The sequence below is a fragment of the Pezoporus flaviventris genome, unplaced genomic scaffold, assembly GCF_033815535.1.
Source record: "Pezoporus flaviventris isolate CSIRO_AGI_PZ_B2104156 unplaced genomic scaffold, CSIRO_AGI_Pfla_v1 ptg000015l, whole genome shotgun sequence".
NCBI classification, from domain to species: Eukaryota; Metazoa; Chordata; class Aves; order Psittaciformes; family Psittacidae; genus Pezoporus; species Pezoporus flaviventris.
The window spans coordinates 83655-372012 of NW_026892563.1; the positions used below are offsets into that span (position 1 = coordinate 83655).

A 288358-nucleotide genomic window follows, 5' to 3' on the forward strand; every position below is an offset into this window, starting at 1 on the left:
AATTGCAGCCATCTAACACTGGCTAGAATAATGCATCTGATCAAGATGTTCAGCAAGGTTTATGCAGCTTCTCTTTCAAAGGTTCTGTCCCCTTTCCATCTGTCCTGGGTTCAGCAGTAGCAGTCATTTTTCTCCTCCTTGGTAGCTGGTGCAGTGCTGTGTTTTGACTTTCGGCCTGGGAACAGAACTGATAGCGATGTTTTGGTTTGGCCAAGGACTTTGTGAACCTCATGCTCTGCCAGGGAGGAGGGGAAGCCAGGAGGAAGCAGAGACAGGACACCTGACCCAAACTGACCAAAGAGGTATTCCATACCACAGCACGTCATGCCCAGGAGGTAACTCGGAGTTAGCCGGAAGGGCTGGGAGACTGCAGGGTTGGAGGAGGTATCGGTCGGAGCTTGGTCGGGCTTGGGGGGCGAGTTATCGGTCAGCTGGTGCTGAGGTGTTGTATTCTCTTCCCTTGTTATTTCCTTTGTCATTATTATCATTGGTGGTAGCAGTAGTGATTTGTGTTATACCTTAGTTACTAAACTGTTCTTATCTCAACCCGTGGGAGTTGCATTCTTTTGATTCTCCTCTCCGTCCCTCCGAGAGCAGGGGGAGGGCAAGAAAGGGGGGGAAGTGAGCGAACGAATTGCCTGACTGGGTTTAAACCACGACAGTTCTTTTTGGCGACCAACGTGGGGCACAAAGGGTTGAGATAACGACAGATTTGACTGGATTAATAGTCACTCATCACAATGCTGATTTATTGGCTCTCAGAGGTGTTCTTGTTGATCTCACAGCTTCAGACCGTTGTAACTTACGTAGAGCCGGTATTTGGTGTGTTAGTGTTTATCAAGTGTGGGGCCTGGGCTAAGGTTCTTGTCTCACTGTGCTTTATGGCAATGACTTGTAATACGGGCGGGCTCCAGCAGCAGGGCGGGACGGACGTGGCCGTGGACTTGTACCTGGCCGTCCGGCTGCTCTTCACCGTCCTGGCCCTCGCCCTACTCTCCATCTTCGTGAGGCTGCGGGGAGCCGAGGGGGAGCGGCCCCGGGAGCCGGCGGCAGCCGAAGCGGCTCAGGAGAGCGGTCCCGGGGACCAGGCGGCGGCAGAAGCGGGGCCGGAGGCCGCCTGGGGACGGCTGCCGGTGGAGGAGGTCGGGGCGGTCGAGGAGCGGAAGGAGGCGGCTGCCGAGCAGCGGGAGAAGGCGGCGGAGGAGCCGAGCCCCGCGGAGGAGCCGAGCCCCACGGCCGAGCCGAGCCCCACGGCCGAGCCGAGCCCCGCGACGGCCGAGAGCATCCCCCGGAAGCCGCCTGCCGAGCCCCAGGAGGATGCAGGAGACCACGCAGCACTTCCCAGCAAGGCAGAGGAGGAAGAGCTGGACTCAGGAAAAGAGAAGCTGGCGGTGGGAGAGCCGGCAAGCACAGCAGCTACACCAGCCCCAGTGACAAGTACAGCAGCATCAACTGAGAGTTCTGAAGGTTTTGAATGGCCTTTGGGTATCCTTGGGACCTGCCTGCTGATTGTGATGGGGATCAGCATGTTGGCACACATACAGAGTGTGTTCTACCCACAACCATTTTGTCTGATCTCAAAAGTTAAGCAGAGTCGGGTTTGGGTCTTGTCTGGGGTTAGACGACGATATAGGGTGACCAAGAGATTTTCCCCAAAGCTGGACAGTCATGAGTGGCAGGGTGTGTGGGACAGTATGGGCAAGTATCTAGTCCACTGGGCCCCTCCAGTGCTTTGGAAGCGTCGGAGATGGAAGGCAGCTGTATGGAGTCCCCAGCAACAAGCTGCAGAAACTGCTGAAGGGGACAGTGAATTATTTTAAGCCTGGTGGGCCCGTGGCACTTCAGGCCATCAGAGCAGAGATGCAACATAGTGATGGACTCATGATCAAGGGGTAGACTTAGCAATGGACACTATTGCCCAGGTTATTCACAAGTGTGAACACTGCACACAGTCTCTCCTGCTCTGGAAGACTGTTACAAGAGATGGAGCCTGACATGGACCAGATGGACACAGCAGCTTTATAGGGACTGGTCCCTGCACTAAGATAAGAGTGCACCAAGATAAGAGTAATGGTATATTGAAAATGTGGGATCTGAGCATGACGTGAATGGTATGGAATAAGGGGTGGATAATGTCCTGGGTTCAGCAGTAGCAGTCATTTTTCTCCTTCTTGGTAGCTGGTGCAGTGCAGTGTTTTGACTTTCGGCCTGGGAACAGAATTGATAGCGATGTTTTGGTTTGGCCAAGGACTTTGTGAGCCTCATGCTCTGCCAGGGAGGAGGGGAAGCCAGGAGGAAGCAGAGACAGGACACCTGACCCAACCTGACCAAAGAGGTATTCCATACCACAGCACGTCATGCCCAGGATGTAACTGGGAGTTAGCCGGAAGGGCTGGGAGACTGCAGGGTTGGAGGAGGTATCGGTCGGAGCTTGGTCGGGCTTGGGGGGCGAGTTATCGGTCAGCTGGTGCTGAGGTGTTGTGTTCTCTTCCCTTGTTATTTCCTTTGTCATTATTATTATTGGTGGTAGCAGTAGTGATCTGTGTTATACCTTAGTTACTAAACTGCTCTTATCTCAACCCGTGGGAGTTGCATTCTTTTGATTCTCCTCTCTGTCCCTCCGAGAGCAGGGGGAGGGCAAGAAAGGGGGGGAAGTGAGCGAATGAATTGCTTGACTGGGTTTAAACCACGACACCATCACAGGAGGAAGAATCATTTTTCAAAAATAATGTGACCCCCCAGCAGTTGTACTGGGGACATGCCTACCAGCTTCACCTCACATTTTTGGATATGAGCACAACACAGAACTGCGCTCAAATATCCAAGCGTCAATAAATCTATGTGATTCAGAAGGTTTCTGCTTCTCGTACTTCACCCTTCTTCTCTCCATTCTGCTCTTCACTATATTACCTAGAGCTCATATGGGATGCTGGGGTTTCTGCACTGGATGTCACATTTTTATCCATGTGACTACAGAGTTACTCCTCACAGAGACAGGAGACTCTGTCTGCCCAACATCCAATTTATTTTGTAGGGCAGAAAGAAAGTATTGTTTCCAAGACAACTGTCCTTAACCACAGCCTTCAGCTATAGATGCTGATCTGCCTAAGTGCCAGGTTTTTTAGACCTGTTGCCCCATTTTCTAATCTTGCAACATTACTGTTTGGTTTTGCCTAGCAAACTCAAGCCCAACAACCGTCCATATGTTAATTTGCCAAAATTTGAGGAGTCACAAGGGAAATTGCTCTTCAAATCCTTTTATCCTGTATACTGGTGTGAATTCCAACCATTCTAAGCTTTTGCTGATTGTTTAACAAACTTACGTCATCAGTTCATGGTATCTGTCTTAACCCTAACCTCTTCCTAAGGCTAAATGCATTGTTTACACTGCTGGCAGCAGCTCTTGTAGTAGGCCTGCAGGCCATACTGCGTTCAGCATCAGTATTACATTTTCACCTTTTTTCTGGCCACCATCATTGTCCTATCCCCAACAGTGCAGAGCCCCTGAACTGCTCTAGCCCTGGCCAAAGGCCACAAGCTATTCATCATTCACCATTTCCAATATTATGTCTTTCAAGCTTTAACAATGAGCTGAACTCCTCGGCTTATGATGTCCAATCTCTAACCAATACTAGTTACACTGAAGTCCTTTATCTCTATATGTAAATATGTATGTATGCCCAGGTTACCATCTGTGATCATCAGGTCCTCTGGATTCAGAACAGGTGAAAGGGGAATAAGTGACTACCTGAGAATAAATTTGTGTTAGCAGTGATCTCTTGCATAATACCCTAGTGAATGCAGGATTTATCTAGGCATATAATACTATGACCAATGTCATTTTTAAACAAAACAGACTCAGTCCCCACACCAGGATCAGTCTACAGTCTTTGGGCTGTTGAGACAATGGACATTCTTCACATGATGTTGGGCCATCAGGAACTCTGGGCTGCAAGATAAATAGATGGATAACTCTGTATATGTGTACACCCATGACAAACACAGTGGTTGAAGAAGTTCATTTTGGGCAGTTTGGAAAGCTGCCTGGGGCTTAGATGTCTAAGTTCTGCCTAAGCTTCACTGCAGGTGGAAATTTTGGTAAACAAGGTCTTACCCACTGTGCCTAAAGCCATGTCTCTTGTACTCACGAGAGAAACAGATTTACTTCCCTTTTGTCAGTGCTACAATGTCTTCTCCCAATAGTTTGGATTAACTTTCACTGTAGCTGACATACACATTTCCCCGTTTCTTTCCTTAGGAATGCAGAATCTTTGTTGCCATATGCCAAGTGTCTATGTACATCATGCCCATCCTGATGAGTGTATGTATTTGAACTGGCAGTGTGGAGAATTGACATCGGACACAAGTGATCTATGTGTCATGGCTTTGGCATGTCACCTGTCAGATGATGTTCCTTAATGAAGCCCATTCATTCCTGCCAGATGGGCCACTGATGCAAACATCAGCCTCTTCCACACATGTAGCTTTGTGTTCAAGACCAGTGATCATCTGGAAGAAACTGGACTGAAGAAAATGAATGAAGAATGAAGAAAACAGCAAAGCCCAGTTCTTCCTGAAGAGTGTGGCTGTCAGCAGTGACCCTGTAGTCTGGACTGAAACCAGTGTTATTACCTTTTTAAAATATAAACAAAGAAAGTAAATAAAACGTGTCATTCAATCCATTTAAGAAAATTCTGAAACTCATGAAATCAAAATAGTGCCGTGGAAATAAGGGATTTTGGTCTACATGGCAGCATGCAGCTTCTGTTAAATGACAAAGATATTTGCAGGGTGAAGTGGTTTATTTTTATCCTAACTTTCTTTCCATTAGTGCATTCCCTGCTGGGTTGGAGGATTATATCTATTTTGGCTTGGAGGATTATATCAATTTGTTTTGCTACAAATTCAATAAAAATAAAAGCTAAAATGACAATTAAATCCAACAAAGCCCAGCTGGAAAGCATGCAAAATTCCTCTTTTCTAATTAAAGTCTGTGCAAACCAGAGCTTTATAGAGGCATTGGGGAGGGAAGGAATAAAAGAAGCATGTTCCCACTAACACATTTACTGTAGCTACCTTTCAGGCCAAACAAATTACTGCAGAATGTTGACCCAGCACTTCAACAAGCAGCAAAGCCTGCAGGGTCTCCTTTATTTTGGGAAAGGGAGGGGAAAGTCGAGGCTGAGCACAAAGGGGGCATATGTATGCCATATTGTGCTGTTGGGTGCTGTTTAGGGCGTGTTGCCATGTGCCCTAAAGACCAGTAAAGTTAGTAGGACCTGACTTCAATGGGCTTTGGATGATGTCTCTAATGTGATTAGGAAGATGCGCTATATGCCAATTAATGTCTCTCTTCAGCCTGGGCAGCAACACCTGGCTGCTAAAACTGCTGCTTTGAATGTGGGTGAAACCCAGTGGTTTTCTTTGAACACACCATGGCAGGCTGTTGCCTTCATTTTCTCCTGCTGCTTCCCCTGCAGCCACTGAGGAAAGCTGCTAGAACTCTTAAAAAGTCAAAGAAAACCTCCAACAATCACAACAAAAAGAAATCTCACAACATAAAAAAAGTAAAATACAGATACGAGAAAAGAGAAGAGGAAAGAAAATGTGATGCATGGAAAAGACAACTACTTAGACAAAATTTTCCACTACCACAGTGTGAAAGTAGAAAGATCAATGGAGGATACAGTACCTGTATTCCTGTGGAACTTGCTGCAATATTGAATCTATGAACTAAACAAGCCATAGGCTGTCCTTCCGTATCAGTATCTTATGGTATGTATTGGTACACCAGTGAGCAATGCTGGATTGCTTTCCCTCATCTTAAACCCTACTTTACCTCTTGTTTTGGCATCGTAGCACAGTGTCAACACTTGTCTGTCACCAGTCTTATGTGGTAAGGAGACACCATTATTAATATTAGGCACTATTGTTAAAGCCACTGTTCACCTCTGTTGGACAGGAAGAATGAGATGCAGTTTCCATATGGCTAATGTGGTTTTTATATGCTATCCAGCATCAGACTGGACCTGCTAGTCATGTAATGATTGCAGAACACCAACCTGTGATACTGCTGCTCTTTGAATAGTAAACATTTTTTTATCAGTGAAATGAATAGAATCCACTTGAAAGTTAACCTTACAGATTGTGAAAGTTTTTACTTCAGTCAGAGAGGTATTTGCGCCAGTAATTTTACAATGTAAATGTTCCAGCCAGACTGCAAACACCACTTTCTCACTGGAAACATTAGACCTTGATAGCCTCTGAAAACAAGGGTTTGGGCCTCTAAAAGAAGGACTAAGCGCACTTGTTCATTCCTACATGGACTATTAAACTGCAGGCACTGACTCTGCAGTGTCTGACCACTCATCCTGGAGACAAGGGAGCAAAATGGAAGTTTGCTCTTAGAAGAGCACAGCTATGAATGGCCCAGGCTCATGTCTCAGGCATGTCCTTCCCATTGGACATTCAGCTCTGCTGGGTTATGCAACGCTGGCAGCCACAGGAGAAACACCCTCAACTGTTCAAGGAAAAGCTGCTTCTCAGAACAAGGTTATTTAAGCTGACAGAAGTACTCTTCCATCAGCATAATTAGATATACACAGAGGGGGTTGTTGGCATAGCTGTCATGATGGGAGAAAGACCTTTTTCTTCCCCACTGTTTTCACTGATATTGAGCTGTTAGCAAATTTCACTGTGAAGATGACATTTAGGATACTGAGATTATATTTTGCTTGAGCGACCCTCAAAAACGAATGACTGAGGCATAATATTGGGATTGATGCTGATTAGTTAGTTGAGACAAAAATGGTAATGAACCCTGTGAGCTCCAACTGAGTGCATTTGCTACTTGTCCTTCTCTAATAATGTTCTGGCACAAACCATCTCTCCCCAGTCCAATATGCTGGTCTATGCATAACTCCAGTAGCTAGCCTTGATGGTCTCAGAAACACAGCTTTAAATTTTGTATCATGTTCATTTCTACTCTTTGCTGTTGAAAAATATTAAATCTACCCTCAGCCACTTGATTTGCATGGTGAAAGACAGATGGCTGTGCTGGATCATTCCCAGCAGAGCAGATGTTGTAATCAATGACTCAGGTATTCTGCCAAGTTAATTAGACTCTTCCACTGATCTGGTAAAAAAGAATAGTATACTGGCATTTCAAAGGGGTCTTGGTTTTAAATTATAAGACCCTGCCAGATTGAAATATAGGTATGATGGGATGTTCTTTTAGTGCATCATATCAGATGACTCTAAAATAAAGTAGAAAGTTGTTAGGCAGATATCAACTGTTTAATAAACCAACATAAAATGTATATAGGAAAATAATCATGAACTAGTAGGGTAGAAAGACCTATGACATGTATGCTCCCATATCCAATATATTTTGTATCTTGGTGAACAAAATTCCCTTGTATCTAGTATTTTAGCTTAATTCTTTACTAGCTAAACTTTCCACACACAAATCCATGAAATACAAAGTATGCACATTTTTTTTCAGCATTTTACAATGCTATTCATAAGGCCCATAAGTAATGCTCATGGTTTGTATATCTTTTTTCTGTTTCAGAACTTGTTTCTTGATATAGGAGGAAAACATGCATGAGACACATTCCAAGTTTTTAAAAAGAAGGATTTGGATACAGTCAGTAGGCAAGTATTACATTGCTGAGAAACACACTTCAAAATAGTGTTCCTCTTTCTGGACCATATTTCTCTTTGGTGCAACACCAAAGCAAATTCTCTTTACGATACCTCAGTATCCTTACAGAGATAACAACAGAGTCTGAAAAAACATGGCTTTGTGTCGTGGTTTAAACCCAGTCAGGTAACTTGTTCACTCACTCCCAGTGAGTGGTGCTGAGCTGACAACAATCAAGGTCCGTGTCCATCTCCCCCCCCCCCTGCACCGGGGCTCTCCCCTTCCCCACTCCCGGAGGAACGGGGAGGAGGATCGAGAGAGTGCAACTCCCACGGGTTGAGACAACAGTCCAGCAACAAATCACCACCGCTACTATCAGCTAAAACAATGATAAGGGAAAATAACAAGAGAAGAGAATACGATACCACCGGCCAAGAAAGCGAGTTCCACCCGGAAGCCCGTGTCCTTCCAGGTAACTCCCAGTTACCCCCCACCCCGGGCATGACGTGCTGTGGTATGGAATACCTCCCCGGCTAGCCCGGGTCAGGTGCCCCATCTCTGCTTCCTCACAGCCTCCCCTCCTCCCTGGCAGAGCATGAGCCTCACAGAGTCCTTGGTCAGGGTAAACATCACTTAGCAACAACTGAAAACATCGGCTTCACCAACACTGTTCTCAAACTAGAAGTCAAAGCACAGCACTGCACCAGTTAACACAAAGGAAAAAACATGACTGCTACTGCTGAACCCAGGACACTTTGAAAATAAAAGTCTTCAGTAAGAAACTCACTGAGAAAGAGTCCCTGTGGTTTCGCTGATTAGCTACTTGCACTGTTAAAAAGGATCTCTGCACATATATAAGTTTACAGATATATCTATTATGGCAAACAGAGGAACTTTATTGTATGATTAGATTTGCATGTCTTCTTTAATGCTTTTTTCGTTTTTAAAACTCAGACATTTGTTTTGATTACTGTAGAAAAAATTACATTGTCCAGTACCATCTTAATGTTTAATGCTAGAGTACAGAAACAATGTTGTTCTATGAAACACTATTCCCTTACCATATTATTCTAAAATACTAGAAAGAAATAAGTGAAAGGCCTATGGCTGACATTTATTGTACCAGAGCACTATTCTTTCTGTTTAGAAACTAAGACTAATGGGCTACGTCTTCAACTGGCGCAAAGCTGTGCAGCTCCATTAATTTTAATAGAAGGATGTCAATTTCATACAAAGTAAAATCTGACAACATGACTTTCTGTCAAGCTGCATAACAGTCTAAGTGTGTTTGTTATCATGGAAGCCAGTGCTTAGGTAGTTTCAGAAGCTGTGGCATCAAGCATATCTAGCTGTATCTAGAAAGCACAAAAGCTAGTAACGTAAGGGTTACTAAAAGGCACAGACTTTACCAGGTTTCATAATACTGTAGCTTATTAGCTTGCTGTTTAATCAGCATGAACCTTCCACCTGAGTCTCTTGAGAAGGTAACAGCAGACAAGTATTTCTTGAGAAAGTATATAATTTAGTAAAAAATACCCTTTTCCCTAAGCATAGCACAACTAAGCAAGGACGGCCTCCTTGATACTCATGTCTGAGCCAGCCTCTGCAGCCAGCACATGGAAGAGCTCTCTCATGCCATCCCCTTTTGGTCCTCTCTTTGCCCACTGTTACTTGCTGACCCCTTTGCTTCCTTGCCAATGGCTTCATCCACCCATTTCCTAAGCCTTGGCTTTGCAGTTGGTGCTTGAAGAAGTTCTTGTCCTTCTTTCTGAGGCACTTTGTGGCTGCAGTACCATTCTTCAGTTTAGACTCCATAAGGGCAAAAGTACTTAATTTCTTCTTAATTCAGCCAGAAAGAAAGCTACTGCTTCCATCAGCTTATGTCTAATGTCCAGAAATCAAGACACACTAGCTGTCTACTGCTAAAGCAGAATCACAGTACTGGTTTACTTGAGTGCCTGTGTGCTGACCATGGTAGAGGATGTTTCTTTGCCTACACTTTGGCTGTCTGTATAGATGCACTGTGCTTCATCTTTTATCCAATAACAGAGACCTCAGCTGGCTGAAGATTCAGAATTTGCCTCCAGCCATAAGCACCGGTTAAACTGGAATCTGAATCCACAGCTGCTTTATATTCTCCTGACATACCAGTGACCAGTTATGAGGGCTAGTGATGAAATTATTCTATTCTCTTCCCACTAGTAAAACAGCGATGCAGCAGCCACTGACCAGGCTGACGCTGCACAAGTGTGCATGGTCCCAGCATCTTCTGTGCTAGGTCTTCTTAACAAAAGACATTTGCTGTTTCCTCAATCTTGGGGAAGGTGTGACTTCAAAATCACTTCCAGCTTGGCAAAAGAAGGCCACAGTTGAATCTTACAGAAGTGTATTTTTATCTTGTTGAGAAAATAGGTTTAAGTCTAGTTCCTATGCTATTCCTGAAGTTATTCCTCAGCAGTGTGATATCAGCAAGTAGTCCAATACAGGTCATTTCAGGATGAGATAACAGTTTCCTGCCTACTCATAATGTTTCTTAACCATTAAAACAACCCTCTAGACAGCTATCTGTCTCCTTGATGTTCTTGATGTGCTAACTCTTCACGAAGTTAGCTCTATTTTCCCACTGACCCTTTTGCTATATAATGGCTGGTGGATTTTAGTGTTTAGTGCAAATGAACTCAGCAGAAAACTTAGCTGCTGAAGCCTGCCTGGAAATGAAAGGCTCTGAAATTAAAAGTCTCCAGTACAGCAAGTGAACAGTGCAGACGGGAGGTTTGCTGGCACAAGCAAAAGCCTGTGCCAGGATAAGTTGATGCCTCTGGGGTCATCACATCCCAGCCCATCAGACAAGTAAAAGGCATCTACCTCACTGGTGAAAGGCAGCCATTCAGCACTGGAAACCTTAAAGACATTTATGGCAGTTGTTTACACTCCTCGCCCACTGTTTTCTGTTAAACACACAGTCCTTCATTCTAACTCCTTAATTTGCTGTAAAATATATGGACAATGCCAGCTAAGAGCTATAACATGTTTTCTTGCCTGACTTGGCTTTGTTATATGATCATTATATCTTCAGAGAAACTGGCACCTTGCAGGGGCTTGCTAAAAATAGGAACTTGCTTTAAACATACATCAGAAAATATGATCACTGCACAAGGGGTTTTCTTCCTCCCATAGTTTCAATTGCAATTATCCCATCCTTCCTGTTGCCATATTTTTGAGCAATATATCACACTTCCATTTTCATAAAGGAAAATCTGCGCTTAAGCACCAGTGGCTTACAGTACTAATTCATTATTTGAATGCAATGAAACTGATAATGCCCTGGTGTTGCAGCATAATCCATCACTGGAGCAAGTACACTACTAAGGTGTGTACCCTACAAGGTCCCGTAACAAGCACAGAAGATGTCTGCTTTCCAAAAGAAAAAAAAAAAAATATTAAAAAAAAATTACATTTTTCAAGAAAGCATGCTTTTTACTTGAAATTCTGTATCTCCCTGAAATTCAGGGAGATACAGAATTCATATTACATCAGTATTTATATTATGAGGTAATTTCAGGCTTATTTGAAAATGAGCTGCTGCAAAATCCAGACCTGCCATTAAAGGTAAACATAAATAATTAAAAACCAGATAATTAAAAAATTAGTGGAAAATATCAGAGCTTTGCATAGCGAAACATATGAGAAGATGTGTTCATAGAATCACAAAGTGGTTTGGGTTGGAAGGGACCTCAGAGATTATCTAGTTGCAATCCCCCTGCCATGGTCAGGGACACCTTCCACTTGATGAGGTTGCTCAAGGCCCCATCCAACCTGGCCTTGAACACTTCCAGGGGCATCCACAACTTCTCTGGCCAACCTGTGACAGTGTCTCAACAGCCGCAGAGCGAAGAATCTCCTCCTTATATCTGATATCCCCCGTTTCAGCTGAAAAACATTACCTCGCTGTCCTATACCTACAGACCCTTATAAAATGTCCCCCTCCAGATTTCAGGCCCCTTTAGATACTGTAAGGCTTCTCTAAGGTCTTCTCTGAGCCTTCTCTTCTCCAGACTGAACAACCCCAACTATCTCAGCCTGTCTGGAGAGGTGCTTCAACCCTCTGATCTTCTTCATAGCCCTCCTCTGGACTCACTCCAGAAGGTCCATGTCCATGTGTTCCCTCCTTATTTCTCTTACTTCATACATTATTATCATCACATGAATGCTTGAGAACATAAATACTTTCAATCTGACAAGGGCCCTGTGCAGTGGGGATGGGGAGCCCTTGCCTCAGGGCCAGGGCCTGGTCTGGGAGCTCTGCTCCGGCTGCCTCGGTGGTGGCAGCTTCGGCACCAGGCAGAGCCGATGAGAGGGGAGGCTGCAGCGTGGAGCTCGGGGTGCAGAAAGAGCCTGCACGGGTCTCGTGAGGCGAGGGTGCACAATGGGCAGGGCTGCGCTCGGTCCGCAGTGGTGGAGGTCCTCCTGCACTGGGGGCTGAGCTGCGGGGCACTGTCAGTAGCTGAAAGGTGTCAGGGAAGCTGAGGGAGCTGGACTGCTTGCTCCGGGCCCAGACTGGGCAGGGGCCTCAAGCGTCCCTCATAGCGCACACAGAAAAGGAGGAGGGCAGTGATCCCGGGAGCTGGGAGCTAGTAACAAAAACAAAAACAAACCAACCAAAAAAAGGAGGAAGAGGTGATTGTGCTGCTGTAATCAGCAGCGGTGCAGGCTCACCTTGAGTACTGGGTGCAGTTCTAGGCTCTACCATTTAAGAACATGAAGGTCCTTGAATGCGTCCAGAGGAGGACAGCAAAGCTGGCGACTGGGCTGGAAGGCATGGATGGCAGCAGCTTCCTGTGAGGAGCTCCTGAGGACACTGGGTCTGCCTAGTGTGGAGGAAAGGAGGCTGAGGGGTGACCTTTTTGCTCTCTGCAGCTCTTCCCAAGGGGAGGAAATGGAGAGGGAGGTGCTGATCTCTTCTTGCTGGGATCCATTAGCTAGGACGTGCGCAGGTTTTCCTGCAACACTCATGAAACACAAGCAAGTGACCCAGTTGTGTAGAAGAGTTTTAAACCCCTCAGTTAAGTATCACATCAGAAGAACATGGAGCTGTTGGAACAAGTCCAGAGGAGGGCCATGAGGATGATGAGGGGCTGGAGCACCTCCCGCATGCAGATAGGCTGAGAAAGTTGGGGCTGTTCCACCTGGAGAAGAGAAGCCTGCGTGGAGACCTCAGGGCAGCTTCCTGTACCTGAAGGGGGCCTACAGGGGTACTGGAGAAGAAGTCTCCATCAGGGACTGCAGCGACAGGGCAAGGGTTGATAGGTTTAAACATAAATGGTAGAAATTTAGGTGAGATATAAGGAAGAAGCTCTTTAAGTCTGGTGAGGCACTGGAATGTGTTGGCCAAGGAAGCTGTCAATGGTCCATCCCTGGCGGTGTTCAAGGCCAGGTTGGACAGAGCCTTGGGAGACATGGTTTAGTGTGAGGTGTCCCTGCTCATGGCAAGGGGTTGGAACTAGATGAGCTTAAGGTTCTTTGCAACCCTAGCTATTCTGTGGTTCTATATGCAGAACATAGCATAGCTTTCTGTTGTATTGTGTTCCATTCCATTTTATTCCGTTCTTTTCCATTCCCTGCACTCACAATGACTTGTACAATGAGGAGAATATTATTTACCTGAAATGCCAAGGGAATTTCCGCACCAAAAGTACTTTCAAAGACACAAATCAGAATGGTTACAGGTGTAAAGAGTATTTATTTGGAAATAAAGTTATTTTAATTGTCTTGGTTTAGTTTAGTTTAGCTTAGTTTAGTTAATTTTAGTCTGGTTTAGTTTAGACCCTTCAGTTTAGCTGCAAAAAGCCTCCCTTGCAGCCTGACAAAGGAAAGCCAGGGCAGGAGTGGTGCTGTGGTGGTGGGAGAGAAGTGCAAGAAGAACCCAGCCAGAAAGGGCCAGGGAAGACCTGACAAGGGGTGGTGCTCAATGCTCCAGAGGACAGCAGCAAGTCCCGGGGCCACGCTGGGGCCAGCCTGGGAGTGCTGAAGGCTGCCTCCCCCCGGATGCGAGGCACAAGGGCCACCTGCGTGGAGCACGAGCCACTGCCTTTGGGACACCATGACCCAAAGGAGCCCCATGAAGAGGCTGTGCTCGGCTGCGGAGGAAGGCAAAAAAACCCCAGGGACGCTTGCTAGTCCAGCCTGGGGGGAAAAAAGCCCTTCCCCCCCCAGCTGCAGGACACGAGGGGCCACCTTCGCGGAGCATGAGCACCAGGCAATAACACAGCCAGAAAGGACCGAGGAGCCCTGACAAGTGGTCATGCTCAGTGCTCAGAGGAAGGCAAAAAACCCCCGGGGACCGGTGCCAATCTGCCCCGGGGGAAAATTCCTTCCTGACCCCAGTGCTGTCGATCGGCTACTCCCTGAGCATATGTGAGCAAGACCTGCTCCTGGTCCACACGCTGGGTATGGCTCTAAGGGGACAATGCGACACTGGCACTGCCTTTTCTGCCTCCACCTGGAGCTATCTCAGGGGCTTCCAGGTGTAGCAAAGTGCCGCTGTCATGATTAACCCTGGGGGCAAGAACCCTACCTGTGCCTGGCAGTGGGACCTATAAAGCACTGGGGGGGGGGGCACTGGGCCATCTGTGCATCCTATTTCTTATGACTACACTACACTACACTATCTCCCCAGAAGATGAGGACAGCAATCTCCCTGATGACTGAAACAGGATTTCCATCCATCCATCCATCCATCCATCCATCCATCCATCCATCCATCCATCCATCCATCCATCCATCCAATGAGCTGTGAATGTGGCCCCTCCAGGAGCTGGAATTGCAGGAGAGCACCTCCTCCAGCAGCTTCGGGCAGTCTTCTCTCCTCAGCCCCTCCAAGTAATTCCACTGGTGCCTCCAGGAATTCCTCTCGGGTGCTTTCAGGCTGCCAGCTCAGTCCTGGTGGCAGTGCCGGGCACTCTGGCAGTGGGACACGGAAGGATGCTGCCCTTATACTGCCTCAGAGCGTTGTGATGCTGCGTTTGTGGGTGCTGGCACTATGACACGGGTGTGACGGTACCCCCACAGCCCTGCCCACAGCAGCCCTGCTGTTGCTGCTCCTTCACATAGCATCCCTTGGAGAAAGGCTTTTGCTGTGCTGGCCCTGAGGCAGTGCCTGTGCTCAGGAAGCCCAAGGGGATGTCCCTGCCCGCGGTGGCCACACGCTGGACACCGCTGCTGGGTGTCCCTGTAAATCGATCTGTGTGTTCAGACTGTATCTATAAAGGCTTTTATACCACGTACAGTCATTTGAACTGCAGGACACTGTCAGTCGCTAAAAGTTGTCAGGGAAACTGATAGGGAGCTGCACTGCTTGCTCCAAGCCCAGACTGTGCAGGGGCCACAGGCATCCCTCACAGCACATACAGAAAAGGAGGAGGGCAGTGATCCAGCAACCTGGGAGCTAGTAACTAAAAAAAAATATAATAATAAAAAAAAAATTTGGACAATTAAAAGCAAAGGGCTACCTCCAAAATCTGATGTCCCCACCCAGAACTGCTTTGCAGCTCTGGTTGGGGCTAACGAGGAAATGTAGACCACATCAATGAACATCCTCCTGACGCACCAGTAAAGAGGATCACTACTGATGCTGCCAGGAAAATGTGGCAGGTCATACTAGTGGGTGACTCTACTTCAAAGGGCACAGAGGCACCCTCTGTCAGCCTGACCCAGTCTCAAGTGATGTGTGTTGCCTACCAGGGACTTGAATCAGGAATGTTGCAGAGATGCTGCCTGGTCATGTAATTCGCACTGACTATTACCCACTTCTAGTGATCCATGTGGGTGCTAGTGATGGAGATAACAGTAGCCTGCGAATCACTAAGAAGGACAGAGATCTGGGAGACGTGATTAGAGGCTCTGGGGCTCAGATAGGTTTTTCTTCAATCCTCCAGGTCAAAGGAGAGGACCCTGAAAAGGGCAGGTGCATTTGGCAGGTTAATAAATGGTTAGAACAGTGGTCCCACAGTCAGGAGTTTGGGTATTTAGAAGATGGGACTTGATTTAAGAGGCCAGGTCTACTGGAAGCTGATAGGGCCAGTCTGCCAAAGGAAGCAGAAGAGCTGCTTTGGTAGGAGACTTGCCAGGCTGTTCAAGGCAGCTTTAAGCTATATGTGTTGGGGGAGGCGGGCATCATTCCATCCCAACACTCCCAGTCAGTTGCCAGGACCTCTAATAAATGCTGGGAGTGATGTAGAGCTATTTCAGCTGCTCCAGCCAATGAGCCAACTTCATTTGGAACTCTGCTCAGATGCCTCTATACAAATGTTCATAGTATGGAGAATAAACAAGAGGAATTAGAGATGTGTACACAACTAGAGGGATATGATATCATTGGCATCACAGAAACTTGTCTGCACATGGGGTTTTCTGAATTGGTGAAAGCTGTGTCTGCGCTTCTGCTATGTTCAAATTAGAGAGCGCTATGCTGTATGAGATTAGGAGCTCCTGTCCTCCAGCACTGAGGAGCAGATACTAAACTCTTGTATGATAACAGCTTCCTCAGCATAGAGACTTGCTGGTTTCAGAAAGAAGGGAAACAGATCCACCAGGCTGCAATGAGCCAAGCATCCTTCTGCAGGTCTGGTCCTGAGGGCTGTCAGAATGGGTGACTGCAGGCATGGAGATGTGCCTCAGCAGTGAGATGTGATGTTGTGCTTTTGTAAGATGACAAACAGCTTTGGGCCCTTTGAAAGGTTTGGTTTGGACACTGAACTGACACATTAGTGTTTCCTCCCACCCAGAGGGAATTCCCACTGGGGGTGAACAGAAGAGAGACTGGGGGAAGCAAAAGGCAGGAAGAGGGTAAGGAGTGACTCTGTGGCACAGTCTGGACTAGGGGTCAGGTAACATGAACGCCTGTCCCCATTCACTAGGGCAAATACTTGGTTAACTTCATGTGACTCTTCCAGACAGGGGATATTGGAGCACCAAATAGACACCAATCATTTGCCTCTTCTTCCTCTGAAACACTGGACAGGTTTAGAAATATTCTTTATTTGTACTGTAACAGGTAGCTCACTGCCCAAATAATTATTTGTTTTAAAAGCAAAAAGACCCTTTATTATTCTGTTCTCATAACAGCCAGAGCTAGGAACTGGCACAGTACCACTTTGCAAGAACTGAGGAAATTAGGAGGGCAATTGCAATTTCGAAGAAGCCTCTTAAAGACTTCCTGTCTTTTTTATCTTGCAATAATCAGAAGTGCATTTTATCACTTGTGATATGTTCTCTCAAAAGAGGATGGAGATCATATACGCTTTTTGGCCACATTTTTATTTACTATTGTGTATACATACACAGGAGGGTACAGAGACTGGCTGGTCTCCATTCTACAAGGGAAAGACATGTTTCATTGCTGAGTTCCCAGAAAGCTACTGGGGGGAACTGGGAAGTTATTTCTCCTCTCTCTAATTTTTCTTTTTCTCCTCGATCTCCCACCTAGACAATTAAATTAACGATTATTTAATAATGATTGTTTTTAAACCCAGTGGACCATCATTTAATCTCTAAAGCAAAATCATGACTCCAGTAAGGATCAATAGACTCTCTGAGCTTCCAATAATGTAGTTAACCAACCTGCTAACATCATGTCAAAAGTGGAGTATTTTGTGTGAATGACAAACAGCAGGAATAATTAGCAATCTTTGGGCAATCTAATGACAAAGGTGATACTCTGGGATGATTTGTGACCTAATGGTGGCCAGGTGAGGGACCTGTGAGTTACCTCCCTAGAGCCTATGTGTTGCATCTTGGGGAATTCCACACTAATGACAAATTCTTCTCCTCAGTGCTGGTTTTGGCTGGGATAGAGTTAATTTCCTTCATAGCAGTCAGTAGGGGGTTGTGTTCTGGATTTGTGCAGGAAACTGTGTTGATACTTCAGGGATGTTTTAGGTATTGCTGAGCAGTGCTTGCACAGTGCCAAGGCCTTTTCTGCTCTTCAATCCACCTGTGAGCAGGCTGGGAGTGCACAAGGAGCTGGGAGGGGAGACAGCCGGGACTGCTGACCCTGAATGACCAGAGGGATATTCCATACCATATGGAGTCATGCTCAGCATATAAAGCTGCGGAAGAAGAACGAAAAGCGGAATGTTTGGAATGATGGTGTTTGTCTTCCCAAGTCACCATTACATGTGATGGAGCCCTGCTTTCCTGGAGATGGCTGAACACCTGCCTTCCCATGGGGAGCGTTGAACGAATTCCTTGTTTTACTTTTGCTTGTGTGTGCAGCCTTTGTTTTAGTTACTATACTGTAGTTATCTCAACCCACAAGTTTTCTCACTTTTACCCTTCCAATTCTCTCTGCCATCCACTGGGGGGAGAGTGAGCTGCTGGCTGGTACTTAGCTGCTGACTGGGGTTAAACCACAGCATCCTATTAGCCCAAACACCTAATTTCTGCAGATCGCATACATCATCTTCCATAGAGTCATAGAAAACAGGCTTTGTACCACTCATTTCTTTTTCACAAACTCTAATGTGTTTTAAAATATTTTCTTCTATAAATGTTTTCTTAGCTGAGGTCTGCTTAAATTATAGTAAATTTTCTCTAAGTGATTTTTTTTCCTTTGGATCCATCCATCTTGCACACTGCAGCACAAATACCTAGACTAGTTTTGTGTCAGCTATGACCAGTACAGTAAGCTAAGCCACTGAAACAAACAATGCTTTACCGTTGAAGATCTGAGTATGACTGTTGCACTGAAGTTTATTTCAGACATGTTTCCTCCTGTTATCTGTCTTTCCCAGTGCATTTTGGTTTTGCTTTTTCAGATTTCATTAGCTGTTATTACAGAAACCATATTAATTTACACTGAATTGTAGCTGCTTGTAGAGCCAGAACTTCTTAATACTAAGCATATGATACCATCAACAATACTAAGAAAATTGCCTCAAAGTGAACATTATTCTATGATTACTATTATACTATTATACTATTCTATGATTCTATTTGTAAAACTATTTTCAGATAGATCAGATAGATAGATTCAGAGTTTTCAGAGGTGTGTTTCAGTAGGAAAATCCTCTTGTGTGGCAGCACAGTACATAAACCAGTCAATTTATTTTCCCAGGAAAAGCTCTCCTGAACCTGTATTACTTAACTTAGAGAATGTTAGTAATGAATGTTTTTAATTTGAAGTTGAAATACCTTTGATCATGCAACAAAATGAGATCCTTGAAGATGAAAGAGCTCTCTGTTGTTAGATAACTGCACAGCCTATGAAAATAATGATCACTTGCATTTAGCTACAGAAAAGGTACTTCAAGCTTCGAGTGAATTAATAATGGTGTCATCCATGAAGTTCACACAAATGCCTCTAATGATTTCATACATGAAGTGTCTTTTGAGAAAATGGAGACAGGTTGTCACAAAGGGTGGGTAGAAAGGCCCTCCCCCAAACTGCCCACTGTATATTTGACTTGGTGGATGCTTCAGAATTAACACTGCACATGTGAGGAGGGGAGTGGAAGACCAAAGTGGTTTCCTACACGGAATTAGGTCAATATGCTTACAGGTGTCACCTTTCCACTTGGAAGTGTTTGCTTTGCAATAATACTAAGGCAGTTAGGCTTTCAACTTGTGGATCTGCAGCAGCACAACTACCTGGAGAATGTCTGCTGTTCTGCTTGGCAAGCCTTTCCTCCTTGCATGTAACTGCTTCCTTCACCATTACTACACCACGGAGAGAGGATCCTGCTAGTGAGGCAGGGACCCTGGCTAGGAAATAGGGTATTTTTTAGCTTGGACCTATCCAGAAGAGCTGCTCTGTTCATGTGCCACAGGCAGGGTTCACCCCACAGATGTCCCCACTGCTCCAGAAGAAGCGAAGCTACTCTGGTCCATGACAGCCAAGGGACCATTTTCAGCCTCATTTGCCTCCGGCCTGGCTCATCTTACGTCTACCACTGAACCCATACCTGCTGCGTTCCCAGGGCGGTGCAGACCAATGTGTGGGCTCCCACACTGCTGTCCCTGCTGTTTGAAGCATTTCTGTGAACTGGAACTGTTTACAATTAAGACCTCTTCCTGCTTTTAATGAAAAAATCATGGTTTTCCTCTCCTTTGCTGTTATTTGAGTAGAAGTTACTCTCCAGACCTGGAAGAGATGGATGCCATGCAGGTTTCTGTGTGCATTGCAGGTCTCCCTCGCACCCTGGCAGGAAGCATTTTGCTGAAGGATTCATCCATTCCTCTTATATATTCCTCCTCCATCACTGCAATCCTCTATTTATGATATTTATATTGTCCTCTGAGATGCACAGCACGGAACTTGAAGTTCATGAATATGGGCAAAAAGAGTGCTTGGAGTCAGATTTGTGACCTACCTTTTAAGGACTATAGACTTTATTTTGGTGTAATTTCTCCAGTCACCTGTGAGCTGCTCTACCTTTTCTCCAGCATGCCAGAGGTCCTAACCCCATCTTACAGCACAGTTTCGGAGGAGGACCTGTGGAGATAACTTTGCTGGTATCTTTTGTAGTTGCTGCACTGGAAGAGTGTCCCCCTGGGATAAATCAGAAGATTTTGCAATATTTCTACTGTCTCTACAGTCCATCTACTGGCAAATAAAGTATAGTATGAGCCTAATGCTAGCGACCCAGAAAAGCAACGGAAAAGTGCAGAAGTCTTCTAAAGGCAAGGGCCTTCTTGTACTGAAAACACCCTTGTTGATCTGTAACAAAGAAAGACAAACTGAAAGCTACAGGGGAACTGAAACGACAGGTAATTTCTGGATTTCTGTCACACCTTCCATTATATCCCTGAAAGGAGTGCACTTCATCACCCTTTCCTGTCTGCCAGATGGCAGTGATTTGTGTTACTTTTCTTGCACTCCCTTCAATACCCTGTCTCTCCCATGAAAATATGTGGATACACATACTGTCTGAATATACCAATTGTCCTGGGTTCGGCAGTAGCAGTCATGTTTTTCCTTTGTGTTAGCTGGTGCAGTGCTGTGTTTTGGCTTCCAGCTTGAGAACAGTGTTGGTGAAGCCAATGTTTTCAGTTGTTGCTGGGTGATCTTTACCCTGACCAAGGACTCTGTGAGGCTCATGCTCTGCCAGGGAGGAGGGGAGGCTGTGAGGAAGCGGGGACGGGGCGCCTGACCCGGGCTAGCCGGGGAGGTATTCCATACCACAGCACGTCATGCCCGGGGTGAGGGGTAACTGGGAGTTACCCGGAAGGACACGGGCTTCCGGGTGGAACTCGTTTTCTTGGCCGGTGGTATCGTATTCTCTTCCCTTGTTATTTTCCTTTATCATTGTTGTAGTTGATAGTAGCGGTGGTGATTTGTTGCTGGACTGTTCTTGTCTCAACCCATAGGAGTTGCACTCTCTCGATCCTCCTCCCCGTTCCTCCGGGAGCGGGGAAGGGGAGAGCCCCGGTGCGGGGGGGGGGGACGGACGGACACGGACCTCGATTGTTGTCAGCTTGGCACCACTCACTGGGAGTGAGTGAACAAGTTACCTGACTGGGTTTAAACCACGACACCAATATAGTCCAATATAGCATATATATATATATATATATATATATATATATACACGTATACCACATAGAATACAGTATGGTGTACTCAAAATGCCCCAAATCAGATATGCCTGGGGAGGTATGTTCAAGGGTTTCCCTCTTAGGAGCTGGATCCTTATGCTGCTGAAGGCTTTGCCATCCCAGGAAGGCTCAGGCCAGAGATTCTGCACATAGGCTCTTAACATACTGTAGGATTAAAAGCCTAGTAGCAGTATTCAATGTGCTATCAATAGAAGATGGTTTTGGCATTGACTTCCCTCTCACTCAACAATACTTAATTTAGTAGTGGCAGTCCTCCCTTCCATTAATATAGGCAGTCATGGGAAATGAATCACGAGTCTACCCTAAATAATGCGTATCATTCCTAGTCTTCAGTAGTTAAAAATAGATGGGTATGTTTTGTATTCCACAGGCATGAAGCAGGTAGATGATGACTGAATGCAGCTGGGAATTTATCTCACCTAGTTCAAGCGAGATGTATTATTCATGTGTAGTCAATGACAAGGATGAGTAGTCAAGCTTGAGAGTCCATTAAAAAAACAAATGCAGATCCGTGCAAGCTAAATTGGTTGGAGCTACTTTGTGTTTTTCCAGACTGTGGCTACAATGAGTGGCTCTGACTGAAGTCAGAACTCATGATCCTTCTGAGAATACTTTGGGACTGGAAAGCTGGTGACAGTGGGAGACAGGGTGTCCTTGCACACAGCAATAACTGTACAAAGAGTGAGGCATGACTGCCCATGGTTGCCTGAAGCCATTAAATTTAAATGAAGTATAAATAAAGTTAAACCTAAAGGATTAAAGAAGGTCAAGAGCTGTCAATCTAATATTGGCCACACTGCAAATGCTTTCAAGAAGCATCAGTTTTTTAAGCTATCTGTGAGAATCAGGAGTCACAGAAAATCCACACCAGCAGCAATGACTATTTTTCTTCTCTCTGGCTTTCAAATGATATTCATTTTGCATAAGTCTGAACTTTTCTGACATTTCTAACAAATGTCCACTGACACGGAGACACAAGAGTGACTTTCTGGTAACACTCTTCCAGGCCCTGGTGCAGGAGGAAGTGGCTGCTTGCCTCCTGGAAGGGGCTGCAGGTGGTTAGTGAGATTCCAGGTCAGGCTTGATGTCTCTCTGGAGACATGGAATGGCCAGTGCTACCAGAGCATGAGGTTCCTCTTGCCTGCTTTCAGCTGCCTGAATGTCAGACACTCAGGGATCTGTTTGGGTACACCCAAGCAAGTGTCGGGTGCTTCTTTGTACCTTTGTTGGCATCTGTTTACATAGAACTGTAGAACCATGGAATTGGTTAGGATGGAAAAGACCTTTAAGATCATCAAGCCAGCACTGCCAAGTCCACCACTAATTCATGTCCCCAAGTCACATGTACACATCTTTTAGATATCTATAGGGATGGTGATTCAACTTTCCCTGGACAACCCTTTCTGTGAAGACGTTTTTTCTAATATCCAGTCTAAACCTCCCCTGGCACAACTTGAGGCCATTTTCTTTCATCTTACTGCTTGTTACTTGGGACAAGAGACCAATACGCACCTCACTACACCCTCCTTTCAGGTAGTTGTAGAGAGTGATGAAGTCTCCCCTGAGGCTCCCTTTCTCCAGACTAAACAGCCCCAGTTCCCTCAATCATTCCTCACAGGACTTGTTCTCCAGACCCTTCACCAGCTTTGTTGCTCTTCTCTGACCTGCTCCAGCACCTCAATGTCTTTCTTGTAGTGAGGGGCCCTAGATTCAAGGTGCAGCCTCACCAGTGCCCATTACAGGGGGATGATCATTGCCCTGGCCCTGCTGGCTACGCTATTGCTGATACAGGCCAGAATGCTCTTGGCCTTCTTGGCCCCCTGGACACAAGCTATTCATGTTCATCTGACTGTTGACCAACACCCCCAGGTCTTTTTCCACCAGGCAGCTTTCCAGCCACTCTTCCCCAAGCCTGTAGCATTGCATGAGGTTGTTGTGGCCCAAGTGCAGCACCCAGCACTGAGCCTTGCTGAACCTCCTACAGTTGTCCTCAGCCCATCAATCCAGACTGTTGATATACATCTGTAGACCCTCCCTTCCCTCAAGCAGACACTCAAGCAGAACAACAACATGAAACCTGTGTAAATACTGTGGTCTAAGAGTTGTGTGCCACCCAGGATGAGATTCAGTCCAATGCCACCTGAGATGTTGTAGCATGTCCTGACTGGCCTCTGCCTGCTGCTCCAGGAGATCACAGGTGCCCTTGTAGATCCTGTGCCATATCTGCTGGCCTAGGAAAGATGCCTCAGATGCCCTAGAGTGCTTGAATTAGATGCCTAAGTGTAGGCATCTAATCTATTCCCCTCTGTTTTAGCTAATCTGGGAAACTTCCTTTGTGCTCTGCAGTAACTTCTAGGACATGCTTTATCCAATACAAAGACAGGATGAGATGGTGGCATCTATGAGGTGGGTGCCATGTACAAACAATGGACAGACTCATGAAGGATCACCTTCTTCAGCTGAATAACAGTTATCACCCAGTTCTCTCTCTGAATACAAAAAGGGGGCACATTTGCCAGGAACTGCAGAGTACAGCAAGCCTTGAAAAACAGCCAAAGATGACATGTCAGGAAATTTTTAAGCTTTTCTATATCCATGATACACCAAAGGTCAGAGCTGTATCTTGCTGTGGGTTAATTCCTGCATTGTGTTGAGGGAGTTTATTTTGAGAATAGGTCTGGCAGATGGATGCATATTGTCTTCAGTCTGGTTAATGCTTAAATTCAGATTAGCAAAGGAAAACAAATCTCTCTCTGATTTGTACAAAGACCTGAAATATGGTCATAATATGGTTTTCTGTATATTCTTCTATCAGTAGTTAATAGTTTTACCTCTCTTTTCCTCAGAAAACTACAAGTCCTAAATAAATGCCTGGACCAGGAGTCACCCTGTGTCACAACAGCTGGCCCATCTATGAAACATAATTGGATTCACTCTACATGCCCTTGAGGAAGTAAGAAATTCAGAATATAATTAAACTGAATTAATCTGTTTGGTATTAACAGCACCAGATTCACCTTAAGATGAAATAGGATGTTGTGTCTCATCAGATAAACTTTAGGCTGTCACAGATCAGCTACCTGTTGTGTTGAATGAATGATAGACTCTGTGAAGTCTGCAGTAGACTGGATGCTGTGCATAGCACACACTTTGATTAGGGCACCCTTTGGGACCAAGGGGTGTGCTTTTCACAGAGGTCCTGTGATGCTTATAGAGTGAACATGGACTCTGTGTGTGCCATGTGCCAGCTCATAGCAACAGACCTCTGACCATTCTAGCAACAAACCCAACACAGCACCTCACCTGCCACACAAGTCACCTTTATCCAGGCAGTTCGGCAAAGAAAAGGTTTTAACACAGCCATGCTGTTGGCCACAAATGACATGAAGGGGCTTCATTCTCCACCAGCAGGAACTCCAGATGTCCTCACCACAGTGCCTTTATGTGCAATATCTGTACATCATCAAACTGGACAGTGTCCCACAACAGGCTGGCTGGGAAGTGGAGCACATAATGTGGGGGAGAAAAGGAGACTTAGGGAAATAGGTTTGCATAGCCTGGAAAAGAGCATGCTGAGGGGGAGGACTGGTTACAGTCTGCTGCCTCTTGAAGGGGAAAGATGGTGGTGCATGGTCAACATAGAACTGACAGTCACAGGTTTCAGAAAAAGAAAACCCCTCTTGGGTATAAAAAGAAAAGTGTTTATAATGGGTTAACACTGGAAAATCTTACACAGAGAAGTTGTGTCATCTCCATTCCTGAAGATTTGCATACTTTGCTTGGACAAGGCCCTGAGCAGCCTGACATAACTTTGAAGTTTTCCCTTCTTTAAGCAGGCAGCTGGACTTGTTTACCTCAGGAGGTTCCTTCCAAAATAAATCTTTCTGAAACTTTATGATCTATTTATGCACAGCCACACATACACTCAGTGAAATGGTTACATATATTTCAAAATATTTCACTCGGTGTTTGACGATTTAATGCATAGTGATGATTTAAATGCCAACTTACTTGTATAACTGCCCATATCCTCATCACATGTTTGCTATTCCCACAGCTATGTCAGTTTGCAAATGCTCTCTGATCTTTCTGATAAGTTGCAAAAGTATATACGGTCATCTGTAAAGCAGACTTGATTTAGCTGAATGATAGGCTTCTTGTTTGTGTTAGCTTGTTGCCATCAGCAGTATCGAGCTCTGCTCTGTAATAATCAGTCTAGTTGAGCAGCAGACAGCCTCCCTGTTACTCATCACATATTTACTTCGTGATCAGCATGCACAGACTTAAAGCATAAACATGCAGATGAAATAGGCTCAGTCAACTCTTCTGTGGATGACTGGATGGGAACGTGCATCACGAGACCTGGCATTCACTTTCAGCAATGCCTTTTGCCAACTTCAGTGGTAAAGTAGTGAAATACTTACAGAAGACTTACCCTTGGACCTCGCTTGTCAGCTGAGATGATAGATTTTGGCAACTCCCTGTCTATGAATAGTTAGTTACTTCTAAAATATCTATTTATTTTGTGTTTTGAGAGGTAGAGAGAACAGTATGGGATGTCAATTTCACACATCCTTTGTATACAAGTAATGAAATTTGAAGATCTGTCTGCTGGCAGTTACTAACCCTTAAAAATCTGGAGTAAGATATTATCAAGAAATATGAAAGAAATGATTCAAAGAAAATGCCTATGGCTGCTGCTGAGGTGACTGTATGGATCCAGGTAAAACACTTGCTAAATAGGAAAAATACACAGCTCAAATGTCTGTTCACCCACTTGAGGATGTGAAAGAAAATATTCTGGAATCATACAGTTATTTTCCAGAGGATTTTTTGTTCATTAAATTTGTTAATTATAAATGCCAAGGTGAAACACATTAAAACTCCTAAAAACGAAGAGTAAAATAGGAAGACACAGCTTGTTTCTGTGCAAAACGGATTAATACAAGAAGTGGAGTTTTATATACTTTGCTTTCTTACTAAGTATGGCTACGGTACCTCAGTACTTAAAGGCACCTAGAAAGAGAATGGAGGCTTTCTCTACACAAGGAGCCACACGGAGAAGAGAAGGGGCAACAGGTACAAGATGCATAGGGGGAAATTTTACCTCAATATAAGAAAGAAGTTTTTTACAGTGAGCACAGTCATGCACTGGCACAACCTCCCCAGGGATGTGGCAGAGTCCACATCATTGCACGTTTTCAAGAAGCGATTGGACAGGGTGCTAGGTAATGTCACCTAGATTTCCTTTCCCATGAGGGGTTGGATCAGACGATCTTTCAAGGTTTGCTCCAGCCTGACCTGTTATATTAATTTACAATTCTACTAACTCAGAGGAAAGTAAGTCAGCAGCAGTGTGCACCTGCAGAGGCTAAAGATACTAAAATACACTCTTCATTTGAAGCAAAGTCTAATAAACAAGGCATAACCCAATTTTCTCCTAGTAAGCAATATTCCATTCATCAAATACTAGGTGTTTGATCTTCTCTGCTCAATGAACTTAGGAAAATAAAAGATGAGGACCAGATGAGTGACTGTTGAGATGGAAATTGGTAACAGCAGGACACTTGAGTAGAGAACCTCATTTTGATGTAGGTGATACATTTTCATTGGAATAAAAATTGCTTAAATGCATGTATGTCTATTCTCAGAAAGAAAGAACAGTCAATACAGAAAATTAATTCCAGCTACTTCCAGGGAATAATGAAATTATTGAATTTCTAGTGAAGACACATAATTAACTTTTCAAGAACTTTTCCTAGATATAAATCATAATTTTTAGCTCACTGGTGGTCTGATTACTAGCCCTTAACTTTAGGCTTGCCTCCAAAAATAGTACCTCCCAAATTTTACCTCCCAGATAATATCTCCAGTGTTTGTCTCTCTGATCCTTTGGAATGGTTCCTCTGATCCTTTGGAGGTTCAATTATTAGTTCTTATTCAATATGGCTAAAACTAGCCTTTAGACCCTTTCTCCTAAGTCCTCCTCCACAATTCCTTTTCTCAGTTATTATATGAACAGCAGATACTCCTGTTACCTGCTAACATCTCCAAGCCAAATCTCACCTGAAGATCATCACTCCCAGCTTTACTTCAGCATCATGGGCTCTTGTTGCAGAGCATACCTGAATCTGGCTTCTACCACCCAATCCACATGGCTCTTGCTGCTCTCTTTTCTAAGCATCTGCAACATGCTCTGCTCACTCTTGCACCCCCAGCCTTGCTCTGTCTGCATGCACACAGGCTGTTGCAATAGTAAATTTGTGTCATATTTTGGATTTGTTGTCCAACATTCGTATTTGTCAGAGTGCAGAGGACTGAGGTGGGGCTGAGGCATTGGGCTGGGGTCAGGATGTGAGGTTAGTCTTGAGGTTGGGTCTGCTAAGCTTAGGCAGGACCTGGGCAAGGGCCAGAAACAAGTTGCAGCTCCTGCACAGGGGGCCATGCCTTATCCAGACAGAGAAAAATATTTTTGTCTACAAGTTCAAGGTCCCTTCTGGCCTTCCTCACTTCTGTATCATCTCTCACTGAGAATCAAGAAGCTGATTTCCATACCTGAACTTCTGTAATTCATTTATTATTTTTTCAAACAACATTTTTTCCTTTTACCTACAGCACTCTCCAGACATGGGGTGCTCTCTTTGTACCAAGCCACACCATGTTCTCTTAGAAATCCTTTCTTAATTCTCTGTTGTGACCTGAACTACACAGAAATGTTTGATGGATTTTAGACTACCCGTGTGCTAGCATCACTCTCTGATACGCTGACCAGTATTGACTTATTTTATCTTAGTATTCTCCAGACTGTCTACATTTCTATATTATCACTTGTTTTACATTACAAAGTCCTTGGGCTAGATCTAAGCTCTTTCCTATCTTTGTTTGTATAGCATTTATCACAGCAGAGTCCTCATCCATGATCAGTGTTCTTAAACACTTGGGCTATATAAATAATAATGCTTTATTGCAAATGCTGGTAAAGCAGCTCTTTGAAGGAAAGCCAGACATGAAACATAGGCAAGCACATCAGCTATCCAGCTCTGATTGTCAGCTTTCCCATTTCAAGCAGGTAATGCTCAGATGTGGGTTGTATGCTTGTGAATCTTCAAAGCAACATGACTATGGAGATTTATACACATCTTTTAGTCCTAATTCTCTTCCAATCTGATGATCATAGATCAGTAGCTGAAAACATTCATAGCACCTAGGAAGCTCAGCTGAGATTGGGTCAAGTGTCAAATAGATACACTGACTGAAATCCTGATGCCTGCAAGTCAAAAAAATTGTCTTTGAGTACAGTGAAGTCAAGATTCCACATATAGAAATTCAAGCCAGAGATATCATAAAAAATTGCAGAAGGGATTGAATTAGCTAGCGATGTGACTGAGAAGAGGATTATATCAGCTGCGCTTTTGGAGCCTAATTAGAAAAATAAATTTCTAAACACTTTGTGCCACAGAGTGCCTGGGAACCATTTACAGGCTAGAGATTCAAGCTGGGGTAATGGAGAAAAATAGGTTTTTAAGAATAGGGTTTTAATTATTTTAAGCATTTAAAAGTTGGGTGCAACCAAAGTCTCACTTTCCAAATGCTCAGGACCTCGTGTGCCTAACTTCCATGGGCATCTTGGAGAGTTTGAGTATAGACACTATTGAACACTTTGTTGGGTGCCGGCCTTTGCTAGATAGCCCTCACTGAAAATTGCTGTTATAGCACTTTGGAAAAGTTCTCCTTAAATTGCTTTTTAGCCTGAAAGAGGGGGGAAAAACAATACAGAGGGTGGCTGTTTGTTAGGATTATTTTGCACAGCCATTCAGAGATCAGTGTCACTAGTCACAAAAAATGTATCTGAGAACTGCCAAACTTTGAGTCCAGCATCTGCGCTGCCCCGGACTGCATGCTCATACAGAAGGGAAAATTAGTCTGGAAAACAAATACTGGTGTTCCTGCACTTGGATGAGACACAGGTCCATTCCTGGCTGCATTAACCCTCTGTATTAATTTAATGATAATTCTGTCCTGATAATACACTCCGTTCACTTCACAGTTCCTTGTGGCATAAAATCAAGAAGCATGTCACAGCACGGCAGTGAAGTAATGAGACATCTTAACTGTTAAAGGTAATTTTATATTCTCCTTTGTAAGGAAATGACTGTCTTGGGGTTTTGGTTCATTTTATACTCTGGAAATCTAGTATTTATTATAGTATCTGGTTTAAAATAAGACACTAAAAGGTTACATGTCTGATTAAGGAGCTGATGCAGATTTTAAGGGAAAATCAGATTTGAAGATCTGGATGATGCATTAACATTTAAGGTCTTGAACTATTCTCTTGCCAGCTATGTGGAATTCATTCATAAAAATTACAGCAAAACACATTGACTCACTTTGTTATTCATTGTTGATAGAAATTCAGTCCTGAACAAAGGCTAGCTAGGAATTGAAAAAAGCCTGAAATCAAGGCCTCCCATTTCAGATTAAGACAAATCTTCATGAGAAGGTAACCAGTGAAACCCATGCTAGAATTTAAAGTGGAAGTGACCTGGCTCCCAGCCAGCTGGTCTTTTTGGCGGTGGTTGTGTGGAGCTCTCATTCCTGCTCAGACCCTGGCAAACAGCAAAGCCCAAAGCCTTCTGGCTCTGGCGTAGAGGCAACCAGCACTGCTGGGGCTGACAGGCACAGCCTGAGAGCAGTGGGCTGCTGCCACACATGGGCTATAGATGGGCATCCAGAAGGGTGAAGGATTTTCATGGTGCCACCCTCACCCTCTTAACATCACCCAAGAGCTTTTAACACTGAGTTAACTTGCTTGGTTATTAGTATTGAAAGATTCTTATTGCTATTAATATATACAAAAAAAGCTGTTTCTTGATAACAGTTGTCAAATACATGTTGCAGGCTTCTTCTTCCACCCATGTAAGGAGGCAAAGCCCTATTTTGCCAGTTGTATAAGTCCATGGAGAATAGTACTGATACCCTGACAGATAGCTTTCTCTACATTAAAGGCAGCAACTGCTAGTGATGTAAAAGAAAAAGGTGATGACTGCATTTGCCCTGCCTGGGCTTTTTGAGGTGAGCAGGCACTGGTTTAACTGGCTGCTGTGCCAACCCCTCATTTTCCTTCTCCAGCAGCCTCAGACTCCAGGCAGAACTAAGGCACAGAGCAGCCATCACCTGTGTTCGCAACTACAAACATAAACCCAGCCTGAGTACCAAGATATCATTACTGGATTTCTAACTGCCTCAACTCCTTGCCCTTGCTGTGGCTGTGGAAGAAAATAGGGCAGAAAATCTGACAAGCGTGTGTATGGGTTTGAACAGGAGAGCTAAAGGTATCCTTGTGTTTGCTGGTGCTATAATTCATCACCTTTCCCTGCGCAACAGCAAATGCACTGATAAGCTATTCGCGGCTGAGTTATGGATGCACCTGGAATGGGAGGCTTCCTTCTACTCAGGCAAATGTCAGCTTTGCTTTTATTCCATCCCTCCTTTTCACTATAAGACAGATACATCTAATCTGTAACCACTTGGACAGATGGGCCTGAAGCACTGACCTGATGAAGACCTCATCTGGAACTGGACTATGTCCGATGACAGCTGGCTATTTCTTTGTTGTTTATACCTGTTTTTTACCTTGTTTGTTGCTTAGCTGAATTATTTCCACTTTCCATCCTCTGGAGAAACATCCACTGACTGTAGTGACATCTTGCTTAAAGGAAGGCGGAAGCAGAAATTACAGCTGCTGTGGGGAACAGTGTTTCACCAGTGCCCAGCTGCTGATTGAAGCCAACAAATTATTTCAGTGCAGGTTTTTGTTTTCAGGCCAGTGGGAACCTGTGATTATCAGATAAGTTGAGAGAGCTGGGTTTGCTTAGTTTTAATAAGAGAAGGGGAAAGGGTGCAGGGAGGTCTTATTGTTCTCTTCAACCATCTAATAGGAGATTACAGACAAGACTCTGCTTGGAGGTTGGTGGTGGTGGGAAGAAAGGCAATGAGCACAAGTTGCAGTAAGGGAACATCTGATTTATCAGGAAGGAGCATGTTGTATCACAGGGATTGCTAGACATTGGAACATGTTGCCCAGATAGTTTGCATGGATGTCCACCCACAGAAATCACCCAGTCAAAACTTGACTGGACAAACCCCTCAGCAAAAGATCTAAGTTTGCTTATTATGCGCAGAGGGTTGAACTGCACAGCCATCAGAGTCCCTCCCAACATAAATGATCCTGTGAAACTCTCCTTACAGCATCCACCAGATTGTGTCTGCATCTACCATCGTCTCTTTTCAAGTCCTGCAAAAAAACCCTAACCCATAACAGAGAAGATAGGCAGAAGGGCTTTCTCATTAACCAAGGTATTTTGTCTATAATGTGCTTTCCATATTATAGATTTTACTTTTCCTTGTCCTTTTTGAAACAGGAAGAAAACAGGTGACTGATATGCCTTAGGAACTTAGTGAGTTAAAGAATTCAGAGAACTTCATTATTTTGTGTGTTTGAGTATTTCTAATTTTAAGTCAAATGCTGCGAGGAAAATTTTGGCTTTAGGATTTTACATTTTACTTTGAATAGGTCATCAAAAGTAACCTTAAGGCCTCACAGTAACCTTGCATTGTAGTAATAGGCTTAAGGTGAGGCTGGGCAAGAAGATGTATATAACATAAGCTTCAGAGCTCACATGGTCTAAGCCTCTAAAGGTTTATCAGATGCAGAAATAACTTGCAAAACCAGGAGGGAGGTCTGCAAATGAATACATCAATACTGAATACCAGACAGCGCACTGGATAATTTGAAAGTCAGAATTGCTTTTTGAAATTCTGTATATTCACAAGCTGCACCTCATTAATATTTACATTGGAGTCTGACAAGATTTCCAAATATTTTGGGTTTAATTAGGAAATATTTTAATTAAGAAAATGTGAATTTAAGTGCTATTTTGAGTTCAGCTGGCATAGACTGGACAAAGGTTGATGTTTCTAGTTATTCAGGCTGAATAAGCACATTGATTCACAGAGTATTTCAGGAGGAGAGTGTGTATAAACCCAGCTGATTGCTTATGGGTGCCACAGTAAATGAATGTCACTCAAAAATAACATCTGAAATCTTTTTCATGCTTAGCATTTACATTTAGTCATTGTATCAGTGTCCCGGTATCAACTATGCCTGAAGAGCAGGTATCTGAAATAGTCTTTTGTATGGCATCATCTAATCAAGAAGGGTCCATAATGTGGCTTTGCAAAGCAAAGTCTACCTAAAGTGTTGTTTCTAAGAACAACCTCAAATCCAGCAGTGCTGTTAAGAGTGACAGGTCAGTGACAGCACTGACTGTCACAGCTATCAAGGTAATGGCTATTACCTATATGTCCTGTACGTGGCAGTCCTCAAAATGCCTAAATTAGTGTCACTGCCCTTTCTGTGGTAGCAAATAAGAGCACCTGTAGAAAATGGGCTTGTGGGAGGTGACTGTGAATGGGAATGTCATTGGCTTTTGATGTTAAAGAAATCTGAAAGGAAAAAAACCCATGTGAATGGGTTCTTATGTGCCTAATTCTACACCATGGGGCATGGATTTTCTCTTCACTCCTACACACTTCTCCCAAAATACCCAGGTCTGTAAGTCAGATCAATAAATATGCAAAAGCAATGGATTCCTATTTCATTTTCTGATGCCTAGTTAGAGTAATGGAAATTAGGGCATAAATACCTTCTGTGGATCTTGTGTCTAGATCTTCTCAGATGTATTGAACATAGGGTAGAAAACACATTAGCAAAGAAGAATGTACTTATTCCTTCTAGTTAATTCCCTTGGTAATGATGTACTCAAAACTACTTTACTGGGTTCTATTAGAAAACTTATCCCTTTTCTTCATTTTCAGTCACAACAGAAAGCCCATAAAGAATGGTAATTTTTGCAGTTTTCCAACGAGGCTAAAACCGAAGCAATTAGGGACCTTGTAAGATACCTACTAACTGCAAAGCAGCATTTACTGTTGCATTATATCCTACAGCTCCTATTTGAAATGTGCTAGAACATCCACTTAGTGGAATAAATTGAGTATAAGAATATAAGTCTCACAGATTTCTGTGTAGTATGGACTTTCCTGTCTAGAAATGAAGGTTAAATGCATGTCGTGAAATACAGTACTTCCACAGGTATGAGCAGTGCTTTCAATGAAGTCCACCTCACAGCATAAGGTGAAGATTGCTACTGGTTCTTATTTAAGGTGAAGGAAGCATAAGAGATCATGTAAACTGGCAGTAAGGATTAAACAATTGTGATCTAATAATAATATTAAAATTTAAAAGGGATAAACATGTCCCTAAAATGGTGGGTGAAATGACAAACCTTTTCTTGGAGGACTTCCCAAGCACTTTGTTTATAAAAGTCAAATGAAAATGTATCCCAGATTGTAGTTAAGCATGCAAGAACATGCCAGTGTTAGGGGACACTGTGTTAATAACATGAAGATGAGCTCATTAGAATTATCAGCCAGACAATGGCCATCAAATAGAGGGTGTGGCAGGAGTGGTGTGTTAAAAACATTGTGTTTTGTCAGAGCTGCTGCTGCCATTTATGTTCTTGCAGTGAGGTATTTATTCCTCTTTTAATAACTGAAGTGCTCACTCTCTGTTTAAAAATAAGGACCAGACGCTTCCAACAAAACAGCTATTGTATGCTCATAGGCTCAGAAAGATCAGCCAAATGTTTACTGAGAAACACCACCTGCAACACAGGAGCAGAAAGATTGTGAACTGTATCTTAAAAGTATTTGATGCCTACAGCATACATCAGAGTGAGAAGTACAATTTTCTTTGTTTTCCATGAGGTTGTGATCAGCCCCTTGATCTCCAGTTCCCCAAAATGCGAAGCGAATGAACAGCCACAGACAGGACACTAAAACCAATCCTGTCAGCCAGGCTCATCCTCTTCACTTCCCTAGAAGAGCAGATTTACAACTTCTTTGCATTTCCAGGTCCTGAAACAGTTTCATGGAGGTATGGGATCCCACGTAGAAGGTATGAGCACATTTTCTGACCAGTTTTTCTCTGGAAACCCAAACCACAGCAAGACAAATGTCAAAGATAATTCCTCCAGCCCGCTTCACATCCCAGCTCAGGCACTGCAGGCTGACTTTGTATTACAGAGGTAAGTAGAGAGGATTCCCAATCTTTCTCCAGGAAAATATGGGATATTTTATCCCTCTGAAAAAAAAAGAAGCAGGGATTCCCCTTCCCACTGAGCATTGAAGTAGCAGGTTTTATTTGGAGATCTTTTCTCAGCTGCGCAGCAAGTCGCCCACAGCCCTGTGACTTGTTTATGCTGCAGTTGAGGTGTTACTTCTTACCAGCGAGGAGTTACCTTGCAAATCAAATCGCATCATAAGCTTTGACACCGTACTGCACATGTAGTAAGAAGCAGATAACCCTAAATGATTTTCAAAGCTCTGCACATCCCACTGGCAAGCCACCTTTGGGAAAAGCTGTTCTAGTAGAGGTCTATATGAAAGATAGGGAACTATGAAGAAGATATACAGTTACTTCTTGTTCCATAAATCACCACAATAAAATTTAGAGATTGGCAATATATGTGTGTCCTAAGAAGCTAAGAAACATTTTGTTTTCTTTACATTTTTTGGGTCTGAATCCATTGGAAGTAGCCATCATTTGACCATTTGGCTGTGCAAAATCATTAGCATGTGGAGAAAACAAACAGCTCACTCTGTTAGAGACTTGACTCTTGTCTTTTGTCTTGTTGCTTTTCCTTCACAGGCAGTAAGTTATTTGGGCACAGTTGGGTGCTTTTTTGAGCATGGAAAAATACATTGGCAAGAATGAGTATTCTTACTGGAAAGTGAGTATGTTTTGCTTGCATCTTGGCAATGATAAGGATGTAAAAGGAACATGTGACGCAGAAAGAGCTCATTAATAGTATGCATTAATTCCTTGAAATCCTGAAGCTATGTTTTAGAGGTCATGCCAATATATTCACCTTCACTGTGGCACAAGAATGTTCATTAACCACTCTATAACACAAATTATAGCACTAGTAAATTCTGTTAATGCCCCCTCTCTTATTTATGTGACTTAAACTTTCATTCCCCCACCTGAGACTCACAGGTGCCTCAAAAGTACTGTGGATATATTCACCGGCTGTATTTAGAGCTTGCATATTTAATGCATGAAATTGCCTATGTCCGGTCTCTTCTGTTTTATTAACAAGACAGAAAGGGAGACTAGTCAGAGTGCCTTCCTAGGAAAGGTGAGATCTGGGGACCAGCCTTTGTTAAGATAAATATTTAGTATGCAACAGTCACATTTAATAATTGTATATCATAATAATTTAGTCTTTAAAGGAGAGAGGGACTGTAAACGAGGTCTCCCATGTGACTTTTAGCATCCACACTTCAGGACCTACATGTCCCTTCTCTCTGACCCAGCTGTTTCCACAGCAGCAGATTAACAGCAGGGTAAATTTTGGACTAGCTCATCCCAAATTCCTGGCCACTTGAATTGAGCTATACTGACAAACTAAACAGGGCCAGGGAGTCAGTTTTCAAAAGACCTTTCCTGTGAGCAGTGTGGATGTAGCACCCCTGTCTTTGAAATGTAGCTGAGACCTAAGGAGCTGTACTATTAATTAGTAAAGCTGCAGGTGTGGCACCCTGGACTCACCCATGGAAAAAGGTGAGGTTCTGATCTTGCTTATTATCTTCTAGAAATCCTGCTACAACCCTCAAACCTTGGGTTAATCTTGTGACATCTTTTTGTCTTTCAGCTGTGTTTTGTGAACAGAGGCTGCATGATGTGCATATTCCTGTTGGGCTGCAAAGTCACGAGTCCCCACAGTAGGGTTCTGAGCTCTGAGGAGCCATATCCCTCCCTGCAACTTTTCTTGTTTCAGCCGGTTTTCTCATTTATACTGTTAGCTGCTAGGTAAGAGAAATCCTACTTGTAAGATACCAGATATACCCATGGTTTAGCTGTGAACTCTGGAAACCCAGCTCAGGGCTGAGGGCTCTCTCAGATACTAACATAAGCAGTGCCAGGCACTGCAGTGCTGAGCGCTGCCACATGCAAGTGCTCAGGTATACCAAGTGTAAGGGATTGCTGCGACGGCACCATATGAACATAATAAAATACAAAATATATGTATCTATGAAGGAGCTGCTTCTTGGGTTTCTTATTAAGAACCACCAACATATGTGGCACAACAGACTCCAGTCTGCTCTGGGGGTGTGATACCAACATACAATTTATTTCTACTTCACCTTGTATTTCATAATCTGCTGTATATCATTCTACATGATGTCATGATAACGCAAGACCTTCTCATTTTGGTAGGCAATCACCTTAAACCAGAACTTTAAAGAGAGCAGTTCTGGCCTATCAGCTAGGCAGATATACAGAGCACTGGTAGAAGAAAAAAGCCCTTACCTTATTTAAAACTGAGCCAAAAACTGTCTCAGAGATGTATGTTGAAAGTCTGACGGGTGTTTAAAGTTCTGAGTTCACTGATATAATGCTCATGTGGCTGGATGGAATCTCTTACATCTAATTATCTTAACATAATGTCACATTGCTCTAGTGCATAATCTTTTGCTATTAAAATAACTTCCTGATGTGAACTGCTTTTTTCTTTTATTTATTTTTTTTTAAATAATTATGCAGTTGCAGATGCTACTGGTATATTAAAACACCACAGGGCCACAAAAACCACTCATACAAGCAAATGTGATCTAAACACATATCAAGCATTCTCAAAACTGGTACAAAACAATCTGATGGTAGCTGGTGTCATTACATTTGCACCCTTCTGGACAATGAGACAGGTAATGCTATCTAACAGGCAGACTTTCTGTGTCATCAAGAGAAAAAGTTGACTTATTCTAATTAGCACTGCAGTACAAAGAAGGAAAGAAGAACCAGAAGCAGCATTTTAAAAGGAAACTGGCATTCTTCTGGTGTATGTTCAGCTCTGTGCAAACTCTGTCTTAAAATCCTGTTATAAAAGTTTCCTATTTATAGTGGTAAGTTAGGATTTAAAGTTTATTAATAATTATTATTTATGATCGTAATGTCAAATATTAAAGAAATGAGAGTGTTTCTGAACTCTTAATCGCTTTAGCCATTATATTGGGAAGTTTTTCTAATACATAATATTAATCAATGTTGTTTTCTAGTTGATGATTAACTCCTGAAATCAATTTGGAGCTAGCTTACTGCAAATTGGTTTTGAAAACAGATCAAAGAAGGATTTGAGAACAACTTGCTTCCATTTTCTGTCATGCTTGCCCAGTAATCTGAATAAAGAGGATTTCAGAAGATGAGGGTGATTTCAAGTGAATCATTGGTAAGATACTACACAATGTTCATGTCTAATAGAAAGAAATAAGTTGATCCTGCATCTCATTTGGAGTCCAAAGAGAAGATCTATTTTCATCATAGATTCTACAGGGAACAACAAGACAGAGACCGCATTTCACAGTAGGAAAGTGTGATGCATCTAATTAGTGGGATTTTTTTCTTCTTCTGAAAAGTGGGAGGTAAAAAAAAAGTAGTGTTAATTGTGATTAAAGATGAAGCAGGTACTAATGACATTGCACAAGCTGAGATGAGTAGGGTTTTTTCCAGACAAAAGTGTGTTTAGAATAATGCACTGGTTGCAATTATACAGATCATTTTCCTAATGCAGTGCTCTCACCGACACTGTAACTTCACTGTGTACTGACACAATTAATGAATGTACCTGCTGCACCCAGAAACCATCACTTTGATGCTGAGCCCCATGGATTTGGTTTGAAAACCTACCTCTGAGTAGCTTCAATAATCTTGAAAGAAAGCAGGGCTTCACACCCTGGTGTGCTTAAAAGGAGGCCAGCTATCAATCTAAACTTTGAGTCATGGGCTGTTGCAAGCAGGAGTGAGGTGGAGGGTGATAAACCTGTGTTTGCATTTTAGATGACACTTTTATATAAAACGAACAGCTATAAATAGTTTATGGAGCCTTAATTAATGTTACCAGCATGTTACAGACATAAATAGATAGGTACATGTACCCCAACAGAAGGCAGTGGGGATGAGCTATTATTTTAGACAGCCTGTTCACCTGCTTGACTTATTACAGCTGGCTCCAGCACTTTATTAAAATGTCTATTAATAATGTAGATAGATGTAAGCTAAATATATACACTCCAGCTAATTACAGCATTCCCTGCAGAGGTTTGGGTTTACGTTTGGATCACCTGATTGTGAGATGGGAGTAAAAGTCAGGTCACCTAACAGTGGTGCCAGGGCTGCTGCTGTCTGTAAAAGCAGAGGTCAAGTGTCTTGCTGGAGGTATGGGCTGCAAGAACCCAGTTCCATGAACACAAAAGTCTTTCAGTCCCCTTATCAGCAGCGAGGCTGTCGAGGAGCACTGGCTTCTGGCCTCTGCATTGGTGTAGTGTTTTAGCTAATAGAAAATCATGGGAAATTCATGGAGCTATGACTGGAGGGACTTCAGTCAGTCCTTGCACTATTACAGTACAGACTGTTCCTCTCTTTGACTGACCCAGGTGATCTGCAGGGTGGACAACAGGAGAGAGGGAGGATGCATTCACCCTGAAATAGTCTCTGGCTCCCTCCTCCTTTAGGTATGGATGTGAATTGCCCAAGGGTGAGGATGAAACTAAATCCAGTTCTTCTGGTGTATGCAAGAATACCTTCCCTCACAGACCATTTGTAAAAGGCAAGCGCTGCTCTTTTCCAAAAACAAAGTTTTACTCAGTTTTTATTTGCTTTGGGAGACATTTCAAGTCAAGGCTTACTGTCTTCATCTATGGCCACACCACCCTGAAAACGCCCAGTCTCATTCATAATGGAAGGAATAATATGTTATTTGATCTTTGGTTGGCAAACTTGGAAATCTGGGCTAAAGTTCTTATTTCATTGTACTTTATGGTAATGGCTTGTAATACAGTAGACTCATTGATCATGAAACTGATCTGGCTTGTGTTCCCAGTGTGGTCACCACCTCTATACTTTGGGAGGCATATAATGGCAATGTTTAGCAATTACATATCTTTTTTTCCCTCCCTGGGTGGTCAACCTGTGAAGGAGACATTCCCTTACGCTCCCAGCTCCCCCACCAGACCATTTACAGCATCATTTGAGAGTTCTGAAGGTTTTGAATGGCCTTTGGGAACCCTTGAGACCTGCCTGTTGATTGTGATGGGGATCACCACGCTGGAACGCATACAGAGTGTGCGTTATCTGCGACCATTCTGTCTGATCTCAAGAGTTAAGAACGGTTGGATTTGGGGCTTGTCTAGGGTTAAATAATGATATAGGGTGACCAAGAGACTTTCCCCAAGGCTGGACAGTCATGACTGGCAGGGTGTGTGGGACAGTCTGGTCAAGTATCTAGTCCACTTGGTCCCTCCAGTGCTTTGGAAGCATCGGAGATGGAAGGCAGCTGTATGGAGTCCCCAACAACAAGTTGCAGAAACTGATGAAGGAGAGGGAGAATCGAGTCATTTTGCCGAGGCGAAAGCTATCCAGCTGGCCTTGGACATTGCTGAATGAGAAAAGTGGCCAGTACTTTATCTCTATACTGACTCATGGATGGTGGCAAATGTCCTGTGGGGGTGGTTGAAGCAATGGAAGCAGAACAACTGGCAACGCAGAGGTAAACCCATCTGGGCTGCTGCACTGTGGAAAGATATTGCTGCCAGGGTGCAGAACCTGGTGGTGAAGGTACGTCATGTAGATGCCCATGTACCCAAGAGTTGGGCCACTGAGGAACACCAGAACAACCAACAAGTGGATAAAGCGGCTAAGATTGAAGTGGCTCAGATGGACCTAGATTGGCAACATAAGGGTGAATTATTTTTGACCCGGTGGGCCCATGACACTTCAGGCCATCAGGGCAGAGATGCAACATAGAGATGGGCTTAACGATGGATATTATTGCCCAGGTTATTTATGAGTGTGAAACATGCTGCAATTAAACAAGCCAAACGGTTAAAGCCTCTTTGGTATGGAGGACGATGGTTGAAGTATAAATATGGGGAGGCCTGGCAGATTGACTATATCACACTGCCACCAACCTGCCAAGGCAAGCGCCATGTGCTTACCATGGTGGAAGCAACCACCGGGTGGCTGGAAACATACGCTGTGCCCCATGCCACTGCCCGGAACACTATCCTGGGCCTTGAGAAACAGATTTTGTGGCGACACGGCACCCCAGAGAGAATTGAGTCAGACAATGGGACTCATTTCCGAAATAACCTTATAGATATTTGGGCCAAAGAGCATGGCATTGAGTGGGTATATCACATCCCCTACCATGCACCAGCCTCTGGGAAAATCGAACGGTACAATGGGCTGTTAAAAACTACACTGAGAGCAATGGGTGGGGGAACTTTCAAACATTGGGATACACATTTACCAAAGGCCACCTGATTGGTCAACACTAGAGGATCTGCCAACAGGGCTGGCCCAGCCCAGTCAGAACTTTTACATACTGTAGAAGGTGATAAAGTTCCTGTGGTGCACATAAAGAATTTTCTGGGGAAGACAGTCTGGGTTATTCCTGCTTCAGGTAAAGGCAAACCCACTCGTGGGATTGATTTTGCTCAGGGACCCGGATGTACTTGGTGGGTAATGCGGGAAGATGAGGAAGTCCAATGTGTACCTCAAGGGGATTCGATTTCAGGGGAAAACAGCCAATGAACTCAACTGTGTGCTGTTGCCTGCTATGTAGCACTTTCATGGCCCACCAGCTAGATGTCTTCAGGTCACCAGCGACTGGCCCTGACTTCCCTCCGACCATCATCCCAACAAAGAATGAACTTTGATAGAACCAGACAAGTTCTGCGGTGTCTTCAGCAGGCAACAATCCAACACTGCACAAAGCCTCTCTTGCTCTGAAAGACTGTTACAAGAGATGGAGCCCAACATCATGGACTGGATGAACTCAGCAGCTTCATAGGGTTTGGTCCATGCATTAAGGAATGATCTCTCTCTTTGTGTGTGCATGTATATAAGTGTATATATATAAATATATATATATAATGAGACAAAAGCAACGGTATATTGAAAAATGTGAGATCTGAGCATGATGTGGATGGTATGGAATAAGGGGTGGATACTGTCCTGGGTTCAGCAGTAGCAGTCATTTTTCTCCTTCTTAGTAGCTGGTGCAGTGCTCTGTTTTTGACTTTCAGCATGGGAACAGCACTGGTAACACCGATGTTTTTAGTTGCTGCTCAGTAATGTTTACTCTGACCAAAGACTTTGTGAGTCTCATGCTCTGCCAGGGAGGAGGGGAAGCTGGGAGGATGCAGAGACAGGACACCTGACCCAAGCTAGCCAAAGAGGTATTTCATACCACAGCACGTCATGCCCACTATATAAACTGGGGGCAGTTACCCAGAAGGGTGAGATCACTTGCTCGGGTCAGGCTGAGTATTGGTCGGCGGGTGGTGAGCGGTTATGATCTCTTCCCTTGTTATTTCCCTTATCATTATTATTACTGGTGGTAGCAGCAGTGATTTTTGTTATACCTTAGTTAACTGGCTTGTTTTTATGTCAACCCGTGGGAGTTACATTCTTTCCATTCTCCTCCCTATCCCTCCTGGAGTGGGGAGAGGAAGAAGGAGGTGGGGGAGTGAGAGAGTGGCTGCATGGTTCTGAGTTACTGGCTGGGCTTCAACCACGACACCTCCACACTAGAGAAGACTGGTGTTTCAAAGTTCTTTTCAGCCACATCTTAAACATGATCGATTTGCTGCACTTCCTATCCACCAGGCTGCTCTGGATCTGCTTCCTGCAGTGCCCACAGTATCAGGTCAGCAGTAGTGCTGTTTGACATGAAATCACCTCTCTAGATTGAATCCAATTCTGTTGGTCTCAAGGTGTGCTTATTCCCTACATGTTACAGGGTAGGCCTTTGCTACAGGGTAGATAGGGAAGGAGAATGAGGACAGAGGAAAACGGGATGTGCTAGCCCAGATCACTGTTACTCTCCCAGTACACAGCAGTTCTTGGTTCTCAGGCTTTTTTAGCAAAGCTGAGGTGAACATGAGCCCTTCTAAATGAATGGGGAGTAACTGGAAAAGTGTGCTTTTACATGAATAAGACAATTTCACTGTTTCACAATAGGTTTTTTCTGGATATTGCTAACAGTGTTCCTGTGTTGTTTACCTACATAATTAACCTCTTGTCCACTTCAGTTTTCCTTTTTTAAGCCTGCATCTGCTGCTGTTACACATGGCTAGCATTAATCTCATTAAAAAAGTTACGCTATTTAGAACTTGTCATTGACCTTTCATTTTCACATAGACTGTGGCTTGCAGGAATCTTTTCCCCTTATTACACTGTAATTCTTCTGCTTTGTGATGGCTGCACTGTTCCTTTCAACAGACCAGTTGAAAAGTTGTCTCTCATTTCTATGGGATACACTTTGCTTTAAGGGGTGCTTCAACCATCTTTCATTCTTTTTTGAGGATTACAGACAGTCTAGAGACAAGATTTTCCTGAACCTGTGTTTTCTGTTAAGAGGCAATTGCAAAGAAAACAAATACAAATCGTAAATGCACCTGGCACCATCCCACTCGTCTTATGTGAATCTTCCTCTCTTATCACTGGGACATTTCTATGGCTTATGTGAATGGACTACTTCCTGGAAAAAACTTACAGCTCCATCTACGGTAGAGTTTGAATTTACAATGGAAATTTACAGTAGGAATTGTAGAAAAAGGCCCGCTGGCAGAGGAAAAATGCACAAGCTGGGGGATACAAAAGAGGTTTTTATTATTACTATTTATTTGCTTTAAAAATAAGAAGGAGGTGCCAGTATTTCAAAATGGGTATCAACAGGCAATCTAGAAGTCAGCACACTATAACAAACGCACACGCTGTCAAAGTACAACAAATAAAAAGGCAGACACTATTTAGAGAAGTGAGTAGGTTACTGTGGAATATCTCTGTTAAGAACAAATGTAGTCCAAAAAGCAGCAGGAATTTTTATCTTTCTTGTTATACTACATACTGACAACTGTCAAAAGGAAAGTCTGGATTTCTGGGGAAACGGAGAAGGGAGAATATTTTGAAGAACATTATCAACCAAAATTCAAGATACAGTTGCTAGGAACCAGATTTTGATCTCATTATCGGAAATGTGAGTTAGCAATAAGAACTCTGGTTTAACTAATAAGTGACGGTGATATTAAATTTACTGCAGATTTTTGTGCCACCACTACTGAGATGACAAATTGACCGATTGTGTTAAAATCTTTAGAAATAAGAAAGGCCTCAGTCCTCTTCACAGTCACAGTAAGCGTCCTGCCCAGTCCCACTGTGCTAATTAAGGAAGAGAGCCCTTGTGATAAAATTTTCAAACAAGTTGTGTCAAATTGATCACAGACAACAGAGAATTTGTTCTCTAGGAAAGGAGTGCTTAGTTAGTTTTGCCAGCGTATACAACACAGGAACCTTCTTGTCTTCAAAGAAGAATAAATAACTTGCAACTATTTGATGGTTAGGCAAAACATGTCAGACTTTAATTACTTTCTGATTATCTAAAAGCTCTGTGCAGAGTGAATACTCAAGTAGTGAAGCCGGTATAGCCAGTGCAGAGGACTTCAGTAGGAAAACCTACACTTTAGATGATATAATCAATATTTCAAGATTTCCTCTGTACTTAAAATTTTCCTAAGAATACTCTTGCAGAGCCATTCTGCACATGTTCATTGCTATTCTAGTTCTTTTGTTTCTTTCAATGGCTAACAAAACAATTTGTCTATCTTCTCTGTATTACTGGTGTGAGCCTTAAGAAATTCCAGAATTATTCCAGCTCACATCAGAATAAACATACAGAAGGGAATCCTTAGCATCTGAAAATTTATGGCAAATAATTCAGCTGGCATCAACTGGTATTACTTAATGGAATGGATGAATTAAGGAATATGCCCATATACACATGATTCCCATAAACCGTTGGATCGTCAGACCTTACATTTCCTTATTTACTAGTATTAATACTTCGTATTAAATAACGTTACTATTTGTTCAGTCTTTTATTGTATTTAAATCTCAGTGTGTGTTATGGAAGTTCTCATTAAAAACACAGGTGTGAATTTCATCCTCAATAAAAGTATTTTAAGGTGACTGCTGTTTTAATTCCAAGGATTTAAATTAGAGGCACTGAATACAATTTTTAAAGGTGCCTAGATGGCTTAGGAATTTACCCCTCAACTTACAAACAAACAAAAAAAAAATAAATATTTGGACCTTTGGGGTGACACTTGTGTAGGCACTTTGAAATTTTACCTTAGGTCATTCTGGCTGAGATTCTGCTCACAGACTTGTTTGGTATTTGGTCTAGCGGAAAAGGTGTGTAGGACAAGAGTGAAAATACTGTCAAAAATACTCAAAAGCCAAAGAAAGACCAAAGTCAGGCTTACACCATCCTAATGAAACAAGACTGATATTTCCTGACCAGCTGAAATGGGGAGGGTGGAGTATTCAGAAAGTGGAAAATCAAAAAAGAAAGCTTTCCATGGCTGAGATTTGCTTCACAAAATGGTCGGTGCAGTAAACTGATAGAACATTTATGGTGTCAGCTCAGCAGCACCACCTTGTGTATGTGTACTCACTTTACTTCATGTATTACCTGTAAAGACCTAGCAATGTTTGCAGGCTTTAGTGCACATAATGCCATAGCAGTTTGTTATCCCTCGCATATAAAAAATGAAGCATATGCCATTCCTAGAGGAACTGATGTACTTCTTATAGCTAGTAACCTTTACGCGCACACAGGATTGATATGTGCATTTTTCATTCCATCTCCAGGACTGTATTAGTGATAGACTACCAACCACAGGGCTCAGTAAAGCTTTTCATGGGGGTAGAATGAGCATATCTGAAAAGTTCTGTAATACAGAATCACAGAATAGTTAGGGTTGGAAAGGAACTTAAGATCATCTAGTTCCAATCCCCCTGCCATGGGCAGGGACACCTCACACTAAACCATGTCACCCAAGACTTCATACAACCTGGCCTTGAACACTGCCAGGGATGGAGCATTCACAACTTCCTTGGGCAACCTGTGCTAGTGCCTCACCACCCTTACACTAAAGAACTTCTTCCTTAACTTCTTCCTTATATCTAACCTAAAGTTCTCCTGTTTAAGTTTGAGTCCGTTACCCCTTGTCCTGTCGCTACAGTCCCTAAAGAAGAGTACCTCTCCAGGACAGCTGGTTTCTGGGCTGCGAGTACACATTCATGTTCAAGCTCATGTTCAGTTTCTCATCAATCAAAACCCCCAAGTCCTTCTTCATAGGACTGCATGGTATTGTACCAGCCAAGGTGTAGGACCCTGCACTTGGCTTGGCTGAACTCCATGAGGTTGTCATTGGCCCCCTTACACTGAAAGCTGAAAATACTTTTCTTGAGAGTATGTTGTCATTATAAAGTAAGTTTGGTCCATAAATAATTTGTGAACCACTCTACAAAATGCTCCAAATTTCAGTAAGGCTGGAGCAATTTACCCTATGTGTACAGAACTGGTTGTCCATGAAGCTTAGAAGGCATTTCTTGATAAAGAATAAAAACTTTACATACTGTGCTCCTTTTCTTTTTCCATCTAGCCCAGCTTGAACTCTCTACCTTTAGATAAAAGATGCCAGCTGCAGGCTGAGGACAAACCTTAAAACCCTGTGGAAACCATGTTTTCAGTATTAAGTGATCTGAAAATAGAAAGCCCTAAAAGGGACGAGACTGAGAAAATCAAAGTGTGATGAGAACTCGTGCACATTCAAACTGAGAAACATCTTTCATCCTATTTTTGCAACATGAAATATGTCTGGTTAATACGTGCTCAGTTACTCATTTTTAAGGTGTTTCTGAAGAGGATTCCAGGGCCAGGATTTGACTTGACAAGGGACATCCCTGAGTCAGCTGCAAAAGGCAGGAGATATAATATATTCCTGAGCTTGACATTGCTTATTGTCTGCTTCTCAGTAAATTATGAGAAGTCTCTGGTGTGTAGGGTTTCTAATTTACTCTGTAAAAACCACTACTTGCTTTGAAGGACAGTAAGGTAACAAAGATGTTTAATGCAAGTTGCATAAAATATTTTGCTAAACATATACCTTGTAAATGTTGTACAACTTCACTTCAGCATCCAGAATTAGTATAAATTAACATAGCCTGCATGCCTGACTTTGTTGCTTGGGGTAGAGGTAACTCTGGAAAAACATTGCTGTTCTGTGTTTAGATTCATGAAAGTATAGGAGGCATGAAAGCAAGCCCTGCTTCTTACAGATTTTCTTTGCCCAAAACCAGAGAACACATATTTAAAAGAAGTGTTCTTAAACTAAGCATAGCCAGTAAGTTGCTGATTTTCTACCATGATGTTGTTCTCTACAAATTAGGGTAACATGCCTGATGTGTTCCATCACAGTCATGTATTCTGAATATTCTGCCAATTTTTTGACAGTGCTGCCTGCTGCTCTATCAGTATTCACTGTTGGGCAATGTATTTTCTTCTTCACATTCAGATTGGAAACAGATAATATCTCCCTGAATGACTGTTTCGTTCAGATACACTACATAAACAAAACTGTATTTCTGTGGTGCTTTCACAGGGCATTCTCTAGGGCTCACAGCTCTCAAGGGAATGAAGTCACACAAAAGCTTGCTTGTGGCAGTAAATTCTATTCCTGCTTTGCACATATAGAAATGGTGGTCTGGGAGAAACTGTCCTAGCACCCAGATCAGAAGGTTACTTGTGTGGCTCCCAGGATTATCATGCCATAATTTTTGCATGATTTTTGTGTTTTGTTTTGAGCCCAAAGGCTTCTATTGTCCCACCAAACATTTACAACCTGTACTGAAGTGCTTTATGGAGTGCTAATATTGAAGCCACACTGACCATGATGCTGTTAAATGGCTGTCAGGCTGTGCTCACCCCTGCTGTGACTGCATCTTAGATAAACATACCTGAGCTAGCTTTAGTTAGCTACCTGCAGCAGTGGTAACCAGGAAGCTGCAGTGATTTTGTACATGCTGAGTACATCGTAAGAAAATACTTGGGCAGTTAGACCATGCTGGGGTCTATACAGCCACACTGATGGCTTTAGCTGACTGTATGTAGCTAATTAATAGCTCTGGTTGTACCTCCTGTAATCACTGAGTTGACTGCTGAAACAGACATATCTTTGCCAACATATTTTAGTGTTTACTCAGTGAAAGCAGTTTACTATGGAGTCATCTGTCAGCAAACTCAAGTCAGTTAGACCTAGAAACCCTTCCAAGCCAGTCCATTTTGTCAATCCTGTTGTTGAATGAACTCAATAGTGTTATCATTGCCAGGAAAATACAACCACTTGCTACTAAGGAAGGTGATGAAATTAAACCTCCATTAGACACTGCACAGGTGGACACTTGTGTCTGAAATCAAACAGCAGCCATTTCTGGTGAGAGGTAGGTGTTTACCACAAATTTACAAAAGAGATCTCCTTTCATGTCAATACAGCTTGCATTTCTTCTTTCCTGAGCTGCACTGTTGGCTAGAGCTGAAAATGGGCAGTTGTCGGCGACAGATTTAAATTACTATTCTTTCTGTATTGATGTTAAAGACTTTTGACATGATAAATTAAATCGTCAGGGCTGTTCCCCTGATAAAAAATAAACTCAATAGCAAGAATCCTTGGGTTTTTGTTAGTACTCAAGACCTAGCTCACACTGTTTACTCATGCTCATTTAAACATTGAAAATCATACTTTCTCAAGGTGAAGGCATTTCTGTCTGCGTACAGTCTGCAACACACTTTATATCAGGAAACTCTAGTGTGGAGGTGTTGTGGTTTAAACCCAGCCAGTAACTCAGAACCATGCAACTGCTTTCTCACTCCCCACCTTCCTCCCCCCGTTTCCTGGAGGGATGGGGAGGAGAATCCAAAGAATGTAGCTCCCACGGGTAGAGATAAGAACAGTCCAGTAACTAAGGTATAACAAAAATCACTGCTGCTACCACCAATAATAATAATGATAAGGGAAATAACAAAGGAAGAGAATACAACTGCTCACCACCTGCCGACCGATACCCAGCCTGACCCGAGCAAGTGATCTAGCCCTTCCGGGTAACTCTCCCCATTTTATATACTGGGCATGACATGTTATGGTATGGAATACCTCTTTGGCTAGTTTGGGTCAGGTGTCCTTGTCTTTGCTTCCTCTCAGCTTCCCCTCCTCCCTGGCAGAGCATGAGACTCAGAAAGTCCTTGGTCAGAGTAAACATTACTGTGCAACAATGAAAAACATCAGTGTTATCAGCGCTGTTCCCAGGCTGAAAGTCAAAACCACAGCACTGCACCAGCTGCTAAGAAGGTGAAAAATGACTGCTACTGCTGAACCCAAGAAACATATAATTAAAAGTTATTCAAAGTCAGATACAGAAGATAAAAGAGCACTCTGAAGGGTGTGGGAGGCAGGTATACTTTGACTATTGAGATGCATAGTATGAAGCCCACCTAGCAAGTGCTGCTGCATATCTTGTGTTTGCTTTCTGTGTTGCCTTGGTTGTTGGAGTACTAACAAGTACCTCACTACTTTGTTGGCTTCAACAAACTTTGAGATTAAAAGTAATCTGACCACTAGTATGTCCCAGGGTGCTTGTTGAAACTCAGAAGAGCTAACTCCTGTGAGGTTTTCTAGCTCATTTTCAGTTTCCACTTGATTGTTTTAGAACAGAAAACAGAGAATCATAGAATGGTTAGGGTTGGAAGGGACATTAAGATAATTTACTTCCAAATCCTGTGCCATAGGCAGGGACACTTCCCACGAGACCATGTCATGTCACCTAAGGCTCTGTCCAACCTGGCCTTGAACACTGCCAGGGATGAAGCATTCACAGATTCACAGATTCTTTGGGCAACCTGTTCCAGTGCCTCACAGTGAAGAACTTCTTTGTATCTAACCTGAACCTCTAACACAATTGGTGGGGATTAGTTGCAGAGTCAAGGACTCTATAAATGGCATGTTCCTGAACCACCACAACTCTATAGTAGTTGTGGTACTCTTGACCAAAATAGGTTTGTGACACTTATTTCATTGATCCATGTCTTTCAGGCAGGTCGATACTAAAAATTTTTATTCTGCAACAATTGCAACTGTAGGTAAATTTTGAACCTATTTCCAAAAGTATGGAGGTCTAGAAGGTAGTAGCTAGTTTGCATTTACGAAAGCAAAATCCCTCCTGACCAACCTGATAGCCTTCTATGACATATTGACTAGCTTGGTGGATGAGAGGAGACGTAAGACACAGCAGGCAGGAGAATTTGGCTTGAACTTAGGACAGTTAAATGTATATCATGAATATTGTGTCTAAGCTCTCATTTTAGTCAACCGAGAGCAATTCAAATATAGTTATGTAGAGCTGATTGTGTAGTAGGCCATTTCTCCCTGAGCTACTCCTACCGCTCCAGAGGGCATGAGTCTCCCATACTATATTGCCTACATGCCTGTAATACCCTAAAGCATCTCTGATGGCATTGGATATCTAAGATTGGGCAGCTGGTTTGCTTCCTGGATGCAGATCATGACAGGAGTCCAGAGACATTTAGCTGAGGCAGCACAGGTGGGTTGTGCCGGTTGGCCATAAGAGGTGGTGGGGTGAGCCAGCTACTTCCAAGCAAGATCTGGTGCCATGCAGAATGTCCTCAGGTGTCTGAGACACCTGTATAGGCTGGATGGTTTGCCACAGGACATATGGAAGATCCACACTTCCCTAGACGGGCAGCTGTAGCTAAGCTGGGATACTCTAGGGTACCTCAGATATGTGGACAACTGGATCCTACTCCCAGTATTACTCTCTGAGAGAGTGCTATTTGCAAGCATACAGGGTGGAAAGAAAAAGAATTAAAATGAAAAGAATTAAAAAAGAGTCCCCCCTCAAGAGAAGTGCGGGGGGGGGGGCAGGGATCACGGCTGCAGAGCCTTGCTGTGGGGGGCAGAGTGTTCCCCTGCAGTTTTCGTTGCCACATTGTGGTTCAATTGAGTCATTCACCTCACAGTGTTGGAGGTTTGTACTTGTTTCTTTTTTGTCAGTTGAGCATATATAGAGAAGACACGTGTAGCTGAAGTGCTGCTCTGCGGAGTACGCAAAAAATTCAGTAAATGAACATCTCAAAGCCCAAACTATGAATGCAGAAATCAGTGACCTCATGTCTTACCTCCTCCCTTCTAGCCATCTCTATTTCATCTTCAAGGTATGATTTGCTACCTTTCATTTTCACTTCCAGCTCTCTCATACTCAGCTAAGGAAATGAGAGTAACAGATGCCCTTTAGTCTACTTAAGTGCTATCTAAAGCTGCATTTTAAAGAAAAAAGACCCTATATTTTGTTCAGAACTGCTATAATTATTATAATTTAATCTAGGAAATTGCCTTCTGTGCTCATTTACTCTGTGCTTTGACACTGTAGCTGTGAAGCAGTTTACATAACCAAATGCATAATGTCATTAAATACTTATCATTTCCTTGGATTGTTTTTTTTAAACTAAATCTTGCTTTTAATTTAATTCATTTTGCATTGACGTTTCACAATAGGAGATGTTTGGAAACCAGTTTTAGTACTACAGATACAATTTTTTCTGAATGCTGTTACAGCATCTCCAGGTCAGAAACACGGTTTCCAGAAAATACTTCAGGGCTTTATGTCTGCTGTGCAAATGAGTAGAATGCTTCATGCCTGTGCAAGAGTGAATGACAACCATAAGGCTTTGCACAGTGCAGAAGATGTGCACTCACAAACACACCACTTGGGAAACTGGCAACAACCACATGCTGTTTGGCATAACAACAGTAAGATTTTGTCTGTTTTTTCATTTTTGCAGTTCACTTCATGGTTTCTATTGTTTCAAATCTTTCACATAAGCTGTATTCAAATCCTCAGGATCAAAAAACCCTCATTCACAACTCAAGTAAAGGGATTTTTCTCTGAGGCTGTGCTCATATTATGGTAGAACTGAGGTAAAAAATGCATTGATACTTAACACCTGGAGCCACTCAGTGTTATTGCTGACCTTATCTTTTACAAATTTGTGCTGTGAAAAACCCTACTAGCTACTTTTCTCCTTTGTTGGCATAAAAAAATGCTGCAGAGCTATTTTACTTCCCTGCCATTTGTCATCTCCCACCTCCTTTCCACCCCTTGAAACCTATCCTTTCCTTGTCTGTCCAAACCAGTAAAATGCCTATTCATCTCCTTTATCAAGGGCACTAGACTTTAAAATCAGCTTTTTCCTTCCTTCCTCTAGACCTGGTAAAAAAATAATAGCTTGATTTAATGGAAGAAAAAAACGGAAACTTCAAGAAAAAAAGCACCTTAGTCAGACAGCAGCCCTGCTAGCAGCATTCCACCTTCTCAGGGAAAGCCCATACCTACTTGACAGCATTAGATCCTCATCCTACAAAACCAGACTTGTTGATTAGCTGGAAACTCTAGTTGGATTTTTGGTATTTGTATGTGACTATAACTCTCTATCTTCTATTGTATTAGTCTTTCTGACCTCACTAGAGGAAGCCTATGGGGGTCTTTGTGCCTTAAGTGAGATGGGGTGAATATAGGCCACACATTAGATGATACATTATTTGAGAAAGGAGCTGGTGTGTTGTATATTTCAGCAGTGCCTAACACCTTAAGTCCTGTGCAAGACTGGAGGGAGGTTTGCAAGTGCTGTGGTAGCACAGATGACAGGAATGCATACAAGTGTTGACATGAACATACCACATCTCGGTTTTGAGATCTCTTTTGGGGTATATACGGCACAGTATCTAAGAAGGAATATTTGTCTCTCAATTTCAAAATGTTTTACACTACTGAAATGCAAGATGATCATCCTAACCTCGCATTATATACTTTTCTATCCACACCCACTAGCACTTTATACTCTTTACATATGTCTAAATCATACTACTTTGAATAGATTTGGGATTTATATATGATATGACATGTATACACAGACAATATTTTTCCTTTCAATCTGGGTTCTGAAAACAGGTGGCTTATACAGGAAGCTCAAACTTTCTCTTAGTATACTGATCTGTACAAGCTTGTGATGAGCTGCTTGAGCTGGTGATTTAGATTTATTTTCAAATTCATCAGGTATATTTTGCAAAGATTTCTCTTCAGGAATTCTCTGCAAATGCAGCTGCTTTTCCTAATAAAAAGTATAACATCTACTCAGATGTCCATAAAAATGTCTGAATAGAGCTGAAACCACAGTGACATAAACCTTGACTGTAAGTAATTAATTACAAAATAACATGACAAGTGCCCTACCCAAGACTGCTTGCCAGCATGTCCTTAGACAAGGGAGATATATAGCTATTTTTCCTGGTACTGCAAATCAGTGGTTCTATCACTCAATACCAGAGTACACTTTTTATTTTCACACAAAGCTAGAGTTAAAATGCTATAATGAGGTTGTTGGAAAGAGTCCTGTTGACTTCAATTGGCTTTGGGTCAAGTTCCTGGGCCCCAGACCAACAAAGGATTTCAAGGAGACTTTTCATATGTTCAGATACATATTGTGCTTTAAAGGATTTATTAAATTTAGGTTTCAAAAGGCTGTTCTATAACTTGTGCTTATTTATCGCACATTACTGTCCCAGAGTTCTTGAGAATAAATTAGGTTTCAACTGATCAAGAGACTCCATGTATGCAGAACAAAAAGTTCTCATTGACTTGAAATCAAAGGCCAAGAACATATCCCACTAAATAACTCTATTGACTGAGTGAATTCTTCATTCTGTAGCTATTCCTTTTATGCAGGCATCTAAAAGGTCTTGTACAGTCTGTGCGTAAGGAAGGCTACTTAGGATTTGAGAGCAGCAGACATCATCCAATAACTCTGTGGCAATTCTTCCATATGGTCATATACCATAGAGTAAACCCACCAAAATGGCTCTCCATGTTGTGAAAGTGATGGATTTCATTAAAAATCAATCAAAGTAAATATAAATCTTGTGTGTTTACAATTGTTGTGGTTTAATAGCAGGCAGAGGGCTCGTTCACTCACTCCCCCCCCCTTCTTGCCCTCCCCCTACTCCCGGAGGAACAGAGAGGAGAATCAAAAAGAATGCAACTCCCACGGGTTGAGATAAGAACAGTTTAGTAACTAAGGTATAACACAAATCACTACTGCTACCACCGATAATAACAATGATAAAGGAAATAACAAGGGAAGAGAATATAACACCTCACTACCAGCCAACTGATAACTCCCCCCGACCCCTCCCCCAACCCGACCAAGCTCTGACTGATACCTCCTCCAACCCTGCAGTCTCCCAGCCCTTCCGGGGCACTCCCAGTTACCTCCTGGGCATGACGTGCTGTGGTATGGAATACCTCTTTGGCTAGCTTGGGTCAGGTGTTCTGTCTCTGCTTCCTCCCAGCTTGCCCTCGTCCCTGGCAGAGCATGAGGCTCACAAAGTCCTTGGCCAGGCTAAACATCATTGTTATCAGCTCTGGTCCCAAGCTGAAAGTCAAAACACTGCACTGCACCAGCTACCAAGAAGGAGAAAAATGACTGCTACTGCTGAACCCGAGACAACAATGATAATCCACAAAATGTAGTAAAACAGAATAGACCATAACCCTAAGTTTCCTTGTAATTTGATCAGCCCCAGTTGCTAGTAATTTCAGTTTGGCTTAATTTTTTTTTCATTAGCTCAGGGGCATCAGACACAGAAAATAGGGACAGAGCACAAATACAACTCTGCACTGGTCAAGAAGTAAAATCCCTTAGGCAGCAGAGACCTGCCTCACTTCTGGTTTTAGTTATTACGCTTAAAACTGAGAAATCTTAAGAATCTCAGCCTTATGTTCAGTCATGACATGAAAGCTGCAATCATCCCAAACCCATAAATATGTAAACGTATGTGAGGTGAGATGCATTGCTCAGTGCATTCATAGGGTGCTTGGTAGTATATCAGATACATCAGATATATTGGATAGATATGTAACATGATAGCACACGCTTAGATTTAGACTTCCATTGTTTCCATCTTGGCCGTAAGACAATAGCTTCATAAATCACCTCTCACTGATGGTTTTAGAATCATAGAATCATAAAATCAACTAGGTTGGAAAAGTCTTTTAAGATCATTAAGTCCAAACACTACCCCAGGACTGCCAAGACCACCACTAAACTGTGTCTCTAAGGGCCTCATCTACATGTTTTTGAATACTTCCAGGGACCACCAGTTCCCTGGGCAGTCTGTTCTGATACCTGATCACCCTCTCGGTGAAGACATTTTTCCCAATATCCAGTCTAAACCTCAGCTGGTGGAGCTTGAGACCATTTCCTCTTGTCCTATCTCTTGTTACTTGAGAAAAGAGACCGGACACCTCCTCTCTTCATCATGATTTCAGGTAGCTGTAGAGAGCAAAATTCTCTTCTTGCATTTGTGCTCTTAGTCAGTCTTAGGGTAGGGGAAAACCAAAATGGTGAAACTCCACAAAAAGATATTTTTCAGCCAAGAAACGAGGATATTCACTCTTGCACTAATATATAAGAGCTCCTGTCCAACTTTTCTTTCAGGGGTTTGGATAGGCACTGTCACCTACCTATCTGACTTTGCTAACCCAGCAGTGAGGCCTTTATCAGTCCATTCTATTCATTATTACTCTATTCTCTTCTTCCAGGGGATTTCAGGCATTATATATTATATTGCTATTAGATGAGAGAATATGAATTGCTTTCAAATTTCTTTTCTTCTTCAGGTGTACTGTACACTAATCCCACATTTCAAGTAGTGTGGGTTTTTTTGAAGGAGCAGGTCACAGAGAGTTTTCTTTAACATAAAGCCAGACTGCAAGAAGACACAGAAGGTTTGACAGCAATGAGGTGTCTGCTGATAAGAGATATTGCACTGGATCAACAATCAGATAAAGTAACAATCTGTCCTTGGCCCAATAAAATAAAACGCAGCAACTTTGGTTGAAGGAATTCAGAGATACATCATGCTTAGACTGTGATGTACCCTAATGCTTAAGGCATGTGAGAAATGAGTTTAAATCCCCTTTAGCAAAAGAGGAATTCTACCCATATTGCTCAGAAATGCTGGAAGAACTTTCTGCTGCATTATGAAACAAGAACTAAAGGCAATGTGATCATATAGTTAGTCTCTGGATGAGCTTCAGTTGTCTCCACATAAGTTTCTAGTGCTGTATCAAAAAGCTGGCTTGGTCCCAAACCTTGGCATCAGTTTCACTTGTAAGTATTTGACTTGGAGGTGAGAGTTTCATTAGATGACATGGTACACAAACAGAAGCATAGGTGCTGTGCAGTCTTCTGATGTATAAATCAAAGCTTGATCTCAAGTCAAAACAATTCCCAGGGGTGGCAGGTAAGACATTATTCTTATTGATGACTAGGACTTTTAGCCTGTTGCATTAATTTAAGGGCAAACGATGCCTTTAAATGTATGTTTTATATACATCTCATGCCTAAGCAAGCACACAGAAAAGCACAGTCAAGGAGCTGTTATTGATTGGAAGGGTAAATTTAAGGTACAGTCTTTTTCCTCCCAATGAAAAATGATTTTTTCCAGAGCCTGACATCTTTTGCTTTCTTATGTTATCCTTTAAGGACAGTGGGCTTTATTCTGAAAACATTAAAGCAGGTGTAAAAGGGAAATAATTTAACTGGGCTGAAGTCTCTTTCACTTCACATCAAAGCCTGTATTTTTTCTGAAGGTCTTGCTGTCAGTTTCGCATTCAATTGAACATGTGTAGTCTTTAAAATATAAAGGAGCCGAGCAAGGCTTTTAAGCAAATCCAAAAATTAGTGAAAGGGTCATTAGACTGCATCTGCATTCAGAAATCTTTTTTTTGTTTTGTTTTGTTTTTGAAGATAAATTCTAAATTACTAAAATTAATACAAGATGTTCACAGGCTTCTCTAGTCACAACATAATGAGTCATACACTAGCAACTTGGTTGTTGTGTCTAACTTAACCGCCCTTCAAGACTGTGGCACTGTTATTACATATAATTGTAAGAAAACACCCAGATTGGCACCAGTATTAGCTAAAGGTGAGAAAGAGTTGCATCTGATCAGTCATATATGCTTCAAATAGCATAATTGTTGCCCTTGGGTTACTTTAACCTCGACAACTGTGTGTATATATGAAATATGCCCAAACTGTCCTCTCACCTCTGTGTGAACTGTAAGTAATTTCAGTGTTAGAGTAGATTTTATGTGTATATGGCACCAGATTTAAATGTTAAGTTAACCCTTTGAGAAGTGGATGGGGAGAGGAATGGGTGGTGGCTCACTACTGCCTGATTTATTTTATATTCCCTGATGAAAGGAATTATACAGCAGTTTTAAGTGGCAACTGGGAGAGGGGGTTGTAAAAGTAATGTGAATTTGGCAGCTCCTGTTGGGGAGGAGCAACATGGACTAAGGTGGCTGAAAAGGGGCTGGTTCAGACTTTTCCAGCAGACAACCTGAATGTTGCTGCCCCGGGGATGAGTGATAAACACACTGATTTTGACTCAGTGCCAAATATCATGCACAGGAATTGTTCAGGAAACACTTGGATCTCTGAGATGGGCAGTCATGATCAAGCTCTGCTCCTCTTTGCCCTTGTCACCCTTGTCCTGTGCCAGGCATAAGTACTGAACCCCAGCAGCAGAAATAAGACCCCCACGCTGCAGAAGAAAGAGGAAAGGGAAGCAAGCCAGGCTCCAGCCCTCTTCTTTCCTAGGAATGCCAGGGTGGCTATGCAGCTTCTCTCTCCATGCTGGGAGAAGAAAGGCATGTGGGTGAACAGCCAGGACCACAGCACTGGTCACACTGCATGTTAGCAATAACACCACTCTGGCTTCATCCTAGCACACTGAGCGTCTCCCACAGGCTAGTATGAAAGGTCTGCTCTGCCAGTGCTGCAGAGTGGAAGCCGCCTGGGCGTAGAAGCACAAGTGCTGAGACATTCACCCAGAAGCACTTCTTATTGCCATTTGTCTAACTTTCTTGCCACAGTCAGACCTGGGTGTGAATAGGGAGGGAAGAAAGAAAATGCCCAGTGAATGAAATATTTGTACTGAAAAGGAAAGCTACATGGATGCTGGAACTCACGATCACCTGAAATACTGAGGCCAGGAAAAAGAGATGGGGGATGACAGTCCTATTAACTCATGCTAAAACCTATTCAAAGAAGAAACAGCTTTTGAAAAATGTGAGATATTGTGATTTTATTGGATGTGATACAAAGGAAGGAGCGACCAGAACAAAGTTTTTGCAAGACATTTAAGCGTATAACTTGTCATACTGAAGCTCTGAAAGTTAGCCACAGCTTGCTTGATACTAATAACACACTCAGTTAAACACCAAAATACAATTCCCTCGTTGAGATGCCTTGATGCGTTATGTCCTGGTCATGCTGGTGTTTCTCCATTGCACAGTGAAGAAGTGAGTAGCATACACCAGTTATAAGGCTGGTGTTTTTTTGACTATATAGCCTTACAGAAACGTCCAAAAATAAGTGCAGAGAAATTTACTTCCCCTGTGTGTAATGGGTCACTATGGTAACTCGGTACTGATTTACTGCAGTAGTCCTCTGTTGTAGGAAAGCCAACAAGCTCAAATTCATCTGTAGTCATCAATATAAAAATTATCCTTGAGACTGAATCTGCCTAACATGTTAGCAAGTCTTGACCAGTGCAAAACCTGCATCTCTGGTTCTTCAGGTATAGGGAACTGCAAAACAGGTATTTATTGCTTTATACATTATGCAGGTTTAGCAGTTGTTTTCTTTCTTTCATCAGTGTGCTGCACTTGACTGTGTATATCTGCTGCACTTGACTGTGTATATCTGCTGCACTGTGAGAATGTGGGTTTCAGGAAAACAGGACGAGTTTTAGGGAACCACATGAAACACCTTTCCTTGGACAATTCACAAGACAAATATATGGAAATATGAAAATTATAATAATGGAACTAATTTTGTAACAAGGATGAAACTAATAACTCAGCTCTGGGGCTTTGCTCCGTTGGATGCTTTCTCTGTATCTGGAAAGTTTAATGCAACTTATGTGTACATGTGTTAATAGCTTAGATCTTCAAGTAGTTTTCTGCTAGGAGATAGTTTGCTTGGGGGAATAATCTCGGTATGGCATCATATGACAGATAAAAGATAACAGCTTTTCCATGAAGCTGATTTTTATTGCCTTTTTTCGCATACATCAAAAATAAAAGCAATTTGACTGGAAAGTGTAGATCTGCTAATAGCCTCTCAATATGTCATTGATTTTCTCAGATCAAAACAAGTGTGTATATTTTTAGTAAGAAATATGAATATAGGCCCATAATAGTGACAGCAAGTGGTACATAAGTTAAGAGATAGTTACAGGTCACCTATAAATGTCCTCAATTTCAGGCTGTGGCCAGTCTCCTATTGGGGCAGAGTACACAAAAGTATCTTTTAAAATTAGAGCAGATATGGCAGGAATTGGGAAATAACTAAAAAGCTCTTGAACCTGAAATTTCAAACTTCCATTTGACCTTCCTTTCTTGGGATGAGGCAAAGTCCTGGTCATGCAGTAGAGCACCACACTCAAGTTAGTTTAAGTGGGCACGCCTGCACAGCACAGCTAATAGGTCCTACCTCAGCTCTCAGACACACTACAGCAAGGGGACTTCTGGGGCCCCTATCCAGTGGGTTCATACAGCTCCTACCTGCAGAGCTGGATCATTCAGTACTTCCTTGGAGATCCCTCAGGGTGGTCTCAGTGTGTCCAGCCCTTCCCATCCGAGTGGGGACCCAAGAACAGACTCTGGGACCTTCCCAGTGGAAGCTGTACCTAACCTCCTTCCATACACCAAAGAAGTTTCAATTCACAGATCTTCCAGGGAAAAATTAAGCAACAAAAAACCCACCAGTTCTCTGTCAGCTAGCTAAGTTATCTGTTTTGATTAGTACAGAAACACTCCTTGTTCAAGCTGAGGTTTAATTCCCTTTCCATTCTTGTTTTTAAATATTCAGGACCCTCTTTTGCGTAGTTGGCGTGCGATGCCCATGCAGCTTTACTGTTCAATTGTCTTTAGGGTTCTTAACATCTGCATGAGTATCTAAAGGGCATTCACTTACAACAGAGAATAACAAAGTCATTTGTCTGCTACAGTGCACAGCAATAAATGCTGCAAAACCCAATTCAACATTATTTTGGCTGACCCTTAAATGCAGAGACTTCCTCTGCTTTATGACAGATGAAAAGCGAATTGTCTGAAATAAATGACTTGCAGGAAAAGGTTTGGAACAGATCAGAACACTTGTGGCAGCCTTCATCCTGAGGGATATCTGCCAGTTGTCTTACAGACAATGTGCTTTTAGAAAGCAAAAAACATTTGGCATGAATCCTCAAGTTATAAGCTCTGAGCTGAAAAGCATTCCAATAGCAGAAAAAAAACATTGAAGCAAAACTTGTGAATTAATTATAGCAAGAAAAGAAGGCTACAGATGTAAAGCTTTCTCTCTTACGAGTGTGTTACAGAATAGAGTAATGGAAGACTCTATAGACACAGTTGGGGAAGAGTTTGTCTTTTTATTCTGTGTCTACGCATAACTGGGAGAGTGGGGTTTAATCCATAGTACATTCTCCTAGGTCACATATAGACTCATCTGCTAGGAAGCCCTAGCTTCCTAGCTAGGGCTAGGACTATCCTAGTCCTCTTATTTTCCAGGTCAAGGTACTGGTAGAGCTCATTTTAAAATTCTTCTGACTTAATTCCCAGGACTTCTTTTTCCTGGAAATGTAGGTGCAAGTAGGAGAGGGTTGGACAGCAAAGTTGGATGAGCCCTGGTCATGTCTATGCAGCATGGATTAATCTTAATGTACACACAGTTGGTACTGCAATACAGACAAAACAATGAATATAGAGTTAGAAAAGTGTGAGATTCCACAACTGTTACAGAATCAGCATTAAATAGTGAAAATTTCAGAAATATAAAAAAGCTACTCTGGAATTTCAGGAAATGTCAGTCCGTGGAAGAGGATGGAAGGTGAGCTGGGCACTTTGGCAGGGCTTGTAAACTTTGTTCAGGAATAGGACACTGGTAGGACACACACATTGCTACAGCAACAGAAGGCAGATGAACCCTGCATGCCAGACATGAAATCTGGAGACATCTGTAGACTGAAGGCAGAAGGCAGGTGTCATATGCCATCTCAGAAGGAGTCTAGGGAGCCAGAGCCATGGCTTAGAAGAAGCTTCTGCTGCACAGGTACAAAACCCTACTGAGTTATTCTCAGTAGCACAATGTCAAATACAGGGCAGCAATGCCCTACCTTGGCCTGTCTTGGATCTGGTATTAAGACTTTCAGTAGTGACCTGGAGGATGAAAGATAATATGCTTATTAAGTCTACAGGTGGCACTAATCTGTGAGGGATAGTACATGTAGGAAAGTGCAGGGCAGAGCAGACTGCAATTTTATTTTGGATCTTAGGAGTCACCACATGCATGAGGGAATCATCATGTCATGGTTGCTATAGCCTCTTGTATTCTGGAAAGTAATGGGGATTTGTGAGGCAAGGGGCTTAGAGACAGCATATGCACTTAAAGTCGTATTGTAAGGACTTGGTCATATAAAAGGGATTTAGCAATGCAGTGTGCAAGTAAATCACAAACTGGTGTGTGCATATGAAGACTACTAGCTCAGACATGACCTTCAAGGACTTCCACAGCACTCCCGCACTTCTGATTTTTCTTTTTCTTTTTCTTTTTCTTTTTTTTTTTTTTTTAAATTGTTTAACTCACTAAATTGTGTTCTAATTCACTTCCAGAACAATGGAAAAAGGGCTACCTGCCTGAATTCACTCTTATTTTTATGTCTTCTGGAAATGTCTAGAAAGCAATGAAATCAATGATTTAATATGTGTGGAAATTTATGAAAACAACAGGATTTCATTTGCTAATATAATTTCTGAATTGATTTGCATATGCAGCAAACTGCTCTGATATTCTTAGTGGCAATAATAAAGTAGTGTCTGCAGTAATTTAGCAGCTGTTCACAGCTATTCCAAGCAGATGCAAAAGGTTACCACTGATTTAAAAGGTTCATTCAAACCCTTCTTTCACTTTGCAGAAGTCTAATGGAAGATGAAAGGTTCAAGGTAATGAGAAGAAAGCCCATTTGAATCCAGGATTCTTTCCACATAATTTCTTTTCTAGAGGTTGCCTTTTTTTTTTTTTTTTTTCTTCATGTCTTTAAGAGATTCTGCTAACGGCTTCTCTTTTTTTTTTTCCCTCTCTCCTTTTTTCTTCCTTTTCCTCTTTATTTTTTTATTTTTTTCCTGGCAGAGCAATGCCATATTGATAAATATAAATGAATTAAGTTGTTAAGTTCCACACTTCTTGCTAGATTAGGACATACTTTTCCTGAATGCTTTATAATTTGAAGCTGAGGGCATGATTTATGGTAATGCAGTGAGTCATACCGAAGGCAAATAAGAGGGGAAGCTAGTTACTGACACCTCTCCCAAGACTTGTCTGGGGTTGCTCTCTGATGAACAGTTAAAATCCCTGTGGTGAGAGCTGTGTGAAATGCTTCTGGCAAGACTCCATTAAAGATTTTGTGACTTTTCTAAATTTTAGCCCATAGTTATCAAAGCATAGAGGACTCCTTACACAGGTGACAGGCAGAAAATCTCCTTCCAAGCACCTCCTCTCTCATCACAGCAGAAACATAAGCCATTTTATCTCCGTTTCCGTGGCTGAAGCATAGAAAGGGGGAAATGCTGCCACAGAAGGGTGTGATAGCAGTTAGAAACTATGAAAGGAACCATGGAATCACAGAATCATAGACAGATTGAGGTTGGAACTACTGGGGTCATCTAGTCCTGCTCAAATAGGGTCACCTAGAGCACATTGCTCAGAATTGTGTCAAGATGGCCCTTCAATGTCTCCAGGGAAGGAGACTCCACAACCTCTCTGTTGTGGAGCAACATATTTCAATGCACATTCACCCTCACAGTAAAGAAGTTCTTCCTTATGTTCAGGTGGAACTTCCTGTGGTTTAGATTTTCCTGGAGGCGCAAGTAGCAATCCTCTTTACCGGTGCATCAGTAGGATGTTCATTTGATGCACTGGCAGTATCTTCCTTAGCCCCCTGCACGTCTGCAGTGGCAGTTCTGGGTGGAAATTTTGGAGGAAGCTACTTGCTTTTAACTGTCCTCTATCTCCTTATTTTGTTGTTGTTTTTCTTTGAGATTTTTTGGGGGCAGCGGGTTGTTGGTTTGTGGGATTTCTTTTTTGTTTCTGTGGATTTTTGTTTTTTAGGTTTTTTTTTTCTTTGTTTGTTTCTAGCTTTCGGCTCCCTGGATTAATGCACTGCTCCTTTTCTGTATGCATTATGGGGCATGCATGTGGTCCCTGTACAGTCTGGGCCTGGAGCAAGCAGTGCAGCTCCCTCTCAGCTTCCCTGACAAGTTTTAGCTACTGACAGTGCCCTGCAGCTCAAATGACTGTACGTGGTATAAAAGCCTGTATTGATTCAGTCTGAAGACACAGATTGATTTACAGGAACACCCAGCAGTGGTGCCCAGTGTGTGGCCGCGGTGGGCAGGGACATCCCCCTGGGCCTCCTGGGCAAAGGCACTGCCTCAGGGCCAGCACAGCAAAAGCCTTTCTCCAAGGGATGCTGGGTGAAGGGGCATCAGCAACAGGGCTGCGGTGGGCAGGGCTGTGGGGTACCGTCACACCCGTGTCATAGTGCCAGCACCCACCAACGCAGCATCACAATGCTCTGAGGCAGTATAAGGGCAGCATCCTCCTGTGTCCCATTGCCAGAGTGCCTGGCACTGCCACCAGGACTGAGCTGGCAGCCTGAAAGCACCCGAGAGGAATTCCTGGAGGCACCAGTGGAATTACTTGGAGGGGCTGAGGAGAGAAGACTGCCCGAAGCTGCTGGAGGTTCACTGCTGCAATTCCAGCTCCTGGAGGGGCCACACTCACAGCTCATTGGATGGATGGATGGATGGATGGATGGATGGGTGGATGGATGGATGGATGGATGGATGGATGGATGGATGGATGGAAATCCTGTTTCAGTCATCGGCGAGATCGCCATCCTCATCTTCTGGGGAGATAGTGTAGTGTAGTGTAGCCATAAGAAACAGGATGCACAGATGGCCCAGTGCCCTCCCCCAGTGCTTTATAGGTCCCACTGCCAGGCACAGGTAGGGTTCTTGCCCCCAGGGTTAATCATGCCAGCGGCATTTTGCTACACCTGGAAGCCCCTGAGATAGCTCCAGGTGGAGGCAGAAAAGGCAGTGCCAGTGTCGCATTGTCCCCTTAGAGCCATACCCAGCGTGTGGACCAGGAGCAGGTCTTGCTCACATGCTCAGGGAGTAGCCGATCGCCAGCACTGGGGTCAGGAAGGAATTTTCCCCCGGGGCAGATTGGCACCGGTCCCTGGGGGTTTTTTGCCTTCCTCTGAGCACTGAGCATGAGCACTTGTCAGGGCTCCTCGGTCCTTTCTGGCTGTGTTATTGCCTGGTGCTCATGCTCCGCGAAGGTGGCCCCTCGTGTCCTGCAGCTGGGGGGGGAAGGGCTTTTTTCCCCCCAGGCTGGACTAGCAAGTGTCCCTGGGGTTTTTTGCCTTCCTCCGCAGCCGAGCACAGCCTCTTCACGGGGCTCCTTTGGGTCATGGTGTCCCAAAGGCAGTGGCTCGTGCTCCACGCAGGTGGCCCTCGTGCCTCGCATCCGGGGGGAGGCAGCCTTCAGCACTCCCAGGCTGGCCCCAGCGTGGCCCCGGGACTCCCAGGCTGGCCCCAGCGTGGCCCCGGGACTTGCTGCTGTCCTCTGGAGCATTGAGCACCACCCCTTGTCAGGTCTTCCCTGGCCCTTTCTGGCTGGGTTCTTCTTGCACTTCTCTTGCACCACCACGGCACCGCTCCTGCCCTGACTTTCCTTTGTCAAGCTGCAAGGGAGGCTTTTTGCAGCTAAACTGAAGGGTCTATACTAAACCAGACTAAAATTAACTAAACTAAGCTACACTAAACTAAACCAAGACAATTAAAATAACTTTATTTCCAAATAAATACTCTTTACACCTGTAACCATTCTGATTTGTGTCTTTGAAAGTGCTTTTGGTGCTGAAATTCCCTTGGCATTTCAGGTAAATAATATTCTCCTCATTGTACAAGTCATTGTGAGCGCAGGGAATGGAATGAAACGGAATAAAATGGAATGGAATGGAACACAATACAACAGAAAGCTATGCAACGTTCTGCATATAGAACCACAGAATAGCTAGGGTTGCAAAGAACCTTAAGCTCATCTAGTTCCAACCCCTTGCCATGAGCAGGGACACCTCACACTAAACCATGTCTCCCAAGGCTCTGTCCAACCTGGCCTTGAACACCACCAGGGATGGACCATTGACAGCTTCCTTGGCCAACACATTCCAGTGCCTCACCAGACTTACAGTAAAGAGCTTCTTCTTTATATCTCACCTAAATTTCTCCCATTTATGTTTAAACCTATCAACCCTTGCCCTGTCGCTGCAGTCCCTGATGGAGACTTCTTCTCCAGTACCCCTGTAGGCCCCCTTCAGGTACAGGAAGCTGCCCTGAGGTCTCCACGCAGGCTTCTCTTCTCCAGGTGGAACAGCCCCAACTTTCTCAGCCTATCTGCATGCGGGAGGTGCTCCAGCCCCTCATCATCCTCATGGCCCTCCTCTGGACTTGTTCCAACAGCTCCATGTTCTTCTGATGTGATACTTAACTGAGGGGTTTAAAACTCTTCTAAACTAACTTTATAAATAAATAAAATACTCTTTCCACCTGTAAGCTTTCTGATTTCTCTCTTTGAAAGTGTTTTTGGTGCTGAAAACCCCTTGGCATTTCAGGTAAATCATGGTCTCATCATTATACAACTCGTGAGTGCAGGGAATGGAAGGGAATGGAACAGAAGAGAAGGGAATGGAAGGGAACGGAATTGAATGAAATGGAGTGGAATCCAAAAGAACAGAAGGGGGTGGAATGGAATTGAACAGAACAGAAGAGCTATTATATGTTATGCACATAGTTCCGCATGACAAGCTCTAACGTAGGTCTGAGGGGTTATCTAGAGTGCAGGTCCCAAGGGAGGCTGGTCCCAGGTGGTGAGGCTTGTGAACACCCTCTGGAGCCTGACAGTAGAACTGCACTCTTCATATACTCTTCTTTAGACACGTATGGGTTTCCTCTGGTGAGAGAGTATTGGGCCAGATGGAGCCCTGACAGAGTGACATCATTCTCAGGCTCTTGTGTTTTGTTATGTATCTCCAAGAGAAAGAACTCAGGCATTTTGACAAACCAGTGTTTGGGGTAGGGGTGGGGTTGGGAGGTGGTGGAAATCACAAGGACATGAGCAGGGATTGCCCGCATAAGAAAGATTTGCAGCCATTTAGTTCAGAAACACATCCTCCTTCAGGCTGAGGGCTTGATCTTTGAGCCTCACAGATGTCACAGATGTGGTCTTTTGGTACCCTGCGGAAACCCAAATAAACTGAATGAACACAGAAGGCTCAAAAACCAGCTCACACGGGTTTTTTGCAAATCTGTTCAGACACGCAAATCATCCAGAGACAATCTACATCTCACACCCCCATCTGAAGGCACAGGCCTCCTTCCCACAGAATGACAGAGCCAATGCCTGTGATGGGACATGGTCCCCATTCAGTCCGTTCTGCCATGGATACAGTGCAGGGCTGGGAAGAAATGTCATCCAGTATTTCCTCAGCATATACTCTTAGGGAAAGAAGGAACTAGGGAGAAAAAAACTGAAGTTGGGAGAGACCAACAGTGATCATCAAGTCCAACTGCTTGACCACTTTTGGGGCTGGACAAAAGTTATTAAGGGCGTTGTCCAAACGCCTCTGAAACACTGATGGGCACAGGGCATTGATCATCTCCCTAAGAAGCCCGTTCCAGTTTTTGGCCACCCTCTAGGTGAAGAAATGCTTTCCAAGGTCCCTGGGCGCAGCTCTGAACTATTCCCACACGTCCTAGCCAATGGATCCCAGCAAGAAGAGATCAGCACCTCCCTCTCCATTTCCTCCCCTTGGGAAGAGCTGTAGAGAGCAAAAAGGTCACCCCTCAGCCTCCTTTCCTCCACACTAGGCAGACCCAGTGTCCTCAGGAGCTCCTCACAGGAAGCTGCTGCCATCCATGCCTTCCAGCCCAGTCGCAAGCTTTGCTGTCCTCCTCTGGACGCATTCAAGGACCTTCATGTTCTTAAATGGTAGAGCCTAGAACTGCACCCAGTACTCAAGGTGAGCCTGCACCGCTGCTGATTACAGCAGCACAATCACCTCTTCCTCCTTTTTTTGGTTGGTTTGTTTTTGTTTTTGTTACTAGCTCCCAGCTCCCGGGATCACTGCCCTCCTCCTTTTCTGTGTGCGCTATGAGGGACGCTTGAGGCCCCTGCCCAGTCTGGGCCCGGAGCAAGCAGTCCAGCTCCCTCAGCTTCCCTGACACCTTTCAGCTACTGACAGTGCCCCGCAGCTCAGCCCCCAGTGCAGGAGGACCTCCACCACTGCGGACCGAGCGCAGCCCTGCCCATTGTGCACCCTCGCCTCACGAGACCCGTGCAGGCTCTTTCTGCACCCCGAGCTCCACGCTGCAGCCTCCCCTCTCATCGGCTCTGCCTGGTGCCGAAGCTGCCACCACCGAGGCAGCCGGAGCAGAGCTCCCAGACCAGGCCCTGGCCCTGAGGCAAGGGCTCCCCATCCCCACTGCACAGGGCCCTTGTCAGATTGAAAGTATTTATGTTCTCAAGCATTCATGTGATGATAATAATGTATGAAGTAAGAGAAATAAGGAGGGAACACATGGACATGGACCTTCTGGAGTGAGTCCAGAGGAGGGCTATGAAGAAGATCAGAGGGTTGAAGCACCTCTCCAGACAGGCTGAGATAGTTGGGGTTGTTCAGTCTGGAGAAGAGAAGGCTCAGAGAAGACCTTAGAGAAGCCTTACAGTATCTAAAGGGGCCTGAAATCTGGAGGGGGACATTTTATAAGGGTCTGTAGGTATAGGACAGCGAGGTAATGTTTTTCAGCTGAAACGGGGGATATCAGATATAAGGAGGAGATTCTTCGCTCTGCGGCTGTTGAGACACTGTCACAGGTTGGCCAGAGAAGTTGTGGATGCCCCTGGAAGTGTTCAAGGCCAGGTTGGATGGGGCCTTGAGCAAACTCGTCAAGTGGAAGGTGTCCCTGACCATGGCAGGGGGATTGCAACTAGATAATCTCTGAGGTCCCTTCCAACCCAAACCACTTTGTGATTCTATGAACACATCTTCTCATATGTTTCGCTATGCAAAGCTCTGATATTTTCCACTAATTTTTTAATTATCTGGTTTTCAATTATTTATGTTTACCTTTAATGGCAGGTCTGGATTTTTTACCTCATAATATAAATACTGATGTAATATGAATTCTGTATCTCCCTGAATTTCAGAGAGATACAGAATTTCAAGTAAAAAGCATGCTTTCTTGAAAAATGTAATTTTTTTTTAATATTTTTTTTTCTTTTGGAAAGCAGAAATCTTCTGTGCTTGTTATGGGACCTTGTAGGGTACACACCTTAGTAGTGTACTTGTTCCAGTGATAGATTATGCTGCAACACCAGGGCATTATCAGTTTCATTGCATTCAAATAATGAATTAGTACTGTAAGCCACTGGTGCTTAAGCGCAGATTTTCCTTTATGAAAATGGAGGTGTGATATATTGCTCAAAAATATGGCAACAGGAAGGATGGGATAATTGCAATTGAAACTATGGGAGGAAGAAAACCCCTTGTGCAGTGATCATATTTTCTGATGTATGTTTAAAGCAAGTTCCTATTTTTAGCAAGCCCCTGCAAGGTGCCAGTTTTTCTGAAGATGTAATGATCATATAACAAAGCCAAGTCAGGCAAGAAAACATGTTATAGCTCTTAGCTGGCATTGTCCATATATTTTACAGCAAATTAAGGAGTTAGAATGAAGGACCACTGCATGCCCGTATATGAAAAGAAATTGTGAGATTTACACACAGTAAGTTCACATTCAGTACACCCCGACTGTGTGTTTAACAGAAAACAGTGGGCGAGGAGTGTAAACAACTGCCATAACTGTCTTTAAGGTTTCCAATGCTGAATGGCTGCCTTTCACCAGTGAGGTAGATGCCTTTTACTTGTCTGATGAGCTGGGATGTGATGACCCCAGAGGCATCAACTTATCCTGGCACAGGCTTTTTGCTTGTGCCAGCAAACCTCCCATCTGCACTGTTCACTTGCTGTACTGGAGACTTTTAATTTCAGAGCCTTTCATTTCCAGGCAGGCTTCAGCAGCTAAGTTTTCTGCTGAGTTCATTTGCACTAAACACTAAAATCCACCAGCCATTATATAGCAAAAGGGTCAGTGGGAAAATAGAGCTAACTTCGTGAAGAGTTAGAACATCAAGGAGATAGATAGCTGTCTAGAGGGTTGTTTTAATGGTTAAGAAACATTATGAGTAGGCAGGAAACTGTTATCTCATCCTGAAATGACCTGTATTGGACTACTTGCTGATATCACACTGCTGAGGAATAACTTGAGGAATAGCATAAGAACTAGACTTAAACCTATTTTCTCAAAAAGATAAAATTACACTTCTGTAAGATTCAACTGTGGCCCTCTTTTGCCAAGCTGGAAGTGATTTTGAAGTCACACCTTCCCCAAGATTGAGGAAACAGCAAATGTCTTTTGTTAAGAAGACCTAGCACAGAAGATGCTGGGACCATGCACACTTGTGCAGCGTCAGCCTGGTCAGTGGCTGCTGCATCGCTGTTTTACCAGCGGGAAGAGAATAGAATAATTTCATCACTAGCCCTCATAACTGGTCACTGGTATGTCAGGAGAATATAAAGCAGCTGTGGATTCAGATTCCAGTTTAACCGGTGCTTATGGTTGGAGGCAAATTCTGAATCTTCAGCCAGCTGAGGTCTCTGTTATTGGATAAAAGATGAAGCACAGTGCATCTATACAGACAGCCAAAGTGTAGGCAAAGAAACATCCTCTACCATGGTCAGCACACAGGCACTCAAGTAAACCAGTACTGTGATTCTGCTTTAGCAGTAGACAGCTAGTGTGTCTTGATTCCTGGACATTAGACATAAGCTGACGGAAGCAGTAGCTTTCTTTCTGGCTGAATTAAGAAGAAATTAGGTACTTTTGCCCTTATGGAGTCTAACCTGAAGAATGGTACTGCAGCCACAAAGTGCCTCAGAAAGAAGGACAAGAACTTCTTCAAGCACCAACTGCAAAGCCAAGGCTTAGGAAATGGGTGGATGAAGCCATTGGCAAGGAAGCAAAGGGATCAGTCTTTTCGTGCCATAAGCTGTTTCATTCCAGGAGGCAGCTTTCTGGAGCGTAACTTATCTTTCCAGAAACATCAGTTTTGTCTATAACAAAACAGATTTGTTGCAGAGAGGATGTATTGCTACACTGAAATATATGGCACAAAGCAAATGATCTTTCTTCTAATATGTCTCTTTATATAACCAGTGTTGTCATGACAACCGTGGAGCAGAGTTGCCTCTTCAGTAGCAGATGCATGACTAAGGGCCTTTGTCTTACTGATGAAGATGTCTGCAATTCTCCGTCTCTCAGCAACAGAAAACTCAAATACCATCCCACTTAATTTATTCCTACTTCCAAAACTTTCTATGCAAATAGCACATTAGTTATAAACAAGGCAAACTTTTTATTCTGCTAGTCCTTTGCACTTCACAGCCAAAGCAGCTTTGCAGGCTATATGTGGATACAGAAGCAGCAATGGAGAGAGGAGCAGAGGAGCTGCACACAACCTTCTCTTTTGTGAGATAAAGCAGATACCCCAATGAACGGCACTGGCAAGGTTAGGGAACCTACTATTCCTTTAGATCCTCAATGATAGTAGTCCAATTTCCATGTGATACCTTGTAGTGAGAATGCGAATAAAACCATAGGTGTACTAAGTTATAGAAATAAAAGACTAGTTAATTTATTTCCTCATCTCAAGGAATGAACTCATGCCTGGTGCTCTCATACCTTGTGCCTTAGTTGTGTCACTAAGAGGCAGGGGGCAGTATACATTCCTCATTCTCATGGCTACTATGATCAAGATTTTATTGATGTTTGCAAGATGTTTCTCCCATAAAAACAAGCTCAAAGTGGAAACAGTATTAACCAGTAACAGAGAGGGAACAGGAAATGAGCTTATGTTATGTGGGAGAAATGGTGTGTTTATAAACTCATTGCTTTCAGATTTCTGGTGTACTCACTTTAGTAGCTACCATTCTGTCTGAACTTGACAGGGTCTCACAAATTCCCTTGGACTTATCCTTAGGCTTATCCTTAGGCTTATCCCAGCCTACATTGGGATAAGCACATGTACACTGGATACAATTTTAAAGGTTAGGCAACACCTGGGTGAGAAAGAAAACAGAACAGCTGAATATCACTTCATACCACCAAGAAAATAACATTCAATACCTGAAAATGAGACCAATAATCTTTGGGAGCTTTATTCTAATCTACCTCTGACTCCGAAAAAATCAGAGAAGCATGAAAACATAGCTAATGCAGCTGAGAAACTACTTTTTCCTGTTATTTTACAATTGTCCAGTGTTGCAGTGGGTATCAGTGCCATATTCAGCTCTGTCCTCATTGTCATGAAACTGAGCTTGAAAGAAGGGAACAGCCTTCAATAACATCCACTATGTGGGGAACAGAACTTAAATAGCCAAAATGTATTAAGGACATCTCTGATTACAGGGTCTCTTGACATTAGGTTTCCATCAAACAGGCTCTATTAGTCTCTGGAACATGGACTGCTGTAATAGAATGCAATGCTCTGGGTCCTTGTGTAATACAGCAAAAACATATACTCAGAAGTGTATTCCAGTCAACAATCCCACAAAGCCACTTTCTGGTTCAGTTTCCTCCTAGTGCATTCAATATTGCAATATGACACTGATAATTACTACCATATAATCTTTTTGGCCAGAGTGTAAGAACTTTCAAAACATGCAGTGACTGCTGACCCTCAACTGCCATTGTATGTGACTTCACTGTAGTTGTATTAGATTGTACATTTTACTGTTCATATTGCCTTGCTGCTGGTTTGCAGGCAGTTAATGGCTGTGTGGACTGCTAACTTTGGAATTTCTGCACTGTGTTTCACGTGAGTATTGACTAACCTACCTTAGCTTTTTATTTTAACAAGCATAGGTGCCTGCATCTGAGCTGGTCATATTAATCTCCTTTAACAGTCAACAGAGAGAAATAGGCACCTCTTTCTTTCCACAGACTGTAAAGGGAGCCAAGGGTGACTATCTGTGCATATTGGTTCCACAAACATGAGGTTAACTCTATCCATGGCATCACACTACCACAAAGAAAAGGATCTGGGAGTCAACTGCATGGGTAGAAGAAGTAAAGTACTACATGTCAGGCAAATTCTGTATATGTTCACAGTTTGATAATAAAGAACTGGCTCCATTTTCACACTTGCCACTTAAAAAAGGTAATTTCTGCCAAAATAGGTATTTTATTCTCTATCAGTTGGCGTGGGTTCCACATTTTCTTAATGCTTCCTCCATATTTTTCTGTCTGGAAAACATTAGCTTAAGTAATTACGTGAGGTGCATAGCTGCAGGAGGTGTACCAGGAACTGGACCCTTTCTTGGACTTGTCTTTCTATGAGGCCCATGCCTTGAATTGCAAGGATTAGCTCTCATAAAACCCCATGAGGATGACACCTGAAGTGCTGAAATCAGGAGCGGAGGGAGGCACTTTTATTCTAAGCAGAGTTGTGGTTTCCCCCACATTACACAGATTTAATGAATCTGAACCTTTTGTGAACTTTGCAGGGAAAAGTGCCACCAACAGCTTTGAGGATCCAACAGCACCCAAGAATATTACATCTGGCAGGATGGAATAGCTTTGAAATTATTTGTATTCTCATGTTGATTTATTTACCTGTCATAAACACTTGAAAGAAAATATTTCTAAGTTTAAATCTTTACAAAAAGTCCCTAACATCCATCTTAAAAATGTATGCAAATAAAGATGCATATTTCAGATATACTGTTTGGTCATGCTGCAAAGAGAGATAGCATCATTCGTCCACTTCAGGAAAGTAGCAGTAAACTTTTCAGCTTTTGAAAAAAAAAAAAACAGATTATGGATACGCATGTCAGACTTGTGGTCTTCCACAAAAAAAACAGACTGACTCCTTTTCGCTTTTGTCACAGGCTTGGCAAGGCCTCTGATGGGAGATAAAATGCAGAATGCTGAGGATCTACCGGTTAGCTTTGTACTCAGGCAACATTTTCTTTAGCAGTCCTTTGCATTTTGTGCTTCACTTTGAGTTGTTTTCATATGTTGACCAACCACCACTGCCCTTGATACTTTATTAATGTGCTTCTGAGGAAAATGTACATCGGACACGCTCCAAATCTGGATGGATCTGGGTGGCTACAGTCAGACAATGCAAGATCATATGGCCACCCCAGTGTTGAAATGTAATTAATATTGTTCCTGTCCTGCTCTCTGTTTTCACTTATGAGGCGAGGCGCTGTTCAGTACAGGGCAGGGGATCACGCTGTGCCAGGACACTGCAAATACTCCGTTTGCCTCCAAGATGCTTCTGACGCCAGAAGGCAGCTTCATCAAGGCACATGCCAACAGGGCACCAAAAGGCTCACACAGCTGCTTTCTGTTGGCATTCTGTTGTAATAAGGGCTGATGTTTGACCTACTCTGTCACCATGGGAAGAAATAAAAAAAGGGAATTTGTCACTCTGGGCCTCATTCCAGTTTGCCTTTTCTCTCTCAAATGATAAAATTCATATAAAATTGGATAAAAATGATAAAAATCTTGTTGCCCTGGGCCTGCAAGCTGCATGGCCAGACCATGTCCTCCCTCATACCCAGCAGGGAAACCCCCCAGGAGGTTTGTTTTCTCACTTGCAACACCAATTTGCAGAAAAGTTGCCAAGGGTGGGCAGGAGCTCACTTTCCAGCCCAGCAGCCCACCAACCAGGCAGTGGCAGCATGCCCAGTCACTGCCAAAATGCATGCTGTGCTGAGGCCCCTGAGCCTCCACCTCTCTCTTCCTCCCCCCTGCATCCTTCTCCTTTGGGAGGCTTGAAACACAAAATACAGCTGTTAGAGGGAATCTGCCTGAGGAAAACGGTACCGTACACCCTCAGAGAGAGGCTCAAGGGGAAAGCTGTAGTTGATTTCTTACTTAACCCAGCTAAATTACAGTGATTAGATGTGTCTGGATACTGGTGAATGCTGTAGAAGAAAGGTAGTGGAGAGATGGGGTCTGATGGCTGCAAAAGCTGAGTCAGGACTGCTGACACACCTGATGACATGAGAAATTTTAACTGTGTTTCCATTGAAGCAGCACTGTATAAAGCAAAACGTCATAAGGCTCACTGCCATATCTGTATGTTATAAGTACATGGATGTATCTTTTACTGCCATATTTATATGGTCAGATCATGTCAGGTACTAGAATTTATTGGTTTGTTGGTGTTTTTTTTTTCCTCAAATTTAGGAAATATGTTTCCATTTATGTACAGTATTTTCTTTGAACCAGTCAGAAAATACATGATACCTTGCTGTCAGTGTAAATCTATGCAAGGACGCTGCTCAGCACAAAGTACAGAAATGGTCTTTTCAAATGCTGGGAGTCCTGTTCCTCTTCATTTCAAAGATATGAAGAGCTCTGTATACATCATTTCACATGTCTAATTGGTTTCAAATTGCTGGTTCTTTTGTGTAGACTGGTGAACAATTGAGCTGTTTGTGTGCAAGGCAGAGAAAGAGATATGTTTCTGCCAAAGAAGCATCTATAACTAGAGATTTTCCCTATTCTATGTATCTCCTTGACGGCAAACATCTAAAGCTATAAGCACATGATTTCGTGTGTAATTTAGATTGCAGGTATTGCTTGTGTGTGATCACACAGAAAAAGACGTTTCAGTGTGCCAACACTGCCAATATGTGATTAACAGAACAAATTAGGTATGCAGGTTTGAAAGTGAAACAAATCAGGCTAAAAGCTGCTCTTACATACCATATTATTTCCTTCCTCTCCCAACTACTTTCTCCTCCCTGATTTTAATAAGAACTTCATTGGCATGGGAAACCAGTGACATGAGAAAAACTTGGAACAAGACTGGAATTTGTCATGGGATTTTTTGGAAATCAGTGGGCCTAAATAAAAGAGAGGTTCAAGAAGTACCCTCTTCTGCAATCTCTCCTCTGCCTAAATTGGCTGGGTTTTCTTTGAAAGATTATGAACAAGAAGTCTAAAATGCTCTGGCACCTACTGATAAATGACACTGCTGCTTCTCATCAGGTGAGCCTTAGGAGGTCAGTTACATGTTGAGAGCTTAGTTGAGGAGTGTTTTCTGCTTTAATGGGAAACAGCTGCAGAGGCAAACCTGCCAAAGCTGAGTATGATAATAGCAAATCTGCACTATATAGGGTAATTATTCACTTCTGGAGGAAGCCAAAGAGTAGAAAATCCCTTCCTTAGGTTCCCCACAGGGCCTCAAAGAAAATGACGTGAGCTCAGAAGCAGATGACTGGAGTTTCCAATCCTACCTTCTCAGTAGGGAGAAGGCAAAACGGTTTCTCAGGTGGAAGAATATAGGATGCATGGGAATATTGATAAATGCTGCAGAAATATGTGCCAGGTGTAAACACTCCCACCAAGCCAAACACTTGAGTAAGGCAGCTCTGTTACTGAAGCATTAACTTAAAGCAGAGGAACAGCAGGAAATACATGGGGAAGTGATGTGATCAAAACTTAATCAGCTACAACTGTCACTCAGTGATCATCTTCCTGCTGTCTGTGAGTATGTTTCAGGCAGCTGCAACAGCTCAGGAGGAGGCCAGTAGTGGGAGTCACTCCAGTGAGTTTGGTCAGTGTGCCCGGGTGGAAGTCACTGTTTGACAGTGGGAGATTTGGAGATCTGGAGACAGAGGGAAAGACCAGCTGGAGCAGCAGGCTATGCCTGTGAGCAACTCAGAGACGTTATTGGAGGGAACACTAGGCCAAAAAAAGATGGGAGTCTCTCCCCTTCATTTTTGGAATACTTTTCAGCTTTCAGTGGGTGAAGCAGATTGTCCTATCCAGTAGCTATCCCTTGGCTAAAGACACGTATCAGGACTTTCTTGTCTTAAAAGTAATACCCTGACTTGATGAACATGGTCACACCATGTCTCACATGGTCACACCATGTCTCATATGATCATGTACTCATACACTCTCTTGTCCAGAGAGTGACAGTTCTCTTCATGCTCCTGTGCCAGTTGTGAACAGCTACACAAGGTGATATCAGGGGAGGTGTTGCTCCCCAGTGCACCCTGTAGAAGATGTGGAACTCACTTTGTTCACAGGGCTGTTTTGTAAGAAATAAAAAGCTGAATTTAAAGGACTTTTCTTGCTTCATTCTTCTTTAAGTATGAAATAACTGTGTGACTGGAGAAACAGTCAATAAGAAACTCTTCTCGCTGTCTGCCAAGAGAAATGTCAGTGGGAGCCAATTTTCTTCACAGTAAGGATTGTTACTGCTGTCCACCCAAACTTGCCACACCAGCAGCAACACAATAAAAACATTTAGAATGTCTTTGAGTGTTATAAGAATCACAGTGATTCTATGACAGAAGTCGGTTGTATAAAATGCCTCCCACTGTGAAGTGTAAGATAGCACAATAGAAAATCACTGCTAGTGGCAAAGGACAACGTGACCCCTGACTGGAATCAATAGACTTGTAATTTTAAGGGCTAAAGCTAAAATATTATTCAGCAGTCATTCCTCAGAATATATAAGGTAGTATAGTCAAGTGTAGACAATTACGTTCTCAGTATAGGCTATTTAGAAGTATCAGAAGCATAATAGAAAAACAGAGTAAGATTCGTTGAAAGTGGACAGTTCCATGATAAACTCTTGCAAACACCCAGAGTTTGAAATAAGTAAATTCAGATAAGTCACTACTTGCAACATCCTGGTCTGTTTGCCTGATACCTCTTACAAATTGTTAGTAGCTTTCCTTGTCCGGTTACAATATCTTATAATACGTGTAATCTATTTTAGCCTATAGGTTCCTTATTGCAAAAGAATAACCTTTAGAAAGATACTGAGTCCGGAAGCATGCTTAATTTTCTACATTGCCTTGTACCTGCTGTTTCAAATTCATAAGACATCATCTGAAAGAGAGTTCAGCTTGCCTCCTGTTATACAAATATCTGCATACCTGTTGCCATAGAATTTGGTCCCTCTTAATTTAAAATAATAACATCTTCTGCAGCTGGCAGGCATACCTTGAAGTGGGTGATTTTGTTACAGTGGTTTTGTAAAGGAGTTTTTGAAAACAGATTGGATGATTGGATTCAATTAATGAAGGTTCTTAAACTAATGTTGAGCAAAGGGATATATATTTTAATCTGTTGGATGGTTTGATCACCTCCTCTTGAAAAGTGTGTCCTGTTTACCCCTTGCTGTTAGTTTTTAATACGCAATTGCAGACATTCAGGCCAGCTAGGCTGATGCCCCAGGGGAAGAATAATCAGCAATGCAATCAAGTATATTCCAAATGTAATTTTGATTTATTGCTCATATACTCCATGTCCTGGAATAAAGGTGGTTCAACAGATGTTTCCAGAATGAAGCTCTGTCTCAAAAAGGACCACAGGACAGAGATCAAACTGTTTTCTTCTTAATTATCCTGGACCAGTAACAGTCTATATACAGGACACCGCATAAAAAAAAAAAGAGAAAAAATCCAGAACCTCAGTTACCAACACTGTCTAGTCTTTTTATTTCTCCCTAGACTAAAAGATATGTAAAACTGTTACTACCTGGCATACAGCCTAAAACCAAGTGCTTAATACTGTGCTTCTGGTCTGCTCCTGTAACTGTTTCCAGTCAAGAGTGCAACCAAGCAGCGAGTTTGTGGGACTGACATTTGTGCAAAGCAATGCCTTTCCTCAGTTTTTACAAACTGATTCCAAATTTATTTTGTTTTGTGGTGGTGATAGACTTCTTTCTCTCCTTTTTTCTTTCTCTACAATTCGATGGTGATAACTGGGGTTTGTCAAAAAAGGCAATGTGTATGTTTAGGTCAAGACTAGGTGATGAGTAGCAAGAGTACAACGGCTATTTCCAACTCTGTTTCAGAAAGAAGAGATGGCTATTTGTTTTGTGTGTTCTGGGTGATGTAAGTCATCATTCAGGTGTGGTGTAACAGATGCTGAGCGAGCAGGAGCACTTGCAGGCATCCCACTCTGCAGACTGACTGTAATCTCCTACTTGAAGCCACTTCACATCTCCTCTGACAAACTGCCAGTAAAGTGAGTGAGAAAAGATTAGAATACAGAGCTGAAGTGAGCTCTTGATTAGCCTGTAGTTCCCTTTGCCCTTTCAAGTGAAATCTAAAAGAGGACAAAACCAGATAATGCTTCTCTGACCAGCGCTAACTGGCTGATGGACAGCAGTCTATGACCTCCTGCTAACTTTGCAGTGCAGAGGATCCAGTGCCCAGGGGAGCACTGGGCTTTCCTCTGAAATTGTAAGGCTGGGGGATGGACTCTGCCACCCTATCTGCCTCTTTCTTTTCCTCAATAGTTCAGATACGGGAGGAAAATTTGCTTTCACTTTGGCTCTGTGGAAGAAATTGGTTCTTTCGTACCATCATCTTTCATGTCGTACAGAATGTTTGCTTCAACCAAGACATAAAGGATGGTTTCTTCATATCTATGCCAAGTGAAATATCATAGGAACACTTTGTATACATTTTGTTTAATAGTGCTGAAACATGAACATACAAAGTCCCCAAACATATCTTGTTCTTTGCATTTCTATTTAATCAGCAGCAGGAATGGCAAATAAAATGACAGTCATTTCACAAGGATGAAGAAAAGCTAATTCATCAAGAAATTCTACTTTTTCTGAAAGCAGAGCTTTTTTTTTTTCCCTGAAATCAATACATTCTTAACCCTTCACTTTAATCTACAGGATTGTTTTGGCTTTTTTTTTTTCCTCCAGCATAGATTAAGATAGGAAATGTATTAGTCAGGGCCCAAATGCATTGCAGGTCATACGGGCTTTCCCTGCCTTACCCTGCATGGGATCATGCTGCCCCTGCTCCAAACCTGCTCTGGCCCATGCAGCTGAGTGACTCCTGGACTGGTTCTGGAGGGATCCCCCTGACAATGACTATGCATGCACATGTTTATAAATATACAAGCAGTTTACAGGGTAATTACATCATGGTGTCAGATCCAGTATTTTCAGTGCAATCAGGAGTCTCTCATATGCATCCACAAGTTAGCATTGTTCTCCCAGAATGAAGTTTTCCTTGCAGAAATGCTTCAGCCAATATGCGGGTACTCTTTTTGCAGTTTTACACAGTAAAAATCAAGAGTGGAAGCTGCATCACTGAAACTGAGTAGAAGAGCAATAAAACGTTGCCATGTGCTTGTATCAGGAATTGGCTGGGTCACTGTGTCACTTGAGTATAATCTGAATGCAAAATAAGCATGTTTCATTCATGGGATGATAGAAAATCCTCACTTTAGTTCCCCAAAAATTCTGTTCCTTCCACATTACTCACAGAAAGACAGAACAGCTGCCAAATCTAAACCAGCAGAATTATAAAACCCAAACCCTAAATGAATATCTGGACAAAGTTCGGGTCCTTAAAAGTACTAAGGCACCTAATTTGGCAGTTGAGTGTTTATATTTCTGTAAAGTTTATCATAGAGCTAGGCATCAAGTAGGTTTCAGGCTCCAGGATGGCTCTTCAGTTTGGCTCCATGTTGCTCTTCTGTGGTTTCTCATATTGTCTTCGCTGTTAGAAACATTGAATTTTATGGACAAAATGAAGCTATTAATCAAATAGAGTGCATTTGACTGTGCACCCAACAATTTTAAGATCTGGCATTTCATTTTGTTCTGCTTAAAATCCAAACTAGCATGACTTCTTTAGACCCCATTGCCTAAATCATCTTAAGGAAACAAAATAGGTTATATTAAGATAATAAGGTTAATTAATCAAATTAGAATATCAGTGGATGCTTCTTTGTTGTCCCTTGATTTTCCACACAGAAAATCAAGGATGTATGGCAAATTGCAGGCAGATAGGTTGGAGAACAGTGTGTGTTTGGGCTAGACCCCTACTTCTGGTACAGTTTGAGTCATGACTTATCAATTGTTTTGAGAGACTATGGAACACTTTTGAATACAATTGCTGAAGATAATATTGACATAGCTAATGGGACTTCTGCAAATACAAGAATAAAATACAAAAACATGTATAAAGAAATAAGCACTTTAATGTTGTTGATGACCCTGTTGCAGCAAAATGGCATTGGTGATATGAAATGAGAAAACCAATGTATGCATTAAGCTTTTGACAAAACTTAATGTTACCCTGATATGTGTTTGTTCCAATGAAATGGTTCCTTCCAATGAACGAAATGTGTCATAAGATTTTCCTATCACTTCTCATTTCATGCTTGTAACTCTTCTATGCCTTTTTGAAAATTTCACTTTTGTTGTTCTATTGCAGAAATGTTTTTTGTGCTCCAAAATATATAGAGAAAGGACGGTCTCCTGTTTTGTTAAACAAATGCTTAAAATACATTCTGAGGTTTAATTTAAGGAAGAACTCAGGAGGAAGTACTCCATCATTATGCAGGTTGTGTATGTGCCATGCAGTAATTAGCATGAAGACACAGGAAGTCACGTGAAGAATGTTTCCTAAGAAAAAGTCAAGTAATAAATTCTTGTGGGTTTTATTCATAATTCCTTACAGATGAATGAATTTATTTGCTTTACAGAGCTGAGATATCCAAGTTTGCAAATAATCATTTAAATCTTCAGTTGCTGAAATCTTCTCAGTGCATGTTGAGCCAATTCCAAATGTTCATGTCAGCCAGACTTGACAGAGGCTTGAGCAAGCTTGTCTGTTAATGCTAAACCCTAAGTGGGGTGACTCCAAGCTTAATGGAGAGCCTCATATTTATCTACTGCTCCTGCCTGGACTCAGGTATTGCTTTGTGTAGTCCAACAACTGTCGTTATTGACTCTGATTGTGTCTGAATTGGTTTGCAATGGAAAAGACAAGTTTTGGGAAAAACAAGTTCACTGTTTCTATTGAAATATTCTGTAATTGCTACAGCAATGCCTTTGGCAGTACATCTGTGGAAGGGGACTTTGGGATACTGAAGCAGAACCTTAATGACTTCACGAAAGATGTGCTCTGAGTGCTGCTCTCACTGCTCCTGAAGCATAGCAAAAGTCATGCAGTTTAGCATCCAAGCAACTTTTGTGCTGATAGAAGCTGGAAAATAACCTAATTTCCCTAAAGCTAATGCTGGGCTTGTGGCCAAAAGGTAACAAATGGTGAAGTGTCTGAAATCTTGAAGAGTAGCTAAAATCAACAGCTGGATCTTCAGCGGGTGAAAATAGGAACGGAATGATGAAGTTTGACGGGCTGCTTTTGTACTCTGATGTAATTTTTTTATAACTGCTTTTTGTTCTGAAATGATCTGCTTCACATGGTTAAACAGCCAACAGTAAGGCTCAGAAATTCCATTTGCAGTCAACTAATTCTTAGTTCTTGCATATAAGTTGTGGTTACTCTTGTGTGCAGTCATCTGCTCAGATTTTAATCACAAAAACAAACCGACCTGTGTTTATAACCATTTTCCTGTGCAACATAGCAAAAGTCTGGTATTGGCAACAAGCTAATAAAATTACCTGTAAACAAGAACTGTGCATTCTAAATAATTTTGTTCAAAATTACATTGCAAATTAAAGATATTTTAAAAGCGTAAACCCCAGAATTTGTTATTATTGTTTTTATTCCTGTACCTGAACTCACTGCATTTCTGATTCCCTCCTTTTTCTTCAGTGCAGAAGTAGCTTTGAGATTCCTGGCTCTTTAAGGAAATTGCTAGCAGCTTAGTACCGAAGAGCTGCAAAATAGTGGACTGGTTCATTCATGCATCAGGGAAGAAAATGTCTATCGTGACAAAAATTCTACTCACTTCTGAGTGTTCAGGAAGTAGAGAAATCTTATTCCCTATTTTCTTCTGCTTGGGGAGGTTGCTGTACACCAAAAAAATCAATTCTGGAATTCTTTTATTCCAGTTATGTCACTCAGCTGCCTTACAAGGACCTGGTTATATTTTTATGTAAATAAGAATAAATTGGGAAACTCTGAACTCAGAGTTTCTCAGTGCTGTTCTTACTTACTCAACTCAGTGCTGTTGAATACCTCAGTGTTGGTACCCTGTTAGTTAATACTTTAGTGCCAGTGATTTTAGAGCTGAGGGAGATCTTTAAAATGAAAAATTACTGACTCCTGGTTCTGTAAGTGACACTTTAAAAATTGGAGTTGATGACAAGAAGATATGTGACTCTTGATGGAGATGACTTGTCTTCCCAATAATCTTCTTGTGAATTTAGGACAAATTTAGGTTAATTGGTTCTTCAAATGTGCTTAATATGAAGCTATTTTTCAGCTTCAGAGGCACTTTTGCAATTTATTTTAATCAGACTACATGCTATTATTCTATGCTTCAAGTAAAAAGTTTCAAAAACCCCATTTTAGAAAAGAAACTCCATCAAACCCAAGCCCTCAGCACTCTGCTGTGCATGCAGGACTTTGCACCAGTTTATTAAAGAGGCAGTAAAAATTCACAACTCTGTCAGGATTTGGCTGATGTCATTATCTCTGTCTGAAAGTGATGGAAAGACTGTGCCTGGATATTGTTCAAGCTTCAAATATGTCACCTAATTTTAAGGAAAGAAGTAGCACCTCACTTAATTGCCTTGGTGAACAGTAGCTGGCATGACAGCCAGACCCCCTTCAGAGGTGGTATAACTTGTTTTTCTTCTACATGTGCTTCACATCAACATCTTTATAACTCATCTCAAGGCAAGAGTAAGGGAGCAGAAAATATAAGCAGCCTCCTGCCACACAGCAGGGAAACTGAACTGCTATGGAAACAAGAATAGCTTAGGAAAAGGAGAATTCACTGGATAGGTTTCTACAATCTGCTTGACTTTTTACAGATCTATTGGCAAAAAAAAGATGTTTAAAATCATTGAAGCGTTACCACATCTTCTTCTTCATCTATCTGTTGATGGCCTAGATAGGAATGGATCTGAGCACAATAAAGTGACCTTGACACTGGGTTGTTGGCCTTGTTCTGTTGAGCAGCCTTGTTGTGTCAGGAAAATTAACTCTATCGCAGCCAAAACCAGGAGAATTGTCCAGTCCTGGCTCTCAGCCCCAGTTATGTTACAAGCCAAATGAACTTTGCCTGACATTTATTAAAATCCAAAAATATTAGTGCTTTAAGTCAAAAAATCTCTGAGCTTTTTTACTGCATTTAACTTGTGGCTGTAAAAGTATCTTGGCACAACACTTCTCTTGGATTAGATACGGCTTGCTCACGTTTGCTTGTGGCTTTCACTGTGCCAAGTGGACACATGCAGATGGATTGACCTTCAAGACAATGTGTCAAACTGATGTTTGCAGGTTTATTTCCCATGAACAAATTACTACTTTTTGTCTGCAGTTCTCCACTGTGTTGTTAATGCCCATTTTGAGCAGCAGGGCTGAACAAAGAATTTTAAACTCTCATTCCTGCCATCAAAATACATGAGAAGACAGCATTCAGACTATGGAAGGCAAATTAGAAAATTTCACTATAAATGTGAAAAGCAATGAATTTCAAGGTGCTGCCCTGCCTTCTTGTTTGCTCATAGATATTTGAAATAAAATGGGAGTACTGTCTTAGCTGAAGATGGAGCTTAAAAATTTGGGAACTATATGCAGAAGTAATTCCTCAGGCTTTCTCTATAGCCTGTATGAAGAGAATGATTCCTGGACTAAAGGGGTATTGAGAGTACCCACAGTTAGATGTAGTCTCTTACTTTCAGGTGCAATCACCTCAGGGCTGTTAAAGGTTCCTAAGGAAACTAGACCTTCTGGCTAAAGCCAGTTTTTATGAATAATCTACACGTGCTCAGTCACTCTAAGGAGGCAGGTAAACCATTTTTATCTGGTTTCTGGTCCTTGGTGGGGTATACAATGGGTTTATTAATGTGGTTTTGAGTTCCCTGTAACTCCTTCTCCTGCTTATTAGCTTTCCTTACCTTCACTTCTGCAGGGGCTGTACTTTGTGCTTGATCTTTACAGGATCAAGCCCCAGGAGCAGCTGTGCTTAAAATACTCTGTAAGTCTGAGCCAGATTGCCAGAATATGAATGCCACTGAGAAGCTGCTACTTAGCAAGTTTAAAAGACATCGTGGCTTTGAATATTAAAGACATGAAGACAAAAGAAACATAACTTGCAGTCATCAACAGGCCCTGGAGAAACTTGACAATACTGCCCTTGTCCTGCTAATGAACCATTCTTCACTACCTTTCCCATCACTACAGAATGAATAATTGAGGGCAGAGGATAATTCTTACCAGAGCTTGCCTGCCATGAGTTTCAAATTAATACTTTATAGTAAAGAGCAAGCTAAGGGAAGCTGTGTTGCAGTGGGACTTCTGGATGCAAACCTTATCAACTTGCTATGCATTGTACTCCTACCATCTGCACTACTGCGGCTAGGCTTAACGAGGCTTCTCTGTGCAGAGTATGACCTTTGCATCATCTCTCAAGCAAGGACAAAGAAATAAGCAAACCAAGCCCAGTGAGACTACAGGTCCATGTGAGTTTTATATCTCTCATATATCAACACACACGCTTTAGTAAAGAGTGGCATGGCATGGCATGACATGTTCTCTACCACTATGCTCCCTTTTCTTCACAAGATCTCTAGGAGGTCCCCAAGTGACTATCACTATTAGCTAGTTTCTTCTATAAATTTATATTTCTCCTGCACATTAGGACATTTTCAGTGTTTGTTTTCTCTGTCAAAGTCTGAAGAAGTATTGCTGTGTATTCTTGATTGAAATACAGGCTTACATCCTGCTAGTATTTAACCAATGACAAAAATAAAATTAGTGATATTATGCACATATATAAACTTTGCAGTGTTGGGGCTGTAATTTTCGTTTCTCTTTTTATAAGGTGATTTTCATATTTAAATTCTTACAATGATCGGAATATGGAATCTGAAATGGAAGGCAGATGCAGGGACTGTGAGAATTAAGACCTTGGGACCACTGTAGGAGAGGATCTAGCTCAAGACAATCTTAAGAACCTGAACATACACAAGTCCATGGGACCTGATGAAATCCATCCATGTGTCCTGAAGGAGCTGGCAAATGAAGTTACTATGCCACTGTCCATCATATTTGAAAAGTCATGGCAGTCAGGTGAAGTTCCCAATGAAATATAACCCCCATTTTCAAGAAGGGGAAAATGGATGAGCCAGGGACCTACAGGCCAGTCAGTCTCACCTCCGTGCCTGGTAAAATCTTGAAGCAGATTCTCCTGGAAGGCATGCTAAGGCACATGAACAGCAACAAGGTGCTTGGTGACAGCCAGCATGGCTTCACTAAGGGGAAATCCTGCCTGACCAATTTGGTGGCCTTCTATGATGGGGCTACAGAACTGATGGATAGGGGTAGAGCAGTTGACGTCATCTACCTGGACTTGTGCAAAGCATTCGACACTGTCCCACACGACATCCTTGTCTCTAAATTGGAGAGACATCAATTTGACAGGTGGACCACTCTGTGGATAAAGAACTGGCTGGATGGCCGCATGTGAAGAGTTGTGGTCAATGGCTCAATGTCCAGCTGGAGACCAGTAACAAGTGGTGTCCCTCAGGGATCGGTGTTGGGACCGGTCTTGTTCAACATCTTTGTCGCTGACATGGACAGTGGGATTGAGTGCGCCCTCAGCAAGTTTGCCGATGACACCAAGCTGTGTGGTTTGGTTGATACGCTGGAGGGAAGGAATGCCATCCAGAGGGACCTGGACATGCTTGTGAGGTGGGCTGATGCCAACCTCATGAAGTTTAACCATGCCAAGTGCAAGGTCCTACAGCTGGGTCGGAGCAATCCCAGGCACAGCTACAGGTTGGACAGAGAAGAGATTCAGAGTAGCCCTGCAGAGAAGGACTTGGGGGTGCTGGTCAATGGGAAAATGAACATGAGCCAGTTTCAGTGTGTGCTGGCAGCCCAGAAAGCCAACCGTATCCTGGGCTGCATCAAAAGGAGTGTGACCAGCAGGTTGAAGGTGGTCCTGCTTCTCTACTTTGCTCCTGTTAGATCTCACTTGGAGTATTGTGTACAGTTCTGGTGTCCTCAACATAAAAAGGACATGGAACTGTTGGAACAAGTCCAGAGGAGGGCCACAAGGATGACCAGGGGATGGAGCACCTCCCATATGAAGACAGGCTGAGAAAGTTGGGGCTGTTCATCCTGGAGAAGAGAAGGCTGCGTGCAGACCTCATAGCAGCCTTCCAGTATCTGAAGGGGGGCTATAGGGGTGCTGGGGAGGGACTCTTCATTAGGGACTGTAGTGATAAGAAAAGGGGTAATGGGTTAAAACTTAAAAAGGGGATGTTTAGTTTGGATATAAGGAACAAGTTCTTTACTGTAAGGGTGGTGAGGCCCTGGAATGGGTTGCCCAGGGAAGCTGTGAATGCTCCATCCCTGGGGGTGATGGAGCCTTGAACGCAGGCCAGGTTGGAAGAAGCCTTGTGTGGCATGTTTAGTGTGAGGCGTCCCTGCCCATGGCAGTGGGGTTGTAACTAGATGATCTTAAGGTCCTTTCCAACCCTAACTGTTCTATGATTTTATGATTCTGTGATTCTATGAAAGTTCAGGATGAGATTTAAAAAAAATGCATGACACAGGGTGAAAGAGCTCAGATGTGTTTTGATCTATATGTTGAAGTGCAGGTTTGCCATGAGTCTCAGAGGCATTCAGATTTACTGCTCTGTGAGCAAGCCAGAAATAAGTATGCTTTATAAGTGAAATACAAATCTCATAATTTTGGACATCTAAATCAGTTTGAGAGTTAATCGAATTAGGTGCATAGCATGCACTAAAGGCACCAAGTAGTCATCAAGAAAATGCGGTAATCCATAAAGAAATATAGAGACCTCTAAAAGGTGATTTATCTCAACATTAAGAGTGGGGAAACTAATGCATGCAGGATGAATCATCTTTAGCAGAGGTCTGTTATGGAGACCTAACAAGTTCAGACTTCACACAACTCCTATTAGGTGAAATGAAACACTGTTCATCCAGAGCTGGTTCCTGGCTCATCTCTTTCTCATGTAAAGAATTAGTACTGGCTGTATGCCTCGCCAGTATCATCACACTGAGCTAACAGTCAGAAGCACTGAGTTAACAGTGCTTTCTAGCTGAAACAAAAAGGGAGTTAGCGCTGCCCCACTCCTTATTTTTGGCCAAGTACTAGCAACTATCCTGAGTCCCTGAACTGACAGTGGACGGAAACTTGATGTCATGATTCTGCCTGTCATTTCTAAACCTTCTGGGCAATTAGGTCTTTAAAAAGGAAATGTAAGTTATCCTATGGCATCTTCAAGGCATATTGGGAGGTTGAATTTTTATTCTTCACCCATACAGGCTTACATTTAATCAGGAATAATCTCATTTTGTTGTTTTCTGCCCAGTGGTTTAGGTTCTGGGTTCCTTTATATTATTCTTAATAATGCTGGTACTCTACTCCTTTTATTTGAAGTTAATTCCATTCACTGTTTGCTCTTTTTTGAAAATCAGTAGGAAACAAAACACATCGTTGGGATACTCCTATGGCTGATTCCTTCAACTTGATGTTTGATCCTATATGGTTACTCTGTATGGGCTTTAGGACAGTTTTCCATGAATGTGGTAAGTCCATCGGAAAATAAGTCTTCAAATAAGATGTTGAAAGCCTCTTTATCAAATGAAAATCTAAATAAATCATACAGACTTTATTCTTCATATTCATTCTGTTCTTTTAACTAACCTAATTCAGCCTATCTTACTTCATTGTGGAGTAATAATGTAACAATATAACCAAGTAATTTAATTTGTAACCGTTGAAAAATTAATTTGTCTCAGTAAAATAGCATATCAAGTTGATTACAGGCAATGGCTGCATTTTGTGATGGCTACAGCAGTTGTAGACAAAATATGTAATTCATGTGCCTAAAGTAGCATGTATGTAGCAGAGCTCTACACACCTCAGGCAGAATGCCTCTCAAGTGACAGCTGTTAGAGCTGGTGTGAACCTCTCATTTTTAAGACATCTGCAAATGGCACTGCTATGTGTTGAAGACATTAATTTTAGCATGAAAGCTCCTCATTTGTTTCTGGTGTGGTTAAATACGTTAAGTGATAGGAGTGATAGGTGTCTGGTTCCGTCAGTCAATTCCCCAAGAACAAAAGGAGAGGGTTCTCTTTGCAATGATCTGCAAGAGTGGAAAATTGATCTTTCTCTCACCAAAGATGCAGATATGTCTAAAATAGGAAATTCAGATTTCTGACCCCTCCTCAAAGAACCTCTGCACTGAAATACTGAAAAAAAAATCCTGTTTTCATTAATTTTTATTTTTTACTTCATGATAAGGGATTTAGAAGTAAAGGAAGAAGACAAAACAAAGAACAATGTTCCCTTCTTAACTGGAAGGCAAGTGTCATTGCAAAATTAATGTACACATTTCCCCATCCTATCACCTGTGGCTGAAGCATCTGGGAGGTGTACTGGCAGGAATTTGTGACCTGAGCTGTAATGCTTCAATGAAAATGCCATGCGGCTATTTGTCAGTGTGTCTTGCTCTTTAGAGAGGCTGAAAGCATCCAAGCTCTGTTACAGTGCAGACAGAGCTGCAGAGAGAGAGAGACTAGCCTTGACAGGTCAGCCATGGGGACAATGGATTCATCAGCCATCACTGCCAGGGAGCAGATTGCCGCAGGTATATTGACAAAAATTTTTACAAGCCGACAGCAGCTGCCATCAGGTTAAATGTGAACTAATGAAAAAAAAGAAAGGAAGGTAGCAGTGCAGGAAACATAGACCATCTTTTCAGACCTTTGCAGGTGTACAAAGATTCATGTTTTGTGGATGCATGAGCTTTGAAGGATGTCTTTCTGTACAGGCAGATACTTAGCTTACAGGGAGAACATGAAATTAGGGTACAAAATTGGTAAAAATATATGAATATTACTACTCTTTGTATCCATGGTGATGATCAAGGAACGTCCTTGTTGCTGTACAAAATGAAAACAAACAAAAGAAAAAAGGCAGTTCTTTTCCATCACAAGCAACTTTACAGCACAGCAGCCCACCTTTGGTGGGTGGAAAAGTAGAGTTCTCTCAGTAATGTGAATAAATCTGTATTTATTAGGTATAAACACACCTGCATTCAACTGACAGAGACCTACTTTCTTTTTGTCTAACAAGATACTCTTTCACAGTCGTATTGACGTCACTAGAACTGTATTTTTGATACTGAAAAACAAAGCAATATGTTAGTTTTTTGTAAGTTTATAAGCACAATAAAAGACTCGGCCTTCTCATTTATTAAAAGTTAATTTCAATGCTGGAAAATTTATCCACATAAAAACTACTTTAGAAATAGAGCAAAGGTTGGATTTTTTACTTTTTTTTTAAATGATGAAATGAACCCTACACACCTGGGCTACATCTAAAATATAGGCTCTAATGCTCTGTTTCTCTTTAGCATCCATCTGCTTTAGAAGAACCCTCAACTTAATGCAAGATGTAATTTAGGACTACAGTTTCTTTACAAAACCAGAGATACATAATGGAGACAAAAATAAAACAGGTTCCTTTGTCATTGCCAGTTTAAATTAGCTTGTAACTCCTGCTGTGATTAAAGCAGAAAAACCAACATAGAGTAATACAAAATAAAAAGCTGATATGTGTTTTATACAATTATTAATAATTTTAATACATATTATAGATATTCCTCTTTGTAACTGCAAGGGAAAGTTTTGATCCAGGCATGATTTTTGGCAAAAATCCTAATTAGAGACCTGTCTAATATAATGCTACTACAATAACAGAGTTTAATAATATTCTAACAATAATTATAATAATGATTATCCCCTTGAAGCTCAGTTTAAGCATCCACTTAAGTGTTTTCTGCATTTCAGTATTTGACAAAGTGATCTATCATAGGCTTATGCAGTGGGTTCAGAATCTGACAGCAGGGAATGACAGCAGCAAAATTCAGGCATATTCTCTGGTTAAACAGGCAGATTTTGAAATTACTTTAGAATAGCTCATCTCACCTCAGAGAAGAACTTTTACATATTAAAATTAAATTCTGTCCCCAGCAAAGGCAAAGGCATCTAACTCATTTAAGTGGGAGAGACATTAGGGCTTGCCTATGTAACCTTTAACTGTTAAATAAGAAGTTTCCGAGCTAAATGTTGTTGAAGTTGCTTAGTGTAAGAGATGTTTTTTACTCAAGAGAAATGTAAAGGGGACATTCATCTGCTCTGTGCAACCAGGTAGGAGATATGATAAGAAAGCTGTCACAAGCACTGTCTTGCATGCTGCAGAGACTGAGAACAAGATGAATCATTTGGTAGTGAAGGGCAAGACACATGCAGGCATATAAGAACTGATTGCTGAAACTGTGATTGCCTACCATCCATAATAGGAAGAGGGAAGGGTGTCTGCCACTGTGGAAAATGGTAGCAAAAAGCACAGGATGCATTAACAAAAGTGCTAGCAGTGGGGGCTGAGAAAAACCGAAGGGATAATTTCTGTGGGAGGCTGGGAGCAGAGAACTTGTCCTCTGTGCTGTGTCCAGAGAAAACAGGACCTAGCACTTTTTTTTTTATTTTTTAATTTTTTTATATTTTTTGCAGCTGAACACCTTTGATCACATCAGCAATGCCTAAATCCACTGGGGTTTCTCCTGGAAAAAGCTCCCTACTGATCTTCAGAATATTAACTAAGGTCAGAAAGAACACGGAACAGTTAACAAGGCTTTTTATTTTGGAAATTGTATTGTTGCAGGAACCAAAGTAATAGCTGTGGTACCCAGTGTTTTTAAGATAACTGTCTTTAATTTATCAACCTGTCCTTTATCCTATTATCTTTCTGTGCAGTCTATTGGTGAGTTTTCCTGAAGGATTTGGTTTAGTATGTTTGCATACAAAACAGTGAGCTTGTTCCTCCTCTGTCTGCAACAGCCACAGCACGGTCTGTTTTGCTTTGTTGCAGAGTGAGAACTCACGGGTTCATGTCTGACAGAAAAAACAGTCATTCTCTTAGAGCTACCTACTGCTTTTGCCTCTGTGGAGGTTTCTGACTTCTTCCGCTCCTATTCTCAGCTGCTCCTATCTGACACGCCATGCACTGGCAGACATCTCATTTGGCAATGTGCTCTGATTCGAGATTCATTTAATCCATATCTCTATTTTTAAATTGCATTTAAGTTGGTAGTGGGATTTTGTCATTCAATGGCAAAAATGGATGTCTTTCTGAAGTAACTTAGACATTCTTTCAAAGGCAGAGTGCTCTACTAGGATAAGAGACTATAAATACAAGATGATGAGATATTCTGACTTCACAAAGTATCAGATTAATAGTGTGTGCTCCACGTAAGGGCTAAAAGACAAAATAAAAGGAGTCCAAAAGAAAAACAATGTATATCAATGTGTGGCTGAAATAGTCTTAAAGTCTACTTTGGCAAAAGAATTGAAGATATTTTCCAGGCTGAACTGAGAGGAATATCAAGAAGGTGAGTGAGTGATCTGAAAATGAATGAAGGAACGCAGGTGAACAATGCAAGACTAATCCATTAACTCTCATCCTATTGCTTTGGTTAGATTCATCCTCTGCAGTGAAAGCCAAAAATTCAGGATAGTGATTGACTAAAAATGGCACTGCTTTTAAATCTAAGGTACTCATCAGCAGTATTGAATACATAAAGTTTTTTCACATGTAAAGACCAGGTTGCTAGGTGCTGAGTTATAGCAAAATGCCTTCTTCCTTCCTTAAGCAATTTAAGGATTGATGCATTAGAACTTTCATTATATATATCGCTGAAAAGAACAACCATAAGAAATGTAAATCCTATGCATTTGATACATCACCTCTGCTTTCTCTAAATATCACCAAAGCCCATACTGTGTCTTGAAGAACTAACAAATTCTATCTTTCAATGTCAAATTAATTTAAATTGTGGTCAACTATTTTAATGCTAAATCCCAGATCTGGTCCATCTCACTGTTTCTAGGAGAAACATAACCCAGGCCGAGTCTAGCTGAAGAGTCCAGCTGAACAGGTTTAGACTCCTGCCTGTCTCAGGTGGGGTGCATAGAAGACACACAAGTGTTATGGCTACCCACAGTTCCTCACAAGTTTAAATACAGATAGTAAGTTTAAGGCTTTTTTTATGATACCAATCTTTTCTACGTGAAAAGATGTCCCCTCTTCAGAATTGCCATGGCTTTCAGTGACACAGTTTGCAGTTTAATTTATTTCTGAGGCTAAATGAGAACATAAAATCTGACACTAATCATAAGTAACTTGTTTAGCCATCTGTAGTCCACTCACAGAATTAAGATCTTCAGTGACTCTGGGGAACTATTTTCTCCATGCAGTTCCTCCATGATGCTTCTTAGAGCACAAGTGCCTTCTGGGTGCTTTCTGGGTCTCTAAGACCAAATAAAGACAGGATGGTGAGGTCTGTCTTGCAACCTCAAGACACTGGTTCTTCACATCCTGAAGCATACGACATTTCTGTTAAATGGACCACCCCTGAAAGTCTCTCCTTCTCTATGCTCACTGTAGAAGAGCCTGGCAATTACTGGCCCAGAAACAAATGAGTTGTCTGTAGCTCCATGAAGTTTTTTGAGATGACTTCCACAAAGACAAGTGCTAAATAAGAAAGACGATAGACCTGCATGGTCCCTAAATGGAGATGGACCTACAACTTAAGAAGACAGAATGGGGTTAGTCTCATTTTACCATACTTTTTGAAGTGTAACCGAGCATGAGCGTGTGGATTTCTATTCACAGTGATTAAAGATATGCTGTGTGAATAGAGAGTTAATAATTACTAATGTTTGCATCAGAAGGCACCAAGACCCTGGCTGGCTATGTCCTTGTCAGTAGCAGAGCCAGAAGCAGGAGGGGGTGCAGTAATAAGATGTCTACCAGTGAAGAATTGTGGATATTAGTTTAAGTTAATACTGTCTGAAGAAATAGCCTGAATTTGTCTGGGAAATGAAGGGAAGCAGAGGGATGTATATCAGAGAAGGACAGTTATATTTACTGTTGATTATTTGTTTTAAATAAATCAGAAGAAAAATACCAGCCCTTGTTTTCTGGTATATTTCACATCTGTTTGATCCGTGAACACTGAATGTTGTTATTCCTCATTACCACAGGAGAGGAAAATAATTTAAGAAAGTTTTCTTTTATCACAATTAGAGGTGTCATATGTGGCGATCTAACAGGTGATCAATGCTAATGCACATTTAGGGGATACTGCTATCATCAAGCCTATAACAGACCGTGAAAGGGCATGCCCATGACTGGAATTCATATTATGCTGTTCCTCAAAGATTTTCTGATACCAGGGAACTCTTTTCACCAGCTTTAATCAATACTTCAAATTCTGACAATAAAATCAGTCCCTGGACTGGGTAACGTACTGGGTGGGAGAATCTGCAGTGTGCTAACACAGAGAAAAACAGCAGCAACAGAAACTTGCCCTTCTTAATACTGTTTTTTCTGATATTATTTCTATAAATTGCTATAAATTAACTCAAAAAAAAAAAACAACCCAGAAAACAAAACAAACCATCACAAAAACCCTGCTACTATTATCAAATTCAGTGCCTCCTCCTGAGATACATTCTGTCTACTCTTATAAAATCACCTATGTACTTCTTCATCCTGGAGTTCTAAGAACTCCACCTGACATAAAAGCAATCAAGCGAGTAGAGTCAAATGGCCACATATAAATAGTATGCTTAGTAGCAGAGTCTGATGTACTGTAATCTGGGCTGCCAAGAGCAATGTGTTGCCATGAAAATGAACATGCATGTAAGCTGTCCTTGATGTGTCACACTACTGTTCAGAAGTTAGATGCTCCTACTAGTGTTTCTCCTCTTCCTTTCCTTGCTGTGAAGTGATGTTCCAGCCCCTCTCTGCCTCTCAGAAGAAGTCTAGGTATTTATATATGTGCTGAATGTAAGCTCAAGCTTATTGTGGAAGTGAGGGGGGTTTTTTGGGTTATTTTTTGGAGGGGGAGGGTGGTTCACAAGAAATTCACATACTTCCTAACCCTACTGATGGCTTTTCTTAGGAGTGGTGACACTAACTGATTCATGGAAGTTGCTGCCCTGGGAAGCTCTTGGCTGGCTGTGCTGGGATAACATCCCCCTGTGCCTGCCCCAGAAGGTCATTCTGCTGACACAGCCTCATGGGGTAATGAGCTTGGGAGGGATGTGTGGAAACTAGCACCTTGGTGTGAGGAGGAGAGGCTCAAACACCACAGAGCCCCACAGAAGTGGCAAAGGAAGAATACAACACCAAGAAACAGCTGCATAGGAGAGTTGAGGAGAAAAAAATGGATCACCCCTAGCTGTCTCTAATCAGCAGGACCAAGGATGTGATATCTTCCAAAGAACAGAAGTGGCTAAGCTCAGGCCCTTGGTTGTTAACAGCAAGTGAGCAGCTATCACATCTTGTTTCAGTCTCTCCCAGACTTAGGGCAAGCCTCCAGGAGAGGACAGAGTGTAGGTGGAAAGCACATAGACAAGGGTGAACAGTGGGTTAGAAGAACATCAAACCACTATTTGCCCTTTGAAAACGATGGGTATTTTTCAGGTCTTATTTCTGATACATTCTGGACATCTGGGGTTTTGTAGTTGCTGGTTTTCATATTCCTCTCTCTTGGGGGGGTAAGCACCGCTGGGTAGGTTTAAATTGCTTTCTCCCACTGAGGTCCCAACACCTCAGAGAGGGTCACTTGGCTCACCATTACCAGAAGCTAAATGGAAGCTTGGAATAATGCAAAGAGCTCTTGAGGTTGCAGCCAGGGAATTCCTGAATTTAGCTTTTTCTCCTTCCCCCTGGGCTGCAACAGCACTGGCATGCCTACACTGACCACCTGCACCCTACTGTATGGAAAGTTGTGCTACAACCTCAGGGTTTTTTCCTGAAGCCTCAAATACCCTTCTGTTCCTTACCCCCCCTTGACATGAAGGTTTTCTGAGCAGCTCTAGAGAGTGAACTTTACAGTATTCTTTAGATGCCACAGCTGAAGACACTTCCTTGTGTTTGCTAGTGCTTTGAGACCTGCAGATTTTGTCCTGGTTAAAGTCATCAAAGCAAAACTGAAGAACATAACTTAGGCAGACTTATGTTTATATCGTTCCTATTGCTAGGAAATGTCCTTCTAGAGTCACATACTTGTGTACTTCCATCGTACAAGTACCATACATCAGTAAGTGAGCATTGATCATTGGCACCCAAAGTACCTAAGTGTACTCAAACCACCTTTCATCTTACTAAAATGTAGATTTTACACACCGCTATTAATAACAGTATCCCCAAGGGTTGTCCTTTTTGTTTCTTCTTTTCAAGAGGTGATGCCAATGTTAAAATTAAAAATGAACAAATGCCATGCAGACTCTGCAATCCTTCTGGCAAAGTGCAAGTCTTAAGGATCCAAATGAGAAATTGGCCTGGAAGGCATTTCAGTATGGATCTTACGAGATGTCTGCAGCTGTTTTAATAAGGCTGATATTTTAAATAACCATTTGGAAAAAAAAGAAGAAACAGCGGATGCTATCATCATCTTTATATAGCTCTTGTTTATCATAAAATTTCTGAAATTGAAACAGTCTTGTCAGAAAGCTGCTATGAGGTCTTTAATGCACTTGACTCTTTAATAGTGCTTCTTTCATTAAAAGGGGGGATAAGTATGAGCTTGTCATGGATTCTTCGGAGATTGTATGACGACACCTAGTAAAACTCTCTGGTTCTTGTTACATTACCAGGTTTCCAATTACTGTGTGTGGTTAATTTTTGTTTAATCCTAATATTTTATTTTATTTTAGTCCTAATGTAATTCTCATATTTTATTTGTTTAAAAAATGAGACAGTATATCACAGTACTAAGCTGGTATGAGCTACATTTCCTTCTTGCTTTGCCTGTGTTGGTATTTTGAAGACATACTTGCCGAAGTGGATTACCTGCTTAGCTTTAAGTGATTTACTATTTCCTATTGACTTTGAAATGACAGATTTAACAGTTTAAAGCTGTTTGATACCCAGTCTACTCTTTTGTGTGAACACTATAGGGACTACAAAGAGCCTCTAGACAGTCCACAGGATGATAGGAAGGCAGTGCCCTAAAATGCCACTTGATAGAGAACCCATACATGGTAACTGCCCACTCATGTTCTCAACTTTTCCAGCACTGATTTAGGATACATAGTTAAAATGCCTCCCTGGCACACTGATTTGGTTGCTCAGCTGTCAGATAGGGTGTAATTCAGCTCCAAGTTTGGACACTGAAGTAGAAGTCAGTGTAAGCCTTATCACAGCTTCGAGGTGTCCCTGATGCCTCTCAGGAAATGCAGAGGATGAGGTAGGTGCCCTCAGCTTCATGTCTCAAGGATCACCAGGATTCCTCTCCCCTGTAGCTCCCATTTCAGAAGGGCACACATCCTTGCCTCACTTGCCAGCCCATGTGTATACATCATGACTTCACAAGTACCTTGCACATGTGTGATTGGGAACCAAACTGAACCCCTAGGTAATGCACCTACAGGAGTCAGGGGGGTTATTCAGCTGCCAAGGCAAAGGGCTGTGATTCATAGGTTCTCTAGTGTTGTTTGAAGAGCCCTAGAGTGCTTGAAGTGCCCTTAGTTGACTCTCAAGCATAGTACAGGGCCAATAGGATGACCCCATATATTTGGTGCAGCAGCTAAACCAGGAAGGAAACCAAAGGGACCTTGCAGAGTGCTGGCTAGGTACCTACATCTGCCGAGTTGAACCAAGGCTGGGTGTGAGCTGAAGAGTTTAGCATGCTCCAGTTGACTTCACTGCCTGGAAAAGAAGCTGAACACCAGACTCACATATGGATACCCGAATTCAGGTGACATATGAGTCCAACCCAAGGTAATCTGCTATAAATCACTGCTGGTACCTGGGTAGTACCTCTGAGCTCTTCCTTCCCAGTTATAGCTCTGCTGATCTCCTGAATTGAAGTTATAGCAGCTGCTAGTGGCGTTCAATTCACAGCTGATGGGCAGAAGATGGTATAAAATGATGCAATTGGGAAGACAGGCTGTTGGTGGAGGTTTGTATTTTGGCAAAATATGTTCCTCTTGCACCAGCTCTGAATGTAACACAAATTGTACACTTCAGTCACCTATCTTTTCCCTCATATACCTGCAGAACCTCCGTGATTGTCTTTACTCTGTCACCAGTGTAGATGATAGACAGGTCCAGTGAAGTTATGTTGGTATAAAATAAGAGAAGTGAGGAAAAAAGAAAAAAAAAATCTGCAGTATTCTTTTATGTTCTTTAATCTGGACTTTCAGAAATCAAGACAGTTGTTTTAAAGACATGTAGCAATTTAAAGTTCTGTACTTAAGAGACCTGATTCAGGCTTAAAGTGGTCTGTAATTAGGGTGAATTACTGAGCTTTAAACTAAGGGACAATCGAATACAGAAAAAAAATTCTTCCTGCTACCTTTTGAATTGAAACCAGCATCAAAAGTGCTGCTTTTTAGAGTGAGCATAGATTGATCTATAGCTTTCAGTTGAGCAAACTCCTGGGGAAATGAGTACCTTCCTCTCTGATGTACAGTGGAATTCATCCAAAGGACAAGATCCCTAAGCTGATCCAAATCAGCATAAAGCCTCTGAATATTATGACCTCCAGATTTAACTCACGATCTTGTATCTATAAATACTGTTGTGAAGTAGGTTTTAGATAATCTGACTCCTCTGATACATTCACAGTTTATGCTTATGAATTCATTAAGGTAACACAAATTAACATAAGAATTTACAGATTTTTTTTTTCTGTTAGAAATTAGTACTATCTGGTGTGAATAAGACCCACCTTTACCCACTGCAGAAATACAAACGTGGAACACACTGCAGCCACTGAAGACCTTCACAGATTCTGAAGTCAGAAGTGATGCCTTCTTCGGTTCATGTACATGAGCATGGGAGGTCCAGAAGGGGCAGATCATGAGTTACTCAAAGTACCATTAGACCATGACACAGCCCAATAACCCTCTCTGCTGTGAAAGGTGATAGAAGTTAAAGCAACTACAAATCTTAATAAACTCATTATGTGAAAAATGAGTCCAGCAACAAGGCTGACCTATGGCTCTGGATCCTCCCAGGGCTCAATTTTTTTCTTAACAGCATTGCAACAAAAAGAGTCAAACATGCTCTGTTATAGCTTGGGCTCTTAACATCATCTGTAATACGACGTGTTTCACAAGGAAACTAGGACACCCAGCAACCAGATGGTATTGTTTTCAATCAAAGTGTAACGGAACTTTTGAACAGAGAACACATTTTTGTGATTGAGTCTTTCCTCCTAGGTTTTTACAAAAAAAAAAACAAAAAAACCCCACAAAAAAGCTGTCAAAAGCACAGCCTATAAAAGTGCAATCCCCTTTAATTTAAATATCTGATTTGCAAAAGTTTCAGTGAGACTAGAGATAATTCAGTATGAAAAAGAGTTGTTTAAGGCACCAGTCATTTATTATTTTCTTTATATCCACTTTCAATTTAGAAGTAATTCTAATTTTCTTTCTACTTTATTGTGAAAAAAATATTTCATATGATAGAATGAGGTATATAAAAAGAGCTTGCCTCTACATTTCTGTAGGCATCTTTAGAGGGTACTGAATATTTAAAAGATCTTATAAATAGAAGCAGGATCCATATGGCAAGATAATAAATATTCATAAAAGTATGGACAGACTGATTCTCTGACTCATTTTTACAACTGAAGTTCTGTAGGAAACAAATACACCTCTCCTCAATTCAAGTGCTGGATAATACATTGATCTGCCTGCCAGTTCTATCTGGGCACCTTGCACAAGAGTATTTTTTTCTCATTGCATCTCATAAATAGCAATATCTTTTAGCCTTTTGCTTTTTGAATATTAAGCTGTGAAGTTTCAGGTTCCTTGGTTGGATGTGACTATGTATAATGTACAGCATGGAAGGGGTATTCTTTGCAAATTTCTTGAAGAGTGGACTGCATTAAAATGTATATGTTTTGTGCAACTGACAGGAAAAAGAAACTGCATGCTGGACATCAGGTGGGCCATGTGAAATTAATAATTTCTCACTCAGTTCATTTCCTAATGGAAACATGTCTACTATACACAAACTGCAGTTTGGCATTAATTGCCACAGTTGTTTAACATCTCAGCTCCTCAGATAGGTACTTTCTTTAAATATGCACTAATTTTCCATTAAGGCAGCTTATGAACTGGGCCAGGGATGTTCCTGTGGGGTGGTAGGCTGCCTTTGCAAAATAATTTTATAGTCTAAACCTCACCATAAAAGAAGCAGTCTCCTTCGGATGGACATCTGTACATGCTCAGTAAGCAGCAGAGCGCAGAGCATACTCCTCAAGCAGAGTCTCTGGCTTGCCATTTTTGGGCTGCAGAAAAGTGCCCTACCACCTGCACACACCCTGATATCTCAGATTGAAGACGAGCAATTAAGTACTTGTTATTTTAGCTAGTTTTGCTTAGGAAAAGTCCATCCAAAATTAGTACAGGAGCCCACAGATTTGACTTACTAGAAACTGAGCTGAGGAAAGTTTCCCTACTCATTTCAAACAGTTTTTATTTTAAAAAGTTCAAATTACATCAAAGGAGAATGACAAGTTATAATTGCTATCCTGCAACAGGGGCCTGGAAAAGTGCTATGGAATCATCATTTTCTCTCCTTAAGCATTCCTTCATGTAATATTTCATGTACTTTACTCATTTTCCAATACTTTCCAACCTGCAATTGGCAAAATCTTTAGTCAGTCTTCACGGCTGTTCATATCGTTCAACTATGTTTACATCAAACCTATATCCATCCTAATTGTTTTATCACCATGTTTGTGTTGTTATTAAAACCTACTGTTGCTTTTGATTATTAGTAAGAAAGTAGGAGGTTTAATTTAATAGATGACTATGATTTTGCTTTTCTAATGGACAACCACACTGTAACTGCTTCTCAGAAACGACTTGGTATTACATACATTTCATGGTCATAATTCTTTTGCTGACACTAGGCAAATATTTTCAGCCTAAATTTTTTTAGTCCTACAAGGATGCTGGGGATGGACTCTTCATTAGGGACTATAGTGACAGGACAATGGGTAATGGGTTAAAACAAACAGGGGAAGTTTTATTTAAATATAAGGAGGGAGTTCTTTATTGTGAGGGTGGTGAGGCACTGGAATGGGTTGCCCAAGGAAGTTGCTAATGCTCCATCTCTAACAGTGTTCAGGGCCATGCTGGGTAGAGCCTTGGGCGACACGGTGTGTGGTGTCCCTGCCCTGGGCAGGGGGGATGGAACTAGATGATCTTAAGGTGCTTTTCAATCCTAGCTATTCTATGATTCTATTTTCCCTGCATACATTCTGGCTACAGTACTGAGCCCCAAGGATTATTAAACTCTAAGGACTGGGGAATAATTATGGTTAGCTTTTGTTGTAATTCAGTTCTTGTTAACTGTCTGCTTGTTATCGTCTTCTCAATCAGCCCAAGATATAATGAGTAAGATGGATTTCCAATGCATTACATAATAAAAATAGGCATGAAAAATTAATTAGGGAATGTTGGCATAAAGTCTTTTTGGTCATTACATGCACACTCTGAAGTGACATAGTTAAGCTACTTCTCAGTTGAAAAGATGTTTTGAAGATGAAAAAGCAGACCAAAAAGAGTGATATTCCAGGTATCACTTTTCATTGCTCCTTTCTGGGGAATATTGTCACTAACATCAGCTAATTTTCCAGCATTCCTCTCACTGCCATGGGCTAGGGGGATAAAATTAGTTGGAATATATAATCTGTACACACTGGTTCAAACTTAGGTCTTTTATCTTTTGAACTCAAGGATCTGTTGATGCTTGGATCATACTACTGGAAGATGATGCTCCTCTTCTCTCTTGCCTTTCTTTTCCCATTATTTTTAATGAAGTATAATGTCATTGAAATTAAACCTTTCAATCCCCCTCTGGCCACTTTCCAAAAAAGGGGAGAAATAAAAAAAAAATACCCTTTTTAATCTAGTTTGGAAAATGAAATAGAAAAGAGAGAGATGAACATATATTTATGCATTCATATTTCTAACCTCAAGAGTGAAATTTCTACAGAATCCCCCTCATTTTCCTTTATGCTTGTTAATGTCTTTATCTCATTTCTGTGAGGTGAGGAATAGCACCGTATTTTGAACCAGTCTATTAGAGTAAGTAGAAAGACTTTGACAGATACCCAGTATGGACCCTTGTCCTTTTCTCTTTAGCTTCTCTGCAGGAGGATGGCTCTCAACAGCAAGCTAAAGCTACTGATGGATGGCAGGAAAAGAGCAGAAATGTTTTAGTGTCTTTTTAACTCCACTCTTCACCAGAAAATGCTGCTGTAAATGGATTACTAACTGAATTCAGACCAGCATCAAAAGGACAAGAACTCCAGTTAAAATACAAAAGGAAAAGTTTAGAAAAGACTGCTGCATTTTTTTCAGCCCAGCTGGGCCTGATGAAAATTGTTGTAAGATATTTAAAGAATGGGCTGAAATAATTTCAGAACAATCAGAGTTGACTTTCTTTGAGAATGCCTGCTGAGGGCAGGTGACATTTCAAAAGATGGATGATGAATAATTACAGCATCATCTTCCAACAGGAGACACAGGAATTGCTGGGAAGCTAGAAGATGTGTTCAACTTCAGAGCCAGGAAAACTATTGAAATGAATTACTTAAAAAACAACTACAGATGCTGGGAAAATAGCAAGATGTTTAACGAAGAGCCAAGATTAATTTCTAAATAACATATTATATTAAACTATTAATTTACTTGCTTGATAGTGTAACAAGTCCAAAGAAAAGTAAAAAATCAGTAATGTGACATTACTAGACTCCAGTAAGCTTCTATACACTATTTCATCTGACTTTCTTGCAAGTTGAGTGAGAAACAGAGTCTAGATGAAGCTAACATAAGAAGGTTCAAAACTCTTCATATAAACTACTTAGGGAATAGATAGCAACAGGTCACTGTGGCACTAAAGATAAGTACTAGGTAGGGATTTACAGAGTTCTTGTGAACTATTTGTTTTCACTTATTATGCAGAAGAAAATATTAATGATGAAGTAGAAAACGCTCTTCTTAAACTTTAAGAGTACTCTGACCTTATATTAAAGAACAGGATCAGAATTTAAAATAAATTTAATCAGTTGGATTTATGGCCCCAAAATACTGAATGAAACCCAAGTCTGATTTAGGAATCTGTGCAAAGAAACAGCAGGAGAAAGGCACCCTGCAGAAAAAGAAGCTGCTACTTCTAGTAAATCAGAAGATGATTATGAGCTGACAGTGCTACATACATCTTAAAAAGGTAAACTTTCTCATGCAGAATGTATCTGAGTATAGAGTGTACAAAGCACAAAAAAGTAATCCTGTAACTCTGGTTAGTACTGGGTACACATCAGCCAAAACACTTTTGAGACTCAGGTTTCAGAGAAGACATAATTAGGACAAAAATAACAAATCCAAACTTGGGTCTACAACTTAGGATATCTGAGGGCAAATAGAGGAAATTGGGGTTTTAAGTGGGAAGTAGACTGAAGTGAGAAACCAGGTCAGTCTTTCTGTAAGAGCAATATGTTGCAGAGAGGAATGAAATGAGCTGGTTTCCATGTCCTGCGTGGATGGGACTGAAAGTCATGAGCTTTCAGTCATGACGAACTTTCAGTCATGAAGTACAGGATGAAAGGTTTTCTTTAGACTATAGGAAAAGCTAATTTACAGTAAGGAGATTGATCTGGAGCTGATTTCCTGTAAAGGTGTTAGGTTTTCTTCGTTGGAAGATTCTGAGACAATGATAGATATACTTTTGTCAAGACTGACATTCAGTTTCATACCTGCTTTTCTAATGTTCTGTGACAATGGAGCATCAATTATGCAAAAAATAAAGAACACCAAAAAAAACACAGTACAGTGCCCAGAACTTCTGCTCAGATTTTCACTGCTCACTTCCCTTCCACTGGGACTCACCCTTTGCTTTCACCTGCTGCCCAGTGTTAAAGGTCTGATAATAAAACAAAATTTAAATTATTAATTACCTGAATAAGATTTTGAGCTGACATAATAGAAGTGGTAATTGACATGTTTAATAAGAATTCATTAAATAGGATAGGTTAATGAGCATAGATTGTTGTGGGGATCCCATGAAGGTTTTTTCTTTTCTGTAAAGTAGAAGTTACGTTTTTGCAATCTGCATTATTGCCTCTATTCATATACGCTGATTTTTAATGACTGCTGTGTATTGTATGCTCAGTGAGTTTTATGAAGGTCTGACCTTCAGTACTCTTATTTTCTAGCATTTTTTCCATTTAGACTGGAACCTGTGTGTAATCAAGTACAAAAAGCAGACTTTTACCACCACTTAGTCCTTCTTTCATGTCACTGGAGAAAAAAATATGAACAAAGTTTGTTTCTGAAGAAAAGTTATTTCAGAAAAACAGGGTCTTTTCATACATAGGTTTATTTCATCAAATGATAAAATCCAATTAATCAAAGCCATTTTCAGTTACTGCTTGAATACCTACGAGAAATAATTTCTGACATAATCACCTAACACTTATGTATACAGTAATAACTATCTTGATTATAAATAACTTATGCAATTTTTATTGGTTTTATTTACAAATTATTTCCCAAATTTATTAACCCTTAGAGGTCATGGCATAGTATATTAAGAAAATATAAGCTGTGTTTTCAGCATAAAACTGCTTAGTAGCAGGCTCTGAAAGCAAGCTGTGAGTAAGAGGAGAGGTGGCTGCATCATCAGATCTGGCAAATCCCTTGTTTGACTTTGCATCAGCCAGTTTTGAGATTCCCTGTTTCCATTGAATGCGGTGAGATCAGTGATAAGCGCCATACCAATGCCATGGCAATATCACTTGCCAAAACCTTGGTGATGCTACTGGATGCCAAGGTGATCAAGAGCTACAGTTATCCTGGGAGATGCAACGTGAATCTCATACTCCTCTCTGCCTCTCCCTGCAGAGCTTAGCCCTGTCATGAACCACCCTGCACCCCTGCCCTGCTCCATCAGTTTTCCTGACCCTGGGCACAGATACCTGCATAGATTTCCTGCGCCAGCTCTTCAGAGGGAAGGACACCAAAGGGGCTATGCTTTTACTCTTTCACTTGGCTAGTGGCTCTCTAAGTGAGCCCATTGACGTGAGGTTGATGTTCCATGTCTCCTTATGCTGAGGTGTCTATTACAGGAAGAAGTACCACAAGGACCTGCTTTTTTTGGCCTGATCAGAGCATCTGGGGAGCTCGGGAACACAGAGCAGGGTGGGAAAAAGGAGACTCACAATACCATAAAACCCTACTGAGCTTCTGACCAAAAGTTCAGTAAGATGCTGAGTGGTATTTTGATATATTTTTTATTTATTACAGTGACAGAAGATTTTGACCAAATTTAGACTTTTGAAGTTACAAAGAACACAGCAGGACACATGACTATCTGTTTTTTACCCATCCCCAAATGAAATCTATACCCATAAAATCACACTGTTTAAACAAATATGTGGCTACACAAGAGTTGATATTCATATCTGTACTATAGAAATCATCCCCCCCCAAAATTCCTAATGAAATAATGTGTCCTATAGACCAGCACATATTAGTCCCGAATTATGAATTTATCAGCCTGTAGTTCTCTAGAAAGTCAGGTGCTGAGCAGAAGGGCTAATGTCCTTTCTTAGCCAGAAAATAACAGCATGAAAGCTCCCTGATTCAGCTGTTTAAAAACACATACTCACATCACTATGAAAAGACTGATGCAAGCCTTTTGATTACAGCATTGTGTAGCCTGCTCTGTAGCTCCTGAAATACTTCATCAAAGAGAGACCTGAATAAAAGTGAATGTGGCCAGGCCACTATTGCAAACTTGAACCGCAGTTCCGCACTGTGAAAACTGGAAGAGGACATCTTCTTAAAATGTTAGAGGTATTATGAGGCTAAAAGTCACGTAATGATCCTAACAAGTCCATACAGCTTTATGGAAGGGCAGTAACTTTGTACATGGCAATGCATCATCATTGTTACATCAGTATAATGGACTGAGCATTTTTATGAGGCTTTTGAATTACTATTTAAGTTGAGCCCACATTTATAAGAAAAGAGATACTAGCAAAGCTGGAAAAGCTCTTTCACTTTGCCAGTGACTTCTTCTTGTCCATACTTTGTGCTCCAGTTTTCAGCTTCAATTATGCAGCATCATGCATTATACAATGCTCCTCGACACATGGGGTCAGCCTATAAATGGAGAGTATTAATTCAGTGTGTCACGTAATGGGGACTTCTTCCCGCAGAGTGGTAGCTTTAGAAATGGTCTCATCAGAAATATTGTCGGATGTGCAAAGCATTTGTTATGAGGCAGTAATGATGATGTCTCTTTTTGCTGCCTGTTCTGTGGGAATACGTGTAAAGGTGAAGCATCACTTTCCAGGGAGAACCTTTCCTGCATTCACTCACTTAAAAATTCAGCTACCACAGCTAGCTCCAAACAGCAAATATCTGGATGCAAGGAGAATACATGAAATAACAAGTAAGTGCAACTCATATAGCTTACCATACCAGAATGCATTAATTTACAATCCACTTCCATGATAAAGGGAAAAAGTGCTTGTGCATGTGTGTTTGCAGTGGCAGCATGGATTAGGGGGACACAGCTTAAAACACATTTTTGTGAAAGCGAAATATCAATGCTTTCAACTAAACTGAACACAGCAGCTTTACTTTGACCTGTTCATGCAATCAGTGATGTTTTCTGCTGAGCTCAGCAGTTAGCTAAAAATGTGAACACTTGGCACAAACAAAGAAAATTATCTTAGAGGTCAAGTATGCAGTTTTTTTTCTAATATATAAATATTTCTGGTATTTCAGCACCTTACCTAGTAGATGGCAGTGTCATGTGGTTATACTCTGTTAGTCTAAAATCAACAATCTCAACTGAAAAAAAACCAAGCCCTTGAAAGACAGAAATTTGGCATGTACAGGAAACTTTAAACCTGTGACAAAATCCCAAAGCAACATGAGATGTATTTTTTATCAGAAAAATCTCATCTCCTGCACCCATGGTTTTGCTTTCACTCGAGTCCTTTTGTGCAAGACTGGCATGCATGCACACTACTGGAAGCTATGTCTTGGGGTATATGCCATATTTGGGCACATATTAATTTGTCTTAGCAGGCTGAAAATTCACTAGACCATGACAAAATAACAGCCAAAGCCTCCTAGTAAATTGGGCAGAATTACTCTTGGTTCGTCCATTTAATTTGATAACAGACGCACATTAGACATTGTCACTGCAGAAAAATAAGAGACTTCATTTTGTAATAGATTATTAAATAGACTTGCAGTGACAGTAAGGCAACAAATTAAAATGTAGATCAGTCATTTTTCAACTAGATTAGTATGCTCTGCTTGCCAGCTTTGTATATAAAGGGATGAAAGTAAGACTATTTTTTTTTACATCATTTAGTCCATGGCAACCTGTGGTACCTTTCGTCACAGCTGAGACCCAAGCACAGTTTACTGTCTATGTAAGATGTGTGTCTATAAAATACATGAGGCCAGCAGGTCTTCTGATAATTATTCACATGGAAATAGTCAAATTCATCCTACATGTAAATTGATGAAGTCAGTGAGCTTAACACTATGGATAATTTTCCCCCAGATCACTAATAGCAAGGTGGCAGTCTTTCAGAAACAGTAGACACAGCCGCACCGAGGAAGGGAGAGGAAGAATACTCTTTACCCTCACAGACATGCTGCTGTCCAAATTATTATTACAATATATTATTAAGCTATAGCTGAAGTCCTGATAGTTGTTTCTAAGTTTTGAAAGGACCTTAAAGGATGTGTTGGAACTGAAGGGATTCCATCATCACAGTCTTTGAGCACTATAAAGAAAAAGCTTGTCAGCAGAGTAAGTTGACTAAAAGAGTCAAACGTGTGTCCTCCCCTCCTTTTCTCCTCAGCCACAGGTAATGCAGGGTCATCCAGAATCTGCTCAAAATGTTCACTGCTTGCTCAGATTTATGTTACAGGAAGCATAGCTCCTGTAAGTAATGAACCTTCAGAAATTACTTGATGATAATGGCTGAAAAGTTCCCATTTCTCTTTTTTTCTTAACAGCTTCAAATTTAATAGCCACATTCTCCACAAGCTGAAAAAACGGGTCTTTGAAGAACTAGTAGTGGAATCAAGCCGTTTTTTAAACACTTATCTGTGACCTGGCTATATTACAATTCATGATGTTTTAATAAAGAATTGCACCAGCACAATTTTTCCATCATGTTATACAGTTAGAATTAAAGTTGACACCAAAACCAGTGTTTGACCTGGATTGATTTCCAGAGTTCTTGAGCTCTCTTGAGTTCCAGAGTTCTTCCCACCTCTCTGTGAGGTGGGAAGCATATTAGAGAAAACATCAACTCATATGCCATTGCTACCTACGACAGCACTTTGACAGCATTCAGAAGGACTTCTCTAGTGTCACCATTTCAAGGAGTACTAACTAGTCACCTAGGGCAGCAGGACTGAGAAATCCCACTGTAGGATTTTCCTTATCTGTCCCCACAGAGGGGGAAAGCTGGACAGTGAATAGCTGCTGTTATCACCAAATATATGTTTTCTGACCTCCAGGAGAAAGGTCAAGGCTATATGGTGCTACATGCCAATATGCAGCCAGGTTGAAAGTAGCCTGGATCCTGGAAGAAGCCCTTCCTCATGTAGTGTTCTTCCTGGGTTAGCTTACTGGTTTTCAGAGTACGGAAACATTGTGATTACCCCATTGCTGTCCTGCTTCTAGTAGCCAAACTAGTTAATGACAAACAGGTTGAAATATCTCTATGTGGCATGAGACTGCTTTCTGTCAAGCTAGGCTTTAAGATTAACAGGTGCTTCCCAGGAGTAAATACTAGCACCTATCAATTTTTGTCCCACACCTGCTGCCTTCTCTGATGCAAGCTTTGTTGCAGCTCCAGTTACTAAGTCCTAAGTCTCACAGTATTATGACACCTGCTTTGTTTTTAAAGTCTTCTAAAATGAGGCACCCTTTTTTGAAAGGGTAAGGTTTTTCTCTCATGTGACTTCAAAATCATAGAATAGTTAGGGTTGGAAAGAACCTTAAGATCATAAAGTTCCAACCCCCCTGCCATGGGCAGGGATGCCTCATAATAGACCATGTCACCCAAGGCTCTGTCCAACCTGGCCTTGAGCACCGCCACGGATGGGGCATTTACTACTTCTTTGGGCAACCTGTTTCAGTGGCTTCAAAAAATCATTCAAGAGAAACCCTATAGCTTAAAACCATTGAAAAAGCCCAGCTAAGCCTGTGGCTTTTGAACAAAAAGGAAGTGTCAGTGCTTGTCTGAAAAATACACTTGCTCATTTTTTCAGTTTTTTGCTCTGTCATAGCAAAAAGAGACTGTCTCCTATTGAGCAGTGTAAGTACATACCTAGATTGGTCACAGAATACATGCTAATTTGATGTGCTTAAGAAGAAAGACCAAGTCAGAACGAAGCCGGTTACTGCAGTTCTGCATGTACAAGAGCTCTGCGGGATTAAACAACAGCCCCTTTTGTCATAATTAGGGTTCAAAATCAATGTATAAATAAGACTGAAAAACGTGTTGCTTTATACACAGGATGTGGCTACAGCATGATCTATGGTCTGCTACCATGAATTTCCAGCACACTAGCCTGGCTTCAGGCTGTTGTTGTTCTGAGCTGGAAGGTAGTCTTCCAGTGCAAACATCTGACAGCAAGTCCTCAAGTTTCCATTTAGATTAAATTCATGTGAAGACATCATAAGATTCTCCTATTCACAGTTAAATCAATTAAGTATTTCCATGACTCTTTGTTTTACATCTGGCTATCTTTATTAACTTTTCTAGAGTCCTATTTAATTTGCAGTGGTAAAAGGGAATTTAAAAACAATTGAAAAATAAAGATGGCAGATTCATTGTACCAGCATTTATATTTCGGATAGCAATGCCTCTAAAATTTGAGTGATTATAAAAATCTAAATAATGCCAAACTAATTGTTTTTCACAGGTTAAACAGAAATTTCATGCCTTTTATTGCACTCCCTTAGACTTCACGTTGCTTGTAAACCAGAGCAGGATATGTGTTTAGAAAATGGAAACAGTGAGTAATATAAAATGTTTTTCAAGTTTCCAGTCACATGAACTAAGATTCTAAAACACTTTTCAAAAGGGCCTATCCTTAATCTTGTTTGTTGTAAGAAAATGAGAAATTTGTGCTCCTCAGGTGAAGGACTTTGTAGGTTCACATGCAGAGGCACAGCTGCCTCTGGCAGCCTATGTAGCCTGAAACTTCAGAGCAAGGGGGAAATCACAGCAGGACCTAGACAAAGGAAATACTGAGGGTATTTATTGTGTCGTACTAATAACGTAATTTATGAAAGCCACACAGGAAGTACATGCAAAAGACAAAAAAAGAGCCTACTATCTATCAGTTGTTCCTATCTCATTCTAATCAGCAGATGCTGCTGTCTCCCCTTGGTGGTATGGGCTCTTGGCTGATTGATTCATTCTTTAGCACTTGCACCTAGTTTCTTTTGTCTTCTGCTTCCTCAGCACAAGGTTCAGTCCCCTGCTCATACAGAAAATTTTGCATTAGAGCTGGTGTTTGAAGTAGAATTAAAACAGCTAATGCTTCATACATTGCATTAAGGATAAAGGTCAGGTTTGCCATGAACAGGAGCGAAAGAACACATGTGGATCATCTTGCCTCCATAGAAAGCTGCTCTGTAAAAAAATGTCTGAATCTACATATATATCCTCATATGTCTTAAAGTCTGAGGCAAAGGAAAGGCTCTGCTTCTTTCTGCCTACCTCTCCATAAAATTCTTGCTGGAGAAGTGAAGGAACGTGTGTCTATGTGTGTATATGTATACAGATGTACTTAGTCTTACACCCTTAGTCAGTGACAGTGTAAAATCGAGCTTACCTGTTTGCGCAGATATAGCAGAAACAGCACAATAGACCCTGCATGTACCCAGCTCATGTGGTGCTGCAGTGCTCAGCAAGTAAGCAGAGAATTTCTATCTCAGCCTGTCTTTCTGCCCCGCGCAGTTCCCACGTCACCTCACCCATACCAGAGGGGAGGAATACAACAAGGTCTTGGCTTCTGTTTTGTCTTTGGGAAGTTTGGCAGGAGTTTAGTTTCACAAGTTTTGCAGGAAGGACACAGTCTGATAGCACATGCAAGAGCAGGGTACTTAACAGCAAAGATAGTAAACTTCAGTACCAGTCATATAGGGAACAGATGACGGAATATTTTTAACCTACCATGATGGGGTTGCTAATCATAGAATCATAGCATGGTTAGGGTTGGAAGGAACTTTAAAACAATTTAATGACAGATAAGATGCTCTAAACATTCCATTCTAAAGTTATTTTTTAGAGCCTCACATTCACTGCGTTTGCTGAAGGTGTAGAAGCAGATGCTGGTGTTGCCAGCGCAAGTGTGGGAAAGGACTGGGGCAACCTGGAGATATTTGCTTAAGCTGTGAACAAGATTCACTGCGCCTAAAGGTAATCTGCAGAACTGGGGCTATTCTAATACAGCAGCAGCTGAGAGCGAGAGGAGAACCCTTAGAGCCCCGGTTCGTGCAGTTGGAAGAACTGTGGAGACACTCATCCAGGCCTGCAGAGGGAGCCACAACCTGTGCTCCATGTTGGGAAGCTCTGACTCCTTACGTTTCTAGTATGCTGGGGCACTCAGCGTCGCCGTGTCTCGCTCTACACAAGATGAACTCAATTCATCGTCTGTGAGAAAGCTGGATGTCATCTGTCAGGACTCTGACTGCTTTAGAGCAGGAGGAAAACATATGCTCACACCTGCGAATCTTTGCAGATGTAAAGGCTGCTTTGCTGTAAACCTGAAGGGCTGCATGGGGGTTATTGTTTAAAGGTGCTACCACGCAGTTCTCCGCATTTGTGTCTACTTGTATCAGAGCTTTGCCTGACTCCTTCCATCATCTCTGAGTCTGGGCTCTGCAAGGGGTATTGAAAAGATCATCTTCCTGCGGGCATCAAAATCTTCCCCACATCTCCTCTTTCTCTGTGCTCTCCGCAGGGGCCACCGTGCACTTCCTTCCAGACTGTGCTAAGCCACTTCTTGCTACTCTGCTCCCTGCTGTCCCTGCCCCAGTGTGGGTCACTGCAGCCTGAGATGATGTGAATGGGACTACTTGAAATTCCATTCACTGTAGACCTCATGTTAAAAATGCTTCCTTATGCATGCTTCAAACTGTGGCCACAACAACCTCTTTAAAATCAAGCATATAGTGATGTCATAACAGTAATTCATTATTTACATGACAATTGGATTGCTGCTGATGGCATCAGGGAGTTCTGGTAACCCGCAGACTTTCAGTTCAGGTCATTTTCTTGGAGAAATCAACAGAAGACGCTACAAGGAGAATAAATAAACATGCCATTGACACCTTAGATGTTGTTTCTCAAATGATAGGCTTTAGAAGCAGAAATGTCAGAAAACTCTCTCCCATAACATCTGAAAGGAAATATATAGCAGATCATGGAGAAACATCAATGCCTATTGCAGAAGGGACTAAAGGCTCTGGTAATTAAATATAGCCTTAAGTACATAGTTTTATTACAAGTGAATAAGAGCTCTCCTGAATGTTAATTATAACACTTTGGCCTAGACAGCCCAGCTGACTGGCTGTGTTTGTATACTTTTCAGTGAGATGCCTACAACACATCGATCTTCAGAGCTCATTTTTGAGAAAGCCATGAAATTAACAACCTAACCACAGTCTGGGCCGGTTACATGAAACTTATACAATGAGATAGCAATGTCATTAAAAAGGTCTTTCCTGTCCAGACAGAGCACAGGACAGATGTGATCCGTTTCTTTGAGGCACGCTTAGCAGCAAATCCATCAATTTTATTAGTGTTGGTTCATAAGATTAAGATAGAGATCACATGTCAGAGGGCACTGATAGGTCTTGGATGAAACCTAGGTAAATGCCAAGCCTGCACAACAGGTGTGAAATTATGCCACAGCTTCAGAGTTATTTTCTCTGCAGTTAGTTCTAGTATTTTTGAAATTGAGGTGTGGTTTTTTGGTTTTTTGTTTTTTTTTGTAAAGAACCGGTGGTTTGTGTTATAGAGAAGAACCCTGAATTTAACTGCAAATTGACAGGAAATGTCTGAAGAAGCATTTTTCCTTCTTCCTGTATTTTGCTGCTTTACCACATTTTATTGAAAATGAACAGGACCAGAATCTCCTAGAAATGTTTCGCTTGGTCATGCAGAAAACTTATTTTCCTTTGTTTCTTTCTTTGCAGTTGTCTCCTAATTGTGACACAGCAAGTAAGAGATGTAAGGTATATGGTACATGTGTCCACACAACATGTAGGCAGGATGTGAGGAGAAAAAAGTTTTGCAAAGCATCTTTTTGTTTGTTTAGGGGAAGAGACATGTCAACAGTCTTGCATAGCAACTGAGCAGAACTGAGGTTCTTCATCCCTGCAGCTTTTTTCTCTATCCAGCACTGTTGCAGTGCTAAAGAGCAGGGACAGGGAGATATGCTGTATTTTGGGAGCATGCATCCCATTACTGCCTCCTAATCACTTACTGCTCGTTAGCTGAGCTATGATCAGACTGGAACAAGGCAGAGTGGTGAAAGAAGCATGACAATGACTTGTGTGATACAGAAAGCCCATGCTGCCTCAGATGATGCTTAAGGATGGTTACCAACATTCCTCTAAACTCTGTGGCAACTTTGGCTTTACCAAAAGTGTGGGTGCCGGCCCCCCACTTCTGGAGAAGAAAAACCCCTTTGCTTAAATTTTTATGAAAGTGGGTTAAGAAATTGCATTTCTTTCAGACAGTCAAAGTAAGCCTGCTGACGGGTGCCAATAGTTAAGATAGGCTGTGTGCTGGTGGTCATATGCCAAAGCACCTATTGCATTTGACTGGTAAGTTACACCATTCCTTGTCAGTACACCACTTCATGGTTACTCAAGGACTGCTACTGCAGTTGCATCTCTGCAGAGGTCTCCATTATTAAGCCACTGGGACTTTGCTGCTCACTCAGACTGCCTTTGACAGCTTACAAAATAAGATATTGTAGAGCAAGACCGATGCAGTCGTGATCCATAGGCAGCAGTGGTGCTTGACATCAGCTTTCTGAGTACTGGTCAAAGAGTTATGGTTGACCTGAAACCTCAATGACTGCTTGGGGTGTCTGGCTGTCAGTGACCTGAGTCCAGGCAGCGAGACTTTTGAGAAGTGGCATGCTCTCAGTTTTCTAGCATACATTCTCTGCCTAAGTGCAACATCACAGTAGAAGAAACCATCAGGGCAGCTCATTCTGAACTGGCAGAAAAGGGAAGAGATTTTCCAAAGTATTCCAGGCTTTTGTTAGTTGCCTATTTCTTTGTGCTATTTTTATCATTGTTGCTTTGATTTGCTGTTCTGTGAAAAAGCAAAAGTTATCAAACTGGGTGGGAAGGAGGAGTAGGGAATGAGGACACTGGAGTACACTGTGTGGGAGTTGGGAAAAGATAAATTATTTCATCTTCTTTCAGGTGTTTTCCTTACCTTGCTTGGATGTTTTCTGTTTCTCCTTTCCATTACCTATAAGTTAGCTGGTCCAATATTTTGATGCATTTGTTTACAAATAGATTTTAACTATGTGAAAAATGTAATCTATTCCATGTATAATGTGCAAGCCCCAGTGGGGCTTAAGAAAAATATAGAAGAGACACCTTTACCATATATGTTTGATAGGCTTTTAGAAAGTGTCCTTCATATGTAAAGCTCCTGTCCTTAAAGTCTTACTCTCCAAGCAGTGATAAAAAGTCTGAGATAAATGAAGCTGTGAATTGGGGGGATTTTTTTTCAAATGCAAGCCTTTAAAAGTGTTTGGATAATGGATGAGCAGTTTTAGGAAGAATGCTCATAGGCAGACCTTGAATTATGAAAGAATTGGTTGTAGTGATTTTGAAAAGAAATTTGAAAAGAAGCAGGTGATTGTATGGAAATAGGCTTCATCTAGCTGCAATGCATGCAATATTCAAGAAGTGCATGTAGGAATTTTTATTAGACTGTCTTAGTTTCTGACTTCTTTCTGCTGTCAAGGGACCCAGCTGTGTGAGCTATTGGGGAACAGGTATTTAATCTTCCTGGCTTTCATAATCAAGTGACCCATGGTTGCGCTGACATCAGCTAAACCCTGTTTGTGAAAGGGAGGATATCAAAGGAAGTAGATGCCATTTCAAGGGATTATTAATTACACTTAAACTAGGGCTTGAATTATCAACAATGTCTGTGCAAACTTCTGCTTAGATGACTTCATGTCTTTAAGGGTCCCTCAAATTACGTATTTTCAAGATCAAAGCATCAAGGTGTTAAGCAGAAAATGGTAATGCCTTGCCAGGGAACTGAACAAGAAACTAAAGGTTGCTAACAGCCCTTTCATTTCATAGAAGGCTCTTATCACTCAATTTAAAATAAGTAGTGGTGGGAAAAAAAAAATATCTCCATGCCAGCTTGCATTTCTTTGCTGGTCTGAACATTGCCGCCTTCTTCAAATATGCCTCTGATCTTTAAAACCTTGGAACGATCAACCTGGCGGAGTAGTCTTAGTGTAGAAGCACACCTGGGCATTAATCTGGAAAGGGAATGCACTATGTTTGAAGTCTGGGTTTTCTGAGCGATCTCAAGACTACTATATGATTAGATTTCCCTTCTATCTAAACTGGTGAAGCACGTGGGGGCTGCATGATGTCCTGCAAATCCCTCAGCAGCACACCAGCTTGTTAGCATGTTGTTAGCTTAGAAGCTGCCAAGCACACCAGGATGGGCTGCCCACAGGCACTCACACCATCAGCAAGTGGGCTGCGTGTCCAACCCTGCTGTCAAGGTAAAGAGTGAGCAGCAGAAAAGGCTTGCAAAGCTTCTTGCTAAAGCAATGAAGCCATCCTACTGCCTTGAGAAAGGAGCTGATGTATGTTGAAGCACTGTGCTTGCATGAGGATACTTCTCTGACTCAAGATCTTTGTATCTAAACAAAACTTTCTGATACTGGAAGACCTACGCTGTGATAAATAGCCTGAGTCCAAAAGACTGCAGACCAAATGAAGGTATCTAGTGGTCCGTCAGAAAAAGAGATGTACCTTTCACCTCCTCTTGCCTTTGTACAGGCCAAAACCTGTGATTTTTCTCTTAAGCCTCCAGCCCCTTGAACACTTCCTACCTGGAAGTTCTTCTCGCAAAGTGTAAATTTCAGACTTGGTTGGAATCCTTTTCATCTTTGTCTAAAATTCCCCACAAATACCATGTATTATTTAATAATCAACAGAAAAGTACTAAAACCAAAGGAGCTTCACTATGATTTTTCTTTTAATGTCTGACTTTTTTTTTTCTAATTTCCTTACAGGCATGTCCAATCTTACAAAATCTTGGAATTCTGAGCATAATTGATGCAGGGATAAGAGCAAAACACTCCAAAAATTGCCTTGTTGTTTTAAAGACATTGAGTTAATTAGAGAGACGTTCTTGTTAGTGGTGGTTCATTAAAAGATCTTTGTTTCAACCGAAATGTTAATTTTGGCAGAAATGATCTAAGGGACTCAAATTATTAATTGATGCATGTTTAATAGTTTTTTAATTAGATCTTTTGTTAGCAGAAATAATACCAAACTGAAGTGACTTTCACTAGATGTTAACAGTTTGACTACACAGAGTTGGATTGCCTGACTGCATTACTACTGCCATCTTACTGCCATTCCAGGCCACTTTCGTTTGTGCTGAAAAACACAATATCAACTTTTTGAAGTACATTTGTTTTGTAACCTGTTTAGCAGGGTGAGGTGCTCTGTAAGAAATACTGGGGAGTGAATCAGGAATGGAGATGAGAAAGCCAGTATGTGCAGAGGCAAGGCACTGTTAATCAAATTTTACAAAAGGTTTATTGTTTATGGACACAGGAGAAGCTGAGAAGGCTTGATCTGCTCAGTCTAAGAAGGAACGGCTCAGATGAGATCTCACAGATGCCTAGAAGTCTCTGATGGGAGGGCGCAGAGGAAATGGTCACACTCTTCTTAGAGGTGAACGTTAATGGAATGAGAGATGATGAATACAAGCTGGAATGAGGGGAAAAAACCCACAACAGATTAGGAGCCTAGAGAAGTTATGGTGTTTCTATCCTCAGATACTCAAATGCAACTGGGCATGTCCCTGAGGAACCTGCCTTAGCTGGGCCCACTATGGGTGAGGGGCTTGACCATGTGGCTTACAGAAGTCCCTCCCAACCAATTTTAGCCTGTGATCCCATGATTTACACTACAGAACTGGTAATGACTGCACAAGGAAAATAGACCAACAGGTTTCTCCGGCACTTCTCAGCCACAACAGTAAGAGTAGATGGATAGTAAATTTACCTCCCAAAGAGCAGACTTACTGTCAGTAGCAAACAGGAGAGGTCCCACCCACAAAGATATAGTACATGCCTTCTTGGGGATCCCACATTACACAATATCCTAATTACATGCTCAAAGGTATGTGTTCGTTCAGCTGTTATGGTCACTCCCTCTCTCTGCTGGTGTTTGAACATTTGATTCTTAAAGGTGTAGACAGTGAAAAAATGCAGAAAAAAATGCAGTAATCTTTACTTACAAATTCAGGAGCAATGACACTGTTTCAGTTCCTGTGGCCTTGGAAAAAGTTGGCAAGGTCTAGAAAAGCACTCTTGCAATGCAGTATTGAATGTGATGTGCATAGAAATGAGTTTTGATTGTATAGCAAGTATAGTCTTGGTAGCTTATGTCTCCTCTGATGCTGAATGGGAAGAAATCAGTAAGTGTAAGCCAGGAATTCTGCAACTGTCCTCAAGAATCTTATTTTTAGCTTTTTTCAGAATTTCTCATTAAAACAGGGATTTATTAAAAAGAAAACACCCAAATAGTTGGTACATTAGTCTTGTATCACTCAACTGAAGTTAGGGCTGTACCACATTAATTGTCCTTTATGTTACCACTATCTTCTGTTTCAGAACATGGCATGAGCAGATACTGCATGTGACAGAGGCAGAGGACAGGTCGATCATTTACCTTTTATGGATTATTTTAATAGGTTCAGAGGCTAGAGACAGAGGATGGCAACTAGCTTTTTTTATAGCACTCAACAGAATACAACACTGAAAGACAGGAAACTGCCCCAGAGGAAAGAGTTGTATCCCAGTGGCTAATTTTCCCCCATTTGAAAAACTGTGGTCTAATTAAGAAACAGATGCAGATGGTTTCATTCAGACTGTGCCCAGTATCTGAAATTAGCAAAGGAGAAATTATGTTCGTTTCACTGGGAGGGGAATCAGTTGGTTTTTCCTTTTTCTGTAGAGCTGTGTATTATTGGGATTGTCACCCTCAACTGACTGAAGTGAAGGCTTTCCCAGATAAGCCAAGTGAACCACATTGACAGGTGGCAGCAGGATGAGGATGCGCGCCCTGGGTGATGAATTTGGATGGAGCCTCCCATGTGGTTCTGGCAGTTTTCCGTGCTTTCTGTCCACAAGCCGTTGATGGGCAAAGCCTTTTGGAAAGCACAAAGGCCAGTGCTTGTGCTGTGTGTATAGGATCTCTCTCTTTACTGTAGCTGCCCCCTCCCCCTTCCCAAGCTGCAATGCTATCTTGCCCTTGGTCAACAGGACAGGCTTCGTGCATGGTGAGACCTAAATTTTCAACACAGATCTCCAGTGCTTGGCCCCAGAATTGAAGGGCATAAGCCTCCAAAGATGTGCGTACCGCTGCAGCCTGACACCTGAGCTGCTCTGGCAGGGATGCTCTGGCCTGGCAAACAGAGCACCTACCACCTATGTAGAGTAACCAGAGCAAACAAATACCATTTTCTGTTACTCTGCCTGATTGCACAGAGGAGTCTCTATGCTCAGCATTGCCTGTACCCCAGACCAGCACAGACACATAGAGGTACTTGTTCCCCTGGTCCCCAGATCCCCCATTCACCTGTGGTCAGAAGCTCAGCTTCTGTGCTCTTCCTCCCCTTCAGAGAGTGCCTTATCTTCTGCTATTGCAGCCTTACCTGAACACATTCCCTGTAATGGCATGATAACAAAACCAACATGGGGATTAGCTGGTTAAATCCTACTAAGCCCCTGGTAACAAATCAGACAACATATATTTTAACTTTTTTTATCACTCCCACTGTGTCTTCCATGGCAGTCCATTTTGCTTTTATCTGCAAGAATATTTTTGCAACAGGCAAGCTTGGGCACTGAACTGAAACTAGCAGCTGAGGAAATTATTTGCCAATAAGGAAAAAAGCTATTTCTACACCACCAGTTAGTAAAGAAATGGATTCAGTAAGTCAGGGAAAAGTTTTCATGTGCTGGCATCAGAAGGTAAAGCTTCAGACTCATCTGGTATTTTTCCACTAAGACTTCTGAACTCAGAGAATTCCATTTGCTGATCATTTTACCAGAAAATTATCACTTCTGAAGGGAAGTTATTTACTCTGACTGCTGTATTAGCAGCTGCAGCACAGATCAGGTGCGTACAAAAGCTAGGAAAGAGTGCCATCTCCCGGGCCTCAGGCTGCTCTGGGGAATCCGCTTTGCACACCCTGGCATGCACATGCTGAAGGCAAGTGTGCAAAACCTATTTGGCGATTAGTGGATAATGGTGATTCTAGGAGTGGAAAGAGGGCAGTTTGCTATTGCCACAATTCAATAGCCTGTTAGCTAGGCAGACAAGCTCTGAGACTGTCTAATTTAGAAAAAAAGAACCACTGTGTTAATAATGCATAAGTCCGAAGAATTGCAGCAATTGCAATGCTTGTACAGCTGTCCTGTAAGGGAAATATGTTGATCTGCATGTGTGGGGAATAGTTTTCACATCACCCAACAGCCCACAAGCATTGTGAAATGCCTGCAGCACCAACACCAACTGAGCTGCAGGGAAGCCAGGTGCCTGCAGGGTTCTTTGGGACTTCTGTTTTGGGGGCTGTTTGGAAGGCCGCTCTCTTCATTTCTACTAGCTGGTGTTCCCCTCCCTCTTCATATGGCTCAAATGCCCTTTTTCTGTAAGTGGAAAGAGACAGAGATCCGCTGACCCTCTGGTTAAAACTCCCCAGGTGATAGAGCCAAGTTGGTGAGGAGGAGAGACCTGAGGAAATCTGTGGTTTGGTGATTTGTTGGGAATAGCTGAGATCACCTGCCTTGTGCCCTACCTTATGCTGCTGTACCACTGCAAAACAGCTGGCATTTTAACCCCAGACTTAGAAAAAGAAAAAATAAACCCGAAAAGAATTATTTAATAAGCCCCAGTTTGATTCATGGAGCTGCCCAATTTCCAGGGCAGTTAAGCTATACTTTGTACTGCCTGTAGTTTGCCCACTTCAGCTTGATGAGGGAAAGCAGTTCTCTGACCCCATCATTCCTAAATGATGGTGAGCTTCTCTTCATAGGGATGAATCATGTCATTATCTCAAAGTAAAATCACCTGCATAAAATGTATTGGGTGCCCAGTAAGAACAGTTTATGCTTTCGGCTTCAAAATCCATTCCTGTCCTATATAAACTGTCCATTCTGAACAACTGTTCAGTTGCTCTCCTATATTATTTGATGTCATCGTTTAATCCTGGTGGGCAGCTCAGCTGCACACAGCTACTCACTTACTTTCCTTCCCCCAGTGGGGTGGGGAAGGAAATCAGAAGGGTAAACTGAGAAAACTCATGTGTTGAGATAAAGACAGTTTAGCAGGTAAAACAAAAGCTGTGCATGCAACCACAGCAAAATAGAGAATTCATTCACCACTTCCCATTTGTAGACAGGTGTTCAGCCATCTCCAGGAAAGCAGGGCTTCATTACATGTAACATTGACATGGGAAGACAACTGGCATAACTCCATGTATCACCCCTTTCTCCTTCCTACCCCTAGCTTTTATTCCTGAGCATAAAAAGGAAAAAAACCCAGGGAACAACAGGCCAGTCAAGATCATGGAGCAGATCCTCTTGGAAACTGTGTTACAGCACATGGGAAATAAGGAGGTGATTGGTGACAGCCAGCATGGTTTCAGTAAGGGCAGATCATGCCTGACAACCCTGTGTCCTGTTGAGCTGGCACCTGGAGAGAAACTTGGCAGGAAGTAGGATGTAGGTCCCCATGGACAAGCACATGGTCTGGGAACCGTGAGGTTCCCGGTGGTTATCAGACTTCCATTTTCTTTGCTATGTAGCCAGGAACCTGGGCACTTTGGCTTTGCTGTTCTAGTACTCTAGTATCGAGCCTGTTTCAGAAGTAAACATGTTCTCAGACTTAACTTCTATGTTCTTCTAACAAAACTTTTCTAAAGAAAAAGGAAAAAAAAATGTTTTCAAGTTCAGAACAAAGTGTCAACAGAAGGTCTGCCTTTTAACTAGCTTCAGCAAGAGATGTCAAGCAGGCTAACCATGTTCATATGCTTGTGATGCCTGACTTGAAAGGCTTTATTATTGCTATAGTCCAAACCCAATCAAGTAAATTGAGAACAATGGGCTAGTTCTTACTCATTTTTCATCAGGTAGGGAAGACTATAGGGCACTCTTGTACTCTGTCCCCATGAAGTTGTTCTATTCATTCCTTCCTCTGATTCATTTCACTCTCCATAGGAAGATCAACATGATGGAGGGAGATATCAGCTACTTTGTCTAAAGCAGTTTCTTCCTTTGAACACAATTTTTTTTTTTCCATAGTAAGCTTGAGGAACACTTGGCAAAGCTGGTCTAAATTAGAATGAGTGTAAAATTAAGCTTGAATTTAAGCTGGATAAGTGTAATTTGCCATTCTCATACTGAGGTGATGCCCTCATTCTTAATTATGGAAATGAAGAAATTACTGCAAAGCAAATCTTCAGAGCTTGAGGACTCCAGAGCTAAACTTCATTAAACACCAGCTGAGACTCTTTCTCAGAACTAGAGGGGTGCACCTGTCTCTGCCCAAAGTGATGCCACACAGCATGCCTCAGCTAGGCTCACGATCCAGAAGCAATACTGCTGCACTCACAGTTCACAGCAGCTCACCTGTGCTAATAGATGCTATTTCTCAGTGAAGCTAATTGTCTGCAACAGAGTTCCATATTGACATGATTACACGTCTTTTAGCACTCAAGCTAGATACCTTGATGTACTAGCACATCCAAGCTTGGATACCTTGATGTACTACTGTATTGCCTACAGGACTGACAGACTTAAAGTAGAATTAATTTGGTTTAGTATAATAGATTTTGAAAGTGACTTAACTAAGTCCATTGGGATGACTTACATCCTGAAAGAATATTTGCATAGGGATTTACTGAAATTGAACTAAATTTGCACAGACTTTTGAAAGAAAAACTTTCTTAGGTGACCCCTGCATAACAAGAACCCCCAAACAAAACCAACTCTAATTTTATTTGGAGTGGGGAAAGATGGAAAAATACACTGGAGTGAATTTAAAATACATAGCCTCTACCTGCCTGTGTGCACCTAACTTCCCACTACCTCCAAACCCAGAACTGAAAGAACAGAGAAACTGCATAAGATGAAAAAAAAAAATCAAAAAAAAAAAAAAATCTGGTGCAATGAATAGGCAAAGCATCCAGGACTTCAGGATTTTGCAGTTCACACCTTTGGCAAAAATGTACCTTCTGCTATTCAGCTTACAAGTTCTCCATATTGCTTTCTTTTGTCTTTGTGACAAAGGAGTTGGTTAAGTGTTGAGACGTGAGGAAGGTAGAAGGCAAAGATTTATAGGCATGTCCAAAAAAAGAGCATCAGTTGATGCCTTCAGAGTGCTGGAGGTGCTCCTTCCAATCCTCCCTTCCATTAGATAACTATACTAGACGCTGAGCTTTAGAGATTTAAACAAAACTTAAAGGACTATGAGGTTGGAAAAAAGCAAGGGGGAAGCATTCAGGGCTCAGGCTGTCACCTGGAAGGCTTGGAGAGAACTTACACATTTTTCGCAGCTAGCACATGCTGAAGGAACAATGAGTAAGAGATAGTGAAGTAACTTGCAGTGAGGCATGATTTTAAAACTTGCATAAAAGCAGCTTCGTATGCAATCTTTTTCCCACCCAAAAGAGTTTGTCCTTCAGTTCTGGCAAACAAATTTTGGCTTTGTCTTTACCATTAAGACTTCCCGTGTTGTTGAGAGGAGAGTGAGAAAGGAGGCAAGAAGAAGTAGTGTGAAACTAATAAAGGTGGAACACATTGTCTCCCTCTGTGCAATGAATAAAAATAATGCTTTCCTGGAGGGACCTGGAGGCCATTTGCTGCCCATTTACAAAGGACTGGGGTGAAGGGTTGATGCTGCTGAGTACTGACCTATGGGAAAAAATTCCCTCCAGCCATCATGAACAGGCACTTGTCCTGCAAGGAGCAGATAACAGAAGAAATGCAGTACTTCAGTAATACCTGAAATGATATCAGTTATAATCCTTTTTTTGGCCTTTTAATGTAGTCAATTATTTGGAATTGTAGTGTAGTGATAAAACCCTGAAGACTAGATTAAGTTCTCTATGAAAGTTTAAGATACAATTTACTAACTTCAGCTACAAAATGCAAACAACTCTTTCCTTTTGCATCACTTCTATTGCCTTCTCTCACTGCCAGTTTGCCTGTCTTTAGGATACACTGGTGGACATGTAGAGGGAATTCGTCCAGGGTTAAATGATGGCCATGGTCTGAGAAGGACCTGGGCAGAGGTCCAATTTGTGCAGCAATAACCAGTGATTTATAGACGAGTGATGTAAAACTCAATAAAGATCTAGAATCAGGTGACATAATTGGTGTGGACATTGAATGAGAGAGGGGGATTAAAAGACTTAATATACTGAAAGCTGAAGCTAGGAGATAGAAATATGCATGACTGAATCTTTTCCAGTAAGGTGTTTGAGAAATCCTGTTACTGTTTGGTATAGATTAACAATTGCTTTTGTCAAAGTGTATGCCTAAAAAAAAAAAAAGTTATATTTAAAACTAAAAGTGTATGGTATGCAAATCTGGTGAAACATCTTGCTGGAATGGCTTCTCATCAGAAGACATTTTGACTTTGCAAGTAAGTTAAGCTTTTCCTAAGAAAACTAGAAAATGAAAGTAACCTTTCATGGAGAAGCTTGTTGAGATCCAGTTTATAGGAGAAGAGTCACACAGTAATTTAATGATCAGAGAGAAGACCTACATGCTGGTACATTGAAATGCTGTGTGCAAGAGCCCTTTTTTTGTCTGAAAGGTAAATAATCCCACAGGCCCTGAAATGTAATTGAATCATAGGCAATAGATTTTACTTGTAAGTGCTGCAGTTCCCTAACACAGGTTAAAAGATTATTAAAACCCTTGCTCCTATCTTGGAATATATTAATTCCTCAAAGTAGAAACCTGTTGCATATAGATTCAAAGGCTTCTGTCCCTTTTCTCAAACTCAGGGTCTGACCTTCTCTTCTTACAGCAGCAAGGTTAGCCCTTGGCTAGTTCCAGGCTACCACACGTTCCTCTCCCTTTTCCTTCAAAAATCTATCATCTGTGTAACTATATTGAATAGCATCATCAAGACTGATACACAGGGCATGGCAATCCCTCTCTGTATAAACATGCCTCATTCACCATCACTAAATTCCATCTTCTGAATCATTCAGCCAAAGGTTATAGTATAAATGATCTCCTTCACTGATGAAAAGCTCTACCTGTATGTATTGTGTGAGATAATCATACCTCCCTCTGTCAACCAACAATTTCATAACCCAATAAAAACATTTTGGATTTGCTTTGACAGTGTGCTTTGGTCATACCAACTGTTGTCAGCCTTGGCAGCGCCATTGACTGTCTAAATCAAGTATTAGGTCAGGAGTCTGGGAGCACTCCTTGTGCTTCCTGCAATGGAGAGGACACTGTTAGTTTTGCAGAATGGGCATGGAAGCTGGAATAACCTGACATATAAGGAACACATCCTCTAGCAGCAAGTTCTCTCCTGTCCAAGTGTATGAATTAGTTGCTGATTTCCGAATCTGGTTCTAGAAAATGTCTGAGCCCTCAGGTACAGGCACTTTCCATTTGATGCCCTTCTGTTGGCCAGCAAAGTGCACCCAACAAAAATGACCTTCAGAGATGAGAGTATCATGGGGACACCAAGACGTTTACAATGATAAATCCCTTCTCTGCCCTGATACTGCTTCCTCAGACCCACTCCCCTTGAGTATCATCTCACATATACCATCTCTCAATGGTTTTCACCTGTATCTAGAGACAGGTTTTTCTATCTATCTATCTATCTATCTATCTATCTATCTATCTATCTATCTATCTATCTATCTATCTATCTATCTATCTACCTACCTACCTACCTACCTACCTACCTACCTACCTACCTACCTATCTACTCTGTAGGCCAGGATCTACAGCCCACTGAGTGATGTGTTTCTGAGATGCAGGAGACTTCAGCTGAAGTCTGCATTGCAAATTCCCTAATTTACGGCTGTCGATTCATGCTCCTGGAGCTCAGGGGAAATGAATGTAGCCTTTCTCCTTCAGCTGACAAGGAAATAAACATGAGATAATACAGGAAATGGCAAATAAAAAACATTACTTAATAACTACAAGTATAAGTAGTTTAGCAGTTTTGTTTTGCTTTCTAGAGGTAAGCATACATCTTCTATTGCTTCTAGAGGAAGCATACATCAATCTAGCTACACTTATACCAAGTAGTGATTACAGTATGAATATATTATAGAGGCATGAAACAATGATGAGCCAGGGCTGTTTATAGACAATAGATTAAAAGAAACGTTCTGAATGCCAAACAGTGAATAAGAATGTTTTTTACCTTTTTTTTTACCTTTTTAGACTAAGATGAAATGGCTTGATCATATCCAGTTACCTTATAAAAATGTATCTCACTGTTGATTGACATAATGAAAGAGAGGACCAGAATCATTTTTATGTTTCTGTGCTTGAACCTGTTCTCTTGCAGGTTTTCTCATCTGCATGTATCATCACTAATATTAAATTGCTGAACTTAATTAAGAGGCAGAAGATTTACGTGTAAATGCATATTTTCTTCTTTTTAATTTCTTGAAAATATTGGGTATCTCTGATTTTATATAACTACTTTTCTCCTTTTAGAATTGTTTTCATTTGCACTCTCTAGGCACATCATTATTTTTGAGCATTTTCTGCATGTTGCTGTAGCACCTGAATTTGCCAAATTATATCAAAAATTTATTTTTCTTTTTTTTTTTTCTTGACATAAAAGCCTACTCTCTGTGGGGTGATCCAATTCCTCACTAGTATTTCAGGGTCAGCACAGAGCAAATATTCTCCAAAAACCTTGAAATGTTGTGGGTGAAAAAATTTATAATTTCTGTTCTAGCACCATGGGTTACATTTGTAATTCTGCCATGTGCACTCTTTCAAGTAAGCTGACAGAGTTAATCTAGTTATGAATGATAGGTTTTTATACATTTCAATGAACCTTAACCACTATTTGGAACACTTATCATGTGTTTTACTCCAAGTTTATTTCATATCTTAAGTGAGAATACAACCAATTAGTTTAAAACATTCCTGTCTAAGGTTATACTTTCTACTTTAACACAAAACTGCTAAAAACTGCTAAACTTCTCAGATCTGAATTAAAACAAGTGCAACCAGAGAAGTGAAGAAAAAGTAGAACAGAAAACTATAAAATAATTTTTAAAACTCCATTATAAAAGCAGTCCAGGAAAAGCCAGAGGGACCTCATGTTAGTTGACAGTGAAAAGAGGAATGGAGAATATCGAGAACAAGACATTAGAGAGTCAGAAAGGCAGCTTGAGGGATAGAAAACTCTTTTATTCTCCAACAGTGTGCAGTGATTATGAAATATAAGCATGCTATTTTTCCAATAAGCTGTCTTATTAGCAGTATAACACTTCACATTAATCCCAGGTCGGTAAATTATCACACCCCTTCATCATGCAATTTCTCAAATCTTTCCCACTTTCTTCTTGTGTGGTTTTAAATCAACATTCATTCTAGCTGCAAAATAAGGTTTAGCTAAGGTGAGAAGAGTATGTCACTGATATGTGCACGCATATATACTCATGCACGCAGATACAAATTTATCACTTTGGTGCGTATTTATATCACCCCAGACTTTTAATTAATAGTGAAGAACTCTTGAGGAAGTGGGTCACAATCTGCCCACCACATCAATTTACTGACCTGATTGTCAGCACATCAGGTATTAGCCATAAGTAGCAGAAGACAGAACCTGATTCGTCTCACTGTGTGTGCTGAAGTGTCAATGGAATACAATATAAGATCAATATGAGAATTGTTTTTGGCTGTCTCCCAGAGTGAAATTACAAGACGGAAAAGCCATTGAGAGCTGGGGCACTGTGGAGTGTTGTCCCTGGCTGAATGCTAGGTGCCCACCAAAGCCACTCTATCATTCCCCTCCTCAGCTTGACACAAGAAAGAAAATATAACAAAAGGCTCAAGTGTCGAGATAAGGACAAGGAGATCACTTACTAATTACTGTCACAGCCAAAACAGACTTGACTTGGGGAAAAAAATATAATTTGGTACCAGTCAGAGTACAAAATTAAGAGTAAAAATCAGAGCAGCAGTGTTCTGCAGGGGAAGGACAGAGCAGCCCTGCAGAGAAGGACTTGGGGGTGTTGGTTGATGAGAAAATGAACATGAGCCAGCTTCAGTGTGCGCTTGCAGCCCAGAAAGCCAACCGTATCCTGGGCTGCATCAAAAGGAGCGTGACCAGCAGGTGGAAGGAGGTGATCCTGCCCCTCTACTCTGCTCTTGTGAGACCTCACCTGGAGTATTGTGTGCAGTTCTGGTGTCCTCAGCATAAAAAGGACATGGAACTGTTGGAACAAGTCCAGAGAAGGGCCACGAGGATGATCAGGGGACTGGAGCACCTCCTGTATGAAGACAGGCTGAGGAACTTGGGGCTGTTCATCCTGGAGAAGAGAAGGCTGCGTGGAGACCTCATAGCAGCCTTCCAGTATCTGAAGGGGGCCTATAGGGATGCTGGAGAGGGACTCTTCATTAGGGACTGTAGTGATAGGACAAGGGGTAATGGGTTCAAACTTAAACAGGGGAAGTTTAGATTGGATGTAAGGAAGAAATTCTTTCCTGTTAGGGTGGTGAGGCACTGGAATAGGTTGCCCACGGAGGTTGTGAATGCTCCATCCCTGGCAGTGTTCAAGACCAGGTTGGAGGAGGCCTTGGGTGATATGATTTAGTGTGAGGCGTCCCTGCCCATGGCAGGGGGGTTGGAACTAGATGATCTTAAGGTCCTTTCCAACCCTATCTATTCTATGATTCTATGACAAATTGTGCACTGTGTGTTTGAGTGCAGATCCATATTCAAGGTGGATCTCCCATGCAGATGTAGTTATATCCTATGTAGATGTAGTTATCTCCCATGAAGCACAATTTCAGTTGCCATTCCAGGGCATGCGTCAATGTGCTGACCTTCAGTGGTGATGGGCAGAGCAAACATGCTCTACTCACGTGTTGGTGTTGATCACAGATACATAGGAGGTAAAACTAGACTCATTTATAGCCTTTTCTTCTGGCTGTGAATTCAGCTGTTGTCAAGAGAGCTCTCAGTAATTATTGGCATATTTTAGTCTTTCTAAAAAATCCCATTAACAAAAGTAACAACATAATTGATGGTAGTTTGATGCAGCCATCTAAAAATGATAGTGTTAAAATATCTGCTGGCCATCATCACATTTTGAAGGAATATCACATTGTAACTTAGAATAAGAGGAATATTATAGTAAAATCATTTAAATAATAGGTTTAATGGCTGGCTTTTTCTTCCATCTTAATCCAGAAGCCTATAAAATCTGTATATTCATTAGTATGTAATGAATTTTTCCTGCATCAAAACACTTTCTAATCAGCTCAGGCTGTGTGATTTATCCATTATATGCTTTCCAGTACTTTAATACAGAGCAAACCATTAAGATAACCTGAAACAATGCAATTCCTACTTTTGTTTTCTTTAGGAAATTTGTTTTTACTTTTTGTCATCCACATTTGTCACTCACCTGCTTTCACAATATAAAAGAGTTTACTTACTCATGGCCTGAGAAAAGAGTTGGAAAGGCATTTCATTACATGTACTTGAGTATCTTCTAACATAATGGTCATACTTGCCATTATTGCCAGTATTTATATTCTTTATATTAATATTCAATCTAGGGTACCTTGATTAAAATAAGTTTGAAAGGACAACTTCACTTACTTACCCACTGATAAAATCTCAACCTGGAAGTGCCTTGGCTGATTCACTTCTGAAATGTTACAACATCTTTGGATTAGAGACTTGGGATATACTGGACAAGGAAAGCCAGTAGCTATGAGCATTAGAAATTAACATTTAAAAATTCTCATAATGATTTTGTTTGGTTGGTTGTTTTTTGGGTTTTGTATTTTTTTAGGCTAAAGGAATATTTCCAACAAGAAAAAGTAAAAGATGAATTTGAACCAATGCTGGGCTTCTTATTGCCTTGAAGAAAGATATTAAGCCTTGATGATCCAACTTATTTCTTAGGGCAAATCTTGGCTAAGCATTTACTTGGGGAGAAAGGAGGAGTTGAGGTGTGGGTTCAATATGAAACTGCCAGGTGGGGACTTGGGGCCAAGAGGTAAGTGCCTGCGTCCCACGGTAGGCTGGGATTGACGACCTGTGTCTGGGATTTTTATTTCTGAGTGGTGTCATTAAGTGTCTCATTGTTCAACATATTAGTTCCTTATTATATTGCTCTGAGACTGCACATTTTTCTACTATTCTATCAGTACTTTCACTGGGAACTGAAATGGAGACATAAGCTACATTCATCCATGACCTTGGATGACACTTGATTGAAGGTTATCTAATAAAATGCAATCTCTAATGAATACAGGCTCACAGAACATTAGCCTGCCCTGATTCTTTAAACAGACAAGGAAAAGATAGAAAAGGAATTTTCTGAACCTAAAAAAAGTTAGGGAAAAAAAAAAATCCAGAAAAGTTATCCTTTGTGTGGTGCTTCAGAAAAACAAAACCAAACCAAACCAAAAAAACAAACAAACACCAAAACAAAACAAAAAACCAAACCTAAGAGACCCCCATCTTTAAAAAGACTACACAAAACCAGAAAACTTGTTTTCAGTGCATTTTGCCAGGTTCTTTTGAAGGCTTTCTATGGCTTCATGTGCCAGTAGTCAAAGAAACCATCACTGCAGACTACAAAATAGATAGTGTTGGAGGGGAAAGGGGGAGAAGGCATTATGCAGTGGCATCTGTTAAACTGTCCATGGATGAAGTTACCTCTTGTCTGCTTAGAGACATCCAATCCTTTAAAACAAAAGAGCCCAGGAGTAACTTTTTCTCACACTGAACACAAGGCGGCTCTTACCCTGGAGAAAATCTTTGCCAAAATTTTTCTGAGCCTTATTTCTACCCTTTACCTAATGTTGGCAGTGCACTTGCCCGCAGCAAGGCAAGCACCAGCATGTGCTGGAATAGGATGTGCATGGCAGAAAAAGGGCATGTATGTGCCTGCACATCAGCCCTTGGTGGAGGTTTCACTGACTATTCCAAACCTGGCAGAAGCAGGCAACTCAGATTAAGCATAAAAAGGTACATACATGAGAGAGTTACAATGTCCTTTGCAAAGTATTGTCCATTTTTCCCTGTTTTCCAGCATATGAGTAGAATATTCTTGTCTTGTTAAACTCTTAAACAAATGATCTACACTGTTCTTCTGTTTTACCATATATACCCTCAAACAAACCTCTTCTGCATCCACACATAGAGGTCTACAAGAAGGCTTTTCTTGGAGATCTTCAGCAGCCAGGAAGTATGAGGTTCACCACAGACTGAATAACTAATGCAACCCTCAGGAAAAAGAAAAAGGCAAAACACAGGAGAAGTTATCAACCTGTATTCCCAAGCTCCAGACACTTTATTTGGCACAAACACCTACCCCACCCTGCATCTGACTTAAATTTCGGGAAAACCATTTTTTTTCCAAGTTTCCAGGATAACTCACCTGAACTGACAGAGGGGGTTTCACACATCTCCCCAATGGTGTGTCACAGTGCGTGTCACAAGGCACTCGTCACCTGGGAAACTGAGAAAGAAACCCCACATTTTATTCTTAAAGTAAGAATTACGTAACATTCCTCTAATTCCACCTAACACGCTTTGGTGATGGAGAAGGGCATCACAAAACAGAACAGACTGAGAAAAAGAAAGACATTCAGACAACTCTGAGCGCTATATTCTCCACAGGCTTTTCTGAATAATGCTCAGATGAATTAATTCATGCATGGATTCGTCCACTTATTAAGGCAAGCAGCTATACATGGACTTTCTCTGGGGATTATTGAAGGGCAGATTGTCATTGATAATGATGACAGTGTAACAAGGCAAACAAGAAGCTCACAGTCATTCAGAGTGAAAAAATGCCATCTCCAGATCAAGAAGTATGTTTCTAGTTGGACTGCAGGTAGGTCCTTGGCGTAACTCGAGTAAAATCACAGGTCCCTGCTGGGAGCTGCATGGCAGGCATGATCAGGCTTGCCCTCCAGAGTCCACTTGTGCTTTTTAAAGCTGGCACGAAAATCTTCCTGCGGAGAGCCCAATCCTGAGCACTCCCTGCGCACAGTGTTTCTACACAATGATGAGCCACAGGATCTGAGCCCCCTATTCTGGTACTGGTAGGGAAGATCTCCAAGGGCAGAGCCTCACTGTTCAAACAGGGGGAGAATGACTCCTTGCCTGCCAGGAGAGTGCATGTCCCTGTAACCATGGAAATGTGTGCATCACCACAGCCCTGCTACTCTGGATGCAAGGATCTTTTGACTAGGGATATGAGGAGATCTTTGGCTTTCCTTAGAAAATAAATTCTCCTTTTTTCCTGAGCCCCACTTCCACAAGGTAATTTAATCCTGGTAAGACACTGTCCTCTGAATGGACGCTAGCCATTGAATTAAGGGTGAATTACAAAATGTATCACTCAAATCAAAAGCACTGGAGTAATTTTGTCAACTTTGCACATAGGCAAGATGAGCCAGTCTTTCTTGGGATAATCTTCCAGAAGTTTTGCTACTTTTCTGCTGTTTAGCCTGGAGGATGAATGTGCCAGATATCCAGAAGACCATGTCCTCCCTCTCATTTTCCTGTTTCCCTGGTAGAAGGGAAGAAGTCTAAGTAACCCTCTCACTCTAGGGTCATGCAAGCAGTGGAATTTGCCAATAGAGACCAGAGAGTAGCCACTTTATATGTAAAACTCAGTGGTTTTGTCTGCACTGCCTCTTAGCAGTTCTCTGGAGGGGACTTGGCTGTAGAAGCTACTGAATAACCTCAGGAGAGCAGCAGTGCTGCAGGCTGGCCCTGCAGCACCAGGTCATGCTGGTAGGCACAGCATGTCCCACTTGGGATGCTCTGGGCTGTGTGGCCTCTCTCCATCCCTCCTCAGGGCCAGCAATGAGGGAGCCTGCTTCAGGTATGTGCTGTTTATCAGGGATGAAGTCTCTCCGAGACACCTGCTTCACTGTGGTAGGATTGGTGTGTCCTGCATCTCAAACCAGAAAGAGTAACAGAGCTGTACCTGGCAGGAAAATCAGATGGTGATGACCAGAGGTTTGTAAGCAAATACTGTGTGCTTTAGACAAATTGTACAGAGATCATAAGAGAGGGGGGATTGTTCTCCTGATCAAAATATCTGCCAGAAAAGATTTTCTAATTCTGACTGAATAACAGGATTTGCACACACTCCTTAATGATGCTTATTGATAAAGGCAAGGCTGGGCAGAGCTGCAAATAGGAAGAAAAAGTCAAATCTGCAGCTCACAGCTTTACTGCGGTATAGTTTATCTGTGAAGGTTTCAGAGCTGAGGCTGCAATTTTCTGCACTGTCTCTGAGGTTTGAGACCACTTTCCTCCCAAAGCACACAGTATTGATTGCTCCTCACCCACTCCCAATCCCAACATCTTGAGTAAGTCCTTTGAATTGGTTACTAAAAGAAGTAATTGACAGTTTCTGGAAAGAGCAGGGGAAGTGGGCCTTGGGAAAATACATTCTTGTGAAAGCAGAAGCTAGGCAAACTCAATTTGACATGGACGTGCAATTAATCATCAGTGAGGCATTGCAACAACTCAGCTGAGATGTGGCAGATTCCCTGTCATTTGAAAATTTCTCCCCTGTATTTCAAATCTCTCTGGAAGGGACTGTTGAGTAAAACCACATCAAGATTTTTCATGCAGGAGTTGCTGAGTAAACACTCAAAGTGGTTTGTACTGATAGATTACCATAGGAGCTCTTTTATAGGTTTAAAAATTATTCCTTTTCTAAAAACAGTGCATGATATCCCACAAAGAAATGATTTGCAAGTCAGAGGAGTATGTTAATAAAGGCATAATTTTCTATAAGGGCTGACTATGAGTGTATATAGTCAGTCAGCTCAGAATTCATAGAATCATGGAATCATAGAATAGTTTGGGTCAAAAGGGACCTTCAAAGGTCATCTAGTCCAACCCTCCTGCAAGGAACAGGGACATCTTCAACCAAATCAGGTTGCTCAGAACCACATCCAGCCTAGCATTTAAGATGTCTCCAAGGATAGTGCATCCCCTGACTCTCTGGACATTCTGTTCCAGTATCATTGTAAAGTTCCACCCTCATTGTAACAGATTTCTTTCTCACATCCAGCCTGTTTTAGTTTAAAAAAATTATCCCTCGTTCTATTGCATCAGGCCCTGCTAAAAAGTCTCACCCCATCTTTCTCATAGGCCCCTTTTAAGTATTGGAAGGCTGCTCTAAGGTCTCCCTGGAGCCTTCTCTTTTCCAGGCTGAACAACCCAAACTCTCTCAGCCTTTCCTCATAGCAGAGGTGCTCCAGACCTCAGATCATTTCTGTGGCTCTCCTCTGGACTCACTACACTAGGTCTGTAACTTTCTTGTATTGAGGACTCCAGAGCTGAACACAGTACTCCAGGTGGGGTCTCATGAGAGCAGAGTAGAAGGAGACAAGCATCTCCCTTGAACTGCCTGTCATGCTCCTTTGCATGCAGTCCAAGAAAAGATTGGCCTTCTGGACTGCGGCCACAAAAGTGTGAAGGAACCAAGACAATCATTCACTCTTGCTTTGCTCATTAGTCTGGACTATACATGTGGTTTGCAACCTTTTTGACCTGCAGTTGCCTGAATACTTTTCAGTAAGCCTCTCCGTACTGTACAGCAGCTTGCTTAGAAATTATTTGCTCTTCCTAATTACTGTATCTGTATGCTGTAGAAATAGCCATGGAAAAGGATTTATGGATCTGAGAGCCCTAAAAAACACTGAATCAATTTACCTTATTTCTCATTCCTTGACTGTTCTGAGTTCATGCCTTATTATCTGTTTTGCTACCCTCTTTAGTCTTCGGCAGGCCTAGTGTTTGTCCACTTAATACAAATTTCATCTAAATCCTGTTGGATTCTCCAAAGTCCCAAAGTTTTATTCACATAGCAGAGAATGGTTCGTACACAGAGGAAAAAAAAAGTTCCAATAAGACTAAAGAAAGTAAGGTCGGTTAATTTTATTCAAGTTGGAGGAAAAACTATGCTTAATTCTGCTCATCGCATTACATGTGTCTGATTTTCAACTCTACGAAAGACCTAGTGGGTACCAAGAGTACTTTGCTGTTACAATGTCTGCCTGCCTGATGTAAACAAAAATAAGTTCACTAATGACATTTTTTGTCTTAGTGTAACCCCTGTCAAGACGGTGATGGTTGCCTTGTGCCTTATGTGTGCTTATTTATATCTGTGTAGGCAGTTGATATTTAAGGTGGCCAATGCACAGAAAAACATAAAGCAATTAAACTAAATCTATCATGTCTCTCTCATCGGTTTTGCCAGGGAGACATTTAATGAAGCTTAGCATTATCTGACAGCCCTTCAACTTCCTCTAATTAACTTTCAGCTCTTTGAATAAACCCTCTGAACATGGTGGGATTGCCTGTAAATGCAAGTGTTTTGCATGCCACTTCAGAAGATATTGACCTCCTTGGTGTGTCTGTGAGGCCAGCTCCTTTGTTTATTTCTCCATTAATTGCTCTTTCCTTTGGGAACTGTATTGGTGAGTTGCATTGAATAGAAATGTTATTTTTTCTTTTTTTCATGAGAAAGCTTAGCAGAATATTGTATATGCTTCAGAATCCAGAATATTAATGTGTATCTTCTTAAGCAGGCTTCCTTGCATTCACTTGCTACAAGCCATGTTCCCCCTTCCAAAAAGTGGCCAAAATAATACAGGCTGTCTTCGAAGCCTAGCTGGAATCTCTGGAATCCTCTGTTTTCCCAAATGTCTGTTTCTCTCCCCTCCAAATACAGCTGAATGACAACTGTTGGATGATATTTTGAGAGATGCCTAACAGCAGAATATTGATTCCTCTGTCAAAGTTCACTTATTATTGACCAAAAAGCTAAATGCCATATTTTGACATCCCACTTCAGTTTATCAGATAAAAAGCTTTGTCCCTGTGATGAAAGGCAGGTAAGAAGCAAGTTATTCTCCTTTTCCTCCCTTCATTCATCTTCTGTCATAGGCAGGCTCATCTATCCAAAGACATAAAGGTGAAGGATTTTAATCTTCTTAGGTAACAAAGAGAGCCCAGGTCACCATTATCATCAGAGATGTCTGCAAGGGAGTGTTGTGATGGACAAAAGGAAAGATCCTTTATCCCTGCTTCTACATATCCTATGTGTAAAAACCTTCATCCTAGCAGAAGGTTATTTAGAGGAAAGCACACCTAGTAGGTGACCCAGCAAAGCAATCACCTTTCTTCTCCTTTTTATTGAACACTTCTCTTTGAATTTTCCATGTGGTGTAAAGGTTAAAGAAAAAAACATGATGAGGATGAACTGAACCTCAGCAGATGCAGAGTGCTACTTATTTTCACCAACTAATACTGTGCTCATCTTTGCTTAACTACTGATATTTTAAGATCAAGAATAATTGTGTACAAGTCTGAGAAAGTGTGGGTGCCTTGGGCACTACCCACTCTCTTGACATGTACCACTTGCTGTAACAGATGGGTGATGCTGACTGTAAAACTGTTTGCTTAATGACTTGTTAACTATCAGTTATCAATCATGATTATAAATATATATAATTAAATATATTTAATATATATTAAATATAGCTTAAATATATAATTAAATATAGCTTAAAAACCACCCTCGAGACTACTTTTAATGTGACAGAAAAGGAGTCTTGTTGATCTTGCATAGTTGCCTGAAACCACATTTGACAACACATTTACCACAGCAACAATTCATCGTACCTTGTCAGGTCTATTTTACACTGGCAAGCTCAAATTTTGAGTACACAGTTGTTTTTCTTAAGACTTAAAACCTTCTGTATCATTAATACACAGTGTTGATTTTGAGCTCCTCTTTTGGCTCCTTAGAGTACACCCTTCCAGGGTAATATTACTTTATTTGTCATTCAACAGCTGAAATCACTATTAGTGTTACTATTCAATACATTGACAAGGTTAGAATCATAGAATCATAGAATTATAGAATCATAGAATCATAGAACAGTTAGGGTTGGAAAGGACCTTAAGATCATCTAGTTCCAACCCCCCTGCCATGGGCAGGGACACCTCACACTAAATCATATCACCCAAGGCCTTGTCCAACCTGGTCTTGAACACTGCCAGGGATGGAGCATTCACAACCTTCGTGGGCAACCTATTCCAGTGCCTCACCACCCTAACAGGAAAGAATTTCTTCCTTACATCCAATCTAAACTTCCCCTGTTTAAGTTTGAACCCGTTACCCATTGTCCTATCACTACAGTCCCTAATGAAGAGTCCCTCCCCAGCATCTCTATTGGCCCCCTTCAGATACTGGAAGGCTGCTATGAGGTCTCCACGCAGCCTTCTCTTCTCCAGGATGAACAGCCCCAACTTTCTCAGCCTGTCTTCATACAGGAGGTGCTCCAGTCCCCTGATCATCTTCATGGCCCTTCTCTGGACTTGTTCCAACAGTTCCATGTCCTTTTTATGTTGAGGACCCCAGAACTGCACACAATACTCCAAGTGAGGTCTCACAAGAGCAGAGTAGAGGGGCAGGATCACCTCCTTTGACCTGCTGGTCACTCTCCTTTTGATGCAGCCCAGGGTACGGTTGGCTTTCTGGGCTGCGAGCACACACTGAAGCTGGCTCATGTTCATTTTCTCATCAACCAACACCCCCAAGTCCTTCTCCTCAGGGCTGCTCTGAATCTCTTCTCTGTCCAACCTGTAACTGTGCCGGGGATTGCTCCGACCCAGGTGTATGACCTTGCACTTGGCATAGTTAAACTTCATGAGGTTGGCATTAGCCCAGCTCACAAGCGTGCTGAGGTCCCTCTGGATGGCATTCCTTTCAACCAAACCACACAGCTTGGTGTCATTGGCAAACTTGCTGAGGGCGCACTCAATCCCACTGTCCATCTCACCGACGATGTTGAACAAGACCTGTCCCAGTCATTATATTTTTTTTCTAGAAACTTCTTTTGCCTTACAGTAGGCCCTTTTTCTTTTCTCTCTTGATTTTTTTCTTTTTGGGAATGGACATTGTCTTACAATTTTGCTGGATTCCCCTTTGACATAGGTTGTGTTTTCCCCTACAATTGATGACAATTCATGTGCAGGCTGAGAGGTCTAAGAAAGGACAGAGAAGTAGATCCTGCACTAACAAGGCAAAATTCTGGAAAGGGAAACAGGCTTGATATAAAGGAAGTTTTCCTTCATATCATGAGGTGCATTGACTCACACAGGGTAGTCTTCAAAAACAAAATAAAAGTCTTGATCAATTACATATTTTAAGGTACTCAGGAATAGAGCATACTGTGAGTTTTTCTGATGAAAGATGAGTGCTAGTGATCTGAAGGCAAGATTTCTCACAAAAGTGTATCAGCTACATTTGATAGGCTGGAATTTCTACTCAGACACTGGTGGAAAAGATGTATTATGAACATCCTAAAGGTCAACAATTTTATGATTAGGGTTCTCATCTGTTCTATGAACCCACCTTTCACGCATTATACAGAGTCCTTGGTAAAGAGTTAAACAAGTCCAGGAGGAGAGGAGACAGTAGAAACCTTAGACCTGAGACTTGGGAAATCAGTGTAAGAAGAGCCTGTCAGCAAGTTTTGGTCAGCATCAAGCACAGCAGTGACTTGAACAGAATGACAGAGTGGAAGAGACCTCCAGAGGAGATCTAGTTCAACCCATCTGCCCAAGCAGAGGCACATAGACCTGGTTGCCGAGGACCATGACTAGACAGCTTTTATGTATGTCCAAGGGTGGAGACCCCGCAGACTCTTTGAGCAGCCTGTGCCAGGGCCCGGCCATCCACACAGTAAAAAGTATTAACAATTTTATTTTTGACATCACTTCTCCAGGTTGCCACAGCTTTTCTACTTTCCCAGTAGAAAGGTTAATTGTAAAGACTGAGAGTTTTCCTCTAGTTTCCATTTTGAGAAAAATACTTGGAAAGTACAGAAAAGTAATTTACTGCAGTCCTCATTTTCTGAACTGCAAGGATAATTATCCCCGCAGCAGTGGAATACAGGTGCTTCCTCCAAGAGCCCTAACCTGGCCACTGGTGCGCATGTAGAGCCTGGGAATGAAAAGGCAGGCCAAGGGATCAGGAAAGGCAAACATTGCTTGAACAAGCACCTCTGCAGCTTGTTCCAAGGTAACCCTGTTTTCGTAGAAGTCTTTGGCTTCAGATTCTGCTCCCTGGATTTTGAGAACTTTGTCTTGTTCTCATATAAGAAACTGGGTTGTGGAAGCTAAATAGTGAAGAAAACGAGTTGCTATGACATAGGGTCCCATGAAACAGTTGCAGAGCAGAGGGTGCTTGCCCTCCTATACACATGCTCAGACAGAGTAACTAATAACCTGTCACCCATGCCCAGCTGCATTCTGTGTAGAAAACTAGTAACATATCAGAAACTGTAAGCTTGCCTGAATACATTTACAACCATCAGCCTGCATAACATTTCATGTGAGTGCATCAGAAGAAAGATAGCAAGACTACAGAGGATGGGGTGACATCCTGTGTCCACCTCCAGAAGGCACCTACATTTCATTTTCACAGTCCGTATACCCCCTGCAATTTCAGGGATGAACCCATGAGTGATAGAATCTTCCAAGCTTCCAGACAGAGCCATAAAATACAGTTGCATTCATACTCCAAATCTGAATAATGAAATGGAGAGAAGAGAAGATGCTGAGGTGGCTGCCCTGCAGGAAACTCTAAAATAACAACTGAGGGCACCATTCAGAAGAGGGGCTCTTGCCACTAGTATTAAACCTCCAGTTCTTTTGGCCACGATGCATCCTGGGACTATGAGGTAAGAGAAAATGAGCCCTGTTATTAATAAACAATTCAGATTGCATGCATTTGTGTAACTTATAACCTTTGGTTACCTTGCAATGACAAGCTTGACATTGAAGTCTCAATGTATAAACTCTTTTTATTTTTTTTTTCTTTAATATTATACCTCTTTATTGCCTTAGTGGCAGAGTAAATTACGGACCAACTGAGAAACACATAATGCTTTGTTCTCCCAAAAGTAGGGACTCCAGAAAGAGTAGTTCGTGAAGGCAGACTAGTGTCTTACATCACAAGTATTTAGAGTGTTTCCTGATAAATTTCAAAGGGATCCTCTGAGGACTGCAATTAACAAGTGCAGATTTTGGAGAGAAATTCCTTTCTGCCTTTCCCTTAGTGGGTATTATCTAATGTATGTCCTACCAGAAGAGAAAGGAAGTCATTCAACCCCCATGCATCACACTTGTGTAAACAGGAGATCATATCTTTAAAGTGTCTTATATTAGCAAAGGAACAATTTGACTCACAACCTGTCTTTGGGGATGCTTTCTTCAAGAATATCTGGCATGAATGGGCATCTTACACAACCACAGTCCTTTTTCTACAAAGGATGCCCTTCAGAGAAGGTATTACTCAGCAAGACCTTCATCCAGCAGAATGAATCAGATCTCAAACTGCTTACAGAGCCCAAACTTCCCAACAGTAACAATGTCACCCTATTGTCAGGGATGAGAAGAAATGGTAGCAGAAAAATGCGGACACAGGGCTAAGAGGACAATCAATACTGTTTTATGTTCCACCTCCTCAACCACTGGAGAATATTCCATGCAATTTCAGGTAACATCAAGGACAGTGATTTTGGGGAGAAAGGACATATCAATTCTTTTGTTATCCAAATCATACTTTTCTGCTTTTTGAAGATAGATGCAGTGTCAGAAATTCACCAGTTAAATGACTTGAACTCGATAAAGTCCTTGAAAGAAGTCTTGACATTTTATATGGTGAGTCTTTCAGTCTATTAAGGTAAAGGTGATCTGCCCTTTTGTTCTAGTAGCTATTCCACCTCAGCCCCAACTTTTTTCCTTGTTATCCAATGAGAGAAATAAAAGAAAAACTATGAAAAAGTTTGCAGGCTTCTGCATTAAGCTTTGTCAAAGCCCACCTGCTTGGGAAGTCTTAATGTACAACAGTCTTATTTGGTTTACAAATCATCTCTTGCTCTTTCCTGACAGCTCAGCAAAGTGATAGAACAGTAGAGAAACCCAAGTATTGCTTTTGAAGATTTAGAAAACAAGTTAGTCTTTGCAACAGTCATCAAATATAACTATGAGCGACTTACATATTGACTGTTAGATGAAACAGCACCTGAGAGCTAAACTGGACTCAGTTTAAAACAATAATTATGTCTCATAGTTATGGTCTTACAACATGTGGTAGAGCTATGGAAACTGCATTGATAGAGAACTTTACAGAACTACCACGTTTATAGTTGATTGCAGTCATGGAAATAGGGTTTTAAGGTCATCTACTGTCTGTGAATTTGCTGGTGATTAGTACGTGACAAGCTGCAATCTGGATTTTAAAAACTAGGAACTGTTATACTTTTTTTTTTTTTTTAACAAACTCTCCCTAATCTTCATTCCTTTTGAAGACTTATGCTGACTCTTGCTGCTCCTCTGGACCCCATGGTGGTTTCATGCTAGTGATAATGGGGAGTGATTACAAGTCATCAGCATTTGAAGGCTTTTGCTGGAAGAACATGATGTTCCTATGTTCCCATGGATGTTTTCTTCTTCTTCACCCCAGGATCCAAGCAAAAAAGCTGCAGGCAAGGTCAAGAAATACTCATACAGAGCAAGACTGACAAGCCTCAGTGCTGAGATCTTGCAAACTGAATAAAAAGTTCATGGCCTATTACCAGCAGTGGCAATACCACATTACATGCTTGCAAAATAATAAAATCCATATAAGCATATTTTTCAAATTAAAACAAAACAAAATGATGAACAGGTTGCCTCTGCTGTTGCTACGTGGGATCTACTTGTCACTGGAAATCTTTCTTACATAGATAGAAAAGTTTCCTTAAAATCTGTTGCCTTGCTCACTGCATCTGCAGTTCTTTGTCCTGCAAAATGTTATTCTGTTCTATTCTAGTTTTAATGCCAGAAAAAAAAAAGCTAATGGGGAGCTGAGGTCTCTGTCCTATGAGATACTTGAGTTAAGGATCTGTGTGCTAAAAAGTGTATTCTTTAGGTTTGTATAATGTTCCCCATTAACACGTTTACCATCCGTGCAGAAAAACATCCTTAAATCACACTCTTTATTGTATTTTACCCGTAGTAAATGTCCTTGTGTGAAAAAGCCCCACAATTTCAGCTCTGCAGGAACATGCTTCACAGCATTCTCGGTGGCCAAGGAGTGGTGCTACTGGAAACAGTCATGCCAAGCCAACTTTGCACCTTGGGCCTTAGAACCTAAGGTTTTAAACACCAAATTCAGTATCCTGAACTGCATCTGGAGATCAGGTGAAGCCAGCTCTGTCTCAAAAGTAGTGCTGCTATATTCTCTCAGTGTCCATACTTTGCTGAACAATTGGGCAATTTGATTTTGCAGCAGCTGTAGCTTGAGGACTCTCCAAACAGAGCCGACTGTATTACCCAGTGCATTAATCCAAACCCCAGCCTTGAAGTCAGAATATCTTGGGTAAAAATACATGCTTTTGAGAAATAGCTAAGGCAAAAATCACCAGCAAAGCCTCCAGGGTTTCTCTTTATAAACACTGGGGAGAAGAAGGGAAGGGTGTGAAGATGCATTACACTGTGCTTATTACCTCGTTGACATTCTTCTTCAACAAAGTTGTAGGACAGATGCTTTTTTCTCTTCTTTTTTCATTTCTCCACCAATGTTTTTTGTCATATATTTACTTCTTTTCTCTGGGAGAAGCACGACACCCGATACTTCATGAAACAAACCAGCCAAATTGTTCTTATTCCTTTAACAACTTGGAACTCTTTCCTTACTTACCCACCTATCAGATAAATAAGCTCACAAAAACTTTGGAGTCTTTAGATGGGTAAGAGCTGTGAAGAACACCGTATAATTCTCAGCTGTACTGAGAATAACATCTGTAATCTGACCATCTGACCACGCTGCTGTTTCAGATGTGCACGAAACATCATTCTGCCTCCTTGGTGAGTGAGATTCAGACAAATATTATCTCTGCTTTGTACTCTCCTTCCTCCTTATGAGAAAGAAACTCAGTCACAGTGGTCTGAAGGAAGCAAAAGCATTCTGCAGCCTGGTCCTTGATGTTGGCAATGGCTGAAGCAGAAATCAGGTTATGCTGTGGCACCCAGATGCTGCTCATCCTCAGTGAAGCCAAATCAACAGATCCTTCTTTTTAGCAATTATGAAAAACCAGAGGGGAATCCCTAATTGCAGTTTCATCATGTACTGCATTTGCATATGGGCAAAATGCTGCCATGCAAATGCAGATTGTGAACCTGAATCCTCAGGTCATCTACACATCAAAGGAGGCTCCAGGAGCCATGGAAGCTGATTGTAAGGCACCCAGAAACTACTGCGGAGATAGATGGTATGCTTGCACACCTTGCACTGTGGAGTAACAGAAATTAGAGGGTTTAATTGCAACTAATTCCTGAGATGTGTTTGAAAATGCATTAGGATTGTGTAAGGTAGCGAACATGCTACTGGACTAAGGATGGCCACTCATGAGTCTGTAGGACCTCTATTCACAGTCTGGTCCAAGCAAGATTTGTGTACTATGACATTTAAATAGCTTTGAGATCTGGATGTCAAGGGAAGTTTAGGGACTGTGTCATTTGGAACATGAACAACACTTACCAGAAATTACAGGTGTCTATTTTGGAGGCTTTTGTGGCCTGTATTTAGATGCAAAAGTGTTTTGAGCCAATGTGTAATTTTCAGCAATTCTTTTTATCTGCCTTTTGCACTCTTCCAAAAGTGCCTTCCAAATCCCTCAACAATGTTCACATTCATGCCTCATACTTGTAGCACTTTAAAAATACTAATGTTAGCAGACACCTTTCATGAGTCTGAGGGAACTGAAATGCCTCTTCAGTAGCTACAAAAGGCTGAAAAGAACTGCAGGCTTTCCCCCAACAGATATTTCTTTGGATATTCAGCAGCTGATACTTCACTGAACTTTTTCTGCCTGTGGGTAATCATAATAGCTCTCAAAAAAGTAATCCACACCACAGCTTTGAGCTATAAAGCAGAAAGCTGGAGGAAATTAGGTTTATTTTCTCTTAATGGAAAGAGGCAAAATCCTGCAGTAATTGAACTGTTTTGTTTTTGGTTTTTTTTATTTTTAAATGGTTGAGATTAATAAAATTTAAGAGACAAAATGAACTTGCACTTGCTATGAGCATGAAAGTACACTGTATGCTAACAGAAGATTTCTGTGATAACCATAAAGCAGAACTTAATGAAATTGCTTCAGAGAAATGCAGTAATAAATGCACGTAATGATCCAGCAAAATTAGCCAGGAGGCAAGGTGCTTCAATAGATATGAGTCAGTAAGTGCATTAGTGAAAGGAAGAATGTGAAAATTGTTTGAAGTGATCAGAAAAGAGGACAGAAGTAATTTGTACAAAACTCTACCAAGCAATATTTTTTCCCCTGGTTATATTAAAATATCTGGACTTTAATAGAAGTCTGAGATAGCCAAAATGGTAGTTAAACCACTGTGCTTTTACTGTCATCTGAAGTAGCTTCAAAGGCTGGTGTGTGATATAAAATGAGGTTGTTCATTCCAGCCCACATACACCGTATTAGCAACCTCAGCGCTGCTGAGGGAACAGCAGCCTCACGATGGCCATAACTGGAGCTTAGTGTTAAAATATGTGTCACTTAAGATCAGGGCCCTACTAATTGAACCAAAAACTCTACAGCGCTTAGACATCTGTGGTGCATGCTTCCCACCCAGCTGGTTACAGCACTCCCCCTCTCAGGCTCAGGCTGCAGAGGTGAATTCTAATAGATCAAGCCCAGAGGCATTCAGGTGATGGAGAGCAAAGCAGAGCTTCTATCTCCTTTCCTTTATGGCTTTTACGGAGACAGGAGAAAGTGGTGAAGGAGCTGTCCACCTTATGTATGCCAGCCAGCTGCAATTTCCTGCACAAAGTAGCACAAACACTCTAAGTTAGTGATTCCATTTCTGCACCCTACTTTTTTTTTCTCACTGATATTTGTAATATTCTAGGCAGCTCCTGTAGAACGTTCACAGAAATGAGAGCACCATCAAAATAACTGCCTTCATTTACACAAGGAAAATGGCAAATGCACATCTCCAGGCAGGCACTTCTATGTCTTATTGAATTACCTTATCTAGAAGGATGCATGAAAATTTGCCATAATTATTCATGGTACATATTACATTGAAAAGGCCTAATCTACATGTAGTCAGGTGAAGGCATTTGTTTCTAAGACATGAAGCTGAATTAGATCATCATAAGCAACGCATATATCCCTTGGGCTGTAGAACATGAAAAGCTGGATAAACAAAGCATGGTAAAGAAGATGTGGAAATAAGACATTTCCCTAAAATCAGAGTCACTGTCACTGCACAGCATGGAGTAGAGATGTGACAAGTCCTGGCTGTGACACCAAATGGCTTTCTAAAGTTCTGTGCTGCATGCTTGTCGTGGTTTAAACCCAGTCAGGTAACTCGTTCACTCACACACCCCCCCCCCCCCCTTCTTTCCCTCCCCCTACTCCCAGAGGGACGGAGAGGAGAATCGAAAAGAATGCAACTCCCACGGGTTGAGATAAGAACAGTTTAGTAACTAAGGTATAACACAAATCACTACTGCTACCACCAATGATAATAATGATAAAGGAAATAACAAGGGAAGAGAATACAACACCTCAGCACCAGCTGACCGATAACTCGCCCCCCAAGCCCGACCAAGCTCCGACCGACACCTCCTCCAACCCTGCAGTCTCCCAGCCCTTCCGGCTAACTCCCCGTTACATCCCGGGCATGACGTGCTGTGGTATGGAATACCTCTTTGGTCAGTTTGGGTCAGGTGTCCTGTCTCTGCTTCCTCCTGGCTTCCCCTCCTCCCTGGCAGAGCATGAGGCTCACAAAGTCCCTGGCCAAACCAAAACATCGCTATCAGCTCTGTTCCCGAGCCGAAAGTCAAAACACTGCACTGCACCAGCTACCGAGGAGGGGAAACATGACTGCTACTGCTGAACCCAGGACATTATCCACCCCTTATTCCATACCATTCACGTCATGCTCAGATCCCACATTTTCAATATACCATCACTCTTATCTCGGTGCACTCTTATCTTAGTGCACGGACCAGTCCCTATAAAGCTGCTGTGTCCATCTGGTCCATGATGTCAGGCTCCATCTCTTGTAACAGTCTTCCAGAGCAGGAGAGACTGTGTGCAGTGTTCACACTTGTGAATAACCTGGGCAATAGTGTCCATTGCTAAGTCCACCCCTCGATCATGAGTCCATCTCTATGTTGCATCTCTGCTTTGATGGCCTGAAGTGCCATGGGCCCACCAGGCTTAAAATAATTCACTGTCCCCTTAAGCAGTTTCTGCAGCTTGTTGCTGGGGACTCCATACAGCTGCCTTCCATCTCCGATGCTTCCAAAGCACTGGAGGGGCCCAGTGGACTAGATACTTGCCCATACTGTCCCACACACCCTGCCACTCATGACTGTCCAGCTTTGGGGAAAATCTCTTGGTCACCCTATATTGTCGTCTAACCCCAGACAAGACCCAAACCCGACTCTGCTTAACTTTTGAGATCAGACAAAATGGTTGTGGGTAGAACACACTCTGTATGTGTGCCAACATGCTGATCCCCATCACAATCAGCAGGCAGGTCCCAAGGATACCCAAAGGCCATTCAAAACCTTCAGAACTCTCAGTTGATGCTGCTGTACTTGTCACTGGGGCTGGTGTAGCTGCTGTGCTTGCCGGCTCTCCCACCGCCAGCTTCTCTTTTCCTGAGTCCAGCTCTTCCTCCTCTGCCTTGCTGGGAAGTGCTGCGTGGTCTCCTGCATCCTCCTGGGGCTCGGCAGGCGGCTTCCGGGGGATGCTCTCGGCCGTCGCGGGGCTCGGCTCGGCCGTGGGGCTCGGCTCCTCCGCGGGGCTCGGCTCCTCCGCCGCCTTCTCCCGCTGCTCGGCAGCCGCCTCCTTCTGCTCCTCGACCGCCCCGACCTCCTCCACCGGCAGCCGTCCCCTCGCGGCCTCCGGCCCCGCTCCCGCCGCCGCTTGGTCCCCGGGGCCGCTCTCCCGGGCCGCTTCAGCAGCCGCCGGCTCCCGGGGCCGCTCCCCCTCGGCTCCCCGCAGCCTCACGAAGATGGAGAGTAGGGTGAGGGCCAGGACGGTGAAGAGCAGCCGGACGGCCAGGTACAAGTCCACGGCCACGTCCGTCCCGCCCTGCTGCTGGAGCCCGCCCGTATTACAAGCCATTGCCATAAAGCACAGTGAGACAAGAACCTTAGCCCAGGCCCCACACTTGATAAACACTAACACACCAAATACCGGCTCTACGTAAGTTACAACGGTCTGAAGCTGTGAGATCAACAAGAACAACTCTGGTACCCAATAAATCAGCATTGTGACGAGTGACTATTAATCCAGTCAAATCTGTCGTTATCTCAACCCTTTGCGCCCCACGTTGGGAGCCAAAAAGAACTGTTGTGGTTTAAACCCAGTCAGGCAATTCGTTCACTCACCCCCCCCCCCTTCTTTCCCTCCCCCTACTCCCGGAGGGACGGAGAGGAGAATCGAAAAGAATGCAACTCCCACGGGTTGAGATAAGAACAGTTTAGTAACTAAGGTATAACACAAATCACTACTGCTACCACCAATGATAATAATGACAAAGGAAATAACAAGGGAAGAGAATACAACACCTCAGCACCAGCTGACTGATAACTCGCCCCCCAAGCCCGACCAAGCTCCGACCGATACCTCCTCCAACCCTGCAGTCTCCCAGCCCTTCCGGCTAACTCCCAGTTACCTCCTGGGCATGACGTGCTGTGGTATGGAATACCTCTTTGGTCAGTTTGGGTCAGGTGTCCTGTCTCTGCTTCCTCCTGGCTTCCCCTCCTCCCTGGCAGAGCATGAGATTCACAAAGTCCTTGGCCAAACCAAAACATCGCTATCAGCTCTGTTCCCAAGCCGAAAGTCAAAACACTGCACTGCACCAGCTACCGAGGAGGGGAAACATGACTGCTACTGCTGAACCCAGGACAATGCTTTTTAGGAGAAGGCTCCAAAGATCTCCAAGGAGTATTCTTGCCTGAAATAAATTAAGAGAAGGACTTTTGGCTAGAGCTGCTATATAGAAAGTTGTAACAGTCAGCCTGTGAATTTAGGAAGCTGGCAGTAGCAATTATTTCCTTAGAAGAAAGAAAGGGTTTTGAAGGGTATTATACTCCAGTAAGTACTCATTCTGAACACCAAGGCACATTTCAGTGTCTAATTGGTTAATTATATGTAATTTCAGTATGGATGTTCCATTTTCTGGAAATGCTCTTTTTTTCTATCAAGTGTTAATGGTGTTGAAGGAAAAATGTCTTAAGCAAACTCCTATGGAAAAAAAAACTAAGTCAATGAGCAACCTTTCTAAGACTGGGAGTGCTGCAGGATACCTCTAATTACCGGGTCATTTACAAACAGTGACCAAGCACTGAGCATATTTGTGTTGTTTTTTTCCAGGGTTCTCCAGTGCCTTCCTCACATCATCTATGAATGATAAAAATATTGGTTTTTACCATAAAAGGAAAGTAAATAGAAAGCACGGTTAATCCGTCAGTTAAGAGAAACACTGCATCCTCCTGGATCCCACTTTTGGACAATCGATGCAGAAAGGTTGGGCAATAATAAGACAGTAAAAAAGTTGCATGGGTTTTGGATGGAAATAGCAAAGATGGATGATTTCCTGGTCCATGTGAGCCCGAGGGTCCATTAACTCCCAGAACCTCTACTCTACGAGCTCAGTTTTTCCACTGATTATTCCTCTTGCAAAACTTTTCTGTGTGCCAGGAATACCATCTGCTGGCTAAACCTCGTGCTGTCCAGAGGAGTGGGTAAAGGCAGCTGGGATTCAAGTCCCCATGGTGGCTGCTTTTCTGCCCTCTTGCCCCAGGAGGGCTCTTGTGCTTGGGGCAGCAGGCAGGCAGCGCTGGAGAAAGGTAGCAAATCACTAGCTCATCTTCCCCAGCCAGAAATGTATTCAGTTACTCCTTTCCTGCATGTCCCTCAAAGTTCTGGCATTTAATTTATATGGTTTGGGGGCTTTTAACCATCGTGCTTAACAAGGAAGAAATGCCTGACCACCTCAGCTGTGCAGGCACATGGAAGAGCAGACAGACTGCAGACTGTGTGCAGGGATCAGGCATGATCTCTTTGCCATACCTCAGAAAAAGAACTCTCTGTGCTAAGCCCTTTGCCAGAGCTTTGCACATAGCAGCTCCCCTTTAATATGGGATAAGCATGCAAAACAATTGAGATCATTTTTATGGAATGAGATAACTGAAAGGAGAGAGCATGTTCAAAACCCCTTCAGGAAATGAACTGAGGGTATTTCGGTAGGTATTTCTTTTGGTTTAAGCTGTTTGATTGCATGATCCAAGAATGGAGAATTGTCTGAGACACCCTGCAGGGCACATAAAGAATGCAGCTGGGAAGCTGTCATGGTTTAAAACCAGGCAGAGCTCCTTCACTCACTGTCTCCCCCTCTTCTTGCCCTCCCCCTACTCCCAAAGGGACAGAGAAGAGAATCGAAAAGAATGCAACTCCCATGGGTTGAGATAAGAACAGTTGAATAACTAAGGTATAACACAAATCACTACTGCTACCACCAGTAATAACAATGATAAAGGAAATAACAAGGGAAGAGAATACAACACCTCACAACCAGCCGACTGAGAACTTGCCCCCCCCCAGCCCGACCAAGCACAGACCCATACCTCCTCCAACCCTGCAGTCCATCAGACCCTCTGGCTAACTCCCGGTTACCTTCTGGGCATGACGTGCTGTGGTATGCAATACCTCTTTGGTCAGCTTGGGTCAAGTGTCCTGTCTCTGCTTCCTCCCAGCTTCCCCTCCTCCCTGGCAAAGCATGAGGCTCACAAAGTCCTTGGCCAACCCAAAACATCATTGTTATCAGCTCTGTTCCCAGGCCAAAAGTCAAAACACAGCACTGCTAAGCACAGCTACTAAGGAGGAGAAAAATGACTGCTACTGCTGAACCCAGGACAGAAGCTTTAGAAGGCTCCTCTTTTTTTATATCTTTTTTGGGGGGGGGTGGCGGGGAATACTTTATTTACAGACAGAATCACCATATTTCCGGCACCCAGCTTCTGTCCAAGGAGTGGAGACTGGGAGTTGTTGGCTTGGGTGAAAAGGAAAGCTACAAGAGGGAGGGATAAGACAGAGTATCAAGGGAGTACCAAGAGAAGAGGACAAAACAATTTTTCATTTTCTTAGATAAAATCAACCAGAAACCCTCACAGAACAAGTGGAGAGAATTAGCCATACACAAAATACGTGGTGGAGCTATAGTCTCCTCTTTATAGGATGCCACGGGTGCTGTGAATTTGCATGGCTACCCAGACATGAAGGCCCTGAGGGCGCCACCAGTACTTACTGTACCATGGCAATCCCCGGGGAACCCCCCACCCTGCCTTCAGCCCAGAGCCCCATCTCATCCCCTCTGGGGCTGCCAGTCTCTGCCCCAGGGATGTTCTAATGCAAACATCTTGTCTTACACTCTTATGCACTGACACTGCCAGTGAGAAGCTATCAGTGAATTCAAGTCAGACAGTAGTGCTGGACAAACTGGTTTAGAGAGAGGCTTGTTTTCACCAAAAATTAGGAGGATCTCTCTCCAGGGATAGGAAAGAAAGACTGAATTTATTTTATTCTAGAAGGATGGTTGAATTGGCTTCTATCACCTCTAAATAATATGTCCCAGTAGCCCAACCTTTGGATAATATTTTTCGTGTAACAATTTGCTTGATTTGGATTGAACTGTTTGGGGTTGATTTTGTTTATTTTCTAATCTTAGAAATAATAAAAGTAATTATAGTTTGAAAGAGAGAAAAAGCTACTTTTTAACCTTTGCTCTATTAGGAAAAGCTTTTGGGTAGGGTGTCTGACTGACTAAAAAATTGGCTGCAAGCTGTGAGCAAAGCCATACCCCTCCAGCAGTCAGTGAAAAAAGAGAGTTAGTACTCCCAGCACCTGAGGAGAGCTTCACCTAATCTATGTGACAGATTCATAGACTTAACTCAAAGGAAGTCAGGATACAGAATCGTAGAATCATAGAACGGTTTGGGTTGGAAAGAACCTTAAGATCATCAATTTCCAACCCCCCCTGCCATGGGCAGGGACACCTCACACTAGACCATGTCGCCCAAAGCACTGTCCACCCTGGCCTTAAACACTGACAGGGCTGGAGCATATATGTGAGCATACGCTCACACCTTGTGCACACTGAGGTCTGATTAGCTGAGGAGCTCAATACATCTGTTGCTTAGTCGAACCCATGAATATGAATAGAGATATTTCAGAAAGGAATGTCTATAGCTCTTGTTAAAGACTCTTGGAAAGACAGAGGTGCCACCTACCAGCTTATAGGAAGAATTAAATATAAATAATTGGAAGGGACAAAGAGTTTGTCAGCCTCAGCCCTCATGCTTTTGTCAGGAGGGTGTAAAAGAGAAGTTGGGTACACGGGTGACGCACCTTCAGGGAGAACAGGGGAAAGCAAAGCAGCTCCTGGGAACTTTGCACCACATAGAAGACTGCAACACAAACACTTCTTGTTTCAGGTCAACTAGTTAATCAAATACAAAACCAACACAACCTCTGTTCCCCAAAATACATAATTTAATAAAAAGTGCAGTTTCAATAACAAGGAGGCAACCCTATACTTGTGGTATTGTAACATCTTTTTCAGGTCTGTATGAAACTTCAGGATTCAGAGTCAGAGTGCTGTCACAATACAAAGAGCTGCTGTAACAGCTACCACTGTATTTTTCAGAAAGAGAAAAGTTGTCATAAAGAAAAGCTCTAGGGATTTCAAAAGCCCCAAACTCAGTAGAGACTCCACAGTTTAATTTGTGAAGTGAGTCAGCTGACAGAATACAAACTCAATTTTACTTCACAGGCACTAAAGCCAGGAATCTAGTCCTGTGTCTCTTGAATCGGTAATGATTAATGAGTTTCAAACTGTTTAAAAATGCAAAAGGCAGTAGCTCAGAAAGGAAAGGCTTCACCTGACATAGAAAAGAAACAAGACCTTGCTGTACAGCAACATAACCCAGTTATTGTCCAGGTATCCTTCCTGCCCAGGTACTCAGGTAGGGCTGGAATAAGGGTTACCATGTTGAATGAAGATATAAGAATTTGAAACATTCGTCTTCCCAGCAATAGCTCACTGCTGCCATTTTAAAGAAAAGTGGACTCCCTGAGGCGTCAAATGTTGCCTGTGTGCATGAAAGTGAGTATCCCTTGGAGCAGTGAGCTGAGAAGTGTATCAAGGAATGTCAATTGCTCGATATGCAGAGAAATAACTCCCAGGAATTTTAATCCAAAGTCAGCAGGGTTTAGGCTGGGTCTGCAGGGCAAAGAAGTCTCCATTTTAACACATACTGTGCATATGTTAAGCAAGAAAAAGTGGCTTCAAGGGCATTAAGTTCTGCAACTGTGGCTCTCAAGAGCATGAGTTTGAGGAGAAATGAGTATATGCTAATCTAGGGATACAAGCACACTCTTTTCACTCTTCTAGCACCACTTATCAGATCTTTTGCATCTGGTCTGTCCCATTTTGCTAAACTAGTAAAGTAAAATTTATTTCCTTTTTAGTCACCTTGAAATGAATTCATTCAGTGGAGAGGCAAGAGAACATTCTCTGCATATGCTCTAAAGCTGCGTATTATGTTTGCTGGATTAGGATGTCTGTGATTTCCAGTTAAGAGAAAGAAATGAATTGTTGAGAAATGGGCAGGGCAGCTGTGGACTTCTGCACGTGACTGCAGAATAAGAACTGAGTCCTGGGACATGGCTGGTCCCACCTAGCAGCTACTGTAGAGCCCAAACAATTTTGCAATAATTTGTAGTGCCAGACATCTTTCAATAAATCAAAAGATAATTTTCTTGTTTAAATCAGTTGTCTTCTTTTGTTGAGGTGTTGGTTGTTCATTTCTATGCTTTTCATAAGCAGCTCTGTATCCAACAGAAACATCCTATAAAGCCACTTGCTGGTTATTGCCCTCTCAGCTGGTCTCTGTGTTCAGAGACTCACAGAGATGCATCTAATGGAGAGAGAATTACTGCTCTCTCATGTTTCTCCAGCTTCAGGTGGATACTGACAGACACCCCTTGAACTTCTGATCCTAAAGGTTTTCACACACTCACTTCCAGTGAAGGCCCACACAGGGGCATCCAGATCACTTGCTGAGGAGATGGGGGAAATAAATTCATGCAAATCAGTAAAAGATCCCAAAACAAACTAAAGATGGTGAATACCTTAATTTACATCTTTTCCTTTCCTTTTTCTTGTGAAATCTCCAGCTCCTTTTCACTAACCCTTAAGTGAGTAGAAAAAGTTGGAAGAGTTGAACTCTACCTTAAATTATGAGAAAAAGGCAAGATATGCACAGTATTTGCATATTAGCCTTATCTTTGCTATAGGTCAGTTTGAAGGAATTATTCTGTACGCTCACCACCTGTAGGCAGAATTGCAAACAATGAGAATTCAGTCCAAAATTCCGTAGTATCAGACAATACACAAAATTAGTGCTACAATTTAAAAAATCAAAGCAAAAAATAAAGAGTATAAACCATTTATTTTTGAGCAAATATCCTATACAACTGTGGCTTGACTACCATTAAACTGCTAACAAAGTAATAGCAAAGAATCTGGTAAAATAGATTCTTGAAAATCTTTCAAGTCCTGCATGACATTTGGAATGATTTCAAATATAGGAAAAATCCAAACCTCACCTATAAGGAGCTTATTCAGCTTGCATCTTGTACAACTTTTACAGTTTATAACTGGATAAGTGTCGATGCATAAAGCTGTAATTTGCCAGTGTTGATCAAAATTCGTATTAAAATAAATAAGCAAACATACTGAGATGATACAAGCCAAGCATATAGAATTCATCCTAATTATGCTTGATCAGAGGGATTCAAGTAAACAGTCACACTATGAAATTTCCAAAAGAAAAGCAATCTAGAAGCAATGCTCTCACCACCTTCTCAGAGCAATTTTCTCCTAATATTAGCATTACTCCTATAAACCCATTGGCTAAATTTATAAAATAAGATGTTTAAAGGTAAATTATAAAACTAATACATTAAAAAAATGGTTCTTCATAATCTAAAATATAATAAGCTGGACCTTCATCTTTCAGATATGTCACCAAAGCAGGGATTCTTTACGCTTAAATCCTGAAATGTTAAGCACTAGGTTCATTATCTGTTCTCTGCCTTTTCAATGCAGATCCAGCTTATCCAAGATACCGATTTTAGAAGGATCCACCTTTCCACCCGAAAAACCTGCTTTTATTCAACTCATAGACAGATGTCTATTTTTCTTCCCCAGGAGGAAGGAAGAAATATAGAAGGCCATTTTAAACAATCCAGTGAATTTTTACATGACTCAAATTATGTGTGCTGAATGGGTCAGGTAAGTGAGGATTTCTAGGTTTCTCTGTCACAACGGGAGTTATGAACCTAACTGTGTTTGTAATTTTGTTCTGTTAGGGTACAATTTAGTGTCCCACAATACCAACAGAACTGCTCTTGATGTGTTTGGTCAGCACAAAAGAAAAATCAAACCATCATACTGGATACCTATAGCCAGCAGACATGTCCAGCTGAGGATTTGAATTGCAATTTGTATCAAATATGAACATCCAGGTAGCTTTTGAATCATCCTCTTTAACTTCTCATGTGCAAAAGGAAGGCTTGCACAGCATACAGCAGCACACTAGTAAACATCAAAATAACTGTGTGTTTGAAGACTGCTGTTCACTTAGGAAATGAGGAATCCATATAATCTCATTGCTGGCATTAACAACGTCATCACAGTTTTCACACACCAAGCCCACTCTTGCAGCAGTCTTTAATGCAAAGTGAAAAAGAAAAGGATCTCCAAAATCATCAAAGTGCATGTTCTGCCCCTCTAACACAGGAGTGACATGGCAGTACCCCCTCAGGGGAAGTGGTGTGCTGCTGCCCCCAGGTGATGCAGATGCACCATGGTTCAGAGGTGGGAGAGGGGACAGGGAGGTGGGCGAGAGAGTCAAAGCTTCAGCATCCTCGCTTCTGTGTGTATCAGGCAGATGATATCCCCCGGGGGAGCACCCGGGAGAGCACAGAGTGGTCATAACTGCAATTTGGTTTGTGGCAGCAGGACATGTTTCTAGGAGGGAAAGAAAAACACTATTGTTAAAGTTTAGCTGGAGGGAATATTTGTTCTTGTGACCTCAGTGGAATAAGAACCACATGCCATGCTTGTTTGAGAGACACACACTGAGCCACCAGCTCAGCAACTACTTGGGGGGCAGGAATCATCCATTATCTTTTTAATGGACTTTAATTCAGTATTTTAATTGTTTTATGACCACACATCAGAGGTGTTATTATTACCACTGCCATGAAAATTGCTATGAATGAAGTAGCATCTCTCCAAGAGAAAAATTATCTATTTTCTTGGATGGGTAAGGGGACAGAAGCTGTTGTTTTTCTGACACATGCTGAGAAATACTTAGGAAATATCACTAATTTTCAGGGCAGAAAGGGGGAGCAATTAATGCCTGCAGCTGATAGCTTGTGCCCTTGAAAAACGATATGCTGCAAGGAGAAAATATGTAGTTCTGAAGTGTGTCTCCCTTATGTCTCAAAGCATCAGGAATAAGTGATTTTAATGGATTATTAAAAACTTTCCCCCCACTATGATTGCACTGTAGGGAGCTGCCATCAGCAGTGACCTACTTGCTGTCATGGTAGAAATGTGTGTTTCAGATTCTGGCCTAAATGCAGATGATTGGTGGTTGATGCCTCTCCATCTGCAGTGTAATACACTTAGAAAATAAATAACATCTGCCAGAGGGCCTCTTTTGCTTTGCAAGGAGATTCAGTTGGGTTCCTTTTCCTTACCCATACAATGGCGTGGGTATGTGTGCCTGCCCTCACAGATGGCAGGCACATGAGTGCTATCCTCAGGATCTTCAATATATACAACAGTGCTGCACTGGGCTATGTGTTTTCTTCGTAAAGGGCTGTGAACCATGAGCCCTCTGAACCTGTGCCAGAGAATCAAGAGATCTATTTTAAAATGCTATGCTCATTTTCTACACTTTCTAGGGCGCTCTCAAGTCACATTTCCAAGCTTCACCATGCAATCATGGAGAATTTTTCCTTTCCAAAATGACAGATTTGCTAGTGGTGGTGACAGCATGTTCTGAGCGAGTTGGTCAGTCCCATGTTTCTTGGGCCTTTCATGGTTTTACTACAGACCAGCAATTAACATTGGAGGCATTGGCAATGCTACTGATCAGAAAAGAGTCTTTCCTCAACAAACCTTGCTGTGTTACTAAAGGCACCAATTCAAACATGTAAGGCTTATACGTGGAGAAGGAAATGTTTCAGCTCTTCTGGGAGGAGAAGTCCAGTTATTTTTTGATGTTGCTTGTGTCCAAAGCACCTCCTGATGCACAGGCGGCACAACTGCATCAAGGACAGCGGCCCTGGAGAAAGGGGCAGGAAAAAAGTTACGCATGTGGCTTTATCACTCCAAAACTGTTAACTTGAAACATCAGCTGCGCATCACTGCTCCCCCCACCTCCTGCAACCTACCTCATGCCAGGGGTGCATGGGCCCCAGAATACTCAGAAGTGAAAGACCAGACCTGCACCCACCAAAGGACATCAGCCCACCTGCAGTGCACTTCAAGCCTAGTTAGTCACTCTGTCATTACACAGTTGCAAATAGCATTAGCAGTGTCAGTCTTTCCCTTTTAAGCTGCATGAGAGGGAAACAGTTTGTGTTGTCTAAGAAGAGATGATTGATGTTTCCTTCAAAGTCCTTTCCCTCTCACTTCTCCAGGGAGACCCAAGTTTGCAACCCACTTCTTGCTTGAGACTGACAGTCACAGAGGAGCTATACGAGTGCAGATAAGAAGGGTGCAAGGAGGCAGCACCAGCAAGCGTGGACAAAGGGTGGGGTGTTGGGAGTGGAGAGGAGATAAGAAAAGGCACTGAAGGAAGCAAAAGGGAGGTAGGTGAGCTGGGAAAGGACAATTTAGGTACCACATGACATGCCTGCCTGCTAGGCAGCTAAGATAGCAATGACCAGGGAGCTGAAGTGTTAGCACTAGTGGAGGAGTACAATCATAGAATCATAGAATAGTTAGGGTTGGAAAGGACCTTAAGATCATCAAGTTCCAACCCCCCTGCCATGGGCAGGGACACCTCACACTAAACCATATCACCCAAGGTCTTGTCCAACCTGAACGCTGCCAGGGATGCACTGCGAAAGAACAGGGGCTGCAGCAAAAATGTAGTGAGGTGACAGCTTTAATCACCTTTTGAGACTTCCCTCATGCAGGTTACCACATTTCCAGCAGATCTACAAGGCTGAAAACTGCTGTACAGGAAGGGCTGTACGAAGAGCTGCACCCTTCTGCTAGAACTCAACAAATGAGTTGAGTTAGTTGCCCAAAGGCTAGGTACAAAACAAGGCAAGCTAATATAGGACAAGTTAAATTGTCTATTGTAGTGTCATGCTGTGTGTGTCTTTGGTCATTCTGATCCCACAGATAAATGCCCTGCCTGTAAACATTTCATTTTAAAAAGCTTCAATTAAAAAAATAAGAATTACTTCAAACCTAAAGACTTACCAAAACACTGGAAAATATTAAGCAAGCCCAAGCATACTCCTTAAAAACACAGTGCATTTTTGGATCATCAGCTAGTTCTCCAGCCCACAAGTAGAACTTTCTCTGCAATGCATTCAGGGTATGCGGTGATCTGGCAGGATGATGAAGTAATGGGAAGGGAGACCACCACATATACTACACCTGTTCTGGGCTAGTCCTAGGGTGACTAGGTGAGGACACTCACCAACTCATCTCTGGGGTGAAAAAATGCCGCATATGCTGCCCCCAGAAACTGTGGCATGGGGGGAGAGGAGCCATGTGTGGGACACGGGCAGGAGAGCAGCAGCTCATTCATGCCAGTGCTGAGGGGCTGTGGGGCTGGCAGGGTGACTCTGATCCCCACAGCACATCTCCAAACCTCTGTGTGAAACCAGAGGAGTAACGTTACAGCACTATCATGGGTTGCAACTGACAGTTCAGCCAGCAAAAGAAGTTGGACATCAGCCATCCATCAAGCATGACCCTACTCAGAGAAGGGCATGTTGGAGAACACCAGAAAAATACTACTCAGCAGCAAAATGCCTTTCAGATGTTTATAGTTTCTGATGTCAATTGCTGAATTTCACTTAGAAAAGTTCCTTACTGCGCTAGCTGTTAGCTCAGCCTGAGCAGCGGTTCTCCTGCCAGCTCCATAGGGTGTGCCTGAAATATTATTCTATCTCAAATAAACAGGACACACGTGGTGCCACAGGAGCTGGGAGTCTATCACGGCAGGGATTTGAGCTGAAAAGAACACCACTGTGCACCACAGATTGGACTGTGAAACCAAATACCAGTTGCTCACACATAACATGTGCAGCACGGTTGTTTTTATGCTCTCATGTTCCTGTCATTATTTCAAACAGGGCCTGACTCATCACTTTGTTATTCCAGTTTTACCTTGGTGTAAACTTTTTCTGACAACAAATCACATCAACATCTAACTGGCACAACAGAGTCCTAGACCACACCATCATCAGCTTGTTTAAAATAACGAAAATCCAGATTATTTAGTAATGCGTATAGCTTACTGACTGCATGAGAACACAAGTACAACAACAAGCAGACACCAGAGAACTTATTCTAATTTTTCTCAAGAATAGTAAATAAAATTTCCCTCTGTAATTCATTAAAATATTCATAATCTATAACATAAAATTACCTGGCACTATTTCTTTTACAGGTACAAAATAAGCTCTTCCTAAACATTAAGCTTACAGTTTGATACTGTTGGATGATTCAGCACATAATGTTGACCTTTAAAAACAGACTAGTGTATAAATATATATACATATATAAATATATATTCATTATATAATTTCTGTGCAATTTTCCTTAATCCTTACAAAAAACCACATTTTTTTATTTTAAAGATACTTTTGCACCTACATAGGAACATGACCAAGCAATTAAAGTAAACTGCAAAGAACTAGAAGATCAGTCTTTCAAGGTACTTTTCTCTTTCCTCAATGTTACATGCTGATATCTCAGTATGAGTATCACAGTTGTGGCTGCCCCATCCCTGGAAGCGTTCCAGCTCAGGCTGGATGGGGCTTTGTGCAACTTGGTCTAGTGGAAGGTGTCCCTGCCCACGACAAGGGGGTTGGAACTGGATGATCTTTAAGGTCCCTTCCAACTCAAACCATTCTGTGATTCTATGATTCTATGCATTGAATATTTTCTGTTTGCAATTTTGCATTTATTCTGAGACAAGTGTCTGGCACACACCTGATTGTCAGCACACTGTATAACCAAAGATCTGAGTCCTAGCACTCACTAGCTAGTCTCAACTCCCATCAGAGAAGATTCGCTGCTTGTTTGCCAGCACACTCCAGATAACACTCCTGGGTCTACTGTCTCAGACACAAGGGAACTGAGAAGTTCCAGCTGACTTCAGTGCTTTAGGTAGTCAGAAAAGGCTACCATTAATATCTATCTAAGGAGTATTCTGTTTGTTTTTTTTCACCCTAAACTCTATTTTTCATTATATTACAAGCTCCATATGATTGTTCTCCAATGCAGTAGATTCACAAATCAGAGGTCAAAAGATGAGTTATTGTTGTTATCTCTGCTAGTGTTCCACTATACTCTGACACTAGAAAACACAGTGTCCATATGTTAGTGAATGGAATACACTTAGCTATTCTCAGTTTTATAGTGCGAGTAGCATGGAATAGTATAGCCTTTTGCAGCAGTTTGTCTGTTTTTTCCTTAACATTTCCTGACTAAAAGAATAAAACGAGTGTTAAGGTGCACCTTCTTTCTGCAGGAACAGTCGCCCCACAGGACTGCTGGGTGGGACCAGCTCCATCGGCCTCTTTCTTTCATCATTCTTCACCCAAATGTCTGCTCCAAAGTCAATCAGCAGTGTCACCAGCTCCACACTGCAATTCCTGGCAGCCGCATGCAGAGGGGAGTCCAGGCCCTTGCCACTGTTCACATTTGCTCCTGAACACCAAGACATGACAAAGAATAATGACAAAGAATAATGACAAAGAATAATGGCTATACAGTAGCCATCTTCCATTTCTCACACTAGCTGCTATTTCTCTGAATAATCCATAAATGCTCTAGCATCCACCAGAAGTGGATTTCCTTACACTGGGGCTTGGTACTACAGTTTGCACACGAACAACTCACACTGGTTGAGGAAGAGTGAGGTTGTGACTAAGAATATGATCCCAGAGGAACTGTGCATGAAGTCCTTCATTCACGGTTCAGCTCATGAATATCTTGAAGCAGGACAAAGATACAGTTTCACCTATGGCCCACCTTTGTTCCCCATCCCAGTGCCCCATTCCATTAAAATATATGCAGGGTTTCAACCTGCTCTGTACTGGAGGCTTAAACTGGTGGGATTTTCAAATGCCAAATTATCTGTTGAGGAAAAAAATGTGAGGATGGAAAAGTTCTGGAGGCATAGTAGGCAGGTAGAGGAGGAAATAAATAAGCACCTCTGATGAGTGCTCCCCCATCTATTATCCTTGGCTAATGGCTCCTAAAACACCCTAAGAAGGGTGAGCTGCAGAAATAATTCTGAATTATTCACAATGTTTTTATAGTACACACACTTCTATAGGAGACTGAAAAAAAAACAACCCACAAAACCTAACAACAACAAAAAACCAAACAAAATCCCACACAAATAAAAAAATAAATTAAAAAAAAACACAGAAAAAAACAACCCCAAAGTGGCACACACCAGAAAATAATAGCCAAACATTTAACATTTAGATTAATTTGTATTTTGCTTCTTCCAAAAACCTAAAAGATCACTGTGCTAAATAATGATCTACCTACCTAAAAGGTAGGTAAAATGTTTTCCAAAATCCTATGTAAAAATGATTGAGCCAGTTGTGTTGGGTAAACTGGGAGGAAAAGAAAAAAAGAGATTTTTTTTCTGTCCATGTCAAATAACTGTGGCATCACACACACAGACACTGGAAACGATGGTGTTAGTTCCAGCCACCAGTGGCCATGTAAAATCCAGGATCACCCATCATTTGTTGGGAACTGTAAATCTGAATTCTGGTGTCAAGAAGACTCTGGTTACCCTGCTACCCCATTTGACTCAGGGCTGCCATTAAGAGCTAAACATCTTCAGGTCTCAGAGTAGGAACTTCTCTAAATCTTCAATGCATAGAAAACTCAAAGATAGTTGTTGCAGGAAACAAAAGTACACAATCCTCTATTTTTCTCTTTACCTGACTCAAGCAGCTTCTTGGCACAGTTCACTTGCTGATTCTCACAAGCTACATAAAGTGGAGTACCCAGGTGCTTGATGTTGTGGTCTATATTTGCCCCATGGGATGCGAGGAGTTCAACACATTGCATGTGACCTTAAAAGGGATAAAGGAAAAGTCAAATTCCCTATTGCAGTGGTGTAATTTGGCAATGATTCAATGTTTTGTTTTGTCAAGAGATAGTAGTTTAACACTTTCTTCCACTCCAGTGTTTCCAACCTGGAAAACAGGAGGTGTAAAACCACTGTTAGAAAAAACAGGCCAAATCCCTCACATTTTATCTGACTCAGGTGTCTACCAAAGATGAGATGAATCACACTGTGCTTCAGATGTCCACATCAGAGGTGACTGACCTGGACAATGCATTAGATGTAAGGAAGAAATTCTTCATTGTGAGGGTGGTGAGGCACTGGCACCGGTTGCCCAGAGAAGCTGTGGCTGCCTCATCCCTGGCAGTGTTCAAGGCCAGGCTGGACAAGGCTTGGAGCAGCCTGGTCTAGTGGGAGGTGTTCCTGCCCGTAGCAGGGGGCCTGGAACTGGATGAACTTTAAGGTCCTTTCCAACCCAAACCATTCTATGATCTCCTTCCAGGTGTCACCCTGTAAACTCAGAGGCCCCAGGAGCGAAGCTGAGCTGCACTCGATAAGCACCAGGAGTGGGAGGAACTGCATCACTTGTGAGGAGACCAACTAGGAAAGTATTTCACATGACCAAAGTCAAACAAATTATCTCTCTCTTCCACTTCAACACATTTCTAGCAACATGGAAAGGAGTGGTGATGCCTTTGAGATTACCTCTTTTAGCAGCTTCATGGATGGGTGATGCCAAGTCACAGGGCGGGTGTAGGCTGGCTCCATGCTGCAACAATAAATTCAAGCAAGCCACACTGCCGCTGACACAAGCGCTGAACAATGGAGTGTGCCAGTCCACAGTAACTCCATTCACCTGAGGGAAAATAGCACAATCAGGCTTTTTTGGGGTTTTTTGGTCTTCTCAGTGTTTCAAAACTGATTAAAATTATCCAGTTTCTCAACAGAAAACAGGGTTTTCAATTTTTATTTAATTTCTTGGAAAAAAAAAAGTGCCTGTTGGTTAGGAAGATTACAAACTTTTATTAAAAAGATAATTAAGAAAATCTTTTGAAAACTTGCCTCTAGGTCTCTCCTCCTGCAAAAGAATGTACCAGTGCCACTCTGGGCTCTCTCAGGAGTTACCAAGTTACAAAGTTAAATGCACGCCCATTTCTGTAATCTAGCTGAAACCTACCTGCCTGTAGTCCTCTCCTGAAACAGTGCATTTTTAGTTGAAAATGTGCAACCCTCATTTTATCTTTTTTTTTAATTTTAAACTGAAAGGTAATAAATATACAGTGAGTTTTCTTATTCACTATAATTCCAACATTCGCTTGAAAAGTAGAGGCCATAAGACACACCTATTTCACTATTTTACTTGCATGTTTTTTTCAATTTTCTTCCCATTTTATCATGTTGATCCTAACAGTCCTGCACCTCTACTTGAGGCTCTTCATATCAATACCAATGAGATTAGTTTGTGCATCCTTAACTGTTGCAGGATTATAAAACCTTTGCAAGAAGAACTTCCCCTTACTCTTTCAGTAAATTATGAGAACACTGCAAGTTATTTAAAGAACAGCAGTAACTTATTTATATCTGTGCTTTCTGAATTATTAAAAATGGCATTTTATAACATGCACCTTAAGCAGAGCTAAATACAAGGTGTAAATCACAGTGATATGCTGGCATGAAATAGTACGTCACCTAGCATTAAAATACGATCATAAAATATATTAACACTAGAGATAATGGTCTGTCTATCATATACTCACCTGAGCACCATGTTTTAATAGGACACTGACACAAGCAGCATGACCCCCTAGGCAGGCTTCATGCAATGGAGACACCTGAGTTGCTGTAACAAGATTCACATCACTTCCCTGATGGAATAATGGAAAATATCATTGCAACCAACTACCAAAATCCTTCTACAGAAAACAAAACAACTCAGCTTTTTAGCCTTAAAGATTTATGTAATCAGACCTTTCTCAACTGCCTGGAGTTACTCATCTCAATAAGTAGAGAAAGTGGCTATGAGCCTTCCACACACTTCTAATCAGCACAAAAAGCTGTAGGCAGTGGACTGTCTAATGGGACAATACAGACACTCTTTTAGGAACTCAGAATGATTTTATTTCTACCACACCATGGATAACAAAACCTGAAATAACAAAACAAGATGAAAAATTGATACTAGGGTTCTTAGCAAGGTCATGACTGACACATTTTTACATCACTGCTCAAGCCTTCTGACTTCCTCCCTGCTGAGGCTGTGGTTGTTTGACTAGATCAAACACTGAAATGCTTTTGTGGTGTTTTCTGCTCCTTGTAGCAAGGCACACTGAAGGAAAGCCAGCCCCTGCATTAGAAACCATTGTTTGATTCTACAGGAATTTTTGTTTCTAGCATGCTTGATGGTCCAGAAGGTTAAGCCGGAAGAATCTCAAATATCCTTCCGTTCCCATCAACTCCTCCACAGGCTAAATCCAAGAATTTCAAAGAAATGGAGCAGTGAGGCTCAGGAATAGTTTCTCGCCAGCCCTGCCCTGCTGTAGCAGGAGCCGGGGCCCTGGTACCCTCAGGCAATTCAGAAACAGATGTATGTGAGGTTGAATTGAAGTCTCAGCCAGAGCCTTGCCTAGTCTGGAGCTGCTCCTCAGCCAGGGCTCCAAACACTGCTTGAAGGTGCAGGAGTTGCAGAAGGAATTCTCCAGCTGCCCGGAGACCCCAGCAACCAGGGTCTCATCACCCGCACTAGAATTAAAGTACGACCCAGGGTATATCAATACACCATCAGCTTAGTGTACAGAGCTTGCACTAGACAAAGAACTGCTTGTAGAAAAATTAACCCGTGAAAGGGTACCTGTTTGATGAGTTTCGTCAGAGTAAACAGGCGTCCATGGATAGAAGCATCGTGTAAAGGAGACCAGTCTGAAACAAAGTCTGCATAAAAAGAAAGACAGGGAAAAGGCTAACAACTCCATGGACTGTCACATCAGCATACTTTTTACTTCAACTGCATGACACCAGCAAAACTCTCTTCTTCTATTTTATTACTTGAGCTGCCAAGTTTTCCTTGGAACAGCTATCAGGAGAGAGTGAGACAAGAGGATAGCTTCTCTCTGGATGTGTTTTTAACTCATCCTGTGCTGGTGTTGAGCAGCTGCACTCCCCTTCAGAAGACAACAGAGGGATTTGCAGAAAATTGCATTGCTCTGACTGAGCTTGGCCTTCACATTGAACTATTTCCAGTGCTTTTGTATTCACAAGCTCATTACGCTTAACCAATTAGTGCAAAAGGACCACATTTTGAAGACGTTATGGCTGCTCAGGCATTTACCTCTGCTCAGAGCTGGGCTGGAGTCAAACAATACCTGACAAGGAAGGTACCAAAATACAAGCTGTAGATTCTGCCTTGCAGTTTTCAGTGTTTGATGCTAGCCTCTGAAGTGGTGTATTTTAAGTAATAACTGTACTCTCTGCATCGTTGAAGCCACAAAGTGAGGTATAGCATGTATAAATCGTAGAAATATGAATAGAAGGGGAATTTCAGTGGAATCTGGAAAGGGACTTTATATAAGGGCATGTAGTGACAGGACAAAGGGGAATGGCTTTAAGCTGAAAGAGGGTACATTAAAAAAATTCTTGCTGTGAGGGTGGTGAGACACTGTAACCCAGAGAGATACAGTGTGCTGGAGCAGGGTGATAACCAACTGTGTCAGCCATGTCCCAGCCTGTTGCGCTACTGCTCTCTCATCTTCAAGCATACTCAGTAAAGGACATGAACTTTAAACAAGATAAGATCTAGTATAGTGAGACTTACAATGGTTTTGTGGTTGGAAAATTCTGCACTATGTAAATTGCAACCTGAGGATGGTGGTGTCTGAAACATGTTTTTTATCACACGCAGAATATCTTTGCCTGCATAACTATGTTAGGTAGAGGGATATTTTTCTGCCAGGATAGTGGCTGCAAAAGATCTGCTATAGATTTATAGTTATTCTTGCAAGACTCTTTTATGACTGTGCAATATACTTGCCAAGAGTTGTTCATATAGGTGAAAGGATTATTTCTGCTACTACAATACACCATTTTTGAGTTACTTGATGTAGCACACTTTTGCAAACATGTACACATTACATCTTACCATCTCTGAACAATGGCTTATTGATGGACTAAACTAGGCTTTTGATTTTCCCATTTAGAAGCTAATGCCATTGCTCAATCTGCATGAGTTGTAAGGGAAGCATCTTTATAATAATTCTAAAAATCTAGATTGAAGAACAAGTTTTATGAGCTGCAGCTTGACCTTTTTTTGGCCACACAAATACAGGTGGGGTTTTATGCAATCTACTAGAGTTGTTATACTATTGTGTCAGCAGTCTTGTGACAAAAAGGGAGGTACACAGTCATGCCATCACAACCATGTGCAGAATTTTTCCATCCAGCACTTTCTTGAGAAAAGACAGGTTTCTACTGAAACTAAAAAGAGCCAGACCAGAGTCGTCTATGGCCAGGACTGGCCACAAGCTTGCGATTTTGCCAAGTCTTAACAATGATGTTAAAGACTCATATGCATCAAAAATAAATGTCAGTGGAAAATAAAAAGAGGCATGCACCAACATGCAGTAATCCAGCTGGGAATTCTGGACTGAAAGGAACTTTCATCCTAAATGGAAGTGGAGGGCTATGGTAGCTTCACACCAGCCCTGGATACATTGGGAAGGGGGTTGAAGGGCCTCTCTGATGACTAATTGCCATGGCATACCTCCAAATCTGCTGCCGTGACCAGCATGGCCCCAAGCTGCCATCTCTCCTGCCCTAACTCCATTTGCAGCAAGCACTCCACTCTGAAGCAACACTGGGGAGGCAACCTCCCTGCAGGGGAAGGAAAGATTCCTCAGTTCCTGCACCCAAGGCATCACGCTCCGGCAAACCACAAAGTTTCTATTTTCTGTCTGCTCCAGGCTGGAACTGATGTTCCTTGGCTGGAGGAGGAGGAAGGCTGAAGTAGATGGTGGGGTCTCACTCCCTTCTTCTGCATAGCACAGGAGGCAAGTCAGTAGTACAAATGATCCATATTTATACCATACACAGGCTTTTGATTAAAGCCTAAGAAAATGCCATGGACTTTTAATGCCATGGACTTTCAATTCTAAAATAGTGACTTTTTGGAGAGTCCTCAAAAAACTTTGCCCACCAGAGCTGCCTAAGGAGTAGAGAGGCTAGTGTATGTGGGTGGCAGAGCTGTGTATTACCACAGGAACAAGGATTTCTCATTGCCAAAAACATGTACAACTGTTCTTTCACAGAGAAATGAGACCGTTTATCCCAATTTTAAGTTTACCCACACCTTAGTCCATAGGCAAGTTGAGCCAAGCCTCAATAGCTTCAGCATCTAGACATTCAAAACCCACTGTTTCAGTGGCATTGGGTCACCTTAGCTCCCCTTTTGCTACTGAAAATCCCAGCAAGTACATTAAACCTCTTGTTTAATTGCACTGCCATCACTTGGACATGTGAACACTGGCAGGGCTCTGTACACAGAGGGAGCCTTGTAGCAATAGCCACACAAGTATTCGAACCCTGACCACTCTGTGTGGATAGCAGAGCACTCATTTTTGTGGCGATGGTTGAAAGTATCTTTTCCAGCCCCTGATCAGGTGGAGGGTGTTGACACTCCCTGCCTGTCCCCAGGCTAGTTTCCTTCCATAGTGGTCATGCACAGTGGAGCCTTCAATGGGCTTTGAAATCATTTTGTCAGAGGTATGCTCTTGCATACATATTTGTATATACACATGCCTATGGCATTAGATATAACAGTATTACAAATGGTATTCTTCGTATTTTAAGGCTTTCTCTAAAGTTTATGATATATGTAGCTTGAGACAAATAAATACATTCCTGCTGTGAGTTGCTAGCAGAGCTTATTGACTCCAGTAAGGAACAGGCAGGCACAAGAGGAATGGAATGAACTCTGATTTTCAAAGGACCAAACGATCTATGTGGAACAGTGTGGCATGTGGGCTCCCTTCCTTCCAGCCTCCGTTTTGCTGGACCTCATCTCCAGTGTGGAAGTCATTCAATTCATATTGTTAATAACCTAGCTCCCACCCCAGCCTCAGGATGTACATATGTGACACACATGAGGAAAGGCAGACTACACAGCAGATATACTGACCATCTTTGCATTGTGGTTTTAGGGTCTTAATTTTCTATGAGGTGTGAGTGGAAGCATCCTGAATAGCCCAGTAAAGGAGTGAGTGTAAAGTCACATTATCTTAATTACCTCATTCCCTCTGCACTCACCATGAGCTGAAGGAGCAGCTTCTCAGATAACAGAACTACAGGGAACACATCCAGCTAAACTGTTATGTGAATCTAAATTACTTGTCTTTTGTCACTATGTCATATTTTCAATGGCTCTTGGCCAGACAACAGAACAATGATCAAAGTGAGGCCATTCGTCTAAATAACTCTTCACTGGTGACTACAACCGCATTGGTCACAACTGACCACAAAGCCCTGGCCATTGGAGAAAAACCTGCTAGGGCTAGTGGTTCAGCCTGGGGAACAATACTTAGGTCTGCTCATCTGAAAGAAAAAAAGAAAAAGAAAAGGACAAATGGTAAATGATAAAGGGAAAGGAAAAAAAAAAGTAGAAAAATAGAAAAAAAATATATAGGTCCCCCAAACTAAACAAACAAACAAACAAAAAAATAAAGACAAAAAAAGTCAAAGAAAAAAGGAAAAGGAAAAAAAAAAAGGATAAAAGAAAAAAGAAAAAAGAAAAAAGGAGAAAGGAGAAAGGAAAAGAAGGAGGAAGGGAATGAAAAGAGAGAAAAATAAAACAAACAAGGGAAACTGAGCCAATGTTGAGCTGCCATATTGCAACTTCTTTTTCAGTGTGCTGTGGTGTAAGTGTTGCATTTGTTTCCACTTGTACAAACTGTGGTACAGAATCAGACACTTTTTTTTCTGTGATACACTAAAACCCACCAAAAATACAGTATCAAATAGGAATAGCTTATTAAAATCCCATCTGAAGTAAGGGGGCATGGGGACATACAGTAGGACTGACTTTGGACCTGCCCTGAAAGCAGAACATCAGGAGCAGCACACCACTGTAGCCTGACCCAACCCTTTGCTGCCACTGGCAGAGGTGAAGTCTTGTGGCAAGGCAGGAGCATTACTTACCCCTCATCAGTGGGTTTGATAGAGACATTGCAGATGCCTGGCCTCTGGCTCCTTGCAGTTTGCTGCCTTTTTGATTTGCTACCTCATCATCCATCTCAGCCCCGTGTGTCCAATTTCTGTTTTTTCACTTCGTGGTCGGTCTCAAGAGTTCAAATTCCATCGTCCCCGGCAAGCTGCCAGTGGTGGGAGTGATCTATTAAGCAGACTCTGCATGCACGAGACAAACAGAACTTGCAACAGACCAGTACATGGTGCCGGCAGCACTTTGTGCAGAAACTCGAGTACCTGGGTTGGGATTTAACGAAGCAGCTCCCTGGCTGCCCTGGTAGGCAGCCAGCGATCCGGCGAAGCGAGAGATGTGCCTGATGTCACATCCTCTCCAACCCTGCACCCAATCGGGGCGCCCGCCGTCCGTTTTTATCAGGAAGGAAATTCTTAGTTTGCCAAAAAAACAAGACAGAAAGAGCCAGTTCAACTAGTTAAGCAAACTCTGCCTGCAGGGGATCTGCAAATAAAACCCACAGAGATACGAGCGTGTGCTGATCTGCACCACTTCCGAGCAAGATGTTTGCAGGCAACTTTGCTGCACGCCTCCCTGGACACTGTTCACCGTGCGAAACCATCCCTCTTATCTGTCAACCTCTGATTGTATGCAAGAAAAGGAGAGACGAACGCCTGCTGCACAGCAATGATTACTGCATACCCTACAGATATTAAACCCACATGTCTGGGGAGCTGTACTTCCCACTGGAGGCCCTGTGCTCTCTGCACGGTGTGGAAATCACAGCACCGCATAGGCTTATTTTTTTCCCTCCTAGTTCAATCTATTTCACTGAGTCACAGTCACATCAGAGTTTCCTAACTAAGCAGTGTCCTTTTATTTTCAAGCAATTTATCTGTCTAAAATAAGCATCATGGACCTACCAGCAAACAAATGGCAACGTTTTGTCAGGAGGGCTTCCACCTCATTTGTCTGGATCTGTTCACAAAAATTCTGTTCTCACGGATCATTTCCATTTGCACCTTTTTTTTTCCCCACATTACTATAATTCACAGGCACAAAATCCTTTTTCTGTCCCTGAATATTTGCCCATTTTCATACAAATGAAGAGCTTCCATGCAAAAGTCTAAACCATGTTAATAAGAAATTAAGCTGTTGCAGGGATTTTTTTTCTGCCTACTAGAGCAGAATGTGTATTTGTGTATTTAGAGATATAAAGTTACTAATCCTGGGCTAAGCCTGATCCTACCTCAGCTGAGTCTAAGCAACTTGGTTTAATTTTTATTCCTATCTATATCACATGCAAGAAATCTGAGATGTCCCCTTCTGAATTCCTCCTGGCTCCTGGGTTTAGTTCTGCATGCTGGATTCAAGGTAACACTTTGCTCTGACTGGAAATTACGTCTGTGCCTTAGTCATTGAAATTTCTGTATTAAAGGAGTTGTGGGTAAAACATGCAAATGAAAAAAGTGGTATAAATATTGGGTTTGATTGTTAACATGTAAAATGAGGATTGGAAAAAAAAAATTCCCCTTTACTGTTGCTTGAGTTTGATGGTTAGGTTGCCATATCTTATGCATGTATTTTTTAGCAGTATTTAGCAGTATTTAAAAACAAGCAGCAATTCCACCACTAAAAAAAATCAGCATATGCATCTAAGTATGCAATAATAAGTTTGTAAGTGAAGAAGTATTAGCTAAGAGCTTTGAATTCATGTACAATAAGATGGAGGAATAAGACAGAAATTCCTTGGTTCCTGGTCACAGAGTGAGCTCTTGGCCATTTTATTGTTTGACTAAGAGGCCTACCGACTCATAGGGTAATTGAATAGTCTGTTGTTGGTTGCACATATTTTGATCATGTTGTGCTACATCAGCCTTTGCCTTGACAGATGAGCTGTAGCCACATCTTCCCAGAGGGTGGTAAGGGTGTACAGAGCACCTAACGGTGCTAAAGAGCCTGCAGCCCCCTCCATAGTGGCAGATATCCCTGCCCTTCATCACCCCTTCTGAAAGGGTGTCTCCAAGATCCCCTCAGCAGGGTGGTAATCCACGGGCATGCTTATGCTGAGCTGTTGGTGTCCTGGTCCACATGTATTTGTATCTGAGGGAGTAGATGACACAGGGTTCACAAAAGGAGTTTCTGTTTTGATCACGCTTGTCTTCTGAAGCACCAGAGTGGCAGAGACTGGGGTAAAGCCACAACAAGTGCAGGATCCAGTTGCTACATCCATTCCTCAGAATTGCGACTCCTTTCAGGGCTACAGAATCACACTCTGTAATTTCACTCTTTGGCTATGATTTCACTTTAGATCATGGTATAATCCCAAATAACTAGATACTGAGACATTATTTTCCAGTCACAGGTCCAGAAATAGCTTTCTTGCAGTTTGTGAAAATGCAGGTTCCTGGGTTTCCCCACCCTTTGTCTTCGTCCTGTGTGGTACCTACCACAGCCTCTCTAGCACATGCACACCTTCTCCAAAAAGAATTATTTTCTGTTTTGCCAGATTTTATCTTTCAGCAATTTTCTGTGTCACGCACATTAACAAGGCTCATACTTCCTACAGTTGTAAGGAGTCTCATTTTAAACTCTGCTGAGTTTGTAGTAAAGGCACAAGTTTTACTTTACTTTACAAGTTTTATTAAGGCTGAATTAGAAACACGGAGAACAGAGTGAAAAAGAAAAACATGCTGATTTTCTTCCCAATTGCACAAATTGTACTCCTTTCTCTTTGCTGTGATTTTCCCCACAACAGTATGGGCAGCCAGGAAATCAGCATGTGAGGTTCCTAAAACCTGTAAGACACATACCATTATTTCCCAAGAGTAAAGCCTTATTGGTTATGTCTACATCGGCAATGAAGCAAGGATCCCTTGATCAATGAGCTCCTGGAAGCTTCAGAGAGAAGGTTCAAGCCCTGAAATATTGCTTTAATGTGAGCCCAAGCTCTGCTTCACCTAATTTGCAGATGCGAGATATGCTCAGAGCTGAGAGTGTAGCCCGTATACTGCATATATGCAGTGAGACTACATCAGAGAGTAGTTTGCAAATCATTTTTGGAAGCAAGTAGAAAATTCTCCAGTTACAAGGGAACATGTTTTAACATCAACCTGGATCTCGAGATAAACACCACACAACTTCAAATGCAGATCAGAAACAGCTTACACAACATAGAGACACACCAGAGCTTTTAGTCATTGCAATACTATTTTGCATGTAAATAGCACCTACATCCCTAAGTTCTACATAAGTGTAGTTAGCTACAGAAATCACTTCATCATCATTCAAATGTGACCACTCACAGTCAAAAAAGGTGCACAGTAACATTGAATCTACAGCGCTGAATATTATTTTTTCTGTTTGCAGCATATCTTCTAAATAAAATTACATTTTTTTCTCCTTCAAAAATTTAACTTTATATAAGTAATTCAAATAAATGTTCTACTACCTTGTTTTTTTCTCCCACTTGTTAATCAGTTTTTAAATTTTGCATACCAATTATTCATCATAGAAAATACTTTAAAAATGTATAAAACTTTTTAATTACTCTTATTTGCACAAATATTGCTGCAAACAGTAAAAACGCACTGCTGATAAATGTCATAGCATGCAAATTCAGCATTGGTTTCTGAGGGTGCAAACCACAAAACTGCAGAAAATATTTGGAAATTGAACACAAAATGTGGAGTTCATTTAATTTACCTTCAGAGACAGAGCCAGAAATCTTAACTTTCCTTTAGAGCTAATGAAGAGAAATGGGCATTTTAAGACCATGATTCATTTCACCTATTTTAGATGCCTGCTTTGAGAGGGTACAGATTAGGCCTTTAGAGTCAGCCTTCACTGACTCTAAAAGGAAGCCCTAAATGGTGAACAGAGATGTAGGTGTGTATGTTCAAACAGTGAAACCCACCTTAAGAGTATGGATAAATCACATCCAAATGACTGGACCCTACCCACTCGTCAGCAGTGTTCTGGACTTTGTGCCGCACAGCGTCTGGATGCAACAGCACAGGGTGAAACATCTTCACTCCAGCAGAAGGCCAGCATTGGCCAGTTCCTGAATCATGAAACCTTGGCTTTGGAGCATCTATACCTCAAAGGGGAGGATTTTGACAGACAGTTCTAGCAGATTTAGCTGCAGTGGTCTAAGCTGTTGGCCTGTCTAAGCTTCCCATTCCTCACTTTCAGCAAAGATTACCCACACCCTTACAAGGGATGGCAGCACGGGCCACAAATTGATGCTTCAACTATCTTCATACATAGTCCACTGTGCTAGTTCAAAACGCAAATAAAAGCAATTTTCTTCTCTAGCCTGTAAACTTGAGCCCTGAGACACTATCACATGTCACATTCTCCTCTAAGGCAGTAATTTCCAGCCAATGAGCAAGGCAAATATCTGGGACACCCATGTTTTAAATCACAGCAGTTAAATCTGCCACAGCTTGTCCGCAGGAATACTAAATCGCTGGCGTCTTTTCCAGAGGTACCTGGGTTTTCTTTGGAAAGCTGCTGTGAAATCTTTGAGCAGATGTGAAGTAAAGAAGTTCTCCCTTGGAGAAATTTGTAGTATTGTCCAGTTCTTGTAACCCTAATTTCCTTTCCCCAAAGCAAGTCTCTCCTCCAGAGGCTGTTCTTCTAAGTGTTCTGAGTAAGCAATGTTTTCATTTTCCTTTTCTCTCACCCTCACAGAAACTTCACTTTGCAAACTTCCCATTAGCCTGACTGGAGACCAGACAGACTTCTGCAAGTAACTATTGTTTCCTTATGCAGGTTGGCAGTTTTACTTAACAAGGGAGTCTCTATATCAAAGCAAACAAACCCCGAAGGAAGTAACAAACACTTCTTGGTGTCAGTACCACCTAGATCTGTGTTTTAACTCATTGCAGGTACACAGAAGCATCAAGATTTCCCAGGGAGCAGGACAAACAGCATGAGAGCTTGCACACAACTTTCTTGTATTTTGTTTGTGGCAGATAGGGGATGAGGGGCATCCTCCTCACAGCGAGAAGAGCAGCAACACTGTTTTTCACTATCTGGTGCCAGATGTGTCTCAGCGAACACCTGCACAAGCATCTTCATATGCTACAAAATAAATCTTGACATTGCTTTCTAAACTGGCTTTAAGACTTACATGCTACAGTCCATGCAGAAAGAATACAGACCCCACAAGTTTTTTGTTGTGTTTTTTATGTTTGTTTGTTTTTTGGTATTTTTTCTCAAATCATTGTAATTCCAAGCCTTTCTTGGGTTTGGGTTGGGTTTTTTTGTCCTGTTTCATGGATTGTAATCATGGTTTGGCAACACTGCTAGGTTACTAGTGTGGTGAAATGTTCTCATGTGACAAATACACACCAGTAAGCAGATAATAGGTGTAACTACAGCAAAACCCTAAACCTCGTAATTGAGAGCTATGATGGTTTTTACTACAGTCTCCTAGATTTTGGCTAACCGTAAGGTAGTCTTCCCAAACACTAAATATAAGTGAAACCCAAATCCAGGCATCAAGAAGATTTCAATTTCTCTTTCCTCCTCTTTTCTAACTTCTCATTATTAGTTTTGAAAAACAGTGGGAATTCTTTGGTTTGCTGGCAATTTTTTTTGGTTCCCAGCCTTTCCTGTATAAGCCATTTCTGAAGAAAGCAAAATAATTTCCACAAAGATATTAGTTTTGTCAGAAAACCAATTTCCATTAACAAAAAAACCAAAAGTTAATGATAGTTTTCTATCAATCCCAGTGATTAGACCAGCATGGAAAAAAACAAATGTATCACAAGCAAGAGCAGCATCACTGAAGTCAGCTGAGTTTGCCTTGCTAAGCAGCACCCATAGTGGCTGGTCCCATTAAGAGCATATTCTCCATTATGCAGGCCTCCAGCAAATGCATCATCTTCCCAAGCCCAAAGGCCTGTGATGGTTTTTACCAAACCAAGCAAATTTCCATGTGTCCCCTTAGTTGCTCTCTCTTCCCATTGCCTATCAGTACAGGAGGCAACAGCAGTAACAGCTGAGGAGTATAGGAAAGGCAGACAGGAGGGGGAGAAAAAGCTCATGGGACGGAGGTATTTAATTAAGGGGCTCCTCTGCTCTGGTGTTTCTCTTCTCCATTTTCAATGGCGTTAGATGTTCTCTGTTCTGGCACACTGCATTGCAACAAGCTCTTCCACCACACTCATGGGCTGCTTTCCAGACCCTGATGGATCTTACCTCTGGAAATGTCCCTCATGTGATGTATCTTTTCACACTTTTGCCTGTGATGGGAACAGCATGCACCAGCTGTTCTCGCAGCCATAGCCTTCCAGGACTTCCCCATGGGAAAAGTTACTGCCACCTTGTCACTACTATAAAATGCAATCTGTGGACTTGCACAAAAATTAGCCCATGCTCCCTTAAACACTTGTCTTGACCAGGAGCTTCTGTTGGCTTTGAAAAATGGCCTGCAGAAAACTACACTGCAAGTGCAACTGCTTGGGAAATAAGGCAGACAGAGGAAAATATCCCCAAACCTCGCATCTGTTTCTGTTCCCTGGCATAGCAGGTGTTCTCATTTTCTTTTGGAAAAGATTATTAGCAAACTTCTAAAATGGGTGAAATTCCAAGGCTGTCCTGAGCAACCTACTTACCCTGCCCTGCTCCCAGAAAATGGCATGCAGTGCTGTGGAGAAAAGGGCTTGTGGAATAGCCTATGTCAAGCCCATAGGACCTGAACTGCTCCTAACATGATCTTCAGTCATAAGAAATCCACGTTCCTGGTACTGGACAGATTAACTACTCAGATCAGTAGCTATCCATACTTTCTGTATGCGAAGTAGGGGCTGCAATAAACACCCATCTGCAGCAATAGTGTGCCTTTATAGATGTTTCCTTTGCTGTCCCCAAGCACAGCTTGGCTTTTGTTTTGCATGAGGCTGGAAATCCTCTGAAACAGCTAACGGATGCTGATTCACAATGCTGATACTGTAGAAATAAGTTTCCTTTCCTAAAGGATTATGATCTGAGCAGAGTGACAAGTATACAAGCTTGTCCTGGTTACACTCATCCAGCCTGGCCACTTAGCTGAATATCTAATGTTGTGAAAGAAGGTAAAAAGAAAACCACCTCTGGAAACTGATGTACAGAGTGCAACGCTTACCCGAAACTGAAGCATAAAGACCAAATTGTGTGGCAGGACTGCCTAGCCCTCCTCTTCACTCACCTCTGGGGACATTCCTTGTGCACAGCAGGATCCAGCTGACCTCTCCCAAGGCACGTGGGCCACTCCACATCAGGTCCTGGGATCATCCCCTGTGTTCCAAACAAGGAATGAGAGCTCATCCTTGGGACCCTGACTGCCCTTTGGCTGGTGGTAGTGAGGAAAAGGTTTGCACTTATTTCTCACCCTGGCAAGGGTGCAGGGAAGCAGCAGGGCCAGACCCACCTGCATCCTCCCGACCTACTCACCCCCTCAGACTGCTTGGAAGGACCAGTTCTTCAAGTACTTGCTCTCTACAGAGGAGACCTGGAAGCTCCTGCAGCTGCAGACCACAAAACAAGAGTTCTCCCAATCATTCTCCATCTTAGACAGGTGAGGGCATTGCACCCAGATGTTATTTTCTCACCATCTCTCCTCATGACAGCACTGGGGCAGGCATCTGAAGACCTGAAGCAACCATTGCGCTCAGCTTATCATTTTTTAATGAAGGCAAAGTCTGCCACAAGGATGAGCCTTTTTAGGTGCCAAGCCTGAGACACATCCGAAAAAAACAACATCCATACAAAGTGATTTCATGGTCAGTGACAAATCCATATTTCTTCCTCAAGCTGCTGCAAGCATGAAAAGCCTAGGCATTTCTTATCCATTTGCAATAGGAGGACAGGGATAGCAGACAGGGACATTTTCTGCACAAAGTGAATCATTTCAGCTCAAAAGTCTTTCACAAATGTCAACAAGCTGCCACCCATCTAGCAGAGCAGCTGTGGTACCTTGTTACTGTGGCTGCTTGCAGCGGATGGGAGAGGAGTGCTTTAGGGACAGAACTGGAAAGCATGTCAAGCAAAAAAAAGCAGTGTCAGGCTCAGGGTGAAATTTCCTACCCACCCTACACCAACAGTGAGTGGGAACCTGCTTACGGAAACAGGCTGGCATTACTTGTTGGCATTGTTTTAGAAAAAAGTTTTCATTTCAGTCTTGGAAAACCCCAACCCAAAATATGTGTTCCTCAGTCGTTGCAGTTATTCAGGATTTCACATGTATGCCTTTCTGTAAATCTGTAGCAACCCTGAAAGCACACATAGCAAACCAAAATGGTCTCACTCATTAATTAGCAGCCATTCTGGGATATTTGGGGATGCGTGATCTTTCTTTGACAGGTACTCAGTGATGACAGGCACAAAACTCCTGGGCCACAAAGCCAAAGTATCCTTATACACATCTCAGGCTACAGGCAGCAGGCGCTCACCTTCTGGAACTATTAGAAGCAAGCATCTCTTTACAGGATAATGAAATACAAACAAGCAAAGTATGTGCCTCTGGGCACTGAAAAATATGTTCAAAATCCTTCATACATGTGCAATTTTATCCAGTGCTAGTAAGCACATATATTAGTTCCAGTGTTTTGCTGACTAATGTGTTGCTTTAACTGACTTGTTAAACAAACTGCTAGAATAACATGCTCTGCTGATTCATCTCTCCCCCTCCCCCCCCCCCCCCCCCCCGTGGATGTTATTCTCAACTGGATATGTGAAGTACGCTTTCTTCCACAATTTCCTATAACTTCTATTGAAGATTTTTCAATTCAAAACCTGACATAGTTTTCCATTTGCTTGCAATGTGCATCATGAGTTTCTACAAATGATATAAAATTTAAGGATAAAGGAATTTTTATGAAACAGAAAACAATTAGAAGATCTGTGTGGAATAATCTGTATTTTATATTAACATATTATACATCTCTCACAGAACATTAAAAAAAAATCAGAAAGAGGAGCAATTGGTGTATGGAAAAACTGAATTTCTGAAAAAAAAATCACAAAGACATCACGAACTGTCAGCCCAGCATACAAGTCAGCCAGATTTTTCAACTAAGAGTCAATGAATGTGTTTGATTTTCATTATTAGTATTATTTCATTATTTCAAAACTTGCCCTGATGCCCTGCTGGGACACACCACCAGTATTTTCAATTAAATAAGGACTGGAGGGTTGTTAGGTGCCAGCAGCAGAGCTGTGCTGCAGGAGACAGTGGTCAGGTTTCGGACAGAAAGGTGTCGGGCAGAACCTGTGCCTACTGCCGCACAGAGCAGACCACAAGTGGAGGGCAGAGAGTGGCATGGAGGGGACACTCACCTCATTGAAACGATTTGCACAGCCACAGCACAACACCAATTTCTAACATTGATGGTGAGAAGAATTCTAAATGCCATGAAGTGTATATTGACCAGGCTTGAGTTCCCTGAGGGGAAAACAGAGCTTGGAGAGCATGAGTTTCTGGTCCCTCTGCCTGAAGTGTCATGGGCATGCCCTGTCACAAGAAGAGGGAGCACAAAGATGGATGGATGAACAGCCTCCCCCAGAGCCTGCATCTGCCCAGGAAGGTGGGATGCTGGCATCCCAAGGCAGATGTGAGGAATTTCAGCTCCTATAGCATGACCACGAGTTTCAGCAGCTCAGCATTTTACCCATTTTATTAATTTCAGTCTGTGAATGGGAGATTCAACCAGACAGACAGAAAATCAGGAACTAGCACATCTGCTGTGAAAAGCTGAGTCCTAGAGAGGATGGAGGGCTGTTAAATGCTAATAGCAGAGTTGCCCTGTAAGAGACAAAGTCATCTTGAACCCGGCAGATTGGTCAGGAAATCAAAACAGACATCTTTTAGGGTCCAACTTAAAATGTGACTTTTCCTTCCTACTGTGAGAAACATCGTCATTAAACCCTTTCAAAATGTGTGGTGTGTTTATTTTAACTGTTGTATGTCCCTGAGAAGCTGGCCCATTAGACAGAAGGCAGTGAGGGCTGAAATGTGTAGGTTTGGAAGGGGGTGGGGAGGGGAGGATGACCCAACACAGCAGCGTGGTAAGCAAGGGAAATAATACATCCAACAAGGAGATAGGTTGAGCCTCACTAAGATGCCTGCTGTTGAAGAATAAAACTTCTCAAGGAGGAAACTAAAAAACGTTTTCTTAGTGACAGAGAAGAAATAGGTGAATTCAGGAGAAAGCTGACCAGGAAAGACATGCCTATGAACAAGAGCTTAGTCGTGTCAGAAAAGATACAGCAGGAATAAAAACAAAGGATTGCAAAGATGTTTGGAGACATGAGAATGCATCTGCTGGTAGAAAGAACCAGTGAAAACTGCTTATTTTAAAGATTAAGACTGCTTATTTTAAAGATAAAGACAGTGCTGATACAAAGACCATTTAATTTTGTTTTTCTCTGGATCATGAGCAATGATAGACATACACTGAGTAATGAATGACAGCTTGAGGTCAGCATCTGATGAGGTTCACATTTGTGAGGTCCTCATCACTGGCATTTCTGAGCCCACACTGGATATCTCATAATAAATGGGTAAGAAAGCTGAAAAGTGGCCCAACAGATTGAGATCAATAAAAGGAAGTCTATTGGGTGTATACTGCAGATCAGTAACCTATTTAAGCCACTCTTGCAAAATACACTCAGGATCAGGGACTTTATGGCTAGAGACCATCCATAGCCCAAGCTTGTGTTTTATACTGCAAGTCAGTGTTTGTACTCAGAATGAGTAAGTGTTCATAGTTCAGAAAAGCTTTTCCAATAGCCAGCATATTGTGTAATCATTCCTGTTGAGATGTGCAGCACTTTTCACTAAAGCAGATAGTAGTGGCAGTTGTTGGGGATGAACTGCCAGGGATGTGGTATAGGAGTGGATATTACAGCACAGAAAAATGTCTGTGTTTCCAGAAAAAAAAAAAAAAACAACAAACACATATTTTAGCCAAACAATTGGTTTCTGTCAATGATCTTAGAATGACTGAGAAGACATCACCTGTTTTGTAGGAAAGAGACTTTGTGAGATTATTTGTCCCTTCTCCTTCCTGGGGAAAAGCAGCTGCATCCACACCAGGCAGATGGTTTTCAAACTCATTCTTAAAAGTCACCAACAAGATTCAGAAGTCTCCTAGAAAACCGTCGTAGTCTTTCCCTATCCTTATATAATATGGCATAGCTGCAAAAAAAATTAAATACCTCCTCCAGTTATTTCCTCACTAGTAATTCCTTGCACTGTTACAACACAAAGCACAGTCACTGAGAACTCAATCTTTTAACATAGAGCAAGAAAGTCTAGGTGAAGTTTCTGATGAAATTTCTTAACATCAGGACTTCCGAGCTTCTCTTCCGATTTCTTATGTCTCTGTTCCCTCCCAGATGGTCTGATACACAGAAATTCGGGAAGAATGATGTCTCCAGGAAGAAGCAAAGGTTAGATGATTTTTTGATTGGAAGCTAGTATCAGCAATAAATATAGAGCAGCTTCTGCTGCTTCTTACCATAAACCTTTCTGAGAGGCTGAATAGACTTCGCATTTCCTTAATAGAGATACATTTTCTCAATTTAAATTCCTCTGCAAGTGAAATACTGTTTTCACTGGTATTGCAGTAGGAAATAAATTCAGTATTACAAATTCTGAAATAGATCACATAAATTGCCTTAGCTGCTTTGATTGCAATGCAAGTCTGACAACCCACACAGCTGAGCCTCTGTTTCTCTATCTAGATAGAAGATGGTGTCCTGACTGCCACCTTATAAGCAGAGCAGGTGAGCTGGCAGTGAAGATAAGACTGAGAGAGATCTGCTGACATAAGGTTAATACAGACATTTCTTTCTTGATAGTGTTTGATTTTCAGAGACTCTCGAGAATTTAGAGTTCGAATCCCTGAGATTCATGATATACTGTGCTATATAAGGTCATTCATGTCACTGACAACTTTATGGACAATATCTCTTGCCATCAGATAGCATTCAATATGTGCAAACACAGGCTGAAAACTACATTCATTTTTCGCTGCAGCATTGTAGGTCCATTCTCCTGAACTTCTGGGAGCATAGTTTATCTTACTTCTGCTGAATTAATAATAAGAGAGTACAGGAAATATTAGACCTACCTCTCAGAGAGGCAAGCTTTCATGGGGAAATTAAGAGATTAATCTCTTCATCTAACCAGAGCGGTGGCTGCTGATGAAGCAAGGATAGTTACTAAAATGCTGATGGAATCCAGGCCCATATTCAGGCTCCAGCAGCCCCATTTTCCCTGACTTAAGACGTACGGTCAGTGAAAATTGGTACCAGCATGCATACTAGTTCATAATGAAAAGCCATTACATCTCAGAGCCTGAAAACACATCATCAGCCTCTTGGACTTGTGAAGTTGAGCTAAGTGGAGACAGACTCTCCTTTTAACTCTACTTTCCTTTTACTACTGAAACACCATGACCTTTCTCACAGAACAATTTTATGACAACTCAGGTCTGAAGAAACATTTCTCCCCTCAGAACACCAGAGGACAAATGAACAGACCTTTACAGAGCCACACAGGCATTGTACCAGTCACTTGATCCCACATTTTTCACCTTAAAGAAGTATACATTTTTAGCTCTACTCTGTCCAGGCTGCTAACCCTGGTGATATTTAAACTAATACCACAACAGGCAAAGACAGAACACTCTAAAAATTCCTTCTCCTAGGGAGGTAATGAAACACTGTAGAGTAGAATCATAGAAATAGTGATTCTAGGGGATGAAAAAGCAGGCAGGTTTGGTGAGCAATATTCATCAAGGAGAACATGAGTGATGCAGTTATCCCTAGAGGCCCTGTTTCTGTCCTGCTCTACACTCTGAGGACTTGAGAAATGTCAAAGCATAGGCAGCCTAAAAGAGCAGCAACTCACTCATTTGGTTTTCTTTGTCTTGCCAAGGACAGACATTCAAAGCTGATCTACAATGCCTATGAAAACATTTGCAGTTCCGTCCTTGAATTAAGCAGGAAAAATTATTCATGTAATGAATAAACACAGGCAGATCTCCAGAGCATTAGAGGGATATTTTTAGAAGAGATGGAGGGCTTTTTAAGACTTTCACACATTTTTGTGGGCTTATTTCAAACATCCACACGTGCTTTGGTAACATCACTTGAACTTCAGAGGACAAGATGTTAGTGCTCGGGGCAGCTGGGCTCCAGGCAAGAAGAGGTATGGTGGTTGCATAGCCACAGCCTGCTGGAAGTTGCTACAACTTCACTAGATTATAGGGAAAAGATGTCAGGTTGTAAAGTCAAAGCTGAGAAAAGATGTGCAATATATTATATATGGCAAATGTTGGGTGCTGTGGGCTTTCCTTCTCTCGCTAGCAGAAGAATAACAGCCACTAACTCGATTTTGACAGTGAGATTGGATAGAAAAGAGGAAGAAAGTGCACAGATACTACATAAATAAGTATACACTAATACAGGGGAAACTTCTGTCTGTGGGTTGATGTGTGCATGTGCATCTACAAACACATGTCAAGTGAGCTAGCTGTTCATGTACTACAGCTTCTTGGGCTGGCATAAGTGGATGTGGCAATAGACCATGAGGGAGCTATGTCCATATCATTCCATCTGTGAAAAGGTGTTTTCGATTTGCATTGTCATACAGCATCTGATGTATGCAGCAGACAATAAATGATGTCTTTGTTTGTTTTTTTCTTTGATATAATGATTTTGGAGTAAACAAACATTTGTTCCTCTTTCTTTTCCAGTGTAAAGATAGTCACAGACTTATCGATAAAGGAGAAAGTTCTCAAGTGGCTCAGGCAGGTGCAGCTTGCGGACTGCATATAGACACGACCGACCCAGATGTTTTCTGATACACAACCGGCACAGCTGGGCAAGGCTTGCAGGACCTGAGGTGAAAACAGGAAGGAACAGGAAACCCCAAACCCACCACCAGTATAAGTCAGAAAGCAACAAACACCAGCAAGATTTGCATACCATATCAAGCACTACCCAATGACTTGCTGAAGTCAGGGAGAGCTAAACATATTATTGTTCATATTTAATATCTGTTGTCAAAGTTGGTTTAGTGACTTGAAAACTATAAGCACTAAAAACCTCTTTCTGCATGCATGGCTAGGCTCTTCTGCATCTTTTCTTGAGCAAAAGCTTAAAATACCATTAAAGTGTCTGCACTTGAGAAAGAGCACTAGTGTGCATAGCCCTTGCTCAAGATACAAGAAAACTCCCAGTGATTTTGTGAGGAAAAAGACAAGACTGATTACAGGGAGCTGCAGAGGAGGTGCTTGGTGTAGAACAGCCATAATTGGGTGGACATGGCAAATACAGTTAGTTGTCCATATGCACAGAGACACCAACTGCTTGTGTCTCAGCAGGTACCTGCAGCTTTTTTACGTGACCACACTGTCTCAGAATATTTATGTATGTCGGTCTGTTTATCAGTGCTCCTCAAAATAATTTATTATGCCATGGAATTCTAATTAAGTCTTATTTTCTATCTTTCAAAGACAGAAAGTCTCTAAAAGTTTTGTGCAAAAAGGCACAAAGAGTGGAAAAAAAAAAAAAAGGATCAACTTATTAATAAGTAAATAAAAGATGAGAGGTCATTTTGCCCTTCCCTTGCCTTGGGGGAAAGGTTGCTGCATGTGAAAAACTCTTGTTAAACACCAGAGAGTCCACTTGTAGGAAAGCTGTCAGAGGACTTATTGGGACCATGGTGAGGCCAGCTTGGGCAGCAATGCTGCCCTAGTGGCTTCCCCATGGGATGACCAGGCAGATGCCCCCAGCCCACCACGGGTCAGGTGAGGTGCACATCAGGCACAAACCCACTGGAAATAAGGCTCCGTTGCTTCCGCAACTGCATGCTTGCATGTGCAAATGCAACTTGCTAGGAAATGTGTCCCTGCCTCCGCTTTGCTTTTCTCTTGCTGGAGCTGCTTCAGGTTGAACCTTTGCTCCTACTCAGACATGCTCAGTTTTTTGAGCCCTCTCAGTTTCTGGCCAAACAGTAGTGATCACAGCAGTATTTGACAAGCAATGGGTAGAGATGTGTGCTAAAACCCCATACTTATATCTTCCAGGTAACCTATGCTTTTACTACAGGAAAATTTAGAAGCTTAAAAAGGCTGACAATGTCCCCTCTGAGCAGAAATTGATAGAAAAATATGGGATATCTAGAAAAAAGCACTTGTACCACTGCCACTGGAAGTGAAGAAAGATCTTCTGTCTCCCAGAGCAGTCAGGAAAACAGAAGTATTTCATATTTCACATCACTTAATAGCTAGGAAGAGAAGCAATTAAAGGGAGACTAACTGCAGCAGAGAAGTCAGGGAGTAGAAGGAAAACTTTTCTACCTGAGAATGCTTATTTCAAAGAGAAGGACCTCAGAAAACACAGAAATGTGGGAAAAGGGCACTTGCAGATATTAGAGCTGCAAAGTACCTGACAGAAAACTGAAGGGACAGGTGAGGAAAATGAGGAAACTGAATTTCTGAAAAGTGAAGAAGCAGCGAGAGCTGACGTGCCCCTATAGTTCCTCTGGCTGTAAGGGAGGAGAGAGTGACAAGCTGAAAGGGGAAATCAAGAAGAAAGCTCACGAAGATAAAATAACTAATATTGGGATATTTCTTTACCTACACTAACTCTTCTTCATGCAGGGCAACTGGAGCAGGACAATTGCAAGCACTGCCTTTGCTCACATACCCTGCTGTTGCTGAGTCCGGAACATCTCAGATACAAGGACAGAAGTCACAAGAGGTGAGAAGCATTCAAGTAAAAGTCCTCCCAGAAGGCTTTAAACATGACAAATTGAAGCTCTGCATGAAAAGCCACAGGGAAAATGAGTAGGACGGAGGATATTAAGCCAATGTGTCATTTCCTCCATAAAACCCACCTGTGTGCAGACAGCTGACACAAAGCCTAATATACAACATTGACAGTATTAATTTACCATCCAAGAGCTATTTTGCAGCTGGAAGAGGGCTTTCTATGCACATCATGCTTTGCTCTTTGGTGGGGAGCGAGCAGGCTCAGGAAGGTGGAAAGCTGCCTGCATAGGGGAGCACCATTTACCTGCCATGTTGACAAAGCACCAGGGAGTGATAGATCAACTAACAGGGTACTAGTGAGCTGGGAAACACAGAGGCTAGAGGAGAGGGGTGACATAATTCAGCATGCCCATATCCCAGGGATATTGCTAGTTCTGACTGTATGTGGTGCAGGTGAAAATGACACAAGAAGATCATTTCTGCTCAGAAGTTTCTTCCAGTAGACTGGAAAAATAATTTCAAGGAGACTGAAAATAAGCTGCAAGAAGCACTGCTGGTTTGTGCTGGGGTTGCAACCCATTGAACCACATGGAAGAGCTCCGTGCCATGAAGCTGGATAGTCGCTGGGCAAATAGCTCTGCTTTCTCCTGGCAACTGAGGGCACCCACATTCGTATTTCATTTTCTGCAGGAAGCAGGACATTAAGCCATGGTGTTAGGCTGAACACAAGATAATGGTACTAAAATATTATCATAGAATTACTGAATCATAGAATAGTTAGGGTTGGAAAGGACCTTAAGATCATCTAGTTCCAACCCCCTTGCCATGGGCAGGTACACATTATCTATGAACAAATTCTTATAGCAGCTTTTAATCCTTAGAGTCCCATAGGTAAATACATATCATTTTGCTTCAGAAGACAGAAAAGCACAGAAAAACTGACCAATTTACCCACTGAAATCCTAACACTTGGTGACAGATTTAGCAGCAAAACAGAGATCTCTAACTCATTTGTGTGTCACACGCTGCAGAATTGTAATTGGTAGAGAAAACAAGAGAACTTATATAGAGCATCACTTATAAAAGCAGTTAAGACAATGTACTTAGCTAAAAGAAATAAATGTTGTTCTACTTAATAAGAAAAAAAAAGAAGAAAGGAAACTATTACCTTCCCGAAGCAAAAGTGCCTGCTCCACTTTGCTGTTGGGTATGGCAAGATCCAGGGCACATTTGAGTTCGGCATTTCTGCATTTTGGGTTAGCACCATAGTCTGCCAGCAAGACAACTACTTCCACATTGGATTTCCTTGCTGCTGCGTGGAGGGGGGTGTCTGATCGCTTCCCCATGTTAACGTTGGCTCCTTGAGTGAACAAGAGCATGTGGTTAGATCTGGGATGCAGCAGGGACTGTCTGAACATACATAATGGGCTGGTTTCCACCTGTAGCCTCAATAACCGAAGGGGAACAGATGGCACACAGACCTCCTTCATTTTCTTCAATAGCAGCAGTGCAAAACTTAGCAGGTCAAATACCTGCTGTGTAAAGGTCCTCTGAGCCACCAAACTCTGTCTGCGATGGACAGTACTGAGCAGTTTAACCCCCAACCCAATGGATGTTTGAAGCCTACCATATACATATATTTGTTAATAACATAAAATCTAACATAGATCATGTTAATTCAATTACTGAGGAGAGAGGAACCCTTTAGGTATCTAATTTTAATAACTCTGGGAGCACAGCAAGCGACATGCTTCCCTAGGCTCTGCAGGCATTAGGAGGGGCCCCATTTTGAGCAGGTCAGCTAATGCACACTGACAGCAAAAATTTGTGCTAGCTCATAGACTTTGCCTGGACCTGCAATGATTATTCTTTCAAACAGCTTTACAAACTGGATTATTCTTTCAAACAGTCTTCATCATCCACTGAGAAGTGCTTAGCATGGCAGTTTATCATAATCACGAGTTGATTCTGGGCACTAGTATTAACCAGCATTGCCTGTGCTTCATGTTATCATTCTAGAAAACCAGAACTATTTATTTTATTTTCACATTCAGACAGTCTCAGGGAGGTCTCTGTAATTAGGGCTTTCTTTCCTGAGGAAGTGATAAAATCTTCTTGAAGGCAGGTGAAATTTTCAATAGCCTGAAATGAGACTCCCAGCCTCATTTGGGAGCCTGAAATGAGGCTCCCAAGCACCTCTTCCAGGAATAACCCATACTGTTTGCAGTGGAGTGGCAGCCTGGAGAAACCAGCAGCGCTGGCTCACACCATCACAGGTGTCCCTTGGCCCCTTTTCCAGGTGTACCTAGCTCCAAAAGCTTTTTGACACAATCTGTCCTCTGGTATGTACAAGCCACATAGAGCGGGGTCCCATGCTGCAAGTCTTCTTGGTCAATGTCAACTTCATGGGCCAGAAGGATCTCCATGCACTCCCTGTGACCTGTGGAGAGAAGAGGAGCTGTGACTGAAGTGCTGCAGAGCAGAGTACACCCCAATACAACCACTGAGGCAGAAGAGCTGGGAATAAGCCAAGCCTATTTATCCGCACCAGCATGGACAAGTTGGGGGTTTTAAAAACACTTTAACATCAACAAAAGATGTATTCCTCAGTTATTGTTAGCTTCACTTGGAGCCTGAACATTACCTCTCTTGACCGCTTCGTGAATGGGTGAAGGAAGGTGGTTCCTGAGCTGTGGCTTGGCTCCAAATTCAAGCAGCATGTTGACACAGGCCACGCTGCCGCTGCAGCAAGCATTAAACAGAGGAGTGATCCCATCAATGGTGACTGCATTGACCTGGAACAGCAATACATGCTCAGAATAATCCAATTTAAGGGGAACGCCCTTGCAGCATTTTTCTTGTGCACACCAGAAATACACTAGGATAAGATGCTTGTCTTGTTTAATTTCAGGACTGATTTTGTTAACAGCTTTCAGAGTTATATGTTGCGGCACAACATGTATAACACTGTCCTGCAAAGTCTGCCCTCTTTCCCAGGCAGCTAGTGCCATAAGGCAGTAACACTGCCTGCTGTCCATGCTCCTCACAGATTTCTTCAGAAAAATCAGATTTTAATGTTTTTGTTTGTTTTTTTTTTTTTAATGTGGAGAACTGGAGTATCTGCATGTCTGTCTTGTTTGCACCAACCCAAAGCCAGAGTATGCTCTGATGAAAAGGGCCTTGTTTTTAAAGAAAACCATTTACTTTACATTTAATACTTTTACTTGAAAACACTTTTCCAGCAGAAGGAATTTTCATGGAAACATAGTCTTAATTCCAAACAGAAAAGGAGCTTGAAAACATTTGTGTTCCTATGCATGGGTGTGTATGGGTGCATTGTTCATTGTTTAAATTGCATGAATGTTCTTAGAAGGGGGGGGTAGGTAACTTAGAGATACATCCTGTTACAGAACGTTGTGCGCTGAACAAATAAACACATAAGGAGTGGAATTTATGGGGGCTAAGATGGCGGTCAGACTTGTGATAGACGTAATGTTTCTCACCCGGAGACAAGACCCCAACAACAGGTGGAGAGGCCCCGGAAAAGAAGACAACAGGATTGGCCGAAACCCAAGAAGCCCGGGAAACCAAAAAGTATAAGAGACTATCCCCAGAAGTTCCCCTTGTGCGTCTCGGGCGGAGCGGAGACTCCCCAGCACACCCAGCGCTGCTTGCTTGTTGTCTCTCAATATTAATTATAATAAAAATCAATTAAAACAGATTGGCTAGGTTTTTATAACACCCCCAGAGGCAATTTATGCAGCAAATCTGCATGTCTGTGGCATGCTGGAAAAGGGCAATGGATTATTGCACATGGCGATCTGCGTGACTCCCAAAACAGGGAGAAAAGAGACAGGAGAGGAAAGGCTGGAGAACTCCAGGGCCACCAGGGAAGCTGCAGAACTTTGCTACTTGTGCAAGCACACAGCTGCATCAGAAAGGGATTGGAAATATGGAGTAGAAATACCTTGGCTCACAGAAGTTAACAACCAAGGTATTTTTGCCTTTAAAGCAGAGAAAGGTAGTGTTGTTTGGAAACGTATTGGTTTATCATGGGTAATTTAGCAGCAGACCGCCTGCAGTTGATACCTTCCTAGGTAACATTTTGGTTTTTGTTCATTTGAACTACTAACTTGATTGCAATGCTGTGTGCGTTAACTCCTTTTCTCATAGGATGCTTTTCCCACAATTACAAGCCAGCTCTTGCCATTTCCAGTGATTCAGTCTTTGCCAATGCAAGGCCACATTCCCCCGCAGGAAGCTGCACTTGCAGACTAGGCAGGTACACTGGAGGAGGCAGCCCCTGCTCTTTGGTGCATTCTCTGCTTGCTCACCTTCATGGAAAGACAGTGGGGGGAGACCAGATCTGTCTAGACTGTAGTGACAGGACAAGCGGTAATGGGTTCAAACTTTAACAGGGAAGATTTAGGTTGGATATAAGGAAGAAGTTCTTTACTGTAAAGGTGGTGAGGCTCTGGCACAGGTTGCCCAGAGAAGTTGTGGCTGCCCCATCCCTGGCAGTGTTCAAGGCCAGGTTGGACGGGGCTTTGAGAAATCTGGTGTAGTGGAAGGCATCCCTGCCCATGGCAGAGGGGTTGAAACTACATGATCTTAAGGTCCTTTCCAACCCAAACCATTCCATGATTCTATGACAGGGCCAAGAGGTAGCCAAGCCAGCACAATATGGGGTGACACTAGGTACCACAGCATAGGGGACATCTGTCTGCTCAGATTATGGAGCCTAAAATGTGGTTTGCTCTTCCTGAAATTGCAAGGCTCCAATTGCAACTGCAACAGCATCGTCAGTACAGATCCCAGACTCTTTGTTGATCTTCCTCCCCTCCTATTAATTGCCGATCTAAACTATCCCTTATTCTGCACAGCTTGCAAAACAGCAAAAAGAAAGAAATAGCTAATGCCTTGGGAGTATCTGTGTTTCAGACAGATTACATGCTACCTCCCATGTCACCCCAGTCTTATTGGGCAGATGTGGCTGGAGCTGATGGAAGCACTTTGAGAGTCTATCAATCAGCACCATTTCACAACCACGCCAGCGATTCAGGCAAGCTGATAATCACAGGTAAGAAAGGTGATAAGTGATGAAGAAAATTGACTTCCCTGGTTCCCTTCTCCACTGGATACTGGTTTAACTGGTAAAATAGGGAAGACAGTTGGTGTGGAGTAAGTAGTTTGGTAAAAAAATGGAAATAAAGAAGAACAAAGGAAGAAAGGAGAGCAGCAGAATGGCACGTTTTCCCAGAAGTTAGACAACAGCCTGCTGACTTTATTTATGAACAGAGAGCAGAGGGAAAGCAAAAACCAAAAATGTCACAGCTATATATTATACCAGGAACAGTCTGATTTCTTAGGAAATCAACAGGTAGTTCAGAGATGATTCTCTGAGTTATAAAAAGACAATATTATCAATATACCAAACATAAGTAAAACTGAGCAGAAAGAGATTTTCCTTTCATCTTTCTAAAGAATTTAAATTTGGTATACAGTTTAGGAAGTTAATATATTTTCTTCTGCAGATAGCTTGATTGACTGCTTCTGGGTCGCTCAGTTTCTTGCCATATAAATTGTACTTGAAAACCAAGCTGATTGAAATATATTCTCACATATTTCATCCATTCCTCTATCTCCACTGTTAACATGTATTCTACCTTAGGTCGAACTGGGAGAAATCTTATTTTAGTAGCAGATAAAATGTTTCATTGCTTCAAGCACATCTATTTTTACTTATGCGAGATTTCTAAACCATCCCACAGAAAACCAGAGGCAATTCCAGTGATCATTATGGGTGAAGGAAGGGGATAAGTCATTTTTTCAAGATTATTTGCACCTTGTTCCTTTTCCATCAGTTACAACTACATTTCGGATACAGAGGGAAAACAAAACAGAGGAATAGGGTGACTCAAGCAGCCACTGGGGAAAGGCAAATACAACACCCACAGAAACAGAGAGCTGTTTTATTTTTCCCTGTTTCTGCCCAAGATACTTCTGTCCATTTGCATCCCTGCCTTGCTACCCGGGCAGTCCATCCAACATCCCTACTGATGGAAGGAGTATCCTTGCTCCAAGTGCCTGCATCCCTGCCAGCATCCCCAGGACTCACCTGAGCTCCATTCTCCAGGTGCCTGCATCCCTGCCAGTATCCCCAGGGCTTACCTGAGCACCGTTCTCCAGCAGCACTTTTGCACAGGCAACGTGGCCACCGAGACAGGCCTCATGGAGAGCCGACACACGGTCCATTGTCAGCAGGTTCACATTGAAACCCTGCAATGCAGGGTAAGAGGTGTGAGGGGAAAGCACTGCCCAAACCACATGTCTCCCCCCACGCCATGTTGGGTGCAAAGGGAGGTCAGACCATGGCAGGGGAGAGCCACCTTGATGGGTGCATATCCAGGGGAGGTGCATGGGTTGGATTAATGCTGTTCAGTGCTTCAGTGCTCATGCCCAAAGACAGTAGCTGGTGATTGGGTTAAAGTAAGCAAGGACAAGCTATGCTTTCTATTTCTATAGAAATAGAAGGCATAGAAATGCCTTCTATTTCTATGCCTTCTTCTTCTATGACAATGCACAGTCAGTCACAGGAAAGGCATTGCTTTTCTTTAACTTGAAAGGGTGGCATTACCTTTGCTATTAAGTCCAGCACCAGGAGCTAGAGCTGGTGGAATTCACCTCCCTGACTGGGGATGGCTCTGGCACAGGTATCAGCAGCTCTGCTGGAGCCGTCGTCTCCTTCAGTGGAGATAAACAACCCCCCTAGGATATGATTCATTTCATGCTAAACCAGCTGTTTGTAGTAAGTCAGGTGAACTGTGTCCTAAAAATACTTCCACTGACTATATAGTGCACCCAGTGTGTTTCACTCAGCGGTAGTAAGTACCTGGTAAATCCATAAGGTAGATGAGACAAATCCCACCCACGAATCAGTTCCTCTCATTTGACCACCCAGGAAACATTTTACATTGGAAGAAAGAACTGTGACTTACAAATGCCTTATTCCTAGATGACAGTTCTTGGGTTGATTTTGCACAAACAGAAAACAAACATACTCACAGAGGAGAACGCATTTGTCACATGCGTTTTCTCCAGAATGCAGCTAAATCTCCTAGTAATTAAGATTTTATAACCATGTGTGAGAAGCAGCTCAGTTTTTTGTTTGTTTGGGTTTTTTTTTGTTTGGTTTTGGGTGTGTTTTTTTTTTTTTTTGCGGAATGTCTTATGTTTTGTAACATCATTGGTCTCTACCTGATATGCTATAAACGAAACAGCTCACAAGATGGCAGCAACGCACTGTTTGGAGAGCTGTAGCAAACGCGATGGGCAAAAGTATTTGTGAGCCCCATAACGCTGTAAAAAAAAGCTCGTCTCGACGCAATAAGCGTTAAATGGAAACACTGTAATCACTTTAAGATAGATATTCTAGGGCAGAAAAACAATCGGATTTCAGTCATATGAAAGCACTATTAATGTAAAAGCTGTCACAAAAAAATTCCCATGCCATCAGTGCCAGGGTGACCCTTGAAAAACTGTTGAGAACATTCCATTCTCTAATTGTGTAGATGTCTCAAACTTCACGATCAGCATATCCCTTCAGAAGGAATATCTCCTACAGACTCTTGATAAGGAGACCTATTGTCCATCATTATTCATATGTATATATATATTTAATTATTGAAACTTGGTCATTGCAAGCAAAAGAGGAAATACTGATATCTTGGGCAAAACAGCAAACCCTTCCATTATGAAATGGAGAATGAGTTATAGATATCATTATAGTTTTTTGCCAAACATTGGTCATGTTAAGCCTTGTTTTCAATATATGTGAAAAATGAAATTTCTTTTGGTGCTGGAACAGGCATTGGTAAGTTCTTAAGCTCTTTTAAAACCCCAGCACTCCATTGTCTCCTTATGTCCAGGCATCCCCTGGGGAGCAGAAGCCTCACTGGCTTTCTTGAAAGCTACAGACCTATGGCAGAGACTTTTATGCAACCAACATACTCTCTAAAGTATAGCTCTTCATTTAATTTTAGGTTAGTAGTGTAACTATATTAGAAGCAATGAGCAATGATTATGCTGCTCTGTGAACAGCTTTGCCCCTACATTTATCAAACTGTGGTGCATCAGCTCTCTGTGGTGAGTTCAGTCTCTACAAACATTGCTGCCTTAATCTCTTTTAATCAGCAAGGACCTTAATCCCCCTCTCCAAAATTAAATGTCTTCAGAAAAGGGTGGATTAACTAAATGATGTATAACCACAATACTGGGTGCTTCTCCAGTGTATAATTGGGGTATCTAGTATATAAAAAGATACTAATAAGATGGTGTAAGGCCGGCATAAATGCAGATACAAGAGGTCAGAAAACCAGCAAAGCCATGAATGAATAAGCTTTCTTCTTTATTATCCCCAAGTTCCATCACTTCCTTCCTTTTCCATAGAAACTTCAGATATCAGTAGGTGAAGGAAAGAGGGATCAGGAAATGGGAGGGGAAAATTTGCTGTGAACAGCAACTTCCTAGCTGCAGGTATGCCTCGATAGATGTCTGGACCAGCGGCTCCACTCCTTGAGGATGTTGTCCATTCGAGCTGTGGCTTCACTGGTAAAAATTATTTACCTTGGATATAAAAAGTCTGGTGGCCAAGTCACAGAGCTCACATTCAGAAAATTAATTTCCCTGCAGTGGTCCTGACTGGTGGGACTGGGTGCCAGTTGAGGGCACCGAGTTTAAGCAAAGGTGGCAAGGAATACGGTTGGCAAAGCAGGAAGTACCATAACCTGTCCCTTTGCAGCTGCCCACTTTCACATCCAACTTCTTGTCCTCTCTAGTATATTCTTTCTTCCATCTTTTGCATCAACTCTTGCTTTCATTTGTTGCAGAAGGTTTCAGTTTGACAGCTCTCTCTCGAGTAAGACCATGCTTGCTGTTTGATAAAGCAAGATGTACTTTTATAGCTTTCTATTGATTTTTTTTTTTTAATTTTTTTTTTAGTAGCTGATATATATAGTCCCTGTTCTCAAGCCCAGTTTGCTGAGAAGGAGACCAAGGATCACTGCTTATGATACAGCAAGCTACAAGCTGTAACAGTCTTTGTGGTGGGCTTAACTAAGTAAACCAATACATGCTCAAAGGCATGCATGTGGATAATATTATTTATACAACTGTATTTCTTATGCCCTGCTGCAGTCTATTACCAGCTCACCAACACACAGATGCAATTCAAAAGAAACTATGCTGCTTGCAAACCTTTTCTTTACCTGTGCAATCAAGGTTTTCAGAGACAGGAGGCGTCCTTGGAAAGCAGCCTCATGAAGAGGGGATCGGTCAGCCCAGCTGCCTGAAAGCAAATGCATAAACGTTAATTCAGGTAAGCAGCAAAAGCAGATCCCAGGAAAACAGGTCAAAAACAGCTAGGTGCAAATGCAGATCAGGACAGAAATCAATGTGGCATCAATGATGAAACTGTTTGATGAATTGGTTTCAGCAGAGCAGCTGAGGGCACAGCACTCCTGAGAAAGCTGGGGCTGGAGCTCATGAAGGGACCTAAAAAGCTTCTTGGCAGAACTTTCAAAACCAGCTAAAAACATGCTTCAGCAAAGACAATGAGTTTAGTGCTGCTGGGACTTACTTAGGGACTTCAGAGCCGTGACATTCTATCAAAACCGTATCGGCCTCCATCTTTTGAAGGAAGCTTTTGTCACGAATCATGTTCTAGAATCTCTTGCACTCTGTTAAGAGACTCATAGCAGGGAGACACTGGGGTGACTTGTCTATCAAATGAATTCTGGCATGTCCCTGGTAGTTTTATTTCCTGAACTGTCAATTTATAAATAATATCCTCTATCCTACCAGGTAACAGGATTCATTCTCTCTCTCACTGGAAGGTTTCAGAAAAGACATGGAAAAATAAATCCTGCCTGAGGTTTTACTTTTCTTCCTTAATCATTTTGAGTTGTTGAACTGTTCAGACTCTTTCATGTAGGCTAGCTTGCCCTTTCTCTTATCTTAATCTACTCATTTGCCAAGAAAAAAATAATTCCCTAGGCTAGGTCCCTGCAGGCATCGTAAGTCATCCCAGGTTAAATCCCTGCAAAAAAAAAAGTAGAAAGCAAATTTGCTTGTCCTATATTAAAATTTATAACCATATGAGGGTACAGTATGTAGAAAGTATTTCTACAAAGGCCAGCTGTATTTACAGTGCCACAGGACAGAAGCAATACCAGTGTTTGCTTTCATGCTCTGCTGTACAGCAGCCCCATGAGCACTGTATCTGAAACCCCTGTCTTGTTTAATTTTTTCAGCTATGCTGCACACCAGAGAGAATGGGAAGGGTGATTTATCTCCATTTCAGGTGTTAGGCAAGGCAGGAAGAAATCAGTGAGAGGCACTGACACGTCCCTGGGGACTTGAGACCAAGGACACAGCAAAGGTCTCAGCCTTCGCCAAGGGAATTTCCTTTTGTTACCTGAGAACTGGGATGCACTTCAGCTCATGGGGTTATGGTTTTAACTATAGTTATTACTTTTGTTCCCATTTATTTAAGAAGCTGTTCCTAGGATCCTAAAGCAGGAAGCTGGCATGGAAGGATATGACCAGGCTCCTAAGGACCAAGTAGGAGACACCAAGTGAAATGATGGAAACAGGAAACAGGTAGGAACTGAGAAACACTTTCCTGAAAACATCCCAAAACCTCCTCATCCCTCATCATGCTGGTGTCTGAAATAGGCGAGCTTAGTTCAGAAAGTCAGAAGACATTACAAATGACAAAAACTAGGGTTCTTATATGGCAGGATGATCCAGATGTAAGTCCGGCAATAGAGCTACAGTGCCTTATTTAAACTTTAATGCGTGTAGCATGTGCAAGCGCACATCACATGCCTTTACAACACATGTGTATGCACACACACGCCTCACCATGAAAACACATGCTGCTGTATACTTCCATGCTCGCCACAGCAACCTACCTCCCTGAAACATGTGGCAAATATAGTTTCCATACATGGCACATCTTCCCTTCCCAGGTGTGAGTGACATGACTGAAAACACCGCGTCGTTCTAAATGTCTACAGATAAATTAAGCAGCCCTGCTGATGTTGCTGCTGCTGCTGCTGCACTACTTCACTGTAAAGAGAAAAGGCTCTGAAGGTCCGCCTGTAATCCAATATAATGCCCAGCAACCGCATCACATGATCTTATGTTTTGTAAGATTATCCTTAATGGCTTTTTGCAAATGGCAACTTGCAGATAAAAATACGTTCTGGTCTGCTAAACTTCAATTAGGTAAGAACCAGCATGAACGTAAAGAATGCTGTTTGCCATGTGTCTGACTACAGTTGCACGAAGGCAGTTGGAAAAAAAGAATGACAGTAATAAATGATTGGAATTATATTACAGAGAACAGCAAATAAATTAATAACCCAGGCATGTCTGTGTATAAAAGTTTTGTAAAAAATGCTTTGCTGCAGTATTTCTCTTGGCCAGATTTTAATCTCTCTGCTTTGAATGGCTTACCTCACACCACCCATGTTCTGCTCACATTCATGTACCTGTTCATGGTGTCATTATTCATCACAAAGCAAGTGCCCAGCAAGTGAGTCACATAAAGATCTGTGATGTCACAATATTGATAAGAATCCTCATTGGTAGTAAAATTAAAATACTGTGTAATTTTACGTAGTGGAATTACCGGGCACGCAAACATGTGTCTACTCACTATCGTGACAGCAGTATGAAAGAGTAAAATCATGTGGAAAACAAAAAAATAAATTACCTACTCAATAGCATACTAAATACAACATATTCCCATGCCATATATTTTCAGAATAATTTTAGCTGTATTCGTTTTTAACATCTGATTTAACAAAACAGGGGTTCTTGGCTTGGGTTCATAAAGGCATTAGTTATATCCTCCTAGTATCTCCTTTCAGAAAATCAACATGCTAAAACTTTCTCCTAAATATCTTTTGGCAGTAAAGCTGTCTATTTAGTAAAACCATATGTAACACCCACTAAAGGATGCCTTACTTCCGAGAACAATCTTCTTGTTTACCATAGTGCCTTGAGCAAGTGTTGTCCTCATTCTAGCTGAGTAATTGTTGGTGTCTCATATTTTGCACACCTAAATCATGCCAACACATACTGATACCACAAAGACCCCAGAAATGGAAGGAACTTCAAGTTAAAACATCCACCCGTGGTTTTAGCAATAGATTCCTCATTTCATGGCAGCTCCATAATTTAAATCCTCAACTTAGAAAAATTATAGCGAAAGTATGTTTAAATATTAGAGTGTCCATATTTTTACATTACCTGGAACTATTCCGTAGATCTCTTCTGCTATCCTGGCAGCCTCTTTTCTGTTGCCTTTAACAATGTAGAAATGGGTCAGCAAAGCCAAAGAAATCTTAATTAAAAGCTTGAAGCAAAACAAAGCAAAAATAGCAAAATAAATGTTAGTGAAACTATGGAGTATAGAAGTGCCCTCCATTTTGATTTGCTCTTTGAATAGTTTCTCAGGTCTGCTAAGCTGCACCAGGCTATTCTTGGTATCATATGTCATCTATTTTAAACCCTCCAGAACCTGCTGTTCCTCAGTTACCAAAAATACATTCTGGTTTTATTTGGTGTAGGCTATTTGATACTAAATAACAATACCAAGGATAAGATAGTTTGAATATCCCATGCCATACAGTAAACAAACAGAAAATCCTCTCCAAACCTACATAAATTGGAATAAATTTTTAGATAGATGCTTTTCATACCGTCTGGAAACCTGTACTTCCACATTACATTTATTCCTTGATGTAGCAGTTCCATTTACAAAGGCTGCACAGGTAAAGTTGCAGAAATTGTTCTGAGATAGATAGATACTGCAAAAAGACTACAGTTCTGTCTTTCCCATCTTGGCAACAGGCCTTACTGGTATTCAAATACAGAACAAAGGCGAGAATATCAAAGAAAAGCATTGTCATGAAAGAATCTGAAATGGAACCACATATTTTCAAAGTCAGGGTGAAGAAGTCAAAGATATTCTAGGAGGCAAAAAAATTGAAATTCCGTAACCAGAAACATGTGCTAACATACTGGTGGTTTACACCACTCAGGGATAAAGAATGGTGTCTATTAATGTCTCTTGCACTCAGCATCTTACTGTTTTAAAATAATAGGAATATTTTTACACCATCCATCATTGATTCACAGGTGTAAGGAGCCTTTCTTTAACTACCCTTCTTTCTTTCTGAAGGTACAAGTATTTTTTCTGCATGTAATTAATTGAATCTATGTAGAACACCCCATCTCCTTTTCATTTAAACTTGTCTTGATTCCTATTTTGCTATTTGCACAGCAGGATGGAGATTTACTTTCTTTGAAGCCCCTCCTTGCTTAGGTTCTCTTACCCGTCAATTTGTACACCTGTCAAGAGAAAGAGCAGGATGACTCTCTCAGAGATCCCAAGGAGATGGTGGATATGCATAAGGACATTTTAGAGCAAATTATTTAACTGAACATTTTGGCTGCAATTTGTTTTGGTTTGTAGCAATAATGCTGGCTTAGTATCTTGCTGCCTTCAGCACACTGCCCTCTGAGGTACACTAGAACACTATTTAAGATGCATGCAGACTGACTGAAAAAACCCACCCAAGCTGGCTTTTTTTTTGACTTTTTAAGTGAACCAAATTTTCTAAAATTCTGAATTAAACCAGTATATTACATTTTTACCAATAACTTAACACCTTCCATAAATATTACATGTACCTTACCTTCCACAGTAATAAAATATATCTGTAGAAGCTATAATAGCTATGAATCCAAAAGGGGAAACTACCTATTTGTAATCGCTTTAGTACTGGATGAAACAGCTGAAGACATGGATTGCATGGCAAGAGAAGTTCAGTTAAAGAATCAGAGAAAAACAGTTAAGTTCGCTCAAATGGGAAAAAAAAAAGAAGGCATTATTAAACAAAGGTGGACCAAAAAAGGGGTGATCAGTTAGCCCTAGAAAAAAAAATAACGAGAATACTCCTCTGGAAGCCAGAGGAATAGCAAAAGGTGTAAAATTCAGCAGGCAGAGAAAAGGAACAAATGGAGGGAAAAAAAATCATTATAAAGAAAAAGCCAGCCTAAATGATGGAGAAATCTTTCTCGTATAGTTATCTACAAAACTGACACTCGTTAACACTTAAGCAAGAAGGAACAGCACCTTCTTCGAGAAAGACCAGAAAATAGGCCTTTGGTTTCAAAAGAGATCCACTGATCTTTCACAGTCAGCCTGCCAGATATTAGGTAGTTTTGTACAAGACCACATCCCTCAGGAAATACAAGAAACTGGAGACCAGGTGATTTCCATAGAAATTCTCTCACCCTGAAAGAAAGCTGAAATTACAATAATACTGAAGAGATCTCCAGGTGTTCTAAAATACCATGAGGAAGTTTGCTCACCTGGAAGCAGCCACAGGAATGTGACTTTTCCAGAAGGACAAACTATTTGCATGATAGCAAAATCACCCTCCTGGCTTCAGAACAACTAAAGATTTTAAGTTAAATGATGTAATCATTTGAGAAAATCTCATGTAATCTCTTCATCTGCTCTTAGCGTACAAGAACACCAGGAAAATTACAGCACTGGATAGAAAAAAAAAGTATATATATCAGTGGGAAGACAGCTGAACAGCTTGGTGGGAAGCATTAATACTGGTGAAGGTGGTAAGGTCAGGTAAAATCAGATAAGCTGTAGCAAGATCAGGAATGATTAGTCAGAAACATTTGGTATTCCTGAAACTAAAGAACAGTGAGCAACATAACATAATGTCCTGGGTTCAGCAGTAGCAGTCATTTTTCTCCTTCTTAGTAGCTGGTGCAGTGCTGTGGTTTTGACTTTCAGCCTGGGAACAGCGCTGATAACACCGGTGTTTTTAGTTGCTGCTCAGTAATGTTTACTCTGACCAAGGACTTTCTGAGTTTCATAATCTGCCAGGGAGGAGGGGAAGCCGGGAGGAAGTAGAGACAGGACACCTGACCCAAACTAACCAAAGAGGTATTGCATACCACAGCATGTCATGCCCACTATATAAACTGGGGGCAGTTACCCAGAAGGGTTAGATCACTGCTCGGGTCAGGCTGGGTATCGGTCGGCAGGTGGTGAGCAGTTGTATTCTCTTCCCTTGTTATTTCCCTTATCGTTATTATTATTGGTGGTAGCAGTAGTGGTTTGTGTTATACCTTAGTTACTGGACTGCTCTTATCTCACATTCTTTCCATTCTCCTCCCCATCCCTCTGGGGGCAGGGTTAGGAAAGGGGGGAGGGGGAGTGAGCGAGCAGCAGCATGGTTCTAGGTTGGCTGCTGGGCTTAAACCACGCCACATAGGTATAACATAGGAGAACAATAACAGTGCAAAACCAGGAATCTCATCTTTTCTCCCTTGCTGTTTTGGGCTGCATCATAGTCAGTTGAATGAGATGGATTATTCCACTCCATCGATAGACCGAACAGGTCAGCCCTCCATAGGAAAAACATGTCTTACTCAGAACTTGTGCAAGATGTCCAAATTACTCAACAAATCATTCTAGAGTAATAACTAAATTGTCAAATCAAAATCCAGGAAACACATTAATCCTTCAATAAAATTGTCATGAGATGGTGAATGGTTTAGCTAGACCCTCCAAAGAACTGGAAATTGATGACAATATATACTTAGTTTATAAACATGCAAAGAATAAGCACAAAAGAAAAAGGCAGTGCAGCTTAGATGACTTGTTTGCACTACAGTTCACTTTAACTTTAGTCAATAGTAAGAAATGCCAAACACTCCTGGTCACATCTGACAATGAAATAAAGATTAGAGGGATCCCCTTCTCAAAGAAATTAAGAGGTCTATTCTTATGCTAGACAATCCTTGAATTTCAGCAGTGTATTTCTAATGTGTATAGTTGAGAGTATCAAATATATTCAAAGTAAGACAACTGGGGAAAAAAAGGAGACAGAAACTGTTTATCTCGAAGGGAAGAGATCAGAACAAAGACATACAGAGAGCCCAGCTATCTCTTTTTCATCAGTTTGATCTAATAAATGACACTGCTTCTCATACAAGCCTTGTCTCATTTGCATCCTTAGGTCAGCACACTTACAACACTCCTGCTTTTAAAAAGAAATGTATATAGTGACTCACTGTTGCTGTCAGACAAGCAGACAAAGGAGTCATCTGCCCTACCCAGCACCCATCACACTAGGCAAGGTCTGCTTACCTGTTCTGCTGCTGCCTGGGTAGGAAGACTGCAAATTCCAGCAGGTATTTCCCACTCTGCCTTCAACACATGTACTAGCAGGGATGACTCCTTCTCCAGATACACACCATCAGTCCTTCCCACTTCCACAACCAGCTTAAGAGCCAGCATCTACTAGACAGCCAGCTAATGCACGATTCAATGAATCCTGCACAAATACTATCTCTAGAGTTATGCCAGTGCTGATGCAAGTCAAAATCTGAGAACAATCTGACCTGTTACATCTGGAGACAGTGTTCTCACAGGAGAATGCATAATTGGTCCATAAACTTTGAATAATCCTGAAAGATACAGCAAGGCCATGAGGCCCAAAAAAACTTAAGCAAGCAAGATAAGAAGCAGCTGGAATTCACTGAGTTAAGGAGAACTGTGGACTGTTGGCAAGCTTTCGAGGTCAAGTTCTCACACCTGTGCTTAACCACTCATATGTTAGTCACTAAGGGTCTTCAAGACATGTCTCCAATCATAATATGCCAAATCACTGTAAGTGCATGTAAGAAATAGTATATAAGGAGTTAAGGCTTTGTAATAAATTTGGCAATCACTTGATCACATTGATCGTCTCTGTGTTGTCCATGACTCCCACGTCAACACATGACGCCCGAACAGGGACCCTTCGATCGATAACTCGACAAAGATGAGTTTGAAGGTCCGATGAAAAGGAGGGGGCGGAGAGCCGGCCGAAATTCAGCGCTGCCCCGGCGCTGGGAAGTCAGACGTCTGCAAAACTTCAGGAATCTTGCCCTGATCAGGTGAGCGGCTGGGGAGGAGATGGAGCACTTGCTATCCAAAGAGGAACAGGCGGTGGTGAAGCTCCTCCAACACATTCTGTCTAAGAGAGGACTGCAATATGACAGTGCCGCCTTACAGAGGCTGTTAAAGTGGTGCCGTGATCGTGAGGTTAGTAAAGGGACCAAAGGTGCACAGAAACACTCTACACTTTGGAGATTGGTGTTTGAGACTTTGAAAGAGATGAAATTGGAAAGGGCGGCGGTAGCTTCTGTATTTGCCGCCACAGCTCCAGAAGGGGCTGCCTCCCCTAACCCCCTTCATAGTGCTGCGGCTATGACTTTTGCACCTCCTGTGGTACCTGGAACAGCACTGAAAAAATCAGCGCCCCGAGCCGATGAAAGCAAGAGCCAGGTCTGCAGATGGCCAAATACCGAACGAGAGACATCTGACAAGAAAGACATAGCTGCGAACAATGGAGACCCTGAGTTCTACCCAGGATCAGACCCCGAGTCCCCTGAATCCAAGCCAGATTTACATCCTCTGCTTCCAGACTCTGACTCTTCATCTCCCGGGTCGGTCTGCTCAGCTTATCAGCAGCTACTCAGTGGCCTTGGAGACGCTCAGCTGCAACAATTGATGAAAAAGCTTGAAGCCCTGGAGACTCGGATTGAGACAACTCTGTTGGTGCCACCACCTTATCCTCCGCAAAACCCCTTCCTTAAAGAAGGCAAACAGGGGGAGGGGGTGGGAGAGGTATCGGGGGGCACAAATCCTGCGCACTGTTGGCACGGGTTAATCAAAGATGCGATTATTAGAGGTGAATTTTCTGCAATGGGCCTCTCTGCATATCCTGTGTTTAATACACAGCAGGGGGTAAAGAGTGGGAAGCTTGTGATCTCAAAATAGTTAAGGAGGCCTGTCAAACAGTGACCACGTATGCGTTAAAATCCTCTTATACTCAAGCTGTATATGTTATGATTTTTTTTGCGATTGACAGGAGACTTTAATGACTCCCCTGCTATAATACATGGTCAGGCATTAGGTTCAGGTTATATGACTAAAATTCCGAGTATTCTTGTCCAGTACAAGGATTTGGAAACCGGCATTTGGAAAGGTCCTGCAGAAGTAAAACCAACTGGTTGAGGTTATATGTGTGTAAATTACAGATTCCGGTTTGCAGTGGGTGCCAGCTCGATGGGTGAAACCCTGGAAAGAGTCAGCATCACCCCAGGAGACCCCCCTTGTCAGTGATTGAATGAATTGAAATTTGAGCTCAGGACATCCGTTTTATGGAGGTTTTCAGCCTTTCTTAAAGTGAAGGGAGCAACCTTATTTTACATTAAAGTAAAAAAAAAAAAGAAAAAAAACACAATAGAAAAAACCACCCCCCACCCCCCCTGAACCTCCAGGGAAGCGAGATCAGCGTGGGATACAGACGTATTGTGTGATTTTCTGGTGGTGGGAAGGTCTCTCTTATGCTCTTATCAGGGCTATTGGGCATACTGTGACGGTCCGTGGACTTGGGAGCCCATATACAACTCATTTGATACAGTTTCTCTGTGATACTCATGTACTAGAAGTTGGTAAATGTAAGTATGTCCAGGTTTCTATCAACCCTTGGAGACCTTTAAAGATATTGCTGGCCACTTCTTCCAACATAGGCTGGCCACCTGTGTCGGAATGAGTGTGCATTTTGGTCAGTATAAAAGCCCAAGCCTCATACGATGTGGGGGAGGCAGAGCCTCTGTGGGGACGCCCGCTAAGGATGAGCCTGCCACCTCGCACTGCAATGATGCTTCTCGGAGCCGCTTTTCTGTTAGTCTCCACAGGGTCCTTGTGCCACGTTCTGTACGTGGGACTGTAGTGGGAGTAATGATTGTCTGGATTTTGTGCTTCAAATATTGTAGTTGTGTGGCATGTGCTTGTGGGATCCCATACGTGTGTGTGTGTGTGTTGAGGGCAGACGGTGTTCTGTGTATTTTCTGTTGTTGGGTTCATGTAAAAGTTTTTAACCGGTAGCAGTTTAACATTTCGGGCAAAAAAGGGTTAATGCAAAAGTGCGGTTGCCGACAGGTATTTATGGTTGCTGCTGAAGCAGGCAGGCAGCTGTAGCTGCTGCCGAGCAGGCAGGCTTTTATAGCTGTGCAAAGCAGGGTGAGCGACTTTTGGGGAAAAAAAAAAAAAAAAACAAAAAAAAAAAAGCTGACCTCCGATTCAGCTCCCAGTGCTCCACCAGCAGAACGGCCAGGATGGACGCCAGAGCTGAGGAGTGAAGGAAAAAAACAAACCAAAAATACCCCAAACCAACAAAACAAAAAAACAAAAAAAACCCAACAAAACCCAACCTCTCAATCTATTGAGGTATTGAAGCAGTTTGTAGAGACACCACAGACAAAGCCTGAAGAGCACCTGCAACACAGTGGGTGCATGGTAGGAGCCTTGCTTAGTATGTTTAAGGTAACCTGGGGGTGGATCCAAGACTTGGAGGAATAGATAGATCGGTTGAAGTAAGAAAAGTTGCTAACTGAAAAAGCGAGAGGGGTAGTGCAACCACAAGCTTTATGAGCCGTCACCTAAGCAGCATCAGGGTGGCAGGAAAAAAAAACAACAAAAAAACCAAAACGAGGCAATGATGCAGCAAACTCCTCGACTGTTAACAATGCGCAGTTTAACCTGTCTGCTTCTCAAGAACTGATAACCTGGGGGAGGGGGTGTGTTTGTGTCCTCCTGCCTACAGGTCCATGGTGACTGCCTGCAAAGTTGGTCAAGCCTTGCCATGAGCTGGACAAGACAAATGGAAAAACCTGATGCCTCAGCTACAGGAGCTGACTGTGAATACCCCAAGCAGAATGAGATAGAGGAAGAGAAAAATGAATGATTGCAAAACATCACTTGGGGGCAACTGAAAAGTAACATCCTGAATATGTGTGCTTGTAAAGTAGCTATTATCAGAGGCTGTGATTTTGTGTATAAAACTTTACTAGCCAGTTGCTAATGAGGAACTACACCTTGTATTGTATAGATTTGTCACTTGTAAAAGAGTACGGAAATTTGCAGTAGCTGCTAGAAAATGCTAAGGCAAAAGCTGGAAAGATTCTAATACAATGGTAGTGTTATAAAGCCGGTGATGGAACAAATTAAGAGGGTGGGAGAATTCCACTGGTAAGAAATTTTTTTGGCTAGTCCCTCGCTGCCATCAGCATCTTCAACATGCTGCTGCAACCTGTAATAGTTACTCTGCTAATGTAAATTTGTGTGTGCCTTGCTGTAGTAGCGACTTGTTACTGGATGAAGCGGGTGAAACTGTGCATTGACAACAAGGTGCAAGGACTGGGGCTGACAAAATGCCTGCTACCACAGTCAAGGGCAAGACTGGTTTGGCCTCTGTGTTTGCCACCAAGAAGAACCTTTAGCTCTGCTGTTGGCTGCAACCCAGCAGGCGGGGAGCGGTGAAGACACATGCCATGCCAGACCTTGATGTGAGGGATGGCCTCCCCTGTTGTCAGAGAACCATACAGGAGAAAAAAGGGGCAGGCCCAGCAGCCTGTAGTTGGCATATGTTGGAGATACAATCTAGCCCAAATCCCCTGCTCAAGTAGGGTCACCCAAAACATATATAAAACAAAAAGGGGGAGATGTGGAGACAGTGTTCTCACAGGAGAATGGATAATTGGTCCATAAACTCTGAATAATCCTGAAAAATACAGCAAGGCCATGAGGTCCAAAGAAGCTTAAGCAAGCAAGATAAGAAGCAGCTGGAATTCACTGAGTTAAGGAGAACTGTGGACTGTTGGCAAGCTTTTGAGGTCAAGTTCTCACACCTGTGCTTAACCAATTATATGCTAGTCACTAAGGGTCTTCAAGACATGTCTCCAATCATAATATGCCAAATCACTGTAAGTGCATGTAAGAAATAGTATATAAGGAGTTAAGGCTTTGTAATAAATTTGGCAATCGCTTGATCGCATTGATCGTCTCTGCGTTGTCCATGACTCCCGCGTCACAGCTACATTTACAAGAAAAATGCATAATTGTAATACAATGGTAAATACAGATGCAGAAGCACATCTTGCCTTCAGTTTTGATCCCTTAACAAAAAAGCCCCACCTTTTATCTGACAAGGCCAATGCTTTAGCATTTGGGAAAAATTGTGGAAGTCAACCTACTACTTACTGTCATAGAAGATGTGATAAGACTAGTTTAATGACAGCAAATCAAACATTAAAAATATCTAAATATTATTTAATTTTAAAAAGTTTGTAAAATAATTTTGTTTTGAGATTGATTGTTCTTGTTATCTATTTACATAATATCTGTATTTTACTGGCGCATCAAAACTTTTACAATTATTTAGAAGCCTAAGCATATAGGTAAAAAAAAAAACCAAAACGAACCAAAGACTAGTGAAGAGAAATAAATATGAAAACAGGGAAAAAAATGTTTATTTTAAAAAGATGCAGAAAAACCTGACCACAAAAATAAGCACATTACAGTGTATTTGCCGTCTTTACAGATCTACCACATCCACTAAAACACAATCTTAAAGATGAATCTTACAGTCATATTTTACTTGATGCCTGTTCTGGTTTAACATACAATTCTCAACTATCAGCAGGCAATCTATACCTTAATTCACAGTGTCTGCACATAAGGTACTGGAAATACTATTTCTCCTTGTGCCTGCGGGATTAAATTTCATTGTAGACCAACAGAACCTTCTCCATAAGAAGTGGATCTTCCATATAAGTGGGTTTTGGGTGTTCCTTCCTCCTTCTTACTAGTCTGTGCTCTATGCAATACATTACTCAGTATCACTCTCTCTTTAGTAACATTTCCTTGGTATTTCACAATGATTAAATGTCACCTATAAGCACAACTGAAACATTTTAGACATTTTAAGTAGTTATTTTACTCATTTCTAAATACACATTATCTCTGTTCAGGAAGTTTATTACTGTGATTATTTTATTTCACCCACTGATGCTTTTTAAAACTAAATGACACCATCCCTTACTCCTCTGCACAAGGCTAGCAAGTTAATCAGTCCTGCAAAGAGTTACATGTAATACAAGCTGCATTACTTTAGAAACAGCATAGTTGTAGTTAAACCTGTTATGGATTAGATTTTTTGTGACAATTTGTCACAACAAACAATGTGTTTTAATACAAAAAAAAATATTTTTTAATAATCATCTTTCTCACAAAAAGTCCAACCACCAGCGATGGGAAGCAGCAATATGGAGTATATTTCTGTATTTTCTAATTGTATGTTCCCAAATATTAACGAAAAATATTAATTCTTTATGGAAAGGTTAATAAACTTTTAAATAAAACTGTAAATACAAGGTTTTATGTTATTTGTAAGTACACAATGTTCCAGAACAGAGAAGTATTTTAAATATTCTCACAATCCTGTTAAAAATTTGTTTGCAGATATTGCAGAAAACCAAAAAGCAATAAAAACCGATCAAGAGAATACTATTATAAATATATATAATATTTTTCTGGAAGGGTAATCAGTACTTTAAAAAAGTTGCTATAAATTTGAATGGGGGGGAGTGTAACTTTCAAAAGTAAACTACCTTAATTCCACCCGTTTATCCATAGTCAGTGTGGCACCACTTTAGCTGACATCCACCTTTAAGGTAGTATGTAAAATTGAAACTGTAATAACAATGCATACCGTATGTTACATATCAAAGTCTAAAAAAATCTAGCAAAAGAAAATAGACTGTTTATGGAGTTTCTCTCATATTACTTTTCTGTGTTTCATGAAAATATGTTCAATGGAATTATAAAATGTTAGTGTAACTATATCTACACAAACAACACAATATTGACAAGCTGTGTTTTAAATACTGCCCTTCAAGGGTTTGGAAACAGTACTTTCATATTGCACAGTTTTAATATTAATACAGTGTCCAACAACACATAATACTCAGAGGCATAAAAATCATGAGATGTTTAGTCTTCGGTGATGCTTGAATAAGAAATTAACCCAGTGCATCAGGGGGAAGTGTTAGAGGTCATTGACATAAATGAGATAAATGCCTCTCTCACACATTAATGTGCTGTGCTGCCTTATTGTCTCAGGTACACATTACATAAGAGTGCTAACAGATGTGAGAAGCCAGACCTTTTGAATTTTTTATTTTCCCCACCCTGGAAAGCATACCTATTGGTTATTTCCATTTAAGAGATACCTTTCCAGGATTTCATTTGCAGAACCTGTCCAGTGTCTCTGATGTGGTCTAGGAGAAATCACACACACTGAACACAGTCCCTCCCAGAGATGGACTGAAATGCCATTTTGGTCATATGTAAGGAGAAAGGGAAAAAAAAGGGGGGAAAAAAGGGGGGGGAAAAAGGGGGGGGGAAAGGGGGGGGGAAAGGGGGGGGGAAAGGGGGGGGGAAAGGGGGGGGGAAAGGGGGGGGGAAAGGGGGGGGGAAAGGGGGGGGGAAAGGGGGGGGGAAAGGGGGGGGGAAAGGGGGGGGGAAAGGGGGGGGGAAAGGGGGGGGGAAAGGGGGGGGGAAAGGGGGGGGGAAAGGGGGGGGGAAAGGGGGGGGGAAAGGGGGGGGGAAAGGGAACTAAGAAGGCGTGGGAGGGGGGAAGGAGAGAGCAAGAAAGCATGACGGTGCTTGTTAAGCCCTTCACAGATTTCTCTCTCGTGTGTGTGCACACACATTACTTCACACTTTGGCATAGTCTGCTGGAGGAGTTTTCAGGCCTGAGTTGTTCCTGAAGGCTGTGTTACTTCTAAAGAATAGAATTCCTATACCTATATAATCTAAAAACAGAAAACAAAAACAAAAAACCAAGACACAAACACCATCAGCTTTACATCATTTTCACACATGTAAGTGAACAGGACAAATTTAGCACCTCCGAAAAGATTAAAAAAAAATCATTATGGAGTTTTAATTTAGCAACAGGATGATCCAATTTGACTAGGGAAGAACTTTAATATAATAATACTACATAGGCAAAACACTGTCACTGGGACACAACTGGAAATAAGTCTCCAACATTCCCACAATAACGGCCTTAATGACTAATTTCAAGTACCGTTTTCATTTTAGGAGGGAAAAGGTATGTGTTGCTGGGTTTCTAATGAAAAATTTTTAAATAAGTCTCAAAATAGAAATCACAGTTAATCCGAGGAATTAGCAGAAACTATTGTAAGCTAATAATTCATGTGTTTTGCTTTTTCAAATACCAGTAAAGTGTACAGTCACTTCCTGTAATATTCAAGTTGTTGAAAAAATTTTGTACTTTTGTCTCAAAGGCTTTTGAATCATATAAAACCCCATGTTCTTCCAATTTTAAGTGCAAAAGAGATGTCCATAAATTTGTATGAATCCAAAACTAAATTAAAACATCATCCTAAATTGAGGTAGTACATTTAACCAAGTTTCTTTCCAAGGACTTCAGAAAGAAACTGAGGAATTTTAAGAGTAATGTCTCTATCAGCAAGCATTAAAACCTTTAGTGACTGATGCATCCTTTCCTCTCAATTTCAGCACTTCAGGAGCTTGGAAGATCTTCTTTAATGCTTCCTTTTTTTCCCCAAAAAATACTGTTTAGTCCATGCACTTTTAGGTCCTGTGGCATCGATTGCAACATCAATAATGGAATCTGGAGTCATCCACCTCAGAAATGCCAAGAAAAGGAAGTTCAAAACAGCAAAAAGAGCAAAAATATACCCAGTCACTGGGCCACAGTGAGACATAAGTCTGTTAAGTCGCTCATCCATTGGTAAAACCACTTCATCTGCAACCCTGTCATACACCTAAATGGAGAAAAGACAGAAAGCAAGAACTTAAATCAGTGTCGATTCTATCATGAAAAACAGGCAGTACTTTGTTTTCAGCATGCAAAATAAATTATCTATTCCTTACTACAAGATGGGACAAATACTAACCCCAAAAAGCTTTGCAGATTTTAAGTACTATTCAGAAACGTCATTTTTTTTTTTTAAGGAGTAAAAGGAAAATAAATGTTTTTTGACAGACCTCAAGAGTATTTCATTAAATAGGAAAGCTTTAATTTGTCTCTTGTAATATTCTATAGAGGGGGTTAGGTTTTTTTTTTTAATTAATTGAGTGGGTTCTAATCTTACATTCACACCAGACACAGGAAAAGAGTCTGAACATGCAATCACCACACTTTCAAAGATGGATGCTGATCTTCCAGATGTCTGTATTTGAACAATCAAGCAAACCATAGCAGGATACTGACTTTTATTTAAAGAAACACTAGTAATTCTTAATAAAATGCTTAAAATTCAATGAATGTAAAAGACAAATACATGTTACTAGTGACTTAATATGCATATTAACTACAAGCACTAAAATTAAAAAATACAGCCCCATGTTTCATAAATACCCACTACACACATCTCAAAAAAGTTTCTTCCTTGAGAACTCTGCCTACTTCATCATATGAGTAACTCAATAAGCTAACAAACAACTCTCTTTTGTACAACTTAAGTTCCATGCATACTTTTCGTAATTACACTTACATTTTGCCCACATCACTTCAAGGATACTTAGAGAGACATCTGAGTGCACTACAATGTAATTAAGAGGCATGTGATTCAGCTACAGTCTCGCCTAAAACATAGGGGCTGAAGTCAAAGCAACAGATCTCCACAGGCAGCTAAAAAATTAATGCGCTCAACATTCTTCACTTATAGCAGACTTTCTACACTCAAGTGTGTAATTCTGAAATATGATTCCCAGGAGTGTGACAATTTATTTTCATTGCATCCATAGCTTATGAAAATTCAGCTAGGTTCAGCCTACTGGCACTAAACTACTTTGTATAATTCTAAACCACTTGTTAACACGTGGCAGACAAAACTTTGCCATGAACTTTTCCTTTTCAGACATCTTTCACAGCATGTTTTCCAGTTATGCAAAAAAAGAAGACTGGGAAAAAACAACCAACCAACAAAAACCAAAACTAAAGCATGAGTAGAAATGTAACTAAAGATTTAGGCTGTTCCTCAGAATATTAATCAGTAGTTATGACACAGAAAAAAATACAAATAGGAAAAAAACAGCACATGTCTAGGGATGTAAATACGGGGAAAAAGTATTTTCTGAACCTGTTTAAAACCATGTGTGTTTGACAGAGAAAACACTGAAAAAAATCACACTGAAAGGTTATATAGAGAATGTACATAGTAATGTTTCAAAGCAGCAGCTGTTTAAAAACTGTACTTAAGAGAATTTAATAGAAGTGGTTATACATACTTTCTCAGTTCTCTCTGCTATATTCCTCCATGTATAAAACGTCTTTACTTTATTATGAACAGTTTCTGGAGACGGTAGTGTTCCTGCTCTAAGCTGGGCAATAGCTTTTTCTAATCCATCACATAGAGATTTCACAGAGGGTTCACATAGAATAATGAGATCTTCTGGAAGCACCTCAGGAATCCCACCAACTCTTGTACTCACGACCTTTGAAAGAAACAACAGAAATAGCACATATGCAGCCTAACAATAAAACAGTAAAATTGAGCGATGACACTATTAAACTATTTAGATGCAGCACTTAAGAACCTGAAAAAAAATTATCCAATGAGTGGTTGCCATGAAGGCAAAGACCAATACCATTCTTTAAAATTTTACCTGTATGCAATCTACAGAAGGTTTAGGCCTCAGAAAGACCCAGCATAGTATATTACCTTTAACAATGTTCAGAATGATTCTTTGGCAGCATGATAAAACAGAAGACTCTAATGAGTGGTTTATGAGACATCTTACCTAAACGTATTTGTCACGGTATACAACTAAATCAACTAAATCTGTGTAGCCAGATATTAGACTTTCTCTCCGTAGCCCCTCATGAAAACTTACCTCTATTTGGAGAGGACAGTTTTAACACATCTGCCTTTGGTTTATGCTTTCTAGGCTACTGAACATTTACAAGAATTACTTTTAAAATTCAGTAATTTTAATCTGAAATACTGGTTTTAAATCGCATCTCTAATACTAAGATGAATACTAAGAAATATTAAGACTCCTATTATGTAATCATCTCTAAACAGCAGGCAACAATAAGAAAATTGCAGAACTTTCTCAGCTCTAGTGAGTAAAACAGATGACAGGGAAATAACTACCACAACTAGGCAGTAACTAGTGTCAAAGGATACTGAAGTAAAAAAAAGGTCCCTCGCATTTCCTATACTTTGTGTATATTAGGTATTCTTCTCAGCCTGACTTTTTAAAAAAATGTTTCTTCGTATTTTGTGAGAATCTAAGCTTTTGATGGCTGTTGATTTAACTTTTTTGAGTTGACAATCTGGGTTGTCAATTGGCCAGAAAGGGATTTCACAGTTTTCTTTCTCTCCAACTCTTATCTTGAAACCCTACATGGTAAAGGCAGATACAACCGCAGTTAATGTAAGAAAAAAACTGTCAGTTCTTGGTGCAGGAAGAAAACAGTTCTAGTACAATGGTTTAGTGTGGCTATTAATATGCCTGACTGACCATGCTCATAAGCCATTTTTCCACACCTCCTCTTAAAATAAGGTCAAAGTAAAACTTCATGAACATCAACTACCCCAAAACTCTATAAAGGAGTACATACAAAATAGCATAATGGAGAGGCAGTCTGGTTAGTTCAGAAAACTGAGAGTCAGCAGATCTACATGTTATTGCCAATTCTGCACGTTTCTTCTGGGAGCTTAAGCAGTTTCAGTTAACCCTTCTGTCTCAGCTTCCAGGTAATCTGTAAACAGGGATTATATTTGCTCACCTTTGTAAAGACAGAGCCTCAGACGAAATCAAGTGTTAACAAGCATGTATTATTTAATCATGAACTTTGTTTAAAATGGATACATGCATTCTAGATAGTTGAGATTTTTATTTTTACCTGTAAACCACAGCTTGCTGCTTCCACAATTGCCATACAAAAGGCCTCTGTGAGGGAAGTGTTGAGAAAAATGTGTCCCTGGACTAGGACATTTCTAACATCCTGGTGTTCCAAGGCTCCTAGGAGACGCACCCTGCATATAAAGGGGTACAGTGTTACACATATTCTGAAAAATATTCCAATGGTTTACACTTATGTAGTGGAAGAAGGAATACAGACACCTTCGTTCTGTTTTCTCTAAATTTTTCCACCAATAGGGAAATAAAAGATTCTACTTCTTATTTTCGCACAAAAAGAAACTTCTGAAAACAAAGCTGGGAGGAGAAGCTGCTCTGTTTGTTTTAATGGTAATCGCTTTCAAAACATTGCTACTAAGCTTTCTAGTTCTGTAAGAGAACACAGATTAATCCAGTTAATATTTGTAACCCTTTCTTTGTTTAGATGTATTATCTGTAATTTCAATGCAAGGTTTGATTAATCTCAGACTTGTATTTAGCATACAACGATCAGGATCTATTATTTTGGAAACTGTGAAACAGAAAAAGGTGGAATAAGAAAGATACTAACAAATAATTTTATCAGAGTAATCACTAACTGAAGTACAGAAGGAGTGACAAAAGACAGAGAAAAGGAAATGGAAAATTAAGAACCTTGTCTTTGCCACAAACACTGTCTTCAAACAGTAACTAAACCCCAAAGAAATATACAAATGCACATGTATTACAGAAACATTTTGATAACACAGTAGCACCAGGGAACATGTTTGCAGTACCCCAAGAACACATATTAGATAAGCATTACCTGAAGAGTTTCATATTGAAATAATAAAATAAATTACTAACAGTCACCCTCATAAGCAGCAGTGACACAAACTAGCTGTCTAACATGTTAGTCCATACAGTCATTTGTGATCCAAACAGCACTATTTTAGAGAGGAATATGATAAATTTATGTCTAAGTCAGCTTTTATCTGACTCAAGTGAAGGTTCATACAAGGCCTATTGTTATCAGTTAACTTGCATGATCACAGTCCAACTTTAAGCCTTCAGTTAGCATCTGGTCTAGCTGCCTTGCCTTCAATAGTTCTCATCTTCTTCAGCCTCAGGTTTTATTTTCTTTTTAGGGGAAGGAGGTAGGCAGAAAGGGTGTTGCTGTTGCTTTCCCCACACCTAAAGTACACTGAAGAGTCATAGACATGCAAGTAACAAACCTGTCATGCAGCTGGTATCTTTCCCGGACTTCTTCCAGTATGATTCGCTTTGGTCCTTCTCCTCCAACTAAGAACTGTAACTCTGGATATTTCTGACAGAGCTCAGGAATTATACCACTAAGCAAATCTATACCTAAGAGTAGAAAATTTAGGGCAATCCATTAATGCGTTTGGTTTTAGAACCTATCATGATGTAACCTGCTGCTATATATTCAAAAGAAGAAAAAAGATAAGTCTCTTGAAGACAAATACACTGCTGAACACAAAATGCTGAAAAGAAGACAACTTGTGATCTCTTACACAAATCACGTGAAGTTGCTGTTGCTTAATTAAAAAACAGTTAAAACATTTCTAACAGAATATATAGATTAGGGCCTAGATCACACACCTCACCCCCTCACCCCACACCCATGTAAGCCAAACTTTCAATTTTACACATTTCAGTTTTGAATACCTCCAATATTACAAAAGAAATATACCTCAGAACACAACATGCACAAACTGAAACATACATTTCCTTTTCTTGAATGGAGAGACACAAAAGCACAGAACTGCCATCTCCCAACTCCCATTTAAAATCCAATCTATACCACAGACATAGCTTAAGTGGTACCTAACCAAGACCTTTCTTGACATACCTTAAAGAAAAATACAACCAAAATAAACTTACATTTTTTTTCTCATTACCTTTTCTGTATACAAGTCTGCTGACAACCACAATTGTTATTGTAGCATCATCCCTCCTTGACGGGTCTGGAGTGAAGTCGGTGGGATCGACAGCGTTGGGGATGACAGAAACTATCCGAGGGTCCAGAGCTGCTCGCAGCACCGTATTTTCCTTACTCGTGTAGGAGACACAGATGATGTGGTTGGTATCGCACAGGGACACCGTCAGAAGTTTGTTGGTAAGCACCGAGCTGACATCCGCAAACCCAAAGAGAGAATGGTCTGTGAACACCGTTCGCAGCCCCATGGTCTTGGCATGGAAGAGGGCATCATGGGCCATGGCAGAGAAGGAGCTGTGGGCATGGACAATGGTGACCCTCTCCCTCACAAATATGTACCTGAGCAAGGGCAGGCTGTGGAAGAGCGTTGTAGCGGTGGACTGGTTGTACATGACCTTGAGGGGCAAGTAATAGACTTTCAGCCCGTTGGTGAGATAGCGGACTCCCTTCCGCTGGCCATAGGCGTGGGTGACCACCAGGACCTTGTGGCCCCGCTCGATGAGGCACTGCGACAGCTGGTATACATGGCTCTCCACGCCCCCCATGTTGGGGTAGAAGAAGTCCGACACCATACAGACGCTGTGCGCACGCCCCTCCGGGACCCCGGCCGACATCCCGGGCCCGCTCCTGCCGGGGGAAACCACAAGTCGACATCACTCGCCGCCGGCGGCACAAAAAGACCACCGGCCCCCTCGCTGCCGACGTCCCCTCCATCGCCGCCAGGCCCGGCCATCCCTCCCGCGCCGGACAACACGCACCTGAGGGGAAGCCGCCGCGGGCCCTTTAAGACGGCGATCGCGCCAGCAACCGGCGGCCGTCTCGGGAGGGGGGGGGGGGGGGGGGAGGAAGGGGGGCGGAATGAGTGGGGAGGGAGGAAGGGGGAGGGGGCGTGTGCGTGCACGTACCTGCCGCCCGCCAGCGCTCCCTGGGTACTCCCCGCCGCCCTCCCATTTCCGGAAACGGCTGCCCGGTCACCACGGCAACCGCACCCCAGTGCTCCCGCCTCCAGCCCCGCTCAGCGACGCAGCCAATCGCCGTCCTGCGCTGCATCACGCGGGAAAAGGAGATCGCCAATCGGAGCCGTCGCGAGCAGAAAGGCCCTAACGGAAGTGGGGTGGGCCCCACTCGCCGGTACAGGGGAGGGGAGGGGAGGGGAGGGGAGGGGAGGGGAGGGGAGGGGAGGGGAGGGGAGGGGAGGGGAGGGGAGGGGAGGGGAGGGGAGGGGAGGGGAGGGGAGGGGAGGGGAGGGGAGGGGGCAGCGGGCGGTGCTTGAGGTCTGTTGTTGGTGCTCCGGCCTGGCACTGGAGGGCGGGGCGTCCTTTCACCTACTAGAGCGTTGTCGTTAATGTGGGGGGAAGCCAGCCTCGGCAGGTTGCTTCAGATAAAATGCCCCTAAATAATCTTGTGCGCACAAAAACGTAGTCCGAAGTGGTTTATCAAGTGAGCTGTGTCCTCTAAAACTCCAAAGGCTTTGCCCTGCCCTGCAGAGAAGCTGTTCTGGTGGAGCGTTTGACTCAGCCACAACAGAAACTCCTGAAATACTGTCTCTTGCCACAGGTGCTGGAAGCTTGCTCTCTCTAAATGAAAATAAGATACAAATACCACCATTTTTACAGACAGGCCAGGCATGTCAGCTTTGAGAAACACATTTGGGTTGTATGAGTTGTGCTCTGGCACCCTGGGTGGGCATCACTTGGGTTTGTATTTCTGGTCTTCTCAAAAGAGTTTTGCAATCAGCTGTTCGCAGCTCCAACACTGGCCTGATTGCAGCTGACTGCCAAGAAAGATGTTACCTCAGTGGGCTGGGGTTGTTCATCCCTTTTCTACATGTGCCCAAAATTCTGCTTGGCAGCTACTTCTCGTTGCCAAGATTTCTGGTACGAATTTTGTCAGATTTGATTCATCACTCCTCCTGTGCAAATATGTGTCATGGATGGCAGTATAAGCTGACCTAAGCTGGACTGCTGGCTAGATTCCTGGTTAGGACAAGATGCAGTTTGGAGACACCAATCCCAAGAAGGACCAAGATGGAAATCAGGCTCTTCATTCTGGGGACTGAAAAGACATGAAAGATAGTGTGCAGAAGAACAAAAACATTGCTTGTTGACTGAATTTATCTCGTGTTCAGAAAGGCAAGACCAGTATTGGCAAACTTGATTTCATCATGAGGCACTCCTCTGGGGTGGCAGGAACCTGAATTTCAGGATAAGAAGCTGCTGATGAGGTCAGAAGTGGGGAGGCTTCTCACCTGCAGTAGCAGGTATCCTGCTGTGAAAGAAGAGATGGGGAGCCAGGAGGCCATCGGGATCTTCATTCTCAGAAGAAACTGCAGCCTGTCAGAAACAAAATACTTTGTAATACTTTTTGGAAGATTTTCTTTCTTTCTTTATTTTTTTTTTATATGCTAGATCCTTTGTGTGCTGTCTAGAGACGTTGTAATTCTTGGTATGCAAGCTTAAAAAATACAAAGAGAAATTGTAACTAGTATTCAACACAGCAGCCCCTCTCTTTGGCAAAAGAAGTGGTATTTGACACATTTCATAAGCCAATGCTGACCAACCACTGTGCAAATCCAGAATACTGGCACCAACCTGCAAAACCTTCCATAGGACAGATCTGTTTAATCTCAGAAATCTCTCTATATGCCACAGCAGTTGTGATTTGTTTTTATCCCTGTATATTTATCTGAGCTTTGGAGAGGGCTTGGTGCTTTCCCAGCAGCTGGCCATGGGCTCTGAACATCTTTCTGAAGGAGGTCAGGAAAAGCATGTTCGCCAAGCCTTCCTGCCGTTGGCCCAATGTATTAGCTCTGGTCATCTGACATCTGTGTTCTTCATTAAACATGTCTAGTTGTGCTTAATGTCGTGTCTGTCAGTGGTCCAAATCAGTCCCCCTATATCAGCAGCTGTCGTGTCCAAATGACCTCAAAAAAATTGTCTACCAAGAAGGCTAGGAAAAAACAAAACCTTAATGGAAAGGAGAGAAATCTGCCACTGTGAAGCTGGCAAAGGTACTGCTAAATTTTCTGTCCATGGCTGGTTCATGAGGGTGGGGTATGGCACACTTTCTGCTGGCTGTGTTGTTGTGTTGCGTATCCACAGAACTGTAACTGATCATGGGCTGACCCCGAGTCTGTCCTGCCCTGATCTCAGGTGAAGCTGTTGTGAAGGGACCAACAGCTGAAGAGGAAATAAAATTTTCTGCCTTTCTAAAATAAACTCATTGCATTCACTCCTTCACTTAAATCACATACAAGGTCAGAGGGAGACTGTGGGATATGTAAAGCAGAGAGTAAAGATGTTAAACCAGTGAGTAAAGATGTTAAACTAGTCCTCCAGGGCTCCCTAAAGCACCCTAATAAATCTAGTTAATGAAGAGAGAAGATGAAGGACACTGAAAAAGACTCCTGTGGCTTTGTTCTGGTAGCAGATACTGTTTTGCCTCAAGGAGACCACTTTGGTGTTCTTGAAAATGCAGGAAAACTCTCTGCTGATATACTCTGCTCTGTAATCTTCCTCTCAGCTTCCTCTTAGGCTGAATTTGCTACTCTGTCCCCAGGCTGGCAGATGATCACTGGAGACCTCTAAAATTTCCATAATTTCCTGCATTTCTTCCCAGCACCCACTCAACAGAACCAAGTATTCTGCAAAAGCCGCAGCTGTTACAATTTTCGTGCAATGCTGGATCTTGTTTCCCTCCTCCTCTAACTTACACAGTAAGGGGTCCATAGGTAAGTTAAACAATACTGGAGACATTGGATTTACACCAGTCCAGATCCCCATAGGGTCCAACTATTCATTCTTCAGGGCAGTGTAGGTATTAACATTGTTCAAAATCAGGGCAACAATATGATTGCTTAAGAGCTGTGATGATGTGAAAATGACTCACCCTGTTGAAGGCTTTAGCTACATCAACAAAAACAACTCCCAGGGTTGATGTTCCCTTTTTGCATTTCCGATTAATAGCGGTAATAATTTTAGGTTTTCTAAACAGCCTGCTGATCTTATAAATCCCCTGTGTCATGGATTAATGGGACATGCCTTGGTCAGCCTTTCTGTTAAAATTCTAGAGAATAACCTTAAAATAGTTGATCCAATCACAATAGGTCACCAATTATTGGTGTCATTCTGGCATCCTGGTAGGGTCAGCTTAGATATTAACATAGTCTGACATTCCTTTGCCTTGTCTGGGATGGTACCAGCTAGCAGCTAGAGATTGAAGAGTTCTATTAATTTGATATAATGAAGATCTAAATGAAGTCCCTCCAACTAAGCCTGTATGGACGTGAAGCCATGTTCATACTCATCTCTCTGATGTTCTTAGAGATCTCTTTGGTTGTAATCATGGCATCAAATACCAAGTTGTCCGCTAGACCAATGGTTCAGAAAGCATCCAGGCCTTAGAATGTTCTCATCACCTCCTATCTTGACTTGAACACCTGGTGCACCTTTCTGCCACTGCCTCCATTTAAGATGTTGTTTTGCTTTCAAATCTCAGTGTGATGTCCACCACAAAGGACATGTATCCTCTGAAATCAGGCAGCGTAGGTGCCAAAGAGCAGGAAAGCTTGGGAGCAGTTGGGGGTATATACCAGGAATGGCTTCTAGTCCCCTGTGCTTGCACACAGATTGTGTCTCTGTCCTTACCAGTACAGGGCAGCTGCTTGGAGTGTATTGACAATGCTGTGGATTAATGTCTTTTACACCACCTAGACGTAAGCTGTTTACCACTTCCATGCCGGGACCATTTCAGCACCTGAGTGCCTGATCTCAGTGTCCTTCCTCGTCCCTAACAACAAAGCCTGAATGCTGGCTGTCTTCTGCCTTGTCAGCTGAGTTCGTGATCCAGCTTAAGGGCTCCCTGAACAGGGCAGAAGAAATTACTGGGCACACAATGCAAAGCAATGGCTGTGCTCTCCCTGATGTTTGAAATCTGTCAGAAGAGCCTTTGTACTGGCAGACCTAAGGGGTATCTGTCCTGTGGCCAGTACACAACCAGCATCAATTCTAACCAGTCATCTGACTAATTTGACAGAAGTTCAATTCTGCCTGTGTCTGTTCTGGATCAAGTGAGATGCAGTAACACACAGATCTGGTATCAGCTGTTACGAAGCCACAGCCTGTTGACCAAACTAGACTTGAGTTTATTTTTTTTTCCCCAGGTTTGCTAGATTTTACTGTCCATTTAGTTGCAGATTTAAATTTCTGTTTCTGCAGCTTTGAGGCCACATCAAAGTGCTTTAGCATTCATGCATCTCAGCAGCCTTAGAAGAGAAGGCCTGTCTTAGAGGTCTCCTGTTTGTAATTTTAAGACTGTACTTGACCAACTCTTCTAAAAAATCCTGGAAATTTATGTTGTAGAGTCAATCCAAACTGAAGTGACAGAACATTCAGAGGGGTTTTGGTATGAAAATGCTGACAAAACAGGTTTAACTGAAAGTTAAAACAGGTCTTGGTGGAGGAAGAAAAAGGTGCAGTGACAACAGCAGATGGAGCTATTGGAAACTTAAAATGTGTTTGTCCTGGTGGAGAGGCAAAAAACTCTCAGTGAAAAGCTGAGGAACCTGCGTCTGATATGTATTATTTCCTGCTACTAATGCTCTTACCATATGCATGCTCCTGACCGTTTTCAGCACTGTTCTCTGTGCTCATGATACCCGTTAATGTAGTACCTGCCTGCTCTCTATAGTTTGAATTAAAGTTTCTTATAGAAACTAAACATGAACTATCCAGTATTTTGATAGCATCTATCCAGATTTAAACTGTAAAGCAAGAATAATTAATTGTAACTATACTTTTAAATCCATTAAATTAAACAAGTGTTTCTTTAAGTTAATAGTGTTATTATAGCCTTAAATATCTAAAGATAAAATGAAGGTAAAGTCCACAGAGGAAGCAGTAATTTCTATTTGGCTGTTAGAGTTGGAAAGATTTAGTGAGGCTTCCAGGCATGCAAAACCCTTCTTTGAGGTTTGAAACAGAAGCCACAGATTTCAACTTTGTGCAGCCTGGAAATAAGTGCGCTGAGTTTAATTTAATTAATATGGAGCAGAGCAAGGTTATCAGGTGATTGGCCTCGAGGGGACAGGTAGAGAGGCCTAGGCACCATTAGCTATGAAAACTTCAGAAGTTAGCTGTGGGTAGTCTCAAAAGGGGATGTCCAGGGAAATGACAGATCAGAGAGACCAGATGACTAGAAGGGATTTTCACGACATGCCTTTGGAACTGAGCTGCAGGCAAATATTGCAGTTTATTATGGAGGCAGTACTGATAAGAAGTGTTGCATAGTTCTGAATATGCTGACCTTTTCTTTGATTTTCATCACTTACATTGTTTTTTTAATTCTGAAGAGTGAAGCTAAATAACCACTGTGCAACCATATTTGAGTATTCAAACACAATTTTGAACAGTTAGCCTGTTCTTAGGGAGCAAGAAATGCTTTCCTAAGAAAGAAAGAAAAAAGAGCAAAAGAGGCACATGAATGTGCTTAAGGCAGTGGGATCTGGGTTTTGGATAAATGTTTTGCCAGTGAGTCACTTGACAGAAACTGATGGGTTAGTCTTGGTATCTTGCATCACAGTTTCAGCTGGACCTGTGATAAGCCACACATTAGAGGTACAGTGTTCACTGATTAAAAATATCACTAGCAAAACAAGTCGGGCAGAAGAGTAGGGGGAATGCTTCCTACTCTGTTACTTTCTTTTCTTAATGATTAGTTTGTAATCACACTTAATTACTGGATATTTTTCATGCAACCACTGTTACATTTTAGAATATTTACTATGAACTAATGTAGACTACATTCAAATGATTGATTATTCATCCATAAACATTTTAAAGGTAGCTTTTGATGTTTAAGAAATTAAGAAGTTCATACTAAGTCATGGATCATCAATGCTCTCAACCTGGGAGGACCTTTCACATTGAGTAGTATTGTAAAGTATGATAAAAATGGAAGCAAAGAAGGGTGTTAATGGCATAGAAGTCAAAATACAGACCAAGCCCTGACAGCATCCTTTTATGTATTCATTTTACCTTATTGGCTAAAGGAGCAATTTCCTTTTAGCTTAATTTAAAACAGACTTTCTCCCCACACCTGCCCCCCCCCCCCCCGAGTGGAAATTCTTCATTGAAGTTTTTGAGTAATTGCTGATGTAGGAGTCTGACAGGAATAAAATGAATGGCAGTACACCATTTGTAACTTCTGACTTGTTTGGTTTTTAATATAGACTGTAATAAATGAGAACATAGATTCATTTCTCCTGGTAACCACTTGTAGTTCCAGAGAGACTAATTCACTCCCTAAATCCAGAATTGGAAGGTGAAAACCTCTTTGATATTTTAAAGTTGAAACACATCAGATATTTAGAAAATACAAGGGAAATGGGCATTTGAAGGATCTTCCACAAATTTTGGGTTGGGTTTTCAAGGTTTCCCATTTTTTTTATACTACATAGAGCAAAATAGTAAAATAACTTCATTTAATTAGCGTAACTCCTGACTTACAATGGTTACAAGAAAAACAAACAAACAAAACCCCCCTAAAAATGTAGATGCATTTTTTTTTTTTCCCCTGGCTGGAAGACAGGAAGGGACCTTAAAAGTCAGCTGGAGTTGATGTGCAAAGGTTACATACAGATATATATGTTTGCAGTGTATATCAGTATGACAGGATTTATGGGGTCTGTCAAGCTTCCTATGAATAATGCTTGCTATGAGCAATGTCACAGTAAATGACATATGATGTTTTTTGAAATAAATAATAGCCGTACTTTCAGGATTTGCTTGAATTTCTTCATTGTCACTGGCATTTTGTAGGATCACACATCCCTCTCTCCTTCTGGAAGTCAAGTGTAATTTTTTGCAAATGTATAAAAATTTCGTCTTTCAAATGCAGTGTGCATATTTTGCTGTTTTTCTCATTCAGTCTTTTCTTTTGCCCCCTGCCTGAAAAAGCACATGCTAGTGAAAACTAGCTGGTAAAAACTTAATTTTTTAAAACTTCATGTGTATTCATTTAGAATTAACAATTACTGTGTAAGTATTCTCATTGCTATTATAAGCAAGACTATGTAGAGGCCATAATCCAAATATCACATTAAAAACCTCCCTCATATATAAAAATTTTAAAACCACCATAGCAGGAATTTTTAGCATTATTATTCTGGCTATGAAATCTGTAAATCATGTCCATATGCTTAAAAAGCAAGTCATGCTGAACATGGTAATAAAAGCCATTTCAAACTTCAAAGAGACCATTTCTCTGCTCAATAACCTTCCCTCTGAGAAGGTCATTTAGTCATAGGTTAAGAGCTAATGATATCAGTCAAAAAACAGATCCACTATGAATTTTATACACCTCATTTAAATCTTCTGAATTGTTATAGTAAATATTATTAAATTCTGATGTGTCAATGTGAAAGATAACATAAAGCATTTATATTTTAAAGTTTGTTGAATATTTTTAAATTGATAGAAAAATCTAGAATTTCTCAAATAAAATAACATTATGGGTTTTTTTAAATCCTCATCTAATTCTAATTTTCTGCTCATGTTTCCATTTCCTCTCAGAGTCTCCTGTTAGCCCTCATTTTCCATGTAAGGGATTTATGTCTATGCCACAGTGTTAATGATATCTCGATCTTCTTGGGGCTGTGACAGTGAAGACCACCAGGCAGCACTGGCATTCACAGTGCTGTGCTTAAACTCTTGATCTTTTCCACGTAGTATTTCAGTGAAATGTTACAAATATGCAGTATACACTCTAGCTTTGGTCATCTTCTAATCTTATAGGAGAGTAGGATGAAAAAGAGAAGCATGCTGCAATGCACAGGCTGCCACAGGGCCTAAGGAGCAGAAGATCTGCTAGGATGGGGATTCATTGTAAAAGAAAGAAGCTGTAAGATGCCTGTCCTGCAAGCACAGGAGTGCACAAATACAGCTCAAAATGTAGGTGGGTCAAGTTTTCCCTTCCAAATGTTTCCCTATCCTTTCTTCAAGAGAAGGCAACAGAACAGGAGGGGAAGAATGGCCAGTGCTCATACTAAAGAAATTAGTTTACATGGCTAGTGAAAAATATTTTTATGTTCCTATGCAGATTAAGTAGGAATCTGGTCAATTCAGAGCATTAAGGTGTCTCTGCATTCCTGCCCAGGGCAGTGCTGTGCCTTAGGTGAAGTTAGAAGGGGTGCATCCATCATGCTGAGTTTCAGGGGAAGGCTACAGGACTGCAGAACTGTCCTGGTGTGTGTGGAATCCTTGAGTATGGGATGCCAGCATGAGCAAGAGTTTCCCCTTCCCATACCAGCCTTGGCACAATGTGGGTGATCACCTCCACGTCATTTTGTGACCTCGTGGACTGGGTGACAGATTAATAGGTTAACAGAGAGAGAATTAGTTGTGTGAGGTCCTGTGCTACACCGGAAGGGAAAGAGCTGAGGGTGAAGTTGTGTGTGCGTTGTGTGTGCATATTCACACGTGTGCATGCACACATGCGCCCCAAGACTTACCCTGCAGAGGTCTGAGTGTGCATTTCAGCTTTGTGTACTGGAGTCGACAATCCTATTTAAAGCATGAGAAAGTACATTCATAAGGTTTCTGGAAATCAGGGCTAACAGTCTCTAAGGAGCAATGAAGTTATAAACTAGATAAATATTTAAGTGTGCTGGCTGCTTAGGTCACTCTTGTTAGTGAATGCCACCACAAGCACTTTCCTTTTCTACCTTTGCAGTAAGCCTAAGACCTGTTCTGAATCCACAAGCTGTCTGGCACACTGCTGCTGCAAAATGGAAATCCCTCACTGGTAAAAGACACTGTAGGGGATTAAATGTAGAAATAACACTGGATTTTATGCGGACCTTCAGGTGTGTTTTTGAAGATCACACATTCTCCTTTGAGCATGTTTCTACCATAAATATTTACACAAATATTTAACAAAGTGATCTGCAAGAGTTAAGCACAAAATGTTGCTATGCACAGCAAGATCTCACTCTTTCCCTTTGGGATCTTCAGTCCCAAATTAGACCTCCAGGCACAGGTCTGTTTTTCAGTGGTCTAGGCATGAAAACCTCAGAGCAGGGTTCACAGTGGTGGACAGTGATGGTACCTTTCTAGCCTGAGTATCCTAATGGCTATAGCACTCTTCTGGGTGTAAGGTGGTTCATGTTCAAATCCCTCTGTGCCTCACTGGGAAAGGTTTTTGAACATGGTTTTCGAACATGGTTTTCAGCCTTTCAGTAACTGCTTTATCTAAAAGTCTTCTGTACTTGAAGCAGACGTATTTGTCTCTCGAGTTGAAGCCATTCTATTTTATGAAAGAAGTTAATATTAACTAGTCAGGACAGAAAAGTGAGGAAGCCTCCACAGATCAATGCTGCTGAAACTCAGGCATAATTAATGCAGGGTTACAGTTGCTGAACTTCAATTTAATAAAAGCTTGGAAATACAAAAGCTTAAGCTCTTCCCACAGAATTTAGCTGTGCAAATACTGTTGTATAGTTTCATGTACAGTTTTTACTCCATATGCCTCTGGTGCCACCAGTTAAGTGTCTGGTTTACCTCTGCAGCTCCCTTACTTTCTGAGGAATATCCTAATGGTGTAGCCTATTGTCAATCCAACCACAAAACTGGGGTACCCCCAGCTGAGCTGGGTGAAAAGTGATGGGCAGTTCGTTCCTTTTATGCACCCTTACATAGCTCAGGGGCTTCACCCACCATGTACATGTGTCAGAATTTAGAGCCTCTCGGAGTGAGGGAAATGTGAGGGTGTGCTGCTACCAAGGTGATTCACCTGGGTTTGTACTAGGGTCACATTCTCCTCGTCCATGCAAAGCGAAGGCTAGTTGCATGTGGCCTTTCCTCTGGAGGAAACCCCTCAGCAGGTGAGCCCAGTGAGGACCAGAAGGTAAGCTTGCTGCAGGGGCTCCACCTAGCATGCTCACAGGGCAGACTGTGTTGCTTGGCCAGGGGAACCCAGGCCAGTTCCCAGCACAGATAACAAAAGCAGCGGGCCAGTGTGTTTGCACAGACCTAGATCACAAACAGCTTAGGAAGCGCTCAGAGCACTCACACAGGGTCAAATCCTAAATGGCTTACTCTAACAAGAGACACATTAAATTGTTTGGTGCTTTGTTCAAAATTCAATCAATTTTACAGGACTAGGTCTGATATTATTTTAAACCAATCTATTTTTTCCCTATAGAAGTATAAAGAAGAAATCTGAGGTGTGCATCAAAACCCCATTTTCTGTTCCCTGTGTTGTGTCAAGCTCTCCATCTCTGTGGTGGTTGTTTCATTTGCTCTATTCCCTCCATTCACAATGCAATGCAGAGCTGGAGAATTTATCAAAGTGGAAAAATTATTCAGTAATCAAGACCATCACTTCCAGTTCAGGATTACTGCTGACAATATTTTCTCTGGGCTGGCTCAGTCCTGACTTCAGTGGCTCAGAAAATAATTCTGTCCTTGTATTTGATTTGGGTAAAACACTGTTCCTCAAGCCTCACACCGGTGAAAGGAATCTCAGTGCAAAAGAGAGATTTTCATAGCATGGTAAGCTAAAAGCAAAACCATCTTTTAGTGAAACATGCCTTTCTAAAAAACACTGAAGAGTTAGTACTAGTGTGGCTGTTACCCCCTTAGGGAGATTAACACATTACAGCAGAAACAAATAAATAAATCACACATGGCTGTCAAGCAGACGTGGGAAAAATGACTTTTTTACTGAAATGATTTGATCAAGTGGCCTTGTTTTGACCTGGGTTTGGGCAGAAGCCAGTCCCAGTGGGACAAACATAAGAAGGCTGTACTTGAGATGGCCTTGGGGTTTTGCTTGTTTTCTTTCTGTTGGGCAGAGGTTTAAAGTAACAGAGGAAGATCAAAACCATTCGAATAACTGATGTATTTATTTTCTTATATACACTTAAATATGGCACATCTGACAGTAGTTGTACAATAAACTCAAAATGATAATCAAAGCTGGACAGTAGATCAAATAAGTCAGTGCTGAACCAACTAGAAGCCAAATCCTGTACACTGAATTTCTGAAGAAAGTTTCACCCAGGAACTGCATTAGCTAAGGATTCAGAGGCTAAGATTATCTAGTCTTAATCTCTGAAAGACTGGCTGGTGACCATGACTCTTTACCAACATACCAGCTTCATCTTCCATTGAGTAACATTGAGCAAGCGCTTTCCACTCTTTCTTTGACACAGCCAGTACTTCATTGGTTATTGCTACCTCTTAGAGAACAATTGCCAGTGTCCCAAAAGATTCACCTGCAGTTAGTGATTAATAAATAAATGCAGACTGGATTCATTCTTCTGCTATTAATGTGGAAGATGTTTGTGTTTACTATGGTTTGAAAGTCAGTGACAGCTACTTTGCAAAGCAGTGGATTTTCAGAGAATAGGGGGAGCTCAGTCAAGGAGTTTCTCTGCTTTGGGACCCATGAGAACCTCTCTTCTCCTTTGGACATCGACAATGCCTGGAACACACTGGTTTTGCAGTTGGGCATGTTCTGGGTTGGGATGGACATCTGTCCTCACAGCTGTTTGATAAAAGAGAAAAAAGCAAAAAGATAGAACACTGTAATATGAAAATCCTGCACTGTCACGTTCCTCACCTTTTTAATCTTTGAACACTGCAGTGCTGTCTAGACAACATTTGGGAAAGCGTCAACACCCTTACAACACAGGGAGATAAGATTTTGCTGCCTGACAGTTTTTGTCTACAGCAATATGTCTTGCTGTTGTCCATTTTTCCACATCTATGACCTAAGCAATTCTTTCATTTCTTGAGAGCAGTGAAGTCCGGAGTGTTAGCAGTGGATAGTGCTCCCCTCAAATTCTGTGAAGGACTTTAACTCACCTGAGGCTTCAGCTTTGGTTCTCTAGGAATAGTGGTCATAAAAGTCCTCTGTCCAGATGGCAGTAATTTCAAGAAGCCAAACTCATGGCTTCTAGAAACAACAGATGATTCCATCGATCCCCTCCCAACTGTCTCAAACACAGAAGCGACTAAGTCTCGTATTCTCACTTTGAGCTCTGGCTCTGCTGATTCTTTTAGCTATTTTTATACTTGTTGCCAACTATTTTATGCTTGTCCTTATTTTCAAAACTGAACCTAAAGATGAAAAGGTTACTTCTTCCACATCTTCTTCTCCAGGAATGAACCTCTGAAGTTAATGAGAATGGACCTTGTAGGTGACCAGGTACTCGGAGAAACTGCATGCTGACTATCCTTACATAAACTTTCAGACCAAGCTGCTGCATGCACCGGGGTCTCTACATGAGACCAAGGCTTTCTGAGAAATTTAAAAAATAAACTAATGCGTCCTGACTTGTATCAGAGCTAGCATGGACCCGCAGGACTAGGAAAGTGATTGTCCCCCTGTATTCAGCACTGGTGAGGCTGTACCTTGAATACTGTGTTCAGTACTGGGCCCCTCACTACAAGAAAGACATTGAGGTGCTGGAGTGGCTCCAGAGAAGCTGGTGAAAGGTCTGGAGAACAAGTTTTAGGAGGACCAGCTGAGGGAACTGGAATTGTTTAGTCTGGAGAAGGCTCAAGAGAGACCTTGTTGCTCTCTACTACCTCTCTACTACCTTTCAGGAGGTTGTAGTGAGATGCGGGTCAGATTTTTCTCCCAAGTAACAAGTGATAGGACAAGAAGTAATGGCCTCAGCTTGCTCCAGGGAAGGTTTAGATTGGACATTAGGAAAAGTTTCTTCACCGAGAGGGTGATCAGGCATTGGAACAGGCTGCTCCATGCAGTGGTGGAATCACCATCCCTCCAAGTGTTCAAAAAAATGTGTAGATGAGGCCTTTAGTGACATGGCTTAGTGGTGGTCTTGGCAGTTCTAGGGTAATGGTTGGACTTGATTATCTTAAAGGTCTTTTCCAACGTAGTTGATTCTATGATTCTATGAAAACGGGTTTTTTAAGAGGGCATTTTCCACTGAAGTTTTGTCAAAGAAACCTCAAAATTAGTTACACAAAAGGGTTAGGGAAAGGCATGTAGTATAACATCTCCAGAACTATTTTGCTACTTCTCAGTGGAATTATGGCTGGTTGAGTAGGTTTGTATGTACACAAAATTGCGTTAGCTCTAGACAATCACTTGCTCTGAGGACAAAACAAATAAGGAATGTATAGTGTGGGTACCGACTTAGGGAACCTTTGTCCCTAGACGTCCATGTGACTGAATTCAGCGGTTGCAGAGAGCATGGGATGGGTTCTACCTACCAACAAATGCAAGACTCAGTATCTCACTGTAAATCCTCTATGTCACACAGTAATTTCAGTTACAGCACAGTTGCACATCATCCCCTTAAGACTAGGGGAAAAAATAATAAATACTGGTAGTTGAATAGCATCCTTGTCCAGATTTCTTTAAAACATGTTAATTAAGTAAACCTTAGACTACTTCTATGAAGTAAATACTGTAAATATCATCTCTGTTATTATCTCCCTAACTGCAGGAAGGTATTTTATCCTGGGTGGAGCTCCTAGCTAGTTCAGCACTTGCACTTTCAGTGTCTATACAAGATAATTCAGATCTTGGAGTGTAGATACTGAATGCCAAGGAACACTTACCTGCAGGTTTCAGCATGAAATATCTTGTGTTTCAGAGCACAGCTCTCCTGGCTCTCTCTACACAAATAGCAGCTGCAGTTCTCTTTACTTTGGAAAAAATCTGTGGGACACTTCTGTCTACAGATGCATTCACAATTTTCTTCATCAAATTCCATATGTTGCCCACACATAGCCAGCTCAGCAAGAGGAGGGAGTCCTGCAATAGCACATACCTCATTAGTGGTAAGCTTTACTTGTCTAAATCCTGCTTTTGAAGAGACTAACTCTCTCTTTGTAATCACTAGGACTCACAGGTGTACTATCTGACACATTCTAGTCTTCAGAATTTCTGTTGTAGCTTACTGTGCAAAAAAGGACTTGAGAGGATTGGACTGATTATTTCACTTACTCTAATATCGCCATTTATTGTGGGTTTAATCCTGCAAAAAGAAAATTTGGGGGCTGTATATTAAAAGAGTCTAATGTTAGGTTTTGGAATGCACAGATCTTTATTGGACAGCAGGTTTTAAAAAGAAAATCTCAAAAAGGATTTAGTCTATGCCCCAGATGAAAATGTACATCCATGCAAACTGTCACATTCACCATGCAATGTACTCCACTATTCATATACTGAGGAAATTTTGCAAAAGTAATGCTGTATCTGGTAAGGTGCAAGCTGGTCTAGCGCTTCAATAAGGAGCATATACACACTTCTCAGTGGAATACGGAAGAAAATACTTTGGTTCAGAAACAAAACCCCAGTCGAGTGATTGCACTGTCTAATACCTCATTTATCTGCCCTCAAAATACACATCTGGAGTACAATAAGAATCTGATCCTTGCAAAAAGGGACCACAATTTATGAAAGCCTTATTAAAATGCTAGCAGCACATCCCCAGTTAAAGGTCAAGGCATATAATGTGTCATTGGGAAGGTAATTTCCTGTAGTTTTACAATTAGCTTTTAGATTTAACCTATGGAATGTGGAATGTAACCTGTGTCTGCGACCTCTGCAGCCTGAGCTCTGATCTCAGTGGCCAGAAGAGGCTTGCACATTACTTGAAAGAAACCTTCGTTATTATTTACTTAATGCTGGAAAACCAATATCCAGACAGAATAAAACCCGTGTCCTATTGGAAGGGAGGAAGGAATCTGCCCAAAATTCTTGGAAGACAAACCCCTTCCTTGGGGTGATAAAGTCTGGCGTGTGTGAAGTGGTATAGAGTGTTTTGGTCTCACTTTGTTTCAACATCAAAGACTTTTAAATTATTTTGTCTCAGTCACTGCCAAACACAATGTACTTTAGAGAATGATATTTAATCCGGGGAAATATTGAGTCTGTGTCAACAAAAGCTATAATTCAACAAGCCACAAATGTTAAAGCTCCAAGCTGACCTTACAAAAGGCTAAGACTTAAGAGGACTTGGGCTATTCACAGTCCTTTGGACTTACTCTGAAATATAAAGTACTAATCCTTTCTTGAGTGAAAAGTCTAACTTGAGCTTAACTACCTAACCTGATGTTCAGATGATCTGATCCAGAGTGAGAATGGATCCTCCAGAAACCACTATGAAAATGATCTCTTGCTTATTAAAATTAGAGATTATAATCAACAGGCCACTTTATAAAGTTATTTAGTTTTATTTTAGCTTGCTAGTCCAGGAATTGCTTGCCAGCTTGTATTTACTGTTGCCTTGGATGGTTTATTCTTTTGCTTGTAGCATGTAGGTTAAACCACAAAGGCAAGGCTTCCTTCTGTGTCTGTCTGCTCTAGTGCTGTGTTAATTTTATTTTGACCAGTACAATTTCCTGAGAAAAACATTTTTTTTAAAAAACCTTTTACAGGGTTTGGAGAATTTTTATCTACTCCTAATGTTTACTGCTAGTATCTTTAGACTTACATAGTTACACCCCAGAATATTTCCCACAAACTTCTTTGACAGATTACAGTTTTCCAGGAAAAGCAGAGGGATAAGGGAAGTAGTTCATGCTTCTATGAATTTTACCCTTTTATATTTCCTTCTGCATACTCCTGAGTATGTATGGCATATCAGCTTGAAAGCTTCCTATATAACATTATTATTATAAAAACTAGTAAAATACTTTGAAAGGTCACATAATCTTTTGCACTAACTACAGCTAACAGGCAGGACTGATTTTGCCTATCTTATTCCCAGTTAAGTCTGTTCTTAAGAATTTCCCACAGTAAAATATTAGCACCTTCTCCATGCAATATATTCCAGGGCAATTCTTTTCAACAGTTCAAAAGTTTTCCCTAATTCACATCATACAATTTAAGGCCCATGTAAAATAAAAATTATCCAGGGTATCTACTTCACTCTTTTTAATACTTTTTTATTTCTCGTTCAGATTGCTTATACAGAGAGAATAAAACATACAAGCAAAAAAGCAGGAGATGGGGATAAGCAAATACAAGTGTTTATTTTCAGGTGAGTTTCTACACTCTAAGCCAAGTCTATCTAGGGATGTGGAATCAAAACTCCCTCAATTAAAAAATAGGACAAAAGCATAATGAAACAAAACCAGCATGAAGATAGTAAAGCATAAGTGTCCATCTGTAATTTCATGTTTACCTTCTCTCCTGTTGGGATGCTGCACATCTGCAACACATTCACATTTATCACTATCCCAGATCCATCCATTATGACAAAGTTTGTTGGTAAAGGGGCATCTAGAAGAAAAGGGGAAAACAAAACAAAACAAAACAAAAAAACCCAAACCCATAGGAATTAAAAAATAAAAGATAAAATATAGGAGCATCAGTGTAGTCATTTGGCAAAATGAGCCTGCTGGTACGCTGGGTCTGTCATTTGTACTACATGAAGCTATGGCATCTGTGTGCATTACTGCTGCAGAAAGAATACCTTGGGACTGGGTGGTTTTGCTGATAGGGCTGAACTGTCTGGCTTCCAGCAACTAGAAAGAGCAGGTACAGCACGTATTTCAGATTACATCCCTAGGAAACAGCTACAGTTTTGAAGCTCCCTTTTCCCATAAAAGAGCTCTGCCCCAACAAGGGTAGTCTTTGTCTTACACTATTTCTGCCATGTAACTGTATTCAATTTTGCCAAGCTGCCGGAAGTGCAGCTCCAGTTTATAATTTGCCCATGATTAAGGATGTACCTTGGACTTTTCCCAGTTTTAGAGGGACTAGTTTTTCTTTCAGGCACTTTGCTTTGGAAGAGGAACTCACAAACTGGAAGAAGAAGGCTGAGGTTTATCTGTATTCGTGTAGAAAGAGAATTCTGAGGGGTCAGCAGGATGATTGAAGGCTCAAGTGGCTTTGCTGAAATGCCACCTCTCCCTTAGCCCAGATGTCTACCTGAAGGGCAGTTGTAGTGGCAAGCCTATATGCAGAGCTAGACAGACATCTGACTTTCAGTGAGTCACTCAAGCTGTGTTTCTAGAGTCTTTGTTAAATTAACATAGCCTGTTCCCACCAGGACTACAGGTATTTTATATCATATTTTGGATTAGATGTGAGATGGCTTTTCTCCAGCCAGGGAGCCTGAAAGATGCAAACCAGGACTGGACCAGAAAGTGAAAAGCCACGATTCACACTGACGCTTACCTGACATGCCATGAGGTTTGGCAGAGGGCTTTAGTTTGAGCACAGCACTCAAGCCCACTTGTGCCCTGCCTCAATAATGCATGAACAGAGTTGCTCATGTCAGGTTGAAAAAGTATATGTGCACATACCTAAATAGCCCCAGTGGAGCACAGTGATAATATGTGCCCTTGAGCTCCCACTCAAGCACCTAAATGTCTTACTGCCTCCAGATGCTGCTGAACTAGCCTGTTATTTGTTGAATTCGGGCATCCACTCACTTCTAATTCACAAGGTTTAGTTGAAGCTTTCTAACCGAGAGTGACAATCAGGATAACCTGAAGTGAATGGACCATTATAATGACCAAATCAGAACAAAATAATTTTCATACTTTGAAAGGCACAGGATGTGCAGAAACTGTAAATGAGGGAACTTACCCATCTTCTTCTGGGTACTGCACAGATCTTCGTATGATGGCATACTGATGGCGCTGGGTATTTGATAGGCACTTACAGCCTGTGTGATTAGCAATTTTGATTGGTACGGGCTCAGGAACACTTGTCAAGGGAACCGAGATTTCAAAGAGCTAGGTGGGTGAAATAACATTTATTTTTCAGTTTCCCTTATACAGTTAAAATTTAGAGTTTTAATTCAAAATCTCTTATTCTTTGCCACCACTTTTCCCACCGTTGCTCTTTTTCCAGAGGTAGTTACCATGAGCAAGTGGGCACTGAAAGTTTTGAAAAGTAAGCAATGCCCACCAAGAAAGGAAATTGCCAAAATGGTGGTCCCAGTGCTGTATTACCAGCTATTAAACACCCAAGAGCACTCAAAATTATTTTCAAACACACTCAAAATTTCTTCTGAATGCTTGGTTCAAATGGAAAATACAGGGGTTGGAAACGTTGTCCTCAGTTATATCATCAGTTGAATTTCAGTCGCTTATGGAGACAGCTATTTAACTGTCCTAGGGTATAATCACAGCATGCATGTTTAGTGGCCTAATTTCACCTCCGCAGCCTCTGCAGAGAGGTAAGAAACAGGAGTAAATAGAGTTCATTTCACTTCAGCTGTGTTCTTGCAGGGAATTGCCCTGGAAACATCTCTCTCTTGATTATAGCAGGAGCCTAAGGAACCAAGCAGCCTAGCTGCAGTGCCTGCAGATTGCTTAGGCTGATCTCTGTTTAGCCTTGTGGAAGCCCTGGTTCCTTGGGCAGCTACATGTCAGAGGTGTTGAAGTGACCCACCCCCCGCCTGTACCTTCCCCAGGCCAGCTTTCTTCCCAGGGAAATGAAGGCACACATAGGGTACGTCTTTGCATGCCAGCATGTCTTGGCTTAACACTGCAGCCACATGTAGGCATTGAAAAGTATTCCTAGAACAGACTGCTTGGACATTTGAATTTAGGTGTCACAGTGTCTGACTTCAGGTGACATGAATATCCTTCAGAGGATATTTTTATGACAAGGAAAAAAAAAGATGCTGTCACTAATATGGGAGTAATTCCATTCATTTTAGAGGAGTAAATCTGGACTGGTGGTGGTGTATCCAAGAGTGGGACTTAGCTGGGGACTTTTGAGGGAACGGTTATTTTGAAGAATGCTGAAGGAATGTTACACTCTGCAAAACTTCAGTTTTTCAACAAACTTATAAACTGCTGCTTCAAAGCCACATAAAGAAATAAATACATTTTAGCCTGACCTAGCTCCCTGAACTGACCAGCTGACTTTTGTGTGTGACCAAGAGCTTGTAACAGCTTTCTCCTTCTGGTGTGAAATGAAAGCAATTAATGAACATTGACGCAAGAAGGACAGGCCCTGATTTATTTTACTCAAGCTATATTACAGTACAACTAGACACAGTGGAATTAGATTCCAACAAACCTGAAACCAATACAGACATGAATTTGACTTGCTGCCCATAAGGACTTCAATTTTCTTTTTAAATCAACTGCCCTCCATCTTTGTCCTGATTTAAAGAAAAGCCTTTTTTGTAAGTAAAATTTAATGTTTTACTCTAAGTCAAAAGGTGTTATCAACTATAAGTAGGGATGCACAAAATGAAGATTAATCAAGGAGGACCAGTCTCTTGTGCTCTTTCTGCAGGTGTGAACACAGCTGGTTTCATCTGTAGTGCTGATTGAAAGTACTAAACTTGGAGCTCTGCTCAATCACCTACTGGAGCAAGATATCCCTGTACATAGACACTACAGGGAGTCTACAGAAAGAAACTTTCTGGCTATTCTCTTTATGCTCACTTTTTGGCATTGGCCATTAAAACTCAGGTATTTGTCACCTGTTATACCTAAGCAGTAATTGACTACTGTTTTAAGCCTTTCATTTCCAAAGTGACTTGTGATTTGGCACATTCAGATCATGAGGTATTCAGATTGAGAGCATCTGGTCTCTCCTGCTGAAAATGTCTCCTTTTTAGGCTGGTAAAACTGTACATCCAAAATTATTAGCCAGCCTTTTTGGCACTGATGGTCATTTTGAAAATGCAGCGCTTAGACTCCTGTCTCACACAGCAAAATTTTCCAGAGTTTCTCTTAACCCTTTGGTGCAGAGGATTCCCATGAGCTAATATGCTCCAGAGGTCCCAAGTCCAAGTGACACACTAAAGAATTAAACTTCTTAACATCACGTGAGCCTGCAGTCACTTTCTCAGGGCCTGATTTTCCATCTCTACACATATATATCCATTTTTAACATTGCAACATGAATGTAAAATTGCCATTGCACATGCCTGCATTCACTCTGCATGGATAAAAAATTAATTCTACTGTTTGTTATGATAGTGCAGACAGATCTTCCATAACAGGATCTCTGAAACCAAACATCCTCCTTCCCCTCCCTTTTTTAATGGCCAGTGTAAAAAGAAACAGATGAATAGCCTCATTTACCGTTTTCGACACGTAAGTTGTACTTGTATTCATGCAGCTCAGACTCTCCTCATTGCAGCAGCCCCCGCATCTGAACACGTTCACACAAGGAGGCTTGAAAAATTTGTTGGTCGTTGTACCCAGCTCTTTGGCAACTTCCACACAGGTTTCCCTTGGCACACACTGAGTCTTTTGCCATTCCTCATCTATGACTGGAGAAAACACCATTTTTATGAGCAATCATGGCAAAGTTAAACCTCTGATTAGTGAGGCAGAAGCATTATATAAATAAAAATTAAGTGCTGGCAGGCCATTTGCACTTACTTGGATTGATTTGCACTTACTTGGATCGATCTAAGGACTGGAGAGAGTCTGAGTGCAAAATTATCCCAGTAATTTACACCAGCTGCACTGGCAGAGAGGTTTTTGCATGTATCCGCCTTTAGCTTTCAATGCAGATGACCAAAATCTCCATTAATTCCAGTGGTTTAAACACAGCCGCATTGATTTCCCCTGGCTGAGAGTCATCTCCACGGTGACTGACAAAGCTGGCCACCACCCTGCTCTCCTTTTCTCCAGGGTAGACCTCTTTATTGTCATTTTATCCTTTCTTTCTGTGTACCGCACCACAGACTCAGCAGAGCCTGGGCCTGACTGCAAGAGCACATTAATGATTAACAGATTCTGGTCAGAGGGTATTAATACTCCTACTGGATGTCAGCCAGCGAACACTGTTTCCAAAATGTCTAATGAAATCCAAGACAAACACTCTCACACCTCAGTACCATCAGGGGGTTCAAGTCTGAATAACAGGAATATGAATTCAAGCATGATTTATCTGTACAAAACACTGTGGCATCTTTCAAATACTGAGTTGTTGTAGACCAGTAATTTATTTTAGATTGATCTGTCAAATTCTGACTGTGAGAAGGAAAAATGCATTAACTGACTGAACCCCAGAGGGAGAAAACAGTGACATTTACATAATATTATCTTGAGTCTTGCTAAGAGGTGGCCCTGCTTTTTTTGGCTTTTGCTTACCTGTTATGGAATTACTTAAAAGTCACCAGTGCTTATTCTTTAGTCCCTCTTAAAATCACAAAAACCATTTTTCCTGTCTGCCCCCCCTCCATCAGGCTTCTGAAAGATCAAAAGCAACTTTTGTACTATCAAGACAATTGTTCTCTCACTGCAGCCCACCACCCTACTATTGTGCAAGCAGTGGATACATTTACAGGGAAGTTCTGAAAAAGAAAATGTAAAAAAAATCTGGAGCACTTTTAATCTACATGCTATACTTTTTCGTCAGGCGAGCATTTATTTCTATCTTTCCTACCTGACTTTCCTTTTATTTTTAACTTTTTCTTCAACCATGTATATTTAAATCAGTTTGTTTATTCCTGCAAAGTCCTTCCTGAAAGCTGATTCACTACAGTTTCCAGTTGTACAAAAAACACAAGAAATAAGAGCTTGGGGTCTGAATTATGACTTTACAATAAATTAAGAGAAGAATCACTAAAATCAATAGAACTTTATGTAATGTTTTTAGGTAATATTAGTCTATCAAACCAGCAATCTAATACTAGGACTTAAAATAGAAAATAAACTGTTTGGCAGACTCATTAAGGTATGTGCATGTAATCACTTCAGATGTCACTTCAATAAGTATAAGCAGTGATGACCTTTCCAACTGCACACATCCTCAGTTTATTAACCACTTCTTTAGCAGAAGGGCTGTTATAGGAAGGGGCAGTCACAAAGAGGTGGGTGTCGCATTTTGTTCAACCTGGTATTTTCGATGTGCAAGCACAGGGCAGCTGCTGAGATATTTGGCTCTGATAGAGAGTCCAGCATCAGAGCACTGCAGTCCTAGGTGAGCTGAGCTACTCAGGGAGGCTGTGGTTAGACACAGTGACATGAAATTTCCATGTATTTATCTTTAAAGCTCTAGAAGAGAGGAAGAGAAACTCCTGAATTTTCCCTGCAGGAGTTTGGGGTGCTGTGGAAGATGATCTAGCAGTGAAGCAATGAACAGCCTTGACCCAGCCTTCTTGTCAAAACACTTTACTAAAATAAAACAGATGCCCTTGGCAAAAAGGTCATTGCTTAATGACTGGAAAGGGTGTGTGGGGGGAAAAAAATACATGTTTATAAGCTTGTTTTTTAAAAGGAGCTTTAGTACCCTGAACATATTAGAATATTAGAACAAAGATAGTTTCTGTTCTGGGCTAATTCCACTTTGGATGGCAGAATGGAGAAGATGACCTCTTGGGCTTTTTTTAACCTAACTTTCAGTGCCTTGACTTTGAGAATGCTAACATGTCTGTGTCTAGAGTTAGACTTCTAAAGGAAAAGTAGGAAGTGACTTAATGGCTGTTCTAAGCAGAAAATTACATCTATATGACAACAGTCATCTGACTTTATTACCTGAACAGTTAAATTATTCTGCCACTGAAAAAAACCCCAAACATTGCAATATGCAGTTCCTCAGTAACATTTGATAACATCCCCTGTTGTCTTCTTGTTTTGACAATAGGAATATTTTGATTTTTCAGAAATGCTAGTGCTCAGTAAATGAGCAGTGGTGGGTAGAGAATTACAGGACTTAATCCTGGATAATACTTCTAATAACTCAATAAATTGTTAATGTTGCTGTGTAGACTTGTACAGCTATGTAAACAAAATGTTTCTCATTAATTAAAGCCCTTTTTATTGTTATGCCAATGTGTATTGGATTTAGCTTTTTTCTGTACAAAATTTCTATAAGAAGTTTAAAACCCTTTTCAGACTGGCACTCATAGCTGCATTTCTGAGCTGTGGCTCAGAGAAGCAAATTAAGGCCTTTGCTGGGCCATAATTTAGCTGAGTAATGGTGTGTAAATATGGCTGTGGTTATTGTGAAAGTGGTATTGGAACAAGATCAGCAATATCTGGTTTCCCCAAAGGAAATTGATTTGATTGTATCACTTCAGGGTAAAGACTGAACAAAAAAATGACTAGCTTCGTCTATCCTTCATTAGTCTACAGGGTAGATTTGCTGTAGGATATCCATTTGCTAGACCAAAGTGTAGTAACTGAACCTTTATGTCTATGAATATATAATGCATCTTGAGTCTTTAACCTAGAAGGAACAATATTAATTTTTGCAGCAGATGAGGGAATAGTTGTGATTGCCTGCATTCAGATGTTGTTTTATTGTTTCAAGATTTACTTCTTTCTGGACATACTTCCTCAAATAGATTGATATTAGGGCAATACCTTCTTACTCTGCAATTCTGCTGCTGATGCAGTGCCTCGTATCAGAGCACACCTAATAAAAAAGGGATTTCTATGCCAGAGGTAAAGCTTGTGTTTCTGCCTGCAAGCAAATTCTGAGATTTAGGACAATGCTGCTGGCTGGTCTCTTGGTCAGCCATTCCAACCTGCTCTTTGCACATTGACTTCCCCTCCATTCTTTGAGCTAACAAACCTATACATAATACATCTTCTCTTTGGAGAGTATACAGAGAAAAATAAGCCTGATTTGGACATAAAACAGGGAGGCATACTCACGCTGCTGCCTGACATTTTTTCATACAAATTCATTTTCCATCAATGCTCTGTTGTTCCCAGTGTATTCCTAGAATACGTGCGTATTCTAGGAAACCCTGGTGCTTAACACTTTACTGTACAAGAATCAATGGTCCTGAAGCCAAGATCAGACTCAGCTGCAAACCTGCACCTACCTTTCAGTGTATCAATATCATAGAAAGCAGCAGCAAATCTGGTAGAGCGATGTGATGCAGAGCGGGAGTCTAAATTGGCCAGACTCTTAAGTTTTAGCCTGCATTTCCACAGCTTCCAGTCCTCAGAGTGAGTGATGCGAAGCAGCTCTTCCAGGCTGGATGCTCTCCTGATCTGCTGTTCTGACCTCTCCAATGCTGACAAAGATGTCCTCTGGAAGGGAAGGGATAAGTTAGAAAGCCAGTACCTTTACAGCCTTCCACCACTGCAGCACATGGAGCACTTGCAGAAAAAGGCAGCACATTACTGAGAGCAGCCAAGAGTACTTAGGAATACAGTAGCACACAGAGATATCCCAGGGTTTGATAGTGCCCAGCACCTCACTGATCTGCAGGATTTGTGTCCATGTAAAGTGTGAAGGAGGGATATCCACCTTTTCCATCACAGCCCTCAGAGCTATTCGACAAATGCAGGGTTTGCTGTTCCCTGGTCACCAGGGAACCTGGCAGATATCAGTGGCATTGCTGATGATGATCAGCCTCAGCTGGCTGGCCATGCGAGTGTGAATCCCAAATCACCCCTATAGACACCCTGAATGAGTTCAGCTGGTGAGCACAAGCCACGTGCCTTTGCAGCAAGCCACCTCGGATGCCAAAACTGTGGTGCCAGCCATGAGACATCACTGTATGTGGTACAGCTGGAAGCTGCCCGAAGTACGAGGGCCTATCCATGTGTCAGGCAAACACAGCATTCAACATGCTGCAAAGTACAGGACGCACATGCCATTCCCCATCTGACTACTGTTTGGGTCATGCCCAAGTCAGCCAAAGTGGCTTCAAGTCCAACTTCAGCACTGTGGCTGCGCAGCAGCATTAAACACAGTCATTTCATCCTCCACCTGAGTGATATATGTGACTGCCCCCTGCTCCCAGGGAAGAACACTCCCTGCAAAGACCTACACCATCAGTTTAACATTGCTATTCTCTTAAAAAAGTACCTGTTTAACGAAAACTTAGTAGTGCATAGAACCCCAGAACAATAGTGGTGTCTTTGCTGCTGCTTTCTGACATCTGTGTTTGTGTGTTTATCAAGACATTGAGTATTTATTTCCACTGACTCACCCAGATCTACTGAAAACTGTTGCCTTCAACCCAAGTACAAGATTATCATTGTAAACGGCCGTGTTGCACTGGGCCTGTGCTCCCAGCTATACTCTCTGGTCATGTAGTTGACTGTACTTTTTGACTTGCATATAAAGAGCTGCAGTGCCAGTTATCATAAATAAAATGGCAGTTCTTAAAAGCAAAGCTGAACTATAGGAAGCTGGCAAGGAGTTGTGTAGTAGTCTGAACAGCTAGTAAGTAAGTGCTCTGTGTAGGACTGGGGAAGGGGTGGTGGAAAGGGTCACCTATAAGAGGAACATTTTTAGATGAGATCTGAAACCCAAGCACTGAGCACATCTGTTATTTGTTATTAAAACATCTGTGACATTTATTTTGCAATGATACAGATGTTAGCCTGTACATACGGGCCAAGTTCGTTTTGGGGTAATTACATTCTACTGACCTAAAATTCCCTATGTAGTTAAATTAGAATAAGTTATTTGCTCTTCTTTATGCCCACACAGAACATTGTATTGTGCTCTAGCAAGCTGCCATGTTTCATTATAGAGACGGCTGGTTTTCATAGGTGAATGATATCTCATACACTTCATATGTGGTGAAAACTGGAAAACCAATTTCAACAGTTTTGGACAAATAGCTCAGAAGAAATGTGAATACTTAGTACTAGAAACCGAATTTCAAGATAGTTTTACAAAAACAGCTATATCTGGAATTTTGCTGATCTAAGAAAGCTGAATTTCAGCTTGAGGTCAGTGCATCAAGACTCATTTGTTCTAAGAACCGCAGCTTGTATTCACACCCATTCACAAACTTTCTCCTTGACCTTGCAAAACATGCGAGTATAGAACTGGCACTGCATGGTAATGGGAGCAAAAATATTAAAACTGAACTCTAATAATCATTAGCAAGACTCTTTTTCTCTCTTTCAGGTCAAAAAGGTGTTCTAGCTGAATCAGCATCTTCTGAACTAGACAGCATTGACAGAGAAGCTGTAAAATGAGATGACGGTATTCCGTAAATTAGAAGATATATCCCTGCATTTGTTGTAAGAGTCACTGGCTTAGGACTAGCTTTTCCATTTCTTTTACTCTAAATATCAAGAGTTGTTATTAATGATTATTATGTGAGCAAAATAAATTTTAAGCCTAAGTTGAAAGGGTACAGAAAAAGTATACATGCCTCTACATGGTCAGCAAACGTCTCTGGGTTTATCTAAAGCAACAATGTGTATTAGTTTAAGGATTTTTTTATTTTTAAAGCTGTACAATTTCCTAATGTGGACTGAACACACTGAAATTAACTAACTCATGCCTTCACAAGTACTATTGTATAGAAAGAGGAATGAGTTATATTAGTAGAAGTCATTTTTATACCAAAAAAAAAACGCATCTCCATTAGGATTTGAATTCCAGTAATAATAATAATAAAAAAATACCTCTGATATTGGTGCATCATAGTGGTATTGACAAATTGCCCAGCCAACCCAGGCTCAAAAGATCATGAAAGGTATCAGTGTGGTGGATCTTTGGTCAAATCAGTCTCACCACAGTTATCTGGGGTATAAAACATCTGAGGAGAAACACCTAATTTTGTTGCAACTACCCAAGAGCTAAAACAGGAACGGTAAATACCACCTTATGTTTTTGATTTGACTCTTCTGAGACTACTACAATAAATGTTCTTCTAAACACTTGTTAGGGCGCAGACTGTTCAGCATCCAAAAGGACATCACTCATCTTTACACACATTAACCATAAAAGTAGCTATGCACAACTTAAGGCTTTCAAAACTAAAAGCTTAGGAAATTAAAAGAATGTGCAAAGTGCAGCAGCCCGAGTCAACAGGGCATGGCCTTACTACCTCAGACACCACAGACTAAATTGCTCCGGCTGGGCACCTTCTTGCTACAGCACAGCAGCACTGACTAGTGTGTTGTCACAAAATCTTCCCAAGGCATTAATTTCTGGTCATCCTACAGCATCAAATGAAAACACAGAACCTCTTAGAGTCTCAGATAATGAAGATAATCAGAGGGCTGAAGCATCTCTCCTGCAAAGGCTGGGAGAGTTGGGGTTGTTCAGCCTGGAGAAGAGAAGGCTCCTGGAAGACCTCAGGGCAGCCTTCCAGTACCTAAAAGGAGCCTACAAGAAATCTGGAGTGGGACTTTTATAAGGGAAGTAGTGATAGGGCAAGGGGGAATGACTTTAAACTGGAAAAGGGTAGCTTTGCGCTTTTTTTTACAAGTTTAGTAGATGTTAGGAAGAAATTCTTCACTATGAGGGTGGTGAGGCACTGGAACAAGTTGACCAGAGAAGTTGCTGATGCGCCATCCCAACTTGTGTCTTTTGTATGCTTGCAAAATAAACAAATTACCTGTGGAGCTATATCACTGGAAAACTCAAAATATCCTCAACTTTTGGTACCCATAAATGTACATACACCCTTTAATCAAACAAATACATAATGTTATTGCCTACAAGGTATGTTCACATAGAACTCATCAATAACAAATATCAATGTAGTAAGTTTAAGTAGTTCATTCTTACCTCTTCCGTTTACTGCTGCTATTAATATAATTTTTCTAAATATCTTATCTAAGAATGGATTCCATACCCAGAGATAAATATCAGATTCATACTTAAATGAAGTTGTATTTTTTTTGTAATACTGACCTCTCATATGTTCCAGAACTATTCTTCAACTCAAAAAGGAGTATTTGTTTTCCTCTATTTGGGCTATGAGCAGCATCATTGACATCAGGAAATGATAATGTGGATTAGCACTGTGATTTTTGGATAATTACAACTTTTGTCCTTCCAAAAGAAACCATAATGGACTATCTATCTTCTCCCTAGCAATCTCAGATGCCAGAAAAACCCTAAAAGTAGTTAGCATTGGAAAGGAACAAGAGAAAAAGCAGTGATACATTCAGTAGCCTTTCCCACCTTGGATGCTGTCTTAAATCGGACACTGAGTTCATTCCCCATTGATTTATGCTAGTGAAATATTTGGCTTATCATGTCACATAGATGCACAATCCCACACATAGTCTGCACTGTTTAAACTGGGCCTCTTCTTGAGAATTAGTACTGATGATCTCCTGTCAGGTGTTCAGAAGTTTACACCTTTTTCTCCATGCTGGACAAATTCCTAGGTTTCTTGCCTGAGAAAAAATATCCTACCCTTTGCAAACTGATGTCTACAGAAACCACATTTGCTGATACCCATTTTTAGCATGTGCGTCTCTTTGCAGCATGACATAGATGACCTTTCCATTAATGCTGTGTTTCAGGATCTCCTGGAGGTATTTTGAACAATGGAGGAAAGATGTGTGGAATACGATAGTGAAAGAAAGACCCACTGAAGTTCTAAGTTTATTTGAGGACCTATAGCACAAACACATGCCTAGGACCCAAAATTAATACTTTTATTTCTTTATAAATTCTTTCTTTTTAATTTTCGAAATTCATTCTTTCTGCCTCATAGTCTTTATCCACAGTGGGATATAAACCTCTGCTTAAAGCTGAACACATGTAAGAGCTTTTCTGAAAAGGAATGGTTTTCTGCGTTAGGGTCACAGATACTATTGTGGGAAGAGCTGCATAAATACCAGTGGCAGTTCAACATTATCACTGTGTCTGAGGCCAGGACAAATGATTAAGGAACCTCTCAATAACCTTGCACTGTTTTATGATCCATCCTCTCAGCAGTTAAGCAATCAAAGAAGGTAATAGCTTTATCTTGCCAGGGAAAGCAGATTGTAGCTGCATAACAGAGTGATGACTCTCTTAATGCCCTTGTAACACAAACATTACCAAAAAGGGTTAAGCTAAGTTCAGACTAAATCTTTCAAAATAAACCAATGTGTGTGGGGGAGTTCATCATGAAGTGAGGGCACTTGGACATCAGCAAAGGGTGCTAGCAGCATGTAAGGGCATTTTGAACCTTTATGTGAGTGTTTTGTGTTTAATGCAGCAGTAGCAGATGCATTCAGTTTGAGAGGATTTATATAGAAGACAAAGACTTGACACAACCAGGAGCTGAATTCCCTTTGTTCCATTGATGCCCAAAGGCTATTCTCAGAACTAGACTCAAAACAGTTTAAATACTAGGTAGATGATTCATCACCACATGAAAATACCAAGGAACTTTCCTGCTGTGTATGCTACATTTGAAAATTACCTCCTTTTTTTCCATGAAGGCATTTTCTTCCCCAAGGTGTTCTTATGCCATGAGCTGATCGTAGTCATGGGCTCGTCTTGCAGAGACAGAGTGCCTACAGCTCCCTGCCACTCCAAAATCATTATAAAAAAAAAAAATAGGATCCTATGAGTTTTCACCTGACTGAATATGAACTGAATATCTGAGACTCCTATTCTAGTTAATGGAGAAAAATAGGTCTATTGGGAGCATGTTCATCTCATAGTAAAGTCTGTTTGATAAATTGTTCCTCCAAACAGCCTCTTTTTCTCTGTTGATGCTGAAGGAGGAGCCAGCAGGTCACTAGCTCAGCAGTAGTTAGGTGACCTGAATCCCGTTCAGCTGAGAGCAGCCAAATGACATGAAATCCCCTGTCCTTATCCAAAGCACAAGCAATTTATGAGACAAATTTTTCTATTACACAAATATAAACAACCAGGAAAAACAATTGCACCAGGGTCTGAAGGGCCTGGGACTGGCTACAGGGCAGCAATGGCAGCTGCCTGGACTGGGGAAAGAATTTTAATTCCTACCTCAAAGCCATGGGGTGGTTGCCTAGCCGTGCTGAGGCTCACAGCACAGACTGTGAGCTGATGTGGCCAGGGAACTGCAAGGGAGTTCCTGTGGAAAAGTCTTGTTCTCTCTTGGCAAGAAAACAGGACAACTCCTGCCATTGTGAGGCCAGCACAAAGATCTACAGGGTGCCTGAAGGTCTCTTATTTGGCCATTTCCCTGGTGAGAATGACAAGCTTGTGTGGAGTCTCTGCAGTGAGAGGAGCTCCTTTTGAGAATTTTCATCATTCTTATTAGAATTTTTAGCATTATTGTGACTCCTAGGAGTATGGGGTCAGGTACAAACACAAAGATGATTCCTAACCTGATGTCTACAACCAAAGTAAAGAATGAGAGAAATCATTCATCCAAAGGGACTACCAAGGAAACACAGAAAATACTGCTCAGAGTGATGGCTATGAATTTGAGAGAGCAGGGGCTCAACCATTGCCAAATTTTATCATTAAAAAAATATTGTCTATAATACAGCATCTTGTATCCTTGGGGTGTTGCATAACGGGTAATAGTGAGAGAATCTGCAGCTTGAAAACATCAGGCTTGCAGGAGTGACTTACTGCCTTATCAACAAGTAACTGAATCACCCCATAAACATTTAGCATGAGGTGTCTTACTCTACCACATGTCTGACACATAATAGTTTGCACTAATTCTATCATCATCATTATATTTCATTTCTGAAGAGAGAATAAACATCTGCTTTTCAGCAGCTCCACTAAAATCAGAATTTGGATTCTCTGTCAGCTGTGAACTTCTGATGTATGAAATACCATCCCTGACTGTATCCCCTCTGTAAGCCTGATTATCTGTGCATTATAAGTGCATAAATAATAAATTATTCTTAATTATGGTGAACATGACCACAAAACAATGAGGTATTTTGACTTCCTACTAATATTTTTCCCTGAAATGGATGGGTTTGTCGTGGGATTTTTCAGAAACTATTACAGTCTTTGCCATCATTATCAGAGGCATGGATGAAGTTTTAGGAGCATGCAATACTTCATTCCACCTTCAAATGGTGACTTTGTTTTTAAACAAATACCCAAATCTGTTCTGATACTTAGAAAACAGTTTAGGCTGTCTCAGTGCATTGCCTTGTCCAGACTGAACATTAACTTGGTTATCACAGTTACAGCATTAATAGCCTGGAGACTTGCATTAGACATATGATAGTCAAAAGAAGCTGGGGTTTGGGGACTCTAAGGCAAATTACCAGGGCAGCACCTTCTGTTTTCCAAAGCTCCCTCGGTGAATTACTGCCTTGATTTTCCTGCTAATATTTTCAGCTGTGACCACTACTAGAGCATTTTCTGCAACTGCACCAAAAGGAGACTCCATGTAACTCTCACCAGCAAAAATATACATCAGACGTGTCATTTGGCTGTAATGCCCAGACAGCTACTCCTGCTGTGTGTGTGGAGGAGGAAATGGTACCCTGAGTGGAAAGCCTGAAGCTCACATCTCTACCCTCATCAGTGCCTGCTTACCCAGAAAAAGCTCAAGGACTGAAGAATAGGTACAGGGGAAAAGTTTTGCTTCCTCCACCCACAACCTAGGTGAAACCTCTCCGCTGTCTGCCTCAAGAGTTAAAGAGTGTTAGCCCTGGCCATCCATCCTCTCAGGAAGGGTGGCTGTGTGATCACACCACTTCATCCTGAAGTCTTGTGTGTCATGGCTGCTGAAAGAAAAACTGCATAGAGCCCTATCCTGCAAGAAAAGCAGTGGAGAAATGCCAAAGCATGGAAAGAAGGAGTGACAGATGTTACTTGTAGGTGTGGGAGAAATGTAAAATGGTAAAACCAGTAGTTTGACTGGGTGTTCTGTGAGGGGGCAGAGGGCTTACAGGGAGACCTTTGTCTGAGACTATCACATTTCTCAATGATACAGATGTGAGGTTTGAGGGCCTCTTTTGCTAAAACCCTGTCAGAACAGCATTTGACCAAGACCCAGAAATTGTGAAGCAATTTTTAGACTGCTCCACCTTTGATGTTCAGTGTGGTAAAAAGTTCCTTCCAGTTTCCCTGAGCTCCAGTCTTTCTTACAGTGAAGACAGGAGACTTACCCATTTCTTAAACTTATTAGTCAAGGTGCGGACAAATACTTCTACTTTAGCTGAAGGTGATATGTATTCATAAGTAAATCACATCAGCTATCCTGTGGCTTCAAGAGAACAGCTATTTTATATTTTGAATGGCCTTTTGAACTAGAGTAGATCTTTTGTGGTGCTACAGCAAACAAATCGGACTTTAGCAGCATGTATACATTACCAAAATCCTCAGAGATGAGAAATTTTGGATGCTGTATTCTTGGTGTGAATGAACCAAAATATTCAAAGCAAAGAACTGAAATCATTTGAATTGTGCATGATTTTGTCAAAGCATAAATCTCAGAATATTTAATATTCTTTTTCATGCCCAAAGCAATGCTAGACTGATAGTATTTTATCAAAATACCTCTCACAACTATAGACCTTTAGCCAGCTAAAACTTTACACCAAAATGAGGGAGGCTTTTTCCCAGCCATCAAACATTTTGAGAATCAATTACAATTATCATTAAGCAAATATTTCTTCCCATAGCCAGGCCTTCTGGCTCTTGTAGAAAACATCCTCACAGCAGCTGAATGTCATTTTGAAGGAAGACATTCCCTGTGCATCATTCTGTGGCAGAGATGGAAAAGCCAGATGGGCAGATGGAAGAAAAGTGTAGGTCTGCTATGGTATGGAGTTTCTTCCTCTTTCAAGCCTAGTCATCTACGTTGAGAGTTTACCTTTAGAGCCCTCGCATGGTGATCGCCTAAAGTATATTTGCTTGGTTTAGTGAAAGGTCACTTTGGTCACTAAGGATTGTCATGAAAGTCGAGGTTGGTAAATCCTTGATGTATTCCAAATGTTACTGATGGCTTTGGGAGTCTTACAGTATGTTTTCTGAGCCTCTACTTGTATGTTTGTTCATATTGTCTTGCATTGCTTCAATCTGTTCAGGCAGCCATGATGCTCGGCCCAGAGCACAGCTAGAAATATTGCATAGCAGTTACTGCATCATACAGACTGTTAGGTGCTAGTCTAACACTGTAATAGGGTACACATGTCAAAAATAGCATATTATATGTATTTACAAAGACTGTGTCCAGACTGTGGACACTTTCTTCTGGTCTTTGTTCATTCTTTGGAAGTCACTGGGGTTTGGACAGTGATTTTGGAATGGCTCAGCAGCAGAGACCTGAATTAAATCAGATGACTATGTGTGTTTTAATACTTGAAAATATTTTTTAATGTGATGAAGATTCCTTCAGTTAGTGCTTTCATCAGTTTCTGGGTTTGCCCCAGGACACTTTAATAAATGTTTTGGAAGTGTGACTAGCCAACTGGATGGCTGGGTTTTAAAATGTCACTTCACAAAGCAAAGCCATTGCCAGTACTGAATGAACTTATGTTACCCCAATCTCACGCACACATTTTCCTGGAATTGTACTTTTTCTTAAGTAATATTTCCCTAGCAGTTCAGGAAACTATCCTAATGTGGTTTCTGAGTCACATTGCTAATTAAAGTGAAAAGCTTTGCCTGTTTGTATGGCACATTCTCTACATGCAATGGTGCTATATGATACAGTAACATGATGCAACATGTTTGCAATGCAACCCGACTCAAAAAGAACTCCCTCCCCAACTGCACACAAATAGTGACCACGCTGCAGTCGCTGACTATGAATTCTCAAAACTAACCCAGCATGCTTCCCATCTAGAAGCACGGCTCAGACAAAGCCATTTGACATCCTGATGATAAGGAGAGCAGTCACCTCGCTCCAAACCCATGTGGCGCCAACATGGGGTTGCCAAATCCCATGTCTTTAGCTGCATGTCCATTATACTCAAGTATGACTCTGCTGAAGTGGCAAGAATCCTAGATTGTGTTCTAGCGCTAGTTGAGGGGTCCCACATTTTAGGTCACATTTGGGGAAGAAAATAGAACAAATATGCAGGTGTCCTTAAGGAAGCTGATTTTTCTCAGTTCAAGCAAACTAAAATACCCTGATCAATTGTTCTGCTATTCGTTGATACAGAAGCGCATATATAGCTCATTCACAAGGACATAAAAAAAAGCAAATTGTGGTCGGTCTTCCCATGGGTAAATGGGTTCTCTGCAGCTGTAGGGAGGACATGCAGACTTTTTCAAGTCCCAACAAGAATGATGAAGATTTGAAAAACACGCTGGGGAGGTATGAAGCAGGCAATGAAGTAGTTAAGGGACTGGCACATAGTGGGAGGTATAAGAAATCCCTAAAGAAAGGGCTCTTGAGGGAAGGTATCACATCAGATTTGCTTCCCTGCAGCGAAATATTTCAGGTCATTTCTTCACCCCCAGGGAAACTGAGCAATACAGTGATTTTGGGACTATATCTCAAAGCCAAGCCCAAGAAACATCAATGGCCAGTTTTGCAGCTGGACATATTACTGATGAGAGAAAGGTCTGAAAGAAACACAGATCCAAGTCATTTAGTGATAACTGTAAAAACTACTGTACAAGGTTTATAATGAGAATAAGAATAAATGAGTTACCAGCTACAACAACTGTACTTTATTTACTTTTTTCAAATACCAATATGGTGTCCACAGGAGATAAGACACAGGTAAACCTCACTCAGATCTAGTCTGGAGTAGAGACACTGTGGATGAGAACAAAATCTGCAGACACAGCAGCAGAGGTCTCAAAAGCCAAAGTTTTCACCAGGTTTATTTTTCCTCATTGTCAAGCAGATTATTTCTCTGTTTGCCTCCGGTGGGAGCCTGCCTCCATCCCACCACATTAGTGGTTAGAAACAACTCAAGTGCCTGTGAGGGAGAAAGCACAAGTAGGCTGCGGAAAACAGACAAGCAGCACTCCCTGAGCCTGAGTGGATTGCTTGTTTCAGTTGCCTTGAGACCATAAATTAACAGAAAGTTGGTCCGCTGCCCTCTGAACCTGCCTTCCTGCCTCCCCTTGGTTTCACTGAGTTTCAGATGTGAGCCACGACTGATGTCAGAGTTTAATTAGAGCTGATTTAATTTCAAACATCTGACCATCACAATGAATTTCTTAAATGGTGCATCTGGTTAATCTAAACAGCCTGATGTACTTTTCAGAGCTCTGATCTGTCCCCAGACATTACAATCCTAGCTGAGATGGACTGGGCTGGATCAGCAGCTGGAAGGGATTTTTTTTGCTGTTTCTCACAGGCAAGAACTTCTCTTGATAAAGTAGCGGTGTATTAGAACCCCTTATTCCTTTCCAGCTTGATAAGAGCCAAGGACAGATGCCATATGATATGACGACAGTACAGAATTGTTCTCTTATCCTTCACTGTACCTTGTCAAGGCAGTAGCAGATAAGTCAGAACAAACTGGATTTCCTCACAACCTCCCTGATAGCTTCCCACTCCTGAAGGAAAAGCACAAACAGTCATTTCTGCAGGAATGTGGCAAGTAAATTTTCACGTTTTTGGCTCATGTGCCTGTCAGAGATGGTAATCACAGAGAATCAAAAGAAACACTGACAAAGCGAGGATAATAAAATACTTCTGAAAAACCACAATTTCATGATCTTAATTCAAAAAAGTTTGCTAACTTTGAGAGGAAACTCGATATGAGGACAAAAATCCTAGTTTAAACAGAGAAAATGTTTCCAACAACCTTTACTGTTGCCTTCTCTAGCTGTTTAACAGTTTGCTGTACTTTCAGAAGTTGCCTTTGAGGAAGTTATCCCATGAGATAGATTCTCTCTTTTCTGGACACTGAGCAACATTTGCAAGTAGTTATTAGAGAGCTGCATAGATCTATGTGAAAAACAACGTCAGTAGTAATTACAGAGACAAAAGGTTACATCCAGCTCTGCTGCTCAGGTTTCTGTGCAGAGCTCTTTTTTGGTTACACAGACAGACTGCAGCTGGCTCAGGGAAGGGAGAGATGCAAAGAGCTTCCTGATTCTTTCCACTCACGGTGTGATGGCTCTCCAGTATTCACATGCCTTCCCAAGAGCAAGGCATTCTCCACTTAGGTGGTCGAGGGCCTGGGCGTCATGGGTAAGTGCTGTTTCATTCTCACCAGTGAACAAGGACTTTGTAGCAGCTGTGTTTGGAAAGTGGCTTCCACCTCTGTCCAGCTCGCAGTGGCAGTATGAGATTGCTGAATCTAAGATTTGCTAGAACAAAAATGATCACTCTAGGCCGTATCAGTGTTTAGTGCAGATGTAAAACAGGTTTAGCTGTGGAAAAGGAGTGCATGTAAGACAGCTGTGTTTACCTCCTGGGCTAAGCAAATCTGTGCCCTTGGTTTTCTGATCAGAAAGCAGATTTCTAGTTCAGTGATATACCTAGCAGCTGTGGATTTCTGATTTTCTAATGAACCAAAGGAGGGTTGCAGAGGTCTTCTCACCATGGGGAGAAGACCTCTGCAAAAATAAAAGGCTGTGAGTCTGCTATAACTTGGGCACTACCAGTTGTCCCCTTCTCTTGCCTTCCTCCTAACACTTTATTAATATGGGACAATATAGGGTGGGAAGCAACGAGACTCCGATTCTCAGAGATCAAGACCTTTCAGCCTCATTAGAGAGGTGGTTTTAGTGTTTGAAGGCAGAAGCACCTCTGACAGATCATTGCCTTTTCTTTGCAAGAAATTCACCTCAGCTCTGATGAATATAAGACATTGCTCTTTGCATCTAATTTTAATTCTGGAAAAAGTAGCCGTGTCTGTCATTGCTCTAGGAGTGGAAAAATGAGTGGGGGAGAGACAGGAAAAGAGACAGAGAATTTTGTGTTTCCTTGGCTGAGGGGCTTCCAAAATGTAACAGACCATCGAAACAAAACTTCAACAAGGAATTTTTAAAGCATTTCCTGAAGAAAAAAAAAAAAAAAAAGATTAATTAAGAAGTGCTCAATGTTCAGAAAACCCATGTGGAAATCTAATTATTCAAATAGGACTTCACATGTCAGGCTGGCATCTGGAATCAAGAAACTGGTGTGTGAGACAGAGGGCTTGCTGCCAGCCTCAATATGAGCCCTGCCTGACACCTGCATGGCTGAGTCTGCTCGCCACTTCCCACCATGAGACTGCCTTCCAGTTGTTTCTGAAGAGCTGGGAAAATGCTGCCAGACGTTAGATGTTCAGGCTGAAACTTTCCACGCCAGATGTCTGCCTCAAAATGATTCTAATAGTTTTTCTGCTTTCTCTGCCAAAATGGTCTGACCGCAGTTGAGGATGAAGTACCTTCTTCATCCGTGCAAAAAAACATTGTCTGGCAATCTCATCTTTGCAAATGTTTGGCGTTTCCCTGCTGTAGATCACAGATGTGAAGTTTTGACACCTGAGGAACCTTTGTTGGCCCAGATGTGTCTACTGCTGTCTCTGCAAAAATCCACCCAAATGTAAAAACCTCCAAGAGCAACAGCGGGGACCTGCCAGGGTTTAGCAGCTAGACACTCAGCAGATGGAGTTTGTGCTGACCCCACTCCATTCAAGAGCAGAGCCACAGCAGGTCCAGCCATGGGAATTAGAACAGAGGAACTGCCCTTCCTCTCCTTCAGGCCACTAGGGTAGGGCAGCCAGGGAAGGGAAGCTGCTGGATTTGCTTGTGGAAGGGGACATGAACACTGATGGAAGAGGGCAAGACCTGGCGGCCAAGGAGGCTGAGAGCATCCAGGAAGATCAGGACTAGAAAGTGAGGTCAGGAAAAGGAAAGCTGGGAAGTCATGACCACAGAGACAAAGTGAGAAGCTAGGAATGGAAGAGCAAAGGGTCAGAAATGACCAGAAAGCAAAAGGGTCCGGTAGGGCTGTCTCTGAGAAATTTGGACAGACCTCCTAAGAGTCTGAGAGAGAAGCAGGACATCCTCATCCAGAAAAGCAAGTAGAAAGGGGAGCAGCACACGGAGAATGTGAATGGGAGCCCAGTAGGGAAACAGAGCCCAAGTCCTGGAGGTGAGGGAGCACAGTTCAAATGCTGGGACTGGAACAGGTCAGGAATGGAGAGAGAAAGGAGTCAGGCCTGACAGGCAGGGAAAACCAGCCTCGGTGTGCACATGTTGGGGGGAAAGGACTCCTGTACCTAGAAGAGGATGGAATTTCTGAAGGGTGAGAAAAGCCAAGCACACCGGAGATACTTGCTGAATCATGGCAGCTTATATGTTCACTGCAATAATCAAGATATTTGCAGAATATAAGATAAGATAATATTCAAATCCTTAGCCCCCCGAAACTCTACCGCATGATACCACACTGACACCACCTGATGGTTTAAAGCATCACCACGTTTAAAACTTCAGGTGTCCAGGGCAGAGCTCAGCTACTTGAACTCATACAACAGGGAGGAGATCAGGTTGCTGGTTGTTAACCTTTCTTGGGTCTCATTAATTGCATATTACCTGCATTCTGACATAGTGGTTTTTATCCAGGCAATGCTGCTACAGGTCTTACAGAAATTTTTAAAAAATAAGGTGGGGTAGGTGAATGCAATACATCATTTCTGTGTTCTGCAAATTCAGTTTCAGGTGCAAAGGGTAAGAATGGGCATAACCCTCTATACTGTTAAACACTGCAACATGAAGGACTTTATGTAGATTATATGCTCACACTCAAAAGCCCACAGGTTGTTCATGTTCATTCTGGCTTGTTTTAACAAACCAGAAATCTAACATACTATGTAAAACATTAAAAGAAAAATAATCAGCTTAGCCAAAAATCTCTGTCTACACAAAAAAAAACCAGAACAAGCAGAAAACCAGACTTTCCCTTGTGGCAATCAGCGGCCAGTGAATGTGAAACACAGCCCTTTTTAGTATGATCTACACGATACCTTCGTATATCTAACAGTGGCAACTAACAGTGATTTGTTATTGTATACAGCACCCTGTGACTAAGTTGGCTTCTTGAGAGTGGTGGACAAATTTCAATGAAAACAATTACAGATGTACATAGGGTGAACAGACAATCCTATCATAGTGAATAAACTATAAACTATTTTAAATGAGCAAGAAGAGCTCTTCCACTTACTCTAGGCAAAGTGGATAAGATTCAAAATTTAGTTAAAGGACTAATTAGGAGTTTACTGTTGTGGTGAATAAACTTGTGAGGACAGAACTATAACCACTGCCAATTATACAATGGCTAGTATTCTACATTAGAAAGTGCTTTCTGGTTTAAATAAAGTGACAGCTACATGTAAGAAACCAGTGATTTGTCATGCAGTGCATAAAGGTAATGTATACAAGGCTGATTACTCTGGTCCTAATGCCTTCAAAGGACTGATTGCTAAGGTTGTTAATTAAAAGCTTGTGAATGGTGTGCAGGCAAAGTGGTTAGTTATTAGTCATTCTGAGGCACACATTGCTCACCACTACTAACTTCTTGGGCCAGCAGCAGCAGTCTGCAATTGAGCACATATCTTAGCATTTATTTTCTAAAACACAGGTCAGCCTGCAGTGCAGTTCACAGACTAGTGTGTGGTCATCTCTTGCAAGCAGGAGGTTTTTCTGAAGTGAAAACAAAAATATTAGCTGTTTTGTTCTTTCAATGAAAAACAAATTTGCTCTGGACCACACACCGAACTAATCATTTTTGGACCCACTGCACATGTAGAAACTTGTCCCAGTTTTTGTTCTGATTTTTCTAAATGATTGTCCTGGATGTTCTCACATTGTCTCAGAAAGTCAGATCTGAAGAATCCTACTCTCAAGGTGAGGCTTCAGCTTAAATTTTGTGGCATTTATTATATTCAGAAGAAAGCTTATTTTCCCTGCAATGTTCTCTATTATTACTAGTTGATGTTTATTTTAAGCCCTCAATAATATCTCCTGATAAAACAGAGGAAAAATATTTCTCTAATTTCTGGCAAACAAGTGAACAAGTGATGAGCATGTGGCTTTAGACGAAAATTTTCAAGGATACTAATTCCTGCAATAACAAATACCTGAAATAAGACAGTGTATTTAATGAGTATTCTAAATTCTCTGGTTTGCATTTTTGCTTAGATTTTGCTTTTATTTTGCATGGCTGACACTGAAAGTTTAAATAAGAACAAAGTATATGGCAAGTACTTAATAATAACTAGTTAAGACATAAAATATTAAACAGCAAATATGTTCTTCATTATATATTCTCTTTCCTCTATGACTGCTAAATATTTGTGCAACTAAACCATCACATAAAAAAACCCAACGACTAAAACAGCAAAAACAACACCACTTTGCACATTGAATGTATATAATTCTGGCAATTTGGATTATTAAGAGTGACAGTAAATAAAGATCACCTACCTTCACAGATCCATTCTCATAGTCAGATCCTTGCAGGAGATGTAGAAAAGAAACTATGAAAATATTCACAGTTGCCCACAGTTTGTACATTCTGATGTTTATAATCCACAGGTTACTACGCAGATGTTGTCATACAGCTAGAGGCATCTGTTTCAAAATGCATTTCTCTATCACCAGTACAGAAAAGCTTCCAGAATTTCTCTTACAAACTCACAAAAGATTCCAACATCCGAGAGCAAATATCTGGCTCCTTACTGCTGAAAAAATAATTGTAAGTTCATCTAGAGAATGTCATTTCTTAGAGCAGATTTTAGACATACTTGAAAGAAAATCATGGTAAGGGTTTATATATATCTGTATGTATACACATACACGCTCACAAGTGATCAGGTATGGATACCGGTTAATGAAGTTCACACATCTTCCATCAAGACGCAAAGAGACATTCAAAATCCATCTGTGGTCCAGAAAATGTAAGAAATCTGCCCTATTCTGTGCTCCGTGTTACAGCAGGCTTTTAAGATGGTAGTGTAGTGGCCAGTGTTTCGAGCTCAAAGGCTGTAATCCAACTCTGTATTAAAACTTTTTTCACAACCTTCACGGAAGCTTGCAGAAGCATGTGTCTTAAATCTGATACAGACTTTGGCAGTAACACAGTCAAACTTTGGCTCTAATCCCATTTTGTCCCTACCAATAGCATAGCAGTTTTTAAACTAACTGATGCAATCTAGACTCTCATTATTTTAAAGAAGATTACCTGAAACATGAAACTTCAACACACGTTCTTACACAGCACACATATTTTATGCTACTTCTTAAAAAAAAAAAAGAAGAAAAAGAGGAAGGGAAAGATAAAAAGACTGACTTTCTTTAATGTGTTCTGTCTTATGCTGTACAGGGTTTTCTGGATAGATTTTTAAAAGGAAAGTTAAAAACAAGACTTTTATTTTTGTAATGAAACCTTATAAAGCTACAGATATAAAGGAAAAAAATCTGTTGTTACGCAGCAAAACACAGTAATTTTTTCTGCCCCAATTTGTGCATGCATTTTCTCTGTATATCCCCACAGTTTATAATGGAGATTCTAAAATGGGAGATCTAACATTTAAAATTGTAACATAGATGAAGGCTCTGATAATTATGCATGTTAAATCTATATTTCTCTAATAACATAATATACTGTGTTAAGGAGAGTAGTTCTGCTCTCACATGGCTTAGTGTTTACAGAATCAGACTATACAGTTGTTAGCATAAACCAGTCACATATCTAATATTTCAGAGAACTGGTTTTCTACTTCTGTGACATCCAAGCAGTAGCTCTCTTAAATACAAGTCATCCTTCTGTAACTATCATTAGCTTGCATAATTTCTCCTTCAGTATTTATCATAAATGGACATTGCAGAGAAAATTATTTGAGCACAGTCAGTTAACTTAGTCATTATCCTTTAAAAAACATATGTAAAAACTGTGTGATTTTTTAGCTTTGTCTTATGCCTCTTGTTTTGTGAAAGCAATCTTTTTCTTATTTTTGGCGTCATCGCCCACCCACCCCACACTGTTTTGTACAAGGTCAGCAGGAATTTCACCTCTTTGAAATCTGTGTGAAAAAGCTGCTCTCTTTGTGTACCTGCTTCTCCCCCTCAAACCTTTCCTGCATCCAGGCTGACAGTCAGAGTCAGTTTCAGAGGCCCCATGCTAAAAGGGACATTCTGTGTTTGTACTTTGGTTTACCATTAAAATATTTTAACTATTTCATTCAGCATTTTAAATTAACATGTTACCTAATGCTTACGTATGGTCACCTTGACCCCTTTTAATGTCTCTGTTTCCCTTCTGATACTAGCATCCATCTCTTTGCAGGAGCTGAAAGCCTTGCTAAAATCAATGAATAATGCTTTAGCCTCTGATGCACTGCTTAAGCATAAGGGATGAAACAAAAGTAACCACCATCCTCTCAGGACTGTGTGATAATAATTTTGTTTGACCTGTAGAATGTCTGGACATCAGCGTCTTTCATGTATGGAATCATTATTTGAAACACAGACCCAGATTCACAAAACAGGCAAGAGACAATACATGTCCTCATGCCCTAAAGCCTGATGTGTACGATACTCATACAGCCTGTCTTCAGCACCCTTCAGGGATGAGCTGCTCTGTTCCCCTGGCAGGGCTGGTGCAAAATTTCACCAGCCAGACCAGGCACCCATAGCAAGCCTTCCCTCCAGACATCAGCCAGACTGCTTCTGTCCTCCTCACAGCCATCAACTCTCCACTTCGTAACTTGACAGAAACAAGGGAAAGCCCAGGAGCCACACTGAGGTTTTTAAATACCAGCTATGGAATTTCTTCCATCAGTTCAGCAAGTGTTTAACTACATGAAGCAAAACAGTTTTGGTGGGGAAAGCGAAAAGCACTTGTGGTGGTATGTTCTGCAAATCAGCAAGGAAGGCAAGTTTCTGAAAACAAGAGCACAGCTCAGGACTCTGCTCTAAATCAAGCAAAGTAATTCAAACCTGAGGGGTCTCACTTCCTCAGCCTCACAGTGAAGTTAGTGATTGCCTTTCTGCCCCGTGAGACCCACAGACTGTATGTAAGGGGCTGTTAGCAATCTAGCACTAGAAAATCAAGGCTGCTTACGCTGGAAATATCGGAGGGAGGCACCTCGGTCATATTTTGTGTGTGTTCTAGTTTGTCACTGTTACTAAATTCAAATCTGAATAGATTTGGAAAGATGAAACTTGAAACTTTCTCAAAGCAAATTGTTGATAAGAATAGTTTACCCAACTCTGGCTTTTTGGCAGAAAGACTGAATTTAGCCTGAGGTACTGAACCAAAATTGTTTACAAGAGCAAGTTAGATGCCGCAGGCAGAGACAAAAAACCCTATTCTCTCCCCTAGGACACAGGCTAGCAAAGAAATAAAAAAACCTTTTGTTTACTGGAGAGGACTTTAATTCTAGCTCAAGGTTTTCAGTGAAAGCAGAAGCAAAGCAAGAGAAATCAGTTGACTGGACAGCAGAGCAGCTCTGATGAGGGATTGTGGGGAAGCAGCATTTTCATCATTGGCACCACTGCCCCCATCCCTTTCCTTATTGCTCTTGTCTCTCTACTCCAGTTCAGGATACGAATCAGTGTTCCCTCCAGCACCATCTCAGCCCTGATTCTCACACAGATTTCTTATGCTTTTTCCTGCCTACTGCTGCACTGAGAGCAACTTAAATACTTTTTTGTTGGAACTCAAAACTCAGAAATATGTTGAGATTATATTGCAGGCTCCCTACAACAGCATGAACAGAATTCTGTCTGACCAGACACCTCCTAGGACTATGCCCTATGTTTTCATTTAATGTATGAACAGAAGTCAACAATACTTACGTTCTAGTTTCTTGGTTTATCTCAGTTTGCTATTGTAGAACTACCTGCTCAGTTCTGTGCATGGGTTGGGTTAGTATTTCTTTAATCTAACATTGTATAAAAAAAGTGCTTAAATAAAATTTACATGGCTATTTACATGACTCTGAAGCTGGATAAGCAGCTTCACTGACATCAGCAAGGCTAAATACTGTATATTGAAACAATTCAAACATTTATATCACATTTAGGTGAGCAGCTAATAGACTGTGAGCAATGAGTCAGGTCTTTGCAAGAAGAGCTTAAGAATTTAGTTTAGTCAGGTCTGTTTCAAATATTGATCAATACTGATGTCTTAAATGGGTGAAAGAAGTTTAAATCTGTTCATCTGCAAACATGTTGTATAATTTTTCAACAATATTTTAAGCATGAGTCTTATTTTAAAGTAACAGTCTCACAATACATTGCACAGAAACCTTGATTCATTGATTCCCATACTCCCTTTTTGTGACGGAAGAGAACATATAAAAGACCCAGAACTTGGTAGATGTCCCTAAGAACATACTTAATTATACTTTCTTAGTATTTTCCATTTATTTTTAAGATAGAATATGAAGACCATGTGCAGTTTATTTACCAGAGCTGCTTATTATAGTGCATTGCAGTTTCCATACTTGGACTCCAGAGAAAAAAGGCCAGTACAGATGACGAGAACCCAAAAACTAGTGCCAAACTTAGCTTACACGTTTCTTGCATGCATACATGCACAAAGAAGAGAAGAATTTAATGAAAATACTGAACAACTCATATTCTTCAAGCTGAAACTCTTTCAGGTGAGATAGTAAATTCATTTGGCTATCTGAAAATAACTTACACCTGCAGATAGGTGCAGACTAGTGATACTATTTGCCTGACAAAACCAGAAGGGAAACACATCAAACAAAAACATCTTCATCTGGAATGAAACACAATGTAATAAAACACAAAAGGAAGATTTTTTTTCAAGCCTTTTAACACAAGAGTAAGCCATAAATCAATAGGACTACTCAGATCACAGAAGATTTGTGAGGATAGGCCCTAAATAAACTCCAGTTTAATCAACCAGTCTCAGATTGCAAAGTTAACTTTGGAGATCAGTAAAGGAGTTCATTGCCTTTACCTCAAATAAAACATTGTTTCACCCAATACCTCACACTTGAAAACTTCCCACAATTTCAGTTTTAATGTCAAGGAAATTACATAATTCCCAAAGCAAGTCATTAAATAAGTATTTTTAAGATGATTCTGTGAGCAGATCTGTACATTCCCCCTAAGTAATCCACACACAGAGAAACTTTTTTTGTCTTGAAAATTACACAGAAAAAAGAAAAATTGTGTCAGCTGTCTAAAATAATAGATTTAATAAGATGCTCATGACAGCAATTATGTCACAATTCAAGGTCACTCATTACACATTATTAAATACATTATCAAGTAACTATTAAATCAAAAATATTATTTTAAATAAAGTGATGTTTAGTATGATGTTTAGTATGATGTCTGCTGACATCAGAAACTTCTATCAAATAGCAGAAAGCTTGAAAGATCACACCAAATGCTAAGCTGGGTTGATAACATTTAGAAAAATATGCAAAATCTGATCTGCAGAGTCTCAGACTCAGAGCCTGATGGGAATCTTCTGAAGCTGTGCTAGTGGAGTGATGGGGCAGTACCACCCAGCTGCGCCTAGAGCCAGCCCTCACAGCAGCCAGGATGCTGCTTCATCTTATAGGGTTACACTTTAGCTACCCTTAAATTAGATAGCATAATCTTCTATTTGCTGCAGCAAACTGAGAGCTTAGTGCAGGCTGAAAAACCTGCCGGAGAAGCAGACCAGCCCAACTGGGTGCTGTGCCTCTACTGCTCTCCAGGCTGTGGTGGCTGAGCTGCTACCCATACCTCAGTCTAACTAGCTAAAAGCTCACTGGGGAGCATCTACACAAGCTGCAAACACATCCTTGGCTGAAAGGCAGGCATACTCTTAGCATCAGCAAACATAAACCAGCATATTCACCCATTCAGCTGTCAGCCAAGCCATGCTGCAGCCCAGCTCAGAGGAGGGATGCTGCTGTCGAAGGCATGCAGCAGGAGGAGAGCTGTCAGCAAAGGGCAGATAAAGATCACAAACAAACATTTCTAGTTGAGCTTTTGAGATGAGCACACCTTTAATTGCTCTATCTTTGAAAGGCTCTGCCCCAGCCTTGTGAAGAAGAGCACAGCTGCATTGTTGTGCTTCTCTCTAGTTCACATTGTAATGCCTAATGCCTGAAAAGATGGAAAACCACTGTGGAGATGGCTGCTGGGCTGAATGACAGCTTTAGCTAGCCCAAGTATGATGAAACTGGTGTGATGCTTCCTTTGCATCTGTTTGTGTTTTATTAAGGAGCCTAACCTACACAGCCCCTGCTGATCCAGAAAGCAAGACCTCCCTTTGGGTTCCTGCAATTAATATTTATCTGCAATAATGAGAGCTCTGTGTCTGCTTGTCTTCACATCCGTGTTTACATAACTGTTAATGAGAACATAACTGGAACAATAATCAAACTTTAATTACAGAGGCATGCAGTAGCATTCACAAGCCTTTATTTTACTTGTGACTGTTGTAAGTCCTCACTTCTTTTTACAGAGAAATGAGGCAAGCTGAACAGAAAGATGAAAGGGGTCTCATAGTTAAGGAGAAACAAGGGAAGGAAAAAAAGAGGGAGGGAGAATAGAGGAAGAGAGAAGAGGAAGGAGAAAAGGATCTCTGACCAGGGAGCAGAACTCATCCTTCACGACTATTAATATATTATTATAGCAAAGACTTTGCCTCCAGACTGACTGCAAAACACTGGCTGGCTGATGTACACCTTAGAATCACTACCTGTTTGAGTCAGATGTCAGAACAGCTCACAAACAGCTCACAGCTCACAAAGCCAAGGAAGGAAGCAGATACCAAGAGAATAGATTCAACATCAACAGTTCAATGTCTGCATTCACACTTCACACATCTGACATTTCACCCTCTGCTATGGTACCGGAAGGAAACGAAGTATAACTGCGAGGCACAGTGAGAATCCAGTCTGTTGGATACCAGTTTGTGAAAAGAGCAGATGAACTCATGGGTGCTTGTAAAGAAGAAAATAATAGATTCTCCAGTTTCTCCAGTACACTTGGCGTTGTTACTAAATCACCCTGGGTCTTAATGGTATGTGCAGCTTGTACCAACTTGTGTAGCTGGATAGACATTTGTTGTATTATGCACATCAAGCCTAGAATTTCTCAAGAGAAAGATGTGACTGCAGGTAATATGAACAACCTTAACCTTGCAGTCTCTGGTAATGTCTTGGGTGGTTCAAGAGCCTTATCTGCTCCTGCTGTACAGACTTCAGTACTTCTGCTGCAATGGACAAGGTAGCACCAGCTGGAATTCACTCTTCAGTCAGAACAAAACACTAGATATTTTCACATGGAAGAGCAACAGCACAGCTTTTACTTTACACATTTCCTTTTTTCAACCAGTAGTGTAGAGTCCTACAGCAATATAATTCGAGTGGCTGTAGGGTTGACGGTGGCAGCAGAGCAGCTACAAGACATCAGGGAGATCTGACACAGCCTTATAATGATGAAAATAACATCATAAAACATCTGTTAGGTGAGAAAATACTCATTTAGCCTAGTGACTGTTGCATTCTCAAAGCAAATACATCTGGTCACTTAAAGCTGAATTCATGCAAGGATGTTTTCTGAAGTAGTCCTCACCACAGGATCACCTCCATGTGCTTCTGGGGAGCTTCACCCCGCTTGTCACAAGATTTTGAGGCAGGCAGACTTTGTGATATAAGAGGAAAATGCAAGATTAGTTTCATCTTTGCACTTCAGACATTTGGCTAGACTTTAGCAGTCAGTGGAACTGTAGGCATGGCTTAGTCTATCATAACAGGAATACAGAAAAAGCTAATTTCATAACCAAATACATTTACCTAAAATGTAAATTAGCCTTTAGCCTTTTTCTAGACATGTTAGTCATATCCAGCCTACTCAGAAAAATTCTTAGTTAAAAGTAATACAGAATAGCTCAAGTTCAAGTGTCTGGCCAAGTTCCAGAGCTCAGATGTTTCTTGCTTCCTAGTTCTGATGTCCTGTCAGGGAGAGGATGCCTTGAAATAAGCAGAAACAACCCCCTGGGAACAATTTCTGTGCCCAAGTCCCAAACTCCTGACCCAGTGCACCTGGCCGGAGTATACTGTGAAAACATCCTGCCCCTCAAGGCCAACAAGGAATGCCAAGGCCAAACAAGGAACATTAGATAGCTTAAAGATAGCTGTGTTCACACTCCCTTCCTTTCCCTGTCTTCATCAAAAACAAAGCAGCTTTTTGCAGAAATTTTCAGCAGTAAAAATTCCTTGGAACAACTGCCTTTACCCAGCATTTCTCCCAGACTGAGACTCTCAATCTCCTTACAGACATTTTCACAAATAACATCAACTAACAAATGAGAGGTAACAGGCAGAGAAGTATAAGCAAGGAGGTTCAGAGTGAGCAAATATTGACACAAGTCCTAGGCAAATTGACACCATATAATGGGTTGTATAACTGCAAGAGTGTGACTTTATACTTTCATTTTCTACAGGTGATTTCCCTTCTTACTTATGTAGCTGCTTCTGTAGCACCCTGAAGCAACAGCCTTGGAGCAATATATGTATATGTAACAGATGGTCTCAGAATAAGCACAAGGTTCAGCATAATTGACCTTGCAGTGAACACCCTGAGAGAATACACACAGTGATTTACAATGACAGCGAAGCACCAAAAGTTAATTTCCAGATTTATTCCTATTTGAGGACACTCTAGAGTAACAGCTCAGTAATCTGAAAATAAAACCCATCTGGTGAAATTTAAAATTTGGAGATTAAATAGTTATTATTTACATTTCACTGCTTTAGCATTCACAAACACTAGGCCAATAAAAGGATAAATCAGCTCCCTGAAATCACCAGGGGAGGATTAACCATCTCTCTTGAGCATGTTTAGAGAAATAAATGTATACCCTAAAGTATGTATATCACAAAGTTCATCTCTAAATCTAATAATTTCACACTTAAAATTTAAAAGCACTTCTGTGGTTTTCTGCTTCCTGTTTCTATTACATCCTATTGCTATCAATAGCGTACAAACATAAACACAGATTGTCAACCTCATCCTGCATTTCCTATTGAAAATAAAATAAAAGATGGCCTGGCCAAGTGGCTTTTGTAAAGAGTTTTCATCCCCAGGCTGGTAGTGCTACCCCAGCTATGCCTGCACACCAAGATCAAATGAACACTCCAGAACCATCATTGTCCTATGTGAAATGATCTACTTATCTCCCATGCCCAACCATTGCAGACATCAAGGTTCAGAAGACCAGTTGCTGTCAAAGCTTCTCAAAGCACAGGAGGACTCCTGAAGTGGCCCAGTTTCCTGGCATTCATTCGTCCCTGAGCCTGCTGGTCTCACATCCAGCGCAAACCTATTTTTTTTTACGGATCAGACTGCTGCCTGCTGTTCCCCAAATCTGCTCTCAAGTGTAAGATTCTGCAACTGTGTTCAAATAACGCAGAAAGCCTGATGGATCACCCACTAGTCATGATGGTGTAGAGTAGAAGAGTTCACTTCACCATATAAATCATCAGGTTTTCCACTGAGCATTGTTTAATGTCACAACAACTGTGAGAGACCTCCTCATCCATCTGGGAATTACTCTGTTGGTGGTATTTGATGAAAACACAATGAATTTAAGACTCTAGTACTGCCTTTTGGCCAGGGTATTCATAACAAAATCCTCTAGGTTCAGAAGAGCAGTCAGGGAATGGCAAGCCAATCTATGCTGTTTAAAAAGAAAAGGGAAAAAATAGAAATAAGTGAAATAATGAGGTAGTCTGAAGTTCATATCAACTGCGAGGTTAATCTGTAGATGCAGTAGGGAAATTAGATGGGAAAATTTGTAATATAAGAAGTGAACACTTTAAATTCTGAAATAGCATATCCTTATTAAAAGTAATAAAAAATAGTTAAGAAATCAGGCAAACATGAGTCCAAAGAAAATTAAACCTTAATTAGGTAAAAACTGGGACTATATCACTACTGGGACAAGTTAGAAAACAGTAGTTAATCTAATATCAAATTTTCAACAAGTTTTAAAATACAGCCAAAAAACCCATGATCTGTACCTAAATGTTCAATTCTTGCTCTTGTGATGCCTTCAGTCTGACAGAAGGCCCTTCAGGAATAAGGACAGTCCTTATCTATCACATACCAAAACTTAAAGAGCTGGAGATGTAGTAAAATATTTTCAGGTTTCAAAAAATTATTGTCAGTGCTCCATAAAAGACACTAAGAAGTAGATTTTAATCCAATAAGCAGGTTTTAATTTTTTTTTTTTCTTTTCAGGATTGACTAGGACCTGAGAGTATCTCTAGATCATTAAAAAGAGACAGTTGGAGAGTTTTGAGTATTGAATCTCTGCTCCTCTGCCCTAATTCATTATTACCTTGCTCCCTCGCCCCCTTTGAACCACTGTAGTTAGCTCACTCCAAAGAAATACCACCCAGGTTCTGGCAAGAGCTCTTTATCAATAAGAAGGCTATAGCAAGGGGATTCCCTGATTCCCTTCACACAGAACTTTACTATAGTTTTCAAATAGGCTTTGCATCTTCCAACATGCACAAATGTCTTCCTGCCATGCCGCAAGGCATGGTACATGCATAATTATGATCTAATAATTAAGTATAATAATGTTTAAAAAGTCATAAAAAAGGATAATTATTACTTAAAGCCACAGGAACATCACATGGAGCTTAGAGGAGATGTTTGGCCAAATGCTACATAGACTAGATTTGGCCAACCTGCTCATAAATATAGCCTAATGAGTTGGTTTGAAGCCATCTGGACATAAGTCTCTTGACTTTAGGGAGGTGACCGCTCCCTTTTTATTCAACATTATACAAACAGTCCAAGGGACTATCCAAGCCTTAGAAAATGTATGCTATTAGGAATGTTTTGTGCAGAGCTGCATTTTCTGTGACCTTTGATGCAGGGAACATTGACTTCCCTGTTTAATTGTCTTCTGCTATTGAGGGACCAAAGCAAATACAATAAACGCATTTTGACAGATAATTGCTTAGGAATCTTTCTGCCAAGCTGGACTCCACATTTAGATTATTTCTCTGGCATGCATACCATCCCACCCACCTTTGTTCTGAATACAATAAAGAGCACTCAGCAGAAGAGGAAGCAGAACACAGAAAAAGATCAGATGGCACATGCAGAGAATGAGAAGATCCTACCACGATGCAGATTCATCAGGACTTCACGTAAGAGGCATTCTATCTCCCATTGCAGTCTCACAGATGATCCCCAAGGCTGGAAAAGTAGGCAATACATAAGACAAATTTACATGGAGAATAGTTAGCATGTTAAGTGCAACTACAGGCCTGTTATTGTTGTCTTATTTTTCTGATTAGGGAAAAAGAACTTTATTCTGGGCCAGTTAATTTTTTAGAATTACAGAAGAAATTTAAAAGAAATGATCAGCCCAGGTGAAACTGTTTTTGCTGATGTCAATGGAAAGGTTCCCTTTCCAATTCCAACTTCACAATTAATGCAGAGTTTGAGGGACTGATGTGTATCATGAAAATCAAAAAAATTTGGACCAATTAATAAAAATACAAGCATTATGGAATATTTAGGAACTTTTGGATCTAAAATTCTGAGAGTATGTTTGTAATCTTATACTTTGAAGGATGCAGGGGGGTGTAAGGAAGGTGATGAGCAGCAGCCCATAGTTACAGCTTATGGCAACAATGTCAACAACCCTCATCTTAAGTCTTATCAAGAAGTGTCCTTCAGACTGCAATTATTAGGGCAGAGGTACCTGGTTCTCAAACTGAACAGTACCATCAGTCAATACACTATGGTGAAATTCTAGTTTTTGTTTAGCATCATCAGGATCTTTGTATAAAGCAAACATTTAAATATGAAAAGAAATTATAGGAACCAAGCTGTATATTCTTTCTAAGCACTTCTGAAAATTATTTTGCTCGCAAACATTTATGTTTCTCTTGTAATTGGCTTTAAATCCTTACAAGATTTTTTTTCTTGAATACATTGAGATTCACTCTTTCTCAGTATTGACTCAGAATGTTTCTACCATGAAAGAAAGTCATTTTCCCTCTACTTTCAAACTGGATGTGTGCAGCCAGACTTTTCTCAAACACTGGATATGAAGGATTGCTCAAAATCTTTTGATGTTGGATGAACTGTGAATAAGAAACGGCCAAAATACTCTAGCATATATTTCAAAAGCAGAAGAAGGTGATACAATGGAGTTTGTAAAAACTGGATATTCCCATTCAAAGAAGGTCTTGAATTCTTATGACATACATTTCACTGCCTGCACAGAACTGTCCCAATAGGTCCTTGCTGTCACCATGTCTTCTTTTAAGCCTTAAATACCATTTTGCAAAGTGAAATGTAGGTTTATTTATGAAGTAATTTGCAATGTGAATGCATCAATAGTGCCTTTTTAATAAGGGACACATATACTTCCTGAAGAATTTGTTTTCTAGAGTTCTTTCTGAGAATTCTGGTTTACACATCACTAGTACCAGTTTGCCAATATATTGAAGTTCTGACTTTATATGGGATAATTTTTCCTCTCCTTTTCTAAGGGGTGGATAGAAACAACAAAGTTTGTGATTTCAAATTACATATAAATATAAATGTAGCTCTTATGGCCTGTTGCTGTATTGTAAGTTTCTGGCTTCATTCTTAAATGGCAGAGCTTTGACTATATCCGCAGACATTGAAGGCTCTTTGTAATACTGGAGAAAACTAGCTATATAAACGTAGATTATATATGTAAAATATGTTGCTATTTATACATAAAATGCTAACAAAAGAGTTGCAAAGCAGCATCAAAGACAACTACATAAATGTTCACAGGCAATTTTTCTGGCACATTATGAACCTTGTTATATTTTGTAAATAAAAAAAAAATCAAAAGACAAAATACATTTTACATGTCTTTCACTTATAAATACTGCCAAATCAGATAAGAAATATTTTCCATTGCTAACCTGGGCCAAGAATGCTAACTAACAGTACAGTTCACGAGGGTCTCACTGAAAATAGCTGTTCCAAATATGTGGTTAGATTAGGCTGTCTAAACATTTGTAAAAGCTCAAGGAAAGCTATCTGGAAAGGCTATCTTTCATTTGTAATTGCAATATTTTCATAGAGTATGACTTTTATTGGCTACTGCATTTAATACCCTTTGGGTCTGCTTCCCTTCTTCCAGTACTGAGGATTAAGCAATAATTCCCAGTATTATGAGACATGCAGACCAGGCCAATTAAAATATAACATACGTATTAAAACTTTGATTACTGCTTCTTCTTTTGGTTGACGTATTGAGCAGATATACAGATCAGTGTCCTCTTAGCAAGGGAATTAGGACTGCAGACATGAACATAGGAAAACTATGTCTCTATACTCTGATCAACCTAATCATGCCTTTAGTACGTAGAGAGTATAGGAGAGCTAGCAGTCAGATGCTGCAGTGCAACATCTAGGTGACACTGCTGGAAAGCATACTGTCAGGGGTGCAGCTTTGCCCCTCATGGTGCTCTCCATGGGTGGCCCCTGTGCTCCCCTAACAGTGTGCAGGCGTGTAACCCTGAAGAGATAAAAGGGTGGAGAGCATTGAGATCTAAATCAGTTCCAACAAGCAGCAAAACAGATCTGATTGATAAATGACGTTGAGCGTGCGAATAATAAGCTTGTAATAGAAACCTGTTCTTTGGGCATATTTTCTTTAAAGCACAGTAGTGTCAGTAATACTCAGAAACTGAAGAGGAAATGAAAGCAGTGAGCTGTCAACCCATCATACATTGTTCTGCTCAACCACAGACTTCTGGTGTTTTCAAAAGCAGCATCTCACATATTGGCAAATCTTGTCATCTTGTCATTCACCAGAATGCCATTTTTGTAGAGCTGAATAGAAGCTTCAAGGAGAATCTCATAGAGCTTTACCAACATTTCCACTGCTGGGCTTGGTGTGAATAAAAGGTGTCAGCACTGAAATACAGCTAGACACAAAAATCACTGTACCAAGTTTTAAAAAGTATATAGGATGGGCTGCACTGAACAGGAGCAAGTGGTTTCACAGACTTGAACAGCAAGCACAGACACCTCTTTGGATAATGCCTGGAAGCCTTAAGTACTGTTGCCACTTGAAGGACAGGCAGAAAAGGTTTAGATAGATGTCTTTTCTCTTTGTTTCCAACCTCACTGGCAGAAACAAGGTAGCATAACAATTTTGGAGTATTCTTAACACTACTTTACAAGTCACTTGCAGTCAGCAAGGTAATTTTGGACAGTGACCAACTTTCCCAGGAGAGTATTGCACCTCCTTCAGAGGCAGTGCTAGGGAGACATTTGTGTGTGTGTGTGTGTGTGTGTAAGCCCCAACTGTAGCTCTGTATATGCTACTTCTAACTTTGGTGCAAATCTTCCCACGTGCACATGTATGCCTGTGCTTTGAACAAGCACACTGGAGTAAATATCAAAGCAGTATTTCCAGCTTTGGCCGTGGGGAATCTAGCAGGCCTGTTCATTGAAAATCTGAAGCCTAACTTAACCTCTGAAAATCCTTGCACTAAGACAAATCACACAGTATCCAAGAGAATTACTGGTACCCATGACTGGATTAATTTCCTCTAACTTCGGACTTTTACATTTATCAGAGCAAGTACACAAAGCATGTGCTTTGAAATAAGGACTGTCCTAGCAAGCCTGTTTGCATCCACTACACTGAGGTCAGGGTGACTCACTCAGGTGCAGATGGATGCTGTCTTCAGGGCTGCAAGCAACTCCTTCAGATGTCCTTCAGCCATGTAGTAAAATCAGAATGTTTTCCAGATACATTTTTATTCTGCTTCCCATATACTGCCTGGAAAATGTCAGTTTCCTAGAAACATTTTAAGCTATTTTAAACATGTAAGGCAATGACTTCCAGTTTTCACAGAATTCATAAAGTATCCCTTCTGGGGTGGTTGCCTCACCTGAACTGAAATATTTCTACCCCGTGTCTTTCTTTCCTCAAGGTGAAATGTGGTCTTCCAAAGTTTTCTGCAGGTTCCTTAAGCTTTTAGTCACACTGTCTGTTTCTTTAAGAACTTCTAACAAATCCCTTTCTGCCTTAGTTGCTATACAGTAACATTAATCTCTATCAAAGGTTTTCTCTCTAGATCAGTTCACTCCCTTTTTGATTCAGTCTCTCTGTTTTGGCAAAACATTGCTTTCATCTTTAGAAGCTTCCCTCCATTTATTAACTACAGTTGTTTCAGAGTCACACCTTAACCATGCAGGCTGCAGCAGGGATTGCATTAATGTAAGGAAACAGCTTTTGTTCTGTATTGAACTACCCTGCACTACTACTGGGAGAAGTAATTGCATTTAATAGAAGATGTCGTTTATTATCTGAGATGTACAGTAGTGTCACTGGAGATGCTATAATATTACATATACATTTGTTAAATTCCAACACTCCACATCTGGTGTATGTTTTCTAATGTTAGAAAGTATTAGAAGGAAAATTTCTTTTTAATTATTGATCAAATTCTTAAGTGTGGTGTGTCCTTTGCACATTGATCTATTCTTTAATCTTCAATGCAGCCAAGTTAATATTGCTACCAAATTGTAACTTTGCACTAAAAGGATTTTTGGTGTGTCACATATTCAGTAAGTACCACAATGGGAATTCATGTTTCCATACACACTCATAGACACTCATTCACATTTCCTTTTGGGGAGCTACCACTGTACTAGGAGTACATCTGCAGTAAATCATCTGATAGGAATTCTGCTAAATTACATGACCACGTTTTCTATATTCCCTTCACTTGCTATGTGCAAGGAGTCGTTTCTCCTTGGTGATCACCTCTGACAACAGAGAGAGGTGAAGCACTTAAGTTCTGAAATTCTCAAAAATGTCGTCTCTCTTATTCTATACCTTCCAAATCCCTATTTTTCCCCCTTCCGTCCATTCTTTTATGCTTTCACTTAATCAGTTATAAAAATGCAGGGTATGCCTCTGTTGTTTTTTTTTCCTGGCTTTTAAGACTAGAAATAGATAATTAAGGAAACCCCCATGACCCTTTAAAAATAACTTGTCTTCATATGCAGTTAGATCTTAAATCAAGGCTTAAGTCCTAAATAGCACTATAGACTCCTCACCCAATCCCTCATTTATGAACATCTGTGTACATCAGGTCTGACTCACTTTTATGCTTACCTTACAAATTGATTTTGGATGCCACACAATCGGTTCCTTAATCCAAACTGCAGACTGTTGGTTTTGGCTCGGTACAGTAGGCTGATACTGTTCTCCTTTGTGACTGAAGAGTGTGAAATCAGCTCAGATCTCAGGGATGGTGTTATCCTAGAGAACAGTACCACATCCTCCCAAAGGATTTATTCTTAGAAAGGTACTTCAGATTAAAGAAATTTCTTCCAACTTCCCTATCAGATGAACAGCACTGTTGATTATGAAAACTGAAAAGACTTGACATATTTGTTTTGCATGGGATTGCTTAATAATTTCATGTTTGTCTCACCTTGAGGAGTGACAATAAATCAGCTTTAACTCATTTCTCTTATATTTTTGTTTTTGTAATCTGCAATTTTAAATCTTCGTAAGTGATCTGCAAACTATGACATTTTTGACTGAGAGAGAAAAGTCTTCTCACCATAACTTTTCAAATTTATGGGATCCTGTTCAGTACTTTTAGGTATTTAAAGAAATTATTTTTAAAATCCCTCAAATCCTGGAACTAGATTTTCCAGGACATTGTACACTGAAGAGTGCTTGTATCAAATGGAAAGCAAAATGCTTCTCCCCTTCAACACATCAGGTCCACCATCAAAGTAACAAACATGCTGAAAGTACTGCAAGAGTGATTAAATTGCCAGGGGAAACTTAGACTAAATGTAAAGTAAGCTATCACCATGCTGCAAAGATGTAATATAAAGAATGTTTGAGTGCAATTTCTTTTTAAGAAGTTTCAGACAAAATAACAATAGTTTTAGCTAGAATATGCAAGATAATCTTTTAAGAAACTGTCAGCCACATCAAACATTACTCTGCTTTTAGGTTTTGTAAAGGTAAGACATGCAGCAGTTCATGCTCAGCATTTTTTAAGCAATTATCTCTTGTGGATACTGTGATGTTCTCAGACAGAAGCAATACAGGGTGACTATTTAAAAAGATGAGGTGTGTCTACATATTGAATTCAAAATCCCCATGACATTGAACTTACCTCAAAAACAACAGGTCAAAAGTGACTTGTTTTACATCAGCTAGAGCACTACCCATCTATCTCTACTTACGGCACTTGTGCATTCACAAAGGGCTGGCTTAAAAACCATAGTTCTATGTACAAATTTGCATGGTAACATCACCATGCAAGAAGAGATAAGCAAATGCTTTTGAGATTGAAGTGATCTGCTAAATCAGAGCCACCATCTTCTAACTCATTTATGACCACAAGGTCATTCATGGTTCACCTTGTTACTCTGGCCCTTTGCTAAATTTAAGATATTTGCTCACTAGGTTCCTGTTACTTCACATGCTATGACCACCTCCAATCATTCTCCTAGCAATTCAAAGCCAAGATCTGGTATGCTGATTACAGCAGTTGAATACAGTCCTGACCACTCAACTGCAGGTCTATTCCTACATACCTATATGATACATATAATGTGCAATTTGGGGGTAATTCACTAGGCCCAGCTTCCCATCTTTATTATTCTTCTAATATGTAAGTAATTAGTAACCTATGCCCTATGCAGTTCATTGGCAGTGTTACATGGCTGTAATGCTTGATACTATCTTATTCCTCATCTGCCCTTTTTATGTGAAAGCAGCTAACAAATATTATCTTGTACTGCAATTGAGATACATTTCTGATGTAAATCAAACCCACTGCAATAGATAGCAGTGAATTCCCTTTTATACAGCTAGCAGGAAGAAATGTGTTACAAATGTGAAAGAATTATGCAATGCTGATATTCTGCTAATCCTGGGGGGAACCCTTGAGTGCTGTGACTAGCGTATGCTGTGAGAAGAACTGTTCCCAAGAGGAGGATTCATCAGATGGGTGAAGGCTGCACGATGTGGACCCACATGCTTTCCAAGCCACATGGAACATGCTGCTTTCAAAACCCCAGACACCTTTCCACAATGTGCCGAAACATGTTTTCTCTGAGGGCAAAACCACTGATCAAGTACTTAACTCTTAGATGTGCCTAGTTTAAAGGAATCACCCAGGAAATTAAAACAGCTGGTTCCCTGAAAACACATCTCTGATGGATGTGTGTCACCCTTTATTTATTGTTTCTGTTCTCTCCGTTGTAAATTCTCTGATGCTGATGAAGTGAAGATTCTGAGTGACCTTTTCCATCTGGTTTTGAGTCACCTGCAACACCCCCTCTCACGAGGACAGTAAGAGTGGAGTTCATATTGCAGTCTTCCCCAGTAGAGGGCTCACAGTAGAGGGTCCATGTCTCCATGTTTGCAGGAAGTTTGCATTATCACTTGTATAATTGTTTGTGAGCAACCTCCATCAGTCACTCACAGACTGAACTTTGAAACAAACTGACACGAAAGACACATTCCACATAGTAAAGGTCTTTCCCGACTACTTAAAAGAAGTAAAAACAAGATACTGTTTGCAGTGCATGGTTTGCATATATTATTAGATACTTCAGACTGAAATAAATATATATTGCAATCCTACACGGTTTCTCTTTCAAAGTGTCTCTAGTAGATTTATGCATGAAAATATCTGATTAACATCTGTGATTAATCTTCCAGTTGCAGTCTGACAATTAATAAATCTGCAGAAGCCAAATAAAAAAGGAACAATGAAACAACACATTTGAAATACCACATGGAAAATGTGTTTGAGCTGTCTGTGTTTAATTCTTTCTCCTAAATGCATACTTATTCAGTCACATTAATACAGAGGGTTTGTACAAAGGCCTTTGGAATACCTCTTCACTTACAAGTTTATATAGTTAACAACTTCACTTTTGCTTCTTTTTTTAACTCACACCAAGTGGAACTCTTAAGCTTAATTAGCACAAATTAAGCAGCCTTCATTCACCAAAGCCATCAAAGACCCAAACTCTCAGTTGAGGGTTTTTTCAGCCATCAGAGAGCTCACACGTTATCTCTAGAATAAAAAGGCATGCTTTTCTATAAAAAGGACAAAGTTTCTTCTCTCATTTAGTGCATCACAAGTTGACAAAAAGAAAAAGCTATGAAGACCTACAAAATCAGATCGAGTGTTAACTCATGGTTAACCTTCCAAGGGACCAAATTCTTTCCAAACAAGCCAGCTCTAGATGATAACCATCTTCCCGTTTAGCACCTCAAAATCACACTCACCAGGCTGAGATTACATTTTCCAATTCCTGTTGGTTTTTAGTCAGTAGAATTTGAACTGCTCTTGTGTGATCTTTCAGATCAACCGAGATATTTTGCTCTCATATACAGGAACCCAGCTCTCGTCAAACACTGTGCTGCTCTGTCCTGGAAGCAGAATCTGGGAACAAGTAACTGCCTTTTCAGAAGTTTCTAAACACTGAGGACACAGAACATTGCAAAATTAAGATGTTTTTCACCCTATAAAGGTGAAATACTTTACCTTGCTATGAATCACATTAAATTCATCCTCTTTTCCTACTTGCCTCCACCCCCCAAAACCATTAAGTTCATTACCGTTAGTAAGCGTTTTGTGCTTAACTTCTTTGTGCATCTTGAAGGCTAGGTATAGATCTTGTACTTGCATGTGGCTAAGGAAGAGAAGAAAAGTGTTGTTTATATATTTAGAAGCTATCAACCACTCTTCAAAACCAGTTTGTTTTCTTTTGTTCCTTGGAAGTAAGGCGTAATATCCTAGATAAATGGAGTAGTAGTTGGGGAAGATTTCTACATGAATAACATTATAGCTATAGAAATAGAAGCTATAATGGCAGCTGTATAAATACAACATGGAAACAGAGAAAAATTTCATGGTAAAAGACAAAAAAATTTCTTTATAGAAATCAATAGCAATTATGAAATCTCATCCCTGCAAGTGATGTGACTAGAACTTGAGTAAATAAAGTAATGAAAATATCCACTAGGAATAGCAATGCAGTAAAATAATTTTTCCAGTGGGTGTTTACTTGGCTTACCCTTATTTGGAAATATTTCTAGTTAAGAGGCAATTCCAGATGTACATAAGAAAACCCATTTATTTCCCTCCCTCAGACAAATAAAAAGACAGTGTAAGTGTATTTACATTTTCCAAAATATACGTCAGTCCTCCCTAAAAGAAAAGCAATAAGGATTCTCTGGAACTTTCTGCAGTATTGTATAACAACCCCAGGGCACCTCTGCGTTCATCTCTCTGCAGCTGAATAAAAGCACAGGTAGTTCCTGAGAGGGACCGTCACATTAGGCTATTCAGCTGTAATAAACAGGCTTAGGAGGTCATCAGAAGCCTGACTAGGTTTAAATGTTGACAGACATTTCTCTGTGGAACGCAGCTGCTGCATTTGATCACCTTGCAGTTCTGGGAGAGCTTTCTTCTTTTCAAAGTTAACAATTTAGGGATTATTCCTGGAAAAGTTGCTGCTGAGCTCATGTGCTTTTTCGAAGGCCTGTTGAATTTAACACACAAAGTGAAAGAAAATCCTTGAGAGAAGTTCAATTAGCTTAATTAGTTCAATTAGCTTAATAGCGAATTACATTTCTTCATAAGAGTTCTAAAACCAGGCTAAAATCTATTCAAAGCTTATGCTTATGCAGGGAGCCCTCAGGCATTATTGTTTCATCAAAATGCTATCCACCAATGTAATTTCCTCACAAGATCCCTCCCAGACTCCAGGAGACTTCACAAGATTGTACTCTCTCCACACACAGCAACAAGGAAAAGCTGATACTGAACTGGCCACGAACACCAGATGATAGCGAAGCAGGAGCACTGTCTTTCACTGTGCTCACAGAGACTATTCAAATACATGCTGCATGATCATAGACATGATCTTTCCAGGTCTCTGCTGACTAACTTCAGCTACTTATATGTCTGTTTGACAGGAAAGTTAACTGTCCATGAGCAAACTAAGTGGAGTTCCATGGGTGCCAGGCTTCACAGTGCTTACTGGACATATGCAAGGAATCATCTTCCAGCAGAGACTCTGTATCCTGCCTAGGCAGGACAGCTTGGACTCTCTAACCAGACAGTGACAGCTTCCTGATCTAAGTCACTCACTTGATCATATTGTGGTTGCTTTGAGTTGGCTTTTTCATCAAATATTTAATCAAAATACTGCAGTGATAATTTTAGTGAAATCACAAAACCAAAATAACCAATATAACAAAATAACAGAGCATTGGTTGTAGAGTTCTTCATTGTGAGGGTGGTGCCCAGAGAAGCTATGGGTGTGCCATTCCTGGCAGCATTCAAGGCCAGGTTGGATGGGGCTTTGAACAACTTTGGTCTAGTGGAAGGTGTCCCTGCTCGTGGCAAGGGGGCTGGAACTGGATGATCTTTAAGGTCCCTCCCAACACAAGCCATTCTAGGATTCTATGGTTCTAGGATTCTATGATTTTATGATTCTTTGAGTCCTGTAGAACTTGCCTGCAGTACTCTATTTATACACATTGGATAACAATGACGTAAATGGAGTTTAAATATCATAGTGGTACTGCTCTGTGAAACATAGACTTAATCTGGTACTGCAAACGTACAATAAATGTACGCAATGCATTCCAGTGAAATTAGGTAGGGTTTATTATATTTCAAAATATGTTAACAGCTGTATTAAGCCTGTCTACTTTTTCCACAGAAAGACAGTGCCTACAAAATACAGAAATTTCAGTAGTTTCTGGGTGTCAAAGCCTCAAAAGATGAGAATTTACCAAAAAAAAACAGTACTATTTTATTATGCTAATAACTTTCACCTGGCTTTTTCAGTGGCTAAAGTTCAGACACTGATGGTGAGCAGAAATGATAATTAAAACCTTGAAAAAAGAACCTGGGGGGAAAAGAAAAAAATCAATGAAACAACCCAAACAATTCCAGTATTTTGAATTATCTGAAATATTAACTGTTGGTTGCACTGCTAGACAATGGAGAGAAACAGACACTTCAAGGAATTATTAATCATAGAGTCATAGAATGGTTAGGGTTGGGAAGGACCTTAAGATCATCTAGTTCCAACCCCCCTGCCATGGGCAGGGACACTTCCTACTAGACCAGGTTGCTCAGGGCACTGTCTGACCTGGCCTTGAACACTACCAGGGATGGAGCATTCACAGCATCCTTGGAAAACCTGTTCCGGTGCCTCACCACCCTCACAGTAAAGTTCTTCCTCATATCCAATCAAATCTACCCTCTTTCAGTTTAAAACCATTACTTCTTCTCCTATCAGTATAGTCCCTAATGAAGAGTCCCTTTCCAGCATCCTTTAAGTACTGGATGGATGTTATGAAGTCTCCGTGCAGCCCGCTCTTCTCTGGGCTGAACACCCCCAATTTTCTTGGGCTTTTCTTTTTTAAAATAAACAACAAAAATATATCTGAACATAACCCTAAAAATTTCTCAACACACACTAAGGAGCATTTAGGGTGACCAACTCTGCAGCAGATGCCTCTGCCATGGACTTCTAAAATTAGGGGGGATAAATACCATCCTGGATTCACTGGATGCTTTTCATCTGAGCATAGTCTACACGCATTTAAAGGGAAGTTTCAAAATGGAAAACAAAAAAAAAATCAAGGCAAATTAGGTTTTTAGATTAGATTAGAATATTTGCCTTACAGCACAGAATAGATCACAGAATCACTGTCTGAGATTGGAAGGAACGGCTGGAGACTGCATAAGCAGGGGCAGCTACATCAGTGCTCAGGGCCACATACAGCTGGGTTTTGAGTATCTCCAAGGATGGAAACCCCAATACATCTCTGGGCAACCTGTTCCAGTTCACACAATGGTCAGTTACATTAGGGCATCACTCCACAGGGAAAGGGGTTAGGGATTACCCAAAAATACTGAGTATGGAAAATGTCAGATGTTGTCTGAGACAGCTTTTTTTTTTCTTTTAATTGAGAATTTCTAGGTTTTGTCACCTAATTAGTCTCTGTTTTCTGTCACACATATGACAGTCATGAAATCAGTATGTCCTCATCATTCACACTGCAAATAAAAAAGGCCTATTCTGATATTATTTTAAGCACAGGCAGCCTAGTCAACTTGAAACTGCTTACTGGTTAACACATTTTATTACATACCCTAAGACTTAATTTTACACACAGACCAAGGAAAGGCAGACTTGTATTTTTTAAGAGTGAAAACTTTTATAGGGACAACATTAGAAGAAGACAACATACAGACTTCCCAGAGCATTTATTTTGGGATGGGAATGATTGACAGACTTTTCACTCCTGACAGATCTCCTGGTCTGCTTTGGACTTGGAGTACCACTCGAGACTGGGGAGTCCACCAAGGAACAGAAGATGCCACAGAGCACCCTGGGGGAGCTGCCTACCTCCTAAGCAAGTGTTAAATATTGTTAAGAACAGAAGCTCTTTGACGTTCTTTTCCTTCTTGTAATTTTACCAATACAATTTCTGTCCCCTCCACTCGATAGTTCCCTAATTAAGAACAAAGCCAGACAAGGAACTGACCCTTAGCAAGCAGTCTCACATTGTAACCAAATGCACTGCTTCAATACAGAAAACAGAACTAAACTGAGCTTACAAATTCCCTTTCTGAAATGAAGAATTACCTGTACTGTATGACCTTCAAAGAGTTTCCATTCAGAAGTCTTTAATTTTATCACCCCTAGCATTCTTTCCTTTCTTTCCTGGATTTTATTTGTAAATGTGTTTTTAATTATAAGAAAAAAACAGCAACACAAAAATCAACAAAATTGCCACACATAAGCTATGTAGCCTTTTGAAATCACAGCTGCTCCAACAGGGAGACACTGACTAGAGTTTCTAACACAAGTGTGAGAGGCAAGAGTATACATGTCCACACTCAATTCCCCTTTTACACATTAGAACTGATTTATGAACTGCTTTTAATATTTCCATTTTATTGCCAAAATATAAAAAGTGAAATAAAAAAGAGAGGCTGAAACAGAGTGGGGTCTGCATACTTGAGTAGTCATAAATTTTTCAACATAAATTCAAATGTATCCATAACTATTTTACAAATATATTTTTAAAGATATTTTTATGTAATGTTTGAACTTGTTCTGGGTTTTAGATTTCTATAGAGTATTGTGTTTAATTTCCTGACAAAATTATAGTTTGCAACTGAAGTATGAAAAACTATGTCTTAAGACTTTATTAAAAACAAATTAGTCTTCCCCCATTTATTGCCTAATGGAATAAAGAAACCAAAAATCTTACATCCAGATGCTGTTTTAAAGTCATAGAATAGTTTGGGTTGGAAGGATCAATTATTCATAATTCCAGGAACACAACAGGATATGCAGTCAAAGAGATTTCAGGGTGGGGATCAGCCAAGATTTTCTCCAGGTTTGCTTCTGGAAATGCTCTGTACTGGATTCAGACACTCTTTGAACAGGGGCTTCTATGGATCTCACCTAGTCAGTGCATCTTCTAGAATAATGGCTGTTTTTTTGAATGAATTATATGTTGATGATTATATTGCAGCATCAACTTCATTTTACCTGACACCTTCCTTCACCTACCTTTGCCTTTCTGATACACATCTCATCCATTCAGTATTTGCCCTTCTCCCATTCTCCTCCTCTCAGCATCAATACATCATAACCAGAAGATGCTGTTCCACAAGCATCCTCTCTTTTTAATTCCTCTCAGTTCTCTCCTTAAACCTTTTAAGTCTTAGGTCAAACTTTACTCAAGCAGCTTTGAAGTAACAAAAGATCTAGGTCCTCAGACATCAACCAAATGCCACTCTGTCATCTCTTGTACAAATACAAAAAGAAAAGACTAGATGACTTGGAGTATGCCCTCATATTACTTTAGGACAAATATCAGCACATTGGGGGAATAAAGGAGCCAGTAAGGCAATGTCATGGTGGTAGGCAGTGGGCTCAGTTTATTCAATTTATTCTCAAGCTTGCTGCCAAACAAGTTCTTATGAAGAGTTCTAGAAATGCAGATTTCCCCAAATAACTATCATAGAATCATAGAATAGTTAGGGTTGGAAAGGACCTTAAGATCATTTAGTTCCAACCCCCCTGCCATGGGCAGGGACACCTCACACTAAATCATATCACCCAAGGCTCTGTCCAAATTGGCCTTGAACACCGCCAGAGATGGAGCATTCACAACTTCCCTGGGCAACCCATTCCAGTGCCTCACCACCCTCACAGTAAAGAACTTCTTCCTTATATCCAATCTAAACTTCCTTTTTTTAAGTTTGAACCTGATACCCCTTGCCCTATCATTACAGTCCCTAATGAAGAGTCCCTCCCCAGCATCCTTATAGGCCCTCTTCAGATACTGGAATGCTGCTATGAGGTCTCCATGCAGCCTTCCCTTCTCCAGGCTGAACAGACCTAACTTTATCAGCCTATCTTCATACATGAGGTGCTCCAGTCCCCTGATCATCCTCGTGGCCCTCCTCTGGACTTGTTCCAACAGCTCCATGTCCTTTTTATATTGAGTACACCAGAACTGTACGCAATATTCCAAGTGAGATCTCACAGGAGCAGAGTAGAGGGGCAGGATCACCTCCTTCCACCTGCTGGTCACGCTCCTTTTGATGCAGCCCAGGATACGGTTGGCTTTCTGGGCTGCGAGCGCACACTGAAGCCAGCTCATGTTCATTTTCTCATCGACCAACACCCCCAAGTCCTTCTCTGCAGGGCTGCTCTGAATCTCTTCTCTGCCCAACCTGTAGCTGTGCCTGGGATTGCTCTGATGCAGGTGTAGGACCTTGCACTTTCATGGTTAAAACTTCATGAGGTTGGCATCAGCCCACCTCACAAGCACGTCCAGGTCCCTCTGGATGGCATTCCTTCCCTTTACACAAGTCCAGGTAGATGACGTCAACTCCTCTGCTCCTGTCCATCAGTTCTGTACCCCTATCACAGAAGGCCACCAAATTGGTCAGGCAGGATTTCCCCTTTGTGAAGCCATGCTGGCTGTCACCAACCACCTTGTTGTTTTTCATATGCTTTAGCATGCCTTCATTATAATCAATGATAAATGTTTAAATGGTGCACTAGAATGTATCTAAACATATAGGAGATAAAGAAAAAAATGTGGGGTGAAAGCAATGATGGCCAAGGCAATTATTAGTTTTATGTATGTGAATTTTTACTTTTCTTAGGACAGATCATTGTAATCATTTTTTACTATCATTCTCTTGTTGCTTCCTGCTTTTGCAATGGATATCCTTTCTGCCAAGATCACAGCCTATCAGTTGCATCTGCAAACAGAATTCCTTTCAGCTAAACGTAATTTCACACCAGTTCAAGATTCTTCCTATGTAGATACAAATACAAAATTGTAGCTTTAGATTATAGACTTTTCCAGGCAAGGATCACATTTGTGTGATTCTGTGAAGTGCAGAAAACACTTTGGACAGCTAAAAAACCTTCTGCAATCAAGAAAAAATTTTACATTGGAGACAGTATTAAAGGACTACAAGCCAGTGGCATGATGGTAAGGAGAGTGAGAAGAAAAAAATCTATTTCATTTTTAAGAGCAGTAACAACCTCCAAGTCAATCATTTCCTGGCAGTTAATGACCAGATGGATTAAGATCTCCTCCAGATGTCCATTAACTGCCAGGAAATAGCCGACTTTTGGCCATTAGTGCTTAAAACACCATTAGGATACTGCTCTTCATTAGTCACATTCACATGATGTTACTATGCACTGAGGATATGAATGCAGCAGAAAACCTTAGTTTGAAAAGACAGAGCAGAACAAAAGAAGAATAAAAGAAGAACAGGAGAAGAACAGAACAAAAATAGCATCTGAAAAAGATGGATAGTTTCACTAATGCAGGGCTGTGTTGCTGCTAGAACAGTAAGAATGTGATACTTGTGGAAATCACCGTTAGCAATGTAAGACTCCAGACACTAATCCACTTTGGTGCCTTCTCTTATGTCTTGAAGGGACCACCCCAAGGGGTGAAAGGTTAGTCTCCATGCAGAATCAACTGATGGTTTCCCTGCTAAAATGTCCAAAAAAGTATGTGACTGTTGAGATTAGGTTACTTGACAACTATTAACAGGACTAAGACAAAAATTCCAAAGCATAGACAGCACAACCATTTAGTTTTAGGGTACACACATACACATAAGTTAACATACGTAAGACAGAATGCAATTTCTTCCAAGCAATCTATCTCTAAAAACTGTAGTTTACTGTAGTTTATATATATCTTACTATATATAAGTTATATTTTATATATTCTATGCTATAGTTTATTTATACCATACTATAGCTTATATATAATTTTCTGTGATTTATATAGTTTACTACAGAACTATGGTTTTTTGAATCGTGTTGTATATACATATAAGTACTCCTATCTATTAAAATATATGTACTAACCGATTAACTCACAATTAATTCAAGACTTATTTATCATAAAATTTCCAAAGTTAAAGCTACATGATTAATCTATCTTTGAAAATATTTTTTTTCTGATTCTCTTTATGTATGTGAACAAACATGAACATATATGAACTGAAAAGGGAGCAATTTGTGAAGTTGTAGGTAGAATAGTTGGGGAAAAATAATCTGTTCATGTCACTAGCACAAGATAACTAAAGGACAGCAGAATTAAGGAGAGCAGTCTTCAAAAGAACAGTGAGTACACCTAGAGTTGTATTAGCTTTACTAGTTTTAAAAACAAAACCAAATACAAATACTCCTGTTTGATCATCAGCCAACCCTTTTCCACAAAAGGGCAGTCTCACTGTATCTTTGCCAAATTTAGATAGTATTTTTGCAACAGATTTTACACAAAGGGCATGTTAAACCTTATCTAGATAAAGCTAGTGAAGAACTCACAAGTTTTTCTGCAAAATTAAACACCATTGCTCACTTGGTGCTGGTGCCTTGAGGCTGACACTGCAGCCCAGCTTACCCATTTTGAGAGATGTGCTATGTAATACTGTGATACTAAAAATTATTATAACACTCACATACACTGCAGAGGAACTGCTGGTAAGGTCTTCTTACCAAGATCCCCTGTATTGCATTGTCCCTGAGCTTTGTCTCCTAAATATGCTAAAACCTGTTTCTACCAGATGCTGCAGACATGTTAAAAGCTTGGAGAGAGCTTGTTTGACTGTGTCAAAGCTGTCTTCTTGAAAAAGGAGGATTTTTCCATTACTTTCTTCCTTTCTTCTGCATTATTTTACTACAGCAGATTATATTTGTAATATATTTGCTGAGGTCTTCTTAGGGGGGGAGATGCAATTCAAAGTAAGCCAATGCATTAAAAATATATCTATATAAAAAATAAAGTTACTGAATGAGCATTCACAGAAGATTCTTAGATGCTTTCTGAAACACAGAAAAACACAGAAATACACCCCCCCCCCCCCAAAGGAATTATTCTAAAAGTACCTGAAACCAGAAGGTTTATAAAGGAGGAGTGAAGGAATATTTAGTAATGCAAACATGTGTAAATAGTAATTCTGGATGCAACTGTTGTGAGCTCTTAAAATAATCCATCAATTAATGAGGAAGACTATTGAAAGTATATATGAACAACTGGGGCTGGCAACCAGTCTGGGTAGTCACTAAGTGTAAACTTAACACCTTCATATAACTTCTATCAAGCTGCTTATCTTCACAGACAACATGAAAAAAACCCAAACAATGTAGTGCAGCCACAGTATGCTATTGTATCCCAGTGGTGTATTAACACAGCATTTGGCTTGCAGGGCAAAATGCGACAACTGGAGAGAGCAGGATTTCTTTTAATCCATACACTCTGCATTGGTATGCTAATGCCAAAAGAATTTCAAACAACAAGCTCAGAACAGGCTTCTGAATGTCCTATATAGCAGTGACTGAACATGCCCAAATATGCTACAGAATTTTTCACGTAGTTCCTTGTTCTGGTGATTTATATGCTTTTCTTCTGCATGCGCCCTGCTAGGTCTGTTCTGGTGAGCAGTCAGCTGGTTTACTCACTACTTGATTACCTCATCCCTTTTTTTAGCAAAAAAAGAGTCTCTGCCAATTACAGGGTACAGATGTCTTACAGAGTTCAGTGCCAAAGAAGTAGACAACGCTCCTCTGTCCGCAGGCAAGAGCAACACCAGAAACTTACTTTTTATAATGAGGAATGATGACTTAAGTTCCAGCTTTGAACAAGTTAGACTATAAAGCAATCAAGTTGTATCAGAATGTCACCTGCCTCAGGCAGAATATACACAGAATATTCTCTTCATCTGTTGATGGCAAAACTTCTACTGACTTCATGAGGAACAGAATTGCACTCCAGAATTTTTCAGGTAATTTGTATCATTAGGAATGCTAATGTGGGAAAAAAATGGCAGTTATATTTTTGCCATTGATTTTATTGGCAATAACATAAAGTACTGATTTGTGTCTATTGTCACTGTGTGACTGAGTGTCCCTTTGAGGAAGCCTGTTGAGGATATTTTACAAAATAGCAAGCTGCAATGATAGTGCGAAAAGAGGGTGTTTCTGAAGACAGAACCTAGGACAGCAAATCAGAAGATCAGTCTCTATATCCAGCCCTTCTACCAATTATCTGGCTGGCTAAACACCTCCTTATCTCTTAACAAAGCTAACAAGTGCTGTAGTATCCTCCGTTTTACTCCTATTTTGCAAGCATTTTCTTTCCCATTACTGGCTGGAAGATAAGTGACAGACAAAAAGAGAAGGTTTCCTCCCTCTTTTTTGTTAAAGGGGAGGGGGGGAGGAGGAGAAAAAAAAAACAACCACATGGACCCTATACATTCTTGCCAGAGGGCAGTAAATGTCAACACTGTAGTATATTTCCTGCTTTGAAAATGAACCAATTTAATTCAGAACTATTAAACTTCACAGCAGTGGTAACTCTTTTCTGTGTATGGCTATTCTATTGGGCCAGTCTCTTAAATCACTCAGCGCTGTGCCTGCTAGAAACTGAATCCTCAACAAACAAATCTACCCCTGCAGTCAGATTTCTGCAATAAGGCTATGCTTTGATCAGAGCCTTACTTCTTTCCCCAAGGATGAGTTAACCTCATAAAAATGCATATCCTGCCCAAATGTTTGTTTGCTCTCGTTTATTTCTTCCTTAATACTAATAGCAAAATCACTGAACAAACAAACGACTGTGCCTGGGTATAAATACCCACCCTTCAATGGCCATTTGTCAAAAGTGATCAACGCCACCCTACAGTTCATGCTCTACTTGGAGGCTGGGCAGCTGCTGTTTTTCTTGTGTTGGTTCAAAGACACCCACTGAGAACAAGCACCTGGTCTTGGAAAGGGAGCAGGGACATGAAATCTTGGACAGTAGGAACAGACACAAATATGAGGGTATTTTTTAAATCTATCTATAAATTCTTCTGTACTCCACTCCAGTATAGAGAGTAAAATCCTTCTGGGGAATGTAGAAATGTATGTAGCCACAATTGCCTACTACTAAAGGCTTTGTTCAACACCACCTGAAATTAGATCTGGTAGTACAGGCTCCTTCCCTTATCTGTACCCCACTCATCAACAAAAGGATTGTGGAGCAAGACAAGGAAGACTCATCTATAAAAGTGTTTGGTCCGAAATCATAGAACAGTTTGGGTTGGAATGGACCTTCAAACATCATCTAAATCACGGATTTATTCTCTATTTTATAATAAAATGCTGTAGATTACCATCTGAGAAGTAGGCAGCCTAGATTCTCTTCCTCAAAGTCAAAATGAATGATGTAGTAGATGTACAGGGGACAGCTCGTAAGTGTTAAACATACTGTGGCTGCACACAGGTTCTGTCCCCAGATGAAAGACTGAGACATATTATATGACAATATACCTTATTACTAACTGGAAAAAAAAGACTGTAAAAGCAAAGACACAAGGCACATGTAATGTAGTCAAATTCGTGTTATGTTTGCAACTTTGTCCACTGTTATTTCCTCAATACTTTTACTCCTAAAGGATCTCTAACACAAAGCTCATGCTTTCCTTGTTATTTAGGGATTTAGATTTATACTGGCTTTGTCATTGATGCTGGTTTTTGAGAGGTTTTGGAGAGGGTAAACAAAAGTCTCAGTAGGAAAGGTACCAACATCATCCAGCCACTGTCACAATTGGAAATGTGCTGCCAGCTTGAACAAAAAATCCAAAAGGACTGAGCTGTTCTCACATTCAGTGTGCCTTTCCTACGGATAAGGGGAAGCATTCCAGCTTCTTAGAACACTAAGAAGCTTGTGTTTAACCATTAGACATAACAGAACCCATGAAAAACTGAAAGGCATCTGATTACAAATGTTAGTAGAAGATATAGAAATGTTATTTCAACATGCATTCACCTTTTCTTTCTCCCCTAAAGGTTATTCTTAATAAAGATAAAAAAACCACAGAGATGCGTATCCCTGCAAAACAGATAAACAGGCATAAAAATGAAGGAGCTACATATGACTGCCTTATGTCATGCAGAAAGGGTGTCTAAAATGCACTACGTAAGAGATAGTTATTAACTGGTGACAATTAGTTAATAAACATTAATTCAGACCTTCCACTGAGACAACAGTTTAAATTGCAACGGCCTTATTAAACATGAAAAATGCAAAAGGCCATGTGCACTTTCATAAACTAAGGCAAAGCACCAATTATTTTCTGGCAAAGAAAGTCTCCCATGGCATTTGGACTGAAAATCTGGCTCCACTCTATTGGTAATGAATAGTTGACTCTTATCTTGATTTGCTGAATTGTTTATAAGCTCCAGGACATGTCTCTGTGGCCCCCAAAATACTGGCGCAGCAGTCAGAAAGCAGTAAGATTTTGGTTTGGATGGACAAAACAGCATCAGAAGTTTGGCTTTAAACGAAAAACCAAGTAGTCTACACCCTCGTGTCAAGCTTACAGGACCTGGCAACACTGTCTGCAGAAGGGAAGGAGCTGGAGAAGGCAATGTTCTTCTTGGTGACAAGACTTTCTTTAAACTCAGTTTTAGTGGCGTCCAACAAACCTGTGAAGAACATAGGTCCCAAGCTTCACCTTTTCATCTATCCATCCTCATGAGAGGTATTATAAAACCATAGAATCATAAAAAGTTAGGGTTGGAAAGGGCCTTAACATCATCCAGTTCCAGGCCCCCTGCCATGGGCAGAGACACCTCACACTAAACCATGCCACCCAAGGCTCTGTCCAACCTGGACTTGAACACCGCCAGGAATGGAGCATACTTATTTTTACATAAGTTCATAGAGGTGGCAACAGCAGCTCCAGTTCTGTGTTCAAGGCATGTGAAAGTGTGTGGAGAAACAAAAACTCCTCATCTTCTCCAGCAACAGTTGAGACCTTTAAAATCAGGTGAAATCATTGCACTCTTTGCCTTTTCAAAACATCTGTCATACAGCATCAAGCCCAGAGTCCTCTTATTCAGCATCCCTCTGAGATCTTTGACACTTCAGTCACATCCTTTTCTTTTCCTTACTGTAAATATGTACTTGCTCGACCTGGCAAGGAGGAACCATAAATCTCCCCTGACTCTACTTGCTATTCTGGCATATTTGCAGTAGTTCACACAGATGGAGTGTATTTAGACAAATGGCAGAAGGAAAACACTTCTGCATGGGTGTAAGTGGAAGCCTCAGCTACAAACATATTTCTACTGTGAGTTCCTGGTGCTGCACATCTTGAACTCAGCTGTACCTTCTGTCTTTCAGCACTACATTCATTGTTTCCTCTGACTGCTTCTGTCAGAAATACAAGATTAGTGGATGAAAAGAATGCAGCAAATACCACCCTTGAATTATAGCAATCTGCCTTACAAAATCTCACTTGCAAAATTAATGTGAGCAAGCTAGCAGGAGAACAGTAATGGACTGGAAAACTCCATGAACAAAAGCAAAGAGGAATGACCAAGTACAGAAGTCAGGGGTTGCAGCTAATGGAAGGTTTAGGGATCAGTGTAAATCTGGTTTTATTTAAAGTATGTTTAGGATCAAGAAAAGTAAGTGGATAGCACATAAGTGTCTTTTTTTTTGACGTTACTAAACCAGAAGGAATGTCAATCACTAGTCAAAAGGGAGAAATCATGCAAAGAGTCTTTAACTGAAAGTATAGGCTGAGAGCTCGGTGAAATCGTTCTGGCAATCTGAAAAACTGAATGCATACAATAATAGAAGAGTTATGGTTGGAAAGGACCTTAAGATCATACAGTTCCAACCCCCCTGCCGTGGGCAGGGACACCTCATACCATGTAGCCCAAGGCTCTGTCGAAATCGACCTTGAACACTGCCAGGGATGGAGCATTCACAACTTCTGTAGGAAACCCATCCCCTTCCTCACCACCCTCACAGTAAAGAACTTCTTCCTTATATCTAACCTAAACTTCCCCTGTTTAAGTTTGAACCTATTACCTCTTGTCCTATCACTACAGTCCCTAATGAAGAGTCCCTCCTCAGGACCCTTATAGGCTCCCTTCAGATACTGGAAAGCTGCTATGAAATCTCCATGCAGCCTTCTCTTCTCCAGGCTGAACAGACCTAACTTTGTCAGCCTATCTTCATACGGAAGGTGCTCCAGCCCCCTGGTCATCCTCCTGGCCCTCCTCTGGATTTGTTCCAACAGTTCCATGTCCTTTTTATGTTGAGGACACCAGAACTGCACACAACATTCCAGGTGAGGTCTCACGAGAGCAGAGTAGAGGGGCAGGATCACCTCCTTCCACCTGCTGGTCACGCGCCTTTTGATGCAGCCCAGGATACGGTTGGCTTTCTGGGCTGCGAGCGCACACTGAAGCCAGCTCATGTTCATTTTCTCATCGACCAACACCCCCAAGTCCTTCTCCGCAGGGCTGCTCTGAATCTCTTCTCTGCCCAACCTGTAGCTGTGCCTGGGATTGCTCTGACCCAGCTGTAGGGCCTCGCACTTGGCATGGTTAAACTTCATGAGGAAGGCATCAGCCACCTCACAAGAGTGTCAAGGTCCCTCTGGATGGCATTCCTTCCCTCCAGCGAATCAACTGAACCACACAGCTTGGTGTCATCGGCAAACTTGCTGAGGGCGCACTCAAACCCACTGTCCATGTCAGCAACAAAGATGTTAAACAAGACCGATCCCAACCCCAATCCCTGAGGGACACCACTTGTTACTGGTCTCCAGCTGGACATTGAGCCATTGACCACAACTCTTTGTGTGCGGCCATCCAGCCAGTTCTTTATCCACCGAGTGGTCCATCCATCAAATTGATGTCTCTCCAATTTAGAGACAAGGATGTCATGAGGGACAGTGTTGAACGCTTTGCACAAGTCCAGGTAGATGACATCAACAGCTTTGCTCCTGCCCATCAGTTCCATAGCCCCATCATAGAAGGCCACCAAATTGGTCCGGCAGGATTTCCCCTTCGTGAAGCCATGCTGGCTGTCACCAAGCACCTTGTTGTTTTTCATGCCTTCCAGGAGAATCTGCTCCAAGATTTTGCCAGGCACAGAGGTGAGACTGACTGGTCTGTAGTACCCTGGCTCATCCATTTTCTCCTTCTTGAAAATGGGGGTTATTCTACCCTTTTTCCAGTTGTTGGGAACTTCACCTGACTGCCATGATTTTTCAAATATGATGGCCAGCAGCTTAGCAACTTCATTCCCCAGCTCCTTCCAGACCCCAGGATGGATTTCATCAGGTGCCATGGACTTGTGCACATTCAGGTTCTTAAGATGGTCTCGAACCAGATCCTTTCCTACAGTGGGCCCAAGGTCTTCATTCTCAGTCTCTGCGTCTGCCTTCCAAGACTTGGGTGGGTGGCTATAGTTATATTATCCCTTTAACATGGATACTAGCATTAAAGAATGTTAGCAATTCCGTGTCACATAAGGTATGCAAACAGAAGTGGTATATTCTATAACAAGTAGGCTCGTTAGCCTCATGAATCAAAATACTTTTTCCACTGTCTGAGCTCATGTTTTAGGGCATTGTTTATGTAGATAGTGATGGGTCTAGCATGGCCTTTCAAGATGAGAGATACAGGTCAAGAGCTATAGTGGCTCATGACTGAAATGTAAGGTCAGAGAACACCCCTAAAGCATTACTTAGCTCATGCTCCTTGATGAGATTTTTACTGCAACATGGATGTACTTTAAGGGAAGTCTGGGACACCCAATTTATATCACTTAATGTATCCAGCATCCAGTTTTGCTGCCTTGTGTAGGTGCTCTGGCATTTCACCAA

At 41.4% G+C, this 288358-nt stretch overlaps 4 protein-coding genes and 2 long non-coding RNA genes across 9 annotated transcripts; 1 reads left to right on the top strand and 5 right to left on the bottom strand.

Moving 5' to 3' along the window:
* Window positions 1–1308: 1308 nt before the first annotated feature.
* LOC133269804 (uncharacterized) lies at window positions 1309–40195 on the top strand. Its single transcript, XR_009743549.1, has 3 exons — window positions 1309–1709; window positions 39660–39737; window positions 40072–40195. It is a non-coding gene; the product is annotated as an uncharacterized LOC133269804 (long non-coding RNA).
* Window positions 19507–22964, bottom strand: LOC133269803 (uncharacterized). The gene is made up of 3 exons (XR_009743548.1): window positions 22876–22964; window positions 20014–20192; window positions 19507–19784 (listed from the first exon to the last, which is right to left on the bottom strand). It is a non-coding gene; the product is annotated as an uncharacterized LOC133269803 (long non-coding RNA).
* Window positions 40196–67525: 27330 nt separating the features above from the next.
* On the bottom strand, window positions 67526–167805 carry ASB9 (ankyrin repeat and SOCS box containing 9). Of its 2 annotated transcripts, XM_061453140.1 has the most exons (8): window positions 166978–167794; window positions 162644–162723; window positions 161553–161660; window positions 160501–160651; window positions 159668–159802; window positions 158220–158411; window positions 154629–154794; window positions 151866–153467 (listed from the first exon to the last, which is right to left on the bottom strand). In XM_061453140.1, the coding sequence occupies exons 1-7, from the start codon at window positions 167069–167071 to the stop codon at window positions 154670–154672; spliced, it is 885 nt and encodes a 294-aa protein (XP_061309124.1). In that variant the 5' UTR covers window positions 167072–167794; the 3' UTR covers window positions 151866–153467; window positions 154629–154669. The 2 variants fall into 2 exon arrangements, 1 of the variants encoding a protein (XP_061309124.1); XR_009743369.1 differs by lacking the exons at window positions 151866–153467; window positions 154629–154794; window positions 158220–158411; window positions 159668–159802 and adding an exon at window positions 67526–67541 and having other exon boundaries at window positions 160244–160651; window positions 166978–167805.
* A 9532-nt stretch (window positions 167806–177337) lies between these two features.
* On the bottom strand, window positions 177338–195314 carry ASB11 (ankyrin repeat and SOCS box containing 11). Of its 2 annotated transcripts, none has more exons than XM_061453147.1 (7): window positions 195073–195314; window positions 192021–192100; window positions 188926–189033; window positions 185399–185549; window positions 185060–185194; window positions 183923–184114; window positions 177338–180876 (listed from the first exon to the last, which is right to left on the bottom strand). In XM_061453147.1, the coding sequence occupies exons 1-7, from the start codon at window positions 195248–195250 to the stop codon at window positions 180752–180754; spliced, it is 969 nt and encodes a 322-aa protein (XP_061309131.1). In that variant the 5' UTR covers window positions 195251–195314; the 3' UTR covers window positions 177338–180751. The 2 variants fall into 2 exon arrangements, with proteins under 2 accessions (XP_061309131.1, XP_061309132.1); XM_061453148.1 differs by lacking the exon at window positions 195073–195314 and adding an exon at window positions 193728–194216.
* An 11055-nt stretch (window positions 195315–206369) lies between these two features.
* On the bottom strand, window positions 206370–213285 carry PIGA (phosphatidylinositol glycan anchor biosynthesis class A). Its single transcript, XM_061453141.1, has 5 exons — window positions 212557–213285; window positions 211870–212002; window positions 210660–210792; window positions 209036–209242; window positions 206370–207567 (listed from the first exon to the last, which is right to left on the bottom strand). The coding sequence occupies exons 1-5, from the start codon at window positions 213206–213208 to the stop codon at window positions 207325–207327; spliced, it is 1368 nt and encodes a 455-aa protein (XP_061309125.1). The 5' UTR covers window positions 213209–213285; the 3' UTR covers window positions 206370–207324.
* An 11192-nt stretch (window positions 213286–224477) lies between these two features.
* On the bottom strand, window positions 224478–254151 carry VEGFD (vascular endothelial growth factor D). Of its 2 annotated transcripts, none has more exons than XM_061453142.1 (7): window positions 253521–254151; window positions 237343–237553; window positions 233639–233829; window positions 231174–231322; window positions 229762–229859; window positions 227189–227384; window positions 224478–225140 (listed from the first exon to the last, which is right to left on the bottom strand). In XM_061453142.1, the coding sequence occupies exons 1-7, from the start codon at window positions 253608–253610 to the stop codon at window positions 225014–225016; spliced, it is 1062 nt and encodes a 353-aa protein (XP_061309126.1). In that variant the 5' UTR covers window positions 253611–254151; the 3' UTR covers window positions 224478–225013. The 2 variants fall into 2 exon arrangements, with proteins under 2 accessions (XP_061309126.1, XP_061309127.1); XM_061453143.1 differs by lacking the exon at window positions 253521–254151 and adding an exon at window positions 237774–237893.
* Between the last annotated feature and the right edge of the window lie 34207 nt (window positions 254152–288358).

Coding starts and splice junctions, on each gene's coding strand:
- ASB9 (XM_061453140.1), bottom strand. CDS start 167,071: ATGGATGATGAGGTAGCAAATCAAAAAGGCAGCAAACTGCAAGGAGCC. Junction 159,803..160,500: donor CCATGAAGCTGCTAAAAGAG/GTAATCTCAAAG, acceptor ATCCCTTTTAAG/GTCACATGCAATGTGTTGAA. Junction 158,412..159,667: donor CAAGAAGCTGCTTGAGTCAG/GTAAAGAGAAAA, acceptor CTTGGTGTTCAG/GAGCAAATGTGAACAGTGGC.
- ASB11 (XM_061453147.1), bottom strand. CDS start 195,250: ATGGAGGGCACTTCTATACTCCATAGTTTCACTAACATTTATTTTGCT. Junction 185,550..188,925: donor TGCTGGAGAACGGTGCTCAG/GTAAGCCCTGGG, acceptor TTGCTGTTCCAG/GTCAATGCAGTCACCATTGA. Junction 180,877..183,922: donor GGCACTTTTGCTTCGGGAAG/GTAATAGTTTCC, acceptor TTTTCACCTCAG/GTCCTGCAAGCCTTGCCCAG.
- PIGA (XM_061453141.1), bottom strand. CDS start 213,208: ATGTCGGCCGGGGTCCCGGAGGGGCGTGCGCACAGCGTCTGTATGGTG. Junction 209,243..210,659: donor CAGCAAGCTGTGGTTTACAG/GTAAAAATAAAA, acceptor TTTCTTTCAAAG/GTCGTGAGTACAAGAGTTGG. Junction 207,568..209,035: donor TAGCAGAGAGAACTGAGAAA/GTATGTATAACC, acceptor TTCTCCATTTAG/GTGTATGACAGGGTTGCAGA.
- VEGFD (XM_061453142.1), bottom strand. CDS start 253,610: ATGTACAAACTGTGGGCAACTGTGAATATTTTCATAGTTTCTTTTCTA. Junction 229,860..231,173: donor CAGTACCCAGAAGAAGATGG/GTAAGTTCCCTC, acceptor CTTTTCTTCTAG/ATGCCCCTTTACCAACAAAC. Junction 227,385..229,761: donor GCATCCCAACAGGAGAGAAG/GTAAACATGAAA, acceptor GTGCTATTGCAG/GACTCCCTCCTCTTGCTGAG.